Source organism: Desmodus rotundus, chromosome 9, assembly GCF_022682495.2.
Source record: "Desmodus rotundus isolate HL8 chromosome 9, HLdesRot8A.1, whole genome shotgun sequence".
NCBI classification, from domain to species: Eukaryota; Metazoa; Chordata; class Mammalia; order Chiroptera; family Phyllostomidae; genus Desmodus; species Desmodus rotundus.
Window position 1 is genome coordinate 18,666,765 of NC_071395.1, and position 257,034 is coordinate 18,923,798.

General features: G+C 39.1%; 5 protein-coding genes and 2 non-coding genes across 18 annotated transcripts in view; 5 read left to right on the forward strand and 2 right to left on the reverse strand.

Annotated features, from left to right (window-relative positions):
• The window catches only part of LRBA (LPS responsive beige-like anchor protein), a 503,590-nt gene extending 453,478 nt beyond the window's left edge, over positions 1 to 50,112 (reverse strand). For 2 of the 3 annotated variants that reach the window (XM_024569215.3, XM_045202618.2), the window contains exons 1-3: positions 49,586 to 49,718; positions 48,824 to 49,251; positions 137 to 368 (exon numbers count right to left, since the gene is read on the reverse strand). In XM_024569215.3, the coding sequence (XP_024424983.2) occupies positions 137 to 368; positions 48,824 to 49,042 (451 nt within the window). In that variant the 5' untranslated portion in view covers positions 49,043 to 49,251; positions 49,586 to 49,718. Of the gene's footprint in view, positions 1 to 136; positions 369 to 48,823; positions 49,252 to 49,585; positions 49,719 to 49,840 lie in introns of those variants that run through there. The other variant, XM_053911800.1, reaches the window with a different exon arrangement.
• LOC112312347 (uncharacterized) lies at positions 49,071 to 51,166 on the forward strand. Its single transcript, XM_053910434.1, has 4 exons — positions 49,071 to 49,093; positions 49,140 to 49,224; positions 49,309 to 49,763; positions 50,402 to 51,166. The coding sequence occupies exons 1-4, from the start codon at positions 49,071 to 49,073 to the stop codon at positions 50,886 to 50,888; spliced, it is 1,050 nt and encodes a 349-aa protein (XP_053766409.1). The 3' UTR covers positions 50,889 to 51,166.
• Positions 51,167 to 91,414: 40,248 nt separating this feature from the next.
• RPS3A (ribosomal protein S3A) lies at positions 91,415 to 95,626 on the forward strand. Its single transcript, XM_024569076.3, has 6 exons — positions 91,415 to 91,567; positions 92,245 to 92,348; positions 92,621 to 92,808; positions 94,417 to 94,625; positions 95,174 to 95,283; positions 95,460 to 95,626. The coding sequence occupies exons 1-6, from the start codon at positions 91,506 to 91,508 to the stop codon at positions 95,579 to 95,581; spliced, it is 795 nt and encodes a 264-aa protein (XP_024424844.1). The 5' UTR covers positions 91,415 to 91,505; the 3' UTR covers positions 95,582 to 95,626.
• Positions 93,542 to 93,614, forward strand: LOC112312731 (small nucleolar RNA SNORD73). Its single transcript, XR_002975620.1, has one exon. It is a non-coding gene; the product is annotated as a small nucleolar RNA SNORD73 (small nucleolar RNA).
• On the forward strand, positions 94,884 to 94,953 carry LOC112312730 (small nucleolar RNA SNORD73). Its single transcript, XR_002975619.1, has one exon. It is a non-coding gene; the product is annotated as a small nucleolar RNA SNORD73 (small nucleolar RNA).
• A 6,015-nt stretch (positions 95,627 to 101,641) lies between the features above and the next one.
• SH3D19 (SH3 domain containing 19) lies at positions 101,642 to 242,436 on the reverse strand. Of its 10 annotated transcripts, XM_071219158.1 has the most exons (23): positions 242,055 to 242,436; positions 236,240 to 236,330; positions 180,549 to 180,588; positions 150,108 to 150,148; positions 145,765 to 145,805; positions 144,128 to 144,170; positions 142,198 to 142,336; positions 141,906 to 142,068; positions 139,880 to 140,884; positions 129,735 to 129,842; positions 127,342 to 127,454; positions 123,165 to 123,226; positions 121,832 to 122,096; positions 119,358 to 119,426; positions 119,097 to 119,237; positions 114,754 to 114,844; positions 113,777 to 113,907; positions 111,882 to 111,943; positions 110,051 to 110,253; positions 109,334 to 109,386; positions 106,672 to 106,876; positions 106,109 to 106,209; positions 101,642 to 103,048 (listed from the first exon to the last, which is right to left on the reverse strand). In XM_071219158.1, the coding sequence occupies exons 5-23, from the start codon at positions 145,778 to 145,780 to the stop codon at positions 102,932 to 102,934; spliced, it is 3,087 nt and encodes a 1,028-aa protein (XP_071075259.1). In that variant the 5' UTR covers positions 145,781 to 145,805; positions 150,108 to 150,148; positions 180,549 to 180,588; positions 236,240 to 236,330; positions 242,055 to 242,436; the 3' UTR covers positions 101,642 to 102,931. The 10 variants fall into 10 exon arrangements, with proteins under 10 accessions (XP_071075259.1, XP_053766362.1, XP_071075261.1 ...); XM_053910387.2 differs by lacking the exon at positions 145,765 to 145,805 and having other exon boundaries at positions 242,055 to 242,434; XM_071219160.1 differs by lacking the exon at positions 236,240 to 236,330 and having other exon boundaries at positions 114,754 to 114,826; positions 141,915 to 142,068; positions 242,055 to 242,113.
• PRSS48 (serine protease 48) lies at positions 206,744 to 224,745 on the forward strand. Its single transcript, XM_045202241.2, is given in 12 exon segments — positions 206,744 to 206,795; positions 206,901 to 206,940; positions 207,236 to 207,269; positions 207,784 to 207,864; positions 208,095 to 208,149; positions 218,627 to 218,644; positions 218,811 to 218,973; positions 221,080 to 221,345; positions 222,058 to 222,227; positions 224,316 to 224,468; positions 224,471 to 224,587; positions 224,590 to 224,745. Coding segments are annotated over 12 exon segments (1,305 nt in total).
• Positions 242,437 to 257,034: the final 14,598 nt, after the last annotated feature.

Consider the following 257,034-nt stretch of genomic DNA (forward strand, 5'->3'; position numbering starts at 1 on the left):
AGTTCAGACACTAAAGTTCCTAGTACATGTTAGAAGCTCAAATATTTCAGATAAATTGTACTAAATAAGAAAAACACAGTATTTAAGAATCAAACTTCATTTCTTCACCTCCACTGTACTATAGAAGAAGTCATACCTGCTATCATGTTGTCGACTTTTTCGATTTTACCAAGTGCTTTTTCAACGAGGCCTACTTCAGTGCAGACTTGAAGGTTCCGGATGCTTTTCTTCAGAATGGCTGTAAACATGCTCCAAACTTCTGCTTGGCAAGTGGTGTCACATTTTTCTAGTAGGTCCACCATGCAGATGATACTCTCACCTTCTTGGATAATGAAATTCATCTCCAAGTCGAACTGGCCTCCTACCAACTTCCAAAAAAAAAAAAATTTACACACATTAGTACTTCTTCACTCAATGTAACTCAAACATGCTCCTAAGCTTTAGATTGGCAATAACTATCTGTACATTCTTCTCTACCCCCTGCAACATGAAATGGGTCTTTATTTAAAAAAACAACAAAAAAAAACATACAGCTCTAAAAATCTCAAAGAAATCTTCAAGACTGCACAAAGTTAAGCAAGACTTAGAATATAGAAATGGAAATATTTTAACAACAAATACGGCATGTCTTAAGTAAATCACTACCAATTGCCCTTCTATGAATAAAGATCTAACCTAGCTCTGTAACTGCTTCTAATTCAGCATTTCATTTAAAGTGAAAAATTGAAAATGGCTCAGAGAACACAAAACTTGGAGCTCATCTTTGTCAAATTCCTGGTTTACAATACCTATGCATTTTGATCCCTGTCCTTCCCTATCAATAAACAGGATAACTTTTAGTCACATACCCAAAGCCAGTAATCAAGGGGACTTATTTCACTGATAAAACTATCAGAAAGTCCATCCAGTGAAAGCTGTACTGACCTGTCCAGCCCCACCTTGCCGTCTCATCCACGGCAGCCTCCCACAGACAGACTTTTTAAATTTTAACAAATCCCAACTGCTAAATGAATTGAAACGCTTTTACAGTTACTTTTGCAGGGCTATCCTTTTAAACTGGATTTCTAAAATATTACCGATACTCTTATCCTTCTGAACACTTATTGGTTTTTCATTATGCATTCCTAAACCCCAAAAGTGGGCAAGAATTCAGAGAAAGTCCACTTTACAAAACAAAATACAACAGCTCATAAAACAGTAACAGACATAACCAAATAGAGTTTACTCCAGAAAAGCTAGGAAGGTTCAGAATTGGGAAATCAATTAAAACTCCTGGCAGCCAGGGATCAACATGTGTCTTAGGTTCTGCCAAAGATATACACTGGCATGAGACAGAAAACCCAGAAAAATGAACAACATAAGGCAGGGTCTGCATGCAGGGAGATAAGAATTCCTGGCAAGCAGAGTGGTAGAGGCATTTGGTTCTTCTAGGAAAGCTCTGGCAGAGATTTCAGTGTACAGTTCTTGCATCATCAGTAACAAGCAGCATAAGGAGACGACAGCTGGGTTTCTGCTAAAAGAGTCCCGTGGTGTGATTGGGCCAAGTCTCCTAGCTACATGGTTCTGGCTATGTGATTCCCCTAGGCCACCCAAAATTCTGTAAGCTACATAAGAACTCTAATACAGACTTATTTTTTGTTTTGTGAATATATTTGCTTGGTTTGTCTTTTTTTATTCTGAAATAATTTCAAAGGTTCAAAAAGTTGCAAAATAGTACAGTTTCTGTATAACCTTTACCCAGCTTGCCCTAACATGCATCTATTTTATAATCATACTGCCATCATTAGAACCAGGAAATAAATGTTGATACGATACCATTAACACATCTACAGATACTACCAAATGTTGCCACCTGTCACGCTAGTGTCCTTTTCCTGACCCAGGATCAGCATCCCGCAGTATTCTCCAAACTAAGACAGCTGCACAGGCTTTCTTGACTCCCTGATTTGGAACTACAGAGGTGTATCTGCCAGGTATTTGCTGGACTGTCTTCCTATCTGAATGTTTCCTTCATGTTTAAGTTCAGGTTACGCATTTTTCGGTTAAAAAAATAATCCCCCAGAAGTGATGTGTGTCCTTCTCAGTGTATCATTTCGGACAGTACCTGATGTCAACATGCCTCACGTTTGCTGACAGCAGCTTGGATTAACCTGTTTAAGGTGGTGACTGTCAGATTTTTTTCCACTTTAAAGTTACTACCTTTCATTAAAAAAACAAAAAAAATTTAAGCATTTTGGGGAGAATCCTTTCAGACTATACAAATATCTTTTTTCTTATCATATTTTTAAGAATCCTCTGATGAATCTTACCTGCAATTGTTACTACTGTGGCATTGCTAAATGGTGATTTTACCTTCCCATCATCCTTCCTAAATTTATTAATAGAGAAAACCTTCTTCAATAACAAAATACATCAATCCCACCTGAAAAGCCTGCATCATGCTCACACAGGAAAACGGAAATACTTCTCATGAAGGTTACAAACAAGACTAGGACCCAGTTCCTTTACTATCACTCGGTGTGATTCTAGAGACACGGAAGTCACATCTCCTCCAAAGGCAGTGACACATACGCACATGAGTGGAGGGATTAAAATTATAATTATTTTCAGATGACATAATCTATATCTGGAAAAACAAAGAGCTTCACCTGAAAAATGCTATGTTGTAGAAAAGTATTTGGTAATGGAACTACTGATACAGTTAACAATATGAACCAATCTCAAAAGATGTATCTGTACAGCATTTAGGTAATGATGTTACGTATAAAAACTTCACTTTAGCATTTCCGAGTAGAAAATAGAAGAAACCACCCACCAAAGAAAACACTGTAAGGTAATGGTGAGTAAAGTTGTGTATAACTACATAATGGAATATAAATATAACACAGCCACTGAAAAGAACAGGGCAGCCCCATTGACGTGTAAAGATCTCTAAAATACAGTGAGTGAGAAAATCGAAGTGGAAAAGCATGACTAGTAGGCTACTATTTGAGAGTGAAACATACATATAGACATCTACCTAAGAATTATAGACAAGAAACTAAACAGTAATTGCCTCTGAAAAGGTAACTTTGGGGAAAGAGGGCAAAGGGAGAGTTTTTATATACACACTTTGGGACATCCTCCACAGAGATCTAAATAGGTCAAAACCTAGTTGTGACCCGGCTGGTGTGGCTCAGTGGATTGAGTGCCAGCCTGGGAACTGAAAGGCTGGTTGCCAGTTCAATTTCCTGGGCAGGGCACATGCCAGAGTTGTGGGCCAGGTCCTCAGTTCGGGGCATGCAAGAGGCGGCCAATCAAAGTTTCCCTCACAACAATTATGTTTCTTTCCCTCCCTTGCCCTCTCTCTAGAATTGAATAAATAATATCTTAAAAAAACAAACAAAAAAAAACCTAGTTGCAGCTAACTAACTTAAAGAGACCTTAGCTTCACCTTAATATTACTTATATCAATCTTTCATTTTGATCTGTTTATTACTATCAGTAACCACCCTTCCGAGAGGCTATAGACTTAATTTTTAAATTTTCCAAAAAAAATAATAAACACCCAAATATTTCACCAGCTTTTAAATTGAGTTTATATTGTGAAAACAGTATCCAGACAGGTGTTTTAAATATTCCTCCATTGCTTTAAATATTATAAAATATGCCTTCCAAGGAGAAAATTGATGGCAGAAATGGCTACATACAAACGTGTGGCGTATGTGATATACTATATGTATGCACAGCTATTCTACCTACAAAACATACACAGGGTCTAGGGTATGTCATGTTAACCCTTTCTAACAGTTATTTGAAACTGATCAACCTCCAAAACACAAATTTCTTTCCAATGACAGGGATCATAATCTAAGGCCAGGCATTGGCTAGTTATTATCTGAGCTGCAGTAACGGCTCTGCACTGCAAAATGTAATCTTCCCAAATGTCACAGTAAGTTATGAATATCTGAGCAGCCTAATGCACTTTACTAGCCATGAAATGTGAAAATGTAATCTTATTACTTTTTTATGGTTGTATTTTTTTTGAATAATGTAGCCTGAAAACTGATGTATAGTCTTTTTCTGCATTTTAGCATGATTTGATCTCCTTTGCTACATAGAACATTTTTCAAAACTCTCTATTTCAACATGTTTTAGTCTTGGCCTGAACTTCATAAACAATTTTTATAGCAACCTTCAGGGTGGCATAGCATGCCTTCCACAGATTGCAGTTTAATGTACAAGATTACAGAAATTTTAAAGCGTATTATTCAAAGAATTAAAGTAAGCCCTCACCAGTTTTGTATTAGAACTTCAATTGGGCATGATGATTATTTTCTCAGTGGTAATATTAACAAAATGATTTAAGCTGAAATTAGTAATTAAACCTAAGTCACTTGTCATTTCAGAAAATCAAGAAACACATATACACCAAAAGTAATCTTCTCTTCAAAAGATTTATAAAACTGAAAAGACTACAAACATAGAAAATTCTCAGACTTCAAAGTGAAGCAATGTCTTCCGTGGAAACTTGCTAAATTTTTCCGCAAAGATGTGACAGGAACACGGTGTAACAGGAACAAAAACCGGACAAACTACATTAACAGCTTATGCTCCTAACTAGACACTCTCGGTCTCTTATGACAAACCACGTTTTTCTCTGGGTCTGTCCACTCCTTTTGTGAAATGAACTAAGAGGAAGCTTTATTTACCTGCATCCTTTAAAAATATAATTACTTTTTAAAAGTGCCTATCTCAAGGTATCCAATTTATCCCAATGAATCCATTCCTAAGTGAAAGTGACCCTGTGCGTGTTGGCTGTCACTAGAAGCTTTTCCATAGGGAGAAGTCGAGGAAAAATTACAATGCTGCATCATGGACTGCAGTGGCTCCCAAATGACATTTGCTGCTTCTTCCATAATAATAAAGAGTTTGTAATTTGGTGCATGGGGTCCAGACAAAAGATCTCACTTCCCAGCTCTCCCTCAAGTTTCCAGCCACCTGACCGAGTTCTGACCAAGGAGGACAGCAATATGTGCTACTTGTGGGCATAACTCTTCAAAGGAAGGTGACATGACTTCTCTTTGCAACTCTCCTCCTTCCTCTTCCATACGATGCTGAAATAATGGCAAGGGTCAGAGCAGCCTCCTAGGAATCCATGCCGTGCCTCTCCTGTTGCAGATGACAGGACACAAAGATCTGTGGATCCTGACGGAGACTGCCTCAGCAACGCTGGACCACTTAACTACCAAACCTTCACCCCAAGGACAAATACACTCCCGCCTTGTTTAAGCCCCTGTCATTTGGGGCCTATCACATCCGCCCGACATAGATGCTAATGCTATTAGTTGCATTTTCTCAGAAATTGAAAAAATATATATTTAAAACTTCATCAAGTGACATTTCCCCATCCCCACCTCTCATACCATAGCAGATGTTAACTCCCCACCAGTTAACATCTTGACTTTCTCTTAAGAGACAATGGTGTGCCGTGGTAAGCTTAGAAAGAGAAGTAGCTCAGTCCTGAATTTCACACAACTTAATTTTTGGACTCTACATGTCTTATTACTGCAGAGGTTTGCTATATATAAATAATAAAACACAGGACAATAAGTGATTAAATGTTATAATATCATTAGTACACATATCTTTTAAGATCATCCCCAACATGAAACAAAATGCAAGAAGACTTTGCCTTGGTCAGCTACTAGTACAGAAGAAAGAACGTTGGTGGTAACTTAACCATGAGCCTCTGCTTTGTATCAACCCATTTCTGAGAGAGTTAGCCAAAATATCGTACTGCTGGATCAACATCCGCTGAAAGAAAGGCTATTAAAGGCTCTCCAACGTGCCATCCAGTGACCATAAGACCAATGTACTACAATAGTTAACAGTGCCCAGAAGGCACTCTCTGAATTAGAATATGAAATGTGCAAGAATTCACTGCAATGTTCAACAATAAAATTTCAATAAGAATTAAAATTTTCAATAAAATGTTACACATATTCTTGTACTTCAGAAGTTCCTTCTACAACAGTAATATTTGGTTTCACCTCATAAGGATTTTCCTGAACAGCCAAAGGTCTATTTTACATACAATGCCTCTAACATATACATATTTATACATTATGTATGACAGTATTTCTATAGAAAATACCTGAAGACTATGCACCAGACTATTGGTGATGGTTTTCTTAGAAGATAAACCAGGAGGGATGTCTTGGCTGCAAATTCTTCCCTGAGGAGTGAGGGCTCCCAGCCCCACACAAGGCCCCCCAGCCCAGGGTTCCAGTGTCAGGAAGAGAAGTTCCCACAACTTCAGGCTGTAAAGATCAGTAGGGATTGTGGCTGAGGGAGACAGAGGGCTTCTGAAGTCCCAGGCAGTTTCTTTTAAAGGGTCCATGGATGGACTTACTCAGGCTCCCTCCCTTCCTCCCTCATTTCCCAGTCAGGGCACATGCCTGGGTTGAGTGCCAGGTTCCTGGTTGGGGACATGCAAGAGGCAACCCATCACTGTTTCTCTCGCACATTGATGTTTCTCTCCCTTTCATTCCCCCCTTCCTGGCCCCTCTCTAAAAATAAATAAATAAAACATTTTTTAAAAAAGATAAACCCAAAGAGGCCCATACCAAAATATATCATAATTAAAATGCAGAAGATTAAAGACAAAGAATCTTAAAAACAGCAAGAGAAAAATAGTTACCTACAAGGGAACTCCCATAAGACTGATTTCTCAACAGAAACTGCAGGCCAGAAGGACTGGCAATGAGGTTAAAAATATAGTACTATTAACAATTGCTAAAAAAACTTTGAAATACTTAAGATGTATCCAACAAAACACTTGCAGGACTTTGACACTGAAAACAACAAAATGATGATTAAAGAAACAAAAGATCTAAATTAATGTAGAGATACACTGCATTCATAGCACAGATATCAGTTTTCCCCAATGATAATTTAAATTTAACACAATTCCTTTCTTAATCTCAGCAAGACGTTTAGACGTATAAAGACTATTCTAAAATGTGTATGAAAAAGCAAAGGACCCAGCCTAGCAAAAATAATCTTGGAAAAGAAAGATAACGTGGGAGGAAGTAGTCTACCCAATTTCCAGATTTGCCACAGTAGTAGGAACTCTACGACATCCTGCTGGAGGGACAGACACAGACATACATACATCAACAGAACACAGAACACAGAGCAGACCCTCACAAATATGCCCAACTGAGTTTTGACAGAGGCGTAAAAGCAATTCCATGGAAAATCCAACAAATGGTGCTAAGACAATTAGTACCATTAGATATCCATAGATTGGTAATTGTCAACCAGTATGACATAGAATTTTTAAACATGCCGTACCTGACTATTTAGTCAAGGGCACTGACCTCTTTTCCCTTAGATTGTCAAATTAAAAAAAACGACAACAGCCAAGACAACAACAGCCATCTGCTGTGAACGCCCTGTCATGAACCGTAAATATACAGGTCATGTAAGAAAGTTGCATCTTACTGGGCATGTCGCATAATTAGCTTGCATCTGATTGGTTAATTCTTGGTACCAGAAATCCTTATATGTAACTACAGGCACCTGATACTTTTAAAGTCACTTTGGAGCAAAAAGGGTAGGTAATTACTAGTATTTTTCTGTAAGTCAATCAAAATTATACCTATTTTTGTCAGATTGGCAAAAAATATATTTTTGGTGTGCTGCAGAATTTTAGTAATTAGCTTATGTTTGCCATGAGGAGAAAAGAGTTGAAAATCACTGCCATAGATGAACAACGAACCTTTATCTAAGTATCATACCTTACACAACAATTAATTCAATACAGATAATGGTTTAAATGTAAAAACACAAAACTTTTTAGAAAAACACATAGAAGAAAGTCTTCAGGATTTAGAGTTATGCAAAGAGAGTTCTTAGACTTGACATCATAAGCAAGACTGATACAAGGAAAACCTGGTAAATTGGACCTTACTGAAATTTTAAAATTTACTCTCCAAAAGATCATGTTAAAGAGAATAAAGTGACAAGCTACAGTCTAGAAGAAAGTATTTGCAAAGCACATAGCTGACAAAGGAAAATATCTAAAATAAGTTTCAAAATTCAATATCAAAAAATAAAAAAATAAATCCAAATATAGAACAAAAATATCCAATGGTCAAAAGACACAAACAAACATTTCACATAAGAGGACAGATGACAAATAAGCACATGGAAAGATACCATGAGCCTTTACAGAAATGCAAATTAAAACCACAATCGGTTGTCATCACAGACCTATCAGAATGGCTAAAAAAAGTGACACCACCAAACGCTAGCAAGGATGCAGGAAACTGAATCACCCACATGTTGTTCGCAGGAATGTAAGATGACACAGTCACTCTGGAAAACGGTTTGACAGTGTTGTAAAACAACTAACTACGCAACTACTATGTGATCCAGCAAATGCACTTCTGGAATTCTTCCCAGAAAAATGAAAACTTCTGTTCACACAAAAACCTGTACAAAGATGTTTATAGGAGCTTTCTTCGTCATTGCCAAAAAATGGAAACAACTCAGCTGTCCAACAGGTAAGTGGTTAAATTAACTGGTGTATTCATACCACAGAATACAACTCAACAATAAAAAGAAACAAACTACTGATACAACAATCTAGATGCATCTCAAGAGAACTGTGCCAAAACAAAACGAAACAAATGGTGATATAGCTCATGATTCCATTTACATAAAGCTCTTGAACTGGCAAAATTATAGCCCCGGAGAAAGTCCTGGAGGTGGCCAGGGTAAAGGGGAGGCGCAGGAGGAGGGAAGTGGATGTGAATGTAAAAGGTCAACAGCAGGGCTCCTTATATGATAAAACATGCTGTATTTTGATTGTATCAATGTCAATATTGTACTATAGTCTGTAAGATTTTCCTACTAAGGGAAACTGAGAAAGGGGTACAAGGGATCTCTGCATTATTTCTTACAACTGCATGTGAATCTACAATTATCTCAAAATAAAAAGTTTAATTAAAAAAAGTAAGTAACTGATGGGAGTTGTGACTTTGTTCATGGAATTAATTGTTCTACTGATTATTTCCCATTGAAAAGAAAACTACATTAACTTAGGTGAATCTCTCATTGGCAGGAAATGAAAGCCAAATTATAGGGCAAGGACACCCTCCTGAGCACAATTTCTGAGCCATCTAAAGATGTACAAGTCCCAGTTTCTTCAATTCTCCCTCCTTCCCCAATCAAGCCAGACAGGGGAAAAAAATCAGGTGTATTTAATCACTTGCCCTACACATAAAAAAAAATTTGCCATATAAGATACCAAAAAAAATGATTAAGCACATATTGATATCACACAGAGTTTAACTATATATCCTATTGACCCAGATCAAATCCTTGCATTATAGAATAAATATGCAAATTTGAACCTTCAAACAGGAAATGAAATTTTGTAAATCCATTACATAACTTCAGATTCATGTGTGCACTGAAGGCTAATAAATCATTTAAACCTTCATACACAGAACCTTTTTAAATTTGCATTTATCTACAGTAAATACTGCCATGTTCTTTAATAGCTTGCTAGTTCAATCTAGCAAACCAATGATTTACAGCAATGACATATTTTAAAAATCAGAAATCTGTCACTGTGTGACAACCAGTCAGAAGTCCACTGAACTTACATTACTCAGAATCGAAACATCACAGGGTATAAAAGAGATAGCAAAATGTCAGGCATTCCACAACTGAATCAATTATTATAGTACTTGAGTTTGATTATGTGCTTACAAATAACTGTTTATAGAATCACACACACTTTAAGAACTCTTATTACTTTCACAACCTCAATGTGTCCAAACTATGTTAAAATACATTGTTAAATTTCACTTTATAATTTTAAGACTCTACAAATCCTATTTTGAGGAACTGCAAAATTTAGAATATATCAAAGAAAGATCTGTATTACTTTCTTCCACAAAAGATGGACTTTTAGATCTTCATAATAACTTTATACCAATATTATTTAATTTTATACCAATATACTTATGGAAGGAGATTTATCAGATATAAAAAAGAAACTGGGCCCTGACTGGTGTGGCTCAGTGGACTGAGTGCCAGCCTGCAAACCAAAGCATCACTGGATCCATTCCCAATCAAGGCACATGCCTGGGTTGTAAGCAAGGTCACCAGTAGGGGGCACTCAAAAGGCAACCACACACTGATGTTTCTCTCCCTCTCTTTCTCCCTCCCTTCCCCCTCTCTAAAAATGAACAAATTCTTTAAAAAAAAAAAAAGAAACTGTGTTAACAATGGTAATAAACCGGGAACAACCTAAATGCCCACTGTAATAGACACCTGTTCTTGTACTGTGCTCACTGTTCTTTAATCCCCATTCCATTCTTAGCATTCTTCAGCCAGTAAAGTCACAGTAACTCACACCCAGGCCATAGAGAGGACACTTAAGTCAGGCCTGGCACATACTGGTCACAGTGAATAATCCAAAGGTGAAAAATGTAACCTAAATCAGACCAACAGAAGTCATTAAAAGATTGTGTTTTTAACTGGGAGGAGAAAAAGAAGGACTTAAAATGGTACCCAAATTGGTAGCTTACAGCAGGCATCTTCCCTGGTATGTACACAGAGAAACCAATCTACAGCATAAATGGAGAAAACCTATTCTGGTTGAATCAACTCTCTACCTCCAGCACCTCCTTCCAGAGTACCCTAGTTCTCGTATTTTCAGTCAATGGTCTGTCCTGGTCCTACAGACCAATCAACCCCCCTGATACTTAAGGTAGTTTGATGTAAGTTCCACCTCTTACAACCAGAAAGTCCAGACTAATTTCAAATATAGGAAATTAGCTGAATTGGGGCACATATGTAAAATTGTGTGTAATACAGCCATTTTTAATGGTTTTTCATTTTCATTCATACTTCCCTATCAACATTACTGCATTAGCTCTAACACCTTTTTATTAAAAATAATTTGTTATCCCCCTATACTACCTGAATAAAATTCATATACTGAATTTCATCAACTCTTAAAAAAAAAAGCCTCAAAAGTGAGGATGTATCTTACAATCAATGGCATCATAAATTTAAGTTGGCAGGTCTCTCCTTAATATTGAATAAAATAATGTGAAAGGTACAACTGAGGACATCTTAGATTTGATAAAATGCAATAGCTAATAAGACTGACCAAAAAACAATAAAAAAAAAAAAGCTAGAGTAATGGTGTATAATAGAATTATACACCTGAAACCTACATAATTTTGTTAACCAATGTCATGCCAACAAATTCAATTAAAAGGTTTAAAAAAGGCAACATAGTGCTCTAACCAAAATAAAGAAAAATAATTTAAAATGTTTTTCAATATATAAAATCCCTGTAAATGACCATCTCAAATAAAGAATCTATATGAACATATGTGCCAACAGCAAAGCACACCAATTAAGAAGTATATTGGATATTCATATACCATTGTATTCAAACTATACATCATTCTTAATTATTGGTAAAGTTCCAAATAAAACCAAGTTCAAAAAAAAAAAAAAACACTAAACCTGAACTACACTTTAGACAAAATGAACCTAACACAGATACAGAACATTCCATCCGATGGCACCAGAATACGCATTCTTCTCAAGCACACGCAAAACACTATTAGGCCACAAAACAAATCTTAAAAAATTTAAGAAGTCTAAAATTATATCAAGTATTTTTTCCAGCAAATCAGTCACACATGGAAAGCTTCTGGCCAAGATGGAGGCATAGGTAGATATACTTCGCTTCCTCACAACAACAGAAGGATAACAAAACCAAAAGAAGGATAACAACCAATTTGAAAACAAAAAATAACCAGAACTGCCAGAAAATCGAACTGTATAGAGGTCCAACAACCAAGGAGTTAAAGAAGAAACATTTATCCAGACTGGTAGGAGGGGCGGAGATGGGCAGCTGGGGTGGAGAAGACATGTGGCAAGTCAGCAGCTGGCACACCAGGTAGGCGAGGCAGCGGCTGGTAGACTGGTCAGAGGATGGCAGACCAGGTGGTCCCACATTCCCATACAGATAAACCAGAACAACTGGGGAACGAGACAGACCATGCAAACCAAGGTCCCAGGGCAGGGAACAAAAGCCTCAAAAACCCCTGGCTGTAAAAACCTGTGGGGGTTACAGCAGCAGAAAAGTCCCAGCCTCACAGGAAAGTCCACTGGAGGGAACCACGGGGTCCTAAACTGTACACAAACCCACCCACCTGGGAATCAGTACTAGAAGGCCCCAATTCCCTCGTGGGTTGAGGAGGAAGTGATTGAAAGCAGGCGAAAGAGAAAGTGGCATTGTTCCCTCTCGGACCCCTCCTACACATACAGTGCCACAGCACAGTGGCATGGGTTGCCCTGCCCTGACAAATACCTAAGGCTCCACCCCTTACTATGCAACAGCTATGCCAAATCAAAAAATATGGCCCAAATGAAAGAACAGATCAAAGCTCCAGAAAAAGAACGAAGTGACAAGGAGATAACAAACCTATCAGATGCCAAGTTCAAAATATTGGCAATCAGGATGCTCACAGAAATGACTGAGTACAGACGCAAAATAGAGGAGGAAGTGAAGGCTATGCAAAGTAAAATAAAGAAAAATATACAGAGAACCAACAGTAAAGGGAAGGAAACCGGGACTCAAATCAACAATTTGGAACAGAAGGAAGAAATAAACATTCAACTGGAACAGAATGAAGAAACAAGAATGCAAAAACAATGAGGAGAGGCTTAGGAACCTCTGTGACAACTTTAAACATTCCAACCTCTGGACCACAGGAATGCCAGAAGGAGAGGAGGAAGAGCAAGAAATTGGAAATCTAGTTGAAAGAAAATAATGAAAGAAAACTTCCCCAATCTGGCAAAAGAAATAAACATGCAATTCCAAAAAAGTTGGACCCAAAGAGGAACACACCAAGACACATCATAATTGAATTACCCAAGATTAAAGATAAAGAGAGAATCTTAAAGGCAGCAAGAAGAAAGGAGAGAGTTACCTACAAAGGAGTGCCCTACAGACTATCAGCTGATTTCGCAAAAGAAACCTGGCAAGCAACAAGGGGCTGGAAAGAAGTATTCAAAGTCATGAAAGGTAAGGACCTACATCCAAAAATATTCTATCCAGCAAACCTATCATTTAGAATGGGAGGGCAGATAAAGTGCTTCCCAGATAAGGTCAAGTCAAAGGAGTTCATCATCACCAAGCCCTTATTATATGAAATGTTGAAGAGTCTAATCTAAGAAAAAGAAGATCAAAAACTATGAATAGTAAAATGATAAACTCACAACTATCAACAACTGAACCTAAAAAACAAAAACAAACTAAGCAAACAACTAGAACAGGAACAGAATCACAGAAATGTAGACCACGTGGAGGGTTATCGGCGGGGAGGGGAAGGGAGGAGAATGGTGAAAAGGTACAGAGAATGAGAAGCATTACTGGTAGGTACAAAACAGACAGGAAGGGTCAAGAATAGTATAGGGAAAGGAGAAGTCTAAGAACTTCTATGTAAGGCCCATGGACATGAACTGAGAGGAGGGAAATGCTGGAGGGAATAGGGATACCAGGAGGAGGGGAATAAAGGGCAGAAAAAAAATTAGACAATTGTAATAGCATAATCGATAAAATATATATTTTTTAAAAAAGTAGATGTGCCTACAGCAATCAAGGCCCAACTACAAGAGGAGGGGGTACTCAGCCCACATGAAGGGTGCACCTCAAGAACCCAGCTTGGGTGATAGGAGAGGCTGTGCCACTGGACCCTACAGGACACGTACTACATTAGGCCACACAACCAAGACATGGAGTCAAAAGTAGCTCCTCCTAATACATAGAAACAAACACAGGGAGGCTGTCAAAATGATGAGACATGGCCCAAATGAAAGAACAAATCAAAACTCCAGAAAAAGAGCCAAATGAAATGAAGATAGGCAATCTATCAGATGCAGAGTTCAAAACACTGGTTATAAGGATGCTAAAGGAACTTAGTAAGGACCTCAACAGCATAAAAAAGATCCAGTCAGCAATGAAGGATACACTAATTAATATAAAGAACAATTCACAGGGAAACAACAATAGAGTGGATGAAGCTGAGAATCACATCAATGATTTGGAACATAGGAAGCAAAAGAAAAAAAACCCAACCAATCAGAACAAGAAGAAAGAAAGAATCCCAAAAAAATGAGGATAGTAAAAGCAGCCTGTGGGACAACTTCAAGAGGTCCAATATGCACATCATAGAGGTGCCAGAAGGAGAAGAGAAAGAGCAACAAATTGGAAATCTATTTGAAAAAATAATGAAAGAAAACTTCCCTAATGTGGTGAAGGAAATAGACATGGAAGTCCAGGAAGCAGAGAGAGTCCCAAATAAGATGGGTGCAATGAGGCCCACTCCAAGACACATCATAATTAAAACGCCAAATGTTAAAGAGAAAATATTAAAAGCAGCAAGAGAAAGAAAGTTATCTACACGGGAGTTCCCATGAGACTGTCAGCTGATTTCTCAAAACAAACTTTGCATGCTACTAAAGATTGGCAAGAAATATTCAAAGTCATGAAAAGCAGGCACCTACAGCCAAGATTGCTCTACACAGGAAAGCTACCATTTAGAATCTACGGACAGCTAAAAAGCTTCCCAGACCAGAAAAAACGAATGGAGTTCATCATCGCCAAACCATTATTGTATGAAATGTTAAAGGGACCTTTTAAGAAAAAGATCAAAACTATGACCAATAAAATTGGGGGGGGGGAGGAAACAACCTACATCTATCAACAATTAAATCTAAAAAATAAATTAAGCAAACAAGAACAGAGACAGAACCATGGATATGGAGAGTGTTTTGATAGTTGCGAGATGAGGAGGGTATGGGTGAATGGGTGAAGAGGTGAAGAGGTGAGAGGATTAAGAAGTACAAATATGTAGTCACAGAATAGCCATGGGGATGTAAAGTACAGTATAGGAAATGGAGTAGCCAAAGAACTTATACGCATGACCCATGGACATGAACAATGGTGTGGGGATTGCTGAGAAAGTGGGGTTGCTGGGTGGAGGGGGGCAAAGGGGAAAAAAATCAGGACACCTGTAGTATAATCAATAAAATATAATTTAAAAAATAGTATAAAGACTTGAAAAGACCTATCTCCAAAGAAGATAAACAAATGCTCAACAAGTTATAGGAAAAGATGATCAAGTCATTAACCATCAGGGAAATGCAAGTGAAAACCACGAAGAGGTTATCACCTTACACGTATAAGAACACTATTGCCCCCCCCCAAAAAAAGACAGTAAGTAGTGGCAAGGAAAGGATATGGAAAAACTGGACCCCTGTACACTGTGCATAGAAATATAAAATGTTGCAGTCACTATGGAAAATGATACAGAAGTTTCCTACAAATAAAAATAGCCCTGACCAGGGTAGTCCAGTCAGATGGGCATTGTCCTGCAAAGCAAAAGGTCTCTGGTTCAATTCCCAATCAGGGTACATGTCTGGGTTACAGGTTCAGTCCCCATTCAGGGGCATACAAGAGGCATCAGATCGATGTTTCTCTCTCACATCAATGTTTCTCTCTCTCTTTCTTCCTCCCTTCCCTTCTTTCTAAACAGTAAATTAAATCTTTAAAAAAATTTTGTAATTAAAAATAGAACTACCATATTATCTCTCAGTCTGAGTTATGAGTATTTATCCAAAAGAAGTGTAATGAGATTCTAGCAGGGATGCGGTAGTCCCCCTTTTTCACAGAGTATGTTCCATGACACCCACGGACGCCTGAAACAACAGACAGTACCGAAACGAACCCTGTATGTTTTTTCCTACACATACCTATGAAAAAGTTTAACTCACAAATTAGGCACAGCAAGAGATTAACAATAATAACTAATAATAAAATAAAACAATTATAACAATACACTGTAATAAAGTTATGTGAATGTGGTTTCTCTCAAAATATCTTACTGTACTGTAGTCACCATTTTTCTTCCTGTGATGACGCCAGGCTTGACGACAGGCTTGACGACGCAGCTTTGGGCTACTCTGAGGGCTACTTGAAGACGAGCGCTGGAACACCCCCCCAGTTAATCTGATGACCAAGATGGCTAATAACAGTCAGGTAGCGTATACAACATGGGTGTGCTGGACAAAGGCATGACACACATCTCAGGGGAGATGTCCACAAGATTTGACAACACGACTCAGAATAGCATACAATTTAAAACTTATGTACTGTTTATTTCTGGAGCTTTCCATTTAATTTTTTCACTACCCACTTGCCCACGGGTAACTGAACTGTGGAAAGCAATACCACGAATGACAGGGGCTACTGTATTGGCCCTGCAACGTTCACGGCAGTGCTGCTCACACAGCCAAGATGTGGAAACACTCTAAATGCCCATCAGTAGATGAAGAGATAAAAAAACGTGGTGTACCAATACAATGGAATATAATTCAGCCATGAAAAAGACAAAAACCCGGTAATACCTGACAATATGAAGGAAACTTGAAGACACTATGCTAAGTGAAATAAGACCGTCACAGAAAGACAAACAGTGCATGACTAAGTCATGTAAGGACAGACGACAGCAGTTGCCAAGGACTAGCGGAAGGGGCAAATGGGTGGTTGCTAATGAATGGGCTTACAGCTCAATTATGCAAAGTAAGTTTTGGAGATCTGCTATAGTTAATAATACTGTATTTTACACTGAAAAAAATGATGCAGGTAGATCTCCTATTAAGTGTTCTTATCGCAATAAAATAGATTTTAAAAATAAGAAAAAAAATGAAAAATTAACATACGTGGGTTGAACATTAAAACATTCCTGAGACCACTTTTTCCAATTCTGCACATGTAAACTTGAAAATATACATTTAAAAAGAGGTGAAATATATAAATATTTTATATTTGTTTATAAAAACCGAAGGAAAATTCAAAGACTATGGGAGATGCTAATAATACTTATTTTTCAGGTTCTCTTTAGCAGTGACTAAATTTGGGGTGGGAGACAATTTGTCAGGGATAAGGGTGCTGAAGACATATCATATTCACCCTTATTTTCAAAATGCTAGTGTATTACCTATAGAAAATATTAAACAACCACAAAAAAGTCAGATATCTGACAGCACAGAAAACTCTGAAAAAATACCACCCCACAGATCACTAACACTGGATCAGGTACTGCAGCCAAGTGAATGTTAGTATCAGTGAAGACGGACTTCAACACATGATTCCTCTTCACTTTCCGTTTTGTCTGGGCATCCTGAGGAGTGTTTTGCCCCCAAAGGTCGGGGAAAGCAATGCGGAGACTGTTGTAAAAGATGGGTAAGGAAAGAGAATTTAATGAATCAGCTCTTCCAAAATAAACGCATTAAAAGTAAAATATCCAAATGGTATTTCTGTAGGTTATCCTCAGAAGTGCTAAACATTTCCTTGCTCTTATGCTGATATTTCAGTCTTAACTGTACAAACCGGCTAACCAGCAAACCAAGATCCCTCTAGATAGCTTCACACAATACAAAACCAGGACAGTAAACAATGCTAGAAGTTAAGTATTTAGCAGAGGTAAATTCCACATTTTCCCAGAAGAGAACATTAAAGCCAAAGAACCTGTATTTCCCAAAACATCTATTACTGTGTGTTACCAATCAGCATGAACAAATGGAGGCACAAAAAATAGGGTTAAAATGAGACAGCTTTGGTAAGAATTAATATTTAAATGACTCCCTCAGTATCTTGCCATCAGAAATCCCAGGCTGAGGCCAGAGACAAGCTTGTGGCCTTGAAAGCTAAACAACACAGAAACATAAGCCTTTCCCTAGCTCCTAGTAGTTATTTGAGATCTACTATTCACTTAGTAAAACTAAAATATCTACTACATAATGATTTTTAGTAAAAGCCTAATTTAATTTGGATGAATAGAACTTAAGTCAGTAATACACTAAAAACATAAAAATTTTCCTCACTGAAAAATAATTCCAATTGGTTAAGATATCATGTCAATACCACCATATCAAGCTTCCCAGGAACATTTTAACCACATGTAACCCCGCTACAAAAACCATGACGGCTACTCATTACCACCGAGTAAATTTCTAGTCCCTTGGCCTACCCCACCAAAACCCAAAAAGCCTTGCCTCCCACCTTGCTCCCGTAAAACCTTTCTGACCCATCCACCAATTATACCAAGAAGAAGCTTGAAAATTCTACTTCCTGTCTTTGTTCTCTTTTCCTAAAATTCAAAGTTTAGCTCAATTCTCCTCCAAAAAAGATACTTCCACATAAAACCAAAAAGGAAGTAAATACTTCCCCACTCTGAATTACTAAAACTGTGTGTACTGCAAAGCACACACCTGCCTTGGGCTGCTAGTTATCGTTACCTGACTCTGGTGTCCATCAGACTGAAACTCATGAGAAAGAAAACTGGAGAAGGAACTACTGTACATAGGCATTAGATTGCATTTTCAAAGATTCAACAATCCTCTGAGGTTGGTACTATGAGTCCCATTCTACAAATACAAAAACTAGATCAGAAAGATTGTATAGCTTGCCTGAACGCACAAACCTAAGGAGTGACAGAGTTAGGAGTCAAAATGAAGTCCACCAGACTCGGATGCCATGCAAGATACGGTCTCTCAAAACACACACATGCAACTGTTATAAAGCTCTACAGCACAGAGCAGGTTTTCGCTTCACCTTATGGCAACACTTAAAAAGTGATGTGTTAATTATAGTTATGACCACCTTTCTCAGGGAAGCATTGCTTTCATATTTCCTTCCTCGATTCTTTTGGAGAACTCTTTCTTCATTTCATATAGCCCTCGTCGGAGACTTCAGACACAGTGCCCAGTTTCACAGAGGGGCATGAGACACAGGTTAGGCAGGCAGAATATCACACACTGCCAACGACAGTGGCTGTTTCTATGGAAGGGCTGTGATGCGGGGCAGGCCAATCACAGCACGTTGGCATCTGGGCCTCTTCATGGTGTTATTGCTGAACAAGTCTTTCTACCTCACCCAGGCTATATTCACGGGTCCCAACTCAATACAAAACAAACTTGATAAAAGTTCAGAAATTGCAAAAGGGATAGTTGGCACGTGGTGGCAACAATCCAGAAATACAATTGGTTACTCAGGTTTTCCTCGCATCTATATCCAAAAAATAAAAGTCAGAGAACTAGTAGAATGCATTCGGTGAGTACCTAGGTAACAAAATACCATTCTCTTTCCAATCATAAGATATACTTAAATTTATTTAGCAAATAGCCGCAGCAAGTAAAAAAGTAAGAGCTCTAAATTTCATCTCCTATTTTACAAGCATTACTGGCTTGACCCAAAGAGGAAAAATTATAAAAAACATTACAAAAACAGAAATGTAATCTGAGGTTTAGGTTAAAGAAGGTCAAAATTGAGATACATTTAAGGTATCATTCATTTGAAGACATGGCAAATCGATGGTTTTATGTTAGCCAACAACCAGATTAGGGAAGAAATAGATTGGGACAGCCAAAACTTTCGTTGGATTTTTTCTATACGATGGCTCCAGCAGTGCTCAGTTGACTTTAAGTTCATTCTAAACAATGTTGTTAGATTGTATTGTGACAGCTGTCACATCTCATGCGTTTAAAAGAAAACTTATCAAAACTGGTGAATTTCTGTGTAGCCATTTTAATATTGAAGATGAAAGAAAATAAGTGACATTTTTGGTATATTATGCTTTATTATTTCAAGAAAGGTAAAATTGCAACTGAAACACACACAAAAAAAACGACTTGTGCAGTGTATGGAGAAGGTGCTATGACTGATGGAACATGTCATAAGTGGTTTATGCAGTTTCTTGGTACTACTGACATTGTGGCCAAATAAGTCTTTGCTGTGGGCTGTCTTATGCATTGGAAGATGTTTAGCAGCACCCCTGGCCTCTACCCACTAGACACCAATAGCAGGAGAGAGCTGACATACTCAAAATATTCAAATCAATACAGTTATTGGTGAAAATGAAAAATGTGTCTACAGACCAACATAAATGTGATTAGACTAAGATGAACAACAGACAGATTTATATCATACTGACATAATGGACCTCCTCATTATTATAACTACTGAGAAAATACTTAGAAGTTTACAGCATATGTTTCTAGATTCTCTTATGAGCACCTTACAAAGCATCAATATTATAGAAGTGAACCAAATGAGTGCCATCTCATGGGCATCTGGAGTAATATTTATAGAGCCAATCTTTGCAATAGCTTTTTTTAAATTTTTTTATTTTTTTACTGTTGTTCAAGTACAGTTGTATCCATTTAAAAGCCAGCCTACTTAGTAAAGACTTGATTACAAAACTTGCTTTTAAAATTTCAAATGTTGTACATGTATCCTAAAAAAAGCTAGCAAATGGTTGAAAATCAAAGTAAGAGCTAAAAACTGATTCGCAATGACAAATATAAAATAAACACTGTACAAGAGTTAAATAGAAGCAAAGTCTCAAATGGGGCGGAGAGGGGGGTGGCTCAGAATTAAGCCATATATCAGTATTTAACAAGATGAACCAGAAGCTTAGGTAGGTTTGGCAACTCTGGAAGTAACATAAGCTGACCCTTCCTTATAGTCACTAACAGATTTTCTATTAAAAAAAAAAAAACGTAAGAAATGAAAAAAAAAAGTTTCACATTTTCTTTAATGTTGTACACATTTAAAAAGAAAAGGCATTTCCTATTCAAAGAAAAGCAAGTTCTTCAAGACTAAAGCAATTTTTTGCTAGCTTCTCTGCCTCCTTGTATAAAAGTTCATTTTCTGAAAGCAATCAGGTGGTTTATACTGACTTGACTACCCGATACCTAACAACGCAGTTATTTCCTACCTGAAATTTCATCCAAGGGCAATGTACTCTCACTGAAGCACTTCAGTGTCACATTGTCTCTTGGTTCCGATTACATGGACTCACTTTCTGTAAGTTAATAGTTGGATCAAGTGTCTTCTTATAGTGTTAGAAGGAGTGGCAAACTTAAAGGACAAAAATTGTAATTTTAAAAAATGTATCAGGTTGAATCTTTTTGCTCTACATTATTATCTCAAAAGAAGCAAAATGTATAAAATCAATACTTTTTATAATGTAGAGTAACATGTCTAATAATTCTGTTCTCAGAACTCTGCAGTGAAATATAAGATAAAAAGATGTCTGAATGAAATTTTGTGTAAATTTTTGCCAAGCTAGCTATTACTCAATTTCCTTTAAGAAACCAATTCGTTATTATGAAAAATAGAAAACAAGAGCAAGAATCAAGCCTTTACCCTGTGTTTTCCTATAGGTAACCAAATTGTTGATTTTATGAAGTTCTAATAAAAAATAAAGTTTCACATACAAAAAAATTCCTAAAAATTCTTTCTAAAGAATTAGAAAATTCCAGTTAATGAATGCAGAGAAGGATAGACTTTAAACCAATGTTCGGAGCCCCTGGTGATATAATGGATTTCAGTAAAGGTTACTAATGACTGCTAACACCATCTGGTAAAAAGTAAACGTTTCAAGGCAGCTTAAAAATGCATGGATCAAGCTAGCAATGCCCAGCACTGGATTAGTAATCTCACACCCAAGGGTCCTAACAGCACAAGAAGAGAGACCCCGGTTTCCCTGCTTTCTGATGGGGTGCAATAGCAAGTACACAGCCTGCCTATACGGGTTCCTCCTCACAACAAAAACCTGAATCAGAATCTAATCAAGCCTTGATCATTTTACAGAAAATAATCCAGACCGTGAGAAATTCTACAGAAAAAAATGACTCAATCCTATATATGGTGGGAGAAGATGACTTGACTTTGGGTGCTAGGCAAGCAGTACAATATACAATATACAGATCACGTATCATAGGCATCTACACTTGAAACCTGTATGACCCTATTAACCAATGTCACCTCAATAAACTTAATAAGATTTTTAAAATTCTCACAGCTCACACAGGGCTGGGAAAAGTCTCAATTCTGTCCAAAGTAGATCTTGAACATTCAAGACTTTGAGAAGAGACTCAAAAGAATCAAGCCTTAGCAGTCTTATTAAACTAATTTTAAGTGCTACATTATATCCACCACAGCAACGTTTAAACACAAGCTTCACCCTGGCCAGGTAGCTCAGTTGGTTAAAGCAGCGGTCCCCAACCTTTTTGGCACCAGGGACCAGTTTCATGGAAGACAATTTTTCCTCAGACATGGGGGTTGGGGGTGAGGGGATGGTGGAGACAGGAGGTGGAGGTCAGCTCACCCCTTGCTGTGTGGCCTGGTTCCTAACAGGCCAGGGACTGGTACCAGTCCCCTGCCCAGGGGGTTGGGGACCCCTGAGTTAGAGCATAGGCCCAATATGCCAAGGTTGCAGGTTGGATCCCCAGTCAAGGCACATACAAGAATTAACCAACAAATGCATCAATAAGTGGAACAACAAATCAATGTCTGTCTGTCTCTTTCTCTCCCGGCCCCTACCCTGCCTCCCTCCCTCATCTCTCCTTTCCTTACTCTCTAAAATCCATTTTTTTTAAAACAAGCAAGCCTTGCCTCTGCCTTGACGGAGCTGCGCAGCAGAGCAATGAAAGCAGCTGCTAAAACACCAATAGAAACCTCGTCCTTTAAGCCAAATGAGCCAGAACAGGCTATAGAGTATTTCAAGGGTCATGGAGAGAACACTCTCTATGAACACACACAAGTCTCAGGCTCATCCCTGAACTATGTATGTGACAGACTCAAAGCAGCTAAACTAAAGCTTTGTTTACTGATCAAGTCTCAGACTAATCCCTGAATGACACATGCACAGGACAGAAGTAAAGAAGCAAGACAGCCCTGGCCAGGTAGCTCAGTTCATTGGAGCGTCTCGTACACCAAAGGTTAAGGGTTCGATCCCTGGTCAGGGCATATAGCAAGCCTTGCGGGTTTGGTCCCTGGTACGGATACTGGAGGCAACTGGTTGATGTTTATCTCTCACATTGATTTTTTTTCTCTCCCTCTCCCTTCCTCTCTCTAAAATCAATAAACATAACCCCAGGTGAGGATTCAAAAATGGATTAGAAAATTCTGCTCCTATATTTTTCTAGTGTTTTTCAAAATATAACCATTTCTGTAAGTGGCACATGCTTTTCAGCAACAAAATCAGAAAATAAATGTAAATGCTTCCAACCATTCATTTCCACAGGACAAATTTTATTCAAAAAGAAGTTACTTTCGCATTCAGAGCTAGAATGCTACCTTTAACATCAAAGGACGGGCTGGTTTATATTTATAAAAACGCCACTGATTGTTACCTAGAATAGATAAGTTTAGATCTCTCAGTAGTAGAAAAAATGTCTAGCTCCTTTTTAAATTTAATCTACCGTGCCATATATAACTAGTGAACCTTTGATTATTAAAAAAATTTCACGCCCTGGTCATGGTGGCTCCACGGTCAGAGCGTTGCCCCATAGAGTAGACCAAAAGGTTGGGGGTGAGTCCAGGTCAAGGCACATATGGGAGGCAACCAACCAATCTTTCTCTTTCTCTACCCCCTCCCTCTTCTTAAGTTTTATAATCACTCGTCTCATCACAAGGCAGTGTTAGAAGTTTATTATTTAAAATATCTTTAAAGCCATTTACCCAGGCACAAGTAAACACACCGGTGAGGTTTATTATCACCTACCCCAGGCTTCCTCAGGATGCCACAGGTACTAATCCAAATGGCCATCTGGCAGAGAATGAGGCACCACTGTAAAGCTAGTTTTTCCTTAGTCCTTATTTTACTACTCATTAAGAAAATACATACATATTCTAACACTTCCTTTGTGCACTTCAATGAGTCATCTTAAGCATCCCACTTTGGAGACTATGGCTGCTACCATATTTTATTACAAAATGATTATTTCGAAGTTTGAAGTTACAACCCAAGTTTTACCAAATCTTAGCCTTCCAAGAGAAAATTATACAGACGGCTTAGATATCTTTTTCAAAATCAAGGATAAAGCGAAATTGTATGTTTGTTTATCTAAAAGAAGAATGGCCTTTATGTGAACTTTTACTGAATAAACTAACAGTGTATATCTCTTACTGACAGGATTTCAATAAATGTTAACTTGACTGAAAAGTAGACATTAAGATCTTTTTTTCCATTTTAGAGATAGAAAAAGTACTCTTTCTAATTTTACTTGCCCTTTTTTATTTTCAGTATTTTGCCCATATGCCTTCTAACAAGAACGCAGAATTGCCTGGTCCTTTAAAAAAATGACTACATAAGCCCTGGCTGGCGTGGCTCAGTGGATTCGGTGCTGGACTGTGGGACCAAAGTGTCACAGGTTCAATTCTGGGTCGGGGCACATGCCTGGGTTACAGGCTGGGTCTCCAGGTGTGGGCGTATGAAAGGCAACCACATATCCTTGTTTCTCTCTCTTTCTCCCTCCTTTCCCCTCTCTCTAAAAATAAATAAAATCTTTTAAAAAATAACTAAATATAACTTTTTCTTAATGACAGATTCATTCATTAGTCATATCGTTACTATTCTGTCAGGCTTTTCTTGTTTTTGTTGGGTTTTTTTATTCCAGATCCTCCATACTGTTACAGTCTCAGCTGTCACTTCTGCTACCATTAAATGAGTGTAAAGCACTCTCAAGATCTCACTGGTGTATTATTTCACCTGTGCTAAGGAAAGAAAAACAGACAACCAAGTTTAAAAATTAAACGTTAAATATGTGTTAATAACAGAGACAAAGTAGATTAGTGGTAACCAGGGGCTAAAGGAAAGATGGAACAAGAAGTAACTATTAATGGGTACAAATTAAAACTATGCTGAAATACCACTTCTCACCCATCAGACTAGCGAAAGTCTGACAATATACGCTGTGAGTAAACACACTTTCACATAATGCTAGTAGGAATGCAAAATGGTTCAACCCACATGCAGGTGAGTATTTTCTAATATCTAACAGAACTACAAAAGCATTTACACTTCTACCTAGCTATTCTACTTTTATGAATATAACCTGGAGAAACACCTCCAACCACAGAAAAACAAATTTGAATGACATTATTAGTTATTCTGAAATATTGGAAACTATCTAAATGTCCAAGTATAACAGATTGATTGAACACACAATGGCACATACACACACCAAAAACAAAAAGCTAAGTGAAATAAGTCAGTTGGTGAAAGGCGAATTCCACTTATAAGAGGAATCTAACGAACAAAATGAACTAACGTGCAAAATAGAACCAGACACATGGAAAGATGGAACAGACTGACAGCAACCAGAGGGGCAGGGGGAGGGGAATAATTCTGTGGAAAGAAGAGGAAGGAACTAGTCAAAGAACATATATGAACGACCCATGGACACGGACAACAGTGTGGGGACTGATGGTGGGAGTGGGTGGGCTGGGTGGAGGCGGGCAAAGGGGGGAAAATTGGAACATCTGTAATAGAATAATAAAGAAATCCTAAAAAATAAAATAAAATAAAAACCCTACGCAGCTGTAGAAAATGAGGAAGACCTCAGAGAAACAATACAATGTGATTTCCATGAGAAACTATTAAATGAAAATAGTAAAGTTCACAAGAGCATATGCTGGTAGCCAGACCATTGAAAGGGAAAGGCAGTCTTTTCAACAAATGGTGCTTGGAAAAGTGGATATCCACATGCAAAAATAAAAAAGTGAATGTAGGCCCTTACCTTATACCATATACAAAAATTAACTCAAAATGGGTCAAAGATCTACATGGCAGACCTAAAATTGTAAAACTCTTAGAAGAAAACATAGGGCAAAATCTTCACAAGACTGGTTTCGGCCATGATTTCTTAAATATGACTCCAGAGGCACTGGCAACAAAAGGAAAAATAGACAAACTAGACTTCATGAAAATTTAAAAATTTTGTGCATCAAAAGACACTATCAACAGAGTAAAATACTCTATTAAACAGAGCAACCCACAAAATGGGACAAAATATTTGAGAATCATACATCTAATAAGGGATCAATAGCTAGAATTTATAGAGAACTTTTAAAAGTAAACAACAAACAACCCAATTCAAAAATAGGCAAAAGACGTGAACAAGCATTTCTCCAAATAATATACAGGTGGCCAACAAGTACATGAAAGGTGCGCAACATGACTAATCATTAGGGAAATGCAAATCAAAAGCATAATGATATATCGGCTCACACCCAGTAGGATGGCTACTATCACACACACACACACACACACACACACACACACACACAAAACAGAAAATAAGTGTTGGAGAGAGAATTTGGAGAAATTGGAATGCTTGTGCCCTGCTGGGGAGAATGGAAAATGGCACAACTGACTAAGGAAACCAGTATGGCAGTTCCTCAAAAAACTAAACTAGAGTTACTACATGATCCAGCAATTCCACTTCTGGGTATGTATCCGAAAGAACTGAAAGCAAGGTCTCAAAGAGATACTTGTGCTCCCACGGCCGTAGCAGCATTACTCACAACAGCCATGACATAGAAACAACCTGAGTCTTATCAATGGATGAATGGACAGGCAAAATGTGGTATGTACAACGCCATGCTTATTATTGAGCTTTGAAAAGGAAGGAAATCGTGCAATACAACAACACAGACGAACCCTGAGGACATTATGCTGAGTGAAATACACCAGTCACAAAAAGGCAAGCACTGTGTGGTCCCACTTCTGCGAGGCACTCAGAGCAGTCAAAGTCACAGAGACAGAAAGCAGGACGGTGGCCGCCAGACGCGCAGCTATCCTCCAGTGGGGACAGAGTTTCGGTTTTGCAAAAAGAAGAGTTCTGGAGATGGAAGGTGGCGATGGCTGCCCAATATAAACGTACTTAATAATCACTGAACTGTACACTTAAAAATAGTTACAGCAAATTTTATGTTGTGTATCTTTTACCAGAATACAAAAAAAAGATGGGGAAAATCATATGCTACCTTTTGTAACAAAAGAGAAAATTAAAAAACACACATGTATCTGCTTTGCTTAACAAAAATAAACAAGTGAAAGACAAATCTGAAAACTGTGAAGCAGATTATCTATAATAGAGAAAAAATGTTTTGATTATTCAATACCTTTTTTATTAAATCAAGAACGATAGCAAGGGAGAGAACTAAAATCAAAGCTACGAATTCAACTGCACTTCAAGTTAATACCATAATCATACAGACAGAAGAAGAAAAAGAGTTAACCTGAGTAATCTATGAACACAGTATTTGACTACACAGCTGACCCTTGCACAACATGGGTTTGAGCCGTGTGGGTCCACTTACATGCAGATTTTTTCAGTAAATATATTAGAAAATATTCTGGAGATTTGCGACAATTTGAGAAAGTTCACAGATGAACCACGTAGCCTAGAAATATCGAAAAAATAAAGAATAAGCTAGGTATGTCATAAAAGCATAAAATGTGTGTAGTTACTGCTGTATTTTATCATTTACTACCATAAAGTATACATAAACCTATTATAAAAAGTTCAAATAATCAAAACGTGTGCACACAAACACAGTATGTGGTGCCGTTCACAGTCTTTTGGTTGTACAAGGCGTAGAACAATGAGAGCCCTTTTTCTGGACCACTTCCATCAATGCTTTGCCCCTGAAACCAGGAAGTGTCTTGCCAGTGAGAGGCTGCCTTTTAAAGTTCTTTTGGTACTGGACAATGCGCCCGCCCACCCAGAACCCAGAGTTCAACACCGAAGGTGCCGACGTGGTCTACTGGCCCCCAAACACATCTCTAATTCAGACTCTAGCTCAGAGGGGCATCAGAAACTTTAAGGCTCATCACACACGGTAACTTAAGGGAAGGCTTGTGACGCTACGAACACTACCCCCACGCAGAGCACATCATGCCAGTCTGGAAGGATCACACTGCTGAAGGTGCCCTCACTGGTGCAGGAGAAGCCATGAAAGCCATCAGGCCTACAGGAATACCGGCGGGAGAACACTGTGTCCAGGTGCTGTGCATGACTTCACAGGATTTATGACAGAAGCAATCAAGGGAAATCACGAAAGAGACTGTGCATGTGACAGTAAAGGTAGGGGGGTGAAGGGTTTCGAGATACGGACCTTGGGGAAATTTACCAGCTAACAGACAGCTCACCAGAGGGACTCACAGAAGACGACTTGATGGAAACGAGTGCTTCAGAGCCACCTGCAGACCGTAAGGAAGACGACCTAACAGAAGCAGGGCCAGAAAACTGAATGACATCAGACAGTCTGGCAAGAGCATCCGACTATTCAAGACTGCTTTTGACTTTGCTTATGACACAGACCCTTGTATGATACAAGCACTGAAACAAAATAGTGGAAGAAGGATCAGTGCCACATAGAAACACTGTCAGAGAAGTGAAAAAGCAAAAAGACAGAAATGACCACGTATTTTCATAAAGTTACACCAACTGTGCCTGCCTCTCCTCATCCCTTTCAGCCTCTTCCACCTCTTCCCCTTCTGCTGCCCCTGAGAGAACAGGGACCAGCCCCTCTTCTCCCCTGGGCCAACATGAAGATGACAAGGATGAAGACCTTTATGATAACCCATTCCACTCCATGAACAGTAGATAACCATCACGGTGTACAGACAATCAATTTAATCTGGTGTGCGTGTGTGTGCACGTCTTGGTGTGAGAGTCTAGTAACTGCTCAGCAGGAACTGCGGGAGACGTTCTCATGTCACCATCACCATCACTGCTGCCTAAGCCGTCATCACGCAGAACCGAAGAACGCCAGGTGCAAGACGGTGCGGGAGTGGGGAGACTATCCCTCCACAGGCACTCAGTGAGTGGTGCTTAACGTAAATTTAACAATTAGTTTCCTTACTGGTTCATAACTTTGCCTTCAAAGAATTACATTAATGTACAGATGCCTTTCTCCCATAATTGTAGAAACTGCCTATCATCACAGGTGGTTTTTTAATGTAACAATGTTTACAATACTGCATTATGAATATGACTGTATCACTGTATGCCATACATTTTTATAATTATTCATTCCTTAGTGTGTAGGCTAGGCTACCATGACGCAACTGTATTGATCACATTAGGTACCATAAAGCAATCTATCACTGCTTCTTCATTATCAATGCATGAAATGTTATACCCATAAATACACAGAAATTTTTCACATTGCTTTTTCATTTGATGTCTAGTGTTAATAGCACATATAACATAAGAAGTGTTTTGTACCATATAAGACAAGATATAGTGATGTAGGTACTGACTGACAGATAATTCATCTTGTAAACACATGACAAACTTATGGTATTAGTAAACAGTACAGTACTACAAATGTATTTTCTATTGTTTTCTTTTTTAAATATTTTATTTATTTATTTTTAGAGAGAGGAGAAGGAGAAAGAGAGGAAGAGAAACATTAATGTATGGTTGCCTCTAGTGCACCAGGGACCTGGCCTGCAACCCAGGCATGTGCCCTGACTGGGACTAGAACCAGCGACTCTTTTGGTTTGCAGGCCTGCGCTCCATCCACTGAGCTACACCAGCCAGGGCTCTCTATGGTTTTTTAACAACATTTTCTTTTATCTAACTTAGTAAGAATACATTACATAACACATAAAATATGCATTGATAGACTGTTTATGTTACAGGGAAGGCTTCCTGCCAACAGTAGCCTATTAGTAAGTATTTCGAGAGACAAAAGTTTTATGTGAATTTTCAACTTCACAGCGAGTCAGCGCCCCAACCCTGTGTTGTGGAAGGGTCAAATGTAAACATACACCTTCAGTCATTGACGGACTAAGGGGCTGAACTGCAAACAAATTCTGATTCTTTTTCATAGATGGGCTTTTTATGTGTGTGGTAGTGTATGTAAAGCAATTCTAAAAGTATTTTAGAAGTACTTTAGAACTGAGTATATGAGATATATAGATAATTTTGGAAGCTAGAGATCTCATTGTAGAGAAGACATACAAATAAGGAATACAGGGCATAGGCAAGAATCCCATCAGGATGGACTAAATTTGGAGATATTGGTGTGAATTCGTAAATTCCAAAAGATGTATGTGTATATGTGTGTACACATGTAGCTTATATATGTAAGCATATATAAAATTGAATATGAATGTGTGCATGTAAGTACACATATATTTTTTCCTATTTATACATATAAATACATATGTGTATGTTTCTTCCTCTGTCAATTTAAGGACCACAGAAGCAAAGATACTTCTGGAATGATGAGAACACCTAGCACCCAAATCTCGGTCTCTAAGACCATGCCCCACAAAGGAACCTAAGTTGCTCAGAAAATTGGCTCATTCCAAGATAGGTGTAAGATTAGCCTGGAACATTTAATTACATCAGAATGCACAGAAGTACATCAATATTTGAGCATCAAAATAATTAAGGACAATAAGCCCTGGCTGGTGTGGCTCAGTGGACTGAGCACCGGCCTGCAAACCAAAGGGTTGCCAGTTTGATTCCCAGTCAGGTTACCAGAAGGGGGTGCGTGAGAGGCGACCACACATTGATGTTTCTCTCCCTCTCTCCCTGCCTTCCCCTCTCTAAAAATAATAAATAAATAAAATCTTTTTAAAATGACACTAAGTAATTAAACACAACAGGTAAATTCCATACCTGACCCTAGACTGGATCCTAGTGGATAGGGACGGTAAAAGTACAGGATGTTATGGGATCAACTGACAAAACGTGAAGTATGAATGGTATATTAAAAAGACTGTATCAAAGTTAAATCTGTTAAATAATTAAAACTTTGTATTCTGATTATGTAAGAGACATCTCTCTTCTTAAGAAATACACACTGTGGTATTTAGGGGGTATGTTCAACTTTCAAATGTCAGAAAAAAACTGTCAAACTTTACATATATAAAGAGAAGCAAGCAATGACAAAACAGGTGGGATAGACTGAATATATGAATCTAAATAAAGGATATGCAGATGTTCTCGCAACTTTTAAGTTTGCAATTATCAATAAAGTTTTTTTAAATGTCTAGGAAATAAGAAAGCATTGTTTTAGAGTGTAATAAATAATGTTTCTCTTTCTCAGTGGTGCCTAAAATAATGATGCATCTTACAGTTAATAGAATCTTGGTGTCAATGAAAACTGTTAAGTGAATAGGTAATAAACAACTCAGTAAGTTCTCTTGATCCAAGCTCTCTTGAGCTTTTAGTGAAAAACACAGAAGACCACCCACCATGTACACTAAATTAAGACTGCTTAGAGGTACAGGAAACTTGGTATTATCAATTTGCTCTTCAACCAATTGGAACTTTAAGTATTAAGTGTTCCTTAGGTCTCATTCTATAATGTGTGTGTTTAATTACAACTGTAAAAGTATATATGCATTGTATATACTGTGTTTAATTACAATTGGAAAAGTATACATACACTGTATATATACTATATATATTTCAATGTACATATGCATTGTATGTATAAAAGTATATATACACTGTGTGTATATGTAGTATATATGTATACTATATACTTTGCAAGGAAACCACAGCTACTTATAATATGTAATATGCTTTAAATGTTCAAAAAATAAAATGTCCCTTGCAGACTATGCTTAGAGGGAACTGAAAAATGTTAGATTGGCTAATTAATAGGTGACTGTCGAATATTAAATACTGATAAAGGACAAACTAAGAAATGGGAAAAAATATAAGATTACAGTAAATCTGAGATTTAAATATAGCAAGTAGTAAAAGCATAATTCAACTGTCAGAGAAATCCCCATAAGAATATGATAAATGCTAGAACTACTGGAGATTTTTGCTTTAATCTGCATTTCATAATGTACTTGACAAAAAGAAAAGCCCACAGATTTAAAATTACAGGTTTCTCTTGTAATCGCCGTGTTCTGTACCACTGCATTCCTACTTCTGCAAGGAACAAAGGTAAGGTCACTAAGACGAGTCAAATAAACGACTACTGAGGACAGACAGTGAACACAGAACCACAGAATACAGGGCAGTGCTTATCAGTACTACCAAGTAAATCAGGAAACTACGAATGCAATAGAAGCAGCTGAAGCAATTCACTGAACTGGGAAAGCAATCTGAAAACCCACACTGCTACTGACCTGTGTATTTACACAAATGACAGGTGCAGAATGGAAAGTGGAAGGAAAAAAAGTGTGTGCTAATTTCACAGGAATTATCCAGTCTCATGACTTTCCCACTTTCTTTAAAATTTTCCATTCCAACTTGCAGCCACCAGAGGTGAATTCAGTGAACATCCTTTCTCTAATGCATTTATGTTGAACTATCAAATGTAGAAAATAAACTCAAGTGATATTGTCGTATACAGTACCTTCCAGTCAGTCACAATTCAGTCACCATAAGCTGTTCCGGCACTGGTACATATTCCCTCTAAATTTCTTCTAAGATGTCAAAAATTGAAATCTGAAGTAATGTAAAAATATTTTTCTCCACTTTGTGATTTTGTTAGTATAAAAATTACCATTGACGATGGAATACTACTTGGTCATAAAGAAGGAAATCTTACTCTTTGCAACAACACAGATGGACCCCGAGAGCATGATACTAAGTGAAATAAGCCAGAGAAAGACAAATACCATATGATTTCACTCCTACGTGACATCTAATGAACAAAGTAAACTAACAAAACAGAGACAGACTCATAGATAGACAGCAGGCTGACAGCTGTGGGGGGTGGGCTGCTTGGAGGTCTGGGTGTGGAGAGATGACATGTTAAAGGGACTTTTTAAGAAAAAGATGATCAAAACTATGAACAATAAAATGGCAAAAAAAATATATATCTATCAACAATTGAAAATCAAAAACAAACTAAGCAAACAAGAGCAGAGACAGAATCATGGATACCAAGAGGGTTTTGATGATTGCCAGATGGGAGGGGTTTGGGAACGTGGGTGAAAAGGTGAGGGGATTAAGAAGTACAAAGAGGTAGTTACAGAATAGCCATGGGGATGTAAAGTACAGTATAGGAAATGGAGTAGCCAAAGAATTTATATGCATGACCCATGGACATGAACAATGGTGGGGGGATTGCCTGAGTAAGGGTATTGGGTGGAAGAGGAGCAAAGGGGGAAAAACTGACAGCTGTAACAGCATAATCAATAAAATATAATTTAAAAAATAAGAATCAACCAATGAATGCATAAATAAGTCGATCCACAAATGGACGTTTCTCTCTAAAAATCAATAATCATTTTTTTACAAATCCAATGAGAGAAAACTGTTGTGATCTAAATGACATTAGACATTAATGACATTGTCTAAGTGACAATGACATTATTGTTGTTACATTGAATAATAAAGTAATTTAAAAAATAAAAATAAATAAATGACATGTTACAATTTGCTATTATAGCTAATATTCCAAAACAAATATGCAATTTCTTAACTGATATGCCTTCTTCAACTTAAAAATTAAAACGATAATCTGCTACAAATCTTCACCCTAAACACTAACCTTCCTTCATATGTACATTTTCTTCTCTATTATGCCTTGACTTCCCAAAGAAATTTCAAATTATGTGTGGGTGGGTATGAGGGGGAGAGTTGTAATTGAGAGGGAAACAAAGAGAGACGCTTTGGGTTTTCCTCTGTCATCACTTTCACGAGGAAGGGAGAAGTGGCGAAGGGAAGTAGTAAACGAAATCATGAAAGCGGTGGCACAGCTACAATATGCCCAAACTATAAAACCGCCCTCGCTAACATCGTCAGAATCTTTAACACTCATTTGTTTATCTAGCTATCTTTTCTTCAGAAAGTAAACTTATTTTTCGTAAGTCTGAAAAAAAGCTTATGTCTTAACCTAAAAGATTTTTGTAAACAAACACACGTGTACTTCCAAATTGTGAGATAAGCTCAAGGATGGAACTAGGAAAATCAAAACTACCGTGTTTTTTGGACTGTAAGATGCACCAGACCATAAGACGCACCTAGGTTTTAGGGGGAAGTGGGGGGAAAAACCCGCTCCACTGCTGCAGCCACGCCCCCACGAGCCAGGTACGCTTCATTTGGACTATAAGATGCACCCCCATTTTCCTCCCAAATTTGGGGGGGAAATTGTGTCTTATAGTCCGAAAAATATGGTATTTTATGGTAGTTGGGTCTATGAATGTTTTCATTCAGCATTTTAGCTGAGACAAAACTTTAATGAATACATGTTGAAATCAAGAATTCCACATCATTTTAATAAACATATGTGTATGTTCTTTTACTGAGTAAGGAAATGAGATACTCAAGAATGACAGTGAAAGTTCAAATGACTCTTCACTAACTCCTAAACCAACATCAAATTCTTTCCAGTGTATTGAATACATAAATTTTATAAGTAACTATATTTTTAATATATAAAAGTGCACTTCCCCTGGCCAGCTAGCTCGGTTGGTTCGAGCATCACCCTAATACGCCAAGGTTTCGGGCTGGATCTCCGGTCAGAGCACACACAGGAAGCGAGCAGTGCCTGCATAGATAAGAGCGGCAACTAATCTATGTTTCTCTCTCTCTCCTCCCCTGCCCTCCTCCCTCTCTCTAAAATCAATAGTAAATAGTTTTAAAATAAAAATAAAAGCACACTTTTTTACAGTCACACAGACATGAGTACCTATTTACGATGTGAAACTCAACATAGTCTGTTCATAGAGCTTTCAGGTAGCCAGAATCTAAAAATCATACTTTAAAAAAGAACTAAACCAGGTTAAATTTAATATAAAAGATATCAAAGAAACTATTCCACTTCTTCAAATTTGCTTCAAAAGTAACTACAAATGCAATGAGGAGAAAAGAAATTTTTTGGTTTGTTTTTGTTTTATTAACTAGAAAACAAGATGCAGCTCTAAAGGAAATTTCAAAATCATATTTGCAATTACTGTTAAAAACACCAAATAACACTTCATACTTAGAAAATACCGCACCTGCATCTGGACTGAGACTCAGACTCTAAAGACCACAGTTTGTTTTACATACTCACACCTCCACACAAATCAGATCCACTTCACCACCTCATGGTCGATTAAATTTTCCTAGCGTTGCCCCGAACACGCCAAGAAAAACATAAGAATGTTGATTTTGCAATCTTTGACTCTTAGTCAAAGATAAACGTTTTCAAAAGTACAATACCTGGATTAGAAACTGGTAGTTCTTGAATTTTCACTGAAGCTCTTTTAAACATAAAAATCAACCTCTCAACATCAACTTATTAGATACAAATCAAACTAGAGAAAAATTATTTCCCAAGCAGTGATTTCTAAATAACTTGCATGCTATACACTAATATAGAATTACAAATCTAATTCAGTAATTTATTCTAATTTTTTAAATTTATTAGTTAGAAAGAGAGAGAGACACACTTGTTGTTCCACTTATTTATGCATTCATTGGTTGAATTTTGTACATGCCCTGACCAGGGACCAAATCCACAACCTTGGCGTACAGGGACGATGCTCTAACCAACTGAGCTACCCAGCCAAGGGCCCAGTAATTTATTCTTTTATTTCCTAACCTATGACATTTTCCACGACTAAGACCAAGACTAACTTGTACATTGACCTGAGGTATTGTAGACATGTTAAAGGGACTTTTTATGAAAAAAAAGCTTCCTTCTTATCCAGCAGAGAATGCTCAGACATGATCTGAAACAGAACGTGAGCAGACCTGGTAAATCGGTGGGATGGTTAAAATAGAGGGGAGGGGTGGACTGGCACAGCAGTCATTTCCGAACCAACTGGTGAAAGTCACCAATGTCATCATGCTAATTTCTTTACTCCACTGAGGATACCAAACATATTTCAAAAAACAAAATAGATATCTACTCACCTTCTAGTGACAAAGAAAGATTTTACCAGCTTTTTACTTAAGCTAGAATGTCAAGGAAGCTTCCAATTTGAAAAGAACAGAATACAGATTTCAAGGAGAAAAAAGAGGCAGTCCAAGAGGGTGGAGATGGATAGATAACAGTTCTACCTGCCATAGGTAGAAGGAGAGAAAACGTACCTTTGTGGAAATTTCCACCTTCCTCTAAAGGACAGCACAAAATAATAGGATGTACCAATCAACTAACGATATACCATGTGGGGCTAGAGAGCAGAGAATCTAGCTGAAAACATTCTCATTTGCCTTAGGCAAAAATATTCTTAAAATTTCGTTCCACAACAAGTTTTTATATCTTCGGACTTATACAGAAATGGTTTTCCTCATCCATACCAATGAACTGACATTTCTAGATGGGAATAAATTATGCAACAGTCCCAACAATTAGGGTCTCCTTGGACTACAATTTGCACAGAAGGGTGTTTTACCCCCACACCAGTAATAACAAGAGCCAGAACAGAAATATACCAGCACAGCTATGGGAGAAACTGTGCTACTGTGTAAGGTAACTGAAGATAAGGCACTTGCAGGAGTGTGCATGTCCATCTCTATCATTAGGATGAAAGCCAATTCAACATGTCCACTCACCTTATTGAACACTGTCCCAATGGTATCAAACCCAAATCAGGAGATTATCTTAAATTAGATTAGACTTCTATTCCCAATACTAAAGAAAATATATAGTCAAACCCTATGTATAAACACAATTTAAATTCAAAATCACTAGAAGAAACAGACAAAGCAAAATGCCACTGCCCTCTAACCGAACAGAACAGCGCACACTGGGTCCCGTTACAGAGCACAGCACCACTACATTCAACACACACCACAGACACTGTCCTGTCAACCCCATACAAATTCTGACAGCAGACTTCAAGTTCCTGGAAAACTGCTCCCCAAATGTTAGTAATCTGAAAGTATTACAATTCCAAGAAACAAATCATAGACAGCTAAAGAAAACAAACATACAGAAGCCACGTGTCCTTAGCTAAAGTGATACATAAAGAATGAAAGAATGCTGATAATAATTAAAGCTGGTTGATGGGAACACAAGAGTTCTCTCATGCTTTTGTGTTTGTTTGAAATTTTCCATAATAAACTTTTCTTTTTATTAATTTATTTTTACTAATAATTGGTCAAATTTTAAATTCCAGAAATTGGGTTTTTGTTAAATATTTATAAATTGTGGGGAGAAAAAACAAGGTAACTAGCAATTAGTGACTATTAGGTATTTTAATATATAACAACCCCTAGGAAATAGGCAGAATCAGCCCTATTTTACATCCTAAAAAATTAAGCATCTGAAGGATTAACTTTCCCAAGATGATAAAGGAGCTTAAGTGAAAGTCACAACCAAGGAAGGGCGGGAGAAAGAAGGAGAGGGGAGGAAAAAAGGAAGGAAGGCAATGGGATGGTTAACAACAGCCAGAACAACAAAAACCACACCATTACACTAATACACAACAGATAAAATTAGATAAATACACTTTCTAGGAAACTCCACAAGTTAAAAAATTCTTGTAAAATTACTCAATGACAAGTATTCAAGGAAAAATACAAAAATATAATTATATTTAAAAACCTGTAATTATTATTCCAAATCTGTGCATACTTTACTATCAACATACCAAATCCTAAAGAAATTCCATTTCTCCCATGCTGCTAACCAGTTAAATATATACACACCAAAATTACCCTAAACCTTAATTTAGTTACGTAACCACAAATCTGAATAAATTAAGACTCTGAAAACGTGTCATAACACACGTACAGTGATACTTGGTATCTGTAATCCAGCAGACGTTAGTCCTCCTCCTTACACGAGGTGGGCAAAAGCAAGTATACGGTTGTGAGTACGTGAAACAGAGTTTATTCCTCATTATTGTGTTACTTCCCATATAAACAACTGTAAACCTACTTTTGGCAACCCCTGTGTTTCAATTTATTGTACAAATACATTGCTCCCATATTCCAGTGTTTCTATACGTGTGAAAACTCTTTTATAGTACGAGGACCTTGCCTCCTGGCTGGTGTGGGTCAGCGGGTTGGGTGTCGTCCCGCAGACTGAGAGGTCGGGTTTGATCCCCGGTCAGGGCACATGCCTGCGTTGAGGGCTGGTCCCCAGCTGGGGGCATATGAGAGGCAACTGATCCCTGTTTCTCTCGCACATCTGTGTTTCTCTCCCACTCTTTCTTCCTTCCTTGCCCTCTCTCTAAAAATAATAAATAAAATCTTTTCAAAAACTAATATTTATTTTTAGTAATGCAAAAAAAATACTGTTCTCCTTTCTTACATCGTAACTGACAAAATCCTAGTTTCACAATTTGTCTATATAAAGTTAGTGCAGAAAAACACTAATTCTAGTATGAACCACTGATCTTTGGAAAAAAAACAATCAATTGAAAACTATATACAGACAATACTATATGTTAACTCTGCTCAGTAAATCTCTCATAGAAGCAAATCAATTTCAATGACAGGCCATTTGCATCCTAGAGGCCCACTGACACACCTTGGCAAATACTAAAGGCGACATCTGTTCTCTAGTCTCTTCTACAACTGAATAATAAATGCATCACCCGTTCTTGCTGATGTACTCGATGTGGTCACTATATAAAAATCACAAAAAAGATGATGAAAAATTCCAGTTTCTTATAGGTTCAATAGACAAGGTCATTTCAGCCTTGGAAGCTAGGCCAATTACATCTTGACCGTGAGAGTAAAGCAGCAAACTCCAGCACCCTGCATAATGATTAACTATGTCATTAATTCCATTCAAGTTGAATATCACATTCATGAAAGCCTCCCTTTTCCTAGTACACATTTTAGGTTGTGTAAAGTGGGGGGTGGAAATCCATCTTCCAGAAAGCAAATCTTGACTATGTTTAGGCAAGTTGAAAACAATCCAGACACCTTCCTATCGTCAATGACAAGATTGAAAGATGCCTTCAACCATTATAGTTGACCCTTGAGCAACCTGGGTGTGAACTGCGTGAGTCCACTTATACCCTGATTTTTTTTCAATAAATACTGTAAATGTATATTCTCTCCCTTATGATTTTCTTAACATTGTCTCTTCTCTAGCTTACTTTATTGTAAAAATACAGTCCATAGTACATACAGCATACAAAATGTATGTTAATCAACTGTTTATGTTATCAGGAAGGCTTCGGGTCAACAGCAGGGTATTAGTTAAGTTTTGGGGAGTCAAAAGTTATACATGCATTTTCAACTACAAGTGGGGTTTGGCATCTTGTTGTTCAAGGGTCAACTGTATTTCACATTTAAGGTTCTTCGTAATTATAAACCATATATGGCTTAGTAGTAATAGCTTAAGCTGAAAAAAAAAGAAGAGCTTAGGCTGCACATTCCCTAGTTTAAATCCCAGCAATATTACTTGTTATGCTGTCTGTGTCTCAGCTTCATCATTTATAAAGTGAATATTATACTAGTAAAGTCCGTTCTGCTATAATATATCTTTGCCTTCAGTTACCTTCAACAGAATTATTCAAGAGGAGGATAATGTAAGAATTGTGTGGAAAGTATGTTGGTTCATATGTAATTTATTCCAACAGAATTAAAGAGAAATACTTAGCAACAGATAAAGATCTTTTTTAAAAACATGAATATTTACAGAAATGCTTTCCTTTAATGCAACTAGTGCCTGGTCTAATGACTACAAGAACTATGCTTTTCCACCAGGCTAAGTATCTGACAATCTGCAAGTACAGATGAAGAAACTGCTAAGACATTCCCCCTGCATTAAAACAATGCAGTAATGAAGAAAGCCACACCTGGACCAGATTTTTAGTACTGATAGAAATGTCTGCCTCCATCTCAATGAAGGAAGAAGTCAAAGCTCCAGGGTTAGGACCACAAAAGTGATTGATGCTAATGTGAAAATAACAATAGAGATTTAACCTTGCTAGTATTTTCATTATGGTTATTACTGATTCTTTTAGTATTCTGGTTACAAAATTCCACAGGTTTTGAATGGCCCACCCTAATCCTATTTTTTCCCCAGTAAGCCCTGTTATTTTTAGCCCTGTTATTTTTTTGCAAAACAGAAGGCATTTTGTCAGAAGACCTATGCCTACTTAGTAATAGTAAGAATTGTGAGAATTAAATTGGGTTAATACACATGTCAAACAGAATCTGGTATGCAATAAATCTTAGCTATTGCTAGTATATATTATAACTTAAAATAATGAATTAACTACAATTCAAAATCATATAAATCATCAATCTATTTTTCCCCACCTCAAGAGCCATAGATCACATCACCATCACTGAATAAAAACTAACCCCCCTCCCCGAAAAAACCCTGAAAATAGATTAAGAACCATTAAGTTCACCATTAAGTTCACCAAATGTGTTAGTAAACTAACAAAATACCCACTCACACTTCTGGCCAAAGGTGATGCCTCGGCCACCAACTGATACCTACAGTCAGGAAAATTATTCTGAAGTGCTTTGGACTTCGTGTCTGTCTGATGTCTGTTAATTTCACAGCAATTTGACCTAAGTAAAGTGGTGATAATTTTAATCATTTCATAATACATAATTTTCTTTATTTTCTCCATTTTAGATAACAATGAGCTTCATTGTTTCTAGAAAATACATGTCAACATCCCATTTGAAAGTGATTATTGCAGTCCTATCAGGATCAACTTTTTTGTTTGTTTCATGTACTAACATTAAATCAACATTTTCTTAAAATGCTTTATGGTAAAAATGCTGCTTATATATACATTCATTTATAAGCTCTAAGATATGATGATTTTTATTCAGATTACTGAAGCCCAAAGATCATAAAGACTGGATTCAACTAGGAACTATATACAGGATTTAAGATATTTATTTATATTACTTGATGAAAAAAGTTTTCACTAGAAACAATAAAATCCAAACACTTCATCAGAGGTCTAATTATTTCAAACTCCCATAGCTTTAAGAGATTTACAGTCATACACCACTTAACTGTCAGGTATATTCCAAGAAACGTGTATGCAGGCAATTTCGCCACTGGGCAAACATCATGAGACCATACTTACACAAGCCCAGGTGGTATAACCTGCTCACACCTAGCGTGTATGGTACAGCCTAATGCTCTGTAGGAGAGGGAAAATAATTTTCCTTCTACCCCTCCATGTTCTTGTCTGAGACATCCCTGTAATAAAAGATGGGTTAACAGGAGAAAAACACAAGTTTAATAACATGTATGCCTCCTGTATGCATGGGAGAGACCCAGGAAAACTGAGTAACTCAGCAAAATGGCTGAAGGCACCATCTCAAATACCGTCTTCAGCTGAAGGCAAAAGATGATGTGGGGAGGGAGATCAGTTACAAGAGGTGACCAGGAAAAGCCCAGGAAACCAAAGTAAGGCTGTTATGCAGATTTAAGTCTTCTCGAAGTTTTAAAGTTTCCCACATTGATAATAGTTACTAGACAAAAGGCCATCCCCTCCTCCTGGCACAGAGAGCCTTACAAATGAAGAGTTCCCTTACTTTAAGAGGTCACTGGAGGGGATAGGAATTTTTCAGCTCCATTGCAATTTTATGGGACCACCAACTTATTTATGGTCCACTTGTCAACCAAAACATCATTATGTAGCACATGACTGTACTATAGTTTATAAATAAAAATACCACTCCAATGAAGTCATTATTCATTCAGCAAAGATCTTACTAGGCAGAGAAAACCTTTTTTAGTTCTCAAGCAATAGATTTATCTCTAACAAATGTAGCTAATCAAGATCTCAATGGTTTTTCATCTTTCTATAAGAATATATATAGAAAATTCATCCCCACGTCTCTCTCTAAAACTGCAATTTTTATGGAAGATAAATTACTAAAAGACTGATGGGATAAGTGATGAATAGAACTCTGAGAAACAAATGCAAAGACCCAGGGGCAATAGAGACAACAAAACTTAGAGCATGGACATCAGATACTTAGATAACCTTATAATAATAAGAAGTCACTTGAAGTTTATAGAGTAAAACTTCACTCTATAAAATCCCTAATATGCAAGCCTCTAAAACCTCCAGCAACAAGAAATTCTCTACTTCACAAAGCACATTTCAATCACATATATTAATCCTGGATAACACAATTAAACCTTTGAGGAGTCAAAAAAGACACATAAGCCCTGGCTGGTGTGGCTCAGTGGACTGAGTGCCAGCCTTCAAACCAAAGGGTCACCAGTTCGATTCCCAGTCAGGGCACATGCCTGGATTGCAGGCTAGGTCTCCAGTTAGAGGCGTGTGAGAGGCAACCAATCAATGTTTCTCTCGCACATCAATGTACATCAATGTTTCTCTTTCTCCCTTCCTCCCCCCCCCTAAAAATAAATAATCTTTAAAAACAACAACAAAAAAAAATCAGTAACAAAAAAGTATCCTGGATGTTTCCTTTAAAGTACAGAAAAACTATTAAAAACATCTTAAAGAATGTGTTAAAAAGAGATACTTCATAATATAAAAATACACTACTAGATTAGTTCAGATAGGTCAGTATAAGAAACAAAAAGCTTACTTAGTTTCCTTGTGTATTAATTCACAAACAGAAAAAAAAAATCTGTTTTTTTCCAACTCCCAAACGATTTCTCCATTTAAAAGGAACCAATTCAAATGGAAACAAAACTGTATACCCACAGAAGCCTAAATCATCAATTCTATTACTTCTAAGAAATTATAAGGTTTCCAAAATCCACCAATTCACCCAAATTTCTTCTAATTATCAACACTAATAAATAATCTTACAATATCTACTCATAATCCATGTAAATTTCATACACTTTGAAATATGTATTCCTCTTCTGGAAATTTCAATGCACAAAATGCCTACAGAAGCACTTTGACAGCAAAAAAAAAAGATTACTCAAAAATAATTCATCTCCTCATACACTGGAAACTACAGAACTGTGATGAAAGATATTAAGGAAGACCTACATAAATGGAAAGACGATCCATATTCATGGACTGTAGAACTCAGTATTCCCCCAAAGTGATCTATGGAGTCAACCCCTCCCCCTTAAAATCCCAGCCTGTTGGGTTTTGTTTTTTTTTTACAGTAATTGACAAGCTAATCCTACAATTCACATGGAAATGCAAAGCACCTAGAATAGAAAAAACAACTTTGAAAAAGAACATGGAGAACATACATCCCTATTTGGAAACTTACTACAAACAGGGATCAAGGCGGTCTGGTAGTGGTACAAGAACTGACATACAGATTAATAGAAGAGAAGAGTCCATCCAGATAAAGCCCTACACTTCCAGTCACCTGATTTAGGACAACGGTGCCAAGGCAACTCAATGGGAAGAGCCCTGTGTAACACACAGCAGTGAGACAACCGGACACCTACACACAAGGGGATGGGTGTAGGCCCTTACCTGACCATTCACTCACCGCAGACAAAAATTAACTCAAAATGGACCACAGGCCTCAATGTATGAGTTAAAAACTAAAAAATCTTGAACACAGGATGTAAATGTTCTAAAATTAGATTGTGGTAATGTGTGCACAACTCTGTAAACTCACTAAAAATCACTGAATTGTAAACTTAAAATAAGTTATGCTACGTTTTAACTCCATAAAGATGTTTAAAAAGAAGTCACTTGTAAAAAATCACAATGGCTGTCAAATAAATTCCAAAAACTACATAGTATATTGCAGGGCCAATAAGCTAGTAATACCTATATAGAAACAAACAAAAAATTCTAAGGTTGAAACAATGAATCCACTACCTAAAACAGCCAATAGTTAAAACAGCATTTAATGTCCCACACTTTTTAACTGATGGGGGGGAGGGTGGAAAAGGGAAAAAGAGAGAGTCAGACACACATCAATTTGTTGTCTCCCTTATTGATGCATTCATTGGTTGATTCTTGTATGTGCCCTGACCAGGAATCCAACCCACAACCTTGGAATATAGGGACAATACTCTAATCAACTGAGCTGCCTGGCCAGGGCCTGCCACACATTGCTCTAAGTGCTTTACAAGTGTTGTATTCCTTTAATCCTTGCTACGATGTGGTTTCTCCTATTGTACAGATGGGGAAACCAAGACACAAAGAAGTTAAAAAAAAAAAAAAAAAAAAACTTGTTCAAGATCACAAAAGAGTTTTGGGGTAATGAATCTCTTTTCCTCTTTACACAAATACCATTAGCCTATTATATTGTTATGCTACTGAAAAGGAAACTAGTGGACATCACGGTTGCCTATCCAGAGTCCATTCACCCCTTCCATGTCTTACCCAGGTCTTTATCAGTGTCTCCACCCCTCCCCATAGAGTCTGGTACTTCAGAGAAACTGACCCATCCTTAGGTAGCAGTTGGCCCAGGTTTGCTTAAGCCAATGAGCACATTTCAGTGGCCACAGTCATTTTGTCCCAAGGTACAATCAAGACTCTGGTTTGAAATGTTCAGACAGAGTCTCTCTCTCTCTCAACTGCCACTGGCAGCCATTCTGCAACCATGAGAGGAACATCAACAGATTAAAGGTGACATCACAGAAAGCAGAACAGAAATGGAAAGAAACTGGTCTTTAATATTATTTTGTTTCTGTAAGTTTTGCCCTACCTTTGACGTCCAAATAAATAAGCCTGTAAATCTTTTTTACTGTGTTTAAAACCAGTTTCAAGTTTTCTACTACTTACAACATGAAGTACAAATTGATTTAGGGGGAACCCATGAAGTATGTTTCTAGAAGGGATTACTTGTAACCCTTGATGGCACACATCAGAATAAAAACACGTTCAATGATTATCTTTTTAATTAAGGTTCATATAAAGGCTTGAAAAGTCATTATATGTGATTTTATGTCCCACATAATACTATATTAAGATGACATTTTTTCATTTTAAAATCTAGGTTTCTCATTCCTGAGAAATCAAAAGGCATTATACCATTGGGCCCCGTTACTATCGGACAGCAATCAGCTGGACTGAAATAGCAGCTGCCCCTTTAAGTCGACAAGTACACCCTGTGCACAGTCAACGCTTGCAGAGGCCTTGTGTGATGGGCTCCACGCCTACAGGTATTAAGACGTTGCTCCACTGATATTCAGCAGGACCTATCTCGAATGCCATACAGTGAGTACAGCGGCCCCCCCTTATCCATGGGAAGTGTGTTCCAAGGCTTCTAGGAGATGACTGAAACCAGCAATAACACTGAATGCTATATATACTACGGTTTTTTCCTACACTACTTTTCTCTTTAAACTATTTTTGCATTTGGGGGCCATTATTAAGTAAAATAAGGGTTACTTGAACACAAGCACTGCCATACCGCGACTAATAACCGAGACAGCTACTAAGTGACTAATGGGTAGGAGCTGAAGCTTATGAATTGTTTATTTCTGGAATTTCCCATTTATTATTTTCAGGCCATGAGTGACTGCAGTTAAGTAAAACTACAGAAAGTGAAACTGAATAAGGAGGGGACTACTATAATGAAAAATTATATTCTATCTTTTAAGCTTCAACATTTTAATTAAAATCTTATACTTTCAAGCAAAAAAAAAAAAAAAAACCATGAAAACATGTATTTGTCACCAAACCATAGGAATTACTATTCTTGAATTAAATCGAATTGAATAATACTTTTAAAGCCCTGATGGAAGACTTAAATTCAGCATCAAGTTCCTGAAAACGTCAATACATTAATTATTCTGGGTCCTGAAGTTTGACAAATAACTTTAACATACAGATGAAGACAAAAATAAAGTGGTTATGAAGTGCAACCAGTAAAATGTAAAAGTTGACCAGAAGTTTGAATTACTTGAATACACAGGTGTACTATTAATCAAAATTTATCTGTAAAAGACTTGCAAAAGAAATTACAGGAAGGGTGGTAAATTTCAAAGGAATTTATGGCAGAGTAAATTCAGGCCATATTAACAAAATTGGGAGGCAGAGCTCTCTAAAAGAAAAAGAACTTTCAAGTTATATGTCTCCACCACTAATTTAGACAATTTTGGGGAATGGGAAGTTGCTTAATATTAACAGCACAACTTTATTGTTTCAAGTAGTTAATATGTAATCAGTAAAACACCATCAGCAGAACATAATCTATTTTAATAAAATGCCTGAGAAACAGACGAGAGTTGCAAAGCTATAAAAAATAGCGTGAATTCCCCAATGAAAAGTCCAGTGAGGACAGGACAGAAGAGGAGCACAGAGGCAGACTCAACGACATTGGCAAAGTACTGGTTAGGTCAGGCGGGAGGTCCACGGGGCTTCTGTTTTTGTAGCACTTCACTACTTAGTCATGTTACATGTTCTTTTGTCTGTACCTTATTATTCACAATTTTAGAAATTTTTATCCAATGTACTGACTGTAAAAAAAGTTAATGACCAACTTTCCACATCTACATTCTGAGTGAAAAAAAAACAAATGACCAAATGGTTTCTTACTTTTAAGGTCTTTTTTAAAGCTTTTTTTTCAAAGCTATTTGAATGTTCAATGAGAAATTAAATGTACTAATGGGAGGTTTCACCAGTAATACTTAGCAGAACCAATGATTTTTGTGCCCCTACAGTGGGGAAAGCTATACCTAAACTATAAATACCTGCTTAGAGGAGCCAACAATTCTCCATCGACTCGAGAGGCAGATACATTCCTAGAAAGGCTGCCACTCTCAGAATCATCAAATTGTGGGCAATCTACTTAACCTTTGTGTCAGTTTTCTTATCTATAAAATGAGACACAGGCATACCTGTGTAACATCGCAGATTCAGACCACCGCAGTAAAGCCAGTATCACAATAGAGCAGGTTTTAACCATTTTGCTGGTAGAGGGTCTTGCCTTCAATTTGTTTAAAAAAAAACAAAAAAAGTGCAACACCTGTGAAGAGCAATCTATAGCAAAGCACAATAACACAAGGTACACCTGTGTATGTATTTGAGCGTTGTTGAGGGAAGAATTAAAAATCATGTAAAGCACCTGGCCCACTGCCTGGTAAACAGTAACTTTAAAAAAAAAACATCACTTATTGTTACTTAATGCATTCTCTCTGTTGAGTAGAATTAAGGCTAAGACTGGCAACTATCAGTTACGAAATATTTAGGTGCACCTGTATTAACAACACTGAGATGAACTACATGGCCAGATTCCCAGCAGTTTAGCTCCCCATATTTTCTAAAGACTAGCCAAGACCCTAGATATCCACGAAGGATCCTGAAAAGTTCAAGGGAGAATGGAATGAGAGGAACTAATTGTCTCAGCAACTTTCTCTACGTAAGAGAGTGATGGTGATGAGTGGGTTGAACTGAACAGATTTTCCCTCTCCCTCTACCGGGACATCTATGGTCCTGCATAGAGATGTGAAAGACTTAACCAACAACCTTAAAACCTCTACCAGGCCTACCGTGGTGGGCAGCATATAAGCAAACTATTGCTACAGAATTTGGCTTTTCCTCAATGATGAAATGCAAGTGACTCAAAGACCAAGAAGAGTTCAAATCCTCCTCCTTCCAGGGGAATGTTGCATTTCACACACAAACAAGTAATTATGGACTGTATCACTACCACAGATTTGTTTTCATCATCCAAGTTACAAGAGGTTTAGAAGAAGAAAAAAGAAAAGGAAGGTTTTCAAGAGTCTCTGTTTTGAAGTAGAGGAATACATTAATCTACCATTTATCTCCTTGAGACAAACTTAAGTCCCCACATACACAAGATCCAAAAAAATACTGCTAATTGTTGAAGCTGGATGACAGATAACAGGGTTCTTTATATTTTTCTATTTTGTGTGTATTTGAACATTTCCGTAATGTAGAGTTAAAAATACATGGGTGTACGTGTGTTTCTATAGGTGTTTATACACAAGCTCCCAATACAACAAGCTGAACAATTGGATATTTCTCTAGCAAAGTTTTCTTATTCCAGAAGTAAGTGGATTTCGTCAAGCTACTTTCTCATTCTAGAAGTTGTATTGCAGGTGACCAGACTATTAGTAGAGGTGTAGTGAAGGAAATAATTAACTGCCCTGGAATAAAAGGAGTCTAACCTTGAAAACACAGAGGCAACAAGGAAAGGGGCTAAGCAATCGTTACAACCACTGCACATTCATTTTGTCCCAATGTGTCATGTCCTAACGCAGGTGAGCATGTGGAAGAGGAGGAAGTACTTAAAGAATAAAAAGTAATTAAAGTTGATGGGCAACAGAGTTTGGAATAAAGAAATCTAAAAAGCCCCCATTAGAAATAACCATTACTAAGAACAGAAAAGAGCAAAAGGAAAATATTGCACATCCATCTTTTAAAAATGACATTCATAGCTCATAGTAGTATAACCAGCAACTTCCAAAGACCACATATGTTTAACTGCTAGACATGAATTTACAAAAGAAACAAAGATTATACCTGCCAAAATCCTGTTTTCAAGTTGCCATTTAATTTTCACAACATACCCTTAAACTCAGAGCAAAATTTAATATTTGTTAGTTATGCCTAAAATAACACTAGTCAAAATTTAAAACGCTAACTTTACAGTAATCTTTCTCCGGCCCTATGAACAAAAATTATGTTCAAAACTTACATGGGAAACTATAACCTAGGCAGACTCAAGAAAGTAGTTAGGCAGCCTTACCCATTTACATTATTTCTCAAGTCCAAAAACAAGATCACAAGAATTTATTTAAAATGTCAAAGAGAAATGCAAACTTACTTACACATCCCTCCCCCCAATGTTTATAGAATAAAATTCCTCCACTGGAACCCCCAAAATATTTCCATTAGCAACACTTATTTTCTTAGCACAAAAGTGATCTGTTCAATTTCACAAAAGCTGGAGCACCTTAGTTTTACATAATTTCCCTGAAACTAACAAATACAGGAAATTGTTTCACTTAAGTCAGTAGAATTTTGTGTTTCTACCCATGGAAAAAGCCATCATCAGTCTAGTATGGCACATGGCTCCTCTTTTAATGTCTTGTTCCTCGACCCATTGAAAAGAATATACGCTTTTAAAATAGGCATCTACTCACCAGGTTAAAGACAGTTTCCACGATATCCCTATTGGATACTTCTCCAACTTCAACCAGTCCCGTCAAAACAGCAAATTTCATTCTGATGCCCCTGATAGGGAGCCCTGGTTTCAGGGACAATGCACCCTCTTCAGCTGAGGGTTCTTCTCCTTTCCCTCCACCTCCCCCCTCATCACCTGTTGGTGGCGGGGAAGGGACATTATTGTCCTCACTAGCCATTGCTAGTTCACGGAAAACTCGAGTCACTATGGGACAGCAATCGCTGCACTAGTAATAAGCACACGCAACGCAAAAGGAAAAGGGTCACTCTTCCAAGTTGTGGAGAACCCCCAAAAGCAGTTGAAGTGGAAAGTCCTTGGCGTCGCCCTCCTCCTCTTGGAGAATATTTGTCCAATCTCTCTGCCCGAGGCTGACAACAACGCCAAACCCTATTGGAAGATTAGATAAGCGTTAAATAGGCTAGGTTTTGTTTTAGGGTGCTTTAGGGAGAGAAGGGTAATAGTTACGGTGCGTCAAGTAAGTTACCGAAGGGACCCCACCACCAGCCCCCGCTCCTCCCCAGCTCGAGGAGCTGGGTTCAGAGTGAAGGCGGGTGCAGGAGGCTCTGGAGCAGGTTCACTCCTCCCCCACTCTCGCAGGTTCTCGGCGCAAGGCAACCTCTCCTCACAGGTGCACGGAAAAAGAAACTGTCGCTGGGAGAGGAGGGGTCGCAGGAAAGGAAGGGGCCCCAAGCTGCCACAGAGGTAGAAAGTTACTCCTCACCCAGATACTCCGGATCGTCCTCACCCCGCGCCAGGGAGCCGCGAGACGGAGGTGGCTGCGAAGATCCGGGGCAGGAAAAGGCGGGGGAAGGGGGCGGTGATTATTCTCAGCGCTCGGCCCAAGGGGAGGAGTGGAGCACCTCGCGGGCACCTGAGGTTCATCAGGGAGAGGAGGACAGGTGTGTTGTGGCCCGAAGGGCGGGGAGGCCTGGCGCAGACGGCTAGGAGAGAAGGGGATTGAGAGAGGTCAGTGCACCTGGTCGCAGCCTCCAAGTTTCCCTAGTCCGCTCCCCGGGAGTCCGCGGCTGCACAGAACTCCATGGCTTCCTGGTCCGCCCCACCCCTGCGATCAGCCTTTGCAAAAACAGCCGCGGCTGGGGCTACGGACGCCAGGGCTGAGGCTGCTGGTGGGGATGAGGATGCTACTGGCCCAGCTCGCCCCGCCAGGGCTCCCGCGGTTGTCCGGGTGCCCACTAAGGTTGCTCCGCGCCGCCATGACAGCGCCGAAAGCTGCCCGGCGCGGCGTGCGCGTGCGCGAGCGAAGGCGGAGGCTACCGCGCGGCGAGGTGGGGACGCGCGGGCGGCCCGGGGGTCTGGGCAGGGCGGGGACGCTGGGCGCGGACTTGCTGGCTGGACCTCTCGTGAGGCAGCCGAGTGGGCGCGGTGCACACGTCGTACCAGGTGTGTTCCCCGCCCGGCGAGGAAAGACCTTTACCTTCTAAAGCCGGCTCCTCCCCCAACGTGGGGAGGTGCTTTGCTAGTGCTGAACCGGTGATTCTGACGCTCAGAACTCTTGTTGTTACCTTTGGGTCTCCAGGCGCCGAGGGAACCCGCCCCATGTTGCCAGGGTGTTTGTTGGACTTGGAGAAGGACACCTGAGGGACCACTACGAGCCACAGAGGTGGAAGCACTGGAACCAGCTAGGCTGCTGCCCTTGCCTAAGGAGAACGAAGTCCCCACCGCTGACTGCTTTCAGCTGTTGCCCACCCGTCGCGTTCGGGGAAGGCTGGGAAAGAGCTTTCCACTGTGATGCCCGCAGCTGCCACCATTTGGGAGGGGGTGGGCGGGGGATCGCGTCCACGAGGAATGGCAAAGATTCCTTGCTTTGCAGCTGCCGCCCCACCAAACCTTTCGCACATTCTAAGGAAGGAAGGATTCCTGAGACAGCTGCTCCAAACGGCGTGGAGGCAGGGTTAATTTTGCCAGCAGCTCTCCAAAGGGTTGTTTTTTTCCCCTCTCGTGATTTTCCAGCGTTAAAGTTAGGTTCGCCTCCTCGGCTTAGTTTAAAAGATAAATTATATTAGGAATGAAACCAGCACAGATCATAATCTGTGTCCTTCCCCTCCACCCCCACAATTCACAGTAAAGCATTCTTCCTGATGCATTAGTGAAAACCGAACAAGTATGGTGGTTTTTCACCCTTATGACTCTTTGAAGTCATAAGGCCTTTAAAAAAAATAATGTTTAAAATACTGGTAATTACCTAATATGAAAGAGAAGCAAGTGGGAGTCAAAGGTTAGGAAGTACTATGGAGGAGTCAGAAGAAAAAATAAATTACCATATATTGGTTTTAAGGATGAATAGTTTCCTAAAGAAAAGATTATTTGGGATGGGTTTGAAAAATAAACTGAATTTTAACTATCACATGGACATTTGGGAAGAGGAAGGCAACGTGAAAAAAGACAAGCACGAGAGTGTCTTTAGAAAAGTGTTACCTTTTTAAAATACTAAAATGAATTCAGCTGCACCAAATCTCATGCGATTGCAAATGTGTGTTAAAGATTTGGTTTCCATTAAGTGGGTTTAAATACTCCAAAGATGAGGCAAACGTTTTTCTCATGACTTGAATTAGTGATTGGTGCATTGCCAGGGTAAGAGGCAACATCAGTAACTTGCCATTCTTAAATCGAGAAAAACTAAATACCCCAGGTTTATAGTTCAGATGGTTAAATGGCTCAAGTCTGGAATAGAGAGTGTGTTGTGCCTGCAGGAGAGAGGCAATTTTCACTAGACCTTTAACACATCTGTAGGGAGGGAGGGAAAGAGGCTTTAAACAATGGGAGTCTTCTTTTAAACAAAAAAGAAAGAAAAAAAGATTTTACTTATTTTTAGAGATAGGGGAAGGGAGGGAGAAAGAGGGAAGAGATACATCTATTGGTTGCCTTCTGCATGCCCCCAACTGGGGATCTGGCCTGCAACCCAGGCATGTGCCCTGACTAGGAATCGAACTGGTGACCATTAGTCTACCGGACGATGCCCAGCCCACTGAGCATTGGGAGGCTTCTAACAGCATTTTGCTTTCTCAGATTTGACCAAATAGTCTCATCTTGAGTATGTTAATATACCTGGTGTGTAAGTGCTAATAAAGTATTTGTTAAATAAACAAATGCCCTCCATTAAGAAGGAACAGATGATTGTGAGAATGCCTTAAACACAGTGTAGTCACAACTACTCAGTCTAAATGATCTAGGGCTAAGGCTCGTGTCTCTCATGGATTTGCCAACTCACTATTAATAATGTCCTGGTGAAACAAAAGGGGACAGAAGACAATTACAAAAAAAACTTTGTCCACCATATTTTACAATTTTTCAGAATTATTCAACATCATGCTTTACTTTGCCCTTGGTTACAGTAAGACAGTTGGCAAAAATCAGAGGTTCACTGCAGAAGGAAGCATAAGAAAAGTGGAGGGGAAATTTTACTTCTAGCCAAGCCGCAGTTAAAATACAATGGTTGTGTATTGTTTAAGTGTAAAGAATAGAACCATGAAAGTGCTCAACAGTCGAACAGTCTAACAATTATTCAGCTCCTTCATGGAACAATACTTTTAACATTGTACGTACTCAATACATATTTGGATTGAGTTAAAATTCTAAAGATAACTTGCTTTAATTTTTCTGGCCTGAAAACCCTGATTGAGTCTATACAACTACTACCAGTTAGAAGACGGAAGATCTTGGTATATATGGCAATCTTAAAATGGATATACATATCACATATAATAGAAACGTACACTTGAAACCTATATGATCTTATTAAGCAATGTCACCCCAATAAATTTAATTTTAAAATTTGTTTATATTTCCTGGTACTACATTGGGAGTTTTCTAGTCAAAGGTCTTCATATGAACTATCAGTAGATGGGTTTGTAAGGCTGCCTTACTTGTATCCCTCTCTCGTACACTCAACTACGTTTTTAGAGAGAAGGGAAGGGAGGCATAAAGAGATGTGAGAGAGAAACAGATGAGTTGCTGAACCTGCAACCCAGGCATGTGCTTTGATGGGAAATCAAACCGGTGACCTTTTGCTTTGCAGGATGACACCCAAACAACTGAGCCACACTGGTCAGGGCCAGGCTCAAGTTTTCTATCACTATCTAATTTGTATCGCTTTCTAATATTACCATCTTGACAGAATTAAGGACTAGAGGGCTTTCAAAATGTTAGGACTTGACTTCAGCAAACATTCAAACCACAACAGAAAAAAAAAAAAAACTGGATTCAGAACAGGAAGACTGAAGCATAACTCAAAGGAACTCAAGCAAAGAGAATGTAATTTCATGTTGAAATCAAGATTATTGATCTACAAACCCTTACCTACAAAGAAAAGAAAATTTTGATAACAAAGGTGGGACAGGAGCTCTGACTGGTGTGGCTCAGTGGGTTGGGTATTATCCCCCCAAAAAAGTTCACTGGTTCTCATTCTTGGTCAGGGCACATACCTGGGTTGGTGTCAGGTCCCCAGTTAGGGGCATGCAAGAGACCCCCAACTGATCGATGTTTTTCTCCCTCTCTTCCTCCCTCCCTTCTCTAAAAATAAATAAAATATTTAAACAAAGGAAGGATAGCATTTTCTACTAGAAGGAACACCCAACCCACTGAATTGTAACTTCTTGACATTTTGCCCAGGTATGAATTAAATGACTATGCCTACACAATTTGCTATGCATCTAGATATATATCCCTGAATGGGGACTTTTCTTCAAGTTGTTACCATATTTTGCCATATATAGTGCACACATTTTTGCCCAGATTTTTAATGGAAAAATAAGGGTGCCCATTATACATGGGCAGTACTATTTCCATAGTTTTAATTATTTTATTTATGATTATGCATTAAAAGCGTAACTCTAGAAAGCAATAACGATATCTGTATTTAAAAAAATAAATGCCAAAATTCCCTTGTAATACAAAAAACAAGTATCTAAATATAAATAAATTAAAAATCACATTAAAATATTAAAAGATTTTTTTCCTGAAAGTTTGGGCCAAAAATGTGGATGCACATCATACACAGCAAAGTACAATACTCAGCATAGCTTATGATATTACAGGCTGGAAGCTTGTGGCCTTGGCTTGCAGCGCCCTCCTTGTTAGGAAGTCAGACATTGCGTTTACTACCCGTTAAAGTTTACTAATGTTAAATGAAACTGCAAATGTTAGTAACTTTTATTAATAACATTTTTATTGGGCATTAGACTCTGAGAATAATTAGAATTTAAGAGAAAAAGACATTGCCTACTCTTTCAGTTGGAAACTCAAAAGTTTAAAATTAAAAGTCCAAGTGATTGTTCAATATCTAGACATTCAAAATTATCCTTATTAATTTTATTACATTTTAGGCACTTCTAAATTCTTTTTTTTTTTTTTTGGTATGTCACACAAGGTGTAGAGACTCTGAAAAGGGCAAAGTCTCTTCACTTTCAGCAACATGCTAGCTACGGCATATCTTTGAAGACCTAAAATGTTAATGCAGTATTTCCTGTAGTTGACATAAATACAGACTAGACTAGGCTCGTTGATTTGTCTCTTCTGTTTTCCCATCTCTATTTTGTTCTTAAGTGGTATGTAAATAGGTGGCCCATATACTGTGTCCTCTTAGAGTAAAATAATAACGGTGCTTATGAGCACAGTTATGAGCACAGTCATGAGACTTCGATGAAATGTACCGCCACCCCATCCCACCTTTGCGATCTATATAATAAGTGCATATCCCCAGAATGACTGTAAACATAGTCAGCTAAATTCTGAATTACTTGTCCAGGTGTGGTCTATGAAAGGTCAGAGCATCCCCTGAAAATGGTACTCATCAAGAGAGTAGTGGGACTTCACATGAGAAATGAGATACCAGGGAATGGATGGAAGACGGTGAAAGGATTAACCAAAGAGCATTTATGCGCAACCCAGGGACACTGACAACAATGTGGGGATTGACTTGGGGAGTGGAGAGGGTGGGACTGGGTGGAGGTGGGGAAAGGGAGAAAAAGTGGAACAACTGTAACAGCATAAACAATGAAAATAAATAAATTTTTAAAAAAAATTTTAAAGAAATTAGACACCAGGAGATTGACTTCAAGTAGGAGAAGAAATTACGTTTTATAGCCCTCATTTTCTGGGGTTTGACCTTTGAATTGTTTTCTAGCACTCCAAGTAGAGAAAGAAAGATGACTTCTGTAATGTAGAGGCTGGGAGGCGGGGATGGAAGAACTGAGGAGATGTGGTTTAAGGGTACAAACTTGCAACTAGCAGATAAACAAATCCTGGAGAGCTAGTGCGTAGCATAGTAATTGTAATTGACAATACTGTATTATAAACTTTAAAGTTCTCACCACAAAAAAGAATGATACTTACATGATATGATAGAGGTGGTAACCATATTGCAATATATAAATGCATCAAATCAATAGTCTGTACACCTTAAACTTACACGATGTTCTATGTCAATTATATCTAAATATTTTTAAAAAGAAGGAAAGTTTCATGGAGAAAGGAATGCCTTGAATCTTAAAGGACAAGGAACACAGTATGGCTTGAGAAAAGGAGAAAAGGGTGTTTAAGCCAAGATATCACAGTGTGCAAAGACCTAAAGGTGAGAAACATGGGTTCCAGAGCCTGTGGGACCTCAGAGGGGAAATGTGCAATGAACAGTCACCGCTGGAGCTGGAGACACAAATGTGGTGTCATCCACCATAACGAGAAAGATCGCCAGGGCAAGTGTCGAGTTAGGAGAGGGAAAGAAGTGCAGGCTGCGGGGCTTGTGCTAGGCAACAGCATGCCACCCTTCCTGGCCCCAAAGACATCCACATCCTGATCCCTGGAACCTATAACTATATGACCTCAGGGAAAAAGGAGTTTGCCGACGATAAATTGAAGAGCTTGAAATTGGAGACTATCCTGGATTACCTAGGTGGGCCCACTATAAGTAATCACAGGGCCCTTATAAATGAAAGAAAGAGGCAGAAAGGTTAGAGTCAAAGAGAGATTGGAAGGTGCCACACTGATGACTTTGAAGACAAAGGAAAAGGCCACAGGCCAAGGAGTTCACACAGCCTCTAAAAAGTGGAATAGGTAACAAAAGAGATGCTCACCTGCAGCTCCAGAAAGAATGTAGTCCTGCCAATACTTTGATTTTAGCCCAGTGAAACCCATTTTGGACTTCTGTCCTCCAGAACTGTAAGATGATATACATTTGTATCGTTTTAAACACACATACACACACATGGAGGAAAATATATTGCCACCTCTTCATACATGTAGCTAGTCTCAAATATAGAAAATGACATCTTGGCACTGCAATTGCCTAATTCTGTGGGTCTTAGCCTTGGCTTTGCTTTAGAATAACTTAGAACCTTTTATAAATCTCAATGCCCAGGCCAATTAAATCAGAATCTTGAATAGGACTCAGATATCAATATTTTTTACAGCTTCCCAGGTAATTCCAATGTAGGGGCAGGGTTCATAACCACTGAACCAACTTATTTTTATTTAATTCCAGAATACTCCTTTGATGACACATATATAACAGTGAGGTTAATGTTAATAAAAAGAACTGGTGTGAAGATTTTAGTATCACTCATTTAGATTATCGGAAACAACCTAGAGTGTCCCTGCACATTGACAATCTGGACTGTGTATTTCTAGTCCAAAAGCAAGTCTTCTAAACCAGAGAGAGAAGAATGAGAGCTCTTGGTAAAGAAAAGAAAATAACAGACAGTTGCTAGATTTCATGTAAAGGCAACACAGAAATAATGTCAACTTCAAAATGGCTTATTTCTAAAGTAGAATGTGGCTAGTAAACAAGAAATTACCATTTAGAAAAGTGTACTCTAATTTCCAAGATCTAAGTGAGATTACTGGAAATTCTATTATAAGCAACTAAGGAAGAAATAACTGGGAAAAATTATTTTATATTATATAGTAAAATTAAAAGGTTTTACTCTTCTGCTAAATCCAATTTCTCTTAATGGGAAATTGTTAGACAGTTTAACTTTGTGTTCAAGCTTGAGAAAAACAAAATGGTTTTTGCTTATGTCATTTTAACCAGTTGAGAAAAACCCAATATAGAAAGTAACACATAGCAGAACTGATCTAGTTCTAGTCCTATGAGTCATAATCGTAGAAGCTTAGAAGGCAAAGAAAAAAAAAAGAAAGAAAGAAAAACCTATTGAATTGAAGTCCTGGAAAAATGAGGTAAGACTAACTCAAGTGGAAAGAAGTTTAGTAAGCCACCCAAGAGTATAATGCACACTTATTTCAGTCTTTCTGTTTTGTTCTTTATAGGTGGATGAGAATTAGGAATAGAATATAATTTTCTTTTAAATCAATTCTCCATCAACCATTATTAACCAAGGTGGTAGTGTACAAAGTGAACGGAACAAATGAGCAAACAAACTTTGTTTGTTTTTTTTTAGGTTCTCAAATATTTGCTAGGAAACCAAAGTGAATTCACTTTTTCTTTTTAGTACTACTCAATTAATTCTGAATTGTGATAATTCAGACAAGCTAGGTAAATTTTACCTCTTCACAATAGGAAGAATGGACAAAGACAAGAGCCATATCTAAGTTTTCCATTCCAAATCCAAAGATTTGTACAACTGGCTGAGTGAGGAATGAATGAAAGCAAAGAGACCATTTAGGGCAAACCTGAAATAACCTAGGCAGGATGAGTGCTCAAAGGGAAAAGAAGGATTTTTTTTAATCCATGTGTGTAGATAGTTTGTTAAGATATATTTTTTAATTAGAACCAGCAGGACTTGCTGATGTATTGGATGTGAAGAGGTGAAGATGAGGAAAAAGGAGCAATACAAGATGGCTTCTAGATTTTTGATCTGAGCAGTCGGTAGATATGCTATTTACTGAGGTGGAGATGACTGGCATGGAGCTGGAGGAATTGTGGAATCAAGGGGTTGCTTCACTAGCTTGTTAATGGCCTGGCTCCTAAAGGCATTTTAATTTTTTTTGTAATCCGAGGTAGATGATGAAGAAGAGACTCAAGGCCAAGTCTGGGGCTCTTTGAAATGTAAAGGGAGGTACGGGGAGCAGAAGGAGCTATCAAAGGAGGTTAAGAAACGGGAGGCCAATAACTTGACTTGGGTGGAAAAGAGCAGGGAGTCACAGAAGCCAAGGGAGGAAAGAGACTCAAGAAGGAGGAAAGTGATCCGGACATGACTGTGCTTACTCATAACCCTGGTTAATAAGATATCGGCTAATGGAAAATTATGAGACATATCTGTCCTGGTGGCTGCACCTGCGAAAGAAACTGCATCTGTGTCACAGTGACATGCATATGCTCAGTTCTCCCTACCCTCTTTTCCCACAAAACTGTCATTATCGGTCACGGAATTAATGATGGTACATTTGTTATTCCCTACTGTATTTCTCTCTTCTACTTTAAGTAACACCAAAAGGTCTTACATAATTAGAAAAGTAATTCACGTAAATTGTAGAAAGTTTGGAAAATATAGAAAAGTTCAAAAATGAAAATATATATATACATCCATAACTGCAACACCCAGACACACCATCTCTAACATTAGGTGCATATATGTATTCCCACTAAATAAGTGCATATTACAAAATGGAGATCATGCTCAACAAACTGCTTGTAGCCTGCTTTTTTCACTGAGAAACAAGGCATTAACATTTTCCATGTCCATGAATAGGCTTATTTAAATTACATTTATGGGGATAACACTGGTTAATAAAATTATATAGGCTTCAAGTATATAATACTATGATACACCTTCTGTATATTGCATGTATGTTTACCACTCACCATCAAATCTCCTTCTACCACCAGATATTTGACCCCCTTTCCCACCCATTCCTTTTCCCTCTGGTAACCACCATACTTTTGGTCTGTCTAAATAGGCTTTTAAACGTGGCCTTAATGACTGTATGTGGTTACGGTACTGACTAGACTATAATTAACCAATCTTTCCTTGTTCCCAATGTTTTGCTATTATAAACATCGTAAAGTTGTGCACTAGCTAAGAGCACAGGCTTTGACACATAACACATCTGGCTTAAATTCTCCATTTTCTACAGTCATGACTTACTGGCTATGTGCTCTTGAGAAATTATTGAACCAAATTATTGAAGTTTCAGTTTCCTTATCTATAAAATGACTATAACAATAGTACTTTGTAAGGATTACAGATGAAGTACTTAGCATGGCATCCAAAAGCACTTAGTGCTTAATTTTTTTAAAGCTAGTATTGCAATAATTAAAGCATATGTTGTTAAATGACTGTATTTTGAATTTTTGAAAAAATTTATAAAAGTTTTTCTGATCCATTTAGTTAGTTACTGTTCTCTTTACCAGATGGTCAGCATTTGGGACATCCATATAATCTTTGATTCAGTCACAAATTCCATTAGTTTCTTGTACCAAAAGAGGCAATTCTTTGACGAGTTCTTTGCTCACTCAAACCATTAGGAATCCATGAAGCAAAACAATTCAACTGAGTTTTTCAGAATCAGAATCTCAGATGCAATTCTTCCAGATCACAAACAAAAGTACTAATCTGTTAAAATATATCAGAAAGAATCTAAGACTAAACACTACAGACTGGTACAAACTCCTGCTCTGCCTGCTCTGCCTGCTCTGCTCCTATGGTCGCCTACTTCCTCTCTGCCCCCTTTTTGTAGGTGGTGAAAGGAGAGAAGGCTAAGCAAAGTTCATTCGGCGTCTAGGAAGCTGAAGAATCGAGTTACTAAATTCCATCTTGCCTAATACAACAGCCCCATCACCCTAGACCCTCCTTTAGCACACTCCAGCTGCTCACAGACTACACTAGGTTTCCAACCTCCCCAAAGCCTTTTCCTCCTGTGTCAACAAAGAATTATTCTGACTTTCTTTGTAATAAGATAAGTTCCCACGTATGTCTTGGTTACCTTTTTATCACTGAAAATTCCTTCAGCGTTCCTACATGTAAGCTATTTGAATCAAAAGTTTTGGGCAGAAGTTTTGGACAAAAGCAGAAGCAGCCAGACACCCTCTCCACTCTATCTCCACTCCCTAAAAAACCTCTGTTTTGTGGATTGTGGGTTGTCTACTGTGATCTCTTTCTGCTGGGTTTCTAGTGTGCAATGTAAAGTAGAGAAAGTGGAGGTACTGTGTTTACATGGTCTTTATTTCTATTTACCAAATTTCTTAGTGGGGTTTGCAAAGTTTTGTTTTCTTTGGTTTTTTTTTTTCCTTCACTGCTGCACCTGTCAATCCAACTCTAAGCATCAGCCAAAGAGCAATAAGGAGTGAAGCCAGTTTCTGATGGGGGAAGTGGGAGGGGTACCCATCAAACTGGTTTGACTTCCTGAAGATGACTGAATGACTGATTACCCCAGTTTTAGAAAAAAAAATGGAACATACAAAATGACATCAATGTTTGGATTTCCAAACACTGAAATGGAACTTGAGGGCTTGCAAACATCTACAAATATACTTTTCACTTTTAACCATTTTAGGACTGCCAAGTAGACACAGCTTTAGAGAGCTGCATTGTACTTACCAACATTACAGTCTATTGCACCCTCTTGGATTGAAAAAATTATTATGTCTCCGAACACCTAAACCAATTGCTGGGTCATTGTGACAGGGAAGAAAATGAGTCTCCTGGGTTAAATATAAGGTGCTGAATCCGGGGCCTGTGAGTCTATACAATTTAAGTGCTGGCATTTTGCTTCCCAATTTAGTAAAAACCAGAACAAAGGGCATACTTAAACATTCTTCCTGCAGGTCCCTAGTCATTTCAATTAATGAAAAAAAGAGAGAGTTTAATCCTATATGAGACCATTTCCTACACTCATTTAATGCTCCTAAATTTCAAATTCATCATAAAACAGAGCTAATAATACCTACCACATAGGATTGTTCTATGGATCAAGTGAGAAAAGGATTACACTAGATTTGATCATGACTTTAAAAAGAAAGTTTTAATATTTATAATGAACCTATAATATGATAAAAATAATTTTTCTTTAAGAATCACACAAACTGTATAACTTAGTGTTTTTCTTAACCATTGGAGCATTAGAAATAAATGCCCTCACACTTTGGAAAGATACAAATGATTCCTATCTTCAGAGTCACTTTTAACTGTCCCTCCTTTTCACATCCAAATGTTCTCTGTCAATGGAAAATGGACCAGAGAAGGGAGTACAGGTATACTATCAGAATGAGTTGGAGAGGAAAGGGTCCCCGAAAGAAGGAAGATGACACTGTTGAATGCAAAGATAGGTTGGGAAGGATGAGGACTGATCAAAGCCCATTGGTTTTTCCGGTGGTCAGGGGGAAACTTCAACAGAACTGCCTCAATTAAGTGATAAGGAAAGCCAGATTCCTGTAGGTTTGAAAATGAGTGGGTAATGACAAATGGCTGGAAGAGGATGGACCCCATTTCTGGGAAGTGCATTCCTTCAGGGTTGACCTGCAGTCCAGCATGGCTTCCACAGTCTGGGCTTCTGCTGAGCCCTACACCAGTGATATCCCATTTACGGATGTTGTTCCCATTACGACCTGAGTCCACTGTAAACTACTCTGAAATCCCATGGTCTCTTCCCAATTGCTCCAGCTTAATGTGTTCTGCGTTGCCTTGAAGCCAGTAACATGTAAGCTGTAATTTTCTGACAGCACTTAACACATTTAGCTTAGTATTCAAGTTAGGTAGATGTAGGATTTCCTTTATAAGTTTTTAAGGAATAAACCAATTTTAACAAATACTAAAGCCTACTTTTCATATTAAGATACTACCTATTCAAATGGGTAATAGGTGTGTAGATACAGACAAGGAATTTTAAGTCAGGAAAATTAAATCAAGGGACTTTAGAGTTTCAATTTAATCCAAAAAACACGGTGGGAGAAAAAGGGGGTTCTATGCAAAGCACACTCACAAGGAGACCTGACCATAAATTCCTAACTGGGCAGCCTTGGTGGGTGCCCCCTGCCCCAGGCCTAAAGGAAGCCCTGCCCATTGCTGCTGTGCATTGAGGTTAACACAGCTTTAGAATGTCCCCTTTCAGACCCCTCTTTCTAAAGGGGACCACCCTGAAAACAGCACATAATCTTAACTATAATGTAATCTGATCCCTGCCTTGCTTTCTCCCACCTTCATGTCAGCTTTCTTACTTTCAGAAAAGAAACTGCAGAACTGTTACTCTGTAGAACATTTGAGAGCTTGCTCCGTAGGATATAATGCCAGTCTGCCTCAAATGAACTCTTACAAAACTTCTCTACAGGTCTGCATGTTTCCTACCTTGACAGCCTTTACTGAAAGCCTTCTATGTGCAAACCACTGTGCCCTCAAGGAATTTAAGGCCTAATGTGGGGGGGTTAGCAAATATTTTCTATAAATAATCAGATAGCAAATATTTTTGACTTTTGCCCTGGCCAGCGTGGCTCGGTTGGTTTAGCATCACACCACATGGCAAAGGGTTACCCACTCGATTCCCAGTTGGGGCATGTGCCAGGGTTACAGGTTCAGTCCTTGGTCAGGGTGCATGAGAGAGGAACCCAATGGATGCTTTTCTCCCCTGTTCCCTCCTTTCCCCTCTCTCTAAAAACTAAATAAATAAATATTTTAAAAATATATGTTTTTTCCTGGCTGGTGTGGCTCAGTGGATTGTGTGCTGGCCTGAGAACCAAAGGGTCACTGGGTCGATTCCCAGTCAGGGCAGATGCCTGGGTTGTAGGCCAGGTCCCTAGTAGGGGGCACAAGAGAAGCAACCACACATTGATGTTTCTTTCTCTCTTCTTCCTCCCTTCCCCTCTCTCTAAAAATAAATAAATAAATGAAATTTTAAAAAATATATTCAAAAAAAGTTTATGTTTTGTTGACATATACTATGTAGTTAGGCCTAATGTGGTTGCGTCTGTACTGAACATATACTTTTTTTCTTGTCATTATTTCCTAAACAATACAGTGTAACTATTTACATAGCATTTGCATTGTGCTAGGTATTATAAGTAATCTAGAGATGATTTGAAACAGGAGGATATGCATAGGTTTATAATGGTTCATAATACGACATAACACCATTTTACATAAGGGAGTTGAGAATCCTCGGATTTTGATATGTGAGGGGGTCCTGGAACTAATCCTCCCTGGACTCTGAGGGACAACTGTACATATACAAAGAGAGAAGCTAAGCAAATGTGATAAAATATTAACAATTGAAGACTAGGTGAAGGGTATATGGATGTTCAGTATACTATTTTTTTAACTGTTCTGTAGGTTTGAAATTTTTCAAAATAAATTTTGGGAAATTTTTAAAGGAGAGCTAAAACAAACAAAAACCACATATCAGTGATAACTGTACATTCTGTAAATTTTGTACAATTTACATTTTTGAAGTCAGGAGATCAGTGTCCCAATATATGGGGTAGATAAAATGTAGGTTAATAATAATAATTAATAATACAATAAGTAAATAAATAATACAAGAATAAACTGCTTTGTGTACTCACCACTGCAAACCTACGTTTGCCTACCCCTGTATGTTCAATAAGGTTTATAATCAATTTCAAATATCATTGATCTAAAATACTCCAAGACAGTTCCATCCAGGCAGGGAATTGTTTGTGGGTAACTTTAATTTTATTTCAGTATGTCTTGTCATATTTTTTAACTTTGCTGTAAATTAACTGTATTACTCCTATAATCAGAGCAAGTGGCTCTTTTAAGCCCTTGAAATATTCATCTCTTCTATACTATAATTACAAACGAAGAAAAACAATTAAGATCATTAATTTAAAAAAACTGAGTACACATAATGCAAGAATGATTATTGCCCAAATTTCATTCTCTGCAGCACTCTTGCTCACCCAGCTTAGGCAGTCACTCATTCATTTGTTTATTCATCAGTAAAATACTATCAGGCCCGGGGTTATATTTACACAATTCCAGCGACTGCCATTCACACAGAATACTCACATGGACCGGCCATCCCTGGAGTGTATGAGACTTAGGCACTAAGCAAGTATCAGTCCAGGCACTTTGTAAGCCCAGAGGTAGAAAAAAAAAGCAAACAAAGCAGTTGTTACACTGTATTATAATTTCATGTTTCATTATTTCCCGTAGTCTAAATTATAATTTCATGTTTCATTATTTCCCGTAGTCTAATGTGAACCCTGGGAGGCCAGGAACCACATTCAAGGGTGCGCAATCCAACAGGCCGCATGTGGCCAGGATGGCTATGAATGTGGCCCAACCCAAAATCGTAAATTTTCTTAAAACCTTTTTTTTGGTCTTCATTACTGTTTGTGTATTTAATGTATGACCCAAGACAACTCTTCTTCCAGTGTAGCCCAGAGATGCCAAAAGGTTGGACACCCCTGATAGATGGTAAGTTAGATTTCTGAAGGAGGTGATAACTAATGAGTTTACCAAGCAGAAGAAATGTAGAATCAAAGAGGATTTTGCCAGAAAAATAAAAATAAGTGGGAAGGCAAAAGAGGTCTGTGTATGAATGAAAAGTTCTGTTTGTCTGGGAGAGAGAACAAGAGTAAAGGAAAGGAGAGAGACCCATCTTAAAGGGATTTGTGAGTGACAATAAAGAATTTTTAAAAAAAATTTTATGGTATTTTTTTTTCATTGCCTTTTAGGCCCCTTATACCCCCTCCCCCCAGCAATCAGCACACTGTTGTCCTTGTCCATGAATCCTTTTTCCTTTTTGCTCAGTCTTCCCACCCTCTAACCTCTCTCCACCCCCAACTAGCTGTCATCCTGCTGTCCATCTGAGTCTGTCCGGGAAAAGAGTTTTAAGGAGGCGATCAGATTTAAGGAGGCTTTTTCACACTGTGCATTCCCAAACCAGACACTGGCCAAAAGGCAAGTTCTTACAGAACACAGGGAACCTTGTTTAGAAGCTAAAGCCTAAAACGAAAGGTACATAACTTGTCTCTGTAGTAGACTGAATTTAGATGGGGGGGAAAAACCTTAATTTTTTTCTCATGTAATTGAAATTTAGGAATTCCTCCAGCTATAAAAGTAGGCAATAAATCACAGTACTGCTAACAGTATCTGTGACTTTACAACCAATAGAAATCAGGTATTTTCATAATACCTTCCAGTTATTATAGACATCTCAAAATATTGTTTTCACCACAGTGAAATCATAGTAGTTATTACACCTGCTGCTAGACCTTATTATTAACAGATTAATAAAGAAATACCTAAATTGCAGTTGTATTGTAAATATCCTGATAACTGCCCTGCGATTATTGTTTCCTGCTTTTTACATGTGAAAACATCCCTCCTTGGAAGGGTTCATTGGCTTTGCCGGTGGACAGACAGGGCTGTGGCACAGCAGGGGCTTGAAACCCCTGCACAGGCTCAAGTTCTCCTGCAATACCTATGATTCCTCTAAAGCACCAGGCCCCCCTCACTGACCCCCACCTACTTTCTCAGTCTCTTCTGCTTCAAATGCCAGTTCTTTTCTCCATCCTCAGCCTAGCAGCTTCAGCTTCACCTCAGGATTCCCTGCACCCACCCTGATCCCCACGCAGGGTGTCCTTTCTTTGTACTGTCGTGACAACCTGCTTTTACCGCAAACATAGTATTTACCACATGGGCCTGCATCCCCCAATTTAGCATTTGAAGTCTTAAATGTCACAAGTGGCCCTGAAACTCCGGGACATGTGGTAGTTTGTCAGTCTGCTCAGGCATGAAGTAGGATTGTTTCTGCTGAGAGGGAGTCACTGAGCCAGTCAGGAGACTGACCACCCGGGGCCCACATTGCTACATGATGTTATTTACTACCCACAACAATGCTATAAGTAAGATTATATTATCCTCATTTTACAGAGGGAGAATTTGATGAAATCACAGATTAGAGTAGAATTAGAGGATCTGGAGATTATTAAAGGTCTTTAGTCACATCTGTTTAAACTACTGTGTTGTTTCTGACTCAACCACAAGGAAGTGAGCCCCCTGAAGGCAAGGACTAGGCCTTAATCTTGGTGCCCCTCGGGCACATAATGGGCCTGACAGTAAGTGTGTGCTCAGTGAATGGTTTTCTGATTAATGAGAGGAGGAATCCTAAGAATCCTGCCTTCCCTCACTGAAGGGGGCTTTCCTGCAGTTCATACGTAGTCTCTGACTTGATCCCAATGAATTCCCAGCTCCTGGAAAAGCACCTGGCCCACAAAAAGTGAAAGCACTTATTAATTCACTGTCAGACTCTACTTAGATTTGTGCTGGACACCTAGCACACATTTTCTCTTACTGAGGGCTGTCTGTAAATGTCTTGGAACAGTAAAATAGTGTACAAAGTATAAATAATGCCAATTTTATAGATAATTAATAATTATTTTCAGTTTTCAATTTTTATATTCTTTGGAGTAACTTGAACATCACTCTTCCTGATGATTACAGGGAGTTCTTCCTTATAAAATATGGGCAAGGAAATCTATACTTTGATTTGGCTGTTAATCATCTATAAAAACACAACTGGCACGTAGATAAGTGTGTTTTCATATAATCATATTTTTCCTTAGGTCCAAATATAATAAAAATAAAATAATAATCTATTAGCTGTTTAGGCTAATACATCACCTTACAGAATAAAAACAATTGAGGCAGAAATAAATATAATCAAGGAAAACTCTTCATGAAAACTTTTATTAAACTGTGTAATTGACTTTGGCTTAAAATTTGATTTTGAGAGGGATGAAATTTTATGATAGTATTACGTCAAAGAAAGAAGAGTACATCTTTTTTCATGTCTAAAGTGTGTTAAAGTATAAAAAAGTGTCCTATCTCAAAATGCTTTCCTTCCTGAATAGGATCCAGAAATAGGCACATAAGGTTCAAACAGGAAATGTACAAATTTCCACTTTAAAGCTCCTTGCCCTTTTCCCTCATTAGCTTCAGTTGAACTGAGCTTGCTCAGATAGTCACTAATAACTACGTGTCCCATGTATATTTAGAAGCCACCGTGCAGAGGCATTTGTCTTTGCCACTAAGTATGGAGCTTCAGTAGCATTTTAGCAATGCAGTTACTGTTTCTGACATATCACAGAAGCCCAGCTTTGTAAAATTAATCACTTTCACTTTCTAAAAAGAATGAATTTTCATGTCATAACAGATGACAAAAGCATTTGGCACTATTTCTTTTTATATGTTATACAATGAAAGTAAATTTACTAATGATTTTTAAAACAATTTTTATAAATGTATAGATAAAATGTAATAAAAGAAAAACAGCTCCAGTTCTTTGTAAATGTGCTCATACGCTGACACATAGGAACATTTTGTTGAATCCTAACACATACTGAGCCTACATACAAGTGGGGTGAAATAAGGCATCAAAATCATCTCCCGTCAGTGTTCTACCACACCTAAAAAGTCAACAATGAGAGTAGTCATTACAAATTTTCTTTTTTTCCCTTTTTTATTTATTCATGTCTTTTTATTTTTAGAGAGAGGGGAAGGGAGGGAGAAAGAGAGGGAGAGAAACATCAATGTGTGAGACATATATCAATCGGTTTCCTGTTTTATGCCCCCAGCCAGGGACCTGGCCCACAACCCAGGCATACTTTTAGTTCACAGGCCAGCACTCAATCCACTGAGCCACTCCAGCCAGGGCTAACAAGTTTCTTAGCACACAAACATTTTCACTGTGGTAAGGCACCCTGTTAATTTTATCTAGGACTTCATTACTGTCTGTCATCTAGAGGAAACCATGGCCCTGAAGAAAGGCACACATAACAGGTAAGTTTTTATGGAGAAAAAGTTCTGCTACAGAAAAAGGCCCATATCTTGATATCCCAAAGTAGGGACCCACCATAACCAGGGATGACTGCCTCATCATCTTTCTCTACAGCAAGTTCCAATATCAAGGAACTTCCCTTGAGTTGGGAAAGAGGTAAAGAAATTTAGCAGCATTAGTCAAACCTCACACATATGTCTTTCTAAGTGATGATTCTAAAAGAAAAACCCCCAAAATTTCTACCCACAGCACAAAAGAGACAAAGATTTTGTTCAGATCTAAAGAATATTATGATCTTGTAACTAAGCAACATTAAGTAAATTAAGAAAACATTTCCTAAATGTTTTAGTTAGGATGACATCAAACAGAGGCATTCATTTCACTCTCCTTTCCAACACCACCAAAACTAAAGAAGTACAGGGAAAACAGACAGCAGCATCAAAATTTTGGAAGCTGAAAACAAAATAGACCAATGGTAACTGAGTTAGTTCCAAAAAACCTGAATCCCAAGACAGCAGGAAAACTAAAAACCAACTCAATTTATTCTACAGGATCTTCAAAAGACATTAAAAGTGGCAGCAGCAGGAACTTCTGGAACTTGCGGTTAGAAAGACTAGGATAAAAGCAGTTTGATCTCCCTGTTCAAATGAGGAGCAACTGCTCTTTCTCGTGGTTGGTGATAGACATTCATGCTTTGAAGAAAGTAAAACTTAGGTCACTAGAAGTGCCTGGCACAGTTGAGGGGGGTAGGTTTTGTACCCCAAGCAGTGAATTTATCACCTTTATGCATATTGAATACTTATTGCACAGAACCCCATCTCCCTTGCCTCACTTAGTGCTGCCAATGCTAGCAACCAGGCTCTTAACCACCTGGCAGGAGATTAGGTGTCTCTTTCCTGGTGAGTCTAACTCACCAGGTAAACTTGCCCACTCAACTTCCCCTACAATGAAGTATAAGTCACTGAGCCCCATATTCAGTACACTCAATGAGTTTTTTTGTCCATCATGCTTAATCATGGGATTAAGTCCTCATGCTTAATTGTAGGGCTACAGAATCATGTATTACCAGTTATTGAGGGAATCTTCTAAAGTGAAAGATACAGACAAATACAAACAGAAAATAAAAAAGCAACTTGGAAGAATCAGAGACTATTCAGGGAGAAAAAAAAACTTTAAAAAGAAAAAATGTCATTAGTATCTTTAGAGTTAATTTTTTAAAAAAGCATCCATGAAATAACAACAAGATGCCATAAAACAGTAATTCTCAGAAAACAAAAAAGTCCTTGGGATTTAAAAGCTTGTTAGAATTAAAAAACAAACCTTAAAAGGCAGGTTAGAATATAAAGTTGAAGAAAGCATCCCTGAAAGTGGAACAGAAAAAACAGAGATGGGAAATACAGAAAAGATTAGAAAAGCAAAAGAACAGAAAAAGTAGAACAAATGGAAATCAGCAAAATAATTCAAGAAATATTACCAGAGTTTAGAACTTGAGTTTCCAGATTAAAAGAACTCACAAGTGCTCTTTTTCTCTTTCTCCTCCCCACCACCCTCCAGAGCATGCCTGCTTGAATCTTTTTTTCTTTTGCCTTTGTAACTTGTTTCCTTAGCCCAGTTTTTTACGGCTCACTCTTAGGACCTCTGTAACTTTCTAAATAAACTTTCTCTTATAATTTTAGGGGGGAAAAAAGAACCCGCCAAGAGCTGAGGAAAGCCAATGAAGATGGATTCTTAATAAGTCAGCCGTTGTGAAACTTCAGAACACTCGCACAAAGAAATGACTCTACTAGCTTTCAGGGGGGAAAGTAAATAGGCTGGTTGCACACAAAGGATAAGGAACAACAGGTTCAGACTTCTCGACTGCAGCACTAGAAGCAAGAAGATAGGCTTTCAAGAAGCAAGACAAATTCATTAAAAATTCTGAACAAAATGCTTTCCAAAGTAGAATACTCTCCTCAGAAATTATCAATCAAGAATGAGGACTGAGCCCTGACCAGGGTGGCTCAGTTGCTTGGCCGTCATCCTGCAGAGCTAAAGGTCGCAGGTTTGATTCCCTATCAGGGAACATGCCCAGGGTTCAGGTTCAGTACCCCAGTTGGGGTGTGTATAAGAGGCAATCAACCAATGTGGTACTTCTCTCTCACATCTATGATTTCTCTTCCTCTCTTCCTCCCTTCCCTTCTCTCTAAAAAATAACTTTTTTAAAATACTACACTTACTAGCAAAAGAAACTTTTTTAAAAAATGAGGATTGATCAAAGATCTTTCCAGACATTCAAGGCCTCAAAGAATTTATTTCCCATGTATCTTTTCTTAAGAAGTGACTAGAGGATGTACTTTACCAGAAACAGAGATTAAACCAAGAAAGATAAAGATGTGCTGTACAGGGAGTTAGAGCTCCAACAGAGAGGAAAGGAAACCCCACATGTCAGCTGTGCCCCACACATGAGGGTAACAGTCCAGGTGGGGCAATACGACCCGAGAATCAGGCATGGTCAGTGCTGTCATCACCAACATCCACTCTGCCACTACTCTGTCATTTAGCCTGAAGACAGAGTGCCTGGGTGAGCCTGACCCGGGTACTTATGTGTGTTTGGCCTGTCTTGACCATGTATTGAAGTTCTGCTCTCCTCTTCATCTGATGACAGTCATTTCACCCCAAAAGATTCTGGCTTGACTTACTTCTAAAACCCGGAGATGGGCCACAGGAGATAAAAGCAGAAACTAAAGAGCAGCGCTCTCTGTCTAACCGCACCGCAGCTGTGTAACCGGTACCGATCCACACTACACCCGTGTCAGAGGGGGGAATTCTGACAAGCTCTCTGCTTCCCAGGAATTACTATAGACAGAGAAAATCTCTTGTGAACTCTCAGAGGAACCGAAGCCAGACTATGACCCAGAGACTCTGTTCAGCGTATTTTTTCCTGATAGCCTTCAACAAGTCGTGACAATATTGCTTTTTCCTTATACAACCGGGTTTGTGATTGCTACTCTAGTTTTCAAAACTAAGTAATATACTCTTTAGGGATATACACACCGATGGCAGGGCTCAGGGGGAAGCAAAGGAATAGAGGACACAAAATCGAACTAGGTGCCTCTTGGGAGAAAGGGATGTGACGGAGAGGGGCACACAGAGCACCAGCACCGATGATGATGTTTCTTCCCCTGGGCGGTGGGTGCACAAATTTATCGTGAGTATTAGAACTATAGATACGTGGCTATTACACTTTATTTAAATTATTTAACTGCATTTTATTAAAAGACCCCTGTATTTTATAACCAACTTTGATTTCAGATCTTAATCAAATCTGAAGTGTTTATAAAACTTCATCTCTCCTGGTGCAACTATTTGTTTCAAATACAAGAAACTAAAAGAAAAAGAAAAACCTCATTTCCCCTGTACTCATGGAACATTCCATCGAAAAGGAAGTCAAATGATATAATATTCCTGCTATGTGGAAGACAGAAAACAATTTTCTCCCAAATAAGCATAATGGAACATGCTTTGCACTGTTTTCTTTTCCATTGACTGGCAATATACTCAGTTACACTGTAAACATAACAATTTAGGAATATTTGCTCAATATGTGTGATAAATCTATAAGCAGCTCTATAATCTATTCAAATAAGCCAATAACATTATTTAATTAGGTAATTTAATAAGGTATATTAAAATCAGAATATTTTAATGTTGCCACTAATTTACTGATCTCAAAATGATTTTACCCTTTTCAAAATACTGAAGTATGTATTCAGATTTACTCATTAAATCAATTAGGGCAATTTTAAGTGAATCTGCTTACCTTTAGTTTTGAGACTAGCTGACAAAATACAGGGATATTTTTGATGTCCCTGTTTGGGATTTTGGTTTCTTTATTCTTAATTCCTAAATTATTGCTGAGGTCAGGTAAAGGAATTTTATAAAGGTTCAAAATAACATGCAAATATTTTTCTAGCCTGGCTAAATATAAACTACAGTTAAGAAAATTTTAATATTCCTCTGAACACATTGCTTCAGGCAAATATCTACTTTTACCTATGCCCAGGGGTTTTCTGATTCAGCACTCATGAAAACTGAAATTTGCCTTATACCTGAAAAATGCTAATTATATCTACTTTTTCTAACATGTATTGCAATTGCAAAGCAAATGTCAATAGAAAACTAAAAATAAGTCAATTGTTCTACTTGGCAGTAGCCTGAGTGCTTTCCATATACAATCCCCTACTGTAAAAAGTGAGGTCTTGCCCTGGCTGGGCGCTGCTGGTTGGAGCATCATCCCTTACATCAAAAGGTTGTGGATCTGATTCTCTGTCAGGGCACATACCTAAACTGCAGGTTTGATCCCTGGTTGGGGAGTGTATGGGAGGCTCTTAAGTTCCAGGTGTCTTGCAGCTCTTCCATAGGATTTTATGACACCTGCAAGTAGATATCAAATTTCTCCCTAAATTTACCTTTTTCCTACCCTAATGCCCTGAGTTCGCTCAATGATTCCACAACCCTTATCACCCCTCCCCGGATATACTCTAGAGGGTCAATATGCATAAAGATAGCACCCAGAACTCATGAAAATAAATGTTCTAGATATAGTCTGGGTACTGAGTTCCATGTTCCTAGTACTCCATCGGCCTTGTATTAGTTATCTATCACGCATAACAAATTACTCCCAAATTTAACAGTTTAAAACAGCATCAAATACTTATTAGCTCACAATTTCACAAGTCAGGAACTCAGAAAAGACTTAGCTGAATGATTCTGGCTTGGGGTTTCTCATGAAGGTGCAATAAAGTCATCCACCAGGGCTGTAGTCACCTCAAGATTCAACTGGGGCTGAAGAATCTCTTTTAAGCTCATTCATGTGGTTGCTGGCAGGCTTAACTTTCTCATGGGATACTGAATAGAGCCTTAGTTCCTCATCACACCACGTGGGCCTCTCCACATAGGACTGTTTCCATCATGATGCATCATGACAGCTTGCTCACTCTAGGGGAAGTAATCTCAGGGAGGGAGGGAGGGAGAGAAGCCACAATTTTTTTATAATATTGTACAGTTTCAAAAGATGTATGCCATCACTTCTGCCATATTCTGTTTGTTAGAATTGAGTCGCCAGGTTTAGCCCGCAGGATTACACATAGACATTGAACATCACAAGGCAGGAAGCATTGGGGGGCTATCTTAGAAGCTGCCTACTTCAGTTGTGGACACCATCTTTCTATAAATGCAGCCTAAGATTGCATGATGGTTTTATGCCAAAGGTTCATGTTGAGCTTCTGGTCAATTAAAACACAAAAAGTTTGTTTTACAAGACCACTGATTTTATATGTAATCCTTTGAAACTTGGGGCAGAAAATATCTCTGGTATTTTCTTTCACTTGCCTCTAATACATTTTTTTTTAATTACCTCTTTTATCTTATAATTTAAACACCTATTGAGATAATAAGGAGTCTGTTAAGACATTTCAATATTGACCAATTTACTTTTCAGTAACTTCTGCTATATCCCCTAAGAACTAGGGGGTTGAAAGTAGTACCATGAGCAAATGCAATACCTTGTTAAGCCTTAGAGATCTCCTATAAAACTTGATAAACATTCTTTATTAAATTAATTGATGATAACTATAAATGAACCAATGTCTGTGTTGGTCTCTAAGGGCTTTTTCTTTTAAAAAAACTGCTTATTGATACAGAGAGAGAGAGGAAGGGAGAGAAAGAGAGAGCGAGCCATTGATTTGTTGTTCCAGTTGTTTATGCATTCAGTGGTTCACAATTGCATGTGCCCTGAACAGGGATGGAACTCACAACCTTGGTGCATCAGGATGATGTTCTAATCAACTGAGCTACCCGGCCTGGGCTCTAATGGCCCTTTCAATCTGAGTGCCCAAGCTTTGCAGTTAACATCTATAAATTTGTGTACATAAATTTTATTTATTTTTAGAGAAAGGGTAAGGGAGCAAAAAAGGGAGGGACAGAAACATTGATGAGTGAGAAAAACATAGATCGGTTGCCTCTTGCACGCCTCCAACCAGGGAACTGACCCACAACCCAGGCATGTGCCTTGACTGGGAATTGAATTGGCAACCTTTTGCTTTGAGGGAGGACAGCCAACCCACTGAGCCATACCAGTCAGGGCTACTTTCTATTTCTTTGAGTTACTTAAAGTCATTGTTATTTGTGATCAAAAAAAAAATCTCATTTTTCTAACCCAGCTGAAATAAAATTAATATTAGATATAGTCTTCACTTACAGATTTATCCTCTACTTGGCTGCTTTCTAATTAAAGTGTTAGTACACAAAGAGATATACAAATTTTAAATGACACAATCAATAATTTTTAGACTAAAGAGAAACAGACAATTCATTATATTTTAAAAATCAACAATATAAAATTGTTTTTACTGTTATAAATTTTGTCTATTTTACTTTCTAAATAATTTCTTTTCCTTTTATGGAGAAAAGAAAATCTAAAAAAATAAATATGAATGAGATCTTTAAATGTAACTGTGTTGTACTTGGTGTTGCAAAATATGAAACAAATATTTTTAATGATATTTTTAGCAGCATAGATGTGTACTATAAATTAAGGAAGTGTGTTTCAAGTTAGGAACCAGTGAGCTGACTCAGAAATCTATTCAAAATAAAATTGTATAGGTTTTTTAAGTGGGAGAAAAAGAGGTTTCACATTTTTCTTACCCCTTTCAACAGGAAGAATCATTTTATTTAGAGTCAAAAGACCTGGGCTCTGGACATGGCACTGCCTCTATGGTGTGACCTAGAGGAGTCGTTGATTCCTCTGTATCTTGGTTACTGGTCTGTAAAAGAAAGTGATTGAACCAAGGTTTCTTTCGGATATCACTCTCTTCCCTGATAACATCAATCTAACATTCCAAGGAATTGCAGAGAAGGGAAACATAGGCAAAAGTAAATGTGCATCTGGGTCTTGGTCCATTGCTATACTTGGGGATTTTCATTCCTCTTTTTCCTTTTAAAGAATTTATTTTTTTAGAACAGTTTTAGATTTATAATAAAATTGAAAGGAAAATACAGAGATTTCTATACACCGCCTTCCCTCACAAATACATAGCCTCTCCCATTATAAAGATCACTCATCAGAATAGTACTTTTTTTTTTTAGTAAGGATTAACCTACATTTATGCATTACAATAATCCAAAGTCCATAGGTTACCCTAGTTTTGATATTGTACATTCTATGAGTTTGAACAAAAGTATAATGACATATATCCATCATGTAGAGTATTTTCACTACCCTAAGATCATTAATCTTTCAAAAAGAGAACAAATATTTTTTAATTATAAAATGCATAATTTTTACAAGAATGTCAAGTGTTTCAGAATTATACAATTTAGAAAAGCAAAGTCTAGCATAACAATTCTTAGAAGTAATCTCTGATAGTTTTTTGCATAAAACTCTAAATTTTAAATGTGCATTTAAAAAAATATTTTATTTACTCTTAGAGAGGAGGGAAAGGAAGAAGAAGGAGAGGGAGAGAAACATCAATGTGTGGTTGCCTCCCATGTTCCCTCCCAGGGACCTGGCCCACAACCCAGGCATGTGCCCTGACTGGGAATCGAACCAGCGACCCTTTGTTTCGCAGGCCAGCACTGATTCCACTGAGCTACACCAGCCAGGGCTAAATGTGCATTTTAACTTATATGTTTAGCTATAACCTAACCTAAATATTTAAGGAGTACATATTATGCACTTAGATTATATAAAATCGTATGAGTATTAATTTTACAAAAGTGTAATCATATTATTTATCCAGTACATTCTAATGAAACCACTTTCTTTTCTCATTTAATGAGGAATCTTGTAATACTGTGTGGTATTCTCTTGCTCCATTCCTGGATTATTGGTTTGTTTCCAATTTTCATTATAAATAAACCTTCAGTGAGTATTCTTATGCTTTTATTTTCACACCCTTGTGAAATTTTTTCTCAAAAATCGACTCTTTGAAATGAACTTGATGAATCAAAGAATATATTTAAAATGAATCAACAATGAAAATTACCATCCAAACCAGTACGATATGAGTGCTTATTTCCAAATACTCTTTTCCACACTGGGTATTTTCTATCTTTTAAATTTTTCATAATCTGGAAGAAGTAAAATGATCTCTTGTTGTTATATTAATGCACACTTCCTTAACTGTTGGTGAGGCTAAGCATCTCTTCACAGATTCCTTTGTACTTCTTCCATGACTCATCATCGGTGGAATTCTCATCTATACTTACTAAGGAATGGTGACAAATTTTATAATAGACATATATAATTGCAACCTAAAGCTCCTAAAATCTCTCCCTTTTTAAAGTCTTAAGAGACAGAGACTGTGGTCTTTGGATGATAACTCACACTTGGTTTTATATTGAAATCTCTTTGGTGGCCTGGAAACATATTGGTTGCAGCGATAAAGATATGTGCTAATTTTAGTCAGTGGCAATGGATGGGCTATTACTTTAATTGTATCCTTCACCTCCTCAGGACATTTAAAGAGCTCTCTGGAGGTAGTTGTTATTTCAATACAGAGAACAGTACTTCTGGGGGGAAATGTGTGCATAAATCACAGGGAAAATATTTGAAAGAGTAAAAGGTGCATTTGGATATGAGATATTTTTCTATGTACTTCTACCTTGATTCCAAATATATTTGTAGAATTAGAGTTTTGTGAAATAACAGTACCTAAGTAGATAGAAAATTAAATTGCTTTCATATTGAGATACTATATAATTTACATAGTATTCAATTTACCCTTTAAAGCATAAGTTCAGTAATTTTTAATATAGAGTTATGTACCATTATCTAATTTTAGTACATTTTGACCACCCCAAAAAGAAATCCTATACTTATTTGCAGTCACTTGTCATTCTTCTGTCTCCCCCCAGCCCCTGGCAAGATTAAGGAGCTGGCAGATTTGGTTCTTGGTGAGGGACTTCTTCCTGGCTTATAGCTCTCCACCTTCTCACCGTATCCTCGCATAGCAGAGAGAGGAAGCTCTGGTGTCCCTTCCTTTTCTTATAAGGGCACTAACCCCGTATGGGGGCTCCACTCTTAGGACCTCACCTAAACCTCACTACCTCTCAAAGGCCCACCTTCTCATATCATCACACTGGAAGTGAGGGCTTCCACACGTGACTTTTAGAGAAACACAAACATTCAGTCCATAACAGGCCCCAACAGTAGCATTCCATTACGTGGATATACCATATTTTCTTTATCCATTCATTAGTTGATAGGTATTTGGGCTGTTTCCACTTTTCTCTTTTTTCTTCTTCTTTTTCTTTTTTTACTATTATAAACACTTGTGTACAAGTGTTTTGTGTGGATACATTTTCCATTCCCTTAGGGTTGCAGTTAGGAGTGGCCTTGCTAACTCATATAACAACTCTCTGTTTGACTACTTGAGCAACTGCCAATCTGATTTCCCACAAGGCTGCACCATTTTACAATCCTACCAGTAATACATGAGCATTCCAATTTCTCCAAATGCTCACCTACACTTGTCATTGTCCGTCTTTTTCATTGTAACCATCCGTCCTAGTGGGTATCTCATTGTGGCTTTAGTCTGTATTTCCTTAATGGCTAATGATATTGCGGATCTTTTTGTATGCTTATTGGTCATTTGTGTATCTTCTTTGGAGAAATGTCTCTTTAAATCTTTTGCCCACTTTTACTTGGGTTATTTGTCTTTGTATTACTGAATGTAAGAACTCTTTATAAATTCTGGCTACAAGTCCATCATCAGACATATGATTTACACCTATTTTCCCATTCTTTGAGTAGTCTTTTTACTTTTTTAATAGTGTCATTTAAAGCACAAAAGTTTTAAAATTTTGATGATAAATTGCTTTTTAAAGAAGCCTTTCGAGATCTGGATCAAGAATAATATTTTTCTGAACACAAAATGAATTTTAGAATCATAGAATTTTATAGCAGATAGAAAAGTAATTCAGGAGTATATTAAAATAAGAACAAGAGAAACTAATTGATAATTAATTAAAAGAAAAATATTTTGATGGGTAGGAAATTAAATTTCACATAGTTAATATGTACGAATAAAGGTGCTCTAATGTATTTTGACTTTTTTCATATGTGTAAATGCATAAAAGGCAGATTGCAAGAAACTATTTTATAAACACAAGCCATAGAAAAATATGTAGTTATTTTAAACCTGACTAAATAAAACTGAAGGGAAACAGTTGATTACTCAGGTTAATAGGGTGGTGTCTATAAATGACAAATGGCTATATTAAAGAAGTTATTACCTTTATATACTGAACTATTGCTAATGATATTTTAATTAAATAAAAGTTGCTCTTGAAATAAATCTTTCTGGTTAATTTCTCCTCTCTCTTTGGAATCTTTGGTAGTTAAACAAAAAACTAAATTCAATATGCATCTGAAACTCTTACATGAGTTCATGCAGAGCACACAAAGTTAGCAGCTTATAAATTCCCCTTACCCCAGGAAAGAAGACAGGCTTGTGAAATATGAGCCACTGTTGTGGTCACTCCTGTTAAAATGCTTCTCCAATGTACTTTGGGCTAGTTATTCCTTCTTATAAATACTTTGTATCATGCTGTAAATAAAGATGAAGACATGGAAAGTCAGGGAGAGAATGGATCAAGAATTCAGGTGGGTAGGTGAGAATTAAACAATGAGAGAGCTCTTGAAAATAGGACTGGAAGTAGTCCCTTCAGTTTGTAAGTACCACAGGCAAGAAGAAGGGCAATATGGAGTCAGAAACCTGTCCATGCATTTAGTCAGAAGAATTCAGAACTGAAGCAGAGTTTAAGTAACAGATATAAGCACCAGTGGCAAGCAGGATCTTAACACCTTGGAACATTTTATGCTTCTTGTTAAGAGGTAAATTTTCTAACCTGGCCTGAATCTGCAATGGAGGTCAGTGGCTAAAAGGAAGAGAATGGCAGTTTTGACATAAACTAATCCTGACAAGATACTGACGGCTGGGTAGGTGGGAGAGTTTTTAAATTTTTGGATCCATGTATATTCTCCAGAGGCTTCTCTAATTACACTGGAAAACACAGGAGGAGTTACAGAGGCATTTTAGCAGCGTCTGGGGAAAATCAGTGTTACCAAGTGGCACTAACATTCAGTAGATCAGTTTGAATGCTTTGGCTGTAAATAATTAATAAAACCAATAATACTCAAACAATAAGGAAATTTATGATGTCATGTAACAAGGAAGGTAAGAGGTAGGGCAGGACTGATATATGCAGTTGCATTATAATGTCACGCAGGATCCAGGGTTCTTCATCCCTTCACCTTGTCATTCTTCATCCTTCAGGTAACAGCTTCATCCTCAAGCAACAGGAAGATGACAGCAGAAATTGCTGATATCATAACTCAGACATGTCAACATCCACAGATGAAGACCACTCTTAGGAGTGAGGAAGTATTTCTAAGAACCCTGGCACAACTGGTCACACGCCTAATTTGGAACCAGTTACTGGCAACCATAATGGAATAATCATGATTGCTTTAGACTCTAGTCATCAAAAGTGGATAAAATGTCAGTCAATTTTTTATACTCAGAAAGATTTTGCTTTTGCTGGGATTTCCTTAAATTATCCCTTAAGTGCCTATAAATTATCATGTTACAATTATCAACTGATATCACTAAAGGGATATCCCTGAAGAGATATCAGTTAATCTTTTGGCCAGTCTGTTTTGGTGAAGAATTTCCCCGCCCTCTTCCCCCAAGCCATGAATCCATAACTGAGGTAGTATATCCTTTTATGATAAATGGGTATATCTGAGTGCCTGCCTTGTGAACCAAACTTACAAAGTGATGAAAAATGTCTGGGAGATAAATTCACATTAACTAGGGCATACGTGTATGAAACAGTTTAACCACACATAATCCGTATGATTAACATTCAGAATTAATGGTATACATACTTATGCTTGAACTCAAGGCAGCAGGGAGTGTGAGAGGGAGCTCTGTGACATTGACATTATGCAATGACACTGGAGCGTATCAAGCATCACAATAAAGACTACAGGGACCACGCAGTTAAGGGGTGATGCGCAGTTCACTGTCTCCAGAGTACAAATGGTAGTCTTTCAGGTGAAGAGTCACGTGTTCCTGCCCATCAGCAGGCATGGGTGGATCCTGACACGGATGTGACAAGGGAAGGTCTAAACCTTTCACTTCTGAAACAAGGGTTAAAGAAGTACAAATCCCACCAAAGGTCACTATTTCCAGGCACCTAACCTCACCAGCAGATTTGTCTTCATTCCTAGCAGGCCAAATAAAGGTCTAACAGAACTGAGAACTATTAAGAGTGCAAAATTACTGAATGAAAACACCCAAAAGAATTTTTTAAAGGGATGTTATTTTTCATGTGTTAAAGGGAAAAATCCCTGAGTACACAAATTATAAATTGAAAAAAAAAAAACCCCACACACAAACACACCAGGAAATGTAAGGATTTTTCTCCTTCATAATTCTGATTTCATTAGATATATACATTAACAGTGGTTTTCGAACTTTTCTGATCATAACCAACGGTAAGAAATGCATTCACACGGTGACCCCACACACATACACACGCACACAGTTTTTAAAAACTGAAACAGCCTTGGCTGGTGTGGCTCAGTCAACTGAGTGCCAGCCTATGAACCGAAGGGTCGCCGGTTCAATTCCCAGTCAGGGCACATGCCTGAGTTGCAGGCCAGGTTTCCCAGTGTGGGGCACACAAGAGTCAACCACACATTTCTCTCCTTCCCCTCTCTTCTGTCTAAAAATAAATAAATAAAATCCTTTTTTAAAAAAAGGGAAACAAATGGTCATAAAACAGTGCTAAGTACATGATAGTTTCTGTTTCACTTCGTTTAAAAACACGTGCTGACTGACACCCACTAAATTGATTTCATACCCTACCATTGGGTCTGACTGCCATTGAGAAACATTGTTCTGGGGTAAATGGGTAAGGGAGCCCTGGCTCCCTAGGGGACCTACTCCTATCTTTTAGCCTCTGGTCTAAGTTGGACACCGCCCCCCTTTTTTTCTTTTAACTCCCTGTGGCCTAGTTAAATCTGTCTGAAACATTTAAATAAGATTTTACCAAAGGCCTAGGGATAACAAGAGGGAAATGAACAAAAAGAGTAACATGAACCTAGATAATCTTTTGTTAAGCAAGATAAGGCTCATTCATCTTCAGCTTTGGTGCCACAGACTGCAGAGGTCAGGTTTTGGGGGGGTTTTTTCCTTCTAGGGGGGCCTTAAAATGAATTCTTAAGAAAACAAGAGTGACTCCCAGCCAAACACTTGTACTTCCCTCTCCTGGCCCTCTAGTTTCTGGTTTCTTGTTTCAGTTCCCACCTCTTCTCTGATATGTAGCCCAGTAAATGTTCAACTCTTTGGTGGAGGCCCTCACCCTCTACCTCAAGAGCACCACCTTGCTCTGGGGCTTTATCCTTCTCAGGCTATATTGTAACAACTCAGCATTCTTAGAAGAGATGTACACAAAGAAGTCTTTCTGTGAGTCCCAAAGGACTGATGAAAATAAGAATGTTCAAACTTCCAGAAAGCAATACATTTACCATAGCCCTTCTGAAAGAAAACTATGATAAGCTCAACTGGAATAGAGACATGATTTAGAGCAGTAAAAAATCATGCTTCTCAATTTTAACTTTTTTCCCTCCTTTTTCCTTAAGAGCACAGGCTATGGAATCAGGTGTGAAGTCCAACTCTCCTTCCGTTAAAGGAAAAGTTTCTCCTTTCCTCTGAACCCCAGTTTACTCATCCATAGATGGACCTAAGTAGTACTCAATTCACAGGGTTATAAAAATGGATTAAGTGAGCTCTTCAGAAAATATGCATAATTTATTTAGCAAATGATATCTGCTACTTACCTTACGTCAGTTGGATGTAGAATAAGGAAGCAAATATAAACTCCTTGCTTAGCAAAGTGGTTCAGGCTGCCTGGTATTTCCTGGTCTGACGTTTTCCCTGGGGAAGCTCTAGACGTTACCATCTCTAGGAGGACACCGCTATACATCTTCTAGTGTGCTAACTCCTGCTACAGCAGAAAACTGTAGGTGCAGTGGATAGAAAAGGCAGAAGGGCAAATAAAGTTATTCATGTTCTTTCTATTCCTACCAATTTAGGGACTTAAAGGGCTTAGAATATTGTAAGAGGTCTTGGCATCCGGTTCATCTCCCTCTAAGTAAACTTGTGATGCCAGATGGATGTCCTACAGCAGAGTTTTGGTCATGTCACTTCACTGCTCAACACATCACCATGGCTCCCCACAACCTACCAAAGTAGCTGTGAATTGGGTATTTTGGTATCTGGCATACCATATGAAATAAAAGGTTCTAACCTGCTTTAAACAATTTTTTTAATCCATTTTTTTGACATGTTTCTTTTTCTTTCTTTTTTTTTAATTTTAATTTTTTATTGTTATTCAATTACAGTTGTGTGCCTTTTCTCCCCATCCCTCCACCCCACCCCAGGATTTAATCCATTTTTATTGTTGAAGTCAGTTTGCTCTTTTTGTATTTGAAAAATTTTATTTCTTAAACTGGATAATAGGTACATAGGTGGGGTTTTTTTGTTATTATTTTGGTAAAATACAAATAAAATTTACCATTAGAGTCAGTACACTCACAATGTTGTGAAACCATCACCACTATCTAGTTCCTGAACGTATTCGTCACCCCAAAAGGAATCCTGCCTTTACCGTTTCTCCTCATTCCTCCCTCCCCTCAGCTGTGGGGTACCACTAATCTGGTTTCTGTCTTTAAGGATCTAGCAACTCTGGTTATTTCAATAAGCGGAATCACACAATATATGGTCTTTTATGTCTGGACTTTTTTGCTTAGCATAATGTTTACAAGGTTTATCTACGTTGTATCATGGCATTCTTTTTTATGGCTGAATAATATTACGCGTATTTATGATTCATTTGTTCATTCCTGTATGTGTCCTGACCACGCATCGGACCCACAACCTTGGTGCATCGGATGATGTTCTAACCCACTGAGCACCCAGCCAGGGCCTGCACTTGCCATTTTAATTTTTGTCTTTCTATGTCTTATGTGTTTTTTGTTCCTTTAATTTTTTATCCTTACCTGAGGACATGTTTATTGATTTTAGAGAGAGAGGAAGGGTGAGAGAGAGAGAGAAATGTGGATATGAGAGAGAAACATTGATTGGTTGCCTCACATACGTGCGCCAGCTGGGGATCGAACCCACATCCTAGATAAGTGTCCCAAATGGGAATCTTACCTACAACCTTCTGGTGTACTGGACGACGCTCCAACCAAGTCATCTGGCCAGGGCTAATTTACTTTCGTAGTGCACAAAAAGGAGTGTGTATGTATCAAGAGTGGTGACCTGAATTGTTCCCCAGACAATATATTCTGGGCTCCCAAGCTAATGTTCAGATACTAGATGAATACAGCAGAGTCTTGCCCAGTGGTTCTTAAAACATGGATCCCAGACCAGCAGAATCAACATCACCTGGGAATTTTAGGAAAAAAAGTTAATCTCTGCGCCCAAACTTGGACTTGAATCCCCACTTCTACACGTACTGTTGTGTGGTTTGGCACAGATCACTACACCACTGACTTTTGTTTCTTCAATAACTTATCCTGCCCTGCGGGACTGTCGTGGGGACTAAAGGAGATTAAGTGAGATAATGTAAGTAATTCTACTCCTAGGTCAGGACTTCTATAACATTACTTTTCTTTCCCATTGCCATAACATAATAAAAGCTTCTACATTTTTTCTCAGTATTTTCAGTGTAACTTCCAGGGGCTTAAACATGTAAACCACTTCTCATTTCAACAATTATTAGGAAGGAAAAATGCAGAAACAGGAATAGAAATATAAAAACATAAGGTTGTTTGGTAGTTCAGCAGAGAAAAACAGAAATTCAGTCTGAGTTCATCTTTCAAGGTGCTCAGAAAAATTAGGTGGCAATTCAAATATTGTCCTGGATGCTGGTGTATGCTATATATTTAATTTTCTTTTTTAAAAAGATTTTATTTATTTATTTTTAGAGAGAAGAAGGGAGGAAGAGAGGGAAAGAAACATCCATGTGTGGTTACCTCTTGTGCACCCCCCACTGGGGACCTGGCCCACAACCCAGGCATGTGCCCTGACTGGGAATTGAACCTGCGACTCTTCGCAGGCGGGCACTTGATCCACTGAGCCACACCAGCCAGGGCTATATTTAATTTTCATAAAAACCTTACAATTAAGGCAGACAGAGAATAGTTTTTCCTAAATATCTATTCTTCCATTCTTGGAAAGCAACAGAATTTTTGGTGGGCACATGGCTATACAACTAAGGTTTACATTCCCCAGCCTCTCTTACAGCTAGAGACAGAAGGGGGTAGGAACAGAATGGAGGGGTGGAATTTGTGGCTGAGGCTCTGCAAGGCAAGGAGCATGCCCTCCTCTTTGCTTTCGCTCTCTCTGCTGGATTAAATACTGACTTTTCATCTTGGACCCCATGGATAAGAGAAACACATCATGGATGGTAATGACTGGTGAAATCATTAAAATCTAAGTCTCTAACACCAAGGAGCCTATACATCAGCCCTGGACTGTATCCACTTAGTCACATAAGTAAGAAATAATTTCTACCTTGTTCATGCCACTATTATTTAGGTCTTTGTTACAGTTTCTGAACAAAGTTGTTTAACTCCCTGTGCAGTCTGTGTGCGTGTCCTCCCGGAGTTGGGCAACATGTCAACCTTGAACTGAACTTCCAACTAGTAAAGGAGGAACAAATTCAGAAAGATTCAAAACTTTTCTTAAGTCTAACGACTCTGCAATAAGGTGAAACTGCACCAATCTACAAGATACCAAAGAGTGACAACGGTAGGTTGTAGCCCTCAATTTTCACGTTGCGAAATGCTGTTGACCAAAAGGAAAGTTCCATGACTTGTACTCTTATAGCATAAGGAAAGAGGTTTCAATTGCCACCTCAAAACAGCAACAATGGCAACAATGACAAAAGTGTCTCCTGGATGCGTGCCATTCTCAGTGACAGCAATGGAGACAAGGAATCCAATCTGACTGCACCACTGCACTTCTGCAGTGGCACTGTCGTCACTGTGTATGGGTTGAATCTCAGCGTTCCTTCTCAATCCCCTTGCTCCGTCTCCTGGAACAAGTTCCTTCTTTCTTCCTATCTGCTATCCACAACAAACCCGTCAGGAAGGGGCAGGCGGGGGAAACGGCTCCGATAAGAGCAACACTTGACATTTTACAAGGTTATGGATAGAGAGATGTTGACCTGAGTGTGAGTGAGCAGCTGATATTTATTTTGGAGAGAGAGAGAGAAAAGGAGAGTAAATAGTTACCTCGTCCCTTCTAAAATGCTGAGAGCCCTGTTCTAGGTTTCTAATGTATATTGTTGTCACTTAAACCTTAAAATAACCACAGGAAGTAGGTATCATTAAAAAAGGAGACAACAGGCCCAAAATGGAGTAACTTGGGCTAGGCCCTGCATCAGCAAACCAAGATTTAAAACCTAAGTGCAGTTTCAGTTTCCCAGGAATGTAACCTTTAAGCAGTCAGCATGGAATTACCTGGTCAGCCCTAATGAGACAGTCTGCCTGACAGACCTCTCAGGATGACCTTCCTTGAAACAATGCCTTCTTTGCTAACAATTTCCTGGTTATCCACCCTCCTTTGCACCTTTAAAAACTCTTCCTTTTCTAGAGCTCTGCAGAACTCCTTTCTATTTGCTAGATGGGATGCTGCCTGATTCATGAATTGTTCAATAAAACCAATTGGACCTTTAAAATTTATTTGGTTGAATTTTTTGTTATTTAACAGTATTATCTCACTGGTGAGGGATAAAAAAGACTGTAAAATCACATAGCAGGTGACAGAGCAGTGATTTGAAACCAAGTCTGATGACAAAATTCATGTTCTTTCTACTTCACCTTGTTGCCTTTAAACTTTTTCAAAAACTTCACCTTCTCATCTTCAAATGCACCATCTCCTCTATATAACTCTGAAGATTATCTCGGAACTCTAAGAAATTTACTAGGCCTTCAATGTGTTTGGCAGTCCCGATAAAATATTCGGCAGCCCTGACTGGTGTGGCTCAGTGGGTTGGGCACGGTCCCACAAACCAAAAGGTTGCTGTTTCAATTCCAGTTAGGGTCAGGGCACCTGCCTGGGTTGTGGGGCCAGATCCCCGGTTGGGGGCATGCAAGAGGCAACCAATCAATGTTTCTCTCACACGCTGATGTTTCTCTCCCTCTCTCCCCCTCTCTCTAAAAATAAACAAATAAATTAATTAAATCTTTTTTAAAATTAAAAAGAATATTCAGCAGCACTTAGGAAAACCAGCTGATCCTTGGTTCTGCAACAAAAGGTGCAACTTGGCAACAAGATAAGGAGCTTATGCCAAAACGCAAACCAGTGTACTATTTCCTTAACAGACAAAGTTTTACTATTGAGAAAAAAGTTGGCTGAACTAAACACTATGTTTAGTGACACCATTGATTTCATTCTGTCAAAAGCACCGTAGCTCATTGCCGACAGGTAATACCGTATTTTGCCATGTACAGTGCACTCCCATATATTATGGGCACTGACGTTTCTGGCCCAAACTTTCAGGAAAAACATCTTTCATTTTACTTTTTTAATTCAATTACGTATTTATTTATATTTAGAAACAAAACCAATTATCATATTTCAGGGTATTATTTTGCATATGGATATCATTATTGCTTTCTAGAGTTACACTTTTAAAGCATAAGTAGAAGAATTAAAAACATTTATATAGATACAGAATTAGTACTATCCATGTATAATGTGCATCCTTATTTTCCCCTCAAAAATTTGGGCAAAAAAATGCTCATTGCACACAGCAGAATATGGTAGTGTGTGGCCCTGTAACTGCTGTGATGACTGTGCTTGGGAAGCCCCGGTGTGGAGTACCTTTCAGTAACCCCATCTATAACACCTCTACAATGAGAGCTCATTACTACATACTATTTTCACGCTGTAAACAGAAAAGCAAAGGAAAACTATATTCCCAAAGAAAACGGGTGATTTGCTATAAAGTAATAATATTAATCAGGATTCACCCATTAATTGATTGAGTCATACATCAAGACTAGTACACAAAGAAAGATATTTTGGACAGAGTCTGCCTTCTACCCAGAGGGTGTCTTCCCGCACCCCCAGATCATTGTAAAACAATGTGATTGTCCTTGATTCTTCTTCTTCCTTCCCATGTAAGAATTCATCAGCACATTCTGTTGGTTCTTATCTTCAAAATATAACCAGAATTTTCACTGCATCCCTTCACCCAGGGCAACTGCATTTCACAGCTCCAGAGGATGTCATCCGCATCTTAGACTCCATGAACCGTGTCCTGTTCCCACCAAGCTCCACCCTTCTCACTTCCTCCTCTACCTCCCTAGACCAAGCTCCCACATCTCTTTTAACTTCTTGATTCAATCCTTGCGTTACCACATTGTATTCTCCACATAGCAGGTGCAGCATCACTCCGAAGCTCAAAATCCTCCAATGGCTTCTCCTCCCGCACAGAAAAGTGTCAAGTCCACTATAGCCTGCAAGCCTCCACATTATCCGAAGTAGTCAACAAGATCACTTTCTAAACATGACAGGGGATGGGACTGAGGTGGGGACAGGAGGAACATGTGAGGGATTGGAATAGTCAGACACCGAGAGGCAGGGGAAGGGTAACTGACAGGTAAAAGGGCTGTTAGGGACCCCAAAGACCCAACTAAGATGTGACACCATTAATTTCTGAAGTTCAAGTCTGAAATGTGTAGTGACCGTGCCATGAGGGTAAGCCAAACAGAGAAAAGTGTTATGTTTTTGCTGCAAAACAATTTCTCCCAACACTTAACGACTTGAAACAATAAACATTATTTCTCTGGGTGTTAGCTGGGTAGTTCTTTTCTGGGCTGATTCAGTTGAATTAAATGGTCTGGGATGGCTTTATTCACATACCCAATGTTTGGCAGACTGGTTGTTCTGGAGAGACCTCAGCAGGGTTACTTATTAGGCTTCAAATGATCTCTCATTCTCCAGCAGGCTAGCTCAGGTTTCTTAAGTTAGTGAGCTCAAGTGTTCTAAAGAGCAAAAAGAGAGCAAGCCCTGTATATGCCAGTGTTTTTTCTAAGCCACTGCCCAAGTCACAGTTGCTAACATCCCTTGACTAAAGCAATTTTCATGAACAAGCCGAGTGTCAGTGTGGGAGGGGGCCTCACAAGGTCACAGACACAAAGGGGAGTGAAACAACTGGGGGCAATAGTACCATGGAAGGTAGGTTGCATACTGATCTAGGCTTGGGGTTTTCAGGCTAGGGTCTGAGAAGGATAAGGCTGCAAGTAAGTACAGAGTTTTGGTGAGAAAACCCTGGGTTGCAGCTGAGAAGGAAAAGAAATGAGGTCGGGCAGTATTTACACACTGGGAGAAAGTGATGTTATTTTGAAACGCATAATAATTGTGTAGGAGTTCCCAAACCAACAAGCAATTCTGACACTATCTACCAGTAGGTCGTGTCAGTTCCCACAGGTTAAGGGCTCAGTTCTAAGAGACTGCTGCTCCCCTTCAGATGCCAATCTCAAGTCCTGGTTACCACCTGTGCTTCTGACAGACCAACCTTAGAGCAGAGGTCCCAACAACCCACCTCCTCTCCTTGGGTTCATTTAATTTGCTAGAGCCATTCAGAGAACTCAGAGATACATTTTTCTTACCAGATTACTGGCTTATTACAAAAGGATGTAATTCAGGAATAGCCAGATGGAAGAGATGCATACAGCAACTTACAGAGAAGGGGCATGGAGCTTCTACGCCCTGTGAGAGCACTGCTCTCCCCACATCTCCATGTGTTCGCCAACCCAGAATTACAGATTGCTGGGCCTCCTGGACTGCCCAGGAAGCCTAAAGTCAAAAGCTCAATTTTTAAAAAATCAAATTAAAAAAAATAAAGAAAGAGAACACACACACACACACACACACACACACCACAAAAACAAAAGCTCAATTACAGTCTGCAGGACTCTGGCAGTATACGCATATTCCTTCTAGAAGAGGATATCTTCATCCTAGGCCTCAAACGCATGACCAGTATACAAACACAACTAGGAACTCGGGGAACCCAATCTTTCATGCGGGAGCACCAGACAAAAATAGACAATAGACACAGTCTGGCAGAGACTTCAGATACTGGACCTGCCATACAGTGCCTGTAAAACAATCACGCTTACTGGGCGTAAGTCTATACTGAATATGCCTGCAAAGAATAAGAAATGACAGTAATACAAATGGGAAAAGAACTAAATGGAACTTTTAGAAATAAAAGACACAGTATTAAAAATTCCAAAAGTATTAATGAAATATTGACACCGTACTAGGTTTGATATATTCTGACATTTTTCTACACCACGGCATTCTATCTTAATTTTGAAATTCTCAGATGGTTGAGACCCAATAAACTGATTTTACACCTCCATGCTGCCTTTTTTTTTTCTTTGATATAATTTAAACCGATGACTGCTCCATTTAATGTAACAGATTCACCGACATGTATTTTTCAAAGCTTTTACTACAAAACAAATTTAAGAATTGAATACATACCTCTGACAAATTCCTTATGTGCTGGTGTTGCTAGAATAAACTAAATGGAGCTGACTTCATTAATCCCTCCTCTGTGGCTTTTTCACTCTTGGGCAGAAAGAGGAGTCAGACCAGGAAGAAGGCAACTTTGGTTTTTATTCTGGGGTATGTAACCTCGGTGTCTGCAACATTTTCCATTGGGAAAGTTTTCAACTAGTGAATTGCCACCTGTGAAGTAGACTTAGTCAAGGTTACTGTGAGGACAGAATAGAGTTTACTAGACTCAATATTATATTTGGAAGAACTCACTGCTTTCTACTGGTCACCAGTTTTCACCAATTAGACAAGAAAAATAGTGTCTATAGGGTTTTTCACAAAGCTGATTTATTTAAAAGGACTGACATTTTGCAGCATTCACAGAAAAATAAAAAATAAAAGGGTCGACCTTTTAGAGGATATGTTCTATATTTTTATTTTGGGGGTCAAAATCATTTAAAAAGGAAATGATGCTGATAATAAATGGCAGTTCTTGTTTTTTTGTTTGTTTTATAATGTGGTTAAGTTTAAAAATTGTCCTATTGGTTCCCATAATTATTTTGAAAATCTGGATTGATCCATAAAGTTCAAAAACTGGAACCAGCACTGATGTCATCTACCTGTTATTTGTTCATCCAACAAATATCCTGAGGACCTACTATGTGCCCAGAGATGGCGCACAAATACGAAGACTGCCCTGTGTGCCGTTCCACTCACAGTGAGCAACAGACACGTTTAATCAACAGTTGCTAAGAAGCTAAGCAGTGCTAGGTGTCCTAGGAGCCTGTCTGGGAGACTCAATCTCTCACTGAAAGAAGAAATAAAGCTGAGCTGTCTTGAAAATGCACAGGTATCTGCCTGCTGTTGAGGGAAAAGGAATGCATGCAAGAGAAAAACCATTTTGTTTAGGGAATCTGAAATAGTTCTAGATGGCTGGAGTTGGTGTACCTGGTGAAGGCTAAGATGTGGTGAGGATGAAAAAAGATTGAGTGGGGCTTGGTAAGAGATTTTGTACGCTTAGCTAGGGACTTTGATTTTTTTAAGTTGTGGTTAAAAAAAAAACCCCACCTAACAAAATTTACCGTCTTAAGCACTTTAAGTGTACAGTTCAGAAGGGTTAAGAATATTCATATTGTTGTAAGATAAGGACCTTGACACTATCGTATAAACAACTGAGATTAATGAAATTACCGAAAGATTTTAGAATAGGATTGGAGATTTAGGAAGATTGTTTTAGAAGGTGGGGATGGTAGGAGGTAGGGAATGGAGGCTAGAAGGACTAGAAGGGATTATAGAAGGGGCCACAGGACGCTTTGGGGGGAGTGTGGCTTGGTCACAGGTTTTTTTCTTTGCACAGGGGAAGTTAGAGGAGGAACGCAGCATATCCCTGGCTGAGGTCCAAGCCTGCATGGGCCAGCTTTCCAGAAGCTAGTCGGCCACATCCAGCCAGGATATACTTTGTTAAACCCTACAAGTAAAAAAAAATTTTTTGGATGAGTTGCAAAAATTGAACAATTTGATCTCACACAAAATAATTTCCAGATTTTCTTGGAAAAAAAAAATCAAAATATCTGGGAACACTGGACGCATAGTTCCTAAGGGAAACAATGAGCAGAGTTCACTTAAAAAAAAAAAAAACACCCTACATATGAATGTATGAGAAACATGTCGAAGGGTACACAAATCAGTGTACACCTTGACGGATGTTCACAAAGCTGACATACCCACTGACCAGCACCCGCATCAACAAGCAGAATTACCAGCACCTCCGATGTCTTACTTGTTTAATCTTACTAACAATCTTACGAGGTAGGTTCATTACTATACCGCCACTTTAAGCACGGAAACACTGAAGCAATAGACAGGTGACAAGGCTTAATACTGTTGACAGTAGCATTTGAACCTGGATCTGCTTATTCCAAAACCTGGCGGAGAAATAGGTTTCCGGGTGAGATGGTGATTTCAGCTTTGAAAGACGCTGAGTGGGCATCTCCTCCCACGGAAACTTACTTCCGCGTACCAGAGCCACGGAAACCACCGGTAACCGAAAGCCTGGACCTCAGGTCGGCACCGCCCCCGCGGGAGGTGGAGCACAGTGTCTCCGCGGCGAGTCTCCCCACACTGGAGGGCGCTGTCGCAGCTACAGCTGGGGGCGTGCCTTCCTGTTGTCGCGATATTCTTGAGGAGCGAGAAACACAGGTCAAAGGTCACGTCGATGGCGGGCTCCGCCCCCGTACGCGTAAGTTCTCGCGCGAGTACTACTTCCGCCCTTTTGGCTCTCTGAGCAGCACTATGGCGGTGGGCAAGAACAAGCGCCTGACAAAAGGTGGCAAAAAGGGAGCAAAGAAGAAAGTGTAAGTGGCGACTGTCGTGGCTCTCCGATTTTCGGGGTCCTGCTAGGATCGGCGGGAGGGTCGTGGGTCTTGGTGTGGGGCGGATGGCGAGGATGCCAGGCGGATTCAGCTGGCCGTGCCGGGTTGGTAAACTCCGAACTGCGGTCTGCCAGATCCGGGTGCTGCGTCGCGGCGGGCCGGCTATCTTCCCCTTGGCCTTCTGGGCCTGTGCGCGCCGCTTTGAGTTGGATTGCCGCCGCGAGTCTGCGATGGCGTGTTGCGTATTGTGGGCTCACGGGCCTTTTAAATGCCACAGATAATGGATGCCTCAAAGCTGGAGTTGAGGAAGGCACTCCTGTCCATCTGGTACGCCGCACCGCTTTTCTGGTTGGGCGGGGTGGAACCGGGGAGCTCCCAGTAGGCTCGCGTGAAGCAGCCGTGTAAAAGAGCTTGGGGTACCAGGACGAGCCCTCCTGTACCAGTGACCTGCGTGTTATTGAGAGGCAGTGCTGCCTGCGTGGTGGGGAGTGCGCACGTTTGTGGCTTAACTGTGAGACGGACACAGTGTGGGAAGAGCTCGAGCTACAAACCTGCCCGTGGGAGGTCTAATCGCCAGTTAGACGTGTAAAGTTATTAGAATGAGGCAAGTAAAAAGTCATGTGATCTGCGATAAAACCGAAGCCTTTTTTTAAATCCAGGGTTGATCCATTTTCTAAGAAAGATTGGTATGATGTGAAAGCACCAGCTATGTTCAACATAAGAAATATTGGAAAAACACTAGTCACGAGAACTCAGGGAACCAGTGAGTATCTTATTCTTGGTTTGTATTTTTTTTTAATTGAGATATATGTGTCTTGGTCCTGTTGGTCCTGTGGCTGGAGACTAAGGAAATGTCAGCTCTTGGTTGCAGCTTTGGCCCCTGTGGTGCTTGTTTTGGGGTGGGGACACTGGTGGAAGCAAGATGACACTTTAACATTGTAAGCTCAACTTCATGCATGAACAGTTATCTTTGTTGGCTTGACTTTGCTCATGTGGTTCCTAATGTTAACAAGACAACTGATTCTTGTTTTACAGAAATCGCATCGGATGGTCTGAAGGGCCGAGTATTTGAAGTGAGCCTAGCTGATCTGCAGAATGATGAAGTTGCATTTAGAAAATTCAAGCTAATTACTGAGGATGTTCAGGGCAAAAACTGCCTGACTAATTTCCATGGCATGGATCTTACCCGTGACAAAATGTGCTCCATGGTCAAAAAATGGCAGGTGAGAACGAAAGTTCTTAGCGTCACAGTGCTGTGGCATGCATGGCCACAGTGTGATGTCACGTCAGGGTATGATGTCAGCAAGGGGCATGTCATGCCCTTCAGGTTTAGGTGATCATTTTAAAACCTTGATGTTTCTTGATACTATTGAGTGCTTACTCTGGAATTGACACTTGAGTGACAGCAGGGAGCAAGCCATGATACTCCTGTTTATTTAAGTTGAGTTCAAAATTTATTACTGCCGGGTTAGTTTTTTTATTGCATAGATCAGTGGCTGATTGAGGAATGTCTAGATTCAGGTTTGTAATTTTGCTTGTCTTCAGACTCTTTGGATCTCAAAAGCTAATGGATTTTATTTTATTATTATTATTATTTTTTTTGCTAGTGGATTTTAAACTGAACAGGTGGTTTAGACTTAATTACTTCTGGCAATGTAGAATAATATATGGAATATAGAGTAGCACAGCCTCTGATGTGAAGTGGAAGTCTTGACTCCGTTTCCCAATTGTATTCTCTTTGGCAAGAAACTTAAAGCTTGCTGAGCCATGATTTCTTTATCTTTGAAATGTGGGTAAGTGTGGGATGTCATCTCATGGAGTTAGGATGAAATCCATGTTTAGCACAGAGCTTGACACAGAAAGCATCTAGTAAATATTAGTATGATGTAGGAAATAATTGTGTTGGTTCAGATGTGTCTGGCTAACTGTCCAGTCTAAGGATACTTTGTATATGGGAGTGAATGATGACAAAATGTTTTGGTTGCAGATGATACATACTGATTATATAATTTCATTGAATTCTGATGTTTCCCTAAGGTTCTATGGTTGCATTTCTGGAAATATTTTAAGGTCCTTTTGCTATAATTATACTCATTTTTTGAACCAAGGTATAAAACTTACAAAATGCAGAGGAGGAAATTCAGTTTTTATTGCCACCTAAGATAGTTTTTTGTGTATTTTGGCTGTGAAATTGAGTATTTGTCAGCATGGCCTTAGTTGGAACATGATGACACTTAAAAGCATATGTATTAAGTGTTGTTAACATTTCACCTATTCAGAACACTTTTTATTAAAAGATGGAATAAGTGTTGACGTCCATATTGTAGTCTCATAGAACCTATTTTCTTGTGTTTCAGAGTTACCGCTGATTGAGGGGAAGAATGTTAAAAGGTTGTCACGTATTTGTAAAAAGTTGGGTGGGTGCTATTGCCAGTGATGGTGGGGATAGATGGGAGGAGGGAGTATTGTTGAGAGGAATTTATATTATACTTAATGCATGATGAATACGTGACCTTTCCCTTTTTTGTATTAGAATTTGAGGGATAAAAATTGATAATATTAAAACCTGTTATGTCTGCCCTGGCTGGGTGGCTCAGTTGGTTACCTCTACACCAGAAGGTTGCAGGTTCGATTCCCAGACAGAGCACATGCCTAAGTGGCAAGTTCGATTCCTGGTCAGGTCACGTACAGATCCAATGTCTGTCTGTCTCTCCATCTCCCTCAAATCAGTCAAAAAAAGAAAACTCTTTGGATGAGGGTTAAAAAAAAACAAAAAACATGTATAACTGACAGTATCTTTTTTTTTTTTTTTTTTTTTTTTTTCCCACTAGACCATGATTGAAGCTCATGTTGATGTCAAGACTACCGATGGGTATTTGCTTCGTTTATTCTGTGTTGGTTTTACTAAAAAACGCAACAATCAGATTCGGAAGACCTCTTATGCTCAGCATCAACAGGTCCGCCAAATCCGGAAGAAGATGATGGAAATCATGACCCGAGAGGTGCAGACAAATGACTTGAAAGAAGTGGTCAATAAACTGTAAGTTTCTGTTCCCTGTCACCGCATTACCCTGAATCTGATTAACCCTCAAGGGAGGGAAAGATAAGGTGGAGTCAGACCTGTGTTTAAAGCCTGTCCGTGAAACCATTTAGCTACCTCCCTTGAAATGAAAGCATGCTAATTGCTGAGTAAATCAATTACTCAGCAATTATTTGGTTTTTGTCCTTGTTGGGGTGAAACTATCTCAAGGCAGTGAGGTTGAATAGGAAAAAACCCCCAAAATCAGTAATGCATGGGAGTAAGTGATGACAAAATGTTTCGGTCCCAAATGATGTCCAGTGATAAAACTGAACATTTTTCTGATGTTCCCATGCAGCTGACTGAGAGGGTGTAATGGAAAAGGCAAAAGGTGTAGACTCAGAAGGCTCAGGTGCTGACTTTGCTCGGTAACTAATGGTACAGTTCAGATCATTTCACTTTCACCTGTAAAGGGACAGTAGTAGACTATCTTACATGAGAAGTTATGTGGATTAAATGAGGGGGGTTTCCGTGTACCTTTACTTTAACCTATTGTTACTGGTTTGCAGGATCCCAGATAGCATTGGGAAAGACATAGAAAAGGCTTGCCAGTCTATTTATCCACTTCATGATGTCTTTGTTAGAAAAGTCAAAATGCTGAAGAAGCCCAAGTTTGAATGTAAGTAAAAAATCACTGGATTCCTGGGGGGGAAATTGTGGCCAGATACTTTTTTTTGGTGTTTTTTGAGTGTCCAGATGCTGGCTTTTTTTTTCTGTCATGCTTACACAGTATTGAAGGACCAGTGTTGAAGATACAGTACACCATAACTAACAGAATTTTACTCTTCCTTTTAGTGGGAAAACTCATGGAGCTTCATGGTGAAGGTAGCAGTTCTGGAAAAGCTACTGGGGATGAGACAGGTGCTAAAGTTGAACGAGCTGATGGATATGAGCCCCCAGTCCAAGAATCTGTTTAAATTCAGACATTTAATGGTGACAAATAAACAGGCCTATTTGTGATATTTTATTTCTAATCATTCTTTTAAAACCGTCTTACAGCTTGCTGAATCACATGCTCTGAATTGATAGTAACATGAACTTTTCTGGATTTTATCTATTGCTCTATGTAGCTGAGAAAGGGTAGTGATTATTTTAAGCTGTAGTGATCTGGAGGTGTTAAGAGATGGCTAATAAAAGGAAACCCTTTTTTGACATGGCTTAAAGTTTTGATGGTTTTTAAGCCATCTGGAAGGCTTGTTGAAACATTGCAGGCCCTCCCTCTGGAGTTTCTGAAGTTGGATGTGATGCTGATGCCCAGGGACCCTACTTTAGAACCACTGTGGTAGACTGACTAATGGGAAGAGCCAATTGGCTTTTAGTTTTTTGTTTTTAAATACAAATGCTCTTTCCTGTAACTTGACCTGTATTAGTGACATTTGACCATTGATTTCCTCCTGTTGTTCTTAACTGTCCTTCGAAGTCCCACAGAGGTTTCCTCCCACATCACTGGTTATTCCTTTGCTAGTTTATCCCGAGACCTTGGTGTTGGAGAACCCTAGGCTCAGTCCTGGGCCATTACTAGTACTCCCCAGAAAGTGACCTGTGCCCTTTTGAGGTAATACGTCTGTATGTGGGGAAAAATGGGTTATGAGATGCCTCCATTTTGGACAGGTTTTGACCCATCTATTGCCTCTAATCATTGACAAGGATCAGCATATCAGTTTAAATTCATGCAGGCTGTGATGACTAATAGTCTGGCCTTAGACTACATCAGGGTGGTGCAGACCTAGTACTCCCCCCACCCCTTGGCTTACTCAGTGTGGAAACCTGGAGAGAATGATTGAGGTCAATACCACAGGTTGGCTACATCTGCTACTGAGCCTTATGGATGATAGCCTTAATTATGAGGTTCTAACCTGGGTTAATCAGTGCCTGACGGAGGACCATATTCATGTAAAAATTCTACTTTGTCCAAGAACGTGTCCTGCAGAGGAGTGAATTGTGAGGCAATCAGCTGTGGATCCTGAGTGTCTTGCCTGCTCTTGGGCATGTCATGAATATGATTCTCTGCTCTTTATCTGGGCCATTTCTCAGGGTTGTATTCGTGTCCTGGGAAACCTTGAGGGAAGAGTAATGTATCCCCCCGAAAAAGAGCAGGCTTGCTTCCACTTAGTGTCCTGCTATGTAATGTAACCCACTGTGTGATGGGCCCTTTGCTTCACCATGTAGGATGGGGGGAGAGGGGGCATGGGAAACTAATGAAAAAGCTCTGACCATTGGTTTTGCAGTAAGAAAGTCCTAGGAGTCTCATGTCCTGCCAGTGTCCACTGAAACTGGCAGGCTAGCTTTTTGAGCTAAATTGGGTAAAATGTCTAAACTGCAGTTTCTGGCACTCGCTCTCCAATTGTTTTGAAGCAATATTTCAACTCTAAAATGATTTCTTGGAACAATCATTAACACCTCCAAACTTAAAATTCCTTCCTATAATTCCAGTTTGACCACTTAATGGGTAATTCTCAATTGGATATCATGTAATAGGTAATACACGTGTGAACACAAGGAAGGGTAGTTAATATTTGCTAAGACCATGAAGTCTGCAGTATTGTAATTGTTTTGTGTCAAAATACAACCAGTGGCTGAAACTGATAATACAAATGGGAAAACAGTTCATAAGGCAGTGGAGTGTAAAACAGTACAACCACTTTGGGAAAACAGGTGGCTTTTTTTTAATAAAACACCTACTTTATCAACTAATTCTAGGATTGCTATATGTAAAATCCTATGTGCACAAAGACTTGTCTAAGAATGTTCATACCAGTCAATAATAGCTCAGTAAAACTGGGAAAAACTTGTTAACACTGGCTTTATTCATAATGGCTAAAAACTGGGTAAGACCCCAAAAGAGAACAGATAAGTTAGTTCTGGCCCAGGTAGCACAGAGCACTGTCCTGATAGACCAAGGTTGGTCAACCTCCAGCTGGCACATACAAGAAGCAACCAGTGAATGCATAAAATAAGTGGAACAACAAGTCAATGATTCCTCTCCCTCTAAAATCAAATACAGTGAAGAACAAATTGTATTTTTCTATGATCAAGTACCACTGAGTACTAAAGGGAATGAACTGTTGCACACACATTGGATAAATCTCAAATTACATTTGAGCAAGGAAAGAGCAGATACTACATTACTCTATTTTTGAGAAGTTCCCAAACAGGCAAAATGAATCTATGGTGCTAGAAATCAGAACAGTGATTGCTCTGCAGGGGTGGGGTACGAGAGGAGGATGTAACTGACTGCAAAGGTATGAGGAGCTTTCCGGGGTGATGAAAATGTTCTATATATTTACTGGTGATTATGTAAGTACAGATAAAACTCAGAATTATATACTTAGTTATCTGCATTTTATGCAAGTCACTCCCCAATTTTAAAATAAATGTGGGCCTGGCCAGCTAGGTGATGGACTTGCTGCATCTTTGTTTCTCTACTAAGGGATATGCTATCCACATGATGAACTTGCCCCTTCATACCTATCCAAGTCTGGACCAAACCTAGATACACTTTTTCTGTCGTGGGCTTCCTGGTTGTCATGGTATTCAGGACCTTGGCTCTGCAGATAGTTCTGCATGGTGATCTGGGCATCACCTCCAGGAATCACATGGCCAGATCTGAATATGATGTCCAACATTCCAGAGGTCAGGGTCAGTATTACTGCCAGCTATGGCCTGATGGTAGTGGTCCTCATTACCAAATCCTGAAGAAGAAAATCTCACTTTCTGAAGGTTGAGTGATTTGGCTGCTGGCTTTGTGGGGAACATCAGTGTGCAGCTCTCTGCTCAGTAGGGATCCTGATTCTCATCTACTCAGCTATGGCTTCATCATTACCCTTATTCTTTGTAAGGCAGTCCCTCCCTGTATCCATCAAATACAGGGTCTGGCACAAATAACAACCCTCCTTTATTACAAAATTATAAGCATGTAATTCTGTAACACAACAATGTCACACTTAAGCATGCCATATGACATTTTAGGTGAATGTTCAAATTAAAACTATAAATTTTTACACCCATATTATTACCCTACCAACCACACTCAAGCAGGCGTTACTTCTGCTGGACCCTGTAGCCTATGATCCAGAGGCCAGCAATTCCCATCCCCCAGGAACAGCCCAACACACCTGCGCTGGGGCAGTCGTCCCACGTGGTAATTAGTTTTACAGACACACAGTGTCTTAGTGTCCTATTTTCTTTTGCTCTCTGACCTTGACCCCAACTTTCTTATTGCACTGGACAACTAGGCCTTCTCATAGCCCAACCAGGCTCCTCAGACCAGCAAAGATGCAGACCTCTGCCTGCTCCCCAACACTCATCTTCCCTAGAGTGCTCTGTATATACAGATGAATCGGATAATGTTTGCCATCACTGTATATTTTCAATAGCTTTGATATTTTGTATGTTTAAAGAGGAGACAACACTGTCTCCCTAGAATCGTCTCAGGTATGGCACTGCACTATAGGGTTAGCCACAGGCTCTGAGGCTCTGAGGAACAACTCTGCTCTTCAACTGTTGGCCAATTGGGGGCCAGGGGAACAAAGTGGTGGGCGTGAGTGATCCTTTGAGTCAGGGCTCTATCCAATAAAAAACTTGGATATGACTAGAGAAATACATGTAGTTGTTTCTTTCATTTTAATTATAAAGAAGAACTAAATATGGGCCAATATTTTGGTATGAAGATTGTCAGTTAATTTCTGTTAAAACAGGATAGACAACTGGTAGATAATTGTCCTTTCTGAATTATGAATTTGGATATTTATCCTGATAAATTTTTCAGTGAGTTATTGCCTAGTTCGCAGAATTTACAGGTAAACAGTCCGTGGTGTGCATACAATTATGGTTCATTTTTTAAAACCCAGAATGTGTCCGACTCTGAAATAAAAATTCATTAGCTTAACAGTGCTTGAGTTCATCTATTATACTCCAAAATGCTAAGCAGTGTTTTGTGCTACAGTTGTATCAAAACCTATGTTTAGGATTGCTCCACCGTTACCAGGAGCACAGCCCTACAGACACACCTTCTCAAGATCTGATGTTCCAAGAATTCAAATGTTCCCTATTAAACAGAAAAAAAAAATCCCCATTAATGCATCAGTTCAGATTTGAGTTTCTAGGTAACAGCAATATAAGCTGCCTATATAAAACTGAGAAGCTGAGAAGGACTGTTCTTGGAAGAAATTCAAGGCTTTAATTTATTCATTGTAACTTGTTCTATTTCTATCATATGTAGGAAGTTACAACTTTTACAGGCCAATAAAACAGATCAAGTATACTTGTTTAACTGCTAAAGAGAAATGTACCACTTCAACACAACAAATGGGAAAATTACTGAATTGGGAATCAGTAGAACTAGATTTTGCTTTAGGTTCTGCCATACCTGTATGGCCTTAGGGAAACCATTTGGTCTGCAGACTCTTCTGTGGTTTAACAGGATGAACTTGCCATTAGGTGAGAGGCCCCTAGATGGTGCTGTTGTTCTGAGATAGGCTTTGTATTTTTTCCCCCTCTATAATTACAGTGAAGTAAAAAGGCTTAGGTTAGAAAATGATTTCCTATTAGTTCTGGAAAAATTCACTGTTAAAAGAGTTCATTCAGTGGCATTCAAAATGGCATTGAATTAAAAGGAATAAACCATTAATGATTATAATAATTATCTTCTTATAATATGCCCATATATTCATCAGTATTTCCCTAGGTATATTTTACCTAAACTTAAGAAACTGAATAGAAACTAAACAATTATTGTTAAGAATATCTGTATTAAAAACCCTATGGAAAAAATATGTTTTAAATACCAGTTCTAACAACACATTTTGATAAATGCACTGCTACTTCATTTGGAATGTTTCAGGCTGTATTCAAAATCTGTGTTCCCCATGAGCACAGTGAAAGATATATTACATTATCCCTCCCGCCATGTAAACAAGGGCATCTTTTAATGAAATCCTGCAGTTTTTTAGTGTTCAAAGGGGGTAATCAAAAGGGTAAGAATAATATATTGACTTATCTAGTTTGAATTAAAAAAAAGAAAAAGAATTTGGAGATTCTACTTTGAGGAGGTTTGGATGAACAATACCAGGTTTTCCCTAAAACTCCTGAAAAGAAAAACAATACATTCCAATTTTTCCCTATGAAATTCACAGACTATAAAAACTAAGCTCAATCAACATATAAAAAAAGAAAACACCTATGAAAACCCATACCGAGCTACATTTTGTCTTCTTATCAGTTGAGTAGGTAATAAATGACAAGCAAAAAATGTAGCATGATAAAGTGAAATGACAGAAAAACTGCAAATTCTGTTTCAATAAAGACTGTTGTCAACAAATTAAAGAGGGAAGTATTGGATCTCAGTGGATCCAAGATGGTATCGCTATATATGCCAGTTATCCATTCACCCATCCATCCATGCAACCAACCTTTACTGAGACTATATTGAGCAAAGGGCTGGAGGTATAAAGAGAAGATACCATTTCCATCCTCACAAAACTCAGTCTGGTATGAGAAAAGGACTGAAAAGTTCAGTTCAGTTTATTATAATGTCAAAGAGACGTACAACTATTGCACTTATCATTCTGCTGACAGAAGGCTAAAATTTAAGAGGATACTTTTCTCCAATAAAGCTAAGTTTTCATGATCTTTAATATGTTAAGATTACACAGGCAAAGAAATATACATCATGTCCTATTCCTGACACACACCCTACTTCCTATTATACAACCTGCTGCAAGTGGGAATTTAATTGGGATAGGGCTTTAATTCATCCATTTCTTATGAAATTGCTCTTGAGTAAAATTTCACAAGTTTTCTTTATATTGTCTTCTTTACCCAAAACATGTCGGAAAAACAGCCCTGTTATCAGTTATAACCATATAGCAGGGAGATGACCTTCAACCAAAGATGAAGCAAAAAAAAAAAGTAAATAACTCCCCCCATCTCATGTTCACATAATAGTTTGACCATTGGCTGCCTTTTTGGACAATGAGAAACAGTAACAAACACTAAAAAGTGGCCCAGTATATGAAACTCTTCTGAAAAACAGAAGAAAGTCATGAACATTGTTGGGGAAGTGTTGTGCATTTCCAGTGAAATTCTGCTCCACTGATATGTTTGGAAGATTGTCTTCAACCTATTTGGCTTTAGCCCATAAACTGTAGTTGATTTAGTCCTAAAAGAACCACTTTTATCTTACGCCTGGCATGCATAACAATGGATATAGCAGGAAAGTGTTTTTTTGTTTACTCTAATATAGGGATGAGCTAGGAAAAAAACAAAAGAATATCAGCCTTCAGTCTTCTCGAATTGTTTTTCATTGTGATTATATTGGGAAGAAATGAGCTGTGGGGGCTTGGCACTGTTTTCCATCTTAACAGTCGCTCTGTGTTCTGAGATATATGTGATTCATAATGTACCACTATAACAAGACACAGCTTTTCTATATTACTGGGGTAACACAAAGAAAATGAATTTTTCTTTGGGTACCAGTAATTGTCAAAAGAATGATTGCAGAATCAGAAAATGTGCTTTATAACAACCCTGTTAACATAAAGTATAAATGGAGGAAAGAAGTAAGTAGGGCGGGTATGTAGAAGGGTTAGTCATATTAGCAAGGTATCTCAGGACAGTTTTGGTTCTTTTGACTAAGATGCATTGAATTTTAACCCCCTTCAAATCCTTGGACAAAGGGGAAACACTTATTAACACAAATAGCATTTGGTGAGCATGAGCTGATTCACCACATTCTTACAAAGGCTCCAACTAGTGAATAAACTTCTGCTCCTGAAATAAGGATTTGCCCTGGTAAATGAGGATAATGCACTCAAGCTGTTAGAATCAATTTGAATATCAGAAATGAAATGTATCAAATGTCCTCTTTTTAAACGAAAGTAAAAAAGGAGCATGGTTAATTGACTCTTGCTGATGAAAATAGATGTCCAAACGCAACTTTTGCTTGTAAGCCTCCCTGTGCGGCTGTGCCACCAGGCACTTTCCTGGGGGAAGTGTTCGTCTGCCTTGCTAATCTTGCTTGATGTTTTCCTCAGGAGAATGCTTGCTCATGGGTTTTCACGTGCATGTTTCTACTGTGAGTGAAAGCTGACTACAAAATCTAAACATTCTCTGCTTTCAGAAAATTCTAGTGTACCACGTACAGCATAGATATTTCTTTCAGTTTAAAAAAATAGTGCAAAAACAAAAAGAACAAAACACCACGTCTGATAGTCAAAGTGATAGTTCAAGTGAGTTCTTGTGCCAAGGAACACAGTCAAGCTTCACCTTTAGCTGACTTGTAAAACCTGAACGTAGTTTTTGGGAAATATTCCAGACTTTCCCATTAGTTCTCCACTCATCCAGTCATCATCTACAGATTCCAGCTCTGTTATGACATCTCCAGCCTGAAAGAAGACAGAATTGGAAATAATTACTAGCTTCTGTTGAGTATAAGCATGGGGGGCAGCCCACCTGGAGAGGCATGTATAGTCTTCTCTTTGTTTGACTTGTTTATCATGGTTTGCCGAGAGGATTACATGATACGCCACAAAGCTAATCTGCACCCAACGATGCCATTCGTGCGCCTTTTCCCTCAAAGCCATTTCCTTGCCAGTGTCACCCTTGTTGCACTTTTATTTTCCTGTTTGTTTTGTGCTCCCCAAATTCACTTCTAATGCAAATTCTTCTTAAATACATAATGCCAGCTATTATATATATGTGTGTATGTACATATATCTACATAAATAATGCCAGCTATCATATATATGCATGTGTGTGTGTGTGTACATGTACATACACATGTGCACACACACACCCCCCACTCCCCCATTTCACAACAAGTTCTTAAGCAGCCGCTATGTCCCAGACAGTTGTTCTGGGCATTGTGAACACCGCAGTGCCTGAAGCACCCATTCCAGGTGGGGAGACCAAGAAATAAGCTGGCAAAGGAGGAAAGTATGGGGTTGGCGGCCATCTCATCAGGACAGTCAGGGAAGGCCCCACTGAAAGCGACATTTAAGCAAAGACCTGGAGATGAGGGAGTCACGTGCTTACTGTATGCCTTGGCCTATTTTATGCGCTTTATAGAAATGAACTCATGTAAACAGCACTGCGGTCCTAAAAGTAGATGCTATTGTTATCCCCATTTTAGAGAGAGATTTGCATAGATTTCCTTACTTTAAAGAAAAGGAAATTTAAGCTCAGAGAGATTAAATATTTGCTCAGTGTTGCATGTGTAGTAGTGCGTAGACGGAATTAAAATCTAGTGTGACTTCTGGGCCCACGTTGCTAACCATGAGGCCACATGGCCATCACATGTTCTAGCAGACCTCTTCAATGAGAAAGGCCTTTACTGTAACTGCCTTTTCACAAGACATTGATCGTTTTGTACTGCACATTTATTCTTCCACATATTCCATCCTCCCTGGCCTCAATAATCAAATTTGCGTTCTTTCCTGTCTGAAAGCGCTTCACCCTGACTCAGAACACACTGGTTTATCCTCATCGGGACAGTAAAAGGGACTGTGTATCTATTCATGTGTGAATTATAACTGCCTAACAGATGACATGACTTTTGAAATTATCTCCTGAAACTATTTTGTTCTTTATTGTTTCTATTTCTTAGAATCTGGGTTTAAGATTCTATAATGGCCTGCAACTACACTGGCTACTTGAAAGAATGTCTTTATCAGGCTGAATGGATTTATTGTAGCCCTGGTACACAGCCCTCTGGAAAAATGGTTTAATTTAAGGCCTTTCTTTATGGAAAATGAACAAGAAAAATGCTTACTATCGAATGTCATGAATGTACTCTGCTAAAGTCTGTAAAACTTCTGGCTATTCAAAGTTCTGTTACAAATAAGTTCCTTCTGGTTCCTACATTATAACATAGTAGCTGACTGAACTATTTTCCTTAGCTCCGTTCCATACGTACATGGTATGTCAGTTTTCTGAGGGCTAGAACAATTTAAAAAAAAGTTTTATCTACTAATATTCTTTGGGTATTTAATAAAATATTAATGATCAACAATACTGAAGGCAGTAAAGAACCCCTTAACTAAAAGCTCTAGAACTATATCTTGCTCACAGTCAGTTATTTGTAAAATAATGACCACCTACTTTTCTGAAAGATACTGTGAATTGTTATTTATATTGCTGTAACTTAAATGAAGGACAAAATAACACCAAAAAAGTGTTATTTGAATCCAGATTGTCCACTCAAAGTAACACTCTATGTAAAGATAAAAAGAATAAATTATGAGCTACTGACTATAAAGACTAAAAAGGACTGGGGCAACAGTTTGCAAACACCTGGATTTTAAGAACCAAGAAATTTTAGAAAAGAAGGAAGGAAGGAAGGAAGGAAGGAAGGAAGGAAGGAAAGGAAAGAGGGAGGGAGGGAAAGAAAGGATGAAAGAGATAAAGGATTACCAAATTATAATTTTGCATAGGAAATATCTATCATTTACCAACAGTATTTTGTAATAGAAATTACATTTTAATATGAAAAAGATAAATTCTTGGAAGAACGGAAAACCCCATCACAGAAGACGGAAGTTAGCAACCTTATAACTGACATATCTCGGCATGCCCCTTTGACCCTGTGACTCCCCAGCCTGCGCATGCCCAGTATCGCCCTGGCTTCCTCATTTTGTTGTAGATGGGCGGAAACCTTGTTTGGTCTCCCACTGTTTTAAGACTCATCTTGTCCAATCACTCCTTGACGCTCTCATTCTTTCTATGGCATCTTGGCTCTAACTGGGCATGTCCAATGATGGGAAATTTACTGCTGTCTGACACAGGCTCTTCTGAGACCAATGACGACCAAACTTGCCTTCCTTGCTCTGGCACAGTCCCAGAGTACTACCAAGGGGGCTTTCTTCTGACTACGGTCCAACTAGGGACTGGGGAAACAGGATCATGAAAATGTTTTGTTTTTACTGGGGGAAAAAAAGGCACTTCTTTGATGAAGATAGATTAAGTAGCTTAAACTTTTGGGATGATTTCCCGGTCAGTGTCTTTCTGAACAAGCCTTCAGTGTCTTATGAGACGCTGCTGCAGTAGGTGCCAACTGGTTTCTCCACTGATTGCACAGACATGACAGTAGCAGGCTACGAGGACCACGTGGAGAATCACCCCTTACTAGGGCTACAGATGAAAACTCCGATATTACCGAGACCTGATGTTACAAGGCCTAGGCATTAGGAGTTCACATGGGGATTGTGGGGCCATCAAGCCAATAGACTTTCCTTTGTGTATCTAAACACCTTGCTAGTAATTTGTATTTGCCCTACTCACTGTCTCTCATCTTGTTCTTTAGATTTAGGGTAGGAGACCTATTCATCCTAGCAAATGGTCAATAGGCCACTAAATGTTTCACCCTTCGGTGAAAGACATTTCATAATTTATAGCTGCTAAATACAGGTAACAAACCAAACCAAACCAAACCAAAGCCACATTCTTACCTTGAAGGAAAGCTCATCTTCATTCTCCCCATGGAAATCATACAAGGCTTTGGCCTTCTTCCCTGCCTTCATTGCTAATGGAGACATACTTTTTGTCTCAGCTGTGAAAACACACGAAAAAATAGAAAGACACCAGACTGAAACACAAACATTTTATGAAGCCCCCTGTCAGTCCCAGGACAGGATATTTTTTTAATTATTTTTATTTTTTCCATTTAGTCCCTTTATACCCTCTCCCCACCCCACCCCCTGGACAGAATACTTCCAATTAATGTTGAATTTATTTAACTTGCAAAAAGAATAAGGATGTTTTCTTAGCAGGAAAAAATTATAGAAAATATATTTAGTAGACAAAATTGGCCATTACCAAGTAAAGACATTTATATCTTTTTTCCCCCTGTAACTCTTAACAAAGTATTCAAGTATAAAGAAGAGAGTTTATAAAACTTTATGTATCAACCCTTCGAAATGTAGGCAAACAATTTAAACCAAGCATGGCCAGAGGGAAAAGAAATATGCATCGGTGTAAAGGCCTTGGGCGCCCATTAGAGAGTAAGAGTCACCTGCTGTCACTGTCACACCGGAGCAGGGCCGCACAAAGACTGCTGGGAAGATCCCCTCCCTGTCACGCAGCCTGCCCTTATACCAATCACAGTCCAGACGCTCGAGGATCAGGATCCGGTCTCCCCGCCTGAAGGGTAAGTCGTCACTGGTCTCTGCCATGAAACTGTAAAGAGCTTCACACCATTCTCCAGAAAGACCATTATCCTGTTACAAGTCAGAAGTTTGATAAGAAATGTGAGATTTTATTTGAAATTGACTTCTACAAAGATTAAAAAATGGTGGGAAAAAAGCTAAGGGGTCGTAAGATTTCAAATCCCAAAGACTTCTTAAAATCACCCAACACTTTATATTGCTGTCAATATTCAGAAGTAAAAATTTCCAATAACTTTTTATCATAAAATACAATAATTTTTATGATGTGATAGAATTTGTGGGTTTTCTAATTTTAAGGGATATACAATACTTAAGCAAAACCTTTTTTTCTAGCCCTGACCGGTGTGGATCAGTGGGTTGGGCATTGTTCTGCAAACTGAAAGGTCATCAGTTCGATTCCCAGTCAGGGTACATGCCTGGGTAGCTGGCCAGGTCACTGGCTGGGGACATGTGAGAGGCAACTGATCGATGTTTCTCTCACACATTGATGTTTCTTTCCCTGTCCTCTTCCCTCCCTTTCCATCTTTTTAATAAATAAGTCTTTAAAATATATATGTTATAAAAACCTTTTTTCTAATTATGATCAATGACATTAGTTATATGTTAAAAATTAGGTAAAAGCTTACAATATTTATGTATAGTATTTATGACACTATGAAAAATTCTAGTAAGGCATATAATTTCCAGTGAAACTCTTCTAAATTATGAAGGATCAGAATGGGCAGTTGGTCTTTACTTGATTCAGAAGCTATCAGATTCCATGATATAGGCCTTCATTAATTCACACTTTAATTTTATGGGGCACAGTTAGCTCTAAGGCTGGCAGAATAACTACCCAAGTGTGGTGGGCTAGTATGACGGATTGTGCTGACAAGAATGCTTTTATCCCAAACACATTAGAGCGAGGTTTTGCTCCACGAAGAGGCATCTCTGTCAGGATGGGAGCCCTCTGTGAAGAAGCTCGAGCAGGGAGAAGAGGAAAGCCTGGGTTCCAGACCCAGTTCTGCCTCTTCCTAGCTGACACCGGGCAGGATGCTTCTTTTCTCTAGGTTTCAGCTTCACCTTAGTGTTGCCGTGAGGATTAAATGAGGGCTCACATAGAACACTTAGCACAGTGCCGGGCACATCCTAAGCTCTCAACAACTGATGGCTTATAAAACAAAGGAAAAAACAAGCAAACAAACCCCCCTCACCTGAGCCCTCCTGCTCCTGCATTAACACAGCCAACCCTACACCTCTTGGCACTTATCACTCCCAAGAAATGTAGGCAACCATGTGCGCATTGCCTTTTGGAGCACGTCCGTCACTTTCTTTCCTATCTGACTTGATCCATAGGTGGGGATGAAAGAATTGAGAGAGACACAGTCCAATTACCAGCGACACTTTGGCAAACAATGATCCCATCAGTCCTCACACTTTTATCACATCACAAAAAACAACAGAAGTCATCCACATTCCTATTCTGTTTGAACTTCTGAAGTCACATTATATAGTAAGTAAAATTTTTTAAATTGGTTTTATTTGTGTATTCATTGGTTGATTCTCATATGTGCCCTGACCGGGGACTGAACCCCAATCCTGGCATATTAGGACAATCTAACTAACTGAGTTATCTGGCCAGAGCTGGTAATGTCAAAATTTTACTCATTTTTTCTGTCTCCCATTATAAAAATAATACAAATGATCCTATAAGTTTGGAAATGTATGAAGAAGGGGGGGGGAAGCCCACCCATCTATAATCTTACCACTTATGGGCAACTGGATATTAACAACTTAAATATATTTCCTTCTAGTCTTTTTATGTTGTATATTCAATTTCCTATAACATTTTATTCCCATTACATTTATTTTACAAATCTAGTTTTTCATGGCCTCAGAAGTTTCTACCAATAGTGATCATATTTAGGTTGTTTTCCATTTTTTTCCTACTTGTAGGGTAAAAAGTAAAAATAATCATTTGTACTTTCTCATTTTTAACACTCACATAATTACTTACTTGTTTAGTGTTGAGTTGTATTGAATCTTTGTTAATTAGAGTATGTTAAATGATCTTTTATTGTTGCTTCACAAGGCATTCTGATGACTAGTGAGGTTAACTATTTTTTAATATCAGCCACTTACACTATCTCTTTATCTCTTTTATTTTCCAATCATGTCTCTTTCCTTGTTTTCTATCAGGGTTTGCATGTCTTTCTAATATAATTGTATGGGCTGTAGATGCAATAAAGTTATTAACCCTCTAAGTACAGGGGTGAGCAAACGTAGGTTTACAGTTGTAATACAAATAAATAATACAATAACTAATAAATAATAATACAAGAATAAATTCTGTTTTCGTGTACTCACAACTGTAAACCTATATTTGCTCACTCCTGTATTCATTTCAAACATTTACTATATGAACTAAAAAATGATTTTATAACATTTTCTCTTGATAATTATGATTTTAATATTCCTCCCAGAGTTGAAACCTGGCTTACATTACAGTTATTTCTTTAAGCAGCCTACCTGAGAATTTGCTCCAGAATCTTCTTTTTTGGTCTTCGGTGGTACCTTTGTGCCTACATTTTAGAAAAAGTCAAAACTTCAGATAAAAAGACCATATAGTATTGGAGGAAAACTGTAGGGAGAGTGAAGAATCTGGGGCTCCAGACCAGGCTCTTCACGCACCAGCCATCTAACTGACCAGGCACTACCCTCTCTGGGCCCCTTTCCTTTACTGTAAAGTGAAGGAGGACACCGTTAATTATATTCTATAGCCCACTTCTGTCCAAAAATCTATGATTCTTCATCTGCCATTTCTGATACCCAGCTACTGCTAATTACCTAAAACACCCACACCAGGTCGCCCAGAGATTACCACAATAATAATTACTGTATTTATTTTTTTTGGACTATAAGATGTACCGGACCATTAAGACGTACCTAGGTTTTAGAGTAGGAAAATAGGGGGAAAAACCCAGCTCCACCACCGTCCTCCCGCACCCCGGTGAGCCAGGTAAGCTACATTCAGACTATAAGATGCACCCACATTTTCCTCCCAAATTTGGGAGGGGAAGTGCGTCTTACAGTCCGAAAAATATGGTATGCCACACAAGTGACCATTTAAAAATACCTTTTATAATAAGACAATATGGATTATTATGTAGCTTAAGTATTAAATTGTTATTTGGTTTATTTGAATTAGGACAGAACATAATCAAAAACAATATTCTCTACACTCACTTAAAACATCTGTACCAGAGGTGGGATGATCCTCGAGGAGTTCCACAAAGTTCAGGGGGAAAATCCCAGTTCTGTCTCGAAGCTCTCCTCTGGCCCATTCTTCACTCACATACTCTTTAAGAATAATAATTTCTCCCTCCGAGAAACTTAACTCATCCTTCTGGTCTCCAATATACTCAAACCGAGCAACACATCTGGGACCTCTGAACAGAGATTACATTTATGGGTTAAACAAGAGAGTACTGATTTATAAAATGCTTTAAAGCCTTCATTCAGTCTTTCAATAAATATTCTGTGTTTACTATGAAACAAGGATACTAGGCATAATTTAAACTTTTCCATGAGAAAAAATCAGCTACCTTTCTAAATGATAGGCCTTACTTTTTAGATACGAACCTGTGTCCGCTCAGAAAGGCTAAAGGCAATGTCGCAGAGACATGCCGAAGTCCCTAACTGGCGGTCAGGTTACACTGCCATGGCTCATGATCACTTTTGCTGCATCACAGAATCTCCCCAGTCACCGTGTCTTTGTATTCTTGGACCACGGTGAATCCATGGCTCAGCCTGAACCCCAAGTTTAGGAGTGCTAACCCTGAGAATCCCAGGGCAAGACATCAGACTTTCGTGACAGAGTGCAATGGGCATCAGCTGGGCAGAGTCGATGCCCAGTATATGTTGAATCAATCATCGCACTACAGATGGATGGTCTTCAAAACTAGAAGGTTTGAAGAACACAGAAACTCATCATACTATCACACTTAATCTCATTCCTGAGAATTACAATAGAACAATCTTTAAATGAGCGGCAATTTTGATTTAAAAGAAGATAAAGGCACGCATAAAACTGTGTCTCTAGAAGGCATGATTTAACACCAAACCTTCCATTTGAGGCTTTAGAAAGGAAGTTTCAATAGCAACAGGCTAAGGAGATGCAACCGCCTAAGGAGGAAAGGTTGGTACTGGCTCCAATCAAATACTGATTTAAGTCAAAATCTAAGACAGATTTAAGAATGGATCCACGGCTATGAAAGCCCACTTCAACTTCAACCTGCTGACACATTAAACACAGCTTAGAAATAGGGGAAAAACTGAACCTGAAATAGAATTCAACTACTGTGGCATCAGAAGTTTTCTTATTTGTGGTAACCTTTGCGTTTATTTTCTGAAGTCCTCAGGGAGCATCTCCTTATGTCTGACCTATTCAAAGACAGGTTTACAGTCATTAGCAGGTAGTGAATTCTATTATTTTGCTCATTTAACTGGAAGATAAAGTTGCATTGTGGCAGTGTTTTAATCACAGAGGAGTCACAATGATGCATAAAAGGATACATAAATTCATGAAAAGGTCTTCAGACACAAAGGAAGACCCCCCCAACTTAACTCTTCCTTCACTTTCTTCTAGTTTCTCTTAAAAACAAAGCAATATGAAATGTCCGGCAGTTTTTGTAGGGTTCGTATTTTCTGACAAAAGTTCTCACCCTCCAAAAAATGTGTCGATAGATAAGCACCAGAACCCCCAATACAATACACAGGATGACAACACCGGCTCTGCTTAAGCTGAGGCCAGGCTGTGGGAAAAACCAAGGTAGCCTCTCTGCTGCTGTCCCTGTGTCCTGTATCAACTAGAGGAGTTGCTTAGGTCAGCTTGTGTCAGCATGCTGAACTTCCATGAGCATTTTAATCCACTATGGCTTTTAAACGAGTTTTCCTCATAATTAAAAAGAAACATTGGCAATCAATAATCATACATCTGAAGTGTTTAGGCTCAGTATTATGATATAAATGCTGACCTCCTTTGCATTTTGTACAAAAGAACACAAATAAAACTTACTTATTAACACAATGAGATGAAACTGATTCTCTTTTCCTATTTCCTCCTTCTGGAACATCAACCTAGTAAAGACGAATCGAGACAACAATTGCAGTTTTTCAGATTTTAGTAACATGAATTTAAGGCTAGGTAATTAGGCAATACATGATCAAAATTAACTAGTTTAGATAGGTGTTTAACTGATTAAGTGGTACCATAGGTGCTAAAGGTAAGAAATTCAGAATTTGGGTTTTCAAAAAAAAATATATATATATCCTATGATGCAGCCTTCTTTGAATAGCCAATCAATCCTTTTCTTATTTGCTGGAATAAGCACATTAATATTATTACCGCCGACTGAGTTTTCTCTTTCCCATGTCCTCTAAGTTAAGAACGTCAGATGGGGAGGACTTGAGATAGAGACTAGGCATCAGCCATCTGGGCACCCCTACCACACCTACTCAAGGTGTGCATAGAATTCTGTAATACTTTCCTAAGCCCAAAATAAAATATTTTAACCAAACTTGTGGATTCCCTGCATTTTCTAACTCTGGAACCTTTTTTCCCCATCAGTGCGAATAGGGAAGGAAATAAGGAATTGGTACTCGGTGAGCATCTGCTAAGCGGCAAGTACTTTACTTAATACCTCATTGACAAGGCTCAGTGAAGCTAGGCCGCAATAAAATGTTTGGCCATAATATATTCAGTCTGAAAACTGCTGAAGGCTTTGATGTCTATATTAAATAAGTCAGTGCCCTTCTTGATGAATTTTAGAAGCTCAAAGTTTCAAAACAATTTTTTAAACTTATAGGCTTAGAAATAATACTTAAACCAATAATGTGGCATATTCAGTGTAATTGATTTCGGTGAGGTAATTGTGCTTGTAAAGTACTGCTACACTGGGCAGAAGAAAAATAAGGAAGAGTGCTAAAACTAACATTATCCTTAATATTACTTTAGAGAATGTGGTTGGATTTTTCCAAAGAATCAGGGAATATATACACTAGACAATGTTTCAGGCCCACAGTTTTAATTCAAGAGACTCAAACTCATTTATACTGGAAAAATACAGATTCTCCGTTATATTTGTTTTCTAAGTCTCTGCAATGAAATATTAGTTGCTTCCCCCCCAATAGCTAGCTATTAATGCTCAACTATTTAAGCTAGTTTTATCGATGTTTTCCAATACCAGTAAGTTAGGCTTGAGACTGAATCATCCTCCCCGCCCCCATTGTCACCAAGTGGCAGTCTGAGTTTATACCCACGTTTCACAGCCACTGGGCTCAGCACTCAGGGCTCAGCCATCCAGGCCTGCTTCCACAGGTCAGGCTGCGAAGGTGTATAAAATTCTGACAATTTAATATAACTCTTCCCAATCAGACTTGAATTATCATGTGAAAAACCATCAACAAACTACTACCCCCAATGAAAGTACTTCAGTATTCACAAACCTAGTTATCTAAAAGGTGGAGATATAATAAATGGAATGGAAAGAATGAAAGAAACCCAAAATAAAATGTACTTAAAAGAACAGGAAAAGTGGTAATTCCTTCAAGACAATCTTGCACTTTTTGAGTGTTGTCTACTCAATTTTTCAAAGAATTAACATATGTTCCTAAGTGCTTACCAACCCTCCAAGGATAGCTGACTCATCAGTTGATTTGTAGAATTTTTTCACCTTAGGGTTTCAGATAGCATTTAGGAATTAGGTTCTAATATCCCATAATATATTACCAACTAACCATTACCTAGTTGAACAAACCTTCATTTATCAAATTTTTCAAACACCAAATCAATCAATGTAAGACAGAGAACTAGATATCAAGAATCTAGGCTGCTGGTTACTTTTTCCAAACTGCAAGTTACACAGAACCTGCGGAACATAAGACCAATTTAACCAAGCACGATCCACTTACAATTACTCTGACGTAGTTGGCAGGAAACACCCCAGTCTGGTCTCTACATTTCCCTCTGTACCAATCTGTATCTATTTTTTCCAGAAGATAAACGATTTCTCCAGAAGTGAGATTCAAATCATCAACTTGCTCTGTAAAACAGAATTATAATTATGTATGATAAATCATTCTGGTTGCATATTTGATTAAAGCAGAGCACAAAGTATTATTTAGTCTGTCCATTGAGGCAGTAGGTTCTACTGATTCTGTGAACAAACTATACTAATCAATCAAATCAACTTAAAATATATCTTTTAAAAAACATATTGCTGTTATGAGCTTCCTCTTTTAAGACCAAATTAGATACATTTAGCCCTGACTAGTGCGGCTCAGTGAGCTGGGTATGGTCCTGCAAAGGGGAAGATCGTAGGTTCAGGTACCGGTCAGAGCACACACCTGGGCTGTGGGCCCAGTCCCTGGTTGGGGGCACGAGAGAGGCAAGGGATCAATGTTTCTCTCGCACATTGATGTTTCTCTCCCTCCTTCTCCCTTCCTTCCCCTCTCTTTAAAAATAAATAAATAAAATCTTTTAAAAAATGAAGTTATAAATAAATCAGAAGTTTATCTGTAGTCTTGGATATAAAAAGTATTTAAAACTTGACTTACAAAATTTATATTTTAATCTTGCAACTGGTACTCACTGTTTTGAAAGCATGAAAATGTTTGTTACTGCTAGATAACTTGCTATTTGTTCATATGTATGGGAAATACCCTCTCTTTCTCTGGGGAGTTTCAAAAGCAAGGGTATACAGCGAAGCTTTCTGGAACACTTGGGAGCAATTGATGATAGCTGAAGGCAGGTGATCAATAAGATGACCTCTCCAGTCTAGGACTCTGTTGCACAGAGAATGAAGAAAGATGTCCTCAGAGGTTAACCCAAGGGAGCCATCGGCTCCTGGATCCTACGGGCTCTGCCACTTTACTATTTCTGTCCTTACCTGCTGGGAAATCATGAAGAACGACAGCATGAGGAGCGCTACTGTCAACAGGCTTCTGAGGGTGGCTTGCATCCTTAGGGGGAAAACAGGGCTGTGAATGATATGCAGGATGGATGCTGAATTTACATTTACTCTTGGACCCATTTTTTTTTCCCTCATTAGAGTCCTCTTGACTTTACGGGTACAAGATGCAAAACACAGAGTTGAGCCAAATAAAAGAATCAATATCAAGTTGAAAAGGCACATGTCCTTGCCAAGGGAGGCCAGAAATAACTCTCAATTATAATATCTTCCAGCATTTTTTAACAAACAGAGTAAAACAAAAGGGAATCACTGGAATTTCTTTTTTCTACCAGAATCTATTTTACCCCCATGCAGTGGTTTTTGACCTCTTTACCTATCAAGGGTAGCTTTCTCCAAAAACTGTGAAGAGGAATAAATCTTCAGAGCAGAGCCTTAAAAGTTACATCTTCATAGAGATGGGAAAAGAAGAAAGTTCTGTAACTGATACTCTCGCCTTTCATAATGAAATGAGCTAATGACTTCCACAAAAGTATAATTCACGAAAGTAAAATCCATTTCATTTATTACCACTTTACTGAATGTTTTCTCTAATTGAAAAGCCAACACTACCTCCTATGCCTGGCCTGAATTTTCTATTTAATCTGAATGGTTTATTCAACAGCAATTCTAAGTAAATTAGCAAAGAGAATTCAATATTCTCTAACCATCTAGCCAACTGCCATACATTGACTAGAGGAGATGGGGAAGTTGAAGAGTGACCTTTTCTTATTAACAAGCAGTTGTTATTCTTAGAATTGTTATTCTTTCTTTATATAAACAGACAGGCTAACATTCCATATTGTCGTCATCATCATCATTCATCAAATCTGACTGAAGGGTATCATTTGCGGTTACAATTTTAAAACTCTTCAACACTGGCAAACCTGTGAAATAACTGTAGGCTGATTTTTGTGTGCCATCTTGTCTCCTCACCTCTTCTAATGACTCTGGTCCCCTTCGGGGTGTCCCCACACCTACATTCCTCCGCCCCGCCCCTGGTCATGATGTGCCTGGTTGATCAGATGGCACTGTGGATAATGGCCCACAGTCTCCATTTCTGTCCTGTGGTACCTCTGCTCAGACCTTTTCTGGATCTTACCTTCTTTTTCAACCAAAATGCACCTGTGGAGGCATGCTGTCTTCTCTCAAGTTAGGGAAACTGAAATACCAATTTAGGTCAAGAGAGTAATAGCTAATGGCAGTTTACTATATGAGCTTACCAAAGTAACACTGACATTGTCTTAGGGACTGCTCAGCGCTTTTCCCAAATGAATGAGCATCATGGGAATTTCAGGGATTGCAGAAAGGAATTGTAGGATATTTTAAGTGTGAAGGGACTTTTAAAAATTGTTATTTACATAATTTATTATATGTGCATATGTGTGGGTTTCATTTTTTTCTGATTTACATCTGTGGAAAAGGATCGACTATTCAATATATTGTGTTAGGCTAACATCTGGTCAAAATAGTGGTGTAGGTAAACTCAGTACTCATATCCTCCCACGACCACATCAAAATTACAACTACAAAACCACCGTCATTCAGAACCACCAGAAATCCAGCTGAACAGAAGTCCTAAACTAAAGGGACAGAGAAGTCATATTGAGGCTGGTAGGAGGGACGGAGACAGAGCCAAGCGGATCTCACACCCATGTGTGGCAGATTAAAATCAGGAAGGATATCCAGGCTTCTGAGGTCCCCTTGAGGAATGAGGGGTTCCAGCCTCACAACAGGCCCTCTAGCCCAAGGTTCCACTGCAAGGAAGAGAAATCCCCATAACATCTGTATGTGAAAACCAGCAGGGATTTAGGCTGAGGGAGACTGAGGGCTGCTGGAGTCTCGGGCATTTCCTCTTAAAGGGCCCACACATTGACTTCCTTGGACCCATAAACTCTGAGCTCCAGTGCTGGGGCAGCAGCTTGAAAGGCACCAGGCATATACAGGGAGAAACTGAATTGTCTGGCATCAGGGTGACAGCTGGAGGGGCAGCTTGCACCCAGGCACAAATGCTGGCAGAGGCCATTGTTCTTTTGCTGAGCCCTCCCCGACAGAGCCAGCAGGTGGACACCATATCTGAGTCTCTATCAACCTGGCTCACACTGTTGGCCCTGCCCTGGTGATTCCCGGAAGCCCTGCACCACCCAACATCTGGACCTACCCAAGCTGTTTCCAGTGGCTTTTCCATACAAATGGCCTCTTTTCAGACTTTCCTAAAGTATCTTGAACAAACCTGGGAGCGTAGAAGAGGTGGGATAATACCCTGTGCCTCCCTATTAGCTTCCCTCCCTACATGGATCACCCTGGCAATGCTGCTCATCAACCTGGCCTGATAGGTGAAGGGCAACAAGAAAACGCCAAACAGGGCTGGCTACAAGGGGTCAGTGGAATTCAGACCACACCTTTAGGGTTGGTATCTGGTAGGTGAATCTAATCTATTTCAAAACTGTTTTTACTATGATTCTAAGTGCTAAAACAAATGGGTAATAAAAATAGCTAATATTCATTGTTCACTCATTGTGCTACCTGCTGTGTTAAACACCTTATGTGCATTAATTAGCTCATTTAATTTTTTAAACATCTTTTGATATACAATTCACATATCATAAAATTCACCCATTTACAGTGTACATGGTTTTACTATATTCACAGAATTGTGCAAGCATCCCCACAATCTGTTTAAAATGGTTTTTTACCACTTCCCAAAGAAACCCACCCATTAGCAGTCATTCTCCATTTACCACCATTCTCCCCGCCCACTCCCCCCAGCCCTAGGCCGCCACTCATCTACTTTCTGGATTTACCTGTGCTGGACTTTTATATAAATGGAACACACAGTATGTCAATTCTATAAACACTGTGAGGAATTATCATACCTATCTCACATATTTAAAAAAATGTAGTTTGGAGATAACTACCTAAGGTGGTGGAAGGGGAACCGAAACCCATCTCCCTGAAAGCTGAAACCTGTGCTTGACCCAGGTAACAATCCCCCACTTTTCCCCAAATCTGCAGATTCAACCTCAATGATAGCATTTTATAGTCTCTGTTTACTAAGATAGGGGTAAGTATAACACATTTTTAGAAATCTTTACCTTAAAACTAGGCTTTCAAATAGGTAAGATTTATGATCTAAAAAATGTAAGGCTAGCCATGAACCCAGAAGCCGAACACAGGCTTCATTTTAGTATCCCCTGTAGTTGGCTGTGGGAGGCCAGCTGCAAGTCTATGGTACAAGATGAGTAAGGTCATTTTTAACGTGGAAAAGAAAACTGGACTGCTAAAAAAAACACTTCTCATCTTTTTAGCTTCTATTTTTCACAAAGAAAAGCTTTCTGGCAGCCCAAGTTTCACGGTTACCCCTCAGTGTGTTCCGAGAGAGGGATTGCTGTGACGGATGGAGAATGCTGCATCAAAACAAAGAGGGTATGAGTGACAGAAGAACTTCCCCCAGTGAATTAAACTTAGGATTTTCAGTATCCCAGCTGCAACTAGTTAACATGTACCTTCTCTGCTCTCTAATATACAAATTTTTAGTTTCTCAGCAAACTTCAAAAGATAAGGTGACTTCTAAGAAGAAAGATTACAAAAACTGGGATGAATGGGAAACCAAATACTTTATTTGGATTACATATTTGGTGGGTATTATTTTTCATGTTTGCTACATTAACAGTGAAAATTTAACTGGTTAACTTAAGGACCTCTTTTAAAAATATACCTCTAAACATAGTTCAACGGCATTTTTCTTGATAAACAAATAACCTTCAATGATCACTGTATTCTCCCTGGATCCACAAATTTGTAAGGCCTAAATTGTAACTTCAGGTTGTTTGGTTACATTTCATTATTTTATGAGCTATAATCAGAGAAATGAGGTTTACACAAAGCTTAAATCTTAAAGGCAAGTGCTTTTTTATCTCAGACTGAGCATTTATAAGGGCCCCTTTAAAATAATTATCCATTCTGCTAGGAAACTAATGTCTGGCACTTTAGTAAACATCTTTCCATTATTTCTAAAATAAATGGCTCTCACAGTTGAAAATTAATGACTGAGTGCTCTGGTTGCTGTAAGTCATGTGGTAGTCACTGTGTATCAAGGTGATTAGTAAGGCAGTGGTAAGTCTCTTAGAAGTAATTTATTCTTAAAATGGAATAAAATGCTACCATAATTTTTACTCCAGTTAAGAAATTCTAATAAAAACCTGAGGATGAGATGTAATTAATAGTTCTATGAAATGAGCTGCCATGGGTGATATGAGGGCCATACAATATTAATTCCTTACGTTTGGTCTGCTCCTAAGATGCTCATCGAGTGGGGTGATAATCTTCATCTGAGACAGGTGAACTCTGCCCGTGTCTTCTCCCTTTTGGCATTCGAAGTAATTATTTTCTGCCTGCTTCAGCATCATAAGTACATCCCCACGCTGTAAGGTAAAACACCACTCTCTGAAGCAATTATTATTTAATAAAACATTATTACTTTTTCCACATTTTAATCTTTGAAGCCTAAGGCACTTAATAATGCAGTAACAGAGGCTGGTTACCTTACAAGAGAGTTCTCCGGGGTTTTGCGGGACAATGTCTTCATTGGCAATTCCATGAGGCACAGAAAGCTTAAATGTAAACCAATAAAAGGATTATTCACAATCAAATCACCTCCTCATAAATCACTGGTCATCTGGGGATTTGACAGGTGTGCCTGAAGAAGTACAACTTCTCCAGGGAAATCTTTACCTGGCTTCCTCATGCTCTCTAGGTCTAGTGGGGACTGCCAATTCTCACAAGACTTAGTCCTTGGGGGTGTGGCCTTAAGTTTTCTTTAACCACCAGAACCAGGAAGTCCTATTCTACAGGAGGAGGTCCACCAAGTCCTCTGGATATCTGAAGGATAGTCAGCACCGGCCCTCACAGCCTAACAACAGCCACTGTTGAGTCGGGGTTCTCAATGACCGTTGTCTTCTGAAGGCTGATGGGGGACTGGCACCTCCTCTATAGTGCTTGGCTGACTGCTTGCATTTGCCTTGAATCTCACCTTCTAGAGCCTCTCTGCTACCAAGCATCTACTTTAACCTGCGGCACTGCCTGACCCCAGTCACTTCCTAGTTCACAAGGCTCTGTCTGATCTTGGAATGGCTTTTATATCTGTACCCTACCCTGGCCAGGGGACTCTGTTCCCTGCCTTGGCCAATTCTGGCTGATGAGTACAAGCCAAAGAGCCTTTACGATATAAAGGCATACCCAGAAGATGTGAACAAGCTCACACGTGATCACACAAGCTTACTTCCAACAAGGAAAGAGAACCTGCTTGGGCCCTTCCATCACTCAGGAGTCAAGATGCAGAGTGCAAGGGGTGGGTGGTGGTGCTTCCCAGCGTTCCTGTCAGAGTCCCAGGGCTCCCAATGTACCCAGGTCCCTGGTTAGCAATTTAACGGTGGGATAGCTTTGGAAAAATGGGAATTAAAAACATTATTTCATAATGAGACATACTACTGCAACAGACCATTAGTTTAAATTTACTGAGTTCTTCAAATGCTTTATTGACATTGCACAGCTATGCTGAGGACCGTAAGCAAAATTTGGTTTCTCCTCAGTGAGGCTCTTCATGGAAGTACAGACTTCACAACTAGTAACGCTATTTTCCTTTCTTTTTTTATAGTAACACTATTTTCATAGTATGGCTTAATGGTTAAGAACATGCACTCAGAGTCAGTTGATCTGCGTTCAAAAGTTGCCTCCACCATTAACTAGCTTTGTGACCCTGGACAAGATACTGAATGGCTCTGTGTATTATTTCCCTCATCCATGTAATACAGATAATAATAGTATCTACCTCACAGGGCTGGTGTGAGAAATAAATGATATTTGGCCCATAATTAGTACTCAACACGTCAGCTACTACTTTTATTTATTCACTATTTTTAAGTAACCTAACCCAGAAATTATCCCTAGGTTTTAGCAATTAAAACTTTCATCAGTTTAAATGAGTATGATTATATATTAATAGACTACCTCTTTCTTATCTGTCTATGGAGGATTTTGACAAATCCCAATGGCTTAAAGCAAAAATAATTTCTGGCTCAATGATGGAAATGTAGCACAACATAAAATTATTAGCTGCTGTTTTCGGTAAAAGCTACTGTCATACATTTGTTTAAAAAGTACAAATGGTCCTGATATCCTTATCTTTATTTGTTCTAGATTTTACCAGGCTAACTGGACCAAGGTGAAGAGAGGACAGCAACTTTGTTTTTAAGTATGGGAAATGACTGTGCGGTCATATGATGAGAACAAATATTCATAAGAGAACAAAATTAATAACTCAACTATCTCAATTATTGATCAAAACTTCTAACTGGTAACTATTAAACGGACCATGATAATCAAGTTTATAAAAGGGGAAAATCAGGGAAAAACCATCTATCTAAATAAGGCATTTCTATTTTAAATTTTACTCTGTGGGCAAGGGATATTTAAAATCTGCCAGAGTTACTCCCATCAGTCTAATCTATTGAGTCAGGTTTTTCAGAGTTTCTGTTTGGTCAATCCCTGTCTGCACTACTTCCTCTTCCTGTATTTCTCCTAATAATGAAACCTTGCTTTAAAGACTTAGGTTAATTAAGACCTAAGTAGGCCTATGGTCTACCATATTTTTTGGACTATATGATGCACTGGACCATAAGATGCACTGAAGTTTTTGAGGAGGAAAATAGGAAAAAAAAAAATTGAAGCAAAAAATGTGGCCCTGCTCCTGCCTCCTGTGACTGCACTGCACCGCTACCCCCCCCCCCCCCACAAGCCAGGTAAGCTACATTCGGACTATAAGATGCACTTCCCCCCAAAACTGGAGGAGGGGAGTATGTCTTATAGTCCGAAAAATACGGTACTTATTTAAAGCACTCTTAGGGCCAAGGGTCAAGTCCACATTTGCCTCATCGTCTTCTTTCAAGGAATACTGGAACTTATACATTACTTTAGGATAAATCTCTTGACCACAAACATCTTTAAAAGCTAAATTTACCATGTATTTCCTGTAGAGAGGGTGTCCTGGTTTAGGGCGAGGGGGAAGCACGGGATCTTGTCTTTTAAAAACTTGACTCTTGGCTTTTGAGAGTCTGGACGCCAAGTTATTTTGTTTCTTCTGAAGATCCATGTCAGAAGAAGACCGATTAAAAGGCAGTTTTTTATTTGATGTTCTGGTTGCAGAAAGTCTGGGGGGAGGTGGTCTTTCAGGGGGTGCCTTGGGGGGAGGTTGCCGAGCTGGTGTGACTTTTCCATTTACAGGTCTGAAAGGCAATGCGGGAGCTGTTGAATCAGTGTTTGATCATTATTAGGTTCTGCTTTGTCCTCTCTCTCTCTCTCCCTCACACACACACACACACACACACAGAGCTTTCTACTAGAGTAATACAATAACCTAAACATGCAGGGTATGCTATTTCTGAGCACATGGCTGCTGCATTAAACATTATATTATTGGAGGAAATGCCATGATGTTCCAGCTTCCTCTTATCTTGCACTAGGGATTCATTAGTTCAAGACAAACAAGCATTTACTATCATGAGCTCTCCAAGGCCCCATTTGCTCTTAAACATGCCATGACTGTTTCAGGAAACTAAGCACTTTCCACCAAAGTCTGAGATGAAAAGCTCATAATGAGATAACAGGTTTATGGGATGTGGTCAAGTCCATGATTAGAAAAGGAACTTCAAACTCCCCTAATATTCACGTATAGGAATTGTTATTCCAACTCTAGTTGAGATAATATAAAGAAAGTTGTTTTGAAAATGTGATAGGACAATCATCCATTACTTTGAAAGCCTTTCCTTAACCCCATGACAAAAATAATTTCCAACACAGTAGCATCTTCTGATAGCATCATAGCTTTTTGTTCAAACAACGCTGAAACTTAGGAAGGCAGGCCAACACTGAGCTCACAAATCCTGTCTTCCTTTGGAAATGCCCAGACTAGGCTGGTTTCTCATTAACGGGGAGTGTGTGAAGGTGTGAGAGTGAGAGTGTGCATGTATGAGTGTGTCAGTGTGTGTTCATTCCAGAAATGGAGTTGTTTTAGGGTCAGAGAGGAGTCTTGTTCATTTGAAGAAAAGTAACAGAGACCCACGTTTAAGTTCTGTGAGTTTTTGGACTGTTAAAAGAAAGAAGTAGAGATTCCTACGACCTGCTGTCAGAAGCAGACTGTGGGCTAGTGGCCTGGGTGAATCCATGAGTTTAATGTATCTCTAAAAGAAGATCTAAGGCCAACAGCAGTCAGTTTTGATGGTAGAAAGGAGAGTCCAGTCTCTGAGTCATTAATTGTTCTCCTGCTGACTTTTTACAAGCTTTCCCACACTTACCTTGGGGGCAGCCTTGGGGGTCCTCGCACAGAACCTCCTGTTTGACTAGCCTGGTCAGATTCCTGCAAGCATCAGAACATTTTTTAGTTATGGTTCATTTGAAATAAGACCTTGTCAAGAAGAATTGTGGACAACTTCTTGGCTGGATCTATACATGAAAATGTAGCTGATTAGAGAAAGTAAAACAAGTTAGAGAAAAAGTAGGGAAAGTTTTTAGTCTTAAGCAATAACTCATCCTGTGCTCCCACCTAAACTGTCCATATCCTAAGGCAAGGGAAGACAGAGAGGAGGAGCCCAGGGACACGGGCCAACCAATTGCCCTGCATGGTTACACACCCAGCCCATTCGTGAGGTACCAAGGATGCTGCTTAAATCATGACAGGCTAACATAGTAGCAATGTAAGCAGGAACTGTAGGGAATAAAAAAACACAACACACGGCCTTTATTCATCCCATGATGACACACATAAGACATGTATGGCTGCTAGTAAGTGAGGTGGTGACTGTTTTGGTTAGAACAAGCAGGTCTCTCATCGTGGATGGTTTATGCATTGTGCAGTGGGTTCTGGACTAGAAAGAGGTGGTAAGAAGAAAAAAAGCTTAAGGGATGGCCGAAAGAAAGGCATGTGTGGAGGAATAGAAAAGGCCCCAAAAGGCAGAGAACTTGTACCACTACAGCAAAGGGGTAGGGTGTGCGGAGAAGACTTTGGTAGAAAAGCGTATAAGGGGTAATGTGAAAAACAAAAGACAGCTTGGAATGTTTTAGCCTAGTAGCAGATGAGAGAAACTGGACGTGTGGAGATCAACAGGAAAATTTCTCTGCGGGAAGGGGTTCCAACTGGGCTATTTAAATAGCTTTCCTGGACATGTTCGAGCCCAAGGATTGGGAAATGAGTATAATGCATGGAAAATATTTTCAGATGTTATGTTGAATGAAAAGTTAAAGGATCTCAAAGCCAAAACTTCTGTTTTTGTAAGGCAGAGTCCTCACCAAATTCTTCAAATTCTAATTGAATCTCTCTCTCTCTCTCTCAACCTTTTCTTCTTTCTCAGCCCCTAATACTGAAATCCGGAAAAAGATATTTCTCCAAGACATCATAAGGGGGGGAAATGCCAGCCTTTTAAAATTACGCTGCCTTTTTAAAATAAAACTATACTTTGGGAGATCTTTAAGCTAATTCAAACTGTTTCCCTCTTTCACTTATATACACATAAGTGAGTTAAAACTCACTTCCATGGTTTTTAATTTGAACAGCATATTTATAATTTTTCCTTAAATACCAAATGATTAATTGCCAATAACTGCAACCACTGAAATATGTTTCAATGTTTTAAAATCCCATTTTTAAAAACAAATTAAGCTTGCCCTTAAAACTTGGTTTCACTAATGAGTTCAGTTAATGTAGTGAAGAGAGTCACCAGCTCATAAACCTGCAATATTCCAGACTATAACCCATGCCTTACAAATACGCTGCTGCCTGTATTTCCCCCAGCAAACACTGCTATGGTACTTGAAAAACTCATTTATTCCTTTGCCCACTTTTAAAATTAAAACAAGCAGAAAAACACTCTAGCAGATAGGCAGGATCTTTTATTGCTTTTCCTCAACATTATAGTTGTTAGATACCTTAATAATTAAAAGCAAATTTTTAAAAATATAGATGTATAAATTTGACATAAAGTTATAGATGTACTATAATATATATATATATTCATATCATATAACCCTAATCTAGTACCAAATACTGGATATACTTTTCTCCAGATGGTGTTACTTTATAACAGTCTTGAATATCCATTTCTCAATTTTCTACAATGAACAAACTCTAAATCAGAAAACAAGGCAGTATACTCACATCCCTAAGGAATGTTGGGCACCTTTTGAAAGGTACTGCTGCATCTGATACACTGAGAATAGGGGACTGGTTACTGAAGAAGTGTTTGCCTTAGTATTTTCTCAAATTCAAGTTTATGCACAGGTTCTGTCAACAGTCTTTAAAAAACTTCTGTTGATTAAGGCTCTCCTCCTCCCCAGTATTCCACACATAACTGGGGGCCTCTCTGCGTCTGCTTTTCATAGTATTTCTCTACTCTGACATCCCTGCATTCTGGCTTTTGATGTGTTTGGATAGGTATTTTAGTTCCTGGAGGAGCTGGCTTTTCTGGTGTACTGTCCCTATAGACATTTCTGTTTATCTGCTTTGGAATTTTTTCTTCTTTTTTTTGCTGTATTTTCAAAAGACAGACATTTCCTCCAAGACCACACTCGTGTCTGTTGGAATTACTTAGCAGTCTTTGCGAATGCTGCTTTTCTACGTTCTCCAGGAACTGGCATCACTTCTATGTCCTGAATTCGTGGGCCAGATTCTGTGCTTTCGCTGTGATTCCCTCCTGCCCCAGCTGGAAGCCAGCTTGGGGAAGGCTTTGGGCACCTTGGGTTCCCATGGTGGGTAACAGGGCACACAGAAACATCTGCCCCTGCTCACAGAGTGACTCCAGTGGCTCCTGGTGCTCCTCACCCTGGACTCCCTCGTTGCTGAAGTGAAGTGAGTGAGGTTTTGCAACTACAGGCATTTGCCCTGAGATGGAAAGTCCCCCAGCACTCAAGGCAGGAGAAACGGTAGAGGGTTTTTTCCTGGCCTTATGGGAAGACACAGCTGGCAGAAGACCAAGCCCATTTTCATGGGTCATTACACTGGAGGAATGGCTTCTCTGGAGATCCTCACCCGCACCTGAAGTCTTGATGGCCTCTGGTGTAAATTCCACTCAGATGAAAGGAATTTCTCACAGATTTGACTTTCTGGACCTGGAAATCTAGTTGTGTGGCATCAGCCAAATCATTTAATTTGTGGTCTGTTTCTCATCTTTCCTTCCTTCAGACCCAGTGTGTCTATTTCGGTATGTACTTATCCTAGTTCAGCACAGAATGCTTTGACTCCCCTTTGTAACCGGTGCAGGACAGGATTTTCCTTGTGTTGTTTGTGCGAGGCACAAACAATCGTGAATGCAGCTTATTCCAGCTATTTAAACGAATGGCTTAGTTTATTCTAACTGCCTTTTCTTGGTTTTCTAAAATGTGGGTTGCTTTGTGGACTGCTTAACACCTAATATTTTAATACGGTTTTATAATTTACAAAGCCCACGACTTGATGAATGATCCGTACGCCTATTCGTCATCCCCTCGCGCTCTCTTATAACCCTCTTTTGGAGTAGATGCCAGTAACCCTCTCCTCGTGAAAATTTTGGGTTTTCCTATTCAACAATAGTATGGTAGGGGCCCTGTCCTCTTCCTTTGGGATTTCTTGGCCCAGTTTTAATAAAAATTTATCACTGAGCACTTTGAAAATGCAAGTGATTGCTAAATTTTAATTCAGCCTACAGGAAAATCTCATTAACTTGGTATTGGCTAATTCAATTTAATGCATTCTTCAAAGAAATTCCTCTTCAACTAGAAGATTAGATGGTTTGCATGTAAAATAAGCATAGTTAATGCACAATGTAAAACTATTATGAAATTTGAACTGAAAATTTGGTTCACAGATTTTAAGAATTGGTTCCTTTTGAAAGAAACCTTAAAGATAATCTGTCATATGTGAATTTTAAAAAGTATGGGGAAATGATATTAGGTTGAAAAAATACATGTTTAAAACTCTTTGTCCACCATCTGTTAACAAGTACATGGTAAAGCACTCTTTTTTAAATTCAAAAATTTAATAAATTTTAAAATAAATTCCCAAATTTATTTCCAAAATAAATTGTTCTTAAATTTCAGATTAACAAATTCTTATGGTAATTATCTTAAAACTGTGTCATTAATTGATATTTTAACTAAAAACTGATAATAAGGTAAATCTATTTCCACAAATACTACAGGTTTTTAGAGATTTTTTTCATGACTTTCTCATTATTAGTCCCATTTAAAAGACATTGCCATTATATTGGTATAAGACAAATTATTTTATGATGAAGTACAATGAATTGGCCTACTTTTTTTTTATTGGGATTTTTAAAATATAAAACATCATGTTAAATAATTACATGGGCTTAGAAACTGATTTGTAATAAGGGTATTTTTAAAAATCCGACCAGGAGTAAAATAATCTGGACATCAGCTGAGTTTTTAAAATTAGCTCATCGACTGGTGTTCAATCTGCAACAATCTGTAATGACCACTCACCACACTTCTCGTTCTGTCCACGTCACTGGGTTTTCCAGATACTGTACTGTAAGTGTGTCCAATAGGCTTTTCAGTTGGGAGAGGAGGTGGGCTTTGTGGATCTTCATGTAAACCTGGAAAAATAGCAGTAACTCATCAAGAACTTCTGCTCTTTGGGGGTTCCCAAGGATGAATAATTGCAGCTTGGTTCCATAAAATGGAAGGGCTTCCATAAAAGATCCACACAAAGAATGGATAGCTAAGCAAATGAGAAAGAGCTCCCAGCAAACCTGAGAAAACTGACATCAGTTATGAAATGTCTTATAGAGAGTAAAAATAATGCTAAATAATTACAACAGCAGCCAGCATTTTTGAGAACCTTCTATGTGCCAGGCATTAAATTAAGGCACTTTATTCATACACATTCCAACCAACATCTATCCATGTGCTAGATCTGTGCAGTCCACTAGCTAGTAGTCATATTTAAACTTCAATCTTACTTATCTAAAATCAAACGAAGTTACAATTTCAGTTCCTCAGTTGCACTCGCCACATTTCAAGTGCTCAACAGCCACATGTGGCTAGTGGCTACCACATTGTACAGCACAGACATGGAGTATTTCCATCTTTGAAGACAGTCCTATTGGACAGCACTACACTAGTAATGTCCTACTCAGTTTACAGATGAAGAAACTGAAACTCAGAAGAAAATATATGAGCCATCTGAGGTCTCCATGCTAGTAATTGTCAGAACCAGGGTTTTGAATTCAAAAGCCTGTGCTCATTGTATAATAGGCATGCTGCTTCTTAAGAGATGGTGTACCCAACCCTCCCCCATCCAAACAGCTCAATGTGTTTTGTGATTCATTAGCTCCAGATTAAGGGACTTAATTGCCCCCTCAATTTAACGAACAATATCTTTAAATCAAAACTACATCTTTACCTCAGCAGTTGTGCACCCCAATTTATTTTATAAAGAAGAAAACAAAAGTGACCAGATTTAATTAGTGACAGCTAATTAAAATCTGCTTGTGAAAACACTTGGAGAGAGGATGACTGTGACCCACTAAAGGAAGCTACGGCCAACTTTTACACATAGGCTTAGTCATTTACAGGAGAGGAGAGGTTTTCCCCTCTTTCAAAAGAACAATCTCTGTCTCCATTTCACATTAAAAAACCTGTAACAGGAGGATGATTTGTCAGGTTCTTATTTTATCCGCAGACAGAAAAACACTCAAAAGCTGGAAAATACCCATGCCAACTACTAAGGAAAACAATGATTTAGAGATAGACAAGTGTTCCAGTGAGAGGCAGCGCTGCTCTGGGAAGTAAGACACACGGGAACATTCCAACTCAGTCACCAGCTGGAAGCCTCTCTGTGCTGCGGTTTCCTTATTCTTAACAAGAGAGTAATGAATCGTTTAGGATACACTATGGTTGTGACAAACAATTAAGGCTACAAACTCGTAGCAATATGAAAGTAGCAAGGAGATAGCTGACTAGCAGGAAGGGACATGGGAATTATCTGCTGTGGGTGTGTGGGGAGTTGGCTATTTTCAATTTCAAATAATGTGGTCAGCAGGTCCCAATGACAGAAGTTGCATTTGAGCAAAGACCTGAAGGAATGGTGATGGAGGGAGCCATGCAGGTGTCTGGGAAAAGGACATCCCAGTCACAAGGAACAGGTGCCCAGGGGAAGGAACTGCCAGGAGTTTTGCACCACAAAGCCGTTTCCTTCTTCACTTGTCTATTCCACGTTCTTCAGGAACCAAAAGTCTTACTTTTTTTTCCTCCACAGCATATATGCATGGCCTGATAATTGTAATAACAAAATTCTAGGGATCAGGGTTTTTGACATAAATAGAAATAACTCTTAGAGACTGGTGCTTCAGTTCCCTCACATAAACCAGTATAGGATTCAACTTTCTCATAGTTCCTGGAGCTTTGTCAGGATAATAAATAAAGCTGCTTCCCCAGTATACCCGTGTCAGGATTTCAGGACTATTAGTACAATTTATAAGAGTGCAGAAGAGAGGTTAGGTTATGCTGGTTGTAATAATATACTTCCTATATATATTAGAATAATATGATAGGCATATATAATTTTATTTGCTATCAGTCTAACTACTTTCCTACCATATCTTTACAAGAGGTGCTAAGATATTATAATTATTCTGAGTTTGTCTCCCTCTATTCTCTCCTAAAGACGATATTAAAGAGAAATGAAATCCAAATTTACTGTACTAACTGTCTAAAGAATTATTTTAAAAAACCCAACTTGCTTTTAAGTGTCCTTGACTTGAATAATAATAAATGGCTGATTACATATCATTTCAAAAGCAGACATTGATAAAATAGCAGTATTTCTCCCAGGCTCTTGGAGAAGCAAATAAAGAAGGTGGAGAAGGGCTTACATTTTCCTGGTTTGGCTGGAATTCGAATCACAGTGGGCTTCCTGGCGGGTGCTGGTTGAACTATTCGTTCTTTTGTTGGTTCTGTTTTTGTGGGGAGCTGAAAGGGATCTAATGAAAAACACAGTTTACTTTGCATGTTTTAGTTAACATGGACTCAAACAAAAAACCTCATTCATAATTAAAGAGTCATATTTTTCATGCCCCAGGGAAAACTATTCATGGATAAACAAAATCTCAGTTTGCAGAGACAAAAACAAAGTCGGAGCTCATGAAAGGACATAACTTAATGCTCTGTAAATAATTCATATGGCTTTTCTTCCTCTGTGATGAGAGAGATCCAGAACAATCTTGAATTATGTAGAAGCTATCTTTTATGGGAGTGCAATCATTTCATAAATGTCTGCCTGAAAATGAGGGCAATTGAACTGAGGAGCCCATTTCCCCCCTATTGTGAAGCCACCCAGATTCCCCAGGAAGAGTGGCCTCCGCTCCCCACACTCTTGTGTCTGTGGAAACTTACCTACAGGGCTCACCAAGGCCGCCACCCTACCCAGCACTGTGCCTGGCACATGGTGGGTGCTCAGCAGAATCTTGCATTTAATACTTTAGTAAAACTATGCTTCTGTAACATGAAAATGAAAACAGTTTTGTCCTGGAAGTAAAATAAGACATCTACTTTTAAATACTTAATTTGGGGGCAGCAACACATGACTTGGCATTTGTCCATTACCCTCCAAAGGTGTCACTCCCTAGCCATTTGCATATGTATGCATGTCTACCAGGTGCCAGCAACAGTGCTGGGTGGGGAGATAGGACAGCTAAGCACAATCCTATTTTAAGTTTATTAACTACCACCTAAGAAGGGCCCCCAGATGGCATGCTAGGTAAAATTATCATTAGGTTACTGAGAAAAAATACTGGATGACCCCTCTATGGAACCCTGTCTATCAGCTCACAAATGAGGCAAGTCTCATCAAAGTTCAAAAACCAACTCAAGATTATCAAAACAACATCAAACTTTTAGAAAAGGCTCTTATAATAGTATGATGTTCTTTCACTGTGACCTATGTCCTCACAAACAAACAAAGCTCCTTCTTTTAGGTCTAAACAATTCTTTAATCCTTATTTTGTTACGGTATTATTTTTTACTTCAAAGTAGCATTTATTGCAAAGATGGGACACATTAAGAAACATGACAGAAACTCTTCTGTGACCCTACCCCACCAGCGGTAATTATTATTTGAAACATGGCGTATCTGTCTACAGTTTTTTTTCTAAAGTACATGTATTATTATGTAGGTATTTTAACACAAAACAAAACAGCACTGTTTTATATCCATTTGTTAGTGATTTGCTTTTCCACTCTGTCACTTAGTATCAGCTGCTGGCCGCACATCAAACACTACTCTAGGTGCTGGCAATACTTGCGCAAACAAAGCAAAGAACTCTGCCCTCATGGCTCTCACACTGCAGCAAGAAGATGGAGACAATAAATGATCAGTGTAATAGGTAAATAATTCACATGGTATTTAGAAGGTGAGAGGTACTACTGAAAAAGGGAAAAGGAGAGCAAGGTGAGCCACTTCAGGGGTGGGCAAAGGGAAGCAGGGTGTGGCATGAAACAGGAAGGCCAGGTTGGGAGGGTGCCATGGCCACCTTTCTGACAACTGGATTTTACACATTCTAATAGTTCTTCCCACTTGAGTAATATTCCTCCGGTCTTTAGGAAACAGCAGTACCAATGGATAATGAAGGGTAGATACACTTGTATTAATGCCCATTACTGAAAATATGACCCAAATCTGAACTCCCCAACTATTATTTTTTACTTCAAAGTAACATTTATTGCCAAGATGGGAAACATTAAGAAGCATTTATTTAAGAAACATTAATTAAGAAACATTCATTTATTCTGAATAACCCTGGATAAAACAAAAGAACTGGAAGACCCCTGATGTACATTTTATTCAAGTACAGAATATAGTATCTTTCCCTTCTGTTCTTCTCTCTCCCCTGCCATGGCCTCTGCTCGGTCTCCGTGGCCTTTGTTGGCAACCAATGACCTGCAAGGAGCCACCTTTCCCCACAGCTGCTGCAGAAACTCAACTGTTCAGGAACTCATCCATCTTCCCATCCCCCATTCTCTCAGGGTTCTGTTCTCTATTGGGAAAAGGACCAAAAGTTCAAGAAAAGGAGTAAGGCTAATAATTAATTGTTCGTTGTGTTCTACCTTTCAAGCGGCATTTCTGCTTTAAAGGATGCTTTTGGTACCTGTAATCTGCTGGTTATTCCTACAGGTTTTTACTTGGGAGAGAGGGGTGGAGGGAAAAGAAAATCCTGCACATGAAATGACTTCAATTGTTTCCCAACTCACACTAAATTCTGGGCCAGTATACCACCTACACACTCTCATATTCCAGGAGTGAGGGCACTGAACAAGGGAGGCAAGGAAAGGAGAAACGAAGCCATTCAGAGCCCTTACAGGGCTGCGCACAGGGGCATCCAAATGTGCGTGCTTCTGGAGGACTGGCCTCAGGGAGCCTCGCCCCAATCCCACACACTGTGCAGCAGGTCTCACCTACTGCCTTAAAGGGTCCAGGCATTTTTTTTAAATCTAAAGGATTTAAATTAGAGTGGCATAGATACAACTTCAATACAAAGTATTCAAACAGGCCTAGCTACTCACTCTTACCTTTTTTGGTATTTATTTTTAATATCATTAGCTGCTCTTTATTAATTAGCATTCGGATCATTAGTAATTATCCTACTATACACAATCTAGAAAAAAACTTCTTTCAATACAGGGGAGCAGGAAGGTCCGAGTGTTCGGCACTGCGGGCTGTTTGGCAGGGCTCTGTTTGATGACCTACCCCAGCTGCGCTCACTGAGCTAGTGAAGTCAGCACATGCCTCTCTGCCTGCATGCTGTCCGGGGCTGTAATCCAGACCAGGTATGCAGATTACTGGGGAGGACAAACAGCGTCACTTCAATGAGAAGGCAGAGTCAGCAGCCTATTTCTCACTGGATGATGGTGTGCAAGTGTCTCTCTAGTTACCCAGTATGAAGTTTACCTTTATGTCTTTTCATGAGGGGGTATCTCTTTCCAAAAGAAATGTAAGTGGACAACGTACAGAGCAAGGATAGCGCTTCATGTTGGGGAACTTCAGGCACTGCCAGGTGGGAAACTGGATCATTGACACTATTGAAATGCTTAAAGTTCAAAACTTGGAGGTATCACTCTTATGTGATATCAAACTATATGACAAGACTATAGTAATCAAAACAGCATTACACTGGCATAAAAATAGACACAAAGTTCAATGGAACAGAATAGAAAGCCCAGAAATAGACCCACATCTATATGGGGAATTAATCTGTAATAAAGGAGGCAAAAATATTAATAAAGACAGTCTCTTCAATAAATGGTGCTGGAAAAACTGGGCAAATACGTGCAAAAAATGAAACTAGGCCACTTTCTTACACTACATACAAGAATAAACTTAAGATGCATTAAAGACTTAAATGTAAGACACGAAACCGTAAAACTCCAAGGAGAAAACATAGTTAGTAAATTCTTTGGCATTTCTCTTAGTAATATTTTTTGATATATCTCCTCTGTCAAGAGAAACAAAAGAAAAAATAAACAAATGGGACTACATCAAAATAAAAAGGCTTTGCAGAGCGAAGGAAACCATCAACAAAAGAAAAAGGCAACCTACTAAAATGGAGAAATTCATCAACGATACATCTGATAAGGGGTTAAGGGGTTAGTATCCAAAATTTATAAAGAACTCTACAACCGAACACCAAAAACAATCAAACAACAACAACAAAAAACCCCACACGAGCCGATTAAAATGTAGGCAGAGGACCCGGATAGACAGTTCTCCAAAGAGGACGTACAGATGGCCAACAGACGTATGAAAAGATGCTCAATGTCACTCACTAATCATCAGAGAAATGCAAACTAAAACCACAATGAGATACCTCACACCTGTCAGAATGGCCGTTATCAATAAATCAACAAACAACAAGTGCTGATGAGAATGTGGAGCAAAGTGAACCCTCATGTACTATTGGTGGGAATGCAGACTGGTGCAGCCACGATGGAAAACAGTATGGAGGTTCCTCAAAAAATTAAAAATGGATCTACCGTATGACCTGGCAATCCCATTTCTGGGTATTGATCTGAAGAAATCCAAAACACTATTTTCGAAAAGCTATATGCACCCCTATTTTCACTGCAACATTATTTACAATAGCCAAGATGTGAAAGCAATCTACATGTCCATTGATAGGCCAATGGGTAAAGAAGATGTGGTACATATACACAATGGAATAAAGAATGAAAAAAAAAAAGAGTGAGTCCTGGCTGTTGTGGCTCAGTGGAGTGAGCTGAGCACTGGCCTGAAAACTGAAAGATTGCTGGTTCAAGTCCCACTTAGGGCACATGCCTGGGTTGCAGGCCAGGTCTCTAGTTGGGGTCAATGTATCTCTTGCACATTGACATTTCTCATCCTCTTTCTCTGTCCCTTCCTCTAAAACTAAATAAAATAAAAGCTTAAGAAAAAAAGAATATAATCTTACCATTTGTGACATTATGGATGTGCCTAAAGGGTATTATATTAAGTGAGACAAGTCAGATGTAGAAAGACAAATGCAATATGATTTCATTTATATGTGGAATCTAAGTAACAAAATAAATGAACAGACAAAATCTGTTCTCTGTATTCTCACGGATACAGAGAACAAATGAGGGGTTGTCAGATGAAAGGGGGATGAGGGGTGAAAAAGGTGAAGAGATTAAGAAGTATAAACTGGCAGTTACAAAATAGTCATGCGGATGTAAAATACAGCACAGGGAATATAGTCAATAATACTGTAATAACTATGTATAATAACTGTGTATGGTGCCAGATGGATACTAGATTTATGATGGGGTCACCTCATTAGTTATGCAAATGTCTAACCATTATGCTACACACATGAAACTAGTATAGTATTGAATGACAACTGTAATTGAAAAATAAAAAAAATTTGGCTGGTGTGGTTCAGTGGATTAAGTGCTGTCCTGAGAACCAAAGGGTCGCTGGTTTGATTCCCAGTCAGGGCACATGCCTGGGTCTGGGCCTGGTCACCAGTAGGGGACGTGCAAGGGGCAACCACACATTGATGTTTCTTGCCCCCTCTTTCTTGCACCCTTCCTCTCTCTCTAAAAATAAACAAACAAATAAATAAATATTTTTTAAAAAATTTCTTTTTAATGATTTAAGTTCATAATAGTTGACCCATAGTCCACTTTTGGAAATTTATTCTTCAGAAACAAAAGCACTAGTAGAAGTAAAAATGTTTTTAAAGATGTTTACTGCAGCATTTTTTATAGTGGCAAAAAAATATCCAAAACATTAAAAACAAACAAAACAACCTGAATGTTGAACCAACTATGGTGCACTCTGGCAGGTATAAGGAAATGAGGAGTTGGATTTACATCTACTGGTCTAAAGAGAAGTCCATAAATCTCACTGTTAGGTGAAAAAAAAAACAAGCTTGTGAGTAATGGGTATAGTATGTTAAATTTTTTTGGTAAAAAGCAGGAAAAAAAGATATATATATACACATGCTTTGCTTTGAAATGTCCAAAGGCACAGAAGGCTACATACAACATTGTTCGCACTGGTTACTCTGGGGATTTGGGTCAACTGGACGGAGATTAATTTGTTTATTTCACTAAATGTTTGTACTATTTGAGTTGTTACAGCATATATGTTACTTTGTAACTAAAAATAATCAATTCAATACTAAGAAAAAAGTTTTAAGAGGAAGCTAAAATTAATACTCCCGTCAAACAAACCAAAATAAGAACCATTTAAAAATAAGAGGAAAGCCCTGGCTGGTGTGGCTTAATTGACTGAGCTATGGCCTGTGAACAGAAAGGTCGCCAGTTCCATTCCCAGTGAGGGTGCATGCCTGGGTTGCAGGCCAAGTCCCCACGTGTGAGAGGCAACTGATGGATGTTTTTCTCGCTCTCTTTCTCCCTCTCTTTCCTTCTCTCTAAAAATAAATGAATAAAATCTTTTTAAAAGTAAGAGGAAAAAAGGAAAAATTCTTGTCTCTTTTGTTGTTTTTTCAAGGCAATAAAGGCCATAAAATTTCCCACAAAGTAACTAGAAAAATAAAAACTCTCATTTTGATATTATTCCTCAGTGATTCTACTTAATAGGAAGTAATGCAGATTTCTATTTTTGAATTTGTCTAATTTAGACAGATTTAGTTTATAATAATTAGCTTTTATTGTAACCATGAACAATACAACTTTAGAAAACTATTATTTTTAAAATCTCTACTTTCATAAGGCTGATGATCAGTGTGGGAGGCAGCTGTCTCTCCATGGCAAAAACAACTGGAGGTAACCCTTCCACTGTCTTTCATCTTCATTCTGCTTTATGTTCGGCTGTTTGAAAGCTAGGTTCCCACCTCCTCTCCTGCCTACCCAGTTTCCCCATAAAAGACAACCTTTGTTGCCAACTTTTTATACATTTTCCCAAAGACATTGTATATTTATTTGTGTGTATGTGTGTGTTTTAACACCAACAGCAGCTAAAACACCACGAATACTATCGGTACCTTGCATTTTTCACATAATACTATCTTGGAGGTTGGTCTGTGGCAGGAGGTAATAGGTGGTCTGCCTCCTTTTTAATCACCACACAATACTCCATTATATGGATGTGCCATCATTTATTTTAAGTCCACTGAAAGTTATTTCTAACATTCTGTGGTCAAAGTCCTCAATCTGGGGTCCAAGAACAGGCCCTTGAAGCTCTGGAAATCATACCTCCAATTGTGCATACATGAGCTGAAAAGCTCTGTTCAAGGAGGAGAAAAGATTCACAAGCTAGTCCAATTCTCAGGGTGCTGTGACCCAGAAAAGGTTAAGAACCGCAGTGCCGTAAGTCTCTCCATCATAGATTATTTGCTCTTGCTTCTACAGAAAAAACACAAAGCATCCCCCAAAAAGTCTCCCACCTACATCTCAAGAAAGTCAATGGCATTTTTCTCTACTTTTATTCACAGTGTTTATTCTGCCCTCCTTCTAGCCCCTCACACACATAACCGATTATTCTCCACCTGCTGCCAAACTGGAAGGCGCCTTTACACCTACATCCACATGCTCTTCATCACCAGGTTGAGAAAAACATTGATAATGTAGTTTTCTGCCCATTACCTGTCTCTAATAATATGCTTGTCATCATAATTAGTTTCACCATCCGTGGCTTGCTTTTCTGTCATTTCTTTCCCTTGAGTTCTGTTAATGGCAGAAATCGGCTGCTCAACTATTATTCTGGTTTGTGTAATGGCGCTGACAGCAGAAGCATTCTGCTTTTTTTGACAACTGGATATGATTTGTAAAGGTGTGAAGAGGAATTACTAATACTTCTCAACTCCATTACATTAACCTGGAAGGCATTCTGCCCATAAAATGAATCCAATATTAAGTTGCCTGTTTTATGAGTTTTCCTTTAATAAATTTTCTAATCTTTACAATGTTTTCATAGCTTCAGTATTTTCTGATCTCTATTTCCTGAGATTAATATGGCAACTTCATTTTATGAAAGCTATTTTTATTAAATTTTCTTTATTTTTCAGGGAAGAGAAAGAGAAGGGAAGACGTATTTGTGAGGTTCTCTCCTTTCTCCTGTGCTCCTCTCCCAGTTTCTCGCTGCTGTCAGGGTGAGTAAGCAAGTTTTCACAAAGAGACCATAGCCCTTTATTTACAAACACAGAATCAAAAATTCACGAAGCCCAAATCAATAAAGAAACAAAAACCTCTCTACATGTTGATGAATTCAGAGATAATCCTGAAGGCCCCTGGACAGCAGTAAACAAAGCAACAAGGTCCAATCTACACTCTATAAAAATTGCTTTGGTAGCCATAATATGGAGGATGATACATTTGAGGAAGAAGGAGGGACTCAATTTAGGAGGCTACTGTAGTAATCTGGGCATAAAGGCCTCAAGTGGGGCTGAAGCAGGAGGGATGAAATGCGAGGAAGATTCAAGAACTATTCAGAAGATAATCCAGCAGGAGTTGGTAACTAATTGGATATGAAGCGCAAGAAGTAACAATAACTACTACTTAATGAGCACTTAACATGTTTCAGTCCATGTGATAGGGCTTTCCTTCCTAATCACATGTAATCCTTGCAATACCCTCATGAAAAGTATTATTATCATGTCTTATTAATTAGGAAACCAAGGCACTGTGGGATTAGGTAAATTGCCCAAGGTCATATGCCAATTAAGTGGTAGGCTCAGGCCAGTCTGGCTTCAAGTCCAACAACTAATCACTGTGTGATTGGAAAACTTGAGGATGATCCCTAGGATTCTCTAGGGAAGGCTGGGCATGTGACGGTATCACCAAGTGAGGTGCAGAATACAGGGAGAGGAGACATAGTGTCCTTTCTCCTTAGAAAGAACATAGTGTTCAGTTCAGTATAACTCCACAGTCAAGAGCAATGGTTAAGGTCACATAGGCCAAGCAGGTTACACATTTTGCTAAAATGCTGCCTCAATAATTAAACGTGCAATGAAGTGGCAGAAATCAAGAAACAGGAAAGGCGGGTGATGAAGTTTTCATGTTGAATGTATGCTGTTGACCTTTCTTTTTTGAAGATGACTCCTATTATCTGCTTAATGACTCAGACTATGGTCTCAGCAATTACTAAGTGCCATTCCCACAGAACCTAGCAGGTTCTACAGAAGGTGGTATTTCTTGGGCCTCTACAGTTCACACTCTTAACTTGCTGCTGTTAGATTCACGCATCCCTGTCCTACCTTAAAATTTGTAACACCAAAAAGGGTTAAATAAGAAAATGATATTGCCAAGACTTGACAAGTTTTTAATGTGTTGCCTGGTTTAAGGCTTCATGAAAATGTTGGTTAGCAACATGACACAGTGAAAAATAAACTAGACTTAGAATAAAAAGATTGAGTTTGAACTCTGCCTTGGAAAATCGTAGTTTTATGACACTGGGCAAGTTACCCACTGATCTCTCTCAGCCTCATTTTCTTCACCTGCAAATTGAGGCTAATGGTACCTTGCAGAGGGTTACTGTGAGAATTCAGTTAAATAATGGATGGCGGGTTATCTAGCAGAGGGTCTGGAACAGTGCAGAAACTCAGTATATTCTAACATTTGTCCTTCCACTCCTTATGGAAAAGAGGCATGGCACAGCCAGCTACCATGTTGTGTACGTGATAAATATTTAAGAAATATGTATTTGTTTTCATTTAAAATACACCTATGTTGTGTAGAATCTGATTTTAAATCAGAGTTTATACCATTTTGATGCATGTTAAACATTTTTTAGATGACAGCTACATATTATGTTCAAAAATTCTACCCAAATAAGAGCAGTAAAAGAAATCTTATTAATGACAAGGAGAGAAGCTTAGTTTGATAAATCAAAGATAAGCTTTACCATCACAAGCTCCACCTGAACAGTGTGTGTGTGTGGGGGGGGGGGGGGCGGGAAACATACTCTCTGCTTCTTGGGAAATTTAATTGTCCTGATCTTGGCAAGAAACTTACAACTGTTGTATTTGTTTACAAAACTTTGCATTCCCAAGGGAAGAGGTTATATAAAGATTAGGGGAAAAATTTGCAACATGTTGCTGGTTCCTCACTCCTCTGCACTCCCGCACTCCGGGTAGGGCTGGTGCAATCTGAGAAGCCCTTCTGGAGCCACTGCGTGGCTTCCCATCTAGCAGTTTCCCCTATTTCCTTCTAATGCTTGAATCTCCATCTACCAGAGTAAGGGAGCCAGCCGTACTTTTTATCTAGTTTAGTCCCTCGTCCCAGTCCACTCATTCCTGGCTTGGATAATAGTAATCCACGTGGGTGTCTCTCTCTTTCTCTGTCTCCATCGCCCCATCCCATATTTTCCCTTTCGCTACCCTGTTGATTTCCAGCCCCCACCCAGCTCCATGTTCTCAGTCTCTCTGTGTTTCACCCTGCCTCTATACATACACGTGCACTGACACATCACAAGAACTTATGCACTGCAAACTAAAACAGCAAGTACCACTCACGATATCCTACGCTGAGTTCAGATTCCTCCCACCCACTTCTGACATTTACTCACCCAGAACCACCTCCGAACCAACAGAGTCTTCAACCGCGTTCCCAGATGGGGTGGGTAAGACGTCATCATCAAAACTGATGAGGTCGAAGTCCCCTGGAGGCTTGCTTTGCAGACCTGGAACAGGGGGATTGGCTGAGGGTCCTTCACCCAGGGACCTGAATGCTTTGGCTTGTGATGCCACTGAGAGGCGGGGAGGAACAGTGACTGGTTTCAGCAAAGCTGCAGGGTAGGTGGGATTTTCTGAGGAACTTGACTTCTTCAGTAGCACAGGCCGAGGAGCAGGAGTTGGGACTCTCTTGCCACCGTCAGGGTTCTCGGCCGCTGGCCCTCCTCCCAGAATATCATGATTGACACTTCGTGTAAGGCCAGGATTTGGTTTCTTTGGCAATTCAGGTTTGGTTACCGGGAGGCTCCCTACTTCTTGCAGTGGAGAGTGTGGGGTGAGCCCTTCCCTAGAGACCCCCTTGAGTCTGTTTTCATGCCAGGAGTCCAGTTCTCCAGAAGCTCTGTTAGCAGCTGGTTTAGGAGCCACGGAGGGTTTCCCTGAGGGAACAGCAGGCCTGGGGGGAAGTGTGCGGGGAGCAATCTCTGGTTTCTTGGGCAGTCCAGAGGCTTCTGTGTTTGTCTGACTATCAAATGCTTTGATCCTTGAAACAATACTATTTTGGCTTTGTTCTGTGTTCATAATGTTCATCACAGCCTGACTATCCAAGTCGTTGGTATTGTCCAACAGCGACTGGGGTCGGCCTGGGGATGGCGCCGCCTCTGTGGCTGCTGGGCTGGTTTTCTGGTGATTCTGCTCTTTAATGTGAGGATCTCTGGCTACTGGCCTGAGGTTGCTTTTTGATCTTGGTCTTGGCACTGGACATCTTGCAGCACTGGAGTTTTCTGGACAATTCTGTTCTTCAGAAATGTCAAAGACTATCAAAGGCGCCACACTGGTTGGAGGACCACTGGCTGAGACCGCTGGGGAAGGCTGAAGAGGTATGAGGGGTGCCGGTAGTGCTGACAAGACCAAAACGAACGAGAAGAAGTTGCAACATTATAATTTGAAAGAAAAAATAATGGAAAATACATAAATTTTTAAAGACACACATGTAGAATATCAAGTGAATTTGGTTTCCTTAATTAGTAAAAAGTAATTCTAAAATCAATGGGAAAGTGTTTATACTCTGCTTCCTGCAGGAGTGTTCAAATTACACTTATTCATATAAGAAATATTCAATATATAATATTTTAAAACATTTTTAATTTTTAATTTATGTTTTGATTTAATCTTTTTAAAAAATATTTTATTTATTTATCTTTAGAGAGGAGGGGAGGGAGATAAACATCAGTGTACAAGAGAATCTATCAGTTGCCTCTCTCACGGCCCCAACCAGGGACCTGGCCCACAACCGAGGTATGTACCCTGACTGGGAATTGAACCAGCAACCTTTCGGTCCACAGGCTGGCACTCAATCCACTGAGCCACACCAGCAATGGCTGATTTACTCTTTATTGTATTTTTTTCCATTACCATTTAGTCCCCTTGTACGCTCCTCCCCATAAAAACACTGTTAAATTTCTGATTCTCAGTAGACTTATCCCATGAACCATATCTATTTCACCATCAAAATTCCAACAATTCTTGCTTTACTTTTCCAAAGAAACGTACTTTTGTATGTTATCCAAATACAATGCTTTTAAAAAGCCTAACAGGACAACCACCTTTAGCATGCTATCAAGTTGAAGTTGCTAAATATAATTTCCTTCTTGATGAAAATAAGGGCATAGCAATAATACCAACCACGAGTTAAAAGGATGATGTTTTTGTGACATGAACTAGGGTGAGCTCAAGAGACTGGGGCTTTGGTTCCTGAGAATGAGCTATTATAATCACAGCAAACCCAAATAAAGCACACATGATCACACTGACGGGGAAGTGGACCTCAGTAAATTATGTACGAATTGAAAATTATTTTAAAGGCTAGATCCTACTGATTACTTTTCTAGAACTAGGTCAGAATTAGGGAAGACAAATTACTTGCATTACTTTGAGGCAGATGGTTGTCTATTTCTTCTGAAAAGTCAGTCTGAGTTGCAGAAGTAATAGTGTGCCTTGGAGAGGCAGCAGCATTATTATTATTTGTTGTATTAACTTGAACTTGGTTGATTTCTTTTATGACTTGTTCATAAGACGGTGGGAGCTGTAAAATAAAGAATGAAGATTTTAGACATCTATGGGCAATAGCCAACATATTAATAGTCTCACTGTTCTAATCTTCGAACTTCATTTTTAAAACAAAATGGAAAGAGATAACATGGTATTTACTCACCTCAGCAGGGACCAGCTCACTGGGCCTCCAAGGGCCTGCTGCGGAGGCCGGGGGAAATCCCAGTCCTGGGGGTGGGGCTCCTGGGAACCATGAGGCTGGCCTCAGCGGCTCAGCTGCCACAATGGTGATCTCCGGGCGCCTAGCACACAGAAGCCGCAGTGAGGTTTGGCAAGTTGGTAACAAGCTATTGTCTCTTTGCAAATGCTCAGAGATTCATGAAAACAACTACCGTCCAAAAAAGTTAAATATGAACCACCAAAGTCACAGAAATGACCTGTCTGGTCTGGGCTGTCTCTAGCAGTACACCCAGGCAGGCTTCAAGGGATCAAAGGGCAGTCATCCTCTGTGATTTTGGCCTCAAAATGTTAGAGATGTACCCTAAGCGCATCTGCCCTGGTTGATAAGAAAATGGATTAAGTAAGGCCCCTACACGCTCTTCATTCCAAGGCCTACTGCACAACACAAATATATCATAAAGTAGAAAAGTGTACTGGTCAAACAGAATTGTTATTTTCTGTTATTTTAAAGTACATACTAAAAAAATGATAACATGTAAGTAGAATATGCTTTTCCTCCTCATTCCACCTCCGTCCCAATTCCAAGTTACCTTCAAGTGTTCAGAGCTCACAAGTTCACTTCTAAACCCTGACATGCGTGTCTGTGTTCCTGGTCAGTTGTGTATACCAATTTGATGATTAATTGTTAATGCTGAGGAGCCACAGTGATTTGGGCATGACTTCCTTCATTTTCTGAACCTCAATCTATAGTCTCATGTTTAAATCTTTTCTTCTTCAACCTGATTTCCTAACACCAACTGTGTGACTCTGAGCAAATTGATCAACCTCACCGAGCCTCAGTTTTCTGTTCTAACAAATAGGGATGATGATACTGGCCCTTCCTTTCTCTAGCACTCTATGGAGAATAAAAACAAAAAGCACCGTCATTATCAAATCTGTGCATAGACACACTCTCATGCTAGCTTGAGAAACAGTAGGATCTGCTCATTAAGTTTGAATGGTGTTACCTAAGACCCTCTGCTTATAGCTTTTGTCTAAATAATGAGTTACTAATTAATAAATGTTAACCACTCTACATGCCCTAATCCTATGGCAACCTCATGAAGTAGGTCTACTTTGTAACTAAGGATGGGGATAGCAAAGCTGAGAAAGGTTAAGTAGCTTGTCCAAGGTCACATGGTGAGAAAGTAAAAGTCAGGATTTGAACTTGGGTGATGTCTCACTCTAAAGTCCTTGTTCTTCCTTCCTTGATAGTATACTGTGAGAAACTTGAAAGCAGGGAGGATATCTTATAAAAATCCATCCATCTACTTATCCACCTATTCACCTTTCCATCCGTTCAGCCCTCTATCTATCTGTCCTTCCTTCTATGTATCCAGTGACTCAGTCCTCCCTCCTCCACTCCTACCCTTTCTCCGGCCAGCCATTTAGCCACTTAATTCATTCAGCTATCTATCTATCTATCTATCTATCTATCTATCTATCTATCCATCCATCCATCCATCCAGCCTGCCTGCCTCTTTTCATTTCTTTATTCTTCCATTTAATTCCCTACCCTGTCATCCAACCATTTATCTATGCAACATTTACTGAGTAGCTATGAGGTGCACAGCATTTCTTTGAAACAGTTCCAATGATGCTTTATGTGTAGCAGCTGCTTAATAAACATCTTCAAATTGATGTCAGTAAATAATTACTGTCAAAAAGAACACTTTCAGGCTTGTATTGCTTCATCTCTCAAGCAAGCTCTTCATCACTCAAACTTATAGATTAGTTCAAGAAATGGTGTGAAGAGGCGGAATGCTACATAACACACTTCTTATGAAAGAGAAATATTTAACTTGCTAACTGATAACATACTTGTATTTCACTATTAGCAGAATACATGCTCCCCCTTATAAATATAAGCATACCTCCTATCTCGATGAAGCTCGCTCTGAATAGAAGTCCGAGAAGCTATAAAAGAAAGAATACATTGATATACCATAAAATTATTATATTCAATAAAGGTTTAAATTTTTACAAGGGAGTATTACTGAAAAAAATTAGCTTATACTTGACATCATATAGAATGGATTTTAACATCCATAGTAGAAAAGCAAATCAAAATGATCTTTTCATAAGGTATAAAATTAATTATAGTTATTTATTTGAATTCATAAGAAAGCATAGATTTGAAAAGCTCTCCAAGGCACATTTTGCAATTCAGAAAATAATTTAAAGAATGAACAGATTAAAAAAAAGACTGCTATAAAAAGAAATTGCAGAAGAGCATTTATAATGACATGAAATAACAACGGGCAGGAAAATTTGTTAAATATCTATTGTGATCCAGGACTATACTTTTGTAATATTTGTTTGTACTCTATTGTAATGAGGGTGATAGTGGTCAAATTTTCATCTATTTTCTAGGTTTTCTGGAGTTTTACAATCTTCAAGTTGTTTCAGTACTTGAATTAAGAGATAATACATGCAAAAATGTTCAAGTCATTTTTATAAACATGTGTATAGCATATGTTATTACATATGCAGCACTGACTTTCCCCTCAAGCCTCTAACTCAAAAAGCTAGATCATTTAAATTTTTTCCAAATTTTATTTTAAAATTAAATCAATCTTAATCAGATGACCTGGAAAATATGTCACATATAGGGTCACATATTACACATATGTGCAATAGAGAGTAATATCCCTATTTTTAAGGAGCACATTCTAAAGATATCTTTTTAAAAAATCTTCAGCCCTGGCTGGTATGGCTCAGTGAGTTGAGTGCCAGCCTGAAAACCAAAAGATCGTAGGTTTGATTCCTGGTCAGGGAACGTGCCTGCGTTGCGGGCCAGGTCCCCAACTGGGAGTGAGTGAGAGGCAGCTGATCCAGTGTCTCTCGCACTTCGACGCTTCTCTCCCTCTTTTTCTCCCTCCCTACTCCTCTCTCTAAAAATAAAAAAATCATTCAAAAAATGAAAAATCTTCAAATACTATACTGAAATGATTTGTTGTACAAACAGGAATTTGTTTTAGATATTAACTATTCCTACTAGTTGTCCTCATATCTCTCCAATGCTCTTATTTTTCAATACTTCTGATTTATAAAGGTTGATGGTATGAATCTTTTCTTTCTTCCTCCTATTAACTTCTGATTCTCTCTGAACAAGGAGGTTGATAAAGGTGGGGAGGCAGGGCTAGAGATGGGGTGTGGGAGTGAAATTTTGGCTGACAACTCAATCTATTCTGGGTTGGCCAAACAGACCCAACACTTGAAACCAAAACCCTTAGAACCCAAGTTGGAGAATGTGCCGCATTGCTATCGTCAATTGGTTTGACTTCCTTTTCCACTGAGAGTTAAGCCAAGCTGAAGTGCATTTTGTCTGCTGGAATAGAAGGACAGGGAAGCTATCGCTCTGAGTGGTGCGTCTGATTCAGAAGAATGGTTTCATTAAGTCAGAGGCTCACTGCGTGTGCTGCAATCACATCACCATCATCACTAAAGCCAGAATCAGCAGACACAGCACTTGCACAAGACATCATGTTATTTATTGTCACAAACATACCTCTTCCACGGGGCATTTTTGCTGTGCACTATTCATGAGTGCTAAGGGAAAAAAAGAAGGGGTTATAGGAGAGGAAAGGGAGAGAAAAGAGTGAACCCAGCTGCCTATGCTCTAAAAGGAATTCGAGAGCAAGACTGTCTTGCCATGCCACTCTGCACACTTCTATGGAAAGGAAAAGTCAGTGAGCCACTGTTTCAGGGAGTAAAGAAGTACCGTATTTTTCAGACTATAAGATGCACCCCCCCAAATTTGGGAGGAAAATGGGGCTGCGTCTTATAGGCCAAATGTCGCTTACCTGGCTCACGGGAGGGGGCGGGGGAGGAAGGAGAGGCAGCAGTGGAGCATTGTTTATTTATTTATTTATTTATTCTATTTTCCTCCTCTAAAACCTAGGTGCACCTTATGGTCCAGTGCATCTTATAGTCCAAAAAACACGGTACATTGTGGCAAAGATGTGCCTGTATAGACCAGATATACACACATATAAACACAGGGGAAAAAATCTACCTATAGTTTTTAACAACAGTGCCAAAAATATTGAAAAACCATTTGGCAAAAAAAAAAAATCAATTTGCTACTTCGATAGGAATCAATATTAAAGTATCAGTAATGCTTAAAAGGACACTCAGTAGTCAATTTACATCCTTCTAAATTAGCAGCTTTTCCCTTGATTCTGCCCTTTCACACCAGAGGACATTAGTAACAGGTGCCCCCCTGGTTAGCAGAGTGGCATTCCTACTCCGGATGTAGCTGAATGAGGGGTGAGAAAGTCTCCCAATCACACTCGCAGATCTCCACATCCTTCCAAAAGCAGTGCTCTTCCCCTCCCCTGCTCCGATTGTTTTTTTTTCACATTCGCTCATGTATGAAATCTTTTTTCTCTCCTGATCTTTATGGAATGGCACTTTTTGTCAGTGTTTAAGAGGTTTAGCATCTGGAATCACTTCAGATGTTCATGGCAGATTTTCATGTAGTATCTTACACTCTTCTTGCTAATTTCTTAACTACCCGCTTAATCCATTCTCACTTTCCCAGATTAAACAGATTTGATGTAGCTGTTGCCAGGAAAACTGAATTTACCACCAAGGCCCATACAGACCAACATGCTCCTTTTAGCCCTTGCCAAAGGCTGCTAGTCTCTTGTGCATTTTGGATTAAGGCCACACAATAAAGGCAGTATTTTCAGTGAAAGTTATCATATCATTTTGCAGTATTATATTGAAACTATTCTAGCTCGTATGGTTTTAAATTCTATGTACAAAATAAATTCGTATCCAGCTGTTTATAAAAGACTGCGATCTGGATTTGCAGTATTAGTACTAATAACTACTCTTCCTATGCTCCAAGAAGATCGTGAGCATGACAGGACCCTCAGTGATCATCCTATCCCAACCGTATGGGTGAGGAGTGGAAGATACAGAGAGGTTAAATGAGTTATCCCAGGGCACACAACCTGTGACAGGGAGGGCTGGGGGCAGTTTGTTCCTTGAAGCAGTGTAACTCCCTGTGGAGCCAGGAGAACTGGATGCTTGACCTGATTCTAAATAATTCAAAAATATCAATTAAATGATGGTCAGAAGAAATAAACACACAGAAGGATTGTTATATTTATAATAAGCATCCTTGCTATAATCCTTACCAATGAAAACTAAAATAATAAAAAATAACTAACTACATTAGCTTGAGACAAGGTGTGAGCTAGATGCGTGTGACATGGTAACAAGAACATCCATGCAATGGGAAGCTCATGGCCCTGGAGTCTGGAAGCCTAGGTTCACAGCTAAGCTCTACCTTATGAAGCCACTTAACCTCTCTGAGATTCAGTGTCCCGGCCATCTGCAAAATGAGGTTAACCTACCACATACAGCATTATTTTATAATGTATGTGAACAGTTCCTGACTGAAGTAGGCAATTAATATTAGCTATTTCTGAATTTCAGAGAATAATTTTCTTTTAAAAAGTTAATGAAAGGAAAAGCATGAAATTCTAGACATATTCAGTCAGAACACTTTAAGATCTTTACCCAAAATATTTAGGGCTCACAAGAATAAATGAAAAGAGACCTCAAGACTTGACTGAAACCATACTCATTATGAAAGAATTTAAAATATAATACAACCAGTTAAGGAACATTGCCTTAAAATGTGATAAAGCCTTTCCCTTTGTCAGGGTTAGATGATTAAGTCTGGGATGGTAAAGCAAACATCTCAGGGATAGTGGGTTGGGTAAGACAAAAGTTGTTTACACCTTTTTCTTGTATTAATAGAATGGGCAAAAGGGCAAAAGAGCAGGGATGCCACAGTGATTCTCCACACTAGTTACACAGCATCGCGTGAGGGTCTGTTCGGCTGTCTTGCCGAAATATCAAAGCAAGAGTTTCCCATTGTTTCACCTCCTCCCTCTCTGCTAGGGTTGCTTCAACAATTTCCTCTTCTTTCTGGCTCTCATCCAATCTCTCCACTGATTCCTTCCCTGCTGCCTACAGAGACCTCCGAGCTTCCTCTTCCTAAAGAGTCTGTGAACGTGTTCACATCTCCTCTCTGCCGGACCCTTGTCCTCTCAAGCTACAATCTTTGCTTCTCCTGTTTACCACCAAATTTCATAAAAGGGTAGCCTAACCCAGCCGTCCTAGCTTCTACATATTCCATTCGTTGTTCAAATTGAAGTGTGCCTTCCAACCTCAATGTTCTACTTAAACTGCTCTCTCAAAGGTCAGCACTGACCTCCTAAGTTCCACATACAATGACCTGTTCTCAGCTGCCTTGCGCCTGACCTTGCTGCAGCACTAAGAGCTGTTTGTGGTTCACCCATTCTTTTCCAAAACCTTGCTTCCCTTGACCTCAAACACACAGCAGTCTCCTAGTTTTTCTATTACGCTGATCATTCTTTTTCAGCCTCTCCTGCCCATTCCTCCTTAGCTGCCTTTTCCTTAATATTTGCATGACACCATGCCTCAAAGTAATAAGCAAGATCCATCCTGAAGGACCTATGGGAAGTCAGACACAGATTACAATCCGCATCAAAGAAGTTATGAAACCCAAGAGAGAGGAAAGGTAAGAAGCCAGAGAACACAGGCAGGGGCCAGCAGATGGGACTCAGTGAACGGAGGACCCTCCTCAGCAGGGCTGGGTTTATGGATCGTGCGTCTTTTGCCTCACAGCACCTTAAAGGCATGTGTTGGTCCTAGACACCACTGTTTTCCAAGATTCTGTCATTGTCATCTTCTTATCCTCTACACTTTCTTCCTACATGGTTAGCTATTCCCAGGATTTTGTCTATACCCTTGGATTACCCCCAAGTTGTGTCTCCAGGAAGAAATTCTTGCCTAAATTCCAGACCTTAATTTCCTATTTAAATTACCCCTTCTCTCTCTCCCCATTCTTACCCCAAGGGCTCTAAGGCATGTAAAGTTGTCACGAATTTTTAATTTTCACATCTGAACTCTTCAACATAAACTGTGGCATTCCCACATTTTTAAAATCCACCACTCCCAACAACAAAACTAAAATGTGGGGAAACATGGAGAACTGTGGAATATTTTTCTCAATTGCCACCTTAAAAATTGTTCACTACAATAAGTTCAAATGCATGCTCCTCAAAACCTGTGGATATCCTAAATCCATACTAACTATTACAAATTATATTTCTAAAACTAGTATACATCCTCCTTAGAGTGCTGATCTCAGCTCAAATAATGTGAAGAACATCTAAAATCCTTGCCTTATCTTTTTTTATAACAGGTAATTCATGTTCCATTTGGAAAATGGATCTTTGAAGAGCCTTTTATTAAAAAGGATGTTAAAATCCTGCACACCAAGAGTACATTTTAAAGCTTTAACCAAGACGTAAAGTTGGTAAGTATGAATCTACTATTCTGGAGAGAATTCTATTGGGTACTACTATCTTGTATGTGGAAGTGTAAGCAAACTCCATAGGCATTTTCACAGTTAAAAAAAAATATTGTGGAAGCAAATGAATCAAAAAGGACAGGGCTTGTTTGATATTTTTCAAACCCATCAAATGTCTCCACCTATAAAAATAGTTCCACAAAACTTCCATTAGATCACAGAGACTGACTAGATAATCCAGATTTATTTTAACAGCTTAGTTCTGTAAGATAAAAATTTTGTTCTGAGGAACTGGCTTATCAATAAATGAAAGTTGAAAACGAAGTTGAAAAGCTGGAGGCATGTCTGAAATGGCTAATTTCTCCTTAGGAGAAGCTCCTCTTATTGGATTCTTTGTAAGATTCATGAAATACAATGACTTATTTACTAGAAATTTAAACCATCATTTAAAATTATTACAGAGGAAAATGTAGAGCAGGAAAAAACAAACTTACATCTCTTGATTACCGCTCTAATGGATGACAAGGGTCCTTGGCTAAAAAAAGAAAGAAAGAAAACTTATTATACATTCATTCATCCTTTTGAAGAAGAATCATTCATCACAACAGGTCATTTCTGGGACTCTATATGGCGCCAAGCAGCAAGTTTCATACATTAATTACTGGTCTATCCTCTTTACAAAACACAAATTAAAAAACATTTAACAACTGCCTTTGATATTTAAGATGTTTTATGGGAGGTAAGGAGGCTGGTGAAGTACATCTGCAGCGTAAATAAAATTTTGCCTTGAAGTTGCTTTTATAGCTACCTACATACTGTGTCTTCCAGTGAATTAATTGCTTGAAGTCAGGTAGCAATTTATGTGGTGCTCAAAGGATTTTGAACCCCGCCCCCCTCTTTGATTTGACTTTGGAATTCCTATCTTCTCAGGTCAAAACAGATCATTTTTATAGTCAATTTGACCTGAGGACAAACATTTCCCCCTAAGATCAGAATTAAAACATCACTGCCTAAAAATAAAAGTCTTCTGCTGGGATTTTTGTTCAATAGCTGGTTGGTCTTGACCTCCTCTCTGAGTAACCACAGGTAAGTCACAGAACTCTTACGAGCGCCTCTGTTTAGTCACTGTCGAAACCATCTAGACCTGCAAAGGTTTATGCTATTAGTTTTTCAGGTTGTTTGTTTGTTTGTTTGTAGTTTGTCTTTATTCATACCAGCTGGACTGTGATTTTTGGAATCATTTAGAAAAAAATATACAACCATGAAAGTTTAATGATATGATTTAGAAAAAAAAGTTCTTGTTTATAAAATTCTTCAGTTTTTTTCAGAACGGTGTTTTAAAATTTATACTTATTTTTTTGAATTTATGCTCTTTTAAAATTTGTGCCTGTGGTAACCTGCATAAATCCTCTTGCTGTTTCTAAGATAGGTACGATAGGAAGATACAACAATATACTAGTCCATTTTATGGGAGAGGTACTTTAAAAACATACTGTTCTGTCACATCAGAAGAAAAAAGGCACTAGGAAGTCTTCAATGCCAAGAAGTTAGGACCATAATATAAAAACATGTGTTTTCAGCAATACTGATTTTTAAAAAATATCTTGAAGGCTTTCTACTTGAAAGTAAATAGTATAAAGTAATATAGGAGAGGTAACAGCACTAAAACACAAATAGATTGACGGGAGGTTTTAGAAGAAACTTCTTGGTGTAAAACTGGAGTGAATCTGTATGTTAATATTGTGCTTGTTGATGCAGGTACAGTAAGTAAAAGATCAAAATCAGTATTTAGAAAAAAGGACAAAAAAGCCAAAGTTCCACGTGTGCCCCGCAAGACATAGGGCTGTTACTGAATGTCTACATCTTAATTTCCTTGCTCTTTAATACTGATTTGGTAGGATGTTATTCCTACTCAAAAACACCCTCTGTGCTCTGTTACCTTTGTGGAGGGAAAAGGTATCCGGACTGAGGTGGAAACTGAGAGTACTTAGGTCAAACTATACCCCCACCCCCCACACAAATATGTTGAAATCCTAACCTCCAGTACCTCAGAATGTGAACCTTTTGGAAATAAGGTCACTACAGATGAAATCAGTTAAGATGAGGTCATACTGGAGTAGGGCGGGCCCCTAATCTAATCTAACTGGCCTCCATAGAAGAAGGCCAAGCGATGACAGAGACACACAGGGAAAGTGTCATATGACAATAAAGGCACAGTCTGCAGTGATGAGGCATCAAGCCAAGAACGCCAAAGAGCTAGGAAGAGGTGAGGCAGGATTTGAGTGTGACTTTCAGAGGGAGCATGGCCCTGCCAGCCCCTTGATTTCAGGTGTCTAGCCTCCAGAACTGCGAGGACCCAGGTTCTGGTGCTCTGGTGTGTATGCATCTGTTATGACAGCCCTAAGAAATTAATACAGGGGAAACAGGGCTTCTGGGGTGCTGAGTAGATGTGACAGTCCATTGAGCTGCAGACTTTGTGCAACTTTCTGTGTGTTTCTTCAATAAAAAGTTGGGGAAAGGCAGAAATTTTGACACAAAATAGAGTTTTGACCGAGGTCAGCCCAGGCTCTGCAGTTCTCAAGATTTGCAGTATTATGTTTAGATTCGATCTATAAACCAACCAACCAAACAACCAAGATTTTATGTTTAAAACTGTACTGTCCAAACTCTAAAAGTTTAAAGTTTTCTTTAGAGGTTAACAGGTTTCCTGGGAGGGAAAATTAAAAAAAAAAAAAAAAAAAAGGCCCGTGGTCCAATACATCTCCTGTGCACTACACACAATTTCTGCAGCTCAGATGTAGCTATGGATGCAAAGACTGAGGTCAGAAGACGTTCTGCAGAGTAAGGGCTAGAGGTGAAGTTCCCTTTCGATAGTGTGAAGAAGAGAAAACCCCATCAGAGTCCTCCCCTGGCATGAGCTCAGGCTCATGTCTCAGTGGGAAACCTCCACAAAGGGTGGCCACCATGGAGGCACACATGGCCCCAGGACCACTGATCAAAGGAGGGGGACAGTAGAGCCTGCTGGTTCAGAGCTAGTTCTGGCTTCCAACTAATTGTTCATATCCTCTCCTGGTGCCTACCCTTAATACACTTAATAATACTCTGAAAGTTATATGAGTTCTGAGTTCACTTTATCATCACCATGACAGGCCAATTATAATAATTAAGATTTATAATATAACATCCTTCAAGTTATATCAGGTACTTTTCTACTTAATCTTTTTCATGGACAAGCAAACCTTATGTGCAACGTATATTTACATATTTAATTTCAGGACAAATAAAGCTAATACACATTTAAATGAGTTTTATTAACACATTCTACCTATTATGAAATTTGTAAAGTGAATTCTATTGATAGTTATACCTGTGAGGATGATGGCTATGGAGGAGAAGCAAATGGGATGCATGATCTACCCCCTGGGGCATCATAACTGTCGTGGCAAGAGCAAAGAATTTGAAGCCAGCCAGAGACTGACTGACTATTTGTGTGAGCTTGGCAATTTACATACTTGCTGGGATTGTTTCGTTACCTGTAATATGAGGACGCTAATGACTATCTTTTTTTTAAAATTGTTATTCAACTACAGTTGTCTGCATTTTCTCCCCATCCCTCCACCCCACCCCAGCCAAACCCACCTCCCTCCCCAGCCTCCACCCTCCCCCTTGATTTTGTCCATGTGTGCTTTATAGTAGTTCCTGTAATCCCCTCTCCCCATTGTCCCCTCCCCACTCCCCTCTGGCTATTGTTAGATTGTTCTTAACTTCAATGTCTCTGGTTATATTTTGTTTGCTTTTTTCTCTTGTTGATTATGTTCCAGTTAAAGGTGAGATCATATGGTATTTGTCCCTCACAGCCTGGCTTATTTCACTTAGCATAATGCTCTCCAGTTCCATCCATGCTATTGCAAAGTTATGAAACCAAATTAAAAAACTACATAAAATATATAGCACAGTACTTGGCTCAAAATATGTTAGTTATATTTACTACCCCTATTTTCCAATACACAAATTTCTATAGTTCATAAGTACATGAGGCTGAAATTTTTGGAGCTATGCTGCCCACACCAGTTGCCCTATAGTCATCATAACTCTACCTTATAAATTCAAATAGTTGACCACTTGCATTTCAATTGCAATTATTATTCACTACTAGTTATAACCATTCTGAGTTTCACAATGCATACTTCTCATATACCTAATCTCCTATACTTAAACTCCTACAAAGCCTAAACTGAAGGAATAACAAAGCCAAGAGAACAAAATAGACAAAGCTTTCATGAGTACTATATTATCCCCATTGAGGACACAGACCTCGGGTCCTTTGGGTCATCCTTCCCATGATGTTTTTCACTAAATGGGCATGGTAATCAGTAGCTCTGCTAAGCAAGAAACCCCACAAAAGTGTTCAAAGATCTTGGAAGAGGCTTTCAACTCTGTTAATACTACACAGTATATTTAAAATTAGAATATGTTCCTCTATCCTTCCCATTTCTCTAAGTTGTTTTTCTTTTCTCTTTTTTTCACACATGCATGTCTTGACTTCCTGATTAGACTGCAAACACCTCAAGGAGAGACTATCTTCTGCTCATTTTTATAGTGCAACTTAGTGAAACTGTGTCAAGCTTACTGAACTAATGTGAACTTGATCTTACTCAGAGAGAAATAAATACGATTTGAATAGTACATATGATTCTACCCACAATCTATTTAATAAGCAAATCCCCAGGAATAATTTTGTGCTGGTTTTCTTCCGGAATTGGAATGGTTTCAACTCCCATTTATATCTTGTATCTGCATCTTGCCAAAAGTGCCTGGCTCTAATGTCTTAAGAATTGGTATTTTTCATACAAAATGTCACCTTGATGAACATCTGATGCTCAATGAAGAACAGCACTATCTTCTAATAGTAGGTGGGAAACTAGCCAGGATCAACCTCAGAGATTGTGCATTAGACTCCAACATGGCACCTAATTTGGCAACGAATACTGTACTTTGTGTAAATGGTATTAATGGTATTTCTGGGGTAATTCTGCCTGTTTACAGTTTTTCATTGTAGACCATCTTTAGAATCTGTGTGACTATAAGTTAAGCCTCTGGTAATTCCCAATAAATAAATAAATTTCCAATAAATACATCATTCCCATAAATAAATTATGTGCTGCTAAATGTCACGCCATGTATACAGTAATACACAATGACACACAGTGATCTTAATCAGCTAGAACTTGTACCAGGGGGTTATATTATATGTTGCAGAGCAGGTATAACTTATTTTGAGAAGCAGCTTGGGACATAATGTCAAGTCAGTGCCTAAATAGGTGGCATTTACCGCAGCATGTGAAAACAGGATCTCTTCACATGTGAATACATGGGTCTGGTGTGTAACTGTGTTCAAAGCACCTGCTAAATGAATCCAGGAATTCACAGCCAGAATAAATCTTTCTGGGATTATATCTTAACAAAAGAGTCACCCTAAAGCAATCTACAGAGAGTTTACAAAGAAAACCTAGAAGACAAAAAGGGCTAAAATCCAACCCTCTCTTTTCTGGATCCATGGCAATATAGAATATAATTTTATGATTAGAAGTTATTTGTTGGTAAATCACATCAAAGAATAGCATAGGAAAGGAACTGTCAGAAAAAAGTGAGGGAATAATAAAATGTTAGACAATATATGGCAGTTTCAGTTTCAAGCATCCATAACATCCACAGACTTAACTTTTCAAATTTTATCTTACTAGCTGATGAATTCTGTATTTTTGACTAAAAGGCAAGCATACATTTATCTGTTAAGAGTAAATTTTAATTTTCATCCAAGAAATTTAATGCTTATGCCATCCCAGGCATTCTGCAAGGCACCGAAGAAGAAGGCCGACCGGGTCGCGGTCTCCATCCTGAGGGCTCGTAGACCAGCATAAAGTTGACATACAAGAGAAGAGCTGACAATCTGTATGTTTCTGCTTTTTCCTAAAATAAGGACTTCCATGTACTTTTGACCTGTATTCAAGGTATTTTGCTGTATTATTTCCTCTATTAGACTATAAACTTCTTTTTAGGCAATGTATATACTGGAATGGTGTTGCATGTAAAACTTAAATTTAAAAATAATTATGGCAAATTAAAAAAAAATCAAGCCAATTTTCAAGTCCTCTTAGCATGTTCAGATTCTTTATAATAAAATATTTTAGATCATATGTAAAGAACAAGCGCCCTAGAACAACTAACTCATCTGTTACACCCTATTTAACAATTACTTTTAAAGGATGTAAAGAGAAATTCTTTAAAAAACTTTAAAGAGGAATAGACAACACACACCCTTCCCTAAAACCTGTCATCCTGGTTCTAGAAACCATATGCAGCAGAGCTTTGACCAGAAAAGGCTGACACATCCCTTTGGACACTTCCTGGTTCAGGGAGAGTTCCTGCAACAGACATGAGACTATCAGGGCACACCACCTGGCAGGAGAATTAGGACACGAGGCTTGGTGGAAATCCACGGAGTCATTTGGTCATATTACAGAAAGAAAAATTAAAGACAAATATTTCCTTCATCACAGTCCATAGACAGAGTCCTAACACCAATATAATAAGAAGCAAACACCAAGTAAACTCCCTCTGCTCTGTCTAAGAGAAAAAATATATTCAGGGAGAAAAGAGGAAAAAAGGTTTCTTATAACATAGTAGTTTATCACCTACTGAGAAAAAAGTCTGCTTTATGGTATTAGTTTGGCTTTTACTTACATTTATTAAGTACTCTAATATGCGTGTTCTCGTCAGACCATATGATCCATTTTCTTTCCCTTGGTCCTATTATGCAAAAGGATAGAAGCCACGGTGGGGATGTGGAAAGTGGTAATGAGGTAATGACACCACCTCTTACACTTTTTGCTGTAAACTCAGAGGCATATCTAGTAATGCCTTTTTGAGGTCAGAGTTATGGTAAATAGCTCTTAATCCTAACATTTCGGGCTACAGCTTTTAGTTATCTCTTTTTACTTTGTTACTGCACAAACAAACGTCACATTTTAAAATAACCTAAAATTAACTCTATTCTTTTATAGGTAAGTAAATGACAGTACCTGTTATTTGAATTTTAGGTCACTTTAAGGATACAGGAGGAGAGGGTAGGAAGAATGAAAGGAGGAAAAGAGGATCCAGGCTCCGTATGCAACCTGGTAAGTCTATTAGTGGAGGTACAGGTATTATAGTCCAATATTTTTGGGTTTTGTTTTGACATCATTCCTTACTCACTTTGAATCATTTAGTATTAAAACCTAGAAGAAATAACCACATAGCATAGGTGCCTGGTGCCTCTTGGTGATGTGGCAGTCAAAACCAGAACCCAAATTCAAAAGTTTCAAAAACAGCTGATATTTGGAGCTAGGCCAGAGAAAAAATATCTTATATATTAATACAAAGGGGTGTGTGCAATATATTTGAGAAGATGTCTTTGCCTGAGTGTGTGACAGTTTTCAAATGAGACAATGTTCATCTCAATTAACCAGTATAATATTCTCTTGTAAAAAATAAAACCTTTTTATTAATAAAAACATATGAAAAATCAGGCTTAGTAGAAAGCAGCAGGGAAAGAAAAAAGGTGAGTAATATGATTTCATGTTTCTCTATTCTTTCTGGGATTAAAATAAAACTGTGGTAAGGGATGGTAGTTTGCTATATTTCATTGCAAAAATAAATATGTATTTTAAGCAACTGTTACTGATTAATGAATTAATTTAGTGACATTTCCAACAAGTTATAAATAAATTCAGTCAGTTTGAAACTGACTTAAAAATCTAAATTCAATTTATAGAATGTTAGCTCCTTTTTTTATTTGAAATAGTGAGACAGATATTTTGGTTTAAATAAAAATGCCTAAATTATTAAGTTGTCATGAGAAACTAAGATTTTCCTACACCAGTAAGTAAAAAAAAAATTTGAAAGACATTTTTTAGCTTTGTAATCACTTGATCAAAGTTTTCGGGTTGGTGAAGCCCTTCCTTTGCCCTGTTAGAGTTTCCTAGAGCATTGCATTTCTATCTTTTCAGCAAATCTCACTGATGTCTAAGCTAGAATAAAACAGGCTCAATCTATGGTGTGGGAAATAACAATGAACTAATAAAGTACAAAACAGCAAAATCTAACGAATGTAATTACATAAAAGGTCTTTATTTTATTAATAAAAACAAATCCAATTTTTAAAATTCATTTAACCAAATCCTTCAAAAACAAGCCATTCTTAAAGCATTCCTGTGACAAAGCCAAAGGCTTTGACCAAGAATGTAAAACGGAACATAGAGACAGCTGAGTCCATTCGAACAACACACGGATTTATTTGTTCTTCTCTGGGGAATGGAAAACAAACTCCAACAGTGGGCAGGCACGAAAGCTTCTACTGCAAGTATTTAACAACTCCTCCAATTTCTCTATTACATAGGGAGTAGAAGCAGCATGCCCACCAGGTAACATCTATTTTTTGCAAGGTCACTGGAAAACTTTTCCATTAGATACCAAGAACCTATCTGGTAGCTCAAGGAATTACAAAATGATGACCCCAATACTTACATGAAATGACCTAATCTATGAAATTTCTACTTTGCGGAACCCAAAGAAAAGGAAGTTTTAGGATACATATGATGTATTTGAGGATACCATCCTTTAAGTGTATGAGTGTTCATAAAGCTGTAGACACTGAGTACAACTGCCCCCAAACAAGTAGTTTTATTTTTTTCAGGGTATTTTCTGTTTAAAGATTTTATTTATTTACCTTTAGAGAGAAGGGAAGGGAGGGAGAAAGAGAGGGAGAGAAACATCAATGTGTGGTTGCTTCTCATGGGTCCCCTACTGGGAAACCTGGCCTCCAATCCAGGCACGTGCCCTAACTGGGAATTGAACCAGCAACCCTTCGGTTCGCAGGCCCGCGCTCAGTTCACTGAGCTACACCAACCAGGGCATATTTTTTCAGGATATTTAAAAAGATACACAGAGAGTAAACTTGCCTTCTAAAAGCATGAAAAAGAAGCATTAAGGGAGAAAGCAAGAAGACACAGAAGAGAGTGTGGGAGAGAACTGGCAGACAGGAGGTCCAGGTGGGCAGTGAACGGAGCACTCCATTTCAGACAACAGGAGCCAGGCTGCAGAACACTCTCAAGGTGCAACGCTGCCTGCGGAGCGATGAACTTCATACTGGCACCATTCCTTACAACAACCAGCCTGCTCCACGGGATTTATGCTGCCCCTGCTCCCAGTCAGTCTCTTCTCTCCCCTTGATACTGAACAGAGGAGGCATTTATTCAACCATTCTCACCTCATCTCCCATGCGACCAGCTATACCTGCTGTGAAATGGCCTGAAGTATATACAGTCTGGCAAAGCAGCAGAGCATGACCACCTGATATCAGAATTTCCTCCTATGAGGTAGATAAACAGGTACCCAAACTGAATGTTCACTATGATCCCAATCTTATTTTTAAAATCTTACTTAAAAATATAAATATACATATATACACAAAAATACATAAGTAAACATGTATATTTATGTTATATTTATACAAAAAAACTGAGAACAAATCTATTCAGTGATGTGCTTGAGTCAGTTCATACTGGCTCAAAGAGCTAACAATTAAATTTTCAGAAATGTGGCAGGCCAGTTGTTAAATATAGCCATTATTTAAAATTACATATAACTTATTTAAACTTACATAAATTATATACTTACAATTTAAAAAATCACACAAAAACAAAGGCAATAAAGACTCCAAACCCATCATTTCCTAACCATTTCGGCACCTTTACTATTAGCTCTGCTCCTGAGAGCCTTTGCGTCTGCCATGCCTTCAGGGTGGAGTACGACGCAGCGATGTGGCACTGCCACTCTCTTCCCAGCTCACCACCAGTGCTGTCATGTGGGCAGCCTGAAACGGCCACAGTAGGTGTATTGACACAAATAATGGTAAACCAGAGCCTAACTTATCATTTTACTGATTGTCTAGACTTTAAAAAGTGATGGAGAAAATGTTAATAATGCCAATTCACCTTAGAAGCATGTTGTTTGTAGCTGTTATGTGATGAATAGCACAAAAAATTGAGGAAACATTATTCCAACATTTGAAAACTATTATCCAAATAAGTAAAGAAGTTGCTCAATGTCACTGACAAAAAGAGTAGAAATTCTGACAAATGTCCTACTCATTAATATCAATAAAAATATCAACTGACATTCATGTCAGAATTACACTAAGGCGGCTGGCTGTTAAACACTTACCAGCACATCACCGCAAACGCCCAAAATGTTAACTAACAGTAGTTGGCTCTGAGACTTTCAGAAATATGATTTGTTATCTACCTATGCGTCTGTACTTGCCAAGTTTCATGTAATAAACATTCACTTTATAACTTGAAGTTTTTAAAAAAAGATTCGCTATGGCAAAAAACAAAATGAAGTATTTGGTTCATGTTAAATTCATGACCTTTGAATAATTAAAATTATACTCAAACCATCAGATAACCAAATCACTCTCCGGAAAAGACTGAGGTCAAGTCCTGCGTGCCACTATCGGGGTAAACCCCCCGAACTCTACTGTGGTATGAACAGCAGCTTGCACACAACTTCACCACAGCTTACAAAAGGAAACAATCTATGTATCTCACAAACCTATGCTGCTTAAACATAACATAAAAAATAAGGACTTAATAATAAAATTAAATGAACATAGACACTTAGAATTAAAAAACCATTAATGTAACTATTATTTCTTTAGTGTCTTGTATGTTCCAGGGATTCTTCTGGGTGCTCAGACAAGAGTGAAAAAGATGAGCCCGTACATTAAGAGCTTACAGTTGGTTAGGTGGAGAGGATAGAAAAGGAAACACACAGCTTTTAGTTTTGGGTTTTTTCTTATTTTTTAGGCTCACAATTTTAACAGATTAGGAAATGTGGAACCACCTACAGGTATCTAGAATCTTTTAAAAATATCACAAACATAGAACTAATCATGGATGTCAATGCAAATTAAATATACCTGAAAGAGAGATTAAAGTATAACCAAACTTGAAAGAGTAATAAAATATATTCTCATTGGCATGACTGTGCAGATACAAACAGTAACATTTACCTTCCTGCGGCAGCCACAGCCAGAGTCACTCCTCAAAGTGCCAGCTAGTCCAGCGCTGGCGTTTTTCGATCTGGCTTGGCAGGACAGTCCAGTCCCAAGTCACACTTCTGGTGGCACCCAACAGCATCCTGCTCACACCTTTAACTGATGGCTCTGTCCCTTACAAATGCCTATAAGATATACTAATTGTTTCTTAGGCATGGCCCTTCCTGTTGCAAGAATTTATAATAATAGAAATCTACTGAAATCAATGTATGGATGAATAGATGAAAGAACAGGTAGGCAGACACACAGGTAGATGTATAGACAGACAGTCTTTTTTCTTAACAGCCTACTGTCAGAAAAGAAGATACATCATCCAGTAATTCCCTCTACCTGTAGGTCCACCTGTCTAGGTAACAAATACCATTCCTGTTTAGATGGAGTGACAAAGAGAAAGCCTTTCTGAACACCCAAAGCTGGTGGATAAAGTTACACATTTTGCTTCCAGACAAATACTCTGACTGCTGAAACTGTGGCCATAGCTGTTGCATGCTCAGTTGAGCCCAGTCAGAAGATATTTGGAATTCTTCCTGGAATTTCAAGAAAAGGACAATGAGAAAGAGATGGAGACAAAAGAACACAGAGAAATGTAACTGTTGGTGGTGGGGTTAGAATCGAAGACATGCTTGCAAGCTCTAGTCCTGATTCCACCTACTTCCCACAAGCCAATGCATCCTTACAACCCTGGCACCAAGGGTCTAAGGAGGACTGGGTGGAATTCTGGTGACAGGACAGTCAACAACAGCAGCCAGAGTTCCCCCTGAAAAGTCAGCCGATGTGGAACAGTCCTTGGTAGTGGGGCAGCAGGACTATTGTGGGTGATTTTTAGCTGCCTACGAAGACCACAGCCTGTAAAGAAAACCAAACCACAAATACTGATTTGTAAAGCTTTTCTCTACCTCATTCATTTACTTTTGCCAAGTAGCCTCAAAAAGAAATACGTTTCTTGAGGCGATCAGATTTCTAGTTGTTTCTAGTTCACTTGAAAGTGTCTCCTCCCAAATTAAGAAACATTAACTGATCATCTGTTATATACCAAGCCTGAGATGCAAAGATGAACAATTGCTTTTGGGTGAGGAGCCAGACTCATAAACTTATCATTATTAACTGTAATAAAGTTGATTTGTGCTCTAGATACAAATCAAGTATGCCGAAGTAATTAGCAAGCAGCCCTTGGTACGTTCATTTTTATCTCCGTGATCAAGATGTTTCAAACTTCAGGCCACATTTTAAAATTTAAACACAATGACTCTATAGTCATTCATTGCTTAACCACAGGATACATTTGAAAAATGTGTCATTAGGTGATTTTGTCATTGTATGAACATCATAGAGTGCACTTACACAAACCTAGGTAGTATAGCTCCCTATACACCTAGGCTATATTGTCCCTAGGCTACAAACTGTACAGCCTGTTACTGTACTGAATACTACAGGTAATTGTAACACAATAGCATTTGTGTATCTAAATACAGAAAAGGTACAGTAAAAATACAGTAAAAAGATAAAAAGTGGCATACCTGTATAGGGCATCATAAATGGAGCTTGCAAGGACTAGAAGATGCTCTGGGTGAGTCAGTGAGTGGATGGTGAGTGAATGTGAAGGCCTAGGACATTACTGTACACTGCTACAGACTTTAGAAACACACTAAGACTACACTAAATTTATAAAAAATTTTTCTTCTATGATAAATTAACCTTAGCTTACTGTAACAGCTTTACTTTGTAAACTTTTTATTTAACTTTTTGACCTTGTGTAATAGCACTTGGCTGAAAATGAAAACACATTGTAATGACATTACAATAGCTATGACGTCAGTAGACGACAAAGTTTTCAGCTTCACTATAATCTTATGGGACCACCATCATAAACAAGGTCCACTGTTGAACAAAACATCATCATGTGGCACATGACTGTACTTGCATTCCCTTTTAACTCTCGAATCTCATCAGCAGCGTTTGTTTTGGACTGTGACTTCATGAGAGACACTGAGCCAGAACCACCCACGTAAGCTGCTCCCAGATTCCTGACACTCGGAAACAGTCAAAGTGCTAGATTCCCATTAAGATGGCAACATAGCTAAATGTGGTACTCGAATCCTCTCACAACCACAAAAAAATTACAACTAAACTACTGAACAACCATCATTCAGAATTGCCTGAAATCCAGATAAAGTGCTTCCCAGATAAGGTCAAGTTAAAGGAGTTCATCATCACCAAGCCCTTATATGAAATGTTAAAGGGACTTATCTAAGAAAAAGAAGATCAAAACTATGAACAGTAAAGTGACAACAAACTCACAGCTATTAACAACTGAACCTAAAAAAAAATACCCCAAAACAAACTAAGCAAACAACTAGAACAGGAACAGAATCCCAGAAATGGAGAGCACATGGAAGGTTATCAGTGGGGGAGTGGGAGGGGGAGAGAGGAGGAAAAGGTACAGAGAATAAATAGCATAAATGGTAGGTAGATAATAGACAGGGGGAGGTTTAGAATAGTATAGGAAATGCAGAAGCCGAAGAACTTATATGTATGACCCATGGACATGAACTAAAGGGGGGAGATGCAGGTGGGAGGGGTGTGCAGGGGGAGGAGAATAAAGGGGGAAAAATGGGGCAACTGTAACAGAATAATCAATAAAGTATATTAAGAAAATAATACAAAAGAAGAGAAAAGAAAAAAAAGCACTGCCTGAAATCTAGCTGAACAGAAGTCCTACAACTAAGGATATAAAGGAGAAGCCAGATTAACATAGGTAAAGTAAAAGTCTTAGAATAAAGGAGGAATCTTCCAGCCACTGGAGCCTGCAGGCACACACATGGCCTCTTGCACAGGTTGAGCCCGACTGTCTGGTCCCCTTGCTCTGCACGGTCCCCCAGCCCCAGTACCGTGTTCCACTTGTGCCTCTGCGGGGGCCTAAGTGCTCTGGGGAAACAGTTTGAAAACCAAGTTGTTGGATTTCCTCTCTGTATGTCACTCCTGTGGGTTTTAGGTCTGCCTTCGTAAGATTTTAGGTGGGAATCAGAGTGTTTATTTTTTTCTTAGCAGCATGAAGTGACAAAGTCAGATGACTTGTAGAACAGTGACGGACCATTTGCCTATGTAAACCTCTAAGTCCTGCTGACCAGTTCTGGATGCTTCCAGATCACTGCAGCCCATGGCAGCCCCAGGCCCTCACTGGGTCTCTCAGGGACGTCATCCTTCAGGAAACACCCATGTATGAGTCAGGCAGCATACGTGAGCATCAGCCCAAAAAGAGTGGGTAAAAGGTCTTATGAAAAATCCTTCCCATCTCTGTGGGGCCTTATCTCCCACACCTCCTCTCTTTAGGAAGGGTGGGGGAGCATCTTGCAAGGAAAGGGCTGGACCAGATCCCTGTGTCTGACCCCACCTTGAACTTCCGGTTCTTGTTACTGGGCTAGTGCTGAGCTGGAACCCACCCCACTCCCCCAAATAAAGATGCAGCTTATCAGAGCCAAAAAACAAAACTGAACCAAAAAATATCCTTTGTTTTCAAATTATGACTTTCTATAGGAGCAATGACCTTTCTCTTATGGAATAATTCAGTCTTGATCATTTTATCTTATACTATTTGGTGAAGCAGAATAAAAGCTCCTCACCAGGCTCATACTGAATTGCTGCAATTATTCTGTCATAGTAATGTTGTATGTATGCTTTGTGAGGGGAATCTTTTTCTTAAATAAAGTTAAAATTTTTCTAACAGCTTTAGATTTATGGAATATTTGTAAAGATAGTAAAGAGCTTCCATAAACCCCACACCCAGTTTCCCCTATTTTTCACATCTTACATTAACGTTACATTTGTCACAATTATGTATGTATATTTTTAAACACTAGTATACAAGCTCTACTTTCCCATGTTTCGTCTGTAAGATATTACAGAAGATACTAGAAAAGATCCCCGGCAGGCTTGCATGTAACACTGAACTGAATGACAGCATTGTTCAACGCTACTTCAGACTAACGTTCAGACTGAGGAGTGAGGTCAAGCAGGCCCACCCTGGGCTTACCACATAAAGACAGACTACTCAGGGTGGTGTTTCACAAAGAAGAGAAGTACTAGTAAAAGGAACAATAATTCAGAAGACAGAAAGACTGCTAACCTTAACGGAGTTTAAAGGAAATCAGGGTAGGGCAAAATTTCTGTAGATTTATTTTTTAGGGTTTCAACTATCTGGGTTTAGCATGCCTAGCAAAGTGCTTATCCCACACAAAAACTATTTGTTGAATATAAGTAAATTCTACTTGCAAATATATCATTGTACAGAAACTCCGATACATCTGTTTGATATCAATATGCATTTATCAATGTTTCATGGAGGTATTATTTAAATTGTAATCCTTCTAACAACAGGCCTACCATAAATGCAAGTTGTGGTTTTTGCCTCAGTCTTAACCAGAACAAATGTATGGGAGATTTAAAGGCTGTATTCTCAGAGCCTACTATTTAAAGAAACAAAAGGGCACTACTTTATTTAACTATCTAGATCAAGTTGCTTCTTTATGCAAACAGAGGGTCAAAGAGAAGAGAGGAGAGGTGACCCACCCTTGTACATAAAGCATCTGCTTGCGTTAAGTCTATAAATGAATCCTGGAGACACGAGGCATGCAGGGCTCAGGACCAAGACTCCTCCTGAGACTTTTCTGACCGGGAGAGTGAGCTGTGTGAGGCAACTGAAGTTCACGTTCAGCCTTGTCACTCTGTGAGCGTAACTGTATAACTTAATGTCAGTTTCCTCACCTGTAATATAACATTATTAGAAATGTTGGGATGATCTCTATTCTACCTACTACTCTAAATTTTTTAAATATGAAACTTAAAAAACTCCAAGATCCCAATTTAAATTCCACTTAAGAATCAATTGCTTAATCCACCAGAAAAGAGGTGGACCTGATAACTAATTCACTCCAATAATAATAGCTAACCTAACTGAACATGGTTCTAATGCCTTATACCTTTTAACTCACTTAATCCACACATCCACCCTTAGAAGACAGTACTGTTACTATCCCAATTTTACAGGTGAAAAAAGAATTTTTGTAATTTAAATGTCCAAGGTTTTACAGCTTTAATAATGAAGCCAGGATTCAAACTTGGACAGTAAGGTTCCAAAGACTGAGGTCTTAGTTCCTGCCTCATAAAAAGTTCACTTGCAGCTGAATGTTGAGAGGAAAACACAAAAAAACACTTAAAAATGACAATTGAGGATAAATTACCAAGGAACCTTGAGAACTTGTCTTCTTCCACTGACTATGGCTTGAAAGATTTAAATCAGAGGCAATGGTGGGAGAAAGCTTTAATTATGAGTGTACAAGGAAATCTTGGGAATTCCCACAGATGGGAAGTGCAGGAACTTCACGCAGCTCTGGGAGGCAACAGGCTTCTTGCACAAGCCCTCACTCCTCACTTTCTCTGGGACCACTCTCTCTGCTTCTCTCTTCAAATCTCCTGCTACAGATGGACTCTCCCTTCTTGTTCGCCAGCATACCCAGCTAGTGTCATCAGTATGTATATCCCACCAAACCCAAATCTAAACAATCCTTAAGCTCTGGAAACCACAGCTCTCAGCTATATCCTTAGTTTAAACTTTCAAGAGAAAGAACTTGATCCTCACGGCTTATACATCAGAAGTCTACCAGCTATGGCCAAATGGGGAAAGGCTGTGTAACAACCCCATTCCAGGAGTCTATCCCTCCCTGTTGGGAGGCAGTTCTCAGAGAAGTAGGCAAGGGATACTTCTGCACCAGGTCTAATTTAGTAGGACTGCAAACAAACCAGACACTGAAATGTAGGCCTAGAGGATCCACAAGAGGATCAATTGTTTCCAGAGCTCCTGCTAAAAGCTTTGAAATCTAAGACCACAGGAAGTAATACTAACAATGTTTATTGAGCTTTTTCCACTAGCTACTTTACTTCTGAGTGGCCTATCTTTTCCTACTTTGAGTGAGGGAACAAAAGAAGACAGCCTCCTATATTTAGATTGAGTGCAGCTTAGGATTTATTATGCTCAAAGAAATAAAGTTAACTTCCCAAAAGGAGGTTTATCTGCTATGTAGAATTGGCTATGAAAAACCAGCACCAGTAAAAAGAGAGAACCAAATCTGTATCTCTTCTGTAAGCAGCCAAAGCTAATACCTTGTCACTGCGTCAGGAGCCTGTGGGACCACGGACAGTGCCTGGCGATCCCAGACTTCCCCAGCCCACACAAGGCAGACCTGTGTAGCAGCGCGCTTATGTAAGCATGACAGGGTGACACAAATGTGGTAAGAGCAGATACCAGCAGGTGTGCTTAGGCAGATGCCGGCTTCAGATACCAGTTTAGGTGCCCGCATAGACTGCTGCCCTGACCAGACAGTCTGGCTCCAACAGACAGAACCTTTAGGGTCATGGACAATGCAGCAGGACAGTTATTTAGGACAAAATTAACAGATATCAAACAGATCTGTCAGAAAAAACTGAGGTATAGACAGATAAAGAGCTTGAAAAGCAGAGGTAAAATGTAATTCATTACCAAGTGGGTTTAGTCTGCTTAACTGAGGTCCAAAGCTACTGTGATGATCAATTTTATATGTTGATTTGGCTAGGCTGCAGTTATTGAGACACGACTTTATGTAGTTAAAGTTCATGATTATTTGACTTTAAAATATGGGATAATCCTAGATCATCTGAGTGGGTCTCACTCACTCAGTTGAAAGACCTTTAAGAGCAAAGCTGAGGCTCCTTTGGACAGCAGCTCCGTCCATGTAGTTCCAGCCTGTCCTTCCTGGTAATCTGCCCTGTGGATTTCTGACTTGCCTAGGCAGCTCCACAACCACTTAAGCCAATTAACCACAATAAATCTCTTCATATACTTCTCCGACTGGTCCTGTTTCTCTGGTTGAACCCTAAGTGATACAGCAACTAAATAATCATCATAATAACCCTAGGAGGTATTATTATTAGCCCCATTTATAGATGAGCAAACTGAGGTACAGAAAGATTAAGAAACTGCCTAAAGTACCCAGCTCCTAAGTGGGAAGGCTGCATTCTAATTCAGGCAGCCTGAAGTTCAAACCCGAGCACTTTACCTTCTATTCCACTGCTTTTCTGAATGATTTAATGATGTGAGCAGAGCCAAAACAGTACTTCTCAAAATCCAGTTTGGATTGCCAAAAAAAGTTCTCCAATCTTGGGCATGACCTAGGAGTATTTCTGGTATTCACTTCGGGTCACCCTAGAAGTTCCCCAAACCCAGGCACAGACAGTCCTGGTTTCAAATACAGGCCCAAGGGAGAGGCGGTCTGACTCCCAAATGCCCTGGATAAGGCCTCGGAAATGCTCTGGGCAAGAGGGTTTCCAGGGGCTGCGGGTTATTACACGTGTTGTTTGGGGGCCTGAACTAAAAATTACAGAAGTGGGTCATGGCTAACAAATCTGAGCCTTCTAACGTAAAAATATGAGTTAAGTTGAAACAAAGTTCTTAGTGGTTATTTTCCTCTGGTTCATCCATAAGCAACACAGGGTAAGGGCTTTAAGTAAAGTTACAGTGGTGAGAATGAAACCTTTCACTGAGGCAATTTGGCAGTACATATAAAAAGTATGAAAAAATTTTTTGATCCATTAACTTTGATCTATTTAATCCACTGCTAGGAATTTATCATAAGAAGGTAACCAGTGATTGTTCATTAAAATGCAGGTTTAAGAATTTTACCACAGCACTATTTATAATAGGAAAAAACCACAAATAACCTAAATGTCTGACAACAGCAAACTACAGTTTGGTATACCACCTTGAGGGAATACCATTAAATATCATACCTTAGGGAAACGTGTACAAACTCTCGCTTTGTAAAAAAAGCAGGTGATATACAATGCTATGTGCAGTATGCCCCATTATGTTTTAGAAAAATACACCAAGTATGCACAGAAGAAAGGTTGAGCCACAAATAGACCAACAATAGTTATTATTCAGTGATTGGACCATAAGTGATTTTAATTTTGTCTTTTCTTTTTTAAAATAAATTTTCTATAATAAAAATGTATTACTTTATAATAAAAAATTTAATCATAATTTATAAGACTACTGAAATGGGAAAATGTTCACAATATAAAGTTAAATGAAAACAATTTAAAAACAGTATATTCATGAGTCTCTGTGTTAAAATTATAGTATCATATAAAAAATAAAGACCAGAAATACATCAAAATATACTAGCAATTAACTATGAGAAAGTAGAATTATAGATGATATTTTTCTTTTATAGACTTTTTCCAAATATTCTATCATGAAAATTGTTTCCAAATTTTCTATCCATATTCTCCTTTATAATCAGGACAAGTAAGTGCAATTTCATTTAAAACAAAAAAGAGCAATGGTGTTAAAGATAGGAATTTATCGTATAGGTAAGTTCTGAACAGTGTAGTTCAGCTTATTAGGACTTCTACTTGGAGCTTCTCTTTAGAATCTGTAACCAAGAGAGAAACTACTGAGGCAAATGGCTGATGCTAAACTTTAGGTCCTATTTGTCATCCCCTGGTGGCATCCCCGGACTGCCTGGAAAATGCAGTGTGCCAGGAACAATATTATCTCCAGGAAACAGGTATGCAATTGAGGGGATGTTTGTACAGGGTGAGGCAAAAATAGGTTTACAGTTGTTTGCATGGAAAATAATACAATAACTAATAAGTAATAATACAAGAATAAACTCTGTGTTTCATGCATTCACAACTGTAAATCTCCTTTTGCCCCACCCTGTATTCTAGACATATTACTCTAAAGCAATCATACAAGCAGTACTTTCCTTCTATTCTTTCATTTTCTTAATTACAAAGTACTGATTCTCAATCCTCCTTTCCAAATGCAGAGAGTCACACACAAGTCCTTCTTTGGCCTGCCTGCCTTAGTTTTGTTACATTTAAAAGTGTTGTGCCCTGGCTGGTGTAGCTCAGTGCATTGAGCACAAGCCTGCAAACCAAAGGGTTGCTGGTTCAATTCCCAGAGAGGGAACATGCCTGGGTACTGGCCAGGTCTTCAGTAGAGGGTGTGTGAGAAACAACCACACACTGATGTTTGTCTCTCTCTATTTCTCCTTCTCTTACCCTCTCTCTAAAAATAAAAAAATATAGTCTTTAAAAAAAAAGTGTTGTACAAGGTGGGCAGGTTCATCTCTGGAAAGCTGCTCTACAGCTGGAACAAGACTGAAGTGACAAAACCTTGTCACCAGGACAAAACTGGATGCTGATTTGAGCAGCAGTTTTCGACCTTTTTCATCTCATGGCACATAATAAACTAATAACTAAAACTGTAGCACACCAAAAAATATATTTTTCATTGAGCTGACAAGAAAACAAAAAGGTATAATTTTGACTTATTCACTCTTGATGGCTATTGTCTTTTTTTTTTTTTTTTTACAATCTAAGGGATTGTTGTCATTTTTTAATTTGACAATCTAAGAGAAAAGAAGTCAGTGCCCCTGACTAAATAGCTATTGCATGTTGTAAAAATTCTTGCAGCACACTGGTTGCAAATTGCTTATCTACAGAAACACCTAATTAAAAAGGAAGCCCAAACCCTGGAATTGTATTTTTTGGCACCAGGCCTAATTTCTGGTTTTGAGAAGGGTTTTATGTATAAGACTAAAAAAATTTTTTTTAATCCTCACCCTAGGATATGTTTACTGATGAGAGAAAGAGAGAAAGCGATAGAGATAGAGAGAAAGAGAAACATCGAAGTAAGAAACATCAATCAGTTGCCTTCTGTGCACCCCAACAGGGGACCCTACCATAACCTAGGCAGGTGCCCTGGCCAGAAATCAAACCCATAACCTTTTGCTCTACAGGATGACCCAGCCAGGGCAGGACAAAACTAAATTTTGATCAACCGCAGTTTACTGTTAATGAGACAGGAGGAGACCAGGCTACTGAATGACTGTTTAGCAACCCTGCCCATACTAAGATTCTTCCAGGAATTACTTAGTACACTTCTATGGTTCATAGTCCCAATCAATACATTTGAAAAATGTGACATACGCTATGCCAGTAAGAGAAAATATTTTTTAAAATTAAAGTCCAGTTGTACAAGGATATTTATTAGGTGGGGTAAGGTCATAACCTAGCGATAGAGGTCCACAAAGATATATACAAAGTTTACTCAACTAAAGGCTATTTAATATAGATTATGTAGAACTGTATAAATAACTGCTTCTAAATTATACTGAAGAGAAGTTAAAAGCTAATATAAAGTATAAGTAACCCAAGGGAAAGAGAGGAAAGTTTTAGAATGAAAAAATGTAAGGGCCAGGAGTTCCATGTGCTCCCTAGACTGCTGAGAAATAGTTGGCTACACATGCCCATCTTGACAAAAAGTAATAAAACAGGAGCAGCTGCTATTCCAAAGTTAACTCCTGCTGATAGTTTAATTTGAAACAACTTCAGAGAAGCCTCCACACTAAGTATTAAGTGGTACACTAAGCTGGCGGTGGTAGGCCAGCTGATAAAACTTTTCAATTTCCCAACTGACACACCATATAAATGCTTCATTTTCATTCCCATCACACTAGGGGGAAATGCTAAAGTGACATTTCTTAAAACTACAATAAAACAACATAATACACATAGTCTCTGTAGAATGACATAGAATGTTAATAATCCTTCCACATCTCCCAGTGCAAAAGGACTCCCCCCACCCACAAAACATGTGTACCCTTTCATTTTTCACTTTGTTTACAGCATTACAGATGCTACAGCCAAAGTAATGTTTCTCTTATAGCTTAGAAAACATAATGCCAGAAAGTAATTACAAACAAGCTATAGTTTATAGAGATAGAGGAATCAAAACCTAGAGGCAGGGAAGTGCCACAGAATCAGAGTAGTTAAACTAAGCCCAACAGAGCATGACATTTTCATAGACACATTTAGAAAGAAGAAAAGCAAAAGCAGGTCAAATCTTTTACTTTTAGCTAAGCTATTTAAGCCATAATGTGATGATGATAAAAATGTCAAAATAAAATCCTCCACATCTTTATAAAATCAACATCAGGGTACCAATCCAGAGTACCAAGACCCCTTCACATTTTAATGATAAAGTGAATTTTCCCATCATCAGCCATTAATTCTGAGTGTATTGAACTATGTACTCTCAGCTGCAGATGCTTCCTGCATGCTGAGTTTGAGTACCCCACTGCGAGGGGTGACATTTCAGGCCGTACTTTGGTGGGGGGGGTGAGAGAGAAATGGGCTCTACTAAACCTGAAGTGGCACCAAACCACCAGAAAGCTGTCTCCAATCTGCAAATAGAAAAGTAGGGCATAAAAATTTTTAAAACCTAATGTAATTGTGAATGAGAATAGGTGTTCAATAGAAACTTGAGAAAAAACCCATTTTGGAAGAAGAAATATAGGTTTTCTTCCACATTCTTCACAGATATAAACATGAAGATGTTTATTGTAGCATCATTTCTGTTATGAAATGGAAACAACCCAAATGCTATCAATAAAGGACTGATTAAATAAATAATATAAAATTCTATGTAGCAGTTTAAAAAGTAATGAAGTGGAAAGTGACACGGTAAAACTTTCTTAAATATAAGTGAAAAGGGCGAGTTGGTATAAACATACATGGATGTATATGCAAACATATATAACCTACATGCCACACAGACACATATATATACACCCAATTATTCTATAAGGTACACCATATATACGCATAGAAAGCAGACTCGGATAGGCACTGAACCACCAGATTCTTAATAAAGTTGTCTACAGAATAAAGGCAGATACCACACATTTCTATACTACTAAAAAATGTTTTCATGTGTTACTTGTATAACTCAAGTGACAAAATGGGATAAACACCCACAGAGCAGTAAATGGTACTGCGAGTAAAGGGAACTACAGGAGTAGGACTATGAGTAGAGGTAAAATGGAAAGTATTTAACTGTGTCTTTTTCTGAACAATCTTTACTATTTCCTTTTTATTTTCCTCTCTCAGAAATAATCAAAGAAAATTTCACTCAATTTTATGCTTATGTCCTATAAAAATACCTATTGGTGCCATAGGATTCAAGGTGTTCTTAAAGGCCTTTTTAATTAATTATGAAAATTTTTATGATTTTTAAAAAGTATAGATAATTTTACAAAGCCCATTAATTAGCTTAAGAATAAGATACACCTTAAGAAATAGATACACCTGAAGCACTCCCTGTGGACTCCTCTCTGACCCATTCCTTTGAATCAACATCCTAAATTTACTATTTACCAGTTCCATGCATCTTTTTATACTTATATAAAAACATATATAAAAATGCATATACACAGTATATATGTAACCATAAAATATGCAATTAACAACATATTGTTTGTTTAACCTATGGTAATGAGTCAGTATTTTGGGGGGGAGGGGTTATCTGGAGTTTGCAAACTTTTAGGGTCAGATAGTAAACATGTTCAGCTTTGAGGGCCATATGGTTTCTGTTGTAGACAGTCAACTCTGCTGCTGTGATGTGAAAACATACAGACAACACGCAAACAAATGGGCCTGGCTGAGCTCCTATACAACTTTATTTACACAAACAGGTTGGCAGGCCAGATCTGGCCCACTGGCTGACCTCTGCTTAATATGAATGATAGATTGTACCTGTCCTTCTGCAACTTGCTTTCTATCAGCCACAGTTATATTTCTAAGATTTATCTATGTTTTCATGTGTATCCATAGTTCTCTTAATCCAAACAGTACTATTCTCACATTCTAATACATGGTTCCTTTGGCACATGTGAAAGAATTTCTCTAGAGTATCTAAATACATCCTGGGTTGTATGGTAAGGGCATTTTCAGTTTTACCAGATATTGCTCAGTTGCTCTCTAAATATGATGTAGCAAATTATTCTCATACAGACTTGTCAATCATTGAGATTTCAGTGCCAACTTGATGGAAGTGAAATGGTCTTTCTTATCATGTTGTTACACATCTTCTGAGTAATAGCAAGGTACAGAATCTTTGCCAATACTAGTTGGCCACTTGGGTTTCATTTTTGTGAGTTCCCTCTTCCTATTTTACTGAGCTATTTGTCTTTTTCTTTCTGATGTGTATTTTTTAATGTTGTACACTAATTTTTATCACCTATGTGCATTGCACAGTCATAACTTGTCTTTTCTTATGATTTTGAAGTCTTCACGAACATAAATTTTAGATTTTTTTTTCACATGGTCAAATCTTTTTTTCTGTGGTTTGTACTTGTTTAGGCTTTAGAACTCTTTTTCTGACTGCAGTCATAAAAATAGTTTCATATATTTCTTCAAAATGTTTCAGTGGGAGCCCTGGCCAGTGTGGTTCAGTTGGTTGAAGTTCATCCTGTAACCCAAAGGTTGTGGATTCATTTGCTGGTTAGGGCACACACCTGGCTTGCAGGTTCAATCCCCTGTTGGGGTGCCTACAGGAGGCAACCAATCAATGTTTCTCTCTCACCCTTCCTTTTCCATTCCTCTTTCTCTAAAAGCAATGAAAAAATGTCCTCTGGCGAGGATAAAGAAAATGTTTCAGTTTTACTTCTGTACTTTTTACGTCTTTAGAGTCTACCTCACATGATGAAATAAAACAAACTGCATCTGAATTTTTAAAATATGGGTAATCAATTGTTTCTGCACCATTTGTTGACATGTCCACATTCCCCACTGATCTGTAATGCCACCTCTTATCATAGCACATAATACAGAATTGCATATGTCCATCTTTGCCTGTTATATCTACTTTGTTCCATTGACTTGTTTCTCTTTTTGCTGACAAAACACTATCTTAATTACATGCAAGAGTCTGCCTCACTCTCTTGCTCTTCAGAAATGATTGGTTATTCATGCTCTTCCTCATGAATTTTAGAACTACTGTACTGAGTTCAAAAATTTATATTGAAATGCCCTGGCTAGGCGGTTCAGTGGTGGAACACTATCCCAAACACCAAAAAGGTAGCAGGTCCAATCATCAGTCAGGGCACATACCTAGGCTGTGGGTTCGATACCCAGCTGGGGCACGTGCAGAAGGCAACCAATCCACGTTTCTCTCCGTTACTATTTCTGTCTTTCTCCCTTCCTCTCTCTCTAAATCAATGAACATATCCTTGGGTGAGGATTTTTAAATTTTTTATTTTGTAATGTTTATTGAAATTTCATTGAATTTTATGAATAGTTATCAAAGCGGATTATAACAGGTAGTTTCAAGAAGGCTTTAGAAAGACTTAGATACTAAGCAGCAGAAAGAAGCAAGGAGATCCTATCCTACGAGACAGCATGGATGGAACTGGAGAGCATTATGCTAAGTGAAATAAGCCAGACAGTGAGGGACAAATACCATATGATCTCGCCTTTAACTAGAACCTAATCAACAAAACAAACAAGCAAGCAAAATATAACCGGAGAAACTGAAATTAAGAACAAGCTGACAGTAACCAGAGGGGAAGGGGAAGGAGGATAACAAGGGAAAGAAAGGAAAGGGTCATCAAGGAACATGTATAAAGGACCCATAGAGAAAGCCAATGGTGGGAAGGATTGAGGGTGGGAGGTAGGGGTGGGTGGGGTAGGGCCAAGTGGTGGTGGGAAAAAGGAGACAAGTGTACTTGAAGATAAAAAAAAAGACTAAGATTCAAATGATAATTTTTGAGAAATAGATTTAGAATTCTCTCTTTTGCTGCCTTCTTTTGTTGCTGCTATAAATTATTTCCTTGTAGTAGGTAAAACACTTAAAGTAACAGGTTTTGTAGCCTGCCTGCATAAGTCACTAGGATCTATTATATTATTCAGAGCTAGTGGGGCGGTAAAAAAAAGCTCCTAATTTTCCATTAGTGACACCAATTGCCACAGGGCTTAACTTTATTATCTGTTGCTCTTACTTCCCTCTTGATTAGTTTATCAAACTACCATTGCATAGAACATTTTTCTAATACTAATAGCTTGTCTGGGAAAGGAAGTTACAAATTCAAACAAAAAAATTTAAATCCTGTATAGTAAATCTCTCACTTGGAATTTTACAGCGTACTTTAGTATAGGAAAGACTCTTAGTGGAATTATAGTAAAGAAATATCTCTAATTTAGTTTTAATTTACCATTTCATAAACTTTTTGTGAGTGAATGTTTATTTCTTGCACACTGATTAATTTCTTACAAAAGAATGTTCCATGGACATCAATTTGGGAAATGGTATATTTAAACAAATAAGAAAAAGACAAGGATTTGGACATTTCTGATTTCCACACTGGTTGGTCAGCAGTGAGAAAAAATTAAAATGCCAGTGTCAGAACAAAAAGCACCCAGCAAGACTTATAAAAATGCTTAAGCAATATTTTTTGGCTTGGGGTCTTAGCCGTGGCCTATACCTGATAAACCTTTTCCTTTAACATGGTAAGAGTTATGTTTTCCTTCTTACTTCAACACCAAAATGAAAGAATAGGCAGACGTCTCAGACTTATTGATCTCTCGCTTTGGTCTTATAAAATAAGACAAGCAAAAGAAATGTGTTTCTCTTATCCTTGCTGGGCTTTGAGCCCATCATTTTTGTTGCCGAGCAACCAACAAACATACCAAAATTAAATGACTTTTTGTTTATATTTTCTCCTTTCTACTTGATGCACCACTGGCCTGGTGGGGTAGTCCTGCTCAGCTAAGGATGGCAGGGGAAGAACAATGGCCTTCCCTGGAAAGACATTTCTTCTCTCTTCCTGTAGGACATTCCTGCTTGTTGTTGCTGTAACAAACATTTCATAATAGTCATGGGAAAGCTTTTGAGAGTCAGGTTCTTTCCAATTTTCGAGGGGAAAATATTGGCATTTCCCTTTCTCTTTTCAAACTACATTTAGCATTTATTCAACAAACATGTACTTATTACTAAGACTAATAATAGCACAGTCCTTGGTACCTAACCATATAAATTAGAGATTAAAGAATGAAGGGTTTTCAGGAACATGTATAAAGGACACATGGACAAAACCAAACGGGGGCAGGATCAAGGGTGGGAAGTGGGCATGGCTGGGGTCAGGGTTGGGGGGGAGTGGAGGGGAGGGAAATGGAGACAACTATGCTTGAACGACAAAAAAATGTGAAACAAACAAACAAACAAACAAAAGAATACAGTCTTTTCTGAATACCCTCGAGTACCAAAACACTGCCTGAGGTACAAGTAGAAGACTTGGATGCTGCCTTCAGAGTAAACAGGCTCTTGGAGACTGGGAGTGTAATACGAAACAATGGATGCTCCTTGCGCAGTGACGCTGGAGACTTTTATTGTTTTCTCTTGTGTCCTGGGCGTGGTTTAGGGCCTCTCAGCATATATTTACTGGCTATTGAATGTGCAAAGGACTGCAGGCATGTGTGAATCTTTTCTATTTTGTTCCCACCATCAGCTTGTCTAGTTTTTCCTTGACAAGTGTTCCCTCACAGGTGGTCCAATCCAGCTCTGACCAGCTGCGTCATGAAAGCCTTCCTCCCGAAGTACAGAAATCCACCCCCACCTCCACGGACTCACAGTCTGCCCTGTGGGACTCCACGGAGCACACGGAACAGCCCCCACCACCCCCACTACATTTGATTTTAAAAATTTCAAGTCTACAGAAACTTTGAAGAAGAGAGCAATTAACACACATATGCTTTTTACCTAATCACCAATTATTAATATTTTCCCACATTTGCTCCATTTTATCTCTTGCTGTTTTCTTTTTTTAATGAATCACCTGAAAGTACTTTGCAAATGTAAAACTATACCACACCTAACACTTTGGCATAAATCTCCTAAGACAAAGGACATTCTCCCACATAACAGCATTCCTATTATACATCTAAAAAAAGTATATTAATAAACTATTATCTAAATGGAAATTCACATTAAAAGTTTAATTATCCCCAAAGTGTTTTGTTTAAAATCTGAATTTAAAATTCCAGATTAAAAAGAAATTCAGTCTCTTTTAATCTAGAATATTTTTCTAGCTTTTTGTATAGTTCATAACTTTTTTTTTTTTTTGGCCAGGACTGCTGCTACATAAGTACTACCTACATGTACAGCTAATCTGTCGTCTGGAGGCACACACTGTCAGGCTGTCCCACTAATAATGATATATAAGTTGACCACTTGATTTAGAATGTGATCACCAGATCTCTTTATTGAAAAAGTATATTTCCCCCTTTGTATTTAAAATTTTTGAGGCAATGTGAATGTATATTCTTCCAACTACTTTTTGCCCAAGTTTTAGAAGCCACTGTGATCCTTGTCTGAATCAATTATTACACTGAAAATTATAAAATTATGATTTCTAATTTTATGATTTCTTCTACATGGATTTTTTAAAATCCAATGTGTTAGAATCCATTATCACCTAAAAATTATCAATACTCGAATTATTCCAGATTTGGCCAGTGGAAGCCTCCTGAAGCCTTTTAGTCATGACTCCATTAGTTGAACATTTCCTACATTTTTGTCAGATTAAAAGTCCAGAGTCCCCTGTACCTCCCCCATCCCCACACCTGGAATCAGCCACTCCTCCAAAGATCCGTGTTTCTTCTTATGGGGAATAGCATTCATGAGGAATAATGTTGCTAGTTTCTACTACATGCCAGCCCTCTAAATGTTTGAAGCCAGTTATTTCTATCCCATATATATCTCTCAAAGCTTTCATTTCTAGGCTACATTCACCCAGTTCCTTACATAGTCTTCCTGTGACTTGGCTCTGCTTTCTATCCTACTCTTCTCGTTCATATTACCTGTCCCAACTCGGCTGCTGTTTTCTATTCCACTGGTTCCCAACCGGGCTATACATCAGTCACTAGGGGACTTCTTTCCTCTATAGATTCCCAGGATCTACTCACTCCATACTTACTGAATGAGAATCTCTGGGAGCATGGGACTCTTGTTTTTATTTTTGTTGTTTGTTTTTTAAGCTCCTCAAGTGATTTCAACCACTGCAGATTTGATTTTCAAGGCCCTATGGACCCAGAATTGGATATAACATCAATAATATGGTCTAGAACTATTACATTTTTTATACTGGACACTAAAATTCTTTCAATGTAATTAAATCAATGCTGACATTTTGGGGGAAGTGGAGGCAATGACATGAAAATTCTGACTTATGATGAATTTGTGAAGAATTAAATCCTCAAGAGTTTTTCAAACATATTTTTAAGTCACATCTCCCACATCTCATATTCAATTGGTCTTCCAGAACTAAGTGTAAGAACTTACAGTTGTTCTAACTAAAACTCACATTGCTTGATTAAGTCTTCAGTGTGTCAGTGGTATTATGGACTGTGATTGTATCATCCTCAGTATTTCCAACTTTATGTCACTCACAGTTAAGTGTGCTATTGCAGTTCTCTCTCTTACATCGCCTTTCTATTATTTTTTTTAAGTATTAAAAATATCAATCTCACAAACTTTCCTGATTGTAGTGGTGATCACATAATGGTATGTTTCCTAAAACTCACAGAATAATACACCAAAAGAGTGTTAATGTATGTAAATTATACCTGAAAAATGCCAGCCTTATATTTCAAATACTCAGCTATATTTTTCTCCCAGGTCTCACTGATTTATTTTTGATTGACAATTTTCTGCAAAATGTATTGCTATTCTAACTAATGGCATTTTCATGGATTTTGTATTTTTATTCATTCGAGGTCAACACATTCTAGGGTTTGATATCTTGCAAAAGCATCAGGGTTTGGTTTACCAAACAAATCAACTCAGTGTCTGCATTATTTCCATTTTATCTGTTCCCACAACACAAAATGCAAGGAAAAAGTGATGGAACGTGGGATAAGGAGAAAATAATATTAGAAAAATTACAACCCTTCACAGAACTGGATCAAAAAATTGAATTCTTGCCTAGAAGTGGAAGGTAAACGATTTTCTTTTTTTTTTAATCATTTTTTAAAAAGATTTCATGTATTTATTTTTAGAGAGAGGGGAAGGGAAGGAGAAAGAGAAGGAGAGAAACATCGGTGTGTGGTTGCCTCTTGCGCACCCCCTACTGGGGACCTGGACCGCAACCCAAGCATGTGCCCTGATTGGGAATTGAACTGGTGACCCTTTGGTTCGCAGGCCAGCACTCAAACCAATGAGCCACACCAGCCAGGGCAGAAGTTAAACAATTTTCTACCTATAAGTTTGACAAGGATTTTAAAAAATATTCTTCAGTGTTGGTGAAGATCTTGTGAAACACACTCTCACAAGAGTGGGTTAGTGGATTAAATGATATAACTTTCCTAGTCATTTGAAACTAACAAGAACTTAAAAAATTCAATTGGAACTCATATATACTAATAAGAAAAATAGAGAAAAAACTATACCAAATGTTTAGCAGTAGCCAGCTAGCTCTAGCTGATGAAAGACTGTTGTGTTTTGTTTTTCAATGTTTTTATTTTCTAAAATACTTTTAAAAATTCTACATGATGATCCCATGTTAATTTGTAATTAGGAAAAAAACAATACACACTTAGAAAAACACCAGTTAAGAAAAGGAAGGAAAATAAACCACAAAAGGACAGAAAAGGGAATAAAATAATTTTTGTAAGAACTTACGTATCACTGACAGGAATTCTCAAAAGAAAACATCTTTCGAGTAGTCAGTAATTTTATAAAAAATTTTTGTTAAGAGAATAAACAATATCTCCTTGAAAAGCTTCTTCGAATGCCACAGAATATTCAAATGTACAGTAACTCTAAAAGGGATATTTGCATTGCCTCCAAACAATATTTTTCAAATGAGAAGCTTTATGCAGATTAAATATTATAAATTCATACCTTGAGGAACGATGCTCTGGTTTATTTCGTTCGTTGCGATCTGTAAAGAGAGAAGAGAGTTACATGTCAAAATGTTCTTTAGAAGCCCTGGAAAAGTCCTTAATTATGAGCTGCCAGACCATTAGATTTCACAAGAACCGTTCAAGGTAGCTGTGTCTTTTCCTGTATAAGGCTCTTCATCAGGGTGGAGCGGGTTTGCCTGACAGAAGAGGTAGAAAAGATTCAGAGAAAGACAGGCATATACAGTTTTCATGGCTGATTAAAATCATCTACTTGGAAAATGTATCATTACGTGTTATTATTTCATTCCAAAGATCTTTGCTGTTTTAAACACTTTACTAAAACAAAAACAAATTGAGCTAAGGAAAGAAAGTAAGGAAATTGAAAAGCCACAAATTACTCAGCTCCAAAAAAATTATTCCATGAATCATGGTTGGCAAAAACTTCTAACAGGATGGGGAAGGGGAAAAAATGAGCAGTCATACAGCAACATCTGCAAATACACTAAGACCAGGGCAACCTCATCCTTAACTCTCTATCACCCAGAGCACTTCAGAAGTTGCATTTCACTGTTTGAAAGATTATTAGGTCTAATGTGCTAGCAGGCAGTGGTTTTCCCAGGGGGGATTTCACAACCCCTCACCCAGAGAACATCTGGCGTGTCAGGAGACATTTTTGTATTGCTACAATCGGGGAAGAAGGAGTTACTGGCGTCTAGTAGGTCAGACCAGGGATGCTGCTAAACATCCTGCAATGCACCCTACAACAAAATCATCTTGCCAAAATGTCAACCGTGCAAAGGTTGAGAAGCCCTGCTACAGGGTAAGAGACAAGAATGACTGCTAGAAATTTTCAAAAACTGTCTCTTTGGAATGCTGTAAAATGCTATTAACCAACTTGAAGACTACTATATACAAGAGAAAAGAACCACAAGACCCCCAGGTTGTCTTTTTGAACCCTGAATAACATTTTTCTTTTCAATACATGCTTCAAAATAAGTAAGATGAAGTAAAAAAGTCTCCATGTTATAGAAAAACTAACAATAGAAAGCAATATATAAGCCACAATAAAGTCCTATGCAATGACTTTTTTTAAAAATCCTATGCAGTGTTGTCCAAATACTGTTTTCTGAAGTATCCTCTGAATTATTGCTAACCTAGTAAAATTAAATCCCAAAACAAAGATTAGACAGGAATTCTTTTTTCCCCTTAACTTTATTGCTGGTGGAGTAGCATAAAGATAATGAAAATGTACTGTAAAACTTCTGGAGAGAATTGTGAAAGGAAAGGAATTAGATTTACGTAGTTAAATGTATATATCAATTCTTCCTGAATGGGTTCATAATGATAAAGAAATGTTTAAACCAAAGAGTTAGTACACAGGAAGACAGTGTTTTATGAAAGACTAACAAAGAGGAAGACTCACAATAAAACACGTTTGTTTAGATATGCTTTCCAAAATGCACTCTGTTAATATGATTCTGGTTCCAATTTCTCTGCACAGTGACTTAGTGTTATTGCCACTTTTAAAACTTTTGTTTTAATTTAGCTTGGTTTTACCCTGCCCTTAAATAAAAATATCATGGTTTTTCACTTGTTAAGTACCAAAAATTTAGTCATAGCAATACGGCACGCATTTTGACTGCATTTTCAACTGTTCCTCTTCAGCTTTTAGCCTGCTACTTTTGCTAACTAAAGGAAAGTAGAAGGTCTCAAAGTAAAGCTAGAAACTGTGCAATGCAGATCAGCCTTCCTCCAAAAAGAAAGCAACGACTCTTACCTGTGGCTAAAGATGAGCTCAAAGTCTGCCCGTAATACCATTTGCTGTGGCTGAGATCCAAGTTTCATACAGATTATAAAGGCATGCAATCCCAAACTCCCCCACAAATCTTTCTAGTGGTACAACACACGGGAGGAGGAGAGAAACAGAGTCACAGTGAGTGTAAACAAGACTCAACATCTGAGGGCTTCCCTCCAGGGCCTGTTCTGATTGGCAGATGTGCTATGACCAGTCCGCACAGCTGGAATGCGGCCACTCAGGAAGTGAATGGCTCACAGCTCTCATTAATTCTTGGTTAAAACAGGAAAATTTATAGTCATTTTTATACTTTCTGTTCTAAGAAAATAAAAATGCCTCCCCAAAGTACTTATAGAGCTAGTAATTAAAATCCAAGAAAATAAGTTAATAATCAGTTGAAGGACATTTTAAACATTAACTCCAAAATTCACTCAGTGTTATATGTGTTACATTTCTATGTAAATATACATACACACTGTTTGTAACATGTTACTCCTAAATCCCATATATTTGATAATTTGAAGATATGAGTAAACTACCCATTACTCACAATATTTTCCATCCTCTACCTCAATAGAAAACAATAGACAATAGAAAACAAATTAAAATGCAGGTTCTTGGTGTGATCTTCTTTCCTCAAAGTATACAAATAATTGGACTTCAAATTTTGCCATAAGCCATCTTGTAGCTTGAATACACATAAATATGTAGTGTATGTATGCTGTCCACACATATTTTTATATTCCAATTTTAAGCAAAGTAATTTTCATGACAGCCAAGAATATTGTGCAATTGTCAAGAAATACATTAGTAGTAATGTGGAATTTCTGGCAAAATAATATGTGGTTATTATTTTGGTCCAAAACCAAGACTTAACAAAACAAAGCACTGAGGGAAGATTCAAGATCTGGATCATGCCAACAGTAATAAAACATCCGGATAAAATCCCCTTAAGAAAAATGAGAACTGATCTATAGCAAACATGGAAATTTCATCTTGCAATATACAGTGCTATAAGCATATGGATTTTATTTATTTCAAATCAAATAAATTTTGGCACACCCCCCAATTTTTTTTAGTTTCTAATTTTTAAATAATTAGAATATACTTGCAAAGCCTTCCTGAACTTTTACATACTTAGAAATGATGTAAGTAACTTATTACCCCAACTCACCATTTCTACAAAAACAAATCTTTAAAAATGTTCTAATTCTAAAATTTAATTGCCAAATGCTGCACATTTACTGTAGATAATGCACCAACTTCAGGGGCCAACCATACTGAGCATAATGACTTAGGTCAAAGATCAGCAGATCAAAGGGCACCCTCAATGTGAAGGCCAGCATGGCTGGACTGCTCTGGAAACGCAGTTGTGCGTCACTCACACACTCACACACACACAGCATGAGACCACTTGCATTCCTGTCCCTACTCATCCATGTCTCCTGGTTAATAACGCTAACTGAGGAAATGAAAGAATACCCTGCAAAGCAGAACAAAGGCAGAAATAAAGCAAAACAGGTACGAAGGGTGTTGCTGGTGGCTGCATGTGTGTGAATGTTGTGAGGCGAGAGAAAGGAGGCAATAGGGGACCCCTCACCATAGCGGGACTGAGAAGCAGGAGGGTGGCAGGAAGCTACATTGAGTCAGAGACGCTATATAAGAACTCCAAATTACCCAAATTTTCCTGCCGTGATGACTTCTGGTTCTAAGTATTCTGGACATACATGATTCTAATGTGTATCTATTTAGGTGGGACACCACTTAATATAGAAATGGGACCCTGTTCTTTTTGGGAATGACTAGACAGATTCTACTGATGTGTAACCAATCAGGTGACTCTGAAACTAATAATATGAAAAAAACTCAGAAATGAGGATGCCAAAAATGCAAATGTCATCTTTTGCTGTGATTAAAAATAAGAAGAATGATCAACTCAGAATTTATGAGAATCTCCTGTAAGACATTCAGGCTTTAGGGATTTTGCTTCAATCACTTAACTGAAGAGAAAAATCAAATTCCATTGGGTAGGAACTTAACATTGCTAATTCAAGTTGTCAGTGAAAGGTCCTAAATCATTGTTTGAAATTAGAGGGAAGACTCAGTCTACGTGAATGAATATACCCAGACACACTTGGGGTGGAGTACGAAACAGTATAAAGGAATCTGTATTGTACCTCATATTGTATAACTAAAATCTTTCTTTAGAATGAGTATTATCTCTGAAGGGATTCTGTATGATACTCTCAAGAATTACTGTCAAATTCCAGCTTAGATGTAAACAAAGTGTTATTTTTTTAAGAATGGATCAATCCTACATAAAAGTTTTGCACCATTCAGAAATTAACTAAAGGACCACACATTCTGTAAAAGAATTCTTTGTGACAACAATATCATTACCTCTTTCCTTATGATAAACAGAATAAATAAAACAATGGATCCATCCATTCATTAGAGAAGACAAAGGATATTCAGGTTTTGCAATTCTTACATTGATGACGCTTTAAAAGACAGCAAAACTGGTTCCACTCAAATTGGACATGAATGGAATTTTAAATATCTGAGATCAGAGTTTCAGAGACTTTTCTAAAATCTTTAAATGGTTCTTATATTTACGCAGAGAAAGTTGCAAATCTACATCTATTTGAAAAGAAGCCAATGTTCATTCTATAACGTTACAGATGCTGAGCAATTACTATTCACCCCCCTTTTATCTAACTCCATTTCACCACCCTTATTCAGGTGTGTTTCCAAATGGATTTTTTAAAATTTTATTTACTGAGTTGAGAGAGAGAGAGAACATTGATATGTTGTTCCACTTATTTATGCATTCATTGGTTGCTTCTTATATGTGCCCTGGCCAGGACAGAACCTGTGACCTTGGTATATCGGGACGGCACTGTTAACAAACTGAGAGACCTGACCAGGGTCTCCAACTGATTTTTAGTCACTTTTGGGGCTTCCAAGGTGACTAGTATATTGCCCTTTTAAATGGCAGGTTATCCATAAATATATTTGTTGTTGTTAGAACTTCAGTGAGAAAGTTGCTATCTCTTTTGGTTTAAAACACCAAGACATTAAAGACAGTTTCTGTGAGTTACCATGGCAAGAGAGAAATGAGGTATTTTATAGAGAAGTTTCCATGACCTCTGCCCACGCTTCTGTGGGTAAGTGGAAAAGTTTGATCTACAGCACTGTCAATACTGACACCTTTCATTAATTCTAATTATAAAGTGCCTAAACTCATTAAAATGCAGTACTCTAATCACACAGGGAGGAGGTATTAGAGATGGAAGCGAAGTGTTTTCAATACAGGAGTTATGTTTCAACAAAGAAGCAGATTGTCTGTAGAGTCCATTTTTTCCTTCCCAGGCCCGCTGTCTTTACCTGCATTTTAGGTTCTGATCAGCTCCTGTCTGGACCATTGTGCCTTAACTGGATTTTCTGGTTCCAGTCCCTTTCCCTCCAATTCAGCCATATATTTATATATTATAAATGTTCAGTTTGACAATTAGGTAGAGGTTTAGGACAAGAACTCTAAGTCAGACAGGCCTTCTTTTGAGTTCTTGCTTCACTATTTATTACCTGGATGACCTTAGCCAGACATTTAACCTCTGTCAGCTTCAGTATCCACATCTGTAAAAGGGGATAACAGTAGTAACCATCTCATCAAGTTGAACGAGGATTAAGTGAAGACATGAATAGGAAGGAGGGTAAAGTTGCTGACTACGATAATTGCTCAATAAATGTTTACTATTATCATGATAGTAACTGGAACACAGAATATTTGTAGAATTCATAATACTTTGAGTATAATTAGCTAAAAGATTAATTATCTTTTGTCTAATATGTAGTTTTTAATTCTGTGAGGGTTTTTTTCTTGCTTATCACTGGTCGAGACAGAATTAGACTCATAAATAACTTCCAAAGCCCCCTTATCCCATGACTCCTGCCTCTTTCCCTTTCCGGCCCTTTTGTACCTAAGGCTACTGTGAAAACTCTTCCCAGTGCAGCTTCTGACAAGTGATAAATAAGCCCTAAAAGTAAGCAGCAGAAGGGAGAAAGAGAATTAAAAGGCAGGCACAGGTAGTTCCTTCAAGATGAAAAACTCTTGCCAGGCAAAGTCTGCCATCCCTCCTACTCCTTAAAGCCCACCCCTTGCAGTCTTTCCCCATCCCACTCATGCTGTGCGTATTAAGTCCTCACAGTCATTTTTGGAGACTCAAGAAGCCTAAATACAATGAATTTCCTTAGTAAAATGAATGAGTGAAAATATTGAAATCTGCCTCCATATTTTAGGATAGTATGGATTTCTTTCACAAGAACCCAGAAGACAAATTATTTCTGGTGCCAAAACATAGGTAATGTTTAACCACGCGCTGCTTTTTCAGTTGTTAGGGTAAAAAGATTCTTTTTTCCTTAAGAACCAAAAGGCCCATTCTCACTGTCCCTTCTTCCTTTATTTCTGATTAATTCACAGATCTCATAACGAAGTTTTACCTTGTACGGCTGCCTCTACAAAATTAGCAAATACCAGAAACCACTGAAACCAAGAGACTCACTCCGCCATTAGCAGAGAAGCAGGAAAGAAAGGGACAACCAGATTATCTCAAATACCAGGCACCTCATTCTGATGGAAGGCTGTGCTACTACATGGATGCGGATTTTTTAATCTGGATTTTCAAACTGAGATTTTTATCCACAGTGGGGCAGTCTTGGTCTCTAATATAGAGTGATAACATTTTTTTTTTCTTTTAATCAAAAAAAAGGCAAAGCCATATCCAGCCCTTGCCGCATCTCCTTACCTACGCAGGGATAGAGAACATATTCTCTGGACAATACCACATTCCTTCTTGCAAATTCAAACCCACCCATCTTCGTCCTCTCCACTTTGTTAACAAAATTCCATTCACACAACCACCTTCAAAATGCTACTGAACACAAACAAGGAGAATGCCAACCGTCTCATCATATTTTTTTCAACTGTGTAGAATGCCTCTGAATGCTTCCTTCTAATTTTTTACAGTTCTAAAGATGCACAGGATGTTTGAATGAGAGGAGACCTGAGGGGCATTGCCATTTCTGCTTTGAAGCCTTATCTGATTTCTCACAGGGAGAAATAATGCTTCTACCTACCCTTCCCACACACGCACACACACACACACAGTGCCTAGTACTTGATGGCACGTATCACATTTTGCCTCACATTATAATTCTCTTCATCTATATCTTACTGCTTCAACTATTATAAGTGCCTTCAAGACAGGGCCTATATGTATCTTGTAATGCTTGTCACAGTACCTTACACCCAGTAGATACGGTATAGTATCTATCATTGAATATACTGGTGTGGATCCTCTCCAACACCTCTGCAAACTGGAAATCAGCTGAGCTAAAAAAAAAGTTCTTGTGTTAAGGACATGGAGTACCTGTATACTGAAAACTACAAAGCATTATTAAGAGAGATTGCACCCTGGCTGGTGTGGCTCAGTTTGAGCACTGGCTTGTGAACTGAAAGGTTCCCAATTCAATTCCCAGTCAGGGCACATGCCTGGGTTGCAGGCCAGGTTCACGTTTGGGGGCATGTGAGAGGCAACCAACTGGTGTTTCTTTTGCACATCAATGTTTCTCTCCCTCTCTTTCTCCCTCCCTTCCCCTCTCTCTGAAAATAAATAAAATCTTTTAAAAAGAGAGACAGAAAATGACACAATGATATGGAAAGATATTCCATGGTCATGGGTTGGAAGAATCAACAGAGTTAAAGTGGCCATATTACCCAAAGCAATATACAGATTTAATCCAATCCCCACCAAAACTCCAATGTCATTTTTTGAAGAACTAGAACAAAAAATCATCAGATTTGTATGGAACCACAAAAGACACCTACTAGCCAAAGCAATGCTGGGAAGAAAGAATGAAGTCAGAGGTATCACACTTCATGAATTCAAATTATACTACAGAACTACAATAATCAAAACAGCATGGTAATGGCAGAAAAACAGACACACGGGCCAATAGAACAGAACTGAGTGCCTAGAAAAAAAATCACATATATACGGGCAAATCATTTTTGACCAAGGGGCCAAAAACACACAATAGAGTAGAGAAAATCTCTTCAATAAATGGTGCTTGGAAATTGGAAAGCCACATGCAAAAGAATGAAACTAGATTACAGTTTGTCCCCATGTACAAAAATTAACTCAAAACGAATCAAAGACCTAAATATAAGATCTGAAATAATAAATTACATAGAAGAAAACATAGGTACTAAACTTATCAACCTTGGTTGTAGAGAACATCTTATGAATTTGACCCCAATGGCAAAGGAAGTAAAGGCAAAAATAAATGAATGGGGCTATCTATATCAATCTACAAAGCTTCTGCAGAGTAAAAGAAACTGACAACAAAACAAAAGAGCAACCAACAGAATGAGAGATGATAGTTGCAAACACAGCTTCAACAAAGTGTTAATATCCAAAATATATAAAGAACTCACACAACTCAAAATCAAACAAACAATCCAATTAAAAAATAGGCAGAGGACCCGAACAGACACTTCTCCCAAGAAGATATACAAATGGCCAACAGATATATGAAAAGATGTTAAACTTTACTAGCTATTAGGGAAATGCAAATCAAAATTATAATGACAGACCACCTCACACTGTTGGAATGGCTATTATTAACAAGTCAGGTAGTAACAAGAACTGGTTGCAGAGAAAAAGGAACCCTCATTCACTGCTGCTGGGAATGTAAACTGGTATAGCCACTATGGAAAACAGTTTGGTGGTTCCTCAAAAAATTAAGAAGAGAGTTACCACATGACCCAGCAATCCCTCTACCTGAGAAACTCGAAAACATTTATCCACAAAGACATATGCACCCCTATGTTAAATGCAGCATTATTTACGTGGGCAAGACCTGGAGACAACCAAAGTGTCCTTTCAACAGAGGACTGGATAAAGAAGATGTGGTACATACGTACTATGGAATACTACTCAGCCATAAGAAAAGACAAAATACTGGCATTTGCAACATGAATGGACCTTGAGAATATTATGCTAAGCAAAGTCAGTCCATCAGAAAAAGCTAAGAACCATATGACTTCACTCATACATGGGATATAAAACTGAACCTCACAGACACAGATAAAGGGAAATGGGTGGGGGGTAGAGGGGAGATAAAGGGGGCCAAATATATGGTGACAGAAGATGATTTCACTTTGGCTTGTAGACACACAATGCAATATACAGATCATGTATCAGAAATATACACTTTAAACCTATATGGTCCTATTAACCAATGTCACCCCAATAAATTTAATAAAAAAGGGCTTTGTGGTGTTTGTGGGGGTTTTTTAGGAGTAGGAGGGTGGGGTGTGGTTATTATTAATTCATAGAGAAAGATTGGGCATTACTGTGCAAGGCTTCATATAATTTCAATTTGGAATGAAATCACTTTGAAGTGCTACTTCAGAGTTGCAAAATTAATAAAAACATTATATTCGTGCAATAAAAAATGTACTGTTTGGGAGAGTGGTCACTACAAAGTATAGGAAACTACATGAGGGATTCATTTCTGTGGCTCCCAGGTCACAAAACAGCTGAGATGAATTCAAGACTTGCCTATCAGCATAACAACAACTACAATGACGGCTATTATTCATGAGTGTTTACTATGTTAGAGGCATTCTTAATACATTCCCATTTAATCTTCACGGATGTCCCATGACGCAAGTCTTTTCCATTTTATTGATAAGAAAGTAAAGTCTCAGAGCAGCTAGTGAAATGAAAAGGGAGTATGAATTTTCAGCCCTGGATGTGAAGAATCCCGAAGTCCCTGTTCTTTCCACTACATCAGAAGGCTGGAGGTCTCACTCATTTGATGAACTACAGGGTAAATGTATAGGAATTCTGTTCACCACAAGACACACTTATATTTCAGTATCAGACAGTGTGTTGTTCAGGGACTGAATCCAGGGCTTCACAAATTCTTTGCAAATGTCTCTGTGGTTTTCTTCAGCTCCATAAAACATACAAACACCCTCTCATAAATTTCTACGAATACAGAAGATTTTGACTTGGGTGTTTTATGACAAAATATCTGAGCTGGGAGAATAGCTCTAATTCACTACCTAATGCTATCCATAATCTTAGGCTATGAACATTAAATTTATGGGCTTAACAGAGTATGGATATAGGTACCTGATGATACGGACAATTCCTTATAAAATTAACAGATTGTGAGGCAAGTTTAAATTTTGTTGCAATATTGTTTGTTGTTAATTCCTGTACTCTCTGAGTGAAATTTTTAAAAATGTTTTTTCAGCTGTACAGTATAACGGTTTGGCGATTATATAATCTGCAAAGTAATCCACCTGATATTTCTAGTACCCACCTGGCATCATACATAGTCATTACAGTACTACTGACTATATTCACTATGTTATTTTTCACATCCGCATGATTATTTTGTAACTCCTTACTTCCTTCACCTTTTTCACCAATCCTCCTACTCTTTCTCATCTGGCAACCCTCAGTTTGTTCACTATTATCTATGAGTCTGTGTTTCTGTTTTGTTTGTTCATTTATTTTGTTCCTTAGATCCCACATGTAAGTGAAATCACATGGTATTTGTCTTTCTCTGTCTGACCTATTTCACTTAGCATAATACCTTCTAGGTCAATCCATGATGTCTCCAATGGTAAGATTTCATTCTTTTTTTATAGCTAAGTAATACCCCATTGTACAAATGTACCACATTTTCGTTATCCAGTTGTCTATTGATGGGCACTGGCGCTGCTTCTGTAGCTTGGCTATTACAAATAACACTGTAATGAACATAGGGGTGTATATATCTTTTCAAACTGGTGTTTTGAATTTCTTCAGATATATTTCCAGAAGTGGGGTCCCTAGGTCACAAGGCAATTCCCTTTTAATTTTTTTGAGGTATCTCCATACTGCTTTCCACAGTGGCTGCACAAATCTACATTCCCACCAACAGTGTGCGGGAGTTCCCTTTTCTCCTCATCCTTGCCAGCACTTGCTGTTTGTTGATTTATTGATGACAGCCATTCTGACAGGACTGAGGTAATATCTCATTGTGGTTTTAATTTGCATTTCTCTGATGGTTAGTGACATTAAGCATCTTTTCATATGTCTGTTGGCCATCTGTACGTCCTCTTTGGAGAAATATCTATGCAGTCTTCTGCCTGTTTTTTAATTGGATTGTTTGGTTTTTGGGTGCTTCAGAGTGAAATTTTTTGAAAAAGGAAAAAGTGAACTGAGAAAATTACTATATTTTTATAGGACACCAATATGATGTGCTGACTTTCTTTTCAAATACAATTAGCCATCTTTAATTGCAACGCAAAGTCCACTCAATACTGATAGTTAAAACACATGAGAGTTAAAATACACAAACTTTGGGCAATGAGAAGGAAGAACTATAAGATATTAGCCACACACCAGAAATTGGCTCTGGGGTAGCTTACGTGTCATTTATGCAAACCAGACTTTCAGCAATCTTCAGTTTGCCTGTCATTACTATCTAAGATTTCCATACTACTTCACACCCAGAATCATTAACACATGCTGAAATGTGTTTGCATCATTCACGGATTAACCCGTGTACCACAATCAATTAAAAAATAGGTCTGAGCAACAGAATGATCATTTGATTAGGGGGATACCTCCAGCAATACAGAGATGAAATACAACACAAAACATACTCTACTTTGTTAGAAACCAAAGAAAGGTGTTGTGTGCTTTCTTTCCCCAGAGCCATAAATGAAACACCTGCCAATGCACGTGAGTGAGACAGATCTTAGTCACCTCCTGTTTGCTCAGGCTGGGATCGCTTTGATCTGCCCAGCTCTGGCCCAGAGAAAAAAGGGGCACAGATAATGCTGATTGTCTTAGAGGATATGAGATTGAGGAATACAGTTGAAATACAACAAAATCTACTTTCAATAAACAGACTAAGAAATCTTCAAAGCTTCCCAGAGTACAGAGTATGTGACTTCAACATAATTTTAAGTTGGCAAATTTGAGAGGTAAATATGGGATGAAGGGTACCTAAGTTTAGGAGAACAATGTACTATACAAAAGCATAAAAGTACATGGAACAGAGGAAAAGTGTTGAGTAAACCAGTTGTAGGTAGAGTCAGGGTATTAAGGAAAATATATTAGGAGATGATATTACAAAGCTAATTCAGGATTATTTGGGGGTAATTCGTGAATGTTATGCCTTAGCATTTGTACTATTCTGTAGACAATGGAGGAAGGGTAATCTTGTGGGATGGATTGGGGTGGAGGGGTGGAAAAGGAAAACAGAGACCACTAACTACACCAGGACAAAAAGCCTGACATAAAAGAGAGAGTAACAGGAAATGAAGTGAGAGGGTTGAATGGAAACAGATAGGATTAGGAATGGACAACATGTGTTGAGGGAGGAAGCAGGAATAATGATATGATACATGGTGGTACAGGCTACCATTAACTGAGGTCAGGAACAAAGCAAGATGAGGAAGCAGGATGAGGGAATGGGTAGGAACATATAATGATTAGGATATATTAAGTTTGAGGCTTCTAAGTGAAAAATCACACAGCAATGTTTTATTTGACTCACTCAAGATGGCCCAATAAGTAGTTACATCCAAGCTGCCTCTCTCTAAATGTGACATGACAATAAAAATCTGAATGGAACCATAACAACACTTAAAAAAACAATTCACCCCCCCCAGGAAAAAAAAAAAAAAAAAACTCCAGAATGAAAGTCATCAATAGACCAGATCAGACCTCCTGAAAAATTTGAAACCAGGGTCCAAGACATGAGAGGTTAAACATGTACACTCCCTAGGAAGTTCCTTGTTAGTGAAAAAATAAAAAAGTGGGCCCTTGAGCAACCACAGAGACAGGTAATTAAACAGCTACATTCAGGTGACCAGATCCAGCACTAAGCACTGCTCAGCCCACTCCACTACCAATTATACCTGGTAACCAGTCTTCTAAGAACTTATTACAAGATTGTTTTCAGTTTTATGAGCTAAAGGCAGAAAACTGCTCTCCATATAATGGTGATCTGCCTGAAGAGATTCCCATTGGGGGACTTTGGGCTTCAGAGGTACAAAGAGTTGAGTTTAAGGTAATTTAGAATTTAAGGTAACTTCAGACCCTTACATAGAGGAATGACAGGTACTGAAGGTAAACTCAGTAAACTACTCCTTTTCTAGATACATCTCATCCCTAGAATGACAATTTCCTTGCTTTGGAAATTTGGGTGAGTTGAAGCTTGCCTTCCTCCTCCCTTATATGAAAGCCATCCTATTGGTGTGCCCCATTAATAAATCCACTGACACAGTTGGTTATATCATTCAGAGGAAGGCATTATTACAGAAAAAGCCCCATAACTTATGTCAATTTAGTCTTTTGCTCATAGACATGTACCTACAATCAATGATAAACAAACATCTAAGAAAAATCAATAGTGTAAAAGAGAAAGACCAAAATGTATGATCACATCTTGATCCAAGAAAAGGAGAATTTAGGGAATAGGGAAGAATATTTAAGATATTCTAATCCTCACAGCCCTGCAATTATTCCCATTTTAAAAGGTGGCAAGTGAAGTTCCCTCGCAGAATCACAAGACCAGCAAAGGGCCGATCAAGGCCTGGAGCTGACCTGGGAATGGAATGCAGCTCAGTCTGACTTAGATCCTTCCTCGAGATGGCATTTCGCAATAGTACATTCCTGATGTATCTTTTAAAATAAATGGCGAGAGAAAGTAAAAACATCACATTTCTATTAACAAGTCAGAGTACACGTATAAAGAGGAAAGTCTGCAATGGAATAGAAAGAAGATGGTGTATTTAGGATAGGTTTTATATAAATTTATATGGTTCCTTATACCCTAGGGTGACAGTTGACTGGGAAATTAAGGGCAATATTCTAAGACATAAAACCTCTGGTATGAGGGCTTCAATAGCAAAAAAAGTTGTGTTTAACTAGGGCTATAGGATTCTCAATCTCTAAATATAATACACAGGAAATAAAAAAGATAAATGCTCTTTTGAAAAAAGCTGTAAGAAAGTCTCCCACGTACAGATAAGAAGCTGAGCACAGATCTGGCATTGACAGTACAACTAACAAGGCTGTAGGAACCAAGAGGGAAAACAGAGTAAGCATAAGAAATTTTCCAATAATAATTCCAGGTGACAGACACACTGATAATTCCAGGGGAGTAATTCTGATTATTAGACAAACTGCAAAAAGAGTTAGAGATGACAGAATATCTCCAAACTTCTCTTCCACTTCCCCAGAAACAAACAGCCTTGGAAAAAAGAAAGGTCTCTCTCACTGGTTCTGCTTCCTCAATCTTTATGATGCTAATAAAGTAAGAGGAAATAAAGGTGCAATCCAGAATTTGTACACCTCCTGAATAATCTGTGTCCAAATATTTGTAAGAAAAATCATTTAATATCTAGGAGAGAACTCCGTGATGATCAAATAAAAAGTATAATAAATAGCAAATAAAAATGTAAGCCTTTACACTATAAATGGTAAAAAGAAATGGGAAAAAGCGAAAAAAATAGCTCTTGCTTTCTATTTCCCTCCATAAATATCATTAAGATGTGGGAGTCAAACTGTATAAACTGGTTTCACAGACCCTGAGAACAAACAACGAGGGAAAGTAAAGCGATTCCTGTGTCTGGTAAGGACGTCATATTCTTAACTGTTTTAGGTATTCATATTATGTTGCCTACTGGCAGAAACTAAGTCATATAAAGAAACTTATTGCACTGTTCTTCACAACAGCAAATCCAAATGCTCAATAATAGAGGAGTATCAAATTTTGACATATTGATAATTTTTAATGGACTATGAGGTTATTATACTCAACATTTATTGTCAAACAGTTATCTAAGTGCTTTATTCACTGGGGGCTTCACAAGAACCTTATGAAGTAAGTCGTCTTACTTACCAGTCCCACTTTACTGATAAGAAAGAAGCTTAGTTACTTTGACACAGTCACGGAGCTAGGAGGTGACGGTACTAGGATTCCAAACCAGGCCAGCTCCAGAGACCAAACTGTTCAGCACTTTACTCAATTGCTGTTCTGTGTGTTACTTTTCAAATGTGATCATGGATTCTGTTTTATAGTTTTTCTTTCAAGGACTGTTTCAATATTCAAAAGCAAAATTAATCTCTGGGGTTTTTCTAGGAGAAATATCTTTTCCTTGTTTCAATATCAATGTTATTTTCCCTTTAAAAAAAGGAATTTAGAAACTTTTCTTCATTTGCTGTGTTCTCAAAGAGTTTAAAATAACATTGAAATAATTTGTTTCTTAAAGTTGTGGTAGAATATCCTTATAAACATGAAGGATAGGGAAGGGACGGTAGATCTTTAACAACTTTGTCTATTTCATCAATAATAAGTGTTCTTTTATATCTTCTATGTCTTCTGGGATTACCTATGGTGATTTCTTTTTCATTCCATTTTTTTAAATTTTAGCAGCTTTATTAAGGTATAACTTCATGCCATACCTGTTTGAAGTGTGCAATTCAACGATTTTTAGTAAATTTACAGAGCTCTGCAATCATCATCACCATTATTTTAGAACATTATCATCACCTTAAAAAGATCCCTCATACCCATCTGGAATCAATCCCTGCTCCTATCTCCAGCCCTTCCCTTGTTTTAATAGCACAGTGTTATAACCTTAATGCACATGAACAGATGCATTCATCTAATATGGATTAAATAAAATAACAGTGTCAAATCTTGGATATATTGCATATAACATAACATGATTATATTATATTAAAATTATTTACTTTCAAGAAATTAATGTTGTGTTATGCACAAGTGGTATAATTTTCTTATAACTCATTAAAGCTACCTGGTATTTATGGAAAAAACAAACAGTATGATTGTTCTCATGTTCCCACGTTCAGTACTGAGACATCCATAAACATGTATTCTTACTAGCCCCATTAGCAACAAGCAATAGGACGCAAATAATAAAATATGATCACAATAACTACTCTCCCTCCAGACATAAGAGAAATCGCTATTTTGCTTTACTTCATGTTAACCATATTTTCGTCATGTAAGACAGTTTTAAAAGATTTTATTTTTCTTAATTTTGTTTTTAAATTTTTCCAATGAGAGTCTGGAAAAAGTCTAGCTATTTTTGAATTGGACAAAGTGTTTTGCCCATAATGTTCAGGAATTTAGTGATGACAATTAAGCCCAGCTGACTAGAAGTTTAGCCAATATATTTTTAGTTAGCATTGAATAGAAATTTCTTTAATTAGGAAGTATTAGTGTCATTTCATTTCTTATCCTTGCTCCAAAGTTTTCCCTTTACAACAGGGAACATTAAGTATAAGATTAAACTTAATTTAACAAGAAAATATTTTTACATGTTTAAACATGCCTAATCCGGTCAGTAGCATTACTAGATCTAAGATTAGGAAACCCTGTTTTGAGCATTGAAAATTTCTGCCAATGATAAAAGGTCAACAGAAAACAAACTCGGAGAAGTAGAAAAGAGCACTGACTTTGGAACTATAAACATGGGTCCAAATCCTCCTTCTCTCTTTTTTCCCCTCCTCCCCCGTCTGACAGCCCCCTTGCAAAAACAAAACAAAATAAAATGCAAAGAAAAGACTTTAGTGAAAACATACTCCCAAGATTTTTCTTTTTTTTTTCCAAGATTTTTCTTAAGTGAATTTATACTGATATAAATTTTTTCCCATTCAGGAACTAAAGTTACTAAATTAAGTTGCTTCCTTGTCAGCTTAATGTCCTTGTTGGCCATCTGTTACTTTTTTTCTATCATCTTCTCAAAGACATAAAATGAGCCTCAAAAACATCTAAGAGCATATTACAAGATTGTTCTGCATTTTAAACAGATGCATAGTTACATGAAAGCCTGACTATAAAGCACTCAAGGGTATGTAAGTCTTGTGCTGACAAGTATGGATTCGCAGTAAAGGAATCCAAAACATATATATACTCACACATATATTCAGAATCTGTACATATCCTTTGTCCTAGGCATATACTCAGTATATCCATAAAATGTAAAACTATTTTCTTAATTAAATAAAAGGAATTCCATACTCAAGACCTGTTTTCAAATATTTCTCTAAAAACACTATTAGAAAGTTATCAAGTCATTCATAATATGACTTTTAACTGGAAGGAAATCATTAATATAAGTTCTATATACTCACAGAATAAACATGAGAAAATTAAAAAGTAGTACTAAATCTGTACTACTACATTTTAAATATGTACTATTATGGGTCTCTCCTTCCAAAACATACTGATATAAAATTTCTTTCCAATTTAGTCACCATAAACTCAAAATTAAACTCAGATAAAATCTGAAATCAATACCATATGCAGGTTTATCAGAGAACTTGAAATCTTTGCAAACTTGCTGTAAAAAATGGATGCGGAAACATTTTCGGCAGCAAAAAAACAGAACTCAGGTCTGTCCTTTTATTTTGATGACTTTCATCACTCTCCAGTCCTGCCTCTGATCACTTTTCTCTTTAAGGAATTAATTGAGGCTCTTTCTGTTGAAGCTAAGTCTTAGAAGTTGGAGAAGCATTAATGTTCCATCCTTTGCAGAAGGAATAAGAAGAAAATATCTTCCTATTTTTCTTATTCCGTCCCAAAATTAGTGCAGTAATGTTTGTTTAACATATTTTCTCCTAATAGTCCTATCCAAATAACTAAAATGGAAAGGCTGGAAAGATAAATAACAAGTATGATCGAGGAGGTGGGAAAAGAGATGTTCCCAATCTCTGTAAATTGGTACCATCTTTGTGAAGGTGATTTGGCAATAGAGATTAAAGTTTAAAACACAGATCTTTTCTTTAGTACTTCTATGTCAGAGCAATTCACAGCAAAGCAATTGCACAAATACACTAGAAGAATGGTAAAGAATACCTATATTCTTTAGCATAATTGATAATAGCAAAAATAAAACCTAAGCATCCATCAACATGGACCTGATTTTAAAGTTACGGTATGCTACTGTCTTGTGTACTATAATGCAACTGTTCCAAAGAAAAGTCATCAGGTTAGTATATACTGTCATGAAAAGACTCTGAGTGGAAAAAGTTAAGTTGCACCTAGAATAGTTCCACTTTTTTTCTGTGATACACAGACACAAATATGTGTACACACAAATATATATGCATAGGCAGAAAGAGAGGGAAGGACAGAGAGAGAGGTCTGGAGTGATGCCCCCAAAACAACCCATAAGGAGCTAGAAATACAGAGGGTGAGGAAGGAAACTTTCTATTTTACTTCACTCATTTCTCTACAGTGTAAATTTTTTCATTAATTGCAGGGGGAAAAAACAACCATATCCCATACCCAGCAAGCAAGCAGCACCCTCTCCCTGATCTCAGTTTTAAGCAATCTCACCTTCCCAGCATATTTATCATCTGTCTTGGTCTCCACCATTTTCAGCCCCGTTAGGATTTATAATCCACTGACTTTTGCCTTGCTTTACTAACTACAGGCCCCTCATTCCTTACTTCCCTCCTTCCCACTTAAATTCATGATTTATTATTATGATCATTCCCTTGCCCCCTCCCACTTCATCATACCCACTTCAGAAAACCTCAACCTCGTTATAGCGAACCCTCTGCCCTCTCTGTGCCTCTAAACATGTTGCTTGTGAACACTGCTGTGAACACACAACAATGCCAACTTCACTTTAAATTCAAGTGGATACTTTCTGCTGCCCAGTAATCACACTTATTTCTCTGGTCCATTCATCTCCCACACTTATACAGGACTAAAAGAGTTCACGCCTTCTTCTTTAGTCCTCAATACCTCCCTTTCCATCCCCACCCTTGGGAGATGATTTCTATTCCTCTGAGGAAATGGAAACAACCAGCAGAGAACTTCTACCACCACATCTACCAAATGGCATCTGTGTCCACATACTTGCTTTTGCTCCCGTTGTATGAAAGACCTGTCTGTGCTCCAATATAAGCATCCTCGCCTCCCAAATGATGAGTTAGGTTCAGTCCCCTCCTGTCTGCCCAAGGACACCACAGCAGCAAGTCTCAGGCTTTCTCTTCTGCATCATCAATTTATCCCTCTTTGCTGGATAATTCCATTAGCACATAAACCTGATGTAATTTCTCCCATCTTAAACAAAACTAGAACAAAACTCTCCCTGCACCACCCAGGCTCTTCTGCCAGCTATTTCTCAACTTCCCATAATAGTAAAACTACTTTTAAAAACTGCCTATATTTGCCATCTCCAGTTACTCCCTTCTTTTTCTTGAGTCCATTCCATGAAGCTAAATCCAATGGTCAGTTGGTCTTCTGCAGCAGTTGGTGGCTGATCACTTCTTCCTACTTGAAACACTCTCTACTTGGCTTCCAGAATACTCCTCCCATCAGTTCTCTGCCTACCTCACTACTATGCTCTCAGTCTCTTATTGTTTCCTGTGTATCGCATTTCAGCTTCGGTGTAGTCAATCCTTAAAACTCACAGTGTGCTTTGTTTATATTCTCACCCTATGAGGCCTTATCTCATCTCATTGTTTTAAACAGTGTGACATGCTGGTGACACCTTAATCTGCTCCTTCACTTGCTGGTAATCTCCTTGATTCCAGATTCATACATTCAGCTGCATACCGGACATCTCCAGTTGGACGTCTATCAAGCATCTTGAGCTTAACATGACTATAAATAAATTTCTCATCCCCCCCCCCCAAACCTCTCCTCCCACAGTGTGCCGCATCAACAAATGGTGTCCACACTTCCGGTGGCTCAGGCCAACAACCTTGAAGTCAGTATCGACTCCTCTCACTCTCTCATCCCCTCAGGCAACCCATCAGCAAGTCCCACTGACTCAACCTTCAAATTGCCTCCAGAACCTGGCTCTTCTCACCACTTCTGCCTGTACAGCGCTGGTCCAAAGCCACATCAGCTCCTGCCCAAATCACTGCAGCCATTTTCTGATTGGTCTCCCTGCTTTTACCCCCACCATTCTCAACCCAGTAGCCAATGTGATCCATTTAAAACTTTGTGTCAGATAAAAATCTTCCCATTCTACTAAAAATGAAAATCAAAGTCTTCACAATAGCCAAAGAAGGGCTCCATGGTCTGGCCCCTGTCCCCTCTGACCTGATTTCCTGTCACTGGAGCCCGTCACATAGTCTGCCTGCTCCAACTTCAAAGTTCCTCACAGGGCCCAGACACACCCTTGCCTCGCGGGCTTCCCACTGCCTCCCTCGGTGCTTTAACCCCTCTTCCTCCAGCTCACTGCCTGGCGCATTGCCTCTTTCCTCAGAAGCCCGCTCAGAAACTCCTCAGTGATGCCTTCCCTGAACACCCTATTTAAAAGTTATGTCTCCAGGATGGCAGCAGAGTAGGTGGAAAATACACTAACCTCCTCCCAGGACTAAACTGGAATTACAACTAAATTTTAGAAAAATTGTCCTGAATAACCAACTGAACACTAGCTGGAGAGAAGCCTTATAACCAAGGACTTAGATAAGAAAACACATCACCACGAGGAAACAGGCAGAAAACGTGGAGTCACGAGAGGGCTGTCTAGGCTCCCACGGGTGGCAGCTGAAGTTCTGGAGGAATATCTCAGCAACTAAGGAGGTTCCCCATGAGAAGTGTGGGATCTAGACCCCAAGCTGGGCTCCCAGTCTAGAGCACCAGAACTGGAAAAGAAACTCAAATAACAAACAGCTGTGAAAAACAGGGGTTTCTGTCTGCCAAGGAGAGATGGCTAGAGACACAGAGAGCATCTAAGAGGGCCAAGAACAAAATCTTATTTGCAGCCACTTACCCTGGGCTCCAGCAGAGGGTGGGCAGAGCTGCCTAGAAACACAGGAGGAGAGGGTGAAGTTGATGGCTCTGGGGAGAGAGCTGAATGAAGGGTCAGCTGCTAGGATCCCTGTGCTGAGTCATTCCCCATAGGCACAGGCTGTCTTTCAGAGCGCTCCCCTCCAAGCCACTTGGTGTGGGGGAGCAACAGCCCCACCCTATGGAGCTTAGGTCAGGCTGCGGAGGAATACAGCTGGAGGCAATTTCATTGTTTAAGCTTATCAGAAAGCCTGCAGGCAAAGGCGGGTATCTAAGAGTTCCAATACTTTAGCTGACCCTCTCCCAGGACTAGTGCTGGTAAAACCCAGCCTTGGTGAGCAGCCTGATTCTATCTGCACAAACCCAGGCCCAGCAGAGGAAGCCGCAAGCAGTGGATGGCTGATAAGCTCCAAACAGGTTGCCCAGGCACCAGTCACAGGCAGCCTCTGACATAGCTTGGCACTATAGTCTTTCCAGATCTGGAGGAGGAGGAGGAGAAACAACAAATGGTACAACATTTGCAAATCAATAAACGTGATACACCGCATTAACAAAATGAAGGATAAAAACCTTATGATCAAATCAATAGATGCAGAAAAAGCATTTGATAAAATCCAGTACCCCTTAATGATAAAAAAAAAACCCTTAGTAAAGTGGGAATAAAGGGAACATACCTCAGCATAATAAAGACCTTATATGACAAACCCACAGCCAACATCATACTTAATGGGCAAAAACTGTAAGTGTTCCCCTTAAGATCAAGAACAAGACAAGAATGTCCACTTTCACCTCTCTTATTCAACATATTACTGAAATTCTTAGCCACAACAATCAGAGAAGAAGAAGAAATAAAAAGCATCCACACTGGAAAGAAAGAAGTACAATTGTCATAATTTGCAGATGACATGATACTGTACATAGAGAACCCTAAAGATCTCACCAAGAAACTACCAGAACTGATGAATGAATTCAGCGAAGTAGCAGAATAACAAAATTAATATCCAGAAATAAGTTGCACTTTTATATGCCAATAATTAACTATCAGAAAGAAAAATTAAAAAACAATCCTATTCACAATTGCTTCAAAGAGAATAAAATACCTAGCAATAAATTTAACCAAGGATGTAAAAGACCTGTACTCAGAAAAATTGTAAGACACTGAAGAAAGAAACTGAAGAAGATACAAACAAGTGGAAGCACATACTGTGTTCATGGATAGGAAGAATAACATCATTAAAATGTCCATATTACCCAAAGCATCTATAGAGTCAACACAATTCATATCAAGATATCAATGATGTACTTCACTGAACTAGAACAAATACATCAAAAATATATTTGGAACCACAAAAAATCCCAAATAACTACATAGATCTTGAGAAAGAAGAACAAAGTTGAAGGAATCACATTACCTAATATCAAACTATACTATAAGGCCATAGTAATCAAAACGGCATGGTACTGGCATAACGGAATAGAGATCAATGGAACAGAATAGAGAACCCAGAAATAAACCCATGCCTTTACAGTAAATTAATATTTGACAGAGAAAGCAAATACATACAATGGGCCAAAGGTAGTTTGTTTATTCAATAAATGGTGTTGGGAAAACTGGACAGATATGTACAGAAAAATGAAACTAGACCATCTTCTTATACCACAAACAACAATAAATTCGAAATGGATTAAAGACTTAAATTAGACTCAAAACCACAAAAATTCTAGAAGAAAACATAGGCAGTAAAATCTTGGGACACTGTTCGTAGCAGTATTTTTTCTGATATATATCCCCAGGTAAGGGACACAAAAACAAATGGGACTACATCAAACTAAAACGTTTTGGCACAGCAAAGGAAAATAAAAGACAACCCACTGAATGGGAGAATATATTCACTGATACATCAGATAAGGATGAATAGCCAAAATTTATAAAGAATTTATATCAACACCAAAAAACCCCACAAACAATCCAACTAAAAAATGGGCAAAGGACCTGAATAGACACCTCTACAAAGAGGATGTACAGACTGCCAATAGACATATGAAAAGATTCTCAAATGTCACTAATCATCAGAGAAATGCAAATTAAAACCACAATGTGATATTACCTCACACCTGTTAGAATGGCTATTAGCAATAAATCAACAAACAGCAAGTGCTGGCAAGGATGTGAAGAAAGGGGAACCCTTTTGCACTGTTGGTGGAAATGCAGACTCATGCAGCCACTGTGGAAAGCAGTATGGAGATACCTGAAAAAATTAAAAATGAAACTACCTTTTGACCCAGGAATCCCACTTCTGGAAATATATCTGAAGCAACCCAAAACACTAGCCCAAAATAACATACACACCCCTGTGTTCACTGCAGCATTATTTACAGTGGTGAAAATTTGGAAGCAGCCTGAGTGTCCATCAGAAGATGAGTGTATGAAACAACTATGGGACCTTTACATAATGGAATACCACTTGGCTGTGAAAAAGAACAAAATTTTACCATTTGTGACAGCATGGATGCACCTGGAGAACATTATGCTAAGTGAAATAAGCCAGTCATAGAAAGACAAATACCACGTGATTTCACTCGTATGCAGAATCTAATGAACAAACTGAACTAACAAGCAAAACAGAGAGAGACTCACGGATAGAGAGCGGGCTGACAGCTGTGGCAGAGTGCAGGGGCAGGGTTTCAGGGTGGAGAGAGAGAAAAAAAGGACTCATGGACAGGGACAACAGTGTGGTGATTGCTGGGAGAGAGGGTTGGGTAGAGGTGGAAGAGGGTATAAGAGGAATGAATGATAATCAGAAAAAAAATACAGTAATGAGAAAAAAAATTACGCCTCACCCCACTATCCCTAGGCTGTTTCATTTTGCTCCCAAACACCGGTCATGATCTAATCTAAAACTCGAATATAAGCTCCATGAGAACGGGGGGTGGGGGGGGTGGGTTTCTGTGTTGTCACTCCTCTACTCTAGAACAATGGCTGGCATGGGCACTGAAAAAATTATTACTGAATAAATAAATGATGTCTCTTGAACTTGGGAGGTTGCATGGAGGGAAAGATTACTAGGCAATAAGTCAGGAGATCTGGAATTGAATCTGATTACTAGACTAGGAAATAGAAGCACCTCCCATCTTTGCTAGTGCATAGTATTAAAACCAGTTAAGACATTTAACCTCCAAGATCCTCGGTTTCCTCACCTATAAAATAGGAATGAAAACTTCCTTCCCTCACAGAGCTGTGTGGATGAAAAGGTTATGCAAATATAAATACCATCAAGCTTCCATAACTGATTACATGTAAATTAGTAAGAATCAATTTATCATTTTTTAGACAAAAGTTTATTCTCTTGTAAATCACAGGACAACCTGAATTATAATAAAGATTTTAAACTGACCTCTCTCTAGAGTTTGTAATTATCTGTATTATTAATTATACATATTAGTATCTTATAAGCTCTAACTTCTGGGCATTATAGTTAAAATTATTTTTGCTTTCTATTCTGAGACAGTATCCTTTCTTAATGGGGGAGGCAAACTTCATATACTGCAATTTTTGGTACTTATTTGACTCTGGAATTGCCCTCCCTAAGGTCCTTTCTGCAGCTCAAATCAAGCAAAACTGAGATGATCTCATAGGAGCAGAAATACAAGCCAAGTTCTTCAGTCAAGGAAATAAAATGTCAAGACACTCACTCCAAAGACTGCCTGGAAAACATGGACCTCACCAAAGCACCACTGTAAAGAGTGGCGTTTGAAAGAGAAAGGAGGCATCTTCTCTAAATTCTACTCTTGTTTCAAGTTACATAACAAATATAAATACTTCATTTAAGTTAGTTTAATTCTTCAAAGAAATGCCTTAATTGGGCTCTGGCTGGTGTGGCTCAGTGGACCAGTAGACTGTGTGCCAGCCAGCGAACCAAAGGGTCGCTGGTTTGATCCCCAGTCAGGGCACATGCCTGAGTTGCAAGCCATGTCCCCAGTAGGGGGCGTGTGAGAGGCAACCACACTTTGATGTTTCTCTCCTCTTTCTCCCTCCCTTCCCCTCTCTCTAAAAATAAATACATAAAATTTAAAAAGAGAAGTGCCTTAATCAGGATTCAAAAGGACAGCATCAGTTTTTACGGAGAGATAATATTAAAAAAAAAGTATTTTTTCAGTCCCCTACAAAACTGCTTATTATGTTAACCAATGTGCTTTTTACAATATTGTAACAAACTTGTTGAATTTATTGCCAAGTGTTAAAAAGTTATCTCCTGACTTAAGAGTAATATAATATCATCATATTATCAGATGCTATGAGCTATGTATTGTTGTTTGTTTTTCTTTCTTTGCCTTGGTCTCCAGAAAGCTTCAAGTTAAACGAATTCTCAATTTCAATAATTATTATACATAATCCCATTCTTGCCTTTTGCAAAGTATAATCTCCCCTTCATTTCTACAGGCCTTCTAATCCTATTCATTTTTATTATACCCATCAGTCCTCCTAGGCCAAGCACTGGGCCTGGAGTATTAAAGAATCTCTAACTACCTGATCATAATCATCATCATCAGGTCTTTAGAAATAGCAACCAACATTTGCTCAGCCTTGTCTAAGCTCAAAAGTTCTCCAAACCAATCTGTGGGGAAGGCAGGAGTGAGGTTGAACAGCCTGTGCTCCCCACACAATGTTCTGTTATTCAGCTATCAGAGCTTCCTGCCCTCTCCCTTTATGAATAGAGTATCAACTAAAACTCAAATCTCCTAAGTTATTTCCTTCTTCTACCTCTCTCCAACTAAACTGTCAGCCCCTTGAAGGCAGGTGGCCCCATGATTCATGCTTCTCTTTAGATCCTGCTCTGCATTTAGCACCATACCTTCTACACGATAAAGACCGAGTAAATACTTGCTTACTTAGAAAGGCAAAGAACAAATTACATCAGGCAGAGATTGAAGCAAAAAAGAGAGAAAGAGAGCAAAAAATATTGGTCAGCTACCTGAGTGGCTTATTTCCTCTTTTTTTCTTTTCTCTTGTTAGTCCTGTAACAAACCGTTCTAAAGGCCAAGGGCTGAGGCAGCCACTTTGCACAGTCCCTTTGCAATCCAAACTCAGGGATCTGCCCTAGGTTGGTTCACCACTGGTCAAGGAGGATATTACATGGGAGCAACGACAGCAGATTCCTGATTGGGCAGAGGGAGGTCTGTAAGCCTGGCCTCACCCCATACCAGGGTCCCTGGGCAGAGTGAGCCCTGCTTCTTCCACTGCCCACACCCAACCTGCCCCCATTCCCACTGCCCCTCCCCCACCCACAGGCAGGAACTCGACACCCTGCTCTGGGGTGGATGGGGCGTGTACCTCAAGCACCAGCTCCTACCCCTGGGTCCTGTGTCTGCACTTCTCAAGTCTGATCCTTTCAGTGCTGGGCCCTTAGTGAAAATCAAAGAGAAAGGGGTGAAGCAAGAGAAGCTGGTCCTGCCCCACCCAGCTATAGCTGCTCCTCAGCTGGCCTCTGCCTGGGAGCCTGAGTGCAGAAAGAGCTGATTCTGAGGACAGGGACATGGGCTCTGCTGGCTGTGTCTTCCTGCTGTCCCTTGTGCTGGGGAACTCAGGTGAGTTCCCTGGGTGAGAACAGTCCTAGGTGGGGGTTAGGGGTGTCCCAGAGCAACAAGAACCCATCTCGGCTGTCTCCCACATACCTCCTTTTCTCTCCCTAGGCACCGATCAGAAGGAAGCAAAGAATCTCTTAAAAGTCAAGTGAGGTGCCCCAGACAGGGACAGCATGCCTAGGTGAACCAAGGGAAGGGAATTTGTGCCAAGGAGGAGAGAAGACTTCCATTTGGGAAATGAGCAAGGAGGGGTGGGGGCAGAGGGAGGACAGGATTCTACAGAGGGTCTCCAGAGCCTTTCTCCTCTTTGTCCATAGTCTGTGGGTGGTCTGCAGCCTCACCCCGAGATGCCTCAGGCAGGGAGGTCAACGTTGGGCAGTGGCCCTGGCAGGTCAGCGTCTTCCAGGGCTGGCTTCATATCTGTTTGGCCACCCTTATTTCAGCACAGTGGGTATTGACAGCTACGCACTGCTTCCGGTGAGTGCGAGCCTTGCTTTTGGGGAGATTCATCAGGGAACTAACTCAGGTGACTGGAGCTCCTGGGCTAAGGGCAAAAGGGAGTTTGTCTTTTCTTTTTAATTTATTGATTGATTGGGGCAGGGGAGATACATTGGTGTGTTTATCTTGCATGCCCCAATACAGTATGTTGTACCTTAGAAATGGGCCCAAGTATTTCCTGCCCTAGCTCTCAGTTCAGTGCAACCACTCTTAGACTTCAGGTTTCTGCATATTGGATAATCATCTCATTTGAAATGCGTACCTAAAAAAGTCACACATACACACTACCTAAGTCTCTACTCAAGGAGACATTCCCTAGGGAGGGAATATTTGAAATCAGGGCTATCCCTGAAAATCAGAGGCACAAAATCTATCTCCTAGCTGAAAGTTGCTTCCAAATTTTTTAGGACAGCTTTGACTCCTTTTGACCTTACAGATACGAAGCCATCTTATACACTGAAGGAACTAAAAGTGCCCCTCATTTGACCCCCAGACATGCAGCGACTACTATCAGAAAGAAAGCTTCCTGCATGGAGTCATCATCAGTGAAGCCATGATCTGCTCCAAGGGCCCAGTAGGGCCGATGTATCAGTGTATAGTAAGGATTCACCCTATAGGCATCTTTCAGAGCCCCTTCCCCTCCCCATTGTCCCCATTGTGCTTCCATGTCTCTTATCTTCTGAGCTTCTGGGTGAACCCAAGAGTGCCTGGACAGGCCCTAACTCCACAGTTCTTGGCTAAACTGCTGGACAGTCTCTCCCTTTGCTCTCTATGTGACTGAGCCATCTTTCCTCCCTCCCCCAGGGCAGTAGAGAAGATCTCCTGATATGTAAAGTGGAGGATTTCTGGATCCTGGCAGGTGAGCTGGGAGTCAAAGTGCAACCAAACCAATGAGCCTGGCTGGAATCTATACAAACAACAGTTTCTACAAATCTTAGATTGAGAAGTCAGTCATCTGTCACACTGATTTTTCTCCTACCCTCAGTCTGGACTTCTCTGGGCTCCTCCCTGTTATGCTTCTACTGTTCACTTTCCACGGGCCACCCTAACTGGCTGAAGTCAGTATGGCCAAGGCGAAGTGGCAATGAAGAACAAGAGAGAAGGGGCAATTCTTCTTGCTGGGTATTTCGCAGATTCAGCAAGACAGATGCAGTTCTGCTACCTCTAAGCATAGCTCCCATTAGTCTAATCTGCTTCTTGCCTTTTTCTCCCCAGGTCAACCTGGAAAGCAACATCCTCAGAGTGAATAAAGTTTGGTTGACTGTAACTATTATTTCGCATACTCGTTCTTTTAATGAAACTGGGAACAGAGGCTGGGGAAATATAGAAGCACAGAAACTTAGGGCTGAAAGGAATCTGGAAATCACTGGCCAAGCCCCCATTCTATGGACAAAGGATTGGGGGTCCAGATAGATTAATTAGTTTGCCCTTAGCTGAATTCAAGAAGAAAACCGTCCAATCTGTGACTGAACTGGGTTCTGAAGAAAAAGCAATGACTCGGAAGATTAGAATATTTTAATGAAGCACGCCAGGCAAGAGGAGCCTCCAGCAGTATTTGATATCTATTGCTGAAAACAACAAATATATATTATCTCACAGTTTCGGTGGGTCAGTAATCCAATAGTTCTGGCTTAGGGTCCTTCAAGAGGCTGCTGCTGTATCAAGCCCAGCTGCAGTCAGCTCTAAGCTCATCTGGAACACAATCTGCCTCCAAGCTCATTCATTTGTCTGTGGCAGACCTCTGAGGAACAGTGAGCGTCTAGGCTCACTCACCAGGCCACTCTGCAGGGCTGCCTCGGGGCACACGGCTTCTCCCAGAGTGAGTGGTCCAAGATAAAGTGAGAGAGAACACTCAAGATGGGAGCCACAGTCTTTTATAACCCGATTTCAAAACTGACACCTCATTACTTCTGTTGTGTTCTGTTCTTTACAAGTGAATCAAGGTGTGAATATCAAGGTGAAGATCATTCCCCAATGATCTTAAAGGCCACCCTCCCTCAGGTGGTGTAAGGAAGGGGTCTGGATTAAGAAACTGGGAGACGGGGGCAAAGACAGACTGTGTTTAGTAATCATGGATTAAATAGAGGCATGGAAGAATTTAAAAGGACATTTTCACAGAAGAATGCCTTTTGAGTCCCCATTAACTCCACCCACTGAAAGCACTTCATGGTTGTGCTCACAGATGTCTTGGGGTTAGAGAAGGTATTTGTTAAAGAGATTTCCAACTCATGTTATCCTGTGACCAGAGAGTCTGACTGCTTTATCCCCATCCTTGTCCTGGGCCTCTGGTGTACACAGAGTGGTTAAGAACATGGGATGTGACACTGGCCAATGCCAGACTAATTTATGGATTTCACAAGATGCTGATTAAAATAGTAACAGCATGCTCTGTATAACCTAACAATAGTAAAAAGTAATCAGAAAGAGTTTGGACAAGGCAGTGGAATGAGCAGCAAAGTGAACATCCCTTGCTCAAATTTCATTAAATACTACTAAAATCATTGTTTAAAAATAAAAAATTTCATTAATAACTATAAGGATAAGGTAATTATATATCAATAAGTAAATTCAATCTGGGCCATTAAAAAGTTTTTCACATACATGAAGAAAATAGTCAGAACGCTGAAAAAACATTAATTCCCCCAAATGCAAAAATCACACAAAGTATAAGCAGGATTCAAAGGATGTTTACAATTTATTTTCAAAGGGACACTGTTCACTTTAATAAGATTTCATCGGGATGTTTTTAGATGACAACACTACAGAATTACAAGCAAGGTATAACTGATGCTGTGAAAAATGCTTCAGCACAAGAAAAGATAAACTCACTAACTGTGGGATTTGGAATAAGCAAAAAGATAATAGAATGTGAGAGAAGATGGATTTAGATAATAGAGTCAAGAAATTCAACAAGGAAATAAAAGAAGGTTTCAGAATCATAAAATAAAAGAGTTGAAAGGCACCTTACAAGTTTATACAATAGAATTCTCAGCTCAAGGCATAAGTTTGCTTGTTTAATAGATCTTTCACTTATTAATACAGCAGCATTGGCAAACTATCCATCTATCATCTGTCTTAGCTGTTGGGAATGGGAGAGTGGACACTATATTCACTACACAGCATTGTCCCACCCCTTGCCCACCAGAATCCTCTAAAACTGAAACTTAACAAATGAAATATACACACAATGGGTGAGATGAAATGAGGTAGTTATCTGTAGAAAGAACCCCCTAAAATTCAGTTAATACATGCCTTCTATGTTTTAGAAGTAAGCTAAACTTGGAGATTTAGGTATAACCTCAAAGCAACATACCAGGAGTAAGAGCATACCTGAGAAAGTTCAAGTCTAATCAACAATATTATACAGTGATTGAATAAAAAACACTATTAGCAAAGGGAATGGTCAGCATGAATCTAAGAAAGCAAAAGCCAGATAGCTGGGTGTGTTTATCAGACCCTAGGTTGTTAAGGGAGAAAGACTCTGAGTGTGGTGAATATAAACTTCACATTTACTTAGAAAAACATGTCCTGTTAGGAGAAGTGCTCTTTCACTTCGTTTTCATAAACAAGGAATAATTCATCCTAGTAAGTGAAATGCTTGTGGAGATTAACCATTTCCATTTGTTCTGATCTAAAGCCTCTTCAAACCACCACCCACTTACTAATTTGGATTCCCTACTCATATAAAGGTGTGCCCTGGTTGGGAAAAATGAAAATTTTACATAATAAATATAAATAGTTCTCATTGCAAATAAACATTCTGGTTCATACACAAGTCTATTAAAATTTAGTAAGTCAGTCTCTTGAATTTGATCTATTCTAGGTGCTCTGACAAACGTTGAATTTCATAAGCTAAAAAGCTAAGGGCCCCGACTGAGATAACTTGAGCCAAGTCACGCTGCCTATGAAAGACCCACCTAAGTGGATTCTCTGGGTGACCCACATCTTCATCTCATCTCTAACTGTGGCAGGAACTTATATTTTCTTTATGCCTCCTCTGCATTAGTTAACATGCTGGTCACTTTAAATATCCTATTTAGTGCTAACATTTTAAGAAGGTATTATTTATCCCCCTTTTACAAATAAAAGTACATACACATACACACAAAACAACTTAGGTTCAGAGAGTTTAGGTAACTTGCCTAAGATCACACAGCTAATATATGATTAAACAGATTTATCCAGGACTGTCTGACTCAAAAGATTTGGCTCTTTCCACTGTACCAAACTACCTCCATTCACTGTTAGAAAGCAAGGTTCTTCCTTACACTTTGCCAAAGTAACATCTGCCCTTTGGCTTGAGTTATTTATACTTCTTATTATACTCCTAGTCTCCTTCTATAATGATCTGGGTGCACAGTTTTCTTTTTCCTGCTGAATAGATAACAACAGCCTTGAAAAACGGCTGTCCTATTCATCTTCTTGATCTTCTAGCATCTAGTACAGTGTCTTGCAAACAAAAAATATCAAATCTTATTTTCTGAATAACAAAATGAGAGCTACAGACCACAGAAAGCCAGCTGTCAAAACCATAAGGAAGAATTCCTTTAGTATGAGTACAAGCAAATAAACATGAAAAGGGAATTTTTTTTCCTTCCAGTAATTAAAAAAACAAACCAACTCCTTTAAAGGGGGACTGGTTAGTGGGCAGAGGGCCTTGGGCAAACTGGATGGAGCTCCGTGCAAAATCAGTCCCAGTGGAGAAGGTGAGTGAAGGCGAGGGAAACTACAGGCTGCCCAATAACGCAATGAGCTGGGAAGATGAAGAACATTGTCTCTAAAAGGCTGTGCAGGCTTTGGGGCCATGACGTAATGGATGCCATGCATATAGCCTAGCTCAAAGACATTTTGGTTAGTGGAACTAAAAGATGGGCTAAAGTTTCTTGTCCAAGTTCAAGCACTAAGACCAGACTGGATCTGTAAATAGAGAGCATAGGTGTCTATTGCTGCAAGGTGACAGAACAGGCCAAAGCCAGGGACTCCTACACATGTGCTAGAGAAATCAATTACTCCTTATAAGACTGTTTCATAAGGTGATTTAATCATTTTCCAATATAATAGATTAATCCGATGGGTTGGATTTTAAAAAGAGACAATGAAATTCATTTGCCCTTCCTGGAAATACAGATAGAAAGCTACAAAACTACTGTTGTCCCTGCTTTATTCTCAGGGCAACAGAAGACTGCATCCTTGAAGTGGCATCCTTGCTTTACAGTGGTGGTTCTCGGCCAGGGGACATTGGCAATGCCTGGAGACATTTTTGGTTGTCACAACTGGGGGTGGGTGGTACTACTGGTATTTAGTAGATAAAGGCCAGAGATGCTGCTTACATCCTACAATGCACAGGACAGCCCCACAACAAGCAATCATCTGGCCTAAAATGTCAATAGTGCTGAGACTGAGAAACCCTGGTTTATATGCACCGCCACCATCAATCAAAGTTATCACCAAGATGGCCTGTTTGGCCAGAATCAGAGAACTGCAAGTACCATATGATTTCACTTGTATGTGGAATCTAATGCATAAAATATACCAACAAACAAAACAGGAACAGAGTCATAGGTGAAGGGATTAAGCAAAAAAGGAAAAAAGTCACAGACATGGACAATGGTATGGTGATTACTAGAGGGAAAGAGGGGTGGGGGGAGGTAGAAGAGGGTATGGAGGGATAAATGGTGATGGAAGTAGTCTTGACTTGGAATGGTGAACACACAAAACACTAAACAGATGATGCATTATAGAATTGTACACCTGAAATCTATATAACTTTATTAACCAATGTCACTCCAATATACTCAATAAAAAAGTAAAATAAATCAATAAAAATAAAACCGGAATATTAGTTCAACAACAATAACAAAAACAGCAGCTACTATTTATTATTGCATGTTTAAGTAAGCCAAGTCCAAGCTAAGAACTTGCCCTAGATTTCATTTACTTCTTACAAAAATCCTGTGTGGTATTATCATTCCCATTTTACAAAGATGAAAAGGTTGTAACTTAGCCAGAACCACATGGCAAATAAAAAAGCTCTTACTACCAACACCGTATCGCCACTTCCCAAACCCAAGTTATTGTGTACAGAAAGGTATTTACAGACAACCGTAATGACAACAAGGAATGATCTGAGGACAGAGAATCTAAGTGAGCCTGGAGACAGAGCATGATGAGGGAGGCAGAGAGCTGTCTTCCGGAAAGTCAGTGGAGGGGCCATTATGCACCTGCTCTCTTGCTTCCAACGCCTAGGCACATCCTTACCTTAGAAGAAGCAAGGGAGCAGTAACATGGCAGGACCAACAAGTCTGATGATTGCTAAATCAAAAATAAGAAAATATTTGCAGAGGAACAATGGAGGCAATAACAAAAATAAATAAAGATAAGTAGGTAAACAAGCAATGCATAATTTAATGTTACATCTATAAAGAATCTTTGAGATCAACAACCAATTATAATTCCTTCATGTTACAACAGTAAAACACAGGGCCTGGGGGAAAGTTTACTTGCTGAAGGTCATATAGCCATCCCCATAAACATGACAGAGCAGCACTGTGGGCTGAAAGCCACAGATCTCTCCAATATGACAAAAGAGATTAGCTTAGACTTAGAAAGAACTATAGGTTCCAACTCTCTTTAAAAATGGACATTTTCTTACATAACTCAATGCCATTATCACACCTATCAAGTTGGACAATAATTCCTTCATACCATCTAATATCCAGTTCATTATCAAATTTCCATGTTTGTATCAGAATGTCTATTAGAGTTGGTATGTTATATCATGATCAAAACGAGGGACACACACTTGTCTGTTAAGTTTCTTTTCAGCTAGAGGAGTTTCCCTCCCTTTTTACCCTCCCATCATTGACTTACTACAGAAGCCAGGTCAGTTGTTTTATAAAATATCCCACATTCTAGATTTGACTGTTAACTTCCTTGTGTTGTAATTTAACTTACTCCTTCATCCCTGTATTTGCTGCATGTAAGAGAAACTTGAGAGAGCCAGGTTTCACCTTTTTTGACAAGAATACTCCATTGGATATTGTTTCATACTGTGTCACATCAGGAGACACATGTCTGCCTTATCCTACTTTTCATGGTGCTAAGAATGACCACAAGGTTCAAACACTTTTCATCTGCTTTCAACTACTGATAAACATCCCCTGAATCAATCTAATGAGGGGTTGCAAGAGATGATTTTCAAGTTCTATCAGTCCAACCACATTTATTACCTGGAGTTCTCCCCTCATCAACTAAACCATTTTGTTACTTTGAACTATAGTTTGGAGAGGAAGAGCAAGACTATTCCTTTCCTTTTACTTTCAATTTCAGAGTAAGGAGCTGGTGTCTTAGTTACTGCCATTAAAGTTTATTTCCAACTAAATTGGAACCAAATCCAAAAGTATATTTTTATAAAAGCTAAGCAAAATGAAAAAGAAAAGACTCTATGAACAATCCAACTAACACGTAAAGAGTACTGATCAGCGACCAGATTTACCCAGGGAAACAGAAGACCATCCAAAGATCTAGAACCACCACAGACCCTCAGAGGGAAAAGAGTACGTGGTGAAATTTTTTTTTCCCTTTGATAAATCAATAGAAAGATCTGTTCAGAGCTTTGATGTCTTTGCAAAATAACTACCTTTACTCCAAACATGACCTGAAGACAAATTTCAAACTGAGGTTTGACTTTTTAAACTATACTTAAATAAGTTGACTAAATAGATAAAATGGCCTGTGAATACTATTAGTTAATAGAAATACCCATGTAGATGGTTGTGATACAAATAAATCTTTTTCTTCAATTAATTGAAGACAAAAATCACAGGTTGCAATATTAATTTCAGAAAAAATTAAGGTGAAAAGTACTAAGAGAATAATTATATATGATAAAAAACACAGTGAGTGACAGATGCCTAACCAGAATGAATGTATAAACCACACACACAAAATAGGTTTCTTAAAAGAAGAACCACTAAAAAAATCTATGAAGGAACTAAAATAACTATAATAGTAGTAGTAGATTCTCATCCTCATCAAGACACAAATAAAGACAAATATATCTGAAAAATATAAATTAGGTAAAAATTCAGTTGTGGCAGTCAGTAAAAAGTAAATGGGTCTATAGATTTTACATGAGGGGATAAAAAATATGTGGTACATTTAAACAATGGGATACTATGAGGCTGTAAAAAAGAAGGAACTCTTACCCTTTGCAAAAAATGGAACTGGAGAATATTATGCTAAGTGAAATAAGCCAGTCAGAGAAAGACAAATACCACATGATTCACTCATATGTGGAATCTAATGAACAAAATATACTGACAAACAAAATAAAACCAGAGGCATGGATACATGGAACAGACTGACAGATCTCAGAGGGTAGCGTGGTGGGGGTCCTGGAAGAGATTAGCCGAAGAACATATATGCATATATGCAAGGCCCATAAACACAGACAACAATGTGGTTAAGGCATGTGGTGTGGGGGGGACTGGGTGGAGGAAGGCAAAGGCAGGGTGAGGAATGGGGGAAATCTGTAATAATGTCAACAATAAAAAAAGTAAATGGAAAAAGTATTTTTTTCAAGTGTTCACTGCTAAAGTCTGAAAAAATGTATTTAAAGAGGTAAACATCTCACTGTACTGAGAGAGCACCTGCCCCACCACAGTCTCCCCTGCGTGGCCGACCAGCTTTCTGCACCCTCACATCCCCGCTTCATGTGTAAGGGCATCACTCCAGAGACGACTGGTCCACGGACACAAACTTGTGTCCTTTCAGCTCCGGTCTCCTACAGAGGTCATCAGGTCTGTCCTAGGATAGCTCCAGATGTCCTTGTTACTCTGCTCTCCTTATTGTTCCATAGAAACCTGTATTCCTCCGCAGGGGATGCCGCAACAAAGTACCACAGACTGGCTGCTTAAATAACAAAACATATTTTCTCACAGTTACAGAGGTGAGAGGTCTGAGATCAGGGTGTCAAGAGAGCTAGTTCCTCCTGAGGGGCATGAGGGAAGAATATTCCAGCCTCCCTTAGTTTGTAGATAGCCAGGGTTTGCCTGTGTATGAGTTTACATCCAAATTTCCTCTTCTTATAAGGACAACATTGATGTCAGATTAAGGCCCACCCTAATGACCTCATTTTACTTTAATCACCTCTTTAAAGACAACCTCAAAACATGGTCATTCTGAATGAAGTACTGGGGGTTAGGACTTCAAAATAGGAATTTTGGTGCAAACACATTTCAGCCCTTAACGATATCTTTAAAATAATCCTCTTTTTGTTTAAGCTGCGTTAAGTGAGTCTCTGTTGCTTGTAACTGAATAAACCTTACCAAAACAGTTACATTTTCTGGGCTTCTATTATTTTTTAATTATTCATGTGTATCTTTCAAACCTCCCAATATTTTAATCTATATGAGAACAATAATATGCTAATAATATACTTTAAAAGTGCACTGAATTCTGCCTCTACAGACCTAGTACCCTACAAACAATCGGCACAGAAAACATAAAAGGCACAGAGAAGAATCCTGAGGCCGGCGCTGTGTAGCACCACTCAGATCCGCCTTCCTGACTGAAACATTCCTTCTCCTTGCAACCAGGAGTGTTGGCGGCTGACAGTTCACAGCTAAGTTAGATCCCAAGAACTGCTGACTGAGCCTCCTCACCCAAGGTAATGCCCCATCCTTGGAGGCAGTCTGCATCCAATCATGCAAAAAGTCCAAGTGCCAGCCTTCTTGCCTCAGTTCAGGACATCTGTGAAGGCCACCCCAGCTTCAGAGAAACTTGTGGGATGCCTTGAGGCCTCCACTGCAAATGCGTTAGTTTGACTCTTCCTCTGCCCAATCCTACTTCCAACCCACCTTGAGGCATTGATCCTGATTCACTACTCAAGAAACTTCTTGCACACAAATATCTCTGCATTAAAGTCTATTTCCAGATAATCTGACGTGCAGTATATTCTCCGGCTAATACTATAACGAAGATGAAAAAAAAAAAAGGAAAAATTAGCCATGTGCTGGGTTAATTTCCTCTTTTCCATTTCTTGCTTTTGAAGATTTCTGCCTATCTTCCACTACCTTGCTAGAGAAAAGGGTCCCGTTTCTTCCCACGTTGTGCCCTCTAACCTGCCTAGGGAGGCCGCTACTGCACCCACCCCTCCCCCACCCAGCAGGCTCCGCCCCTCCCTTCCTACACAGCAGGGGGCGCCTCAAGCCCCAGCTCCTCCCCCTGGGTCCTTCCGCTGCACTTAAAAGTCTGGTGGCTACGTCCTGAGTGAAAATCGGTGTGTTGGTGTGTCCGCCTGGGAACCTGAGTTCAGGAAGCAGAAGTGCTAATTCTGAATACAGGGACATGGGCGCTGTTGGCTGCGTCTTCCTGCTGTCCCTTTTGCTGGGTGAGCCCCCACCGTGGACTGGGGAGGGGAGGAGAGGTTTTTTTTGCTCAAGAAGTTACCGTTTAGAATAAGGTGACACTCTGCTCATGTGGTTTGACTTATAATAATGTGCCCCAAGAAAATCCTGAGAGGATACTATATGCCAGTCACCTTTCCAACTATCTTACATACAGTAGTAAACAAAACAGAGATCCCTGCCTTTATGGGGCTTATAATCAATGCACATTTGAATATGTACATTATATAGCACTGTTAGGAAGTAATAAACACTATGACAGGAAAGGGGCTCTAGAGTGCAGGGACAAGAGGCATGTTGTAATTTTAAATAGGGTAGGCAAGGAAGGTTTCATTAAGACAGAGTCATCTAAGCAAAGGCTGGAAGTAGATGAGTGATTTGGCTAAGGGGATCTAGGAAAAGAGAATTTCAAGCAGAGGGAACTGGAAGTGCAAACACTGTTCAGTGATTTCAGGCATAAGCTTGTTCCTTTATTTTTCTGGCCATTGTTGATTCAAAAGCAGGGTAGGCTGAGAGTAGCCAAAAGATAACAGGTGGCAAAGAGGAAAGATACACAAATACTGCAAAATTTCAATCCAGTTAAAGAAAACAGGACAAAAGTTAACACTTATAAATCTTGACAGCATCTGAAGGCATCATTGTATTTACAACCATACATCTTGATATTCCTGATGACAACCTTGATTCACCAAGTAAAAATTAAATTATATTCTATGTATACTCTAAAGAAGGCAGGTAGGTATGTAATAATTATCAAGATTTCCCACTAATGGGTAAACCGTTATAAAAATTTTGCCTTTAACACCAACCTGAGGAATTTAAATATGTGGAACGCCTCTCTGTTCAGTGAATTTAGATATTGTGTTATTATATATTAATGATACAGTGTGTCTGTCTTAGGATCTTGTCCATGCTCTTCTTCCAAAGAGAAAGATCTGCAGGCAGGTGAGTGGTCTCCATTTGGGCCCAAAACTGCTGGGTTTGGAACTGGAATAGGATGGCCTATGGAGCTAGGCAGGAAGCAGGTTCTAGAAATGGGATTTGGGGGATGATGAGAAGATGGGGACAATAGGACACTCAGATCAACATTTCCTCTCTCTTCTTTCTCTAGTGTGTGGACGACCTGTACACTCAGGCCGTATCATGGGTGGACAGGATGCTGTTGAGGGGCGCTGGCCTTGGCAGGTCGGCCTGAACTTTGGCCTGACTCAGGTCTGTGGCGGTTGCCTCATCAGTGACAAGTGGATCCTGACTGCTGCACACTGCATACAAACGTGAGTTCTAGCTAACGGCTAGCACACAGGTAGGGTCTCAGTAAATATTTGAATGATTTCATGAATGAACCAACAAACGAATGAAAGTGGTAAGATGGACCAGGGACAGGACACAGAGGTAGAAAAAGAAATAAATAATGAAAATAGGTACTGTGTTAGAAACTTTTCTTTTTGCCAAATAAATTCCTAAACACCAGTCAGGGAGTTCTGTCTTAAGCTTTTTGGGGGTCGTAAACTTACAACCTGAGCTTCTTCTCAGAAATGCTAAGAAAAGCAAGGTGCCACGTGGTGAACAGCCTAAGGAGAGGCTCATGTAAAGCTAATGTTTTTAGCCAACAGCTAGTGAAGACGCAAAGTCTGCCAACGTAAGAGAATTTGGAAACATCCTCCCTGAGTGGAACCTTGAGATGACTGTGACCTACCTGACTGTAGCCTCGTGAAAGACCTTGAGCCAGAGGCACCCAGCTAAGTCACACCTGATTCCTGGCCCACAGAAACTGTGCGATAAGTGTATGTCTTAAGCCTTTAAGCTTGTGTGATAACTTGTTATTCAACAATAGATAACTAATATATACAGAAACCAAAATGACGGGACTTTCCAGTAACAACACTGAAAGCTCAAAAAAAATAGAGAAATAACTTTAAAATACTTCCAACCTAGAATTTTACCTGTATACAAACTATCACTTAAGTGTGGGGTAGAAATGAGATATTATCAAATATACAAAACAGCAAAAATATTACTTCTCATGCACATTTTCTCAGGAAGCGACAGGAATATGTGCTTCAACAAAATAAAGGGGGGAAAACAGGGAAATACGGGATCCAGAGAAAAGGGGATACAACATAAAACAGAATCCCAGGAAAATGATTTTAAAAAGGTCCAAGATTGGAATCAGAGCAAGAGGGCAGATGGCTAAAAAAAAAAAGTATTGCCCTGGCTGGTGTGGCTTAGTGGACTGACTGCTGGCCTTCGAACCAAAGGGTCGTTGGTTTGATTCCCAGTCGGGGCACCTGCCTGGGTTCCAGGCCAGGTCCCCAGTGGGGGGTGCGTGAGAGGTGGCCACGCATTGATGTTTCTCTCCCTTTCTTTCTCCCGCTCTTTCCCTCTCTCTAAAAATAAATAAAATCTTTAAAACAGAAAGTACTGATAGAATGAATGCCTGGGGATTTTAATATACTGAGAGATTTACACTTCTGGCAGAGAGCTTGGGGGATGAACGATCATCACTTACCAATAGGTAATCAGAAAACAATACAAAAAAGTGAGACCCCATTATTAACTCCAGGACAAGCAAAAAATTTTATAAGAAATGTATTCACAGGACCCAATATGGTCCAGTAGTAAATAATGTTTACATGGTCCCAATACCATACATATTAAATACTGCTGACAAAATGTTATAATCCTTGGTTAGGAGGATGCTGAAAAGGAAGTGGGAGGCTGGCAGTGATTGTTGGTTCAATCCTCACCTTTCACAATAGGAATACCATATTCTAAAAAAAATTAATAGCAATAAATAGAGTTTCTTAAAAATACTAAGGAAGATACTAAAAGACATAGCTAAGAGCTGAAAGAGATTGCCTTTGGATAAGTGTGAACTAAGGACAGTAGGGCAGAGAATTAATTAATTAATTAATTAGTACATCTTATCAAGCTACTTGACATTTTAAATAGTGTATATATGTATATAACTTTGGTGATTATACTTCATTTTGCATTGTTATTTAGAAATAAAGTTCTAGTGCTCAGAAATCAAAACTGGCGATAAAAAATACCAATGACTATTAAGCATACAGGTGATGGCTGAAACCATGGAGAATGGGAAAGGTGAACAAGAGAACCAGGGAGAAAATGCAGGACAAAAGGCTGGCCATAAGCACGTAAGAGGATACCACAGAAACAGTAAACAACAACAACAAATAGTCCTCAGGAAAGGCAGGAAGGAGAAAAGGCAGACAAACCAACCCTAGTCCAAGCTGGAAGCAGCCTGGTTGACTCCCAGTGTGTTACCTACCTTTCTTACAGTCTTACTGCTTGCTGTACCCAAGCAGCTTGTTCCGACCCAACTGTAACAGATAAGCTCTACTTTCTCTTCTCCTTAGGACCTGGATTCCTTGGTTATATACTGTGTCGCTGGGATCACTTAAAGTAAGCTATCCGAATGACCCTGCGAATCATCATGTGTCCCGAATCATTTTCCACCCCAAATCCCAAGATACAACTGCAGACATCGCCTTATTGAAGCTGGTCGCTACAGTTACCTTCACTTCTTCCATCCTGCCCATCTGCCTGCCCAATACCACAAAGCAGTTGAATATTCCTGGCTCTTGCTGGGTGACTGGATGGGGAAAAGTTAATGGAAATGAAGGTAAGACTGGGTAGAGAAAGGGGTTGTTTTATGTCACCCTCTTGTACCCACCTATTTCAGATGGTTCAGATTGTTCAGATTCTAGATACATCATTACTATGGCAAGTATTTTTTGACAAAACCAGATCAACCTATTGACATCTGTACATCTTCAAATAAAATGTCCTTTTTCACACTTTTATGTTTATTTACTCTTATATCCTGACTAGAGTCTATCTGATACTGCAAGAGCAGATACTAGCAACTTAAACACATAATTACCTCTCTGAAACAGAGGTTAACAAACCTGACTTAATGTTTGGAGAGAGTGTAGTGTTTCCTCAATGTTTTTAAAGTATTTGTGTCACGTTTCCCAAGATGGAGTGAAAACAAAACAGAGAATGATCTCGAGCAGAAAAGTAGTAAAGGAAAAAGTTTTAGAATACTCACATCTTTTCTTAATCAAAACGTATCTGAATTTCTCCTTATTTGCAATGCTTGGAATACCCAATATTGGCACATTTGAAAAACCTCAAACAAATAGAAGTAATTTTGAATTGTCCATAGTTTTAGATTAAGTGTACCAAAAACATTCTTGCACTGGCACATACAATTAGAAAGTGATCATATTCTGCTTTTGGATTCCCATCCGGAAATTTTGCACATCATGACTGAATGCTGCGTATGCACCTTTCCAGATTGCTTTTCCTTTCATTCCTGTCTGTCTCTACAGATATTGATTACACTTCCACCCTCCAGGAAGCAGAAGTACCCATCATCGACCTCCAAACTTGTGAATCTATGTACAACCCAGTCAGCTCAGCATTGTCAAAATTAGAGCCGATGGTCAAGAAAGACATGATTTGTGCTGGTGATATTCATAAAAAGAAGGGTGCCTGCAAGGTTAGGTTTGCTGGTGAAATTTTTTAACATAAGGTCTTAATGTGGATCCAGGTATTCCTATCTGTAAACAACAGTGGATTAGGAATCAGGATACAAGGGTTCTGACAATAATTCTTGTGTTACCCTGGACAAGTCACTTAACTTTTAGCTATTGAATTTAATCTCTTCAAATGCTGATGTAGAGCATTGCTAAACCAACCATTGGTCACTGGGTTTTTACAAACTCCTAAATTTTTCTAAATATATTAGGAGGTTGATACAGAATTGCCAACCTTTTTATTTTTTCAAGTAATAACATTTCATTCTACATTTAAAAGATGTCATTCCATTGTCTTCTAATCATAACTGTCTGATGAAAAATCAGCCATCATTTGTGTCTTCCTCCACTGAGTATGACAAGTTGGTCTGGCTGCGTTCAATTTTCCTTCATATTTGACTGTCAAAGTTTGATTGTGATGTGTTAGGGATGATTTTCTTTGTATTTATCCTATTTGGGATTTGTTGAGTTTCATGCTTTTTAAATCTATTATCTTTCACCAAAACTTGAAAAATTTTTACTCATTATTTCTTCAAATATTATTCTGCCTCATTTCTCTATTTTCCTCCTCTCATTAAAACCACAAATGTGTAAGTTATACTTTTTTGCATTTTCACACAGGCCTCTGAATCTATTCATTTTATTTTTCTCTTTTTCTCTTCTTCAAGATACTCTAAATTAATCTATATTCCAGATCATTGTCTCTTTCTCCTGTCACCTATATTTTTCTGTTAAGTTCATCTAGTGAAATTTTTCAGATATTTTATTTTTTATTTCTAGTATGATCAATTAGTTTTATTTCTTCTCTCTCTCTGTCACACACACATACACACACACACTTTTCTATATCTCTAACAAGATTTCCTATCTGTATATTTATTGTTTGGAAATCAAACAATGAGACATGGCTTCACATTCACTAGGATGGTTATAATCAACATAGATAATGACAAGAGTTGACAAGGATGTGGGAAAATTAGAACTTTTATACACCTCGTGGTGATGTAAAATGGTGCAGCTGCTTTGGAAAATTGTATATTAGTTCCTCAAAAGGTTAAATACAGAGTTACCACATGACCCACTCCTATAACTAGGAATTCCACTCCTAGTTATACACACTAGAGAAATAATAACATGTTTATATAAAAACTTGAGCACAAAAGGTTCATAACAGCTTTATTCGTAATAGCCCAAAAGTGAAATAACCCCAAATGTCCATGAACTGATGACTAGATAAACAAAATGTAGTACGCCACATAATGGGATGTTGTTCAGCCTTTAAAAGAAATGGGGTACTAATACATACTACAACATAGATGAACCTTGAAAAGAGTATGCTTAATGAAAGAAGCCTGACACCAAAGGTCACATATTATATTATTCCATCTATACTCAATGTCCAGATTATACAAATTCATAAGGCAGAAGGTAGATCATTGATTGGCCTAGGACTGGAGGGGTGGGAGGAAAAGAGGGTGACTCCTAATGGGCATGGGGTTTCTATTGGAGGTGATGACAATGTTCTAAAATGCAATGTGGTGATGGTTGAACAACATTGTGAATATACTAAAAAACTGGTACCCTTTGAATGGGTGAATTGTATGTAGTTTATGTGAATTGTATCAATAAGGCTGTTACAGAAAGGAAAAGCAAGAATAAAAGACATACCACCAACCACTTATCATTTATGTAACAGATTATTTTGACACTAAAAAAGGCTATAAGAAGTGAAGAACATAAAATTAAGGGCAGTTCCTTCAATTGAGTAACTTTAGTGAAAAAAATGCATCACGTTAATTTCTCTTACCACAAATGAGTATTTTGAAACTCCTGATATATAGATTTAGCTAAGGTCTCTACCAATTTCAAATTCTATGATTCTATAATTCCCGTGATCTCCCCCTGCTACAGTGGAAAGTCCAGCTCCCTCTAGAGTTCTGTAGTTCCTCAGGCTCCACTGTCCCATTCTAAGGAACTCTCTCCACCTCTTGTAACTGCTCTCCCATTCATGGTCTTTTTTACCATGCTCATGACTTTTATCTCTTCCTTAGGGTGATTCTGGAGGGCCTCTGTCATGTCAGATTGATGGCGTATGGACCGTGATAGGACTGGTAAGCCGGGGATTCCGATGTGGTGAATCTCTTCCTGGAGTCTACACCAGTGTGACCTACTATCAAAACTGGATTAAAGCCACTATTTCAAGAGCTGATGTTCCAAGGCCAACAATCTGGACTTATCTGACTTCCTGTCCCCTATTTTACTATTCTCTCTGGCTCTTCTAGGACCCTCCTGGGCCTTGGGTCTAACATCTTACCAGGGAACTAGGCAAGCAAAGCTGACGCCATTAGCCAAGTACAGGGGTAGGGAGGGAATGCATGGAGAATAAACCTCAGGGGCAGAGAACTCACAGGAGAGTCCCTGGAAACTCTGGATAACTTCATTAAAACAATTAGAAATAATTCTGGGTTCTTGATTTTCTAAGTATATTTTAGTGGTTGGAATGTAAACAGCTGAGAAATAAGGTTGCCACTTCTAAACATGGCATTCTTTATCCCTGACTATGCATCTTATGAGGCAAGAAAGATGACTTCTATGAATAAGTATTTATGAAAACAAATTAAATGGCTACTGGAGAAGCAGGCAAGAAAAAAAGCATCTGTGAAGGCAAAAGGGAAGGACATCAAGGAAATAAATTAAGGGTTTACTTCCTGCCCGTGGGCTGCATTGTAGGCTTCTTACCTGGTCTATATCTCTTATGTCCTCTACTATCGTATGCTTTCCCTCTGTAGCAAGAGGTCTAGTACGAAATGCATTTATGTAGTTCAGTTCTGCAATTTCCAGAAACTTACTCTTTGAAATATCAGGGTAACCTATTGCCAAAAATGGATTAATGCCATGATCACAGGAACTGAAGTCTTGGGTTTTAACAATCTGGACCACTCCAGGTTGTTTAATACCGATTCTACAGTAAAGTATAAATGTTTATAAGGAAAAGATTATATTCCCTACTTAATTAGCATGCTTTCTGTTAAATAATCACATAACCTACACTATTCCTTCAGCTCAGAGCTAAGTTTTAAACTTGAGCTCAGTCGTCATTTTTATCCTAGATTATGTGGTATAGTTCTACTCATAACCCCTTTTTATTTAAATCCATTTCTCATCTGAATGAACTTAAGTTTTATCACATCTGTGTAAGTCAATGCTCAAAAACAATTTTGGAGTTAAATACATTTAATAGCAAGTGAGGGTAGGTTTGGAAACTTAAAATCCTTGCTAACCCCTGCCTTCACCTCTCATCTAGACTACTTCAACAGCCTCTTAACTGGCACTCCTACATCCTTTCCCTCACTTACACCTACACCAAACTCCATTTATTCTCCACAGTATTCAGACTGTTTTAAAAATAAAGGTATGTCTTACATTTGTATCCCCCTGCCCTTGCTTATTACAGCACTTCAATTGTATCCATTCCATTGCTCATAGAATAGGACCAAAGTCCTTAAGAGGACCCCCCAAACCCTGTTGGATTTGGCCCCAGCCTGCCTCTGCAGCCTCATCAGCCTCACTCTATCCTGCTCCACAAGCTTTCACTTCCTCATACTCCAAGCCCCCTCTCAGCATGTGACTCATCCCTCTTTCCTGCTGCCTTCACCTACTTAATTCTTGTCCCTTAAGATCTCAGTACACCTTTCCCTTTCTCAAGGAGGCTGGCCCCAGCTGTACTGATGAGAACAAATCCCTCTAATATGTATTCTCACAGCACTATGGAGTCCTCCTTCATAGGACTCGACATAGCTGTAATTTAACATTCATTTGTACAATCCTTTACTTAATGTATGTCTGTCTTACCAAAATGTGTGGTCCACGAAAGAATTTTTGTTTTTGCCAACTACTGTATCCCAGTCTCAACTATTTGCTGAATGAATGAATGCATGCATGAGTGAATAACATTCAACCACTTTGTCTCCCCAACTGAGAACCTAGGGGTTTTATTTACTGAGATAGCCCACAACCTGGCACAGTGTCTTACTCTAGTAGGTTTCAAATATTAGTTAAATAAAATCATGAGGAAAGAACAGAATGTTTTCAGCCCATTCTCTCCAACCATAGGAACATAGGAGAGAAAAAGAGTACACAAAGCAGTTGAAAGGTTTCTCAAGGCAAGAATTCAAACTAAGCAAGCTCTAGAATGACACAGAGGGCAAAGCAAAATGGCAGCTAAAAGAAAAGAGTAAGAGAAAGAAAGGAGGGGCAAGGAGAGAGGAAAGACTAAAATAAAGAACTAGAGACCAACAAATAAGAGGAGAAAACCCACAAATACTTGAATCAGGAGGACACAGCAAGAGGACTTAAAGAAGGTCCAAGAGCTCTGGCTGGTGTGGCTCAGTGGACTGAAGGCCAACCTGAGAACCAAAGGGTCGCCAGTTCAATTCCCAGTCAGGGCATATGCCTGTGTTGCAGGCCAGGCCCCCAGTAGGGGGTGTGCAAGAGGCAACCACACATTGGTGTTTCCCTCTCTCTCTCCCTCCCTTCCCCTCTCTCTAAAAGTAAATAAATAAAATCTTTTTTAAAAATGTTACAGAAATATCTAACACAGAAAGTTCAAATCCCCATGTAACTGTCTTATCACTCTTACCCTATACACTCCTCATGCTTAAGGATGTGTCAGTATGCCTCTGACTCCTTTTTAAATGTTTATACAGATGTATAGTTTTTTTTTAAACTTGCCTTTTAAAATTGAGCTTGCTTTTTTAGTTTATAATAACAGAAAATTGTGATTACAAATGTAAAGCTTCAAAGTTGAGAGACATCTGATTCATTTTATTAAAAATTCCATATAACTAGGCTAGATAAAAATAAAAGATAGCCCTGGCTGCTGTGGCTCAGTAGGTTGAGTGCTGGCCTGCAAACCAAATGGTTCCTGATTCGATTCCCAGTCTAGGGCACACGCCTGAGTTGCAGGCCAGGTCCCTGGTGTGGGGTGTGTGAGAGGAAACCACACAATGATGTTTCTCTCCATCACTTTCTCCCTCCCTTACCCTTTCTAAAAATAAATAAATAAAATCTTTAAAAAAAGAAAAGATAGCAGTTGATCAAAGAAAGTTTGTGTCAATGAATTTTAAATAATGAAAAGATTTTGGCCTTAAAAATTAAAATTCCTAGAGCATTTTCAAAGGCAAGAATTTGGGTTTTAAAAGAAACTACCTATCCTCTCTGAGTTCAGTGAAACTATTTTTATTTCTGAAACACAGAGCTAACATGAAAAGAGATAGTATTTTTAATGCATTTGTTTCATATTCTTATTGTTCAGAAGCTACTGAGTTGGTATCATAACGAAAAATATGTTAGCTCACTTAAAGAGGCCCAATAAATTAGTTCCAAAATGGGTACATGTTAAACTTCTAAAAACAGGTCACAGAGAAAGTAAAACAAAACCAATGTCTGTCTACCTTTCTTTGGAGCTCATGTGGCTTGGCCAAGCCCTTCTAAGTAACAATCCACTTAACATCAAGAGGAGACATCCTATTGTGGGACCATGGTCAATACTGCACACAGTCAACTTTGCACGGTATGTTTAATCAAGTGTTTGAGTCTCTACAAGTGAAAAACATCTACCAAATACCATGTGAGTTCAAAAAATTTGCTCTAGAAAATAACTTTCTAGAAGAAGATTACATTTATACAGCCATGAAAGTAAACTAAGCATAACAGGATAGACTTGGGAATTAACAGGAAAAAAGGTCAAAGGCCATGTTAAGAAATTTGAGCTTTAAGGTTTGAATACAGGGGACTAAACATGAGAAGTTTGCATTTTAGAAAATCACTTTGGTGATTGGGCAGAAAGTAGATTACAGAGAAGCAAGTCAAGAGGTAGAAAGGCTACTTAGGAAGCTGTTGCAATGATGAGAGATGACTGGACCAGAAGGGACCAGATGACTGACCAACAAACATAAAAAGAAGAGGACAGAATCAAGAGCCACAAAGGAAAGAGATTCAACGGAATCTGGTAACTGACTGGTTAGTTGTAAGTATTCATGGTGAAGGAGAAAGTTAAGAACTTCACCCAGGATTCTGACTTAGGTAACCTGAGGTATGTCACTCAGTGAGATACAGAACCTTGGAGAAGATGGCTTAAGGATGAGAAATACAAGTTAAAGACATTATAAGTCTATGAAAAAGAAACCCAGACACATTATAGTCTTACAGTGTACATTTATTAAATAAGCAAGTTGACAGAATTAGGATATATTCCAAAAGCTCAATGGGCCAATTCCTAGTTATTTATGAGTTATACAGAGTTCGTGAAAATTAGCACACATTAGTTTCAGTCTGATCCCACCAGCAAAACCTTTTAGGAAAGCTGTTAGATGTTACTGTGCCCAACAATTCACTGCTCTTCGGGTGGAAGGACTATCCACCCACTCAAGGTACCAGGTGATTTGCAGGACTTCCTGCAAAAGGATTATACTTCCCTGAATCACACAAAGCAGGCCAAAGAAATGTGAGTAGAAGTGATACATGCCACTTTTGAGTAGGAGTCTTAAAAGCTGGCACATGGTTTGTCCATTGCTCTTCTTCCCAGATAAAGTGAATGCTGAGAAAGACATCTACTAAGAAGGGCTCCTGGTAGATAACTGGGCTCAAACTAAAAAACAAAACAAAAAACAGAGCCTAGCAGCCCTTTCTACACACTGGGCTCTCGCACAAACCGCACTTTGCGGAGAAGAGGCCTGCACTGAACTACCTACCTCTGCCTGCCTGCACTGTATTTCTTCCATCTGGGCCAGCCCTTACAAATTCCTGGCATCCTATTTTAACCAGTAAGACTAAGGCTTTCCCCATCTGATTGGAGACACATAGCTCCAACCAACCAGAGTAGCTGACCAATTAAGACAGTGCCTTTTAGGCCAATCAAACTGTTCTGACTGAAGCCCTCATTTGCATGAGGACATACCAATCAGGGACCGGGGGCAGGTACCTCAGTTCACACAGCCAGCTCTCAGCTCTCCTCTGGCTCTGAGCAGGCAGTTTCCTTTTCCACCAGACTGAAGATTGTGTTTCCCTGGCCAAGTTGAAACAGAGATGTCCCACCAGAGCAGACCAGCAAAGAGAGGAGCAAAGCAGAGCAGTCTAGCCAGAGAGAGGCCTGGTGCCAGGGCTGCCCCATAGCTGTGCTGTTTTCACAGCCTGTGCTGTACCACAATTAAGCTGTTTTGTACTGAATGAAGTTTCCTCTTCACTGCACCCCAAACTGGGGATCCATGATTGGGCACCAAAGAGGTATTGCTCCTTCAGCCAGGATCCCAGAATGATGAAGACAAGTGAGCCAGAGCTGTGGCTCATCAGTTGAATGTTACTGTTAAACGATACTGAGCTCTCCTGGTTGTTTGTTACCACAGCATTAACAGTAAAATGTGAGGGACATTGGTGTCTAACAAATAACAGTGTTGATTAGTTTCCCCTCTTCTAGTCAAATGACCTGGTGATCTGCTAAGAAGTAATCTGATGGGAAAATAAAAAATTGTCCCAAGTATCGCAAAACTAAAACAAAGAATTTTGAACCTGAAAGGAACTTGATATTCTGGAGTCAGTAAACTTTTTCTGTAAAGGGCTATTCCGTAAATATTTTAGGTTTGCAAGCCACACAGATGTGGCATGAAAGCAGCCGTATATAATATATACATGATGAGCACGTCTGTGCCCTAATAAAACTTTATTTACAAAAACAGGGAGTGAGCCAGAATTGGCCCACAGGTCTGTAGTTTCCAGACCCCTGGTCCAAATCCTTTATATTGCAGTGAGATATCTGAGATGCAAATAGATTAAATTAAGGTCATACAGCTGGCTAATGACAGGTCGAGCATTAGCATGCAGGGCTCCTGAGTCTACTCCTCTAGACAAGGTTCTGTTGGGTCACAAGATAGAGATGGAGGAAAAAATAAGGCAGAGAATCAGAGAATATTAAGGTGAGTTTTGATTATGTTAAACAGCTTTTAACAGTTTGATTATAAATGAGGATTTGCTTTTCAGGAGATTATGGTTGTCATAAAAACAAGTGAGTGTCATAAAACCAAACAGGTGAACAAATGACAAATTAGCCAGTGTTTGAAAAATGATCTTCATAGGAAACAATTATACACCGCCTTCCTACTATCATTTCCTTGGACACTTTATCAATCATTTGTTTTATCAACAAGACAGCATTTGCTATAATCATTGCAATAACTTATCTTGAGGCAAAACAGGTTTTTAAAAAATACCATAATATGAGCAACAAATATACTAGACCAGCAGCAGGCAATTATTTCTCATGGTATTTTAAATTTATTTTTCTTTCTTTTAATTTTCAAAGTAATACTCATTGGAGGACACACAAACAATACAGAAGCATATAAAGTGACACACTCCAGCTCTCCTCAATTTCATTCCCCTGGGTGTTAACACATGACTAACTTACATCAAAACAATGTAATAAAGCTACTTTCTCTGAGCCAACTCTTAACAACAAAGAGGAATACGGAGGTCCCCTGGCCAGACAGCCCCTCCAAATCATGTTTTAAAAAGCAACAGAGAGGTCAGAGGTTGTCTGCGGCCTACAAATGAGAAAAGCGAGCTGCCCGTGCATTCTAACAAAATGAGTGAGTCTCCTGACATACTTGATGCTACTACTGTAGAATGTGCAAACACTTCAGAAATGGGTAAGAATATCCATTTCTTCTCTTTGGATATTTTAGGGGGAAAATGGGTCAATTTGCTCATAAAAAGACCAACAATCTTTAATCAGTTTTGAAATCCATACTTGAGTGATCAGCAAAATCAGCAAAGTAAAGAACTCCAAAAGGCTGTCCTCCATAAAAGCAATAAAAAAAAAAAAAACTGACAGAATCAACTTTTTTGGAACTCTGGAATCTGACCATAAGTTTGCAGAAACTAACTGCTAGACCTAAGTAGAGTAAAACACTTAAGAGAAACTAGCTGGGTTTGGTTGAGTAGTGAGCTTTGTGGCATTTCCCCGTTCTCCAGCTCAGTAACAGCCTGCCTTCCTGGTACCAGTGCCAGTACCAGCACCAAAGATCGCAGGTCTGACCTCATTCACAAAGAACTGCAATAATTTGTTCTGACCTATCTGGTGGTGTGCACTGGAAGACTGGCACAAAAGATGACTTTACCTTCATGCCTAACTCAGAACTTTCCAAGTGCTAAAAACTGGCTAGCTGGAGGGACTCGGTTGAAACATTTACAGGCAAAAAATAATTAGTTGGTGCTGCATGAGGCAATGAATAGTAATAATGGGGGCAAACAAGAGACTAACCAGAGGCTGGGAGGAAAGGCTAGAGAATCAGAGGCTTTGGAGAATAAAGGCTTTGAAAAGCTCCCGCACACTCTTGGGAATCAAGACCACGTCCATCCCAGGGTGGGTGCCCGCTCAGAAAAGATCTGAGAAGGCCCTAAGCTCTGCCTCTGGGTGACCTCCAGGTCCCGCACGAGCGGGAAGAGAGGCCTGGGGGGAGCTCTGTGGCAGTACACGGAGCCCACCTGCAGAGACTGAGAGATTCTGCCTTGGCTGGGTGGCCCCACTGGTTGGACCGCCGTCCCCTACACCAAAAGGTGCGAGTGCAATTCCCCGCCAGGGCACCGAGCTAGACTGCAGGCTCTACCCCTGGTCGGGGTGTGTCCCGGAAGCAACTGACTGATGTTTCTGCCGCACACGGATATGTTTCTTAAAAACATCCATTCTTTGTTAGAAGAATTACTTAAGTTCCTGGAATACCTGACACACTAAATAAGGTTGATAGTTTTTTCAGACATGCTAAACAGTTACTACTTTTATTTAATTAAAAAATATGTTCATTGAGATGGTTTCCCACTTTTTTTTTTAAATCCTCGCCCAAGGATATGTTTATTCATTTTAGACAGACAGAAGAAGGGCGTGGGGGAGAGAGCGAGAGAGGAAAAAAATCCATGTGAGAGAGAAACCACCCGGTTGCCTCCCGGTGCCCGGGTGGGGGACGGAACACGCAGCCTAGGTCCCTGCGGACCAGGACGAACCGCACCCTCTCCGCGCGCGGGGCAACGCTCCAACCACCCGAGCCTCCTGGCCAGCGCACAAGTCGGTACTTTGGAACAACCTACTATACAGCATTAAGAAATCCAGTTTTCAATTAAAAGGCCAAGAATGAGATAATACTGCAATTAAACCTCCTAATTCATCATCTTTATGAAACTTTCATTGTTGACCTGTGACGTGATCATTCCAAATTACGTTTTACAAGGTCTACAAAATCCTGATGCTCAAGGGGGTACTGAGAGGTTGAAGTGCTACTTGTCATCATATTTAACAGTAATAACAAATGTGCTCCAATTAAGGATTACTACTAAATGTCTGGTATCATTGCCCCTCTCCGGGAAAGACTGTCAAGTGACAACCTTCTTTTCCCAAGTCTAGGAACCTCAGCCACCTTGGACTTTGTCGCTCGCTTTGCCCCCTACATCCTATGTCAGTAACCAGTCAACGCTTCCTCAAAAAGTATCTTCCGACATCCATCCTACACACTGTTCCACACACCAATGGAGTTTACGATTTTAAGAGCGAGCAGCGGCTGCAACTAACGACGACTTCGATCTTCCCAGGGTCCCTCCCCCTACCTGAAAATTAGCCTCCTTTTCTCGCCCAAATCACCAAGGCGACGTTTGCACCGGGACCCAAGATGGCGGCAACCAGCGGGCACTCACACGCAGAACCACCGGCAGTTGCGGGACGTGTGTGCGCAGGCGCATTGCAGGCTGCAGGGACCCTTGGGGAAGGGCAGGGGCGCTCAGGGCTCTACCACGGCTGCCAAGGAGGCCCTGCAGGGGAGCGCAAGGAAGAACTCGAACACTGGACCTGACATCCATTTGCTCAGCTCAAAGCCTGGCGCCTGCCGTGCTGGTGGCACCAAACGGCAAACGTGGAAGTTGCTTCTACGAAAAGGGGAGAGTAGTGTGTGAGGTTCTTGCATGTTAAAACACATTGCTGCTTCTCCACAGGGTAAGCTGTGGGCAGGATAGGAATTCGCTTTCCGTCATTGTGTACATAAGGATTTGGGTCAGGGAATCAAAACTAACAAAAAAAAAATAAAGGTTACGTTAAATCATTTTTTACAAATTCTATTCTACTTGATAGGTGTGTCTTCAACAATAGTGCCAGGCACTGTTGTGAGTCATGGGGGCTACAACTGATTTTCAACCGGTGTGCCACAAGAATTTTGAAAAGATGCACGCTACCTGACCAAAGAGGTCAGGGGCACAGACCTCTTTTCCCTTAAACTGTCAAATACAAAGGTAACAGCCAACACAACAGCCATCTGGTGGGAATGAATCAAAATTACAGATTTTTTTTTGTTTTGGTCAGATTGGCAAAAAATACATATTTCTTGGTTTGCTGCAGAATTTTAGTGCATAATTAGTTTATATGTGCCACAAGATAAAAAAGTTGAAGATCCTATGAAAACCAACAAGTGTCTTCCTTCATGGAACTCATTACTGAAAGTCAGCGTGTTGGCTCACGCATGGAGCCTGCCAATTTTACTCTCTCTCCATTCTAAGGAACCTCGAACAGCCCCAGGCCTAAGGTTCCACTGCAGAAGCGGCTGCTGGCGATTCTCAGTCCTGGAATACAGCCAGCCAGGTGAGCAACCAGGCAAAGGAACCGGACAGGGGTGAGTCTGAAAAGGTAACTGTCTAGTTGTCATAGGCTTCTAAGGTAAACGGGCCTGAAAAACCCATCCAAAAGGTACACTCTGTGCAGGAGGGTGGCTGCCCGTCCTACTTAGAGCCTCGTCCTTGGGGAGGCTGACTGTCGGAAAAACAAAGACAGCCAGTAACTTCAGAAGCCCTGGGCACAGACAGGTAAACTGAGTCACAAAAATGGTGGTGTTACTGACATAAGGAATTAACTGTCATCCCAATTTACAAAGTAATGTCTTCTGGAGTAGTTATTTGCTGTCACTTTCCTAGGGCTACTCTTATTTCCAGATGACTTTTGAAGCTACTTCTTGTGTGTGCAAACTTACCTGTGCATCCTGATAATAAGCCTGCATCAGCCGGCCCAGATTAGCAGAATCTGGCCCCTATTTTTGCAATCAGATAATATAACTATCACATACCCTACTTTCCAGTAATTTCAATGACAGCTCCTTACATCATTCTTCATGTGGAGCCTTATCTCCACATAAAATAGAGGGATCAAAAAAAATTCATGTATAAAATGCATGGTGGGTTTATTTTGTTTGACTAAAAGGCAGCACGACTTATGATGGAAGAACATAACAGTTCAAATCACAAGAAATCACACTGAAACCACTTAACATCCCATTTTTAAATAGGAGCCTAAGCTGACTCTCACCTCACCCGGAACTTCAAAAATCCAGCTTCCCAGCAACCATTCCAAAAATAACTAAGCAGGAAATCGGAGGGTGGGACCATAAGCGTGTCCTTTTCAGAGCTCCCCAGAGGATTCTGATGCCCAGCCAGCATCTAGAACTCTGACACTGAGGCAGAGGTAATTGGGGGTCTGCAACAGCAGCGTCACCTGGAGTTCGTCAGAAATGCATAATCTCAGGCTCCACCCCAACCTACTCAATCAGGACCTGCATTTTTACAAGCTCTCCAGGTGATCTGTAGGCACATTGAACTTTAAAAAGTACTGTTTAGAGATGCTATTGCTACAGAAATGTGACAAATTCCAAACCAGGTTATAAAGTTGAATACCTCAAGAAATTTTCTATGAAAAAGAAACAGGAAGAGAACAGCATGAGAGATGAAATTAGGCATTTCACATTATTAAGCTTCTAATTAATAGTAACATTCAAACGCAAGTCCCTGTGTTTTAAAACTTGCAATACCACTCACTCCAAATGAATTCAACTTACAAACCACATCCACCACTGAGTTCTGCCTCAGCTGAGTGACACAAATCTACCTCCTTATCTCCAGAGAGCTCCAGTTGTCTCCACTAAGCTAATAGTGTGTATATGGAGGGGGAGCCCTTGTGAGGAAATAAACAGGGGTGTGGTGACAAGGCAAGAAGGGACCGGTTACATGGGTGACCCCCTGCTGGGGGGCCTGCCCTTTTTGTGTGTGAACACCTCTGTCCTAGTTTCAAAGGACTATTTGGAAATGGCAACATTTAATGCCAGAAACACTAATTATCCATATGCCGTTCAAACACTTTCTCCTGTGCCCTGTTCTTGGCCACCTCTCAGAGAAAAAGCCTTTAGCTGTCCTCCAGTAAAGTGATTCCTTGATTAGTGTCTCTTCAGGGAACAACACTCCAGTACAGGGAAGGCAGCCATATTGAAAGTAAATGAACTCTGAATCCTAAGCAGCGGCCCTGGCTTGCAGGAAAGGGCTCATCAGCAACTGCAGTTGTTCATCTCATATGCATCAGAGTAGAGGTGAAATCACCTCCCTTCAAAGCTTCTATTTATTTAGTCCCTGGGAAGTATTCAAACCTGGGACTAAGTGAAGTGACAAACACAGAAAACTGTTTTCAGATTCTACAGGGTTCCTTTTTAGTACATCACACGTGAGAACTCATAAAGTTATAGAGTAGTTAAATTAAAGAGTAATTCCCATTCAAAAGATGCAAATAAGGGCGGGGGTGCAGAGGGGGAGACAGAGCTCTAAGTGATTTGCCCAAGGTGACATTACAATAAAACACAAAGTAACAACAAGAATTTAGGTATCCTAAGGGAAACTTATGTTAACAAAATGCATTATAGTCTGGTGGTAAGAAGAGAGAAAGGTGGTCAGGTTAGAATTTTTATCAGTTAGAAAGTACATTCAGGGCCTAGTTATAGAGACTTAAGATAACAATGGCTTAAACAAGCCAAGAGGTTTTCTTTTTCTTTTTTCCTCAAATAAAGGAGGAGGCAAGCAGTCAAAAGCTCAGATGATGACTTATATCATTGGGAACTGAGATTCTACCTACTTTTCTGCTCCACCATGCTCAGTACATGGATTCCATCTTCAAGGTAACCTCATGGCCCAAAGTGGCTGCTGTGAACTACACATCCTTGTTCCTGGTAGAAGGGGGAAGGAAGATGATAAAGGCAAAAGGATATTCTGTGCAGTTGAGTCCTCTTTAAAGAACTTCCCCAGAAACCCTACCCAATAACTTTTACTTGCATCTCCTTAGCAGGCTGGCAGAAGCACTTTTATAGGTGGGCAAACTGCCACCGTCAGCAACACAAGGGTCAGGAACATGAAGGGCTTGAATTCTGGGTAGGCAACTAGGAGTCTCTGCCACCCTATGGTGTGTCACTTGCTAGCTGTATGACCCCACATAGATTATTTACTCCCTCTAGGCTTCAGGTTCATCTGTAAAAATGAAGGACATCATCGCATGGTATGGGGGCTGAGAAAAATAGGGGTAAAACAACTCAAATTTCTATATTATGCACCCAGTGCACAATAAACATTAACCCACGATTATCTATTTTAGTCCAATGCTTTTCCAAATTCTTATATTTTAACTTCCTCTCTATTTCAAAAATTAGAAAGGCACTCATATTAGTCCTCTTTGTACCTACTGATACTCAAGTATGAATGAGTTTTAGTCATAGGTCACCTCAACTGGACATGCATGTGAAAAATGATGTAGTCAGAGCTGCCATCCCAGAGGAAGTACCTTGCATGTCTTACTCCTCAAACCTTTGAAATATTTCAACTCAGCTAAAGGACCTCCGGACTGAGCCAAAGCGACAGTATGTCCCACAGAAGTGTTTGCAGCGCTGACAGGAAAGCTGGCATATTCTGACTACCAGACTGAAAATTAAAGACATTCTTTAGAATTAGCACCACGGATAGCTAAGGAATAACTTGGCTTATTTGCACCTATAGAAATTCCACCTCTGACTTAACACCAATAGAAATCCCTTCCTGCTATTCATGTAATTATTCTCCTTCCCTTTCACATAACATCCCTTGCCTTTACTTCATAATAAGAACACCACTTGGGTTTCTGCCTGAATCCACGCTTCATGAATAGCTATTTTGGAAGGATCTCAAACACTACTGCCTCCCAACTTTCACCTTTTATCCTTAGGTTAACAACATAAATAAGTGCTAATAACTTTATAGGCATTTGCTATGTGCCTGGTCATGTTCTAAGGGTATTACATATACTAACTTAAATCTTCAAACCCTACATAACAGGTTTTATTAATATCCTCACTTTATAAATAAAGAATGGATGCATAGAGAGGTTAGGTAATTTGTCCAAGGTCACACAGTTAGTAAGAGATGGTCCAAGAAATGAACCAAGGTTGTCCGGTCCTCATATGCTAAACTCCAACTGACAGTCACCATGGACTACTTTATATACTTTTCTCCTTTATTTTAAAGATTTATTTTATTTATTTTCAGAGAGAGGACAAGGGAGGGAGAGAGAGAGAGAAACATCAATGTGTGAGAGAAACTTTGACTGGTTGCCTCTTTTTCACCCCCCAAATGGGGACCTGGCCCGCAACTCAGGCATGTGCCCTGACAAGGAATCGAACCTGCAACCTTTTGGTTCATAGGCTGGTGTTCAATCCATTGAGCTACACCAGCCAGGGCTATATACTTATCTCCTTTAAAATGTATTATTCTTACCTTCCCTAAGTCTGTTACATGTTCTTTAAAAGCAAGGGTACTATTTCACATATCCCTTGTATTCCCCATATTTTCTATACCATTTTGCATTCAGTATATTGATGGTGATAAAAGAACCCAATGAGTACACGATTTCTGAACAATGTGTAAATATATTTATAGTTTCCATGGGACTTATAATAACTTTCTCAAAATAAATTAGACAACTCTGGAATTCTAACAAAAACAGGAAGATGGTGGCCCAGAATAATTAATGCAGTTTCCAAAAACTAACTTTTTTTAAAGATTTATTTACTTATTTATTTTTAGAGAGGGAAAAGGAGAAAGAAAGTGAGAGAAACATCAATGTGTGGTTGCCTCTTGCATGCCCCCTACTGAGGACCTGGACTTCAACCCAGGCATGTACCCTGACTGGGAATCAAACTGGTGACCCTTTGGTTTGAAGGCTGGCACTCAATCCACTGAGCCACACCAGCCAGGGCTAAAAACTAACTTCTTCGAGCCACAAACTTTGGGCCGTATGTTTGTTATATGAATCAACTCAAAAAAACTATAGTTTATGACTTGAAACACACAATAGAGGCAACTGAGGTACAGTTACACCTAACTGTGGTATTTTAGATTAAGCCTTAAACATTTCTAAGTCTTAATTTACTTATCTTTAACATGGGAATGATAAAATTTACCCTCTTTCCTCTCAGGGTCTTTAAGAATCAGTTAAATTAGGCTGTGAAAGCCCTTCCTAAGAAGAAAAAAACCAGATGAAAAGTATTTCTAAATATATAACAAGGAACATGCAAGTATAATCGTGTAAGGCATTAATAGCAACTGACTGTCATTAACAGCCAGTAGGACAGTTTGGAAAAACATGAACTTTCAGGTCAGAAAGACCAGAACTCAAGTTCCCATTCCACAGATTACTAGTTGACGGACCTCGGGCAAGTTGCTTACATGTTTCTGAGCCTCAATCTTTTCAGTTACAAGCTGGAGGAAATAATACCCACCTAACAGGGTTTAGCATATAAGAGGCACCTGTTCATAGTGAACACAAATTTTATTCTGGGCCCTTATACTGACAATAGTAGTTATTTTACTCAAAACACATCCGAGAACTTACATCAGTTCTTCCAGAGTTTACCGTAAAGACATCAACATATAAAAAGAATAGTTTCTTTAATATTTATTAAACCCTATTTAATGCCTGCCACTCTTTTGGGTGATTAGGGGAGTTCCTAGAATGTTATGTTCCAGGCCCCATGGATCAGTTAGAGATTCTCAGACCCAGGTGACAGTCTGATGAAAGCTATGCCACCTCTCTCCAAAGGTTACAAAACTTTCAGGAGATGACACAGGAGATATAGGAGAGTATGTTCATGACCCTGGGGAAGGGGAGAGTGAAGGGAAGAGGGACACTATAAAGAAAAAGATTCATACGTATGCCTACATTAAAATTAAGAATTTCCACATCAAAAGAGACCTTAAAGAAAATTTCAAAAATAAGCCACAGAGTGGAAGATATTTGCAATATATGCAATCCAAAAAAGTTGAGATTTTTGGGTAAAGAACTCCAACAAACCAATAAAATGTGATAGACAAAAAGTGTGACAGATATATTTATACAATGAAAATAATCTACAGCTGCATGTAACAATATGCATAAGTCTTACTAACTTACTATTGAGTGAAAAAAGCATGACATTAAAGAATACATACAGGATGATTCTACTCATGGACCTGTGAAATAGGTAAAACTAGGCAATATTGTATAGGGATGCATATGTTATGCATATGCATACAGGAAAAGCTGTACAGAAGAATAAGGAGATAATTATTACAAAAGTTAAAAAAAGTGGAATTGAGAGGGATCAGAGTCTGCTTCTAGGTTACTGACACTATTCTTTCTTGACTTGGGCACAGGTTACAAGAATTCTACAGGCCTACTGTTTTACTGAGCTTCATTCACTTTATTGTGCTTCACAGAACCTGCGTTAAGGGGAAGACCCTCCACCAGCAAAAAGATAACAACTCACTTCATTGTGATGGTCTGAAACCATCACAATGAGGTATGCCTGCATTTTATAATTTATGGGTTTTTGTATGCTATTCTGAATGTACCTTGCAAAAATAAACAAACACACTTCCACCACCACACCTAAAGTTAGATGTGAGAGGAGGAGTTCAGGTTCCCTCAAGTCCCTAAACCCCGAATGGATGGTGTCAAGCTACAGGGAGATCAAAGAAAAAGAAAATCTTTAGATTGTAAAGAGGGAAGGAGGAAGTGATAAGAACAGGAAAGGTGAAAGACTGGAAAGAAACATGAAGCAGAAGAAAGAGAGGCCTCTGGGTGAGTTCATGCTTTCACTTGGAGAGGGAACAACATGCAGCACAGACGGAAGGAACAAATGCCCAAGCTTGGTAAGGAATGCAACGGTGTCTGAAAAACACAGTAACTAATGAGGGGACAGAGGAGCAGAGCTTCCAAAGAAATGTAAACTTATATAATGAATCCCAAAAGAAAGAAGACCAGTGATGGCAAGTTTAACCCTCTACCCACTCTCTAATATCTCTGCCCCTTGCCCCTTAACGGAGACAGGGTATGTTAAATGCTTAGAAACTGCAAACATCAATTTCTGAGTGAAATACACCATGTCATGTCTCAGCAAAATAACTATAAGAGAGGAAAAAGCCTCTCTTATGGGAAATTAAGGAACTGGTAAAACCAAGTTATAAACACACCACTTCCACCAGCCTCGGTATTCGTACTGCTGAAGTGAGCACTCCACTAGCCTTGGAATAAATACACGTATTGCAGCTAAACGATAAACATGTACCTGGATCATGTCCAGTCTGACCTCCAGTATAGAGAGCTCTTCACAGTTTGGCCCTTCTTAGAGAGTGAAGCTTTTTGCTGAAAGTACTAGGACTCCACAGTAGCCTACACTGTTTGAATCAGTAAGTGAATGGAGATACATCTTTGTAAAGTTTTCTTCATTGTATTCTTGCAAAAAAAATATTTACTCATTTCATATTATTCCATGAGGTCTGGATTTATACCGAACAAAACTATCATTTTCGAAATGGATGGTGTCCAATGTGTTATTCTGATAAGGAGTCCTAATGATGGGCATACAGAATTATTTTTAAGGTTCCAAGATCCTACCAAGGGCATCAACTTGACCATTTCTTCATACTACAGTCAAATTCTGTGCTTTCTATTTTCTTCCTTGCACTGTTCCCCACAAACCCATTAACTTCTCTTAATTCTCCAACTTTCTCTTAGGTTAAGGGAGACACATGGAAAAGCTTGTCCATGACTTGACAGAATATTCACTACATTCCACTTTCTCAAGAGGCTTTAATGAATCGTTCTCATCTCTCTCTCTCATTTCTCCATCTCCCTTTTGTAGTCATTTCCCTAGGTTTGTTCTATCAGCTAGGGCTATCCAGTTGGAACCAAAGGCCAAAGAATTCCTATTATGTTGAAAAGCTGCTGGGAAGAGAGGAGTGTCCGTTTATATATATTCAATGTTACACTTACGCACCAAACTATTGATCTGTGCCGCCTTTGTGCCTCCCAAAACACGTAAAAGTAATTTTAGGCCCATAAATGACTCTCAGTCCAAGTGAATTGCCTTTGGAATGTTATATTCTAGACTGGGGGGCTCACAAAATAACTCTAAAACAAGTCCTGTAGAAAACTGGTGAGCTCCAGCGGTGTTGGGGGCAGGGAGCAAAGTCAGGGGTTCAAACTTGAGAGACACCGAAACCAGACTAGACTATTAGCACGTGGTTCTACCTGGTAAGGGCAGCCCAGGCAAACCTCTCCGGAGGGGTGTCGTCCTCCACGGGTCTCTGACTCATCCGGAGATAAGTAATCACCTGGGCCACAAGGTCCGAGTCAGCAGCTCTTGCATTGAGCAAGCGCACAGAAAATTTGTACTTTGGTCCCTGGGCCCTAGCAGGTAGATACCAGTGTGCATTTCCTCCGGCTCCGCCCCAAAGTGAGGACAAGGATGGAAAAGCCAGGCTCCGGTGTTGCCAGTCCCATCGGGGCGGGTGAGGAAGCCGCTGCCTTCCAGGGCAGGACCTGCGGCTCCGGGGCGCCCAGCCCTCGGTCCCGCGTCCCCCCTCACGCTCCCAGCGCCCCTCACCTGCGGCCGAGTGGCCCGAGAGCGCACGGCCCCGGGCGCGGCGCGAGCCCCCGAGCTCCCGCAGCTCTTCCTCCTCGTCGTCCCACCGCCGGCCTTCAGCCATGGGCGAGGCGCGGAGGCGCAGCTGCGGGACGGCGGACCAGCACCGGGTGCCCCCACGCCAGCACCCTCGGGGCCTGCAGGGCGGCCCCGGGGAAGAAGCGGCAGCAGCGGCGCCGGCGGCAGCGGAATCGGCTACCTCTGCGGGCTCCACCTGCAGCTAGTGGGGGAGCGGCCTGGCGCAGGCCGAGCAGGTTTCCCCGCCTCCGCCTCCTCCTCCTCCCAGTGCGCGGCCTCTTTCTCCCAGCTTTCGCTCTCCCACTCTCTTCCCCCTTCCTCCTTCTCTTCCCCGCCCCACGGACTTGGAGCCGGGACCCTGTGGGTTCGGCTGCGCCTCCTCGGGGAGGGGTTACCGGCCACTGAGCACAACCCCCCCGCCCCCGCGCGTGCACACACACACACACACACACAGTCACACACGCGGGAACCACCCGCTTGCTCCACCAAAACCAACGTACACAAAATAAACAAACAGGGGTGTAGGGAGGTGGCCTGGCCTCTTCCTGCCCTTTCACAGTATTCCGGTGTCAACAGGAAACCCATTTGCTTGACACTTAAACAAAAGGAGGAGGAAGAGGAGGAATCTGCCCCTAGCGGGGCTGGGAGAGATGGGACAGCTGGGAGCCGCTGAACTTGGGAACAAACTCGGCGTGGAGTTTGGTCGAGACACTGCGCGATTTTTTTTATTCCTCTTTTCGCTCTTTAAAATCGAGCTCTGCCAGAGCACAGAGGATTTTTAGGACAGTGAAGCTACGCGTAGAATGTACAAGGTCGATAATGAACCCCGATGTAAACTGTGGACCTGGGGGGATTATGTGTCATGTAGCTTCTTCAGTTGTAGCGTGGACCGCTGCCGGGGGGGGGGGGGGGGGGGGAGGGGCGGGGCGGGGGGGTGTAATTGTGGATAATGGGTGAGGCTGTATGGAGCAGTGGTTATAGGGGAAATCTCAGTCTTCAGCTCACTTTTGCTGTGAGCCTAAAACTGTTCTAAAATATAACGTCTATATTTTTTAAATGTTGTAATTTAGAAAATGATTTTAAAATATGACCACCATCCCTACAAGGAAATGCACTTCAGAGCCCCAAACCAGATTACTTGAGGCGGTTTGGCGAAGTGGCGGGAGCATTGGCTGTGGAGTCAGAAACTGCAGTTTGAGGTACTTAGCTGAAAGACCAGCCTTTTTTGATGCTGAAGAACGTTTCAAGAAAGACGTTGTGTTTCTATGTAGCACACTTTTTAGGTTCAGCACTTGCACACACAGAGGGGGAGGTTTCTGGAATCTCAAAAAGAAATACCCAAGCAGCAGACAGGAGCACTGCCTGGACTTGAACTGACAAGACAATCCCTGAGGTATGAACAAGCCATGTCTTCACCCTCCTGCTCTATTTCTGAGAGAGTGTGAGAGGTCCTAAGGTTCAGCATGTCCGAGAAAAAGAGGGAGAAAAGGGTCACTGAAAACAGAATTGCATGCCATACCTGTGTACTCTTTCTTTGCTTTTCAATAGTGGTTGTTGCCACCTAAGAAAATCTCTCCTCTTTTAGGCAGAATTGAGATCAAATCCACGAGCGAAAACTTTATTAACTGCTAAGCAGTTAAATAAGTAGACATCTGGAGATCTTGAAATTAAACTAGGGGAAAAAAAGGTTCTAAGCCTTTAGGGTTATTTTCAGGGTTTGGGCTCACTGTAAGTGAAAGCGTGTTTGTCACTGAACCTTCAAGGATGACTAATCATTTGGAAGCCCCTGACCTGACAACAGCACCACTTCACAAAGCTGTTGGAGTACATCTCTACCAGTTTTCAGATTCCTAGTTTGAAAAGGGCTCAAGTGTTCTGGGTCTCCCACACAGTCAGAGCTTTAGGAATCCACACCCTTATTTTGGGTGCATGCTCAGGCCCATTTTACATTCAGCAAACATTTATGGTAACCGTTTTGTGCCAAATACTGCACTAAGTGCTATAGGGAGATTCAAAAGAAGAATCAAAATATTTACTCTGAGGCCTGTGGTAGGTGCTTTTCACATAGGTTTTCTCACTTTAAATAAACAAAATATCTTTGTAGTTATCCATCGTCAGAGGAAGATCTATTGCGGTTACCACAAAACAAGGCAAAATTTGGTAAATTCTATAGTAAAGATATAACCTTAAATGCGGGTGCCAAGGTAAGTCAGTGAAGAAGGAATTGTTTTTACAAATGGATATTCACATGCAAAAGAATGAATTTAAAGCGCTTATTTTACACCCTATCAAAAATTCACCAAAAATGATCATAGATTTAAAAGGCTAGAACTTCAAAAAAAATAATAAATCTCTGTAACCTTGGGATACACAATAGTTTCTTAGGGTGACAGCACAATGTATAAGCGACAAAAAGAAATAAATTGGTACTTGGCAAAAATTATAAACTTGTGTTTCAAAGTTCATCATCAAGAAAGTGAAAAGACAGCCCTCAAAATGTGAAGAAAATATTTATGTATTTGATAAGGCAGTTGTATACAGAATATTTAAAGAATTGTATGTGCAACTGAACAATTTTTTTAAATTAGCCCAGCCCTAGCTGGTGGCTCAATTGGTTGGAGCATGGTCTCTGTCACCAAAAGGTTGTGAGTGCAATTCTCAGTTTGGGCACGTTCCTAGGTTGCAGGTTTGATCCCCAGTAGGGGTGTGTATGGGAGGCAACCAATTAATATTTCTCTCTCCCTCCCCCCACCTTTCTCCCCCTCCCTTCCTCTCTCTAAAATCAATAAACATATCCTCAGATGAGGATTAAAAAATATTAGCCCAATTTAAAAATAGACATTCTCAAAAGAAAGTTACAAAGGTCAATAAGAACATGAAAAAATTCTCAATATCATTAGAGAAATGTAAATTAAAACCTCAGTGAGATACTGCTTCCCACTTACTAGATATCTAAAATAAAAAAATACAGACAAATAAATGTTGATAAGAATGTGGAGAAATTTCAGTCTTTATGCATTGGTGGAAAGGTAAAACAGTACAGTCACTTTGGTTGGCAGTTCTTAAAAAATTAAATATAAATTTACCATACATTACAGCAATTCTAGTCACAGGTATATACCTAAGAGAAATTAAAATATGTCCACACAAAAACTTATACATGAATGCTTACAGTGGCACTGTGCATCATAGCCAAAAAATGGATACAAGCAATTGTTCTATCAGTTGACTGGATAAACAAATAGTGACATATCCATACAATGGAAAGGAACGAAGCACCAACACATGCTGCAATATGGATGAACCTTGAAAACATGCTAAGTTAAAGAAGCCAGAGACGAAAAAAACTGTGATGGTCTATGATCTGTTTCTATGAAATGTCCAGAATAGGTTAATCCAGAAAGCAGATTAGGGTGGCTGGGCACAGAGGATAACTGGGGGGTTATAGCTAATAGGTGCAGCATTTCTTTTTGAGGTGATGAAAATATTATAAAATCAGACAGAGTTGCACAATTCTGTAAATATACAAAGGGTGAATTTTGTGGCATGTAAATTATATATCAATAAAGCTGTTATTTGGGTGGTCGGGGGGAGTATAACCTACTCACTGTGAAAGCAAGAAACCAGAGACCAGGAAGAGGACTGTATTCTAAAGTCATTGTATTGAAGTAGAGAAACCAGATAGGATTTACAAGCAATGACAATTTAATCACATGAAAGAAAATCAAAGGCGTGGCCCACTAGCAACCAAATAAACATGCCAAACATCCTACCCATCCCAATGACACAACAAGAGCCAAACCCACAGAAGGAATATGGTGAGAAACTTGGAATGCAAATGTACAGACGAAGAGTAGAACAAGATGTGCCTTCAAAGCCTGAAGACATTAAGAAAAAATGTTTGTAAAAGATATTGAAGAACAGCCACCATTACAAAGGAACACTTGTCACTCTGGATATATAGCTTGAAACAAAATAGTGTGTGAATAGAACACTATGAAAAATAAGAATATACTATTTAAATTCATATGTAGTACAGGGCTTCAAATAGAAGGCACAATAAATACTTGTTTAATGACTGAATGAATATAATTCCATTTCTTTTTGTGCTGAATCACACCAGAAGGCATGAGTCTCAAGTTTGTTCTTTTTTTTGTTTTTACTTAAATAAACAGTAACTATCTGGAATTTAAAATTTACAGCTGAAGACCTCAAAAAATAAAAAGCAAGGATGGACAGGAATATGCAGTGGATTTTAAAAGTATAGTATCTTCAAAGTTTGTTTCTTAAAATTAAACTATCTTAACCAAATATAACAGAATTTTAAGATAAGTAGAGTGTTTCATTCATAGGTGGCTTATTATATTATTCTCTATATTTTCTGTATGCTTTTAAACTTATATTATTTTCTTAAAAAAGGAAAAGCAAAAAAATGTTGTAGATTGAGATAGCATAGTTTCTGTCTGTTCCATGTACTTCAATCTAGGGAGTTCTCCTTATGGTAGATGGCTTACAAAAATGTCCCCATTATCTCTTCTCTACCTGTACACTTTACATGTTACTTTCCATCTCCTGTGCCATGAAGCTGGACTGGCTTTGAGATTTGCTTTGACCAATAAGTAGAATATGGCAGAACTTGACAGTTTGTGAATTCTAAGTCCAGACCTAAAGAGGCCTTGCTTGTTCTCTTGGAAGACTTCTACCTTCATGTGAACAAGCCAAGGTGAGAGAATGAGACAGTATGGGAAGGAAAGACCAGTTGTCCAAGTCAAGGCCACCTAGACTTGTCCGTTGCCAGTCAACCCTCAACCACTTGAAGAGCCCAGCAGAGAACAGCAGAGCTGCTTATCTGACCAACAGCTGACCACACACACGCAACTAAGAACAAAACTGCTGGCCTGTCAACTCGTAAGCAGTAAGAAGTGCTTAATGTTTATGTCTCTGAGGTTTTGTGGTTGTTTGCTACGCAGCATGTACTGGCTTGGGATCCCTGGTTCTGAGTCACTGAAATAGAGTTAAAGGTACAAACAAACAAACAAAAAAACTATTAGAGAGTAGCAGCTGTAAAAGGAACAGGAGAGAGAAAGACATACTTGTCAGGAGGAACTGTTCATACCACTCTGCAGACCTGTCAAACCCTGTGGTAGTCCAGGAGTGTAAGTGTCTAGGCTCGTAAATCACCGCCTTGCTCAGTCATTGGCTAAGGCTGGTTGAAAGCTGCAGCAGACACCTAGGGAGATACTAACTAGAGGCTATCAGCTTACCATATTCTTTGTACCTGAGCAGCAAGAGCTTTCTTGAAGGGTGGGGCACATCTCTGTGTCAGCCATAGTCCAATCCTTGCATTATTCACATCCACTTCTCCATACATTTCCAGGGAGTAGCTCAGGTTAACCTTCCTCACTGCAGTTGGTCTCAGAGCCTCCACTAGCACGCATGGCCTCCCTTCTCCACTACCCACCCTAAATTTCTCTTGCCCTCAGCTACCACCTCTGCTGGTCTCGGTGGCTTTCCTGGCTTACCTTAACTTTCATGATTGAAGTGTTTTACCTGCTAGTAATCATCTCCTTCTCAGGCTGGGGTTGCTTCACTTGTCTGTCCACAGTTACAGTTGATCAAAGGAGAACCAAGAACCAAGAAGCACCCAAGCAGGTTATCTGAGTTCCACACATAGGCCTCCCCATCCCCATTGTGTAAAATCAGCCTTACCTCCTTCTGTTAATCAGTTAATTATCCACGCCAAGGTGGTCACTCTCCTCACCTGCTGTTCCCCGGCCACAGGGAACTCAAAGTGTGCAAATGGCAGCCACAGTTTGTAATTCAGTGGGGCCCTTGCTGTGTCCTCTGGTGAGGAGAGCTTGCCCCTACTGACAAGCAGAACCTCTGACCCTGTAGAGCCCAGGAAGCCTAACTCAGGGCATTGGGAGTGACAGTGAGTGGGGCCGTGTCTGAGTCCACCCCCTCTTTTCCAGATGTGTATGTGTGTGTGTGTGTGTGTGCAGGAGGATTAAGCCCCATCTTCTCAAAGTATTGCCTCCAACTTTACACCTCAGCTATGTCTTCCTTCAGCAGAAAAAATATATATGTGAAACTAGAAGTAAGAAGAGTGGTATATAATAGCTTTTTAAAATAAGCACTATTTCATCCATCAAAAACAAATCCAAGTCTCTCAATGTCACATTCATGGAACAAGTGATTATTATTAGTCCCTCTCTTCAAATAAAAATGAAACCTATATTGCAAAATCAAGACCAGGGCTCTGAGGAGCTGTAGCTTCAGGTTCAAAATATAATAAAATACATGAAAGTGTCAAAAACGAGAGTTTATTTCCTGACAGAAGGACATTTTTATTTTAGCTCTTGACAAATCTGAACAAGAAAAATGTTAGTAGTTTATATACAGGGACCTGGAACTTCTAATGTTCTTTGGCCAGGTCAAGTTTTAATCCCTTTCTTTTGCCACTTCTTTCTTTCTCTCTTTTTCTGTCCACATCTTAACTTGGCAAAAATTTCCCCTTTACCCCCTCGTCCCTTCTTTCTTTCAGTTTGTCTATACCTTTTCACTTTATTTCTCTCTTAACTGCTGTGTGCCTGTTTTCTCATCTGTAAAATAGGGATAATAACAAGAGGCATCTCACAAGGGAGTTGTGAAATTAGAATGAGTTCATACACTTTGTTGGAGCTGTCATAACAAAGTACCACAGAGTCGCTTAAACAGCAGCAATTTAGTGTCTCATTGTCCTGGAAGCTAGAAGTCCAAAATCAATGTGTTGGGAGGATCCTGCTCCTTCCGAAGGCCCCAGGGCAGGGTCTGTGCCAGGCCTCTCTCCTAACTTCAGGTAGTTCTTTGACCAGTGGCCACATATAATCTCAGGAATGCTGGGGTGGTCTTTCATTAGGCAAGGCTTTCCCTCAAACCTGCTTTCCAGCCTTATCTTTCCTGTTCCCTGCGTGGAAGAGCTGCTTTACAGGACCACCAGCTGGTCTCTGAGCTCTTATCATTGACATGGACCCTGAGCCAACCCTCTGAGAAAGCAGTACCAAAGCTTACCCTGGAGCAGCACAGTCCTGCCCTACTCCACCAGCAGACGCCCTCCACATCATCCTGGCTCCATTTCACACCCCACTTTCCTCAGGAAGCATCTCCTACATCCCGTCCCCCCCTCCCCAGCACGTGTGCCCTTTCTCCTGTATTTAGCCCCCATGACACTTTCTACTCCCCCTTGTGACCATTTCGTATTGGTCTCGCGTATTACCGTTGTACCTGTATCTCATCCCCCCATTTCGTATTACCACCAAGTGCTCTATATCCCAAGAAAAGAAAAAAATTTACTACTACTCTATATTTTACATCTTAATATTTTATCTTACAGTCTTTCATCTTGATGTTCTATGCCCTGGCTACAAAGCGTGGGCCATGGACTAGCGGCATCAGCGTTACTTACACTTGACTAAATACAGAATATCAGCTCCACCCTGACCTACTAAACCAGAATCTGCATTTTAACAAGATCCCCAGGTAACTCATACGCACAGAGGCTGAAAAGCACTGTTCTAGGCACTGACACATCTAATCCTCTTGCAATATGGTAATAAAAATGTCTAATTTTAACCCTTTGATACAATTTCTAGTTTCCTGATATTATTCGACTGCAATCTCCACCAGAGCAGGGACTGTATCTGCCTTGATTGTGCCCCCCAATCTGGGCACACAGTAGATCCTCAATAACATGTTTACTTAAATAAGTAAATTAAATATTGGCAGAAAGCAGGTAGCTTTTTCAAATGGGTTCAAGAAAATATGGTATTGAACTGAACTCTGTTGGTTTGCTCTCATTTAAGTTATACTTTAAAAATATGTCATATTAATAGGTACTGGTAATGTTCATGAATTGTTTTTAGTTGAAATTCAATGCCAATGTTTTTTTCTGTTATATTAAAGTCAATGTCAAATATATTATTAAAGATAATTAGACATAAATTAATTTTCATTTCCTCCCCAGAAGAGTACAAATAGCATTCAGTTCTTTCAATTTAAAGCATATGATTCTTTTAAGGGTATAATAGAGATCAAGGGTAAATTTTCCACTTATTTCTATTCCTCAAATAAAGAAGCCACTGGATAATGAAAAGAAATGCCTCCACATGTAAGTACTCCAACCATCTAGGGGGAGAAAGCAGATGGGTTTTCTATAAAGACTCGGACTTGTTCAATTTCAATTTTATTCCCTGAAGTTTCGCTTCAAATTGGTGTTTATTTGCAAAGCTTGTTATGTATGAAAGCTTGATTTACTGTGCTTCCCTCTAATTTCACTTCTGGAAGACAAACATTTCTGCTTATCTTTGCTTGTGTGGCGTCTCCATAGCGATTGTCAGAACTCTTTCTCAGCAATAAACCCACCACATTGACCTTAGCCAGACCAAAAAGGTCTCACACAGAGCTTATTTTGTGCACTCCAAAGGGAATGTTCAGCCTCAGCAGTTCTTAGGGCTAAATATCATGACCAAATTAGTGGGACTGACACATTTTATAAACTTTGGGAGTTAGAGGCCCTGGGAGCCTTACTGGGACCAGCCTCCACTGCTCACTACTCCCTTCCCCAGTCCGCCATGCTCCGGTCACACTAAGCTTGTCACTGTCCCCAACACAGGTGTCTCTGTGATGCCTCTGCCTTGGACACGATGCTGCCTCTTCCAGGATCACTGAGACAGCAGGAATGCAGAGATAGCATGGGCTTTGGGCACACCCAGGTTCACATCTCCATTCTGGGATTTTTGTGCGAGTTCATTAACTGCTCGGAACTATTTATTGATCAGAAAAGTAAGAAATAGCAGTATCTAATAGTTAGGGCTGCTCCATTATCTGAAGTAATTCTTACGTCCATAGGATGCCTACCTTTTTGGTAGCCCTTTCCATGTTGGGAAATGGTGTGTATGTGTGTTTTTAACATGCCTGTCCTATACACTAAATTGTTAGTCTTCAAGGACTAAGAAATTATCTTCTTATTGCTCTTGAAATCAAGCGAGCACCATGCCTGACACAAAGTAGGGACCCAATGATTGTTTATTTAATGGTTTGGTAGTGTGGCCTTGTTGCTATTTCAGCTCTCTTTGCACTGTGACCTTCTCATTCCAAGCCTCAGGTGTTCACCTACTAAAATAACACCATGCAGAGTTATTTTGAAGATTAAAAGTAACTGGCTGCCACAAAAAGACAGGGAGGAAACTTAAATGCATATTGCTAAGTGAAAGAAGCCAGTCTGAAAAGAATACATACTGTGTGGTCCCAACTCTGTGATATTCTGGAAAAGGCAAAAGTACAGAGAGAGTAGAAGGATCGGCGGTTTCAAGGAGTTTGAAAGAGGGAGAGAGGATGAATAGATGCAATACAGTGGATTTTTAGGGTATAGAAATTATTATGTTTGTGATACAGATAACATATATGATACAAACATAACTATTTGTTAAAGCCCATAGAATGTACAATTTTATACACTTGTCAAAACCCATAGTCTGTACAACACAAAATGTGAATCCTAATGTAAACTGTGGACTTTAGGAAATGATAATGTATAATATTGGCTCATTGATTGTGTTAAATGGGTCGCATTAATGCAAGCTGTTAATTATAAGAGAAACTGGGTGGGAGAGTGAGGGGCTCTATTGGAACTCTGTACTTTCTGCGCCATTTTCTTGTAAACCTAAAACTGCTCTCAAAAAACTAAGCCCATTATTTATTTTTAAAAGAAAAAGTATAACTAATAATGTGAACATAATAAGTTTTCAATATAGAATGTGAATTACATTTAACAAATATTTATTGAATGCTTACTCTGTACAAGGCACAGTGCTAGGCACCAGAGTTGCACAGAAGGAAGACCTTGTCCCTATCTTTAAGGGTTTTAAATCTAAGGAAAGACACAGAGACCCCTGGCTGGGTGGCTCAGTTGGTTAGAGCATTGTCCTGTACAACAAAAAAATAAAATTAAGATTAAAATTAAAAAAACAAAGGTTGCAGGTTTGATTTCCATCAGGGCACATGTCTAGGTTGCGGATTCAGTCCCCATTTGGGAAGCATATGGGAGGCAATCAATCGATGTTTCTCTTTCTCTCTCTCTCTTTCCCCCTTTGTCTCTCTCTAAAATCAACAAACATATCCTCAGATGAGGATGGAAAACAAAACACAGACAAAGAGAATTTTCATTACAGTGCGACATGCACAGGCATGCTCAGAGGAAGCACTTCTAACCAGGTCAGGGGAGAAGACGTGGGTAGGGCATGGAAGTCTTGCTGGAGGAAAGCATGCCTGAACGCAGTCTTAAAATAAGCAAGCATTAACCAGGCAAAGAAGAAGGGAGGCGTGACCAAAATAGAGAGTTGTGGACATAGTAATCAGAGACCTACAAGTAGTTAAATATTGCTATGGACAAGAGAAAAAGGCTGGCGGGGCCATATGTGAAGATGAGGAGAGGCGAAATTAATAAAGAGCCTTTGTTTGCCATGCTAAGGGATCCATTGGTGGGAGAGTAGGGATCCATGAAAGGATTGTAAGCAGCAGGGTGACCCGTGGCCAGGAGGAAGATTGACCAGTATTTTGGTCTCAGCTTTTTCTCATCATGCCCGTACCCTCTGTGCAGCATTGTACTATGACTCAGGCGGTTTGTCTTCCTGGGTAGTGTCTAGGTGCCGGCAGCAGGTGAAGGTTTGGAATTGGAGAGGTTTTGACCGTGAAGATGGAACATGAAATGGAAGCAGAGAAGATGCATGCTTCCTCAGGCTGCTCTTGTCCCACTGAGGTTGCTTTTACCAGCACAGACTCTTTCCACTTCAGTCCACTACACATCCTCAGGACACAATCTCCAAAATTCCAGGAGAGGAAGTATTCAAAATATGGAAGAAATACTACTGTCAAGCATTTTTTTCCCAAATATTTGACCCATATATGTGTCAAGCAAGCAGAGACCCAGATACATAAGAAAAAGGCGTGAAGTCACTGTTAGATGAAGATCTCAAAGAAGATAAGCTGAATGGAATTTCTAGCACATAATGTCTTCAGCTTCTATGAAAATGTATGACAGCTATTTGGAGAGATCAGTGGGTAAGGTTATAACTGAGACCTGGGAAACGTAGAACTTATTACAGTTGGGACTATTGGCAGATGGCCTGGGTACTGGACATTTGGCAAGGCTATGGTGGGGAGAGGAATGCTCTGTATTTTCTGCTTCTAAATTCCCCCATTTCCAGTTCTGGAGCAGGTCAAACCAGAACACTTCTGTGGGAGTTACAAGGGGGAGGGAGGGAGCAGGTGGGCAGAAGAACAGAAACTCCATCAAAACATGGGGAAGGAAAACCAAATAAAAATAACAACCTGAATCAGATCACCCAGCCCTTCCATCCTCAGATTTTAAGTGGTATAACCACAGTCAACATCTTAGTGATAATTTCCCTCAATACATCTTCTGCCTCGAGTCATACTGCTCCAGTTTGTATTTGTTGCCCTCCGTGTCTGGCATTCAGCTAATACACCATCACCCTGAGCACTCCCTTCACCTATTTCTTTCCTTGGATGTTCTGTTTGTCTCTAATCCACACTTTCTTCCTTCTGATTCGTAGTCGGATGCATTACCCATTGCGCCACTGGCCCCATTTTATCTTCTTTCTTGGTTCTCAGTCTCTCTCTCTCTCTCCCCTCCCCACTCTCTGATTTAGCACATTCTCCCTTAGCTTCTTGAGATAGGGTGCATGGAAGGTCAGCTTGTTGGGAATTTATGTGTATTCTACCTTTATTCCTGATGGACAGTTTCTTTGGGTATAGAATTCTAGGTAAGAAGTAATTTCACTTCAGAATTTTGGAGGCTAGTTCTGCTGTCCTCTGAACTCAGGGTTTCAGGTTGTTGAAAATTCTGATGCCATTCTGATTCCTACTCCTTTGTATAGGCTTTTCTGCTTTAGGAGTTTGGAGAATTCTGTCTTTGTGTTTGGTGTTCTAAAATTTTATGGTGACAGTCTTGGAATGGGTCTGTTTCCATTCACTGATGTGGTTATTTGGTGGGCTCTTTCAATCTGACAATTTAGGTCCTTCAGTTATATTTCATGTTAAAGGATTTTTAGTGCTGTTTGGTAATCTTATCTGTCTGCTCATATTTAAGGGTGGGATAGCAAAAAGCTGGTTAGAAACTCAGCGCTTTGGGGACGACCTGTTGACCGTGAACTTTACCGAAAGGTGATGTGAGTGAGCTCTTTTGGGGGGAGTTTCATGCCCATCCCATTTTACTCCATATAACTCTACGGATTTTTTTTTCACCTGGGCTAGTTATGTTCCTTAGAGATGTCTTCTCAAATCTTGCAGGGGTGTCCAACTTTTGGCATCTCTGCACCACACTGGAAGAAGAAGAGGTGTCTTGGGCCGCACATTAAATACACTGCAACATGTAATCACAAAAAAACCTCATAATATTTTAAGTAAATTTACGATTTTGTGTGAGCCGCATTCACAGCCATCCTGGGCTGCATGCAGCCTGTGTTGGACACCCCTGGTAGAGGGTAAAACTTGATTCCCAGCATATTCAGAATTGGGAGCACATCTGAGCATTTAGTATGCCTACATTAATTCCTGTTTTCTCTCTGAGATGCTAGCTCCTTCAAGCTCCAGATAAGAAGGGGATAAACATCCACTTCTGTTAGGGGTGGAGGAAGGGCAGTCAACCAGTGGAAGAGAGTGGGGGAGATGTATAAAAGTAGTTCTGATTCTCAAGTAACTCCAACCTCCAACCAGTTCCCTTAATTCAACCCTCATGCATCTTCACTCCATACCCAGGGGGGGTTGCAGTGCCACTCCCTCAACACTTGGTTTTCTCAGCTCTGCCAGGTCTTTTATTACTGCTGTCTAGCCTCCAAAATTCTGTTGCCCCATTCCTCATGAGTTTTAGTGGGGTTCTGGAAGGAGTCAAATTAAATGCATATACTCAGTCCTTCATTTCTACTTGGAACCAACTGTCAAACATTCTAAAAACATTGAGATTCATTTGTATAGTAAGTGTTGAGTGCTTACAATGTTTCAGGCACTTTGATAAATGCCGAAGGTGAACCATGGTTTATTTTCCTATTGTAGTGACTGATGCTTTAAAGTGATGGTTTAAAAAGACAACGTCCCTTCCTTTGCCCTGTGGTCAGACTCTTAATATTTTATGGGGATTGCTCTATGCTGGGGTTCCTTGGGCAGCTTCATAACTGATCCTTATTTGAAACCACACCTAGAAGCCTTGGATCATCTCTGATGTCACCTGTTCTCCGACCCTGGCTGTGTTTCTGAGTGTCTGTAGGCTTAGTGGCCTAATACCTAATTTCAAAACTGTACGTGGTGTCAGGGCTGATTTGCCTTAAAGACCATCCATTCGGCATAGTGTGTAAGCAAAGGTCCGGTGCCTCCGGCACTGACTGAAGGCTGGATGTGCAGTTGTCTTAACGGAATCCTTACAGGCACCTGATTGTGTCTCTGCTCCTGGTGGCAATTTATTACAGATTTTTGTCTTCAGAGATTAGCAATAAGCTTCGATGATTGGAATCATAGAAGGAGGCTAGAAGGGAGGTATGACATTTATTGAGTGCCTTGATACTTCACATTTAATAATAATTCACTTAATCTAATGTTATTCCATAATAAATTCATGAGCAAGGCAAAATTCTCCTGGAACAAAGCGAATAATTCAAGCACCTGTCCTTCTCTTTTCAATCATCCTCCTCACTCAGACATCACTGAATTCTATGTTACAAAATCTCCTGGAGCCAAACAGACACATTTACAGAAATCACATACATAGGACGTGTTCCCAGGACATGCTGACAATCCTAGTCTACCTTGTTTTTCTCTTTCCAAGAGGTGACCGGCATACGTGTAGCAGCACGGTGCATCTGCTCTGAGGGCAGGTTTGGGGGGGCCAGTGGACCAGGAAGAGCCCAGGCAGGCTCCCATCAAACTAGCCCCCCATGAGCTCTTCAGCCAGCCTCCCAGTCTAGATGAATTGGGAAAGAGAGAAAATGACCTCTGCTTGTTACCGGTATCTTACACTGAGGAGGAACTGAAAGACGTCGGGAGTTCTTGTACATTGAATCTGGAAAAGTCTCACATTTAGCACAGCGATAAGTAATAATGATATCGACAGTAACATCTTATTTTTGCAAGTGCTCAGAGGTTACTCGTTGCTACACACACTGGTTCCTCTAAATAGCTTTGAACTTGGTTTCCTTTGATTTATTGCTGTGTGATTCAAAGATTACTTTGTGACTTTATTAATGACTAACACAATAAACATACTTTATCAACTAGCAATTTCCTAACCTCAATTTAAATGTGTGGTTTATATTGAAAATCCTCCCCCATCTCTTGGAATAAAAGCACTTGAAAAAATTGGGAGAACAAGGAACTGTGGCAAACAAGCAATTTGAACCTTAAAAGCAATACCTTACAACAGAATCATAAAATCTCAGTGAGGGAAGAAAGGCTGAAGGTCAGCTAGTTCTAATGTCTATACAACCCTGTTCTCCATTCATGCAAATATTCTCCCCAGAGGAAGGCTCTACATTCTCCAGGCAGCATTTGCATTTCCTAGATACTGGATTGAGCCTCAGGGCTGAGGGCAGCTGACTAGGAGAGGTGGGAGAATAGGGAGCAGTGGATAAGGAGCTGGAGTAGGAAATGGGAACTGCCTTAGAGAGGGAAGAGAGTTCATCTTGTCAATAAACACTGGCCCCTAGTCCTGGGCCTAACACAGCTGGTGTTGTGGGGGAAACACAGAGGGAAAAAATAGGTCCCTCTTTCAGGAAGTTTACAGCCTAGTGCAGAAGGAAGAGCCTTTCACAGGAAGCAGTTAATGAAGGTGTGCCAGGGGTTCACCCCTTGAACTCTGAGTATTTGACTAATAAAA

What these genes read in the sequence shown, in the direction of transcription:
- LOC112312347 (XM_053910434.1), top strand. Translation starts at nt 49,071, where the DNA reads ATGGGACAGCAATCGCTGCACTA. An exon ending in GGACAGCAATCGCTGCACTA is followed by an intron (nt 49,094 to 49,139) that starts GTAATAAGCACA and finishes CACTCTTCCAAG; the next exon opens with TTGTGGAGAACCCCCAAAAG. An exon ending in AATATTTGTCCAATCTCTCT is followed by an intron (nt 49,225 to 49,308) that starts GCCCGAGGCTGA and finishes AGGGTGCTTTAG; the next exon opens with GGAGAGAAGGGTAATAGTTA.
- RPS3A (XM_024569076.3), top strand. Translation starts at nt 91,506, where the DNA reads ATGGCGGTGGGCAAGAACAAGCGCCTGACAAAAGGTGGCAAAAAGGGA. An exon ending in CACGAGAACTCAGGGAACCA is followed by an intron (nt 92,349 to 92,620) that starts GTGAGTATCTTA and finishes CTTGTTTTACAG; the next exon opens with AAATCGCATCGGATGGTCTG. An exon ending in AAAGAAGTGGTCAATAAACT is followed by an intron (nt 94,626 to 95,173) that starts GTAAGTTTCTGT and finishes ACTGGTTTGCAG; the next exon opens with GATCCCAGATAGCATTGGGA.
- SH3D19 (XM_053910383.2), bottom strand. Translation starts at nt 242,157, where the DNA reads ATGGCTGAAGGCCGGCGGTGGGACGACGAGGAGGAAGAGCTGCGGGAG. An exon ending in CCAGAGCATCGTTCCTCAAG is followed by an intron (nt 150,149 to 180,548) that starts GTATGAATTTAT and finishes TTCTTTTTTTAG; the next exon opens with CCAAGGACCCTTGTCATCCA. An exon ending in CCCCCAAGGCTGCCCCCAAG is followed by an intron (nt 122,097 to 123,164) that starts GTAAGTGTGGGA and finishes ATTGCCTTTCAG; the next exon opens with ACCTGTAAATGGAAAAGTCA.